Source organism: Colias philodice, chromosome 1 (genome assembly GCF_061535455.1).
Source record: "Colias philodice isolate Cphi_HAF_F1 chromosome 1, ilColPhil1 Martin Lab GWU primary, whole genome shotgun sequence".
Lineage (NCBI taxonomy): Eukaryota > Metazoa > Arthropoda > Insecta > Lepidoptera > Pieridae > Colias > Colias philodice.
The window spans coordinates 1,268,658-1,541,864 of record NC_143086.1 but is presented as its reverse complement, the minus strand read 5'-3'; the positions used below and the strand labels follow the sequence as shown (position 1 = coordinate 1,541,864).

Sequence of the window (273,207 nt, the reverse complement as noted above, 5' to 3'; positions counted from 1 at the left end):
TGGATAACTTGCTCTCTGCACGCGACAATGGCCAGCCATCGATTCTAACCCTGCTCGATTTTTCTAGGGCCTTTGACTGTATAAATATTTCTCTTCTTCTCTCAAAGCTTAATTTCTATGGTTTCAATCCTATTTCTTCATCTTGGTTTGATAGCTATCTTCGCCAACGTCACCAAAGAGTAATGCTGGTTAAAGGTGACGGAAACAGAGACTTTTCTTCGCTGGTGCCTGTCAATAGAGGAGTTCCCCAGGGCTCCATTCTCGGTCCTCTTTTATTTATAATATATACGGCAGATATCACCTCTTGCATACATAACTCCCAATATCATTTATATGCCGATGATTTGCAACTTTACATGCCTGTTGATAGAGATCGAATAGAAGAATGCACCAGGAAAATGAATGAGGATTTGGAACGCATATCTGACTGGTCTCGCAAAAACTCGTTGGTTCTAAATCCATCCAAGTCTAAATATCTTGTTGTTGGCTCTAAGAAGCAAGTCTCTAATTTGGTCACAGCTGATCCTACTGTTTTTGTAAACTCCACTCCTATAGAGCGGGTTACAGTTGCTCGTAACCTGGGCATCGATTTTGACGGCCAGTTAAGGTTCGAAAATTATGTCACTAATTTAGTTAGCAATTGCTTTTATAGACTCAAAGTGCTTTACAATATTCGACCTTTCTTGAGTGTTGACCTACGAATAAGGTTGTGCGAAAGCATCGTACTTTCTAAATTAAATTACGCTCTCCCTGTTTATGGACCTTGTCTAACGGCAAAAGTGCAGCGTCTTATTCAGAGAGTGCAAAACTCCTGTGCCAGATTTTGCGTGACAATCCCACCCAGGTCTCATGTCACCCCTTTTCTTAATAGCATAAAGTTTTTAAAAATGAAAGGTCGGCAAGATTTATTATTGGCTTGCCTTTTATTTGATACGATCCATACAAAGCAGCCTGGATATCTGTACACAAAACTATTATGGCGTAAGGATACTAAAAGGGGTGAAATAAGAAGTGGAACTCAAGATTTGTCCATCCCCCAACATAAAACTACCGCCTTTCGTGGGTCATTTAAATATAATGCGACGAAATGTTGGAACAACATACCACCTCCAATAAAAAAACTCAAGTGCAAATCCAACTTTCGTCGCACTTACAAATCACTACTGCTCAAATTACAATCATCATAATTTTATTTCCTTTCACTATACGTATCCAAACTTATAAATTAACACATTATACATACATACATACCTACCTATATACCTACATATAAATACTGATTTTACTTGACCAAATATATCTATTCTACTGCTTATATATTATTATTATTACACATTTATTATTTCTTTACATTCATAATTAATTATTCTATTTTTATTATACTTATATATACCTACTTGATTGGAGGCGCAAACTATTCATCTGGGTATCTGGCAGAATTATCAGCGTTGTGGAGCTTGCTCCCACAACACTATGCTGAGCCAGGGCCTAATTGCAGCCAGCGCGCAACACAGATAATACATTCGTGTACTTTTTTAACTATAAGTGTAACTAATAACTGTAAGTGTTGTAAATTCCTTATAATTTTGTGTTATTTTATGTCTGTTTTCCTTTTTTTGTATTGTGTATTATTATGTATGTTCTGTTGGTTGCAATAAATCTTTTGTATTATTATTATTATTATTATTGAAATGCCTTAGTTCCCATCAAATAAGTTTTCTAGTTACTATTCTAAATCCGTACGGATTGGAACATACACATTACACATGTTGTCATGTTTTTTCTCTTGCTTGTGTCTTGGACTGATATTGCCCTGCTCTGTAAATTTATATTTACATAAAAAATTAATATATTTTTATTGTTCATAAGTGTTTGAAAGTTGATTTTATTCTAATATAATTATTATTTTTTCTTACCTGATAATTGCGATCACTTCAATCAGTTTTTATCGACATAAATTACATAAACTATACCTATATTTTACGACCATTAAAGCGACGAGTTCAAGCCATGAAGAGCCCAGAGTTGGGAGCAATGGAGAGGAGGATCTCTGGGGCCTCTGGTGCCGGCTGGTCACCAACTGGGAGACAGAGTGGAGGAGACGCAACCAGTTCGTGCGTGATCTCGTGAGGCAGGGAGTGCCACATCATTTTAGAGGCATCGTGTGGCAGTTGCTGGCGGGAGTGGACTCCTCGCCAGAGAAGAAGTTATATGCTTCATATATGTATTAAGGTAATTATGTATCTTGATCTGATATTCCGAAGGTCTTGCTTTGATGTTGTGCGTTATAATGATTGAATAGATAAAAGTAAATAGCAAAACACAACCATCTTAAATTTCTATTTTTTACTATTTTTAACACGCTTATATTAGCTGTATGTTTGTTTGTAACCGACTCCTTTAAAAGTTAATAGAATCTACTGATCCACTTTCAACGGACAGATTTAATTCAAACTTTGTACATCTATCGAGAATCGGTGACGATACAATAATTTAATGAGTTTATCTTATTAAAGCATGTTTTTTAAAGTCTATATAATTTAATTAAACAGGCCAAATCAGCGTGCGAGAAGGTGATACGTCGAGACATAGCACGCACGTATCCGGAGCACGATTTTTTCAAAGAGAAAGATGGCTTGGGACAGAAGTCTCTCTTCAACGTAATGAAGGCGTATTCGCTGCACGATAGGGAAGTTGGGTACTGCCAAGGGTCCGGGTACATTGTTGGCCATCAACAGCAGTGGATGCAGGTAAATCATCTTTTAATGTGTTATATAGACAGCAATTAAAACATAAAGGAAATTATTTTTAAAAAGGACATGGGACATTAAGATAAAAGTCGGAATTATGGGTCATATATTATATCTTAAGTAGTTGCTTACTTAAGTTAGGTACTATTGTCAGGTGTCAAATTAATGTATTGTCAGGTGTCAAATTACACATCTCGACAATCTAGCAGCTTTTTTTACCATCAAAACAACCATGAATTTATCCTGAATAATAAACAATGTACTTTTAGTTCATTCTATCACCCTCTTTTTTGTCTCAAATCCAGATGTCCAGATGCTTCAGCCAATTTCACACTTATACAGCTTATCATACAAATCATAATTACGAGATAGTAACCGATAATTGCTTTATCGCATTATCATTATTGTGTTATTTCCACGTTCAAGTGTGCATTGGTGATTCTGTGATTTGATAGTGAAAAAGACATCTAAATAAGTACATATTAGCAATAAGTTTCCCATGTATAGTTTTATTAAAGAGTAAATAATAACTCAAATATTAATATATTTTAGCTTATATATTGATAAAATGAATATATGTATATAAAACTAAATGAATATAAATTTCCAAATGTCGTAAATTCTCCATTTCGAGGTTATACTGTATCCATGCACGAATGCACTGCCCAACCCATACGAAATAAATATGAAAGAAAATGTTAAATTGTAATAAATAAATAATAATAATATGGTTTAAAAACATACCGCAGCCTAGTTTATTATCATTGAATTCAGTATAATATAATATTATGCACGGTTGAGACCTTTTCGTGTTACTCAAATAACTTCGAGCATGTAATAAATGATAGTGTTGCATTTCTCGTCAAAAGATGTAAAAGTACACATTCTCTCAAATAGTCTTTATCACTTTCGACTGTCATTTGAGGGTAGGTACATGCACACAATACTCAATGTAGGTTTGATAGAGGCAATCTCTATATTTCTGTGTGGGGTGCGTGATAATAGATATTAATTACACTAGGTACAGTCCCTTTGGGTGATGCACAAATAACCACACACTCACAGTTTTAACGTTTATTATCTCCGCACAGAAGGAGAGAGGCAATTATCAGATACAAGCAACACTTTGGGCATGAAAATACAAGAACAAAAAGACACTGACTAGATGCGCATTCGGTAACTAAGATCGAACTGTTAATTTTACAATTGTGAAGAAACATGAAGAAATATTCCGATCTACCCGCTGGGACCGTGATAATTTCGTCGCGGCACGCATACTACGCGAATACCGCGACTCCGTCATAAAATAATAAATATTATAATTATTTTGTATGAGTGTAATGCATGTCTGTATATTTTGTGTTTTGTGTAATGAATGTTTAGTGTTATAATTAAATACGAATATAAATATGAAATAAAATATTTAAATACATGTTGTGTGTAATATATACGTATGATAAAATACATACACTAAAATATCGTGTGTTAGCCACATCACTCCCCTCCAGAGACCGGGTTAAGGGCGATAAAAGTCTGGGAAGTGAACTCTCCTCCCAGAGCGAGTGGTATATGCCACAGGAGCACTGGGAAGAGGTAGGGGAGGATCGGGAGGTGGAAGAGCGGGAGAAGGAAGGATTTCGGTGGGAGACGACAGTAAGTAGGCTGGCTTAAGGCGGTCTATGCTGACTGTCGTTGACTTTCCTTTTAATTTAATTTTGAAAAATTTGTGATCTCTTGAAATGACCTCATGTGGCCCTGTGTATGCGGGTTGTAAAGAGCCGCGCAGTGCGTCTTCCCTAAGGAATACGTGACCACATGAGGCTAAATCTTTGTAGATGAATATGTTTTTCTTACCATGATGTTGAGTTGGTACTGGTCGAATATTCCTGGCGAAATTTGTCAACCGAGCTGATAAGTCGGTGATATCGGTAGTATAAGACGAAGTGTCGTGACCGAAAAATTCACCTGGTAGGCGAAGTGGTTCACCGAAAACCAGCTCGGCTGAGGAGGAGTGCAGATCCTCTTTCACAGCACTTCTTATGCCGAGAAGCACGAGAGGTAGTGTTTCTACCCAATTTGCGTCAGCGTGACAGGTAATTGCAGCTTTCAATTGTCTGTGGAAGCGCTCCACCAAGCCGTTGCACTGCGGGTGATATGCGGTTGTCTTACGGTGATCGAAACCAATAGACTTAGCGAGCTGCTGGAATAGGGCCGATTGAAATTGTGCACCGCGGTCGGTAACGACGTCGGTTGGACAACCATAACGGGCTACCCAGCAGGACACAAAAGCTTTCGCGACAGTTTCTGCGGTGATGTCGGTAAGTGGTACAGCTTCCGGCCATCGCGTGAAGCGATCGACGGCTGTTAGGCAATACCGATAATCACCACAAGGTGGTAAAGGGCCGATTAGGTCTATATGAACATGTTTGAATCGCGCTGAAGGTAAAGCGAGCGTACCAATAGGTGACGCGACATGCCTGTTTACCTTCGAGCGCTGACAGGTCAAACATGCCTTAGACCATTCGCGGCAGTCCTTCCGCATTAAAGGCCAGAGAAACCTCTGTGCAACGAGCTTGGCTGATGAATTTGCGCCTGGGTGACTCAATGAGTGCAGACAATTGAAAACCTTCTGACGCAGTTGTGTAGGGACGAAAGGTCTGGGAGTCGGTGTACTGACGTCGCAGTACAGTGGAGTACGACTTCCAGGTAAATTCATCTTTTTAAGGCGAAGAGATGATTCACCTGTGAGATGCGCAGTGAGCTCAGGATCTGTAGCTTGCAACCTTGCCATCTCTTCTAGATCGACCGGCCTCTGCAGTTCACATACGCGCGATAAAGTATCAGCGACGACATTATTTGCACCTGATATGTGCTGTATGTCGGTTGTGAACTGCGAGATAAAGTCGAGGTGTCTATACTGACGCGGCGTGCAGTTACTTTTCCTCTCGTGGAAAGCGTAACATAACGGCTTGTGGTCAGTATAGATCGTAAAATGATTAGCCTCCAGCATGTGTCGGAAATACCGTATGCTCTCGTAGATGGCAAGGAGCTCTCGGTCGTATGGTGAGTATTTTACCTGTGACGGGCTCAACTTGCGCGAGAAGAATGCGAGCGGCTGCCAATCATCATCCTTAAGCTGTTGTAGGACTCCACCTATCGCTGTATCTGAAGCGTCAGTGACGAGTCCTAATTTAGCTTCACTGGCAGGATGAGCGAGTAGGGCTGCTTCGCAAAGGCTTTTCTTACAGTCCTGGAATGACTGCAGCGAATTTCCTTCTATGACCACGGGATGGGAACCTTTGACGGAACCTACGAGCAAAGCGTTTAAAGGTGCTTGAATTTGGGCAGCATTGGCCAAGAAACGTCGATAAAAATTAACCATGCCCAAGAATCTTCGAAGCTCTCGAACAGTTCTTGGGACAGGAAAATCGGCGATGGCTTGCACCTTGCTGTCCAAAGGTTTGGTTCCCTTTTCAGAGATTTCGTAGCCTAGAAATGTTACCTTAGGAGCGCCGAAGACACACTTGGCTGTGTTAATAAGAACACCATAATCTCTCATACGGGTAAAGAGTTGGCGCAGGTGGTCTTCGTGCTCTTGTGCTGATCTGCTGAATATCAGGAAGTCATCAAGATACGGATAACAGAAATCTAGGCCTCGCGTCAATTCATCGACAAATCTCTGAAAAGTTTGACTTGCGTTGCGAAGTCCGAAGGTCATAAAAGGAAATTCGTACAAACCGAAGGGTGTGGTGATCGCTGTCTTCGGGATATCGCCTTCAAAAACAGGAATCTGGTTGTAGGCCTTAACTAAATCGATGACAGAAAATATAGTACAACCAGACAGACAGTGTGAAAAGTCCTGTATGTGCCTGATTGGATACTTATCTGGTATCGTTCTTGCGTTGAGAAGTCTGTAGTCACCGCATGGACGCCATCCATTGTCCTTCTTCGATGCGAGGTGAAGCGGAGACGACCACGGGCTGTCAGATGGACGGGCTGTTCCGTTGGCTATCATAGCCTCGAATTCCTGCTTTGCTATTTTGAGTTTGTCAGGAGCCAAACGCCTAGGAGAACAGGAAACAGGAGGGCCAGGAGTTGTGCGAATGTGGTGTGTAGTGTTGTGTTTAACAATACCTGGAGTACCAGCGGGGCGTGTTAGTTCTGGGTATTGCGCTAAAATTTTATGATAATTACTATCACCACCAGTTACAACCTTAACACTAGAAATATTACAATTAATCATATTACAATTTATTGCTGAGCTGCTGACATTGGTTAAGCCATCGATCAATTGTTTTTTACTTACGTCAACAATAATTTGGTAGTGTGAAAGAAAATCTACACCAATAATAGCTTTAGTGACGTCAGCTACAACAAAACGCCATGGAAATACGCGACGTAAGCCTAAGTTAAGGTTTAATTGAATGTAACCGTAAGTATCGATGACGGAACCATTGGCAGCACACAGTTGGTAATTAGTTTTACATCGTTTTTCAGACACAGCAGTTATAGGGAAAACACAAATATCGCTACCGGTATCTATTAGATATTCAACATTAAGAGTGGGGTCTGTTATGAAAAGACGACCGGGGGAAATGGGGCAGGCGTTAGTCGCCATCACTGAGTGTCGTACGCGTTTCGTGTCGTGCGATGCCTTGAAGTCGCATGGCTTAATGCATCTGTTAGCCTTTGTGCCATGTTTATTATGATACCAGCAGATAGGGTAACGCCGGTAATTAGAGTGGGACCGTCGAGAAGAAGACCGTTGACGACGATGGGGAGAGGGATCTCTGCGCACACGGGGACCGGGTCGGGAACTGCTTACTTGGGTGGATAGCGCGCTCGCCTGGCGCGTCAGCTCCACCACATGGCGTGCCAAGTCGTCCATTGCCGAAGATGACGATGAAGAAGTCGCTGCAACATGAGTAGTGGGAGCCGCGATCTCGTACACGCGGTCAGCCAGCTCAGCCAGGGCGTCCAGGGACAGCGTAGGTTGTGACGCAACGATCGGCTGCAATCCAGCAGGTAATCGGCTGGTCCAGATTGTCTTTACGAAATCTTCTGGAATTTCGGGACCAGCTAAATGCTGCAAATGCCGCAGGAATTGTGACGGCTTGCGTAATCCCAGCTGCTCGTGCATCAACAGCTGTTTCACTTTATTATCTCTAGACACGGATAATCTTTTTATTAATTCCGATTTTAATTTAATATAATCAGCAGGGCCGGTAAGGATGTCTTCGACCTCGACCGCATACTGTCGATCTAATATGGCCAGAATGTGATAAAACTTGGTAGTATTGTCAGTTATGTTCATTATAGCGAATTGCCCTTCAACTTGTGCAAACCATATTGCAGGCTTTTCAGGCCAAAAAGGTGGGATCCGTAAATGTACAGATGGTTGCTGGGCGGGCGACACGTGCAACGGTCGTTCCGCCATTTTGACGCACCTTCGCGCTTGAGTATTAACTCGATCAGCGTTTTCGGAATCACTTGCACTGGACATAGTTTTTATATATATAATAGTGTTCAGAGGGGTCACCAATTTGTGGGGTGCGTGATAATAGATATTAATTACACTAGGTACAGTCCCTTTGGGTGATGCACAAATAACCACACACTCACAGTTTTAACGTTTATTATCTCCGCACAGAAGGAGAGAGGCAATTATCAGATACAAGCAACACTTTGGGCATGAAAATACAAGAACAAAAAGACACTGACTAGATGCGCATTCGGTAACTAAGATCGAACTGTTAATTTTACAATTGTGAAGAAACATGAAGAAATATTCCGATCTACCCGCTGGGACCGTGATAATTTCGTCGCGGCACGCATACTACGCGAATACCGCGACTCCGTCATAAAATAATAAATATTATAATTATTTTGTATGAGTGTAATGCATGTCTGTATATTTTGTGTTTTGTGTAATGAATGTTTAGTGTTATAATTAAATACGAATATAAATATGAAATAAAATATTTAAATACATGTTGTGTGTAATATATACGTATGATAAAATACATACACTAAAATATCGTGTGTTAGCCACATTCTGTATATTTTAATATTGAAATACCCTTTGAAAGCCTTGCAATTGCCTTGTACATAATAATTTGGGTGTCCCAAGAAGTAGTGATAGTGTATACTTTAGAATAGCAGCATGCTTATTTCTTTTTCCTTGCTTATTCGGCGTTTATAGTGTTTTGTAGTGGCTTATTGTTTATGTACATTTGTAACAAATTCGTCCTATATTATGTTTAGATAGAAAATGCACGTGTTTGCTAAAATGACAACCGTATTCATTTTTCATCTTTATGTTGTTGTGAATCAGCATCAGATTTCAAGACCAGTTTCAGATTGCAAATTAAATATACAATGGTTAAGATGAGCGTATCTCTACAACTCTTTAAATTATATTTTATCATCATTAAGCGTTTCTTAAAATCCTTTTATTATCGTAATAATATAGAAGTTATTTATGTCGCAATAACTTTAACATAATTATAATATATAAGAATATCTTAAAACAATATTAAATTATTTAAACCAAATTAACTACTTTATCTTAATATACCTACTTGTAGTAGGGGAGCCCAAGAGGGGATTTTGGGATTTACTCGATCGCGTCAGATTACTATAAGGGAAGGTACCTTACCTATTCATTAGTACCTCTAGTCAATATGAGCACTGAGCAGTTATGGTTGGTGGGTGCGCTCAGGCGCTCAGGATCAAAATTTGAAAAATCCATAATTCCCTAAGGTTGAGCTCGAATCGTCAGATTAGCGAAATGGGGACTTCTTGTATTGTAATTAACCCCCCCATATATTAATCTGACTCGCTCGAATAATATTACTTTAATTTTTTACCCTTTCTTCATAGCGATTAAATCGCCACTTAAATATTCAGATTAAAATATTCAGAGTAAAATATCAATATCTAACGCGCTTGAGTATTTCCAAGCCAATTTTTTTCTTTTTTAAATTAAAAAAAAATAAAATAAAAAACCCTTCCCCACCGCTAAAAGTGAAAACATTATAGGACCTTTTTTTCTCGCTATGGTCTAATCTACCAATTCTAATAGGTTCCCGTGACGCTCGAGTAAATCCACATTTAGCATTATGGGCTCCCCTACTATTGTATCGTATTTTTGTTAGTGTTTGGCATTGCTTATTTGCTTTGTTTGTGATATGTCTAGTAGTTAGTATTAACAATATTTATTATTAAAAATAACTCACAGATGCAGTTTTTCTATATCACTATAAAACAAAGTCGCTTTCTCTGTCCCTATGTCCCTTTGTACGCTTAAATCTTTGAAACTACGCAACGGATTTTGATGCGGTTTTTTTAAATAAATAGAGTGATTCAAGAGGAAGGTTTATATGTATAATAACATCCATTAAATAGTGGAGAAGTACTGTTATTTTTGAGGTTTCTAATGTGATGTCGTAAATAATTACATTTTTTCCGCTTACATTGCAAACGCAGGCTGAACCCTACGAGTTTTATCAAAATAATGTACTAAGTATTGTATATGTTACCGGAAATGTATGAAATCAAGGAATCGTATACAATTCCTAGGAAATATGTACAATTCCGATACCATTTAGGAAATGTATAAAATATTGTTTAAAAAACTATTTAATGCATGCATATCCTAGGAAATGTATAATCTTCCTAGGAATTGTATACAATTCCAATATCGTATTAGGAAATGTGTAAAGTAAATGCTTTCTGTAATAAAACACGTTGTTATTTTTTTTATTATAGCTCTTATTGATACAATCGGGTAACAGTCATACCGTAAAATTGTAATAATATTATGTTCATATTATTATCTTACTAATTAACATTTTAAAAATCAACTATCTAACTTTTAACGTAAATATCACAAAATCAAATTATATTTATTCTTATAAAATCAAATTTTCATTTGGCAAGTAATCAGTCCCCTCGTCCCGCTGTCCCCGCGTATAATTGGCGCAGTCGGATTGTATAATCCGCCGTATTACATTACGGCTAGCTGTTTTAATATGCCGAAAATTCGTCTTTTTCCAAAATTCTACAAAAAGACGGTCGCGAGCCGACGGAGCCCCACTTCGTGGGGCTCATATTTCAACGTAGTTTTAAAAAACATGAACCTAACCTAACCCACCCCCTTATCCAAACCAAAAATTTCTGATTACGAATTATCGGCATAGTTACTACAAAATGCCGACCGTTTGTAAACGGCCAGATTATATACAATTAGCCTGCGACATATCAATATCTTAAATGTTTTACATTTCCGATAGCTATTTAGGAAATGTATAGATTTCCTAGGAAATGTGTATAAAATAATTTATTTAACACATTTCCGTGCGATTTTAGGAATTGTATACATTTCCTAGGAATTGTATACAATGACGGATTACATACATTTCCGGTAACATATACATTGAAAAGGTCTACAGAAAAGTCCGCGATGGTATATGTCTATCTCTTATGGATAACCCGCAATAACTTTTTTTTGTCATTTACTTTTTACGACAAATAATGGTTAATTTTCGAAGCGATTTTAACCAATACAGCATTAATCCTTATCGAATTAAATACCTTGAATACATTGTTCATTTAATATAGATCTATATGGCCTTTTACACCGTATGATTTAAGTGAATATTTTCGAAGATATTAAAGATTTAAAAATTGCGGGACAGCGTTTGCGGCGGTACCGGCCGGCCGCCATTGCACCCGTGCGAAGCCGGGGCGGGTCGCTAGTTATGTATAAAAGTAATAAGAAGTAAAGAAAAATAATTGCGATTGTCTTATATCTGAATAATCCATTTTTAAATCATAAACATTTAAATGTTTTGTGTGTTGCCTAGTTTTTATAATATAAGCTAGTTTGAGCCAAGATGGCGTTATATGTTTTCCAACAACGTAATATGAGCTAGTCTTATGCGCTAATTTCTGTGTGCACCTATAACAACGTATACATAGTTATCACGTAGTAACGTACATACATATACGATTACTTACATACGCAGTACGCACGCATACGTTGTAGCGTACAAAAGAACGTACTAATCGTTACAATGTACACAATTCCAGGTCAAGAGACTAGAAGCGTAGAAGGCGCGCGCACTCGGTCTCACGCTCACGAGGAGCGAGTCACTGGACGAGGACCTGGAGGAGGACGACAAACTGAAGCTCGTGCTGCGGAGGGAATCCTCCGCCTCCCTCCACTCTAACAAGACGTAGCGATATCTCTATACTCTCTGGTTCCTTATATACGGTGGATACGGTTTCAAAATTTATTTGTACCTATGAAATATGTGATTGCTTAACTAGTTCCTACAATAATTAAACACTTTGACTTGTACTTCTGAATATGTATTAAGTTTTAGAATATGAAATTGTTTTAAGCCGATTGAATTTAAGCACCGATAAAATAAGTGTTTGCTTAATCGTGTAGGAGGTAGCAACGTTGACAAGAGAGAATTTTAGTATAGTTGGTTCTTTGATATGCTGTTCCTCTTGCTATTTCGGTTATAGTCCGGGCTGTCTGGCTGGCCGCAGTGGTTGCGTTTATTAGTGCGCATCTTATCTGCACAGGAAAATATCCTTCATTTATAGTCATTTTTTAACGCGTAATTTTTAATCTTTTGCCTTTAGATAGATCCATCAGACATACATTTTTTATTGCAAGACGTTTTTTTCGTTGTTAAATGGGTGCCATACGCAATTTTTATTTCAATATACTTAATTAAAATATCATCGAAATAAGTGAAATTCCATCAACATGAGTCCCCGCGAAGGATAAGTAATCACTATGTTACTTATACTATATATAATATTCATTTTACTATTTACAATTTTTTTGCAACAATCTACCATGGTTAAATGTAAACTTGATAAAAACCAAATACATATCATCAAATTCATATTAATACCCATAAGTGTAATAAATATGAAAGCATCTATTAAAAATATAAGTTTGCTAATTATTTAATATAAGTATTAAAAAAGGATAATATAATATAAGTAATAAAGTTATTAGTTACTTATCTTTTAAGCGGACTCATGTTGATGTAATTTCACTTATTTCAATGACATTTTAATTATTTTAAATAAAAAATTGCGTATGGCACCCATTTAACAACGAATAAAACGTCTTGCAATAAAAAAATTATGTCTGATGGATCTATCTAAAGGCAAAAGATTAAAAATTACGCGTTAAAAATGACTATAGTTAAGTATATCTTCCTATGCAGTTAAGATGCGCACTAATAAGCGCAACCACTACCGCCAGCCAGACAGCCCGGACTCTAACCGAAATAGCAAGAGAAACAGCATATCAAAAACCCAACTATACTAAAATGACTTTTTTTAAAACGTTGGTAGCTCCCGTACCATAAATAGATCTTATAACAATTTCCTATTTTGTTACACAAATAACCTAATACGAACGGATTTGATTTTAGATTATGAATTAGTTGTGACCAGTAATACTATAAGCTTTAAATATGATAATTGATACGCAAATTCCCGGGTTTCGGCACCAGAAATAATGTAGAATCGCACCAAGCCGAAATAGCGGGTGGCTTCTACTACATTAGGGAAAATGACGTTAACACAAAATATCGATGTTCAGTAATAGTGAGCACCACGTACCTTAGAGATGCTGCAGCACTCGATGAATTTACGCCACGTGTTTTCAAGGGCTCATCTGCCGTGCGCAAGCGCCGGCGCACGGCAGATGAGCGAGTAGCGACCCGGTCGAAGGCGGAAGTACAAGTCCCGTCCCCGTGGTGCATGACAGTTACAAAATAGTTTGACAACCCTTGTTTGCATACTCTATGCCAAACATCGATAATAGACAACACGGTAACGAAACATGGCGGGACTTATGTTTGTCTAAGATCTCTGTCTAAAATATTTTAATTTGAAATTTTCGTATAAATGTAAAATATTATAATATTACGCACAAATTGTTATACCAACAGTTCTAAGGACTTCTTTGACAAAATATAGATGTATAATCTGAATTAAGGTGAATGTTCCGCCCGTCCCTCCATACATTTTTGATCACCTCTAAACACTTTTAAAACAGACACTATTTCTTTAAAACTAATCATTTTATCACTTCTCTACAATGAAATGTGTCCGCGTTCGACCTTTTTAATCAATAACTTACAATATTTACTTAGAAAAACAACAGGAAAATACCAATGATATTTTATACTTATATTGTAGATACGTTATATACTCACAATATATAAAAAAAAAAATGCTTCATATGCAGTGTCAGGCACACACAAATACAAGTTTCATTTTACTTAATTTATTACACTGACAGACTGTATAAGAGAGATGGCTCTAATAAAATGATATAAACAAAAAAGACAAAGATAGTTTGTCACTTCCGCGCAGGTGTAAGCAAAAGTTCACTTTAATAATCAAGTATTTACCCAAATCGAAATTAATAAAATAACCGTTCTATTTTCAATAATCGTATCTACATGATAATCTTTGAACACAGTGTACGCTAGCTTTGTCACACTAGTGATTGAAGCAATGTTTTATCCCTTTCATTATTTCAATACAAGTGTCAAGCAAGTGTCATTCATAAAGAATTGTAAATTGTTATTTTTACTCTTAAACTGTAATAATTTAATATATTTTCCTGTGATATGATATTCCTTTATCTTTCTTTATTTTTTTGCACGAATACGTGCACTCTCTGAACACACAGGAAGGCATTTTCGACAACTTTAATGTACCTATCGGCACGTACGCTCGCTGGGACCGGTGACAATCTGACTGATTTTTGACTGATTGCATTGGTCCCAAACAGGACTAATTCACGGAATCAGTTTTGGTGCGTTGATGACGTATCTACCTCTTGTTTCTATATATAATACTAGAGGTCCGCCCCGGCTTCGCCCGTGGTACATATTTCGCAATAAAAGGTAGCCTATGTCCTTTCTCGGGTATCAAAATATCTCCATACCAAATTTCATGCAAATTGGTTCAGTAGTTTAGGCGTGATTGAGTAACAGACAGACAGACAGAGTTACTTTCGCATTTATAATATTAGTATGGATCATTGCTTATAAATACTAATATTTCGGGTGGTTTCAATCTATTAAGCAAGGAGACAATCTTTTTTCTTTTTCAACTCTTTTTGTGTATGTAATCTTCATCTTTTAATCTTATTTTCTGTATATTTGTTTATACCTCGATCTCGTGTTTTCTAGCTTTTTCATTAACTATTCCACGGCTAGTTCCATCCATTTAATGCCAACTGTATTTTATTTCATTTACAATGACATAAGGAATTGGAAATATTCACATATATTATCATACTTCATTCGTGTGGTTTTGACATTCGCAATAAGATACAAGATTCATCATCTATAACTCATTGTTTCGCGTTAATTGCGTCTTTTTAACGACTAGGCTCCGTAAGTTGGTCCCGTTCGCACAGAATTTACTACAACGATATACCGAGTGGATGCCTTTTACATTACATATTATTACGATAATTATTCAATATAAACTAAATTAGACAATTAGTTGTAGATTTTATATGACTCCTCTAGAGGTTTTGTAGCGTATTTTTAACTAGGTACTATATATTGGGATAGTCAATTGTTTGGTACAGAATAGTCGGTCGCGGCAAACAATATTTCAAGCAAAGTCTTGACAATTAATCCATACTATATTATACTATATAATATTATAAATGCGAAAGTAACTCTGTCTGTCTGTCTGTTAGGCGCTGACTCCACGAGCGAGAAAATCGCGACGAGTCCGCCCTTATATCGTCGGATAATCTCCACGAACGAGCGATAATTCCGCCGCGTATCGTCACGAGTCGTAACGGAATCGCAGCGTTTCCGCGGCGACTCGTAACGGTATCGTCACGTTTCCTTGAAGCGAACTACGAGAAGACCAGAGGCAACGCTGAAATGACGCTGCGTTTGACAGCGGGCCCGCCGCGCGCTCGTCGGGAGCGCGTGGCGGGCCCGCTGCTAGACGCGGCGGGCTAGCGACGATGTAATGACGTTTCGCGCGCTCATTGCCACTCGTCGCATCGCGGCGATAATATCGCCGAGTGGAGACGGTTCCATAGAGAGTGTATAGAAATACGTGGCACGACGATAATATCGCTGCGATTCTCTCGCTCGTGGAGTCAGCGCCTTACTCAATCACGCCTTAACTACTGAACCAATTTGCATGAAATTTGGTATAGAGATATTTTGATACCCGAGAAAGGACATAGGATAGGTTTTATCCCGTAAATCGGGAATAAGAATAAGAATAAGAATAAGAATAAGAATAATTTATTTCGCCAAAAGCCAACAACAGATATAATGAAAAGAATAAGGAATACGGAAAACGGGTTTTTCTTTGAAAACGCGGGCGAAGCCGCGGGCGGAAAGCTAGTCTACACTAATATTATAAAGAGGAAAACTTTGTTTGTTTGTTTGTTTGATTGTAATGAATAGGCTCATAAACTACTGGACCGATTTTAAAAATTCTTTCACCATTCGAAAGCTACATTATCCACGAGTAACATAGGCTAGGTTTTATCCCGGAAATCCCACGAGAACGGGAACTATGCGGGTTTTTCTTTGAAAACGCGGGCGAAGCCGCAGGCGGAAAGCTAGTATTTTATAAAAGCAATTTCGTACTTGTATGTTATAACTAACATACAAGTACGAAATTGTTTTTAATAATCTTATTAATTTTTATTTTTAGTATGTTCATTTCTTACTTTCATCGATGTTTTGTTTCTTTAATTTATTGACATGACTAATTTAATTATAATGACAGATTTATACACTTACGAACTAAAAATAATCTTATTATCGCGACTTAGCTGGATTGGGACGCCGCGGCCTCGTAAGGATAAATATCTAAATATGCGCAGTAGGTCGGTAGTTCATTAGGATTTATCTCTGTCAAGAGCGTCTCGATGCCAATCAAATAGGTTCAACGAATTTACGTATTTAGTGTTTTGCGTTTCCTCGCCTTTGTGCGGTTTGCACCGAGCCGGGGGCGCGGTTGCCGGCGGACACTCGCCGATAGTCCCACGCGTTCGATACAAGTTACACGCAACGGATAAAAGATAAGTAAAAAGGTATAGATATGATATTAGCGCGGAAGTGGCACGTAGAATGTAATTAGCCAAATTCTACCTTAGTTGTTTCGCTCACAATAATTGAATCATACCATCTCACTTTGACGTCTCATCGTGTGTGACTGTCGTTTTTGAGGGTCGACTTTGATTGATCTGCAACTTTTTACTTATATCGTAGTATAGAGCTGGTACCGTATGACTCGCGCAGGGGCTACCTCGTCTCGGTGCACGCTAAAGTGCAATTAAGCTTCGAATACGGCTGACGTAACCGATAAGTGAGTAGAATAAACAGGTTTTGAACTTTCACCGTCTACTAATCGTACCCTTTCATCAAACCCTTGTGATCACTATATGCCAAACTAAATAACCTTTGATCTCAAATACATTATATTTTTTCAAATCTTCTGAGAGTATTTTTTAAATTTCACTTAGTTATCATGTAATATAATTAACGTACATTCCATTTTATTCTTAACTAGCTTTCTGCCCGCGGCTTCGCCCGCGTTTTCAAAGAAAAACCCGTTCCCGTAGGATTTCCGGGATAAAACCTATCCTATGTCCTTTCTCGAGTATCAAAATATCTCTATACCAAATTTCATGCAAATTGGTTCAGTAGTTAAGGCGTGATTGAGTTACAGACAGACAGACAGAGTTACTTTCGCATTTATAATATTAGTATGGATTAGGCTTACGCTTGTTATTGGAGCAATCCATACTAATATTAATACTAATATACTAATATACAGGGTGTCCCACTATTGGTATACTAAGCGCGAAGGGACTTGTAGTTTTGCATACACTGATCACGTAAAAAATACTTAAACAACAAAATTACGCCAAAAATTTTTTGCTTAATTTTTCCTTAAAATCCATGTTTTCGTCTCTAGCTTCGCGCAGCCTGCATATACCGCTTCGCTAATGTGAGCATTTTGTCTATGAAAACATAATCTTAAACGATAGCTCACGTGCGGGTGGCAAAGTTGAGCAGGTTGCTTGTTAGGGGTGTACACATAGAGTTTAAATAATTCATCTATTTGTCAAAAAAATTCGTCTGGAATTTTATAAGTATTTTTTACGTACTCAGCGTATGCAAAACTATAACCTCCTTGGGGCTTAGTATACCGTTGCTGGGACACCCTGTATACTAATACTAATACTAATATACTAATATACTAATATACTAATATACTAATATATAATAGGAGCCACAGGGGTAGTAGCTAAAAACATTATAAAATATATAGATAAATTAGATACGTTTATTGACATCAGCATTCTTCAAAAACAAGCAGCCATACATTCATCAATTATATTAAGTAAAGTACTTGGCGATAACGTATTTATAAACACAGCAGTAAATCATAACACACAAAGTATAGGACTATCAACACATACATCTCAACAAATGAACATACATCACACATCACAAACAGACGAACCAGTCAATCGATTACAGCCACATCAAATATCTACAGACGAACAAATAATAAATATAACACCAGATTCAATTTCGACAGTTCATGCACCAAGGAATCAAGAACAGAACAAAAGACGTAGAAGAAGGTTGAACGAATAGTACTATATACCTTTCTTACATTTTATGACACAACTACCTTTACAAAACATGATAATAACGATTTAATTAAGGGAATTCTAAATACTTTTATTCTCGTGGGATACGAGACGGAGTATTTTTAAAGGTACCGACAACATGTCGTGAAAGTGGGCATACTAATACTAATACTAATAATATTATAAATGCGAAAGTAACTCTGTCTGTCTGTCTGTTACTCAATCACGCCTGAACTACTGAACCAATTTGCATGAAATTTGGTATAGATATATTTTGATACCCGAGAAAGGACATAGGATAGGTTTTATCCCGGAAATCCTACGGGAACGGGTTTTTCTCTGAAAACGCGGGCGAAGCCGCTGGCGGAAAGCTAGTAATTTATATAAGGAGCTTAAAATCACTTCTAAAGACATCACTTCTTTGGCACTAAATGTATATACAAGCATGTGATGCGCAAACAAATGAACGAGTCATAAGTGGCGCGAGTGCGAGCGAGAAACTATAGTCGGAAATTATGATACCTTCATTTATTGGCACGAATTTATAAGTGAGATAAAGAAACGTCAATTCGGAGTACCGGCACACAATCTCAATAAGGCTTAATAATATTTATTCAATGTATTTCACGAAATTAGTTGATTAGACTTTAGATTAGATTAAGAATGTGCGCGTTGAGCTCTCGGAGAATTTATTGTATGTTATGTGTGTTTGTGTTGTTTTATTATGCTTACCGACTCAAATGTTATTCGCATTGGAGAACAGTATTTATTCCAGCTACTACAGTATTTGTTAATGAACTTAATATTATTACCCGACTACGGCAAAGCAAAAGGAGGGTTATGATTTTGACAGGCTATGTATGTATGTATGTATGTATGTATGTATGTATGTATGTATGTATGTATGTATGTTCATCTGTTCCCTCGTAACTTCTAAACTACTTATCAGAATTCGACAAATGACATATCATTAGAAGCGTCTTAATTGTCCGCTGGTTATGGGCTATATGGGGTTTCACAAAAACTAATGTGGCGCCCTCTAGCGGACAAAACATACAGAGTAAAAAATAAAGTTAAGATAAATATGCCGTGTTTGGTATCATTTCAGCTTTTTACTTGCACATTTTGAATATATGTATATATATATTACTAGCATTTGCTTGTGACTTTACCTGTATTCATGGGCTGATTGCATATAATTCACATCTTTTCGTTCATAGCTTCTTTATTAGTTCATCAATTTAACTTTTGTTTTATACTTTTTCAGCGTCGTTTTTTGTCGTAGTTGGGTTTTAGTTGTTTTACTTTTTATCTTGTGTGATCATTGAGTTGGCGAGCTGCAGTGCAATGGTTTATATTTACATAAGTTTTTTTCCCCTTTATTTAACTGGTTTTATCGCGAGACCTAACAGTCAATTAATTATTATCAAACAAGTAAATTAGAATAAGAAACAAAATATATTATATTAAATTTCATAACTGTATCGATGCATTATTTTTAGGCGCCAGTTAAAATGTTTTAAATCCTACTTATTTGCTTTCCTGTATATTTATTATACTGTATAGTGTATATGTTACTGTGGTTGTTCAAAATGTAGTGCATGTTAAGATACTCTGATATTAACATTCACCAACATAAAAAATAAAGTTAACTAGTTATATTTATTAATTTTCAATAAACATCTTTGACTTATATTACAATATTTTTTAAATTATATATTACTTGAAAATTGCTAGATTTTGGGTTTTGTTAGAACTATGAACCGCAAAACGCACGAACCGAGCGTGCCGCGTTCGTGGCCAGCGAGTGCCAAAAACAAAATCGCTATAATATTCACTTGGACATTCACAGTAATATAATATAATAATTATGTACCCCTCACGCACAGCGGCTTAAATGTTTTGTATAACTGCAAATAAAGTTTAATATATCGTTAGTTTTGTTTTTATTAAGTTGAATTTTATTTTTGTTAAAGGAATTTGAGCAGCTAAAAAATGTTAATTATTTTGTTCAATGATAAAAAAGCTATTAATATATTAATTGACACATTATTTAAAATTATTTGACCTGTGCAAAAGTTTAATTTGTTATAATATGTATAATGACTTAATAAACTTTTTTTTAATAATATACTTATTGTTTTGCTCAGCACGCCTACAAATTATATTTTCCCCATGGACCTATAAAAAAAAGACGGACGGAATATCGTCTAAACATTGAGTCAAGCCTAGTAATGGCGGCGATGCATCCATGTGTGTGTGCCAGATTGATTGCCAGATGCAGTAAAATATTACCCCACACTAGTATTTTTATTTTTCAATTTTTTTGTACATTTTATATTGAGTACTCTAACTCTAACTATAAGAAGAACCTATGCATAAATACAATTACTATTTAGCTTTGACGAATCAACAACTGGACGCGAAACCAAAGGAAAATGTATGAAAACTTGTTCAACCAATATTGGGGGGAGGAGAGGTAATGTCAGTTTATAACCAAACAAATAGGAAACATGCTTCATTCGATTTCAGTAAACATATATGTACTTTGAAATATAAAAAAAAAACCCCGACTTTTGGGAGAATGAAATTTTTTAATAATGGCAATAGCTGTCCTGACGACAATGGCGGCTGTATTTTTTCTATAAATTTTGCCGTAATCATTTTAACGACGTGTGTGAAAATGCCACCTGCTTTATCAAAACGCCAAAAAATGGGAATTCTTCTGATATTGTCAGCAGCAGAAGAGAATAAAAGAAAAAGGAAGAGGTTTTGAATGAAAAAAATTTATCATAAACGTATATAATAATTTTTTCATCCAAATATGTAATGGGTACTAGATTTTGTAAAGCATTGATTCTTTTTTGTTTTTGCATATAATCGACGCTGGAAACATTCCATAAACATTTGTGCAACTTATATTTTTCAATAAACCTCGTAATCGTTTCACGATCCATTTGTTGACACATGCTATTTGCGTGAAAGATAAGCTCATAATGCTAATCTGCTGTACAGCGAGCCTATTCACGATCGAGCACGCACGATGCAGGACCACTCTGACGTACGTCCGCGCTATTCACTGTCCATCTGCACGACGTTGGCGCCTGGCGGTGGTGGGGGTGCTCGCTGGACGAAAAATTGGTCGTGCACATCCAGCAACATAATAATAATAATTATTGACGTACGTCAATACTATTCACTGTCGTTTTGCGTCGTGCATCGTGTATGACCTTGGCGGAACGTACAGCAAGATGGACCGTGAATAAAGCGTCTTATTCACGGTCAATCCCCGACGTACGTCGGCTCAAGGCCGCGGTGCTGGATGTATCCTACTGACGATCGTGCGCGCATCAAGCATGGCTAGGGTTGCCAACTTTTATTTGAAGAAATAGAGTATATCTGATTTTAAAGGAGGTAAATAAAGAGTAAATAAATATTTTTAAAAATGTATTTTTTTGTACTTTTTGCAGTAACTAAGAATTTTTCATTATTTTTAAATGAATTATATGAATCCAAACATTCCAAATCTAAATTTATATATTTCAAGAGCTCATTTTTAATTAATTTTTAATGAAGCTCGGTTTCTCTCTTCCCGCCACTTCACATTCATGACCGAAAAGACTCTTTCAGTAAATACTAAAGTGGCGGGAACAGAGAGTATATAGCTAATCATTTTTTTTTAAACAAACAAATTCGTCAAGATATTTTTTTTTTTAAATAAATTGCCATTTTTCTGCAGTGGACTTTTGCATAAAATCTGTGTTATTCAACAATTCGCCTTGGAGTTCTTTTAAAATAATAACTTCTGAATATAAACTGTCCATGTGTACAAGGTTGATCCAAAAGTAATGATAATTGGGATTTCCTGTGTACATAAAAATCAAAAATAACCGTTTCTTGCTTGCTCATGTACTCACTAAGTTATCACAAAAAATCATATCAATAGGCCACGTTTCCAAGTATTTACATTAATTTCTGTTGGCAACACTAATCTGCTGTACGTCCGCGCTATTCACTGTCCATCTGCACGACGTTCGCGGTGGTGGGGGTGCTTGCTGGATGAAAAGTTGGTCGTGCACATCCAGCAAGATAATAATAATAATTATTGACGTACGTCAACGCTATTCACTGTCGTTTTGCGTCGTGCATCGTGTATGACCTTGGCGGGACGTACGTCAAGATGGACCGTAAATACGACGCTTAAGGCGCTTCAGTAGGATACATCCAGCACCGCAGCCTTGAGCTGACGTACAGCGGGGATGGACCGTGAATAAGGCGCTTTACTACGTAAGGGCGTATTCAGAAAGAAAGCTTGAAACTTATAAGCGCTTATAAGCGCTTATCGGCGCTTATAAGCGCTGGTAACCCGCGCAGGAAAATATATGAACATGCGCTTATAAGCGCTGATCGGCGCCGACAAGTTTGTTGAAACTTGTTGGAACTTGTCGGCGCCGACAAGTTTGTTGAAACTTGTTGGAACTTGTCGGCGCCTATCAGCGCTTATAAGCGCATGTTCATATATTTTCCTGCGCGGGTTACCAGCGCTTATAAGCGCCGATAAGCGCTTATAAGCGCTTATAAGTTTCAAGCTTTCTTTCTGAATACGCCCTAAGAAGAGACGGGACTTCCATAGATAAAAATAAACTTCAAGAAACGTCAAAACAAGGCTAGATTAGAATAGCCAACATGACAACTTCTAGTGTCTGACAGAGCTACCAACATAAGTGCATAATGCTGTGCAGGCTGTAGGTACCCTCGATATCGATAATTATTTTACTTGTATTTGTATTCTCTTGATTAATGAAGTTGAGAATATCACAACATGGCTACGTACACTCCAACCATAGAGTAGGCATAATAAATAATAGATTTGTAGTTATTGATTAGTATAGTAGTACACAAGACCTCTAATAGCACAGCACTGTTAGTTACATCTACCGACCCCGACGCAAGTTTAAATAACATTAACAGCTTCTTTGCTGGTGTGGGAGAGCATCTTGCTGAAAAAACACTACGCCTGTTAAATAAATCCGAAGTCGAGCTGGCTGGCATGCTTGATCCGCAGAATGACAATAATTTGTCGGGTAAATCCTTTTTTGCAACGGCAACCGATGAGACTGAAGTGAAAAAGCTAATAAGCAATCTTAAGGAATGTTCAGCACCAGGGTGGGACGGAATCACCAACAAAATACTTAAGCTAACTAAAGATCATGTAGCTTCACCCATTGCTTTTTTGTGTAACTTAGCATCTCAACCGGAATAGTCCCACTTTCAATGAAAACGGCCGATGTATGTCCAATTTTCAAGTCAGGCGATAACACGATTCCCTCAAATTACCGTCCAATATCACTTCTCACTTCGGTTTCCAAAATTCTAGAAAAAATTATGAATACCAGGCTTCTAAAATATCTCGAAAAGAATCGATTAATATCAGACAACCAGTATGGTTTCCGTAGCCAAAGATCAACAGAAAATGCAGTAACAAATCTTATCGATTTTGTCACCTCTAAATTGGACGATGGATATAAATGTATTGGAGTGTTCCTAGATTTAGCGAAAGCTTTTGATACAGTGTCTAGACGCATTCTTTTAAAAAAGTTGGAATCCTTCGGCATCAGGGGCACTCCTTTAGCGTGGTTTCAATCCTATCTCACTGAACGTAGGCAAAGAACTTGTATAGGTCAAAAGCACAGTAGCTATGACACAATCAACTTTGGCGTACCACAAGGCAGTGTGCTAGCACCGACCCTCTTCATTCTCTACATAAATAGTCTCTGTTCCTTACAGCTACCCAAATCAAAAATCTTCACTTATGCCGATGACACTGCCATCGTCTTCTACGACAAAACCTGGGAAAAAGCGTACGAGGTTGCAAATACTGGTATAAAGCAAGTCTCTCATTGGCTGAATCTCAATCTCCTAACGCTTAACGCAGAAAAAACAAAGGTCATCAATTTCAGCGTTAACAAAAGAAACTCATGCAAACAGCGTCTCGCCATTAAATTTCACTATGGCAACTGCTCACAAAATAACATAATATGTGACTGTCCCGCATTCGAAGAAGTTCAAAATATTCGTTATCTTGGAGTCTATGTAGATAACCATCTCAACTGGAAAAAACAAATTGATTATGTCTCAGGTCGCCTACGTAAGCTAATATACAATATATTTAAAAGAATGGGCCAAGTCGCTTCGGACAAACTGCTTAAAATGATCTACTGCTCATTATGCGAATCCATAATCAACTACTGCATTGTAGTATGGGGTGCTGCACATAAAACACACTTAATGAGAGTAGAGCGTTCCCAACGAGCCATACTAAAGGTATCATATATGAAACCCCGTCGCTACCCAACTGATATCCTCTACCAGGAGACCGGTGCGGTTGTATGCGAGTGCGACAACTATACATTATGTCGGTCGCTCTTCGGTTTCACAAAACTGCACCATCAAATATGTATGTCACTTCTCGTTTCCAAAGATGTAGAAAATGGAATAGACCTAAAACTAAACTAAATTTTGGCAAAAAATCATATCTATACATGGGTCCTTTTATTTACGAAAAACTAAATTTAGCAACTAACCTCCTACCCCTGACCAAGAGGTAATGCAAAAAACATATAAAAAATTTCCTTTGTGGTTTGGACTACGAACACACGGAAAACTTCCTGAGACTATTAAAATAATTCTACAAACTCACTCAAGACATCCATCCTATCTCATTCACTCTCAGAAATTTATTCAACTAGCATATTGTATGTATTTTCGTAGTTAAGAATTTACCTCTGTATAAACTGTGTAAATAGACGTAAGCTGGAAGAGACTATTCTCCACAACACAGGGAATCCTAGTGTGGAGATTAGTGCATTGTATTAACTACAAAATGTTTAAATGTAACAATAAAGATTTTTGTATTTTTTTTTTTTATAGAAAATTATTTCCAATAAGTAGTAATAATATATAATATTTAACTACTATGTATGTATGAATAATATGTTATAATTCGCAGAAAATACTTTTTTATTTTTAAATTTATAACATTAAAAATGTTTTAATATTTGTTAATACTGCTTCTGTTTTATCTGTAACTAGACGTTTGTCCCGTCTTCGTCCAAGTAGACCCGGGAAAAATAAAAAAAATATGGCATATTTCACCCGACACCCAGGAAGATTTTCTGCAGGTAAAATAATTTTTGGAATCAGTTTAATATTATCGTTAAACAAACAAATATTTCCTCTTCGTAAGCATACAAAAAAGTAAATGTGGGTAGAACACAATTAGAATAAACAAACGTCAATTTGTACGTTCTAGGACTGTGGTCTGTATCACGGCTAATAAAGCCATCTTGTCTCTGCCATAGATATAAACAAACACATTAATTAAATTATTGGATATACATGGTTGAATATTAAATATGTACTTGGGCGGACGACCAGGAAGTGTTGAAAGAATACAAGAAAGAAAATTGAAGATATTGTCGAAGACGACAAGAGAGAAGCTAATACTAAAATGTATCCAAATTTCATCAGATTTTCTATATGAATATGGTTCTAACACAAATATATATATATATATATATATAAACATGAAGATTATCATATTATTACATCGACATTGCACGCTGCACCAGCCTATTAATTACCACATACCAGCTTATATAAATAAAACACAATGAATGTTCATAGCGCACATCAAATGACCAAATTTACCCCAGCAACTGTCGAAAAATAAAAATAAATTCTGACTTTGCGGACCACCATTTTTGTACGGCATCTGTGTCATACTATTTCTATACTGCTTTTAATCCATTATTCCGCAACGCCATACAAAAATCATGGAGACAAGGGGAGAAAATCTCTACCTGAACTTTCGAATACTCATCTGCACTCAGGTGGACAGCTTACAAGTGACGTCATAGTGCTGAATCTTATGAATCTTATTATTTTGTGCTCTTATATCGTTCTAGATAGGTCACCTGGTGGGTCAAATGACCCATAATTTTTTCAACATGGGCCTGTAGTCTACAAGGGGAGTATATTCTACCAAAGGCCAATGACCAATCACACATTACCGAAAGACATGTGAGTATTCATCTTTATTTTAGTATAAAAATACATCAAAGTTATAATACACAATCAAAATATATACTGCTAATTTTCGTAACTCAGAATTATATTTCTTACTAGCTTTCCCCCCGCGACTTCGCACGTGTTGTAAGCAATGTCAAAAAATCTATAGGTACTTAATAATATTAATATGTCCTTTCTCAGGTGTGAAACTACATATATCTGAAATATATATATATATATATATATACAGGGTGTCCCACTATTGGTATACTAAGCGCGGAGGGACTTGTAGTTTTGCATATACTGATCACGTAATAAATACTTAAACAACAAAATTACATCAAAAAATTTTTGCTAATTTTTTCCTGAAAATCCATGTTTTCTTCTCTAACTTCGCGCAGCAGGCTACACTAATGTGAGCATTTTGTCTATGAAATCATAATCTTGAACGATAGATCACGAGCTGGTATCAAAGCTGGGCGGGTTGCTTGTTATGGTTGTACACATAGAGTTTTAAGAATTCATCTATTTGAAAAAAAAATGCGTCTGGAATTTTATAAGTATTTTTTACGTACTTAGCGTATGCAAAACTATAACCTCCTTTGAGCTTAGTATACCAACAGTGGGACACCCTGTATATATATATATAATTTATATAATTTATATAAATTTAAAGTTAATAAATTCATTAATCTTATTAATAACTAAAATTAATATGAGCTACTGATGAATAATCAATCATTGACTTTATATCAACTTGACTGCAGTTAAGTGGCCTAAAACATATTCATTTATCGTCCAACAATTTTCATACAGAGGAAGTAAGAACAAATAAAACCCATCTTCTATAAAAAAAAGTTTATTTCCAATTACTACTCAGTTTTACGTGCTTCTTTCTCCTTGTGCCAATTCCTGAACGTAGTAATCGCAGTTAAAACGTCCTGAGCATATACTTCAGGCAACTCCATGGCTAAGAAGTGACCGCCATCTTCGAGATCTGTAACCTTCAAAAGGTTGGGGTACTTTTTTTTCAAGACAATGTCTGATGTGTGGTAGATTTCATTTTTCGCCCGGGTTACGAAGGTTGGCACTTGAGTTGGTATTCTGGAAATGGTAAAAGGTAATCGATTTTATTAATTGAAATGTTTTTCTGCAAATAGTGTTCCAAATTCTGTATAAGACCACATAATACGCAGAATATGAATATTATAATGAAGACATATCGTAGACAAGTTTACACATTACGTAATTATTTATAAATCATAGAATTTAAATATTTCTACTCTACTTTTATGAAGAGTTTAGTCTCTGGTTTGGTATTACATATCTATTGAACTTTTTATTAAACAATGGATGCAGACATAAAACATACAGACAATTAACCAAACAGTTAAGGCTAAATTATCAATCACTAAATAGGAAGAATCACTTAAAATTAACTCACTGTTCGAGCCTCAATTCAAGGTACCGCTTATGAAACGTCTCATAATACAGTCTCATAGACGTCGTGATACAATTAGACACCCAGTAGACCATCACGTTATCAATCAGCTGCTCCTTGGTGAAGCGCTGCGTGAGCCCGCCGTCGGGCTGCGAGCGGTATTCCAGATTGGTCCACGTTGAGAATTTCTCTAGAATGTACGCTGCTAAGCCTGCTGGAGAGTCCGCGAGAGCCACACCTGATGGAAGATGAAAATTGTATTATTTAATGTTATTATGACATTTAAGTATGTTTTGCAAAAAAGGAACTTTAAATATAATTTTGCAAAGTTCAAAAGAAATAGCAAGGCAGCAAATAAAGCTAAGAAGGTTATATTATAGCCCCTTTAGTATTTGTTTATTATTATAATAAGGGGTTAAAAATATGAAAAAGAAGTTCACTATAAACTAAATAAAAATAATAATGTTTAACCATACTATTTAACTGACTTGATCCAGACAAAATCAGACCTAATTCACAAAATGTAAACGAGAATGACCACGGGTGGTATCGGTAAAATAATTTAAGTTGTGCCACGTATTCGTGCCTATGTGTATAGAGTGATCATATGTATCACTATTTCATATTTAAGTCTTAATTATACCGGATAAATTGATATAAAAGTAAAAGTTTTTGTTTTGAAAAAATGATTTGCGGATTTTTAAATATTTGCTGATTAAAAAAAATGTATGATGTAAATAACTATTTGCATCATACATTTAATAATGTAACTACAGCACAGTATTACAATATTATTTCCTACAGTAAAGAAACGCCTTTGATGTCGCGCGATGCCGCCGCCAGCGTAGGTACTTACGCTGCCACACGAAAATACGCTAGGGTTGCAACAAATGGGAAATAAAACAATTGTGATTATTAATATTATGATGAAATCATTTATTCATATGTACATTCAAAATAATTGCGATTATTAAATCTGATGTAATTATTTGTTCATAAATATATAATTACAGATATTGCACTGCTAAATATTATTTACGTGGACACTTTATTTTTGGATGTTCTTAATTGTATATTATACCATTTAACTAAGTAATGCATTCGCATTGGGATGTACAATCTGATTAGAAAATAATGAGGACAACATATACATAGCTTTGATTTTAATTCAACAGATACAATTAATACAATCTTTCTGAAATATTGTTTCCTTCTGGGATTTCAATGTAGATTTACATCCGTAAACGGAACAGTTTTTGCACGCCATAATAGAATATCTAAGTACCTATGTATAATAAAATTATTACACAAAAAATACGACTGCGTCGTCCTTTCGCGATAGTTAATGCAAACTCAGCGTGATTGCATTAAGCGGCCCGCGTCGCCCGACCCCCCGCCAGTTCCCCTCCGTTTCTCTGCACAAGTACATTCGTCGCCATACTGTAGGAAATATGGTAATACTGTGACTACAGTATGTCAATAGAATAAATACTTGACAAATCTATACTAATATTATAAATGCGAAAGTAACTCTGTCTGTCTGTCTGTTAATCAATCACGTCTAAACTACTGAACCAATTTTCATGAAATTTGGTATGGAGATATTTTGATACCCGAGAAAGGACATAGGCTACTTTTTATCCCGGGATAATGACGCAATCCCGGAAATCCCACTGGAACGGGAACTATGCGGGTTTTTCTTTGACTGCGCGGGCGAAGCCGCGGGCGGAAACCTAGTCGACATATAAATCAATAATACCACATACCAAGGTGGGTTTTTTTAATCATTATCTATAAGTATAGTAACACTGACAATCTGATGCGTCATTTAATGTCATAGTTTGAATGTGTTCAACGCTATGAGCATATACAGACGCTCCGATTTGGTTGGTGCCAACCATATTAGAACCGACATGGCAACCATTCCAACATTGCTACAGATTGTCCGACGGTTGGCCTTCCAGCTGTCAGTTGACCATAGAGTAATATGTCAGTTGACCATAGTACGAAGAGAATGGGCTAAATCTTGGGCTAAATTCTACTATAGAAATAGAGAAAATTACAGTCATATGCGGCTCTTATAACTTATTTTTTAAGGTTTTTAATGTAGCCGCACTGTCAATTTTTTTTAATACTTCTAACATAATAAAATACGCTTGATTTCTGGCATCTCTATTTGCGTAATCTTTGTTACTTAAGTCCCACAAACAGGAAAAGTCTTTATATAGTTCCAGTAATTTTATTAATATGTCACGTTCGGTGACCGTAACTCCCTCGGCGTTCATGTTGACGTCCTACACCGGCGGCGTTGCGAATGTGAATGAGCCAATTACCTATATTACTCTATGGAAATTGGAATGAGCCGATTTGGTCGGAACAAAGCTTCCAAACGTTCCAATTTGGTTGGATCGGATAGGAAGTTGGTTTGGTCGGTATTGCTGGCGCATCCGACCACGTCAAACCAATATTAATAATAATTATGTCGGACCGACCGCTCTCTTCACTTTCCGATTTGGTCGTGGTCGGATGGTTGGCACCAACCGAATCGGAGCGTCTGTATATGCTATATGGTTCAACGTTATTTATTTTGAAATAATGTTTATTACGATTTACTTTTAATATTTTTCTTGTAAATTATAATATTGCCTATGTAATAAATGTAAAATTTAACGTTCATTGTTAGTTTCAACTCGATAAAGTAGATATTTTTTTGAAGTGTTGAATAAAACTACATATTGTTTTATTTTTATTGTCGCGAACTGCGGCTTTTTTACATAAAAACTTTAATCATATCTTAAAGTACTAACATCAAGCTTTAAATTGAGCTATATTTCATCTTGAAACAATAAGTTTGATTGCGATACCCGATAAGTGCCATAGTCACTTGGGCAATCTCCTTTACAAAAATCTTCATATAAATGTAAAATATTATAATATTAAGCACAAATTGTAATACCAACAGTTCTAAGGACTTCTTTGACAAAATATAGATGTATAATCTGAATTTATTAAAATAAATACATTAAATATGTACATGACATAATGTTCTATCTTACCAACAGTATCTGGTTTAGTAGACTGCAGGTGCATATACCCCGACTCTGCATGCAGCGGGAAGCTGGAGCAGTATTTGACCATCGAGGTCCATGGATTCAACAAGAATGGTGAATTCGTGTGGTGTCCTAGCACTTCCTGCAATGGTTAAATTGGATTTAAATTCTAAATAAACATGCCCAACATCTATACTAATATTATAAAGCTGAAGAGATTGTTTGTTTGTTTAAACGCGCTAATCTCAGGAGTGAAAAATTGTTTTGGTGTTAGATAGACCATTCATCGAGGAAGGCTATAGGCTATATATCATCACGCTAAGACAAACGGGAGCGGAGCCACGCGGGAGAAACCGCGGAGCGCAGCTAGTATAGTATAATAATAAGCAGGAATCTTTGAGAAATTAAAGAATAAGTATATAAATTTTGTTTTTCTTACGTTTGGGTAGAATGTAGACATAATACTGGTAATCAATGCTCCCCAATCTCCACCTTGCACGTAGTATTTCTTGTAACCGAGTCTAGACATCAGGTTTCTCATTACAACAGCCATCTTATCCGCTCCAAAACCAGGCCGAACTGCACCCTGCTCAAAATAAATTATTTGTTTGAGATAAATATTATACAATTTGTTAATTATCTGTGCACATTTTTTTTTTAATTTCAAATAATATAAATCAAAAGACACACATTAGTTGAGCTTTACTTGTATTACGGGAAAAATATATAATTTTCACATAAATGGGCAGTGTAAATCAAATTCTAAGCCGTAGTACAGGAAATATAATACTAGGCCGTAGTGACAAAAATAAAATGGAAAAAGAACTCACACTAGAAAAACCATAACCAGGCAGGCTAGGTATGATCAGCTCGACTGCGAAATCCCTGTCCTTATTCGCAGCAGTGAGGAGTGGTATAGCGTCATAGAACATCAGGAGGAGCCTGGCCAGCCGTGCAGTAGCAGCAATGGTACCACCTCTTTACCTGCAGGAACCTGATTGGATATAATATCAAGTGGAATGAAAAACCGAATAAATGAATAAAAACATACGGTAGTTTCATTTCTTATCCTGGTGTACAATATTATGTACAACTTTCGTAACGTTTTGTTTATGACGAGCTTTATCATTATCTTATATATTAAAATGAATCGCAAAATGTGTTGGTAAGCGCATAACTCGAGAAAGGCTGAACCGATTTCGATAATTCTTTTTTTATTATATTCCTTGAAGTACGAGGATGGTTCTTATGTAGAGAAAACGTAAATATGTACCACGGGCGAAGCCGGGGTGGACCGCTAGTTATTCATAAAACCGACATTTGACGTTTCATACCGTTTCGCCACCTTTATGTTTAAATACCAAACGAAATGTTACATAAGGCGCTGTATGTAAAAAAATGATTTTCCCGGTTTTCCTGCTTTTCTGTTGAAATGTTTACTGAATTTTCTTTGCTACAAACCTCACGGAGCCAGAGACCTTTCCAACGAATGCAAATCCGTGGAAATCGGTTCGTGCGTTCTGGAGTTATAGCGTCAGGAAGGAAAACCCTATATTTTTATATACATAGTAGATTTATTTACTTTACCTCTGGCGTTACTCTCACGAAGTGTATGTTGAATCCTTGAATGTTTGTCATGTAGTGTTTATATTGGTTAATGTATCTTTCACGAGCGCTGTAAAACAAATTAGACACATTAATGAGTCAATCAAAATATCATTATACCGACCACGAGCAATTTAAATTCATTGTACAAACCTGAATGGATATTCCTCCGCCCAATACTTCAGCCATGACTCCAACTGTTTGCTGTTGAAGCCATATTCAAAAGCGATACCTCTAATGGCGGAGTCAACGGGTGACGGTCTCGGAGGCGTTCCTGGATGTCCTTCACGACCTTGAAATTTGAAAGTTATTTGTATAAATTTACGAAAAAATGGGAATGTACAATCAACAAAATCGACTATTCAGATTAGAAAATATATCAATAATATCTTACCAAATTACTGAACTCCACTTGGAAAGGTACGATACTGTCATTGTACTTGGATTTTGCGACCTTGGGTCCCCACCACTCTTCCAGGTCGATTTCTGGTAGTGGAGGATGGCGTTTGAAGTAGAAGACGTATATTATTTTTGCACCGATACTCGCCAAGGCGCTGAGTACTATGAAAGGAAACATCTGGACGACACAACGGATGACAAACAGGGTTGAAAAAGATCTGTAATTGAATTACCTATAAAGTAAATAACTGTAGGAGAAAATTATATTAATTGCAACATGAAGGGCTTTGTCTTTGAATATGATACTTTAATAACTTCGTCCTTACATAGTCCAACCAACAAAGTCATTAGTCAACGACGCTTTCTCATAGACTTTAAATAACCAGGTTAAAAACGAAATGAAATATAACCCTTGTTCCTTTCCAATAAGGTACCTATCATTCTATAAGTGAAAAAATTAAAATCGATACAGTAGGTATTTTTGATTTCCTCTTTATGTTATTGTAAAAAAGGTAAATTAAAAAACAATTACAAACCGGTACTAGGTAGTCAAGTTCCAGCGACAAGTTAATAATTAAGGTCTGTTCAATAGGTACGATGGTTAGAGTGTAACTGATTTATTCTATGTTTAAACAGTACCACGATCTGGAGATCGCGTCTTCTTAGAAATGATTAGGGATGTCGTCGCGACGGTTGAGTCGACAATTCTCCGTAATCACTTCCTTACAAATCATAACTATTGCAACAAAGTGGATGTGTCGTGGCCATATCGTAGATTTGCTCATTTCATGAAATGACCAATTTAGTTTGGCCAGATCGTTAAATCGTCAACGTTTCACGATTTGGTCATCCACATTTGGCCAGATCGTCGATCTGGCCAAACGTATCCACGTTTGGCCATTTCACGAAATGCGACCATTTTTGTTTCTTTTTTAATAAGCGATTCGCTTCTGGCCAGGGTTGGAAAAAATCATGATTTTTTGAAAAAATCGAATAAAGCACGATTTATTGGAAAAATCCTAATTAATAATTACTTTTTGATTTTTTCATTTTATTATTTAAGTATGTAACTGTATTGTGCGAAACGGAACGCGCCGCGTGCCTAAAGAGACAGTACGGGGATTTTCCTTTAGTCTAACGTGCTATTGAATGTCAAACAAACTTTTTCAGTGGTGAAGCAATTGTTTGGAGCGATAGCTTCGTCAGCTGCTGTAGAAAGAGTGTTTTCTACATTTGGAATTGTTGACCCTAGTTTTTAATTAAGATATCTTAATCTGTTTTATGTTGATTTCTGTGAAAGGAAGTAAAATTAAACCTTTTTGTTTTAATCATTGATTTTTATTGAAAAAATCGGTTGATTTAAATCATTATTTAAATCGTGATTTAAATCAAAATGATTTAATCGTGCCAACCCTGCTTCTGGCACTCGCCGGCCGCTGCCGCGGCACGCTCGCTTTGCTCGCTCGGCTCGTGCGTTGTTTATTAAAGTCTAACCTAACCTAACCTAACTGTTTTCTATTGAAAAAAACAATTCGCTTCTGGTATTCGCCGGCGCTACCACAGCACTAGGGAATGCAATCTCGTTCTCGCGAGATCTCGTTCTCGCGAGATCTCGGCCCTTTTATGCGAGATTAATCTCGGCCTAAAAATGGGCGAGATCTCGCGAGATTAGCGAGATTGAACTCGAGCATGAAAACGTTCTATTTGACGCGCAGCAGCGCGCGAACTGACACGACCGACACGGACGGAGCGAACTCCGATCTACTTGTGAACTTTTGGGGTCTTAGGAGAACTTTTGCAGTTCGCTGATAACTGCCTCACAACTATAGTACCAACAAGTGTGGAATCTGAAAGGGCATTCTCAGCGGCTGGCTATCTAGCCTGCAAAATAAGGTGTAGGTTAGGTGACGATACCTTAAATACGTTGTGCTTTCTAAGAAGCTACTTCCAAAACAGTTTGTAAATAATTGTATAGCGAGATGTTGCTAATGTTCCTAATTTGATTGTTTTTATTTGGTTTTCACTTTATATTCTATTTCTCTTTTTTAGTTTGGCGAAATGAGCCTTTGATTTGATTGATCTCAAGTCTCAACTCAAATTCTATTATTTTTATTAATTAATCTTTTTGACTTCGTAAAAATAAATGTTGATTTCAAAATACTTATGGTTCTTTTTCTTTCAATGTCCCGGGAGTTCTATATCTATTTTATTAGTGAAATTATTTGCAAAAATTGATACTCTGAACTACCAATCTCGCGAGATCTCGAAATTGCCGAGATCTCGCGAGATTGATTTTCATAATCTCGCGAGATCTCGTCCGATCCTCAATCTCGCGAGATTGCATTCCCTACACAGCACTAACTTAAATGACAATAAACAAGTTCTTAAAATATTCTGAATTTTTTAATGTTTTATGGACTCTCTAAGATATTTTACACGATCTGGCCAAATGTCGACGACCAAATCGTGAAACGTTGACGATTTAACGATCTGATTAAACTATGTTAGCCATTTCATGAAATGAGCAAATCTACGATATGGCTACGACATATATACATTGTTGCAAGTATTAATATTTAGGTGAACTACTAAAATATGGATTCAGCAGATTTTGGATGTATAACTCCTCCCTCCGTAAGTTCGAGATTATCCTCATGGGGTTGGGGATGATTTCGAACATTCCTATTTCTAATTACATTTTTATATGATTTCTTATTAACTAACTATGAATACGTAAATAATTAAAAATAATACAAATAATTAAAATTAAAACTGTTAAAACAATGTTTCCTATACTTATAAACAAACTAATTATTTTATTGATCGACCAGGCATTTTTTTGGTCAATGTTCAGAAATCTGTGGAGCAAAATAGCAAAATAGCGAAAAACCCGCATAGTTCCCGTTCCCGTGGTATTTCCGGTATGTATGTCCTTTCTCGGGTATCAAAATATCACTATACCAAATTTCATGCAAATTGGTTCAGTAGTTAAGGCGTGATTTAGTAACAGACAGACAGACAGAGTTACTTTCGCATTTATAATATTAACTAGCTATCCGCCCGCGGCTTCGCCCGCTCAGTCAAAGAAAAAGCCGCATAGTTCCCGTTCCCGTGGTATTTCCGGGATAAAACCTATCCTATGTCCCGGGGTAAAAAGTAGCCTATGTCCTTTCTCGGGTATCAAAATATATCTATACCAAATTTCATGCAAATTGGTTCAGTAGTTAAGGCGTGATTGAGTAACAGACAGACAGAGTTACTTTCGCATTTATAATATTAGTATGGATAAGAATGGATTATAAATTATTATATTTTTTTAATTTAGATAACAATATCATACATTTAAAATTAAAAAAAAATTAATTTAAAATGATAAATAACTTATTTTCAATTTTTGATCCATCTACACATTTATTAAACTTTTCAATTAATTGAATTAGAACAATGTTAGGTATAATATTTATCCCTTTTTCATTTTGATTATTACCTAATCGTCATTTTTTTGAAAATTTGTTATTATAAATCTTCATAAGTAATGAATTTAAAATTTTACTTTACATAAAAAATAATAAGCAACTTTCATTTTTGTTTCCTTATTTTCATATATTCTTTTCAGTAATTTTTTAGGACTATTTCCTTATATTTTTACCAGAACAAGTCATCTTACTATTTCTTTACTTATATCTTTAATTTTCGTCTCAACCGGGAATCGACCCCAGGACCCGGGTTCTTCCCACTTCCAGGTAATAGTGTGTGTACAAAGGAAAAAATCAGAAAACAGTGCATTTATCTGGATTTAATTTTTTTTTCAATGACATTAATTTTGTGGTAAAAATGGAAAAGTTTATTCATGTTGAAAATATTATATTCACCATAATAGTGTTAAAATATAGATCGAAACTAATCAATGGCAAAAAAAAAAATTTGAAATCCATCAATAAATGACTGAGATATAGATTATTGAAGTTTACATATTATATTTGCACGAAACATCTGTGGATTCGATGCGCCTCGACGTCATCACACTCACTCGCGCTAGTAGCGCTAGGGCAGATTACTTCGATTGTATGATTTCTTTATTCAAAACTGTTATTAAACGTAAAATAAAAGAAAATTGTAATAAAATTAATATTGCTCATACAGTTCAAAATAATATTATATAATTTTACATATTCACATTTATTTATTCTTTATTTATGAGTGTTTAGTTTAGTTTTAATTTCAGTGTAATGGAAGAAGGCTTCGTCGAAGGTAGAAATGATTTAATTTGCGTAATATTAATATTAATATAAGTGAAACATCTTTAGGCGCGTTGAGAGTAAAATTTCAAGATCGCGTCATGGCAATACCGTCACGTTATGGAGCGACGATTCTTCTACAACGATCTTTGCATCTTGTTGATAGTGTGTTTACAAATTCACGCTGGATGTTTAGAAAATCATGTAATTTTTTAAACAGAAAACGAGTTTAAAAAATTGCAGATAATGACAGAGCAATGTGCGCTGACATTCATAACATACAAGAAAATATAGAAATAATACTAAACAAACCATACAGACAGAGAAACCGCAAGAAAAAAAAATCGTATATAAAAAGTATTATATTCATAAAGTAAATCAAATTTGCAGAGTAATTTTCTGTACAAAAAGTAATGATATCCCACCAAAAACATAAATGTAAAAATTGGAGCCGAGTTCGATCGTTGACTTAATTTGCCAAAAAAAGAAATGAGATCTAAATGTGTGCCAAGTTCTGTAGACAGTCCAGAAATTTATTTACAAAGATGTATAAAGTTCTTAGGTGAACTGAAAACTCAATTGTTTTATTTTTCCTTAGAGAACAACGTTTATTCTAAAATATGATTTTTTAAAATTTAAATTACATATATAATTATTTTCACAAAGCAAATAATTAATGACCTATTCTTTATATTATATTCTTTATATCCTTCTCCGTTGAAATTCGGTCCAGAGCACTCCGTTTTGGAACGCCACAGATAATAAAATATAGATAATAAAAGTGGCAACGCCACAGGTATTTTATGGGTATCCAGATTTTAAGGCGGATTTAAGTCTTCGTGCCGGGGGGCTATAATCTGGGGCTGGGACAGGTGGTGGTGGGGGCCAGTCGCGTCTCCAATTATGTTCTGGTGTCGTGGGTTTTGGTGACCGTTTTGGTTCCTCCAAATAGGAGAATGGACGGCTTCCAACGCCTGGTGGGTGGTTCGATTGAGGGCGTAGCCAGGAGTCGGAGCGTTCTGGTCGGCTGTAACAGATTATAGTATGGTATTATATTAGAGTTGCTGGTTGTTTTTGGTAGGGAGTTTTCTGGATTAAGTAGTAGTTGCTGCCAGAATAATTAACATTTGTTTCGATAAGTGATCAAAAGCTTAAAACTTAGGTCCACTAGTTTTTAAATTACATTACGTAGAAGATAAACATATGCCAGTTAATATCTTTTTTTTTGCAAAAAATAAATTCTTAATACCTCGATATCTCAGCTAAAAGATTGTCTCGATGTCTTGGAATCTCATCATCATGGTTGAATGCACGATTCAAATGTGAATTTCTATAAAAAAAAAAACAATGGTTGTTAATTGAGCTGTAAGTGAAAATCTAAAGGTCCTTGTCATCACCGATGCTTTGTACATTTTTGGTTAATATTTTAGCATAGTTTAATGTTCTTGTTTTAACACATTCAATTAAATATATGGCACATAATATTATCAGTTGAAAAGATAATAGACCATCTTTTTATCTGCAAAAAAGGAAAGCAATTGTTCATAGCGTGATGGTATATTGTTCATAGTGGAAGGTTATCTTCCTCTGTAAATGGATTATCGAACACATAGGAACTTTTAATTCTAACCAGTAGCTAGGTACTCGTCCGTCCGCCTCCGTCCAAAGTTCATTTGGCGTCATACGGTTATCGCAGAGGCCAAGTCAATTGGAAATGCTGGAACGAGATAAAACGAGCTGCCCAAAATCGAGATGCATGGCGAAGTATTGTTGACACCCTTTGCCCCAGCTAGGGGCCTTAGGATATTAAGTAAGTACCTAAGTATAGATATACTTACTTACTAAGTATAGATATACTTACTTACTAAGTATAGATATACTACCTGAGTTTAGCTCATTCAAACTTTATAACATTTAGACTTAGTTACAACATTGAATGTAATAAAAAAATAACTACTGCTTGTCACCGACTTCAAACCTATTTAATAAATATCACATCTAAATAATATGTTGTAAGAAACAAGATGCGAAGCTAGTTTAATATTAGTTTGAATGAAATAAGAATGTACTGCTATTCTACACAGCTACATAATTGATTAACAAATTGCAGCAAGTCAACGACTATTAGCAAAGTGAAGGTAGTTGGGTCAAACGTCGTATAAACAACGTCCGAGCCCCTAGGCACGATCCGTACGATTGCGCCACGAGTCAAAGGAAAGCGGCAATTTATAGTATTCGACAGCTAAGCATGTTCTGACAGGTGACAGTGACAGCTATATTGACAACTATTCATCCACAAAAATATTAAATCAAAAGTTACGTCTAACACGGCCATACTGACAAACGTACGTCCTCGTACGCCTTTTCTCGTAATACAATACAACGGTAGTTCATCTCGGGATTTCAAAAACACACTGCCTCGGCCACACTGACCATACTTTTCTACGCACTCGTTAGTAAAACAGCGACTAGACAATATCTCAACGCTCAAATCCGACTAGCGAGTCAACTCACTACGGACATACAGACGGCGACTTGACGGTATATCTACGCTCGTACGACTAGTGAAATACATCACTACGATACGTCAGCGACTAGACAATACCTCAACGCTCAAATCCGACTAGCGAGACAACTCACTACGGACATACAGACGGCGACTTGACGGTATATCTACGCTCGTACGACTAGTGAAATACATCACTACGATACGTCAGCGACTAGACAATACCTCAACGCTCAAATCCGACTAGCGAGACAACTCACTACGGACATACAGACGGCGACTTGACGGTATATCTACGCTCGTACGACTAGTGAAATACATCACTACGATACGTCAGCGACTAGACAATACCTCAACGCCAGGGTTCGACTAGCGATTTGAATCACTACGAGCCAATAACACTCATCGTTAAAAAAATTCGGCACATGCTTCGGGACACCACTCGCCACGCCAGGGCACCATATTATGCTGTGCCGCGGCTTAAATCTTCTTTCCGTAGTCACCACAACGAGTTTCAACTCGTATCGACCAGTAGGCAGGATGTTCACTACTTCGTAGGGCCCTCGCATCCCTGAATCTAATTTACCTGTGAACTGAGAGGTTTTTATTACAAACACTGGACCGCAGCCCAGATAGCACACACAATTTCTTCGATGGACTACATTCCCTTTACAATAATCCACGTAACAAACTTTTACTTTACACAACGCACGAAAAAAACAACACAAATGCCAGTTACAAAACTACGTAAACATAAACACATTTAAAAATAGTGGGCTTGAATTCTATCCCAATTCTGATGTAAGAAACAAGATGCGAAGCTAGTTTAATATTAGTTTGAATGAAATAAGAATGTACTGCTATTCTACACAGCTACATAATTGATTAACAAATTGCAGCAAGTCAACGACTATTAGCAAAGTGAAGGTAGTTGGGTCAAACGTCGTATAAACAACGTCCGAGCCCCTAGGCACGATCCGTACGATTGCGCCACGAGTCAAAGGAAAGCGGCAATTTATAGTATTCGACAGCTAAGCATGTTCTGACAGGTGACAGTGACAGCTATATTGACAACTATTCATCCACAAAAATATTAAATCAAAAGTTACGTCTAAGGCGCGGGACATATACAAGCGGCGCGGCGCGCATCGGGCGCACCGCGGGCGCGCCAGCCGGCGCGCCTCGGGCGCGCTGCCGGCGCGCCTCGGGCGCGCTGCCGGCGCGCATCGGGCGCGCTGTTGGCGTCCGAAAATGATATTTATATAGAGTGGTTAAATGCATTTTCTTCATGCATAATTTAGTAAAATTATGTTTTTTGTGCTAAAAGAGATTTGAAAGTAACGTTAATTTGAAAGTAACGATTTTGTTTTGATAATTCCTTGTAAGTAAATAGCGAGGATAACCCCACGATTGCAAATATATCTTTGTTGGAAATGTTGGAATTTACTTGGAAAATTTTATAGTACTTTTAAAGTAATTTTAAAGTAGTACTGGTGTAATGATGGAAGAAAAGAAGGTTAAAATAACACAAAATTTATATTGTACTAGCGGTCCGCCCCGGCTTCGCCCGTGGTACATATTTCGCAATAAAAGGTAGCCTATGTTCTTTCTCAGGGTCTAAAGATTATCTGTGCCAAATTTCATCAAAATCGGTCCAGTACCTAGTTTATGCGTGAAAACCATACATACATACATACATACATACATACATACAAACCTTTCCTCTTTATAATATTAGTATAGATAAAATATGGTTTTCAAACACAGGTTTACATTTAAACCATATAAATCTTATCATTAAAATCTCAGTTCAAAAGTATTTACAGTACTGATCATTCCACAATATTATTACAATTACAAATAAATAAAAAACACAATCAAAATCAGGATTATCTTTATTTCTGACATTGTAAATACATGGGAACTTTCATTATGCTCTTCTTCATTTTCACTTTCCCTACTGCCATCACCTGTGTAAATCATTTCATCGATTAATTCAATTCACCTTTAAAAACAAAACGAAGAAGGGTATGTAATAGCAGCTCTATATAATTCCACACAGAGAGAACACATTTTTGACTGACAGGCTACCGTCTCCTATAGACCGGGAGATACTGACACAAAATTTCGAGTCATTTGTAACAGGATGGCGGTTCTACAGGGGTCTTAGTACGCAATGACAAAAAGAAAAACGATGGTGTGAACGCTGGTACCGTCGGCTTAGTCGCGTGGGCGTTAGTCGAACTCGTCGGAAAAATAGCGAAGTCAAACGATTTGTAAATTTACCGATAGCCCATAAAAAAGAAGTAGGCGGTAGTGTCATGCCATACTTTTCCGGTGTGACTTACAGCCCGCCATACCGACGCGAATGTGTTGATTTAAAAAAAACAATTCAACCATTTGTACCAGGCTAACTTTTGCACAGGTAACCATCGTCGTGCAGCCATTTACGAAAATCGCCATGCCATACTTTTCGGACGATTCCAAATGGTCGCCATACCGCCGAAAATCTGCAAATTTTTTTTTTGTAAAAATTGTAACAGACAAATGACTCGAAATTTTGTGTCAGTATCTCCCGGTCTACTACCACCCGATTTGTTTTTGATTGTGTATGACCGTGAATTGACCTCTATTTGGATGCGATGGGGGAAGCGCGCCTGCGGTACGCCTGCGGTACGCCCGCGGCGCAACCGTGGCGTGCCGCCTCGTCGCCTTTCCAAAATTCTTTCATACAAAATGTATAAGAAGGACGTGGTGCAAAACAGATTCAAGAGGTGCGCTTATGGCACGCCCGCGCCCGCGCCGCTTGTGTTTGACCCGCGCCTAACAATGTAGTAATTAATAATATCAAATCTTTTTTATTTTTCGCTCTTCCATTTTTGAAATCGGTTTTTTTAACGTAGTTATTTTTATTGAATACTTTTTAGTGTATTAAATCAACACGAATCAAACGAACCCAAACTCGATAAAGTTGAGTCAATTAATTACTGAGTTCCTACGGCCACTTTATTTATTTATTTATAACACTTTATTGCACAAACAAAATTAGGACAAAAATAACATTAAAATACAAAAGGAAGGCATAGTTTGTACAAGAGGCGGCCTTATTGCTAAGCAGCAATCTCTACCAGGCAACCTGATGGGAAAGGAAATGTATGATGTTAATGGGATAGTGCAAAAAGAAGAGAAAAAAAAAGTAATGATAATAATTATACCTAATAAATAAATAAAATTATTTAAGTATCAAATATACCTACTATATACATAAATGCATAAATTATAATACAAATAAATAAAATACACATATATATAATAAACATATACATACATATTATATAAATAGAATACATAAACATACATATACTATAGCACAAAGACAATAAATTTATAAAAAACAATATTTGATGACGTCAGCAAGCAAAACATAAAGTAAGGAAAAAAAAGGATGATAATAAAAAAACTATAGCAAGGAAAAGTAGTGATCTTTTAGCAATACTTTAAAAGAGCTGAGCGTTTGAGCACGTCTAATACTTTCTGGTAAAGTATTCCAAAGTTGAATAGCCCGGACTGTGAAAGAATTGTTAAAAAAATTAGAATGATGGAAAGGGGTGCTGAGCAATAATAAGTTGGAAGAACGAAGAGAGAGAGTATGACTAGAGCTTAAATAATCGAAGTTATCCTTTAAGTAAGAAGGTGTCTTAGGGCTAAACAGAATACAGTATAGAAGATGCAGCAGATGGGTATCCCGGCGATAACGGATAGGAAGCCAATTAAGCCTTTTCCTGTATTCAGAGACATGGTCAAATCTACGGAGTCCGAATATGAATCTGATACAGAAATTTTGGAGCTTCTCAAGGGTGTCAAGTTGATATTGACGAATATCAGGATAGCAGGAGTCAGAAAAGTCAAGGAGAGGAAGGAGAAGGGATTGAGCTAAGGTAATTTTGGATGTGACTGGAAGAAAGTTGCGCAAGCGCCGTAAAGAAAAGGCAGAAGAAAAAACCCTTTTTTGTACCTGCTTTATTTGTTCATCCCAGGAAAAAGTTTGATCCACTTTGCACTTGCCACTTTCCACATTCCATCATCAAATCAGCTCTATGTCACGATAAATTTTCATCGCTATCTAATTTAAATACGTAGGTATACAAAATCAGCTCAATCAGTAACCGGGAAGTGAATCAAAGTTACTTACTAAATTTTCAATTAAGTCATCGAGATCAGACAAAAATGCTCATAAAATAAAAACTACTGGGCTTGCCCAAATGAATTTTTATGGGACCAATTCGAAGCCATTCCGCATCAAACAAAAAAAGAATCACGTGAATCGGTTTAGAAACCTTGGCGTAATCGGTGTACATACAAAAAAAAAATATACCGGCCGAATTGATAACCTCCTCCTTTTTTTGAAGTCGGTTAATGAGGTTATTCTTAAATAATAATAACCATCTGGTTTAGTATCTCACCCTCTTGGTTCCTCCGAGTAAATATCTGAGCGCACTGGCCAGGTACTCTCGAGTGATCTTGGGTAACTGTTGAAATAAGGTTTTTGTTAAAAGGTTCATTTTTACGCATTTTTTTTAAATTAATTTATGCTTAAATTCTGTTTGTAAAAAGCTACTGATAGTGTACTTTTTTATTGGCGTCGAATGTTTAGCGTTAGGGCGCTTGTGCACTACAAGGAATTTTACTGTCCGGCATTCCGATTTTTTACGGTCCGGTTTGGCATGAAAAAACCGATGAATTGGCTTGTGCACCTGTCCGTCTTTACTCGGATCAGTGCGGTAAAGTTCAGGAAGGAAATTTGGCGGTATATTGCTATCATAAATGATTGTTTTTGCATTTTACAAGAAACGAGTAAAAAATATAGAAGATGAAATATTATATTACTTCGTTATAATAAAAAGTAAAGTTCCGTAAGAGATTTAAAATGCATGTTTCACTTATTTATTTTAATCGGTGATGAGGAGCTAAAGCTATTCCCACTTGAACTTTAACTTACCAACACTTACTTAGATAATAATTATAGGTCAATGTATATAAAAATAACAATACCGACTTTTCAAATCACATTGCCAGCTAAAAGGAAGTAAAACAAGAGCTTCCTTTCAATTGGCATATGCTGTAAAAATAGTAAAATCCAAGCAAGTGGGCATTCGAAAACAATTATATCTACAGCGACTCGTAGACACAAAAAACCATCCGGAATAGGGAAAAGTGAAATGTCGGACAGTAAAATTACGTATAGTGGACAAGCTAGCATATAGGTTAATGGCGTGCCATACCGGACCGTAAAAAATCGGAATGCCGGACAGTAAAATTCCTTGTAGTGCACAAGCGCCCTTAGATGAATAAAACATTTCTTTCAAAAGAAAAGTTTTTATAATAAAATTATTTTTTGAAAAAAAATAATAAAAACCGACTTCAAGACTTCAGCCACAATATATACCATTGATTTTTGTTTTTTTCTGTTGTTTTTTTTCAAAAACCACTGAGTCAATTTTGATAAGATTTATATGGGACCACCTCTGAATGATGGCCTACCAAACAAAAAAGGAATCATTAAAATCCATTCATAATTGGCGAAGAAATCGAGTAACATACATACAAAAAAAACATACGGGTCTAATTGAGAACCTCCTCCTTTTTGAAGTCGGTTGAAAATAATATACTTACTCATAAGCATTGAGTACCCCCAATTTGTGGATGGCGTGCTGGAACAATGATAATTCATTTAATATAACTAACAAAAAAAAACATATTCCAATTACCGCCCCTAACGATAACAAAATGTACCATCTATTCTCTAACGTCTAGTTACCACTGCCTGATAAAGTCACTAATATCATATTATCTGATGTATCAGCGAAACAGAGCAAAGCCAACTAAACAAAACTACTACTATTAATTAGGTACTATTTATATTTCCGCTGGCTACCATCGCATTGTGCTCAAACGAAAGTCCCTTAGGAATGAGATCACAGCGTTAAACTCAAACTCAAACTCAAACATTCATTTATTCAATTAGACTACTATTTAGTAGCACTTTCGAATCGTCATTACATAGTATTTTTAACATTTACCACCGATTCGGAAAGCAGTATCTATGGAGAAGAATCGGCAAGAAACTCCATAGTTGCTCTTTTAAAATAATGTCAATAAATTTACATAATATGTAACTTATATCTAACTACATAATATGCCAAACTGATGAACTGTCCTGTGGTTTTTACGCGACAACCCTCCATGGGTCTTTATCGTCCATATATTCCTGAATACTGTAGTAAGTAGTGTAGTAGTTACAATACCTTAATACATAGTATGTATGTTTATTTCTCTTTCACGCAAATACCTACTGAACCGATTACAATGAAATTTAGCACACATATAGAGGGTAACTTGGATTATACATAGGATAGGTTTTATCCCGGAAATCCGAGGGAAACGGCAACTATGCGGGTTTTTCTTGGAATACGCGGGCAGAAAGTTAGTCTATTATATTAATTATAAGGATCCCATACCTCATTCCTGTTCACGCTCTTATGGTGTTCCACCACGTATACTATCAAGCAAACTAGCAAGACCATGTTGATCAAGTGAAACACATAGCCCTTCAGAACTAATGACATTAACAGTAAAGCTGACATCCGAAGTATGTCTGTTTCGTAGTTGAACGGTACGCCTGCTGAATTCTGGTCCTGTTGAGAAAATAGTAATTGGTATTGGTGAAGGAAAAGTATCGTGAGGAAACGGACATGAATCAAAAGTTCGACGACATATTATTGTGATGTCTGCCAGCCCTCTTTTGGTGGATTAAGGCCTGTAGGCTGTAACCTCATAGGAGTCCTGTGTCATGCAGCATCCAGCAGTGGCAGCATATTATATGGGGTGATGATGATAGTAACTACGTATAACTTCAGCTATCAAACTCAAACTCAAACTCAAACATTTATTTATTCAATTAGACTTCTTCGAGAAGCACTTTTGAAACGTCAATACATATTTTTTATTAAAGCAGTATCTATGGAGAAGAACCGGCAAGAAACTCCATTTTTTTTTTATTGGTAATAGGGAAGCGCTTGACCACAATCTCGCCTGATGTTAAGCTGAGATGTGGTCTAAGATGGAACGCGCTTCCCTAGAAGGTACCTGTTCACTCTACGCTTGATTCCATAGTTGCTCTTTTAAATCATATCAGTATTACAATTAAATTTTACAAAATATGTAAGTAACTGTATATTATCATAATTATGCCAGAGAACTGTCCTGTGGTTTTTACGCGATATCAGGGAATTTCCCATCGAAATCGTATCACCCGTTTTCTATAATAGATGTTCATTGTTACGTGAGGTTACCATTAACTTTAACAGCCATTTGAGAAATAACATAACAATAATTATATTATGGAATGACTGAGATGCACACAGTGAGTATTTTTTTTATTGCATTGACAAACTACATCGAAAAATTAGAGCAGTCGCGAATATTTAAGTCATAAAATATAAATAAACTTGCGGTCCGCCCCGGCTTCGCCCATGGTACCTACATGTTTAAACTATCCTATCTCTCAAGTTGGATCGAACTGCACATGGTGTGCGAATTTTATTATAATCGGTTAAGTGGTTTAGGAGTCCATTGAGGACAAACATTGTGACACGAGATTTATATATATTTAGATAAATTTTGTGTAACTTAGACAGTCAATAAGATTCAAGAGTTCTCATTCCTATAAACTTAAAAATGCACAGAATCTTTTTCTAATTAATGGTAATTAACTTACCAGCTGTTTTTTCAAAGTGGTATAATCCATACCAAAGTGAGTAGCAAAAGTGATATCTACCACCAACACCGCTATCGACACTCCCACATAAATATACGCCGATACACTTATATATCTTGCACTGTCTTCGCCTGCCGCCGCTGTAATATAAAACTGCTAATTAGGACTGTATCAGTCAATACAGACATTCCAGTTTTACCCAGTTTGGTAACCCCTGGGTTAGGTGTTAATTCGATAATGGTAGATAATAATTCGCTAAGTGGTCTATATCGACCACTAGGGATCTATGACAACCTGCAAGGGGTCTACGTCAGCGAAAAAAAAATTTGGGGGTCCACGATAGTTGATCTCAACACATAGACTGATAGTACTACCTATTTACTTACATCATACTATCTTATTATAGTTTCACCCGCGTGGCTCCGCTCTTGTTGGTCTTAGCGTGATGATATCGCCTATAGCCTTCCTCGATGAATGGGCTATCTAACACCGAAAGAATTTCTCAAATCGGACCAGTAGTTCCTGAGATAAGCGCGTTCTAACAAACAAACAAACTCAGCTTCAGCTTTATAATATGAAGTATAGGTAACAGATACACAATATTATTTTGAGTAGTTTTAATTTAAATTCAATTAATAATTGTATAAAATAAAAAGTGTTTTTACTAAACTTCACTACAGTTAGAAATTTACAGGTCATCAAAATAAGGTAAGTAGGGGGTCTACCCAACACGGAAAAACATGGCAACGGGTCTACGACACAAAAAAGTTTGGGGAACTGGGGGGTAACCGGCATCTCTTATAGCAAGCTTATTATAACATTACTATGTCTTTTCGTACCGTGACACCCTTAACGCAAGCTTGTTGCAGCGTTAAACTGATTTTGTCTTTCTAGCAATTTTGATGACGTCACTCGTAATAGTTCACTCAATTATTGGGACCGGTGCGAACTGCGATCTATTTGACAATTTGACAGTTATCAGGTAATAATAGAACTTTACATCGGCTTGTTCGAAGAAAAGGCTTCAAACCTTTTGATTTAAGAATAATCGTGTACCTAAATAGTAAACAAGTGCGTAATCATCACGAGTCCCTATGAGATATGGGGGCATCATATGAACAATTTGAAAATACAATATAACCTACAGATTTATCTGTGTAAGTACCATATAATGTAAGTACCATACCCAATGCAAATCTATTTAAAAATACGTCTGTATAAGTACACATTCTCCACTTGTTATTTCTCTGTATAATAAAATGCAACTCTACTTATTCCCTAAACATAAATTTTATCTAATACTTAATGTAAATCTATAAAAGATTGTTTATTATTTCTTCATGATTCAATATATTTTATCATGTTATTATTTACCTATATAGAATATAAGACTATAAAAGTAAATCTACACTCAAAAACACTACCCATATTATACTTATGTAATCTGTTGTTAAGGATCTCATTTAATTTTGAGAAATAAAACCATTATTTATTTCCAGATTCTACAATCAATTCCGAGCACTAGGAATAAGATTACCCAGAGTAACCACATGGAAGCATTGATAGTATTCAAGAAGCCATAGTGCCAGCGCAACATGAATATATTTTTTCAATAGGAAGCAATAATCATACTTACTTTAAATGTTTAAGTGCAATAAAAAACATTTATAAATCCAAAATCTTTATTTAGTCCTTTTTATTTATTTATTGACAAATCTTTTGCTCCTTTACTTCTCTTGATATCATTTATATAAAAAAAAGTGATAAAACATGGAAGTATTCGAAATTAGATTCAATTCTATTTAGCTTAAATATTTATTAAAAACAATTAGGTAGATATATATAACTCAAATCCAAATTTGTAAGTAAATAGCATATTAAAAACACCCTTGATTAAAAAAAATTAAGTTTTATTTATAGTACCAGCCTTTAAAACTTAAAATTCAATAAACAAAAACTTTACATTTACATCACAATGAATAATTCCTACACTAATAGATTAATGGTATTTATATTTTTATTTTAAATTTAAATTTAAATTATTTGCATAATAATATAATGCATAATAATAATTTCAATAAACAAAAACTTTACATTTACATCACAATGAATAATTCCTACACTAATAGATTAATGGTATTTATATTTTTATTTTAAATTTAAATTTAAATTATTTGCATAATAAAGAGTAGATAAATAATTTAAAAACTTGCAGTACTTATGTATACTTTTAATTTCATTTTTATTAAACTTAAAATGAAAACAATGTAGGTACTATATTAAGGTACAATTAAATTTTTACATTTTCAGATGTATGATACAAATATGAATATTTTAAGTGTAGACTGTAGACATGGTGGCGCCTCCCCCAACTTGAAGTTCTTCTACCACATGATCATCTCCCAAGCCGGTACTTCCTTGTTCAATGTTTGGGCAAGCCGGCAATCAACACAACTGTGAAAGATAAATTGGACTTAAACTGATTCTTTGTTGCTTTAAAATTTAATAAGTACATTTAATATGTTTACTTTTATTATTAAAGGGCTTGTCATGGTGTATGTAAACGTCTAAAAAGAAGTTTTTTAAACAATGTCGGTATGGTTTGTTAAATACCTTAATATTGTATTAAAAAAAACTTAAATGTGTAGGTACAATGCCTTAGAAAACTTTTAATATAAGTAGCTTCTAACCAAACATAGATAGGTTTGCTTATAAATTAATATAAATATTTACTTTTGACCAGCTGCTCTAGTTTTTGTGAACTCCCAAATCATTTGCACTTATACTTTCAGAGAATTCTATCAACTTCGTCTCAGCATAACTTTTAACTCGTTGGGAGTTATTTATGTACCTTTTCTTTGTAACTTCAGGGTCAAGGAGCTTCGCGCACTCTGCACAATGTTCTGCTGCAAGTTAAATAAAAATTACTTCAATTAACAATAATCAAAACAGACGAAATCATGCAAAAACCAATACTTTATTCGTAAAAATATATCTGTGTTATCATAAATCGTCCAATGTTTTAGATATATTTATAACTCGTATATATTATCTTACCTTGCTATTTCAATTGCTCTTTCATGCCTCTTTCATGCATTCTTTAATGCATATTACTTATCTTTCGCAATTTTTCAATTTGATTTATCCAAATTTTAGATAATAATACGAGGACAGTGATTATGACATTTGGATTTTTGACGTTTAATTTTCAATCACCGCCATTTTTATAATAACAACCTTGTTTTGTTGAGTTCACAAAATAATCTTACTTTATTTTGGTACCGGGAGCCTTTTCAACATGATTACTATACGATTGCCTACAATGTCCAAAGAGCGAATGAATTCCGAAGTTTTGTCTATTTTTTTAAGATTAATGGCTTGGCTACGAGGCTTTTAGGCCAAGTCGTAATGATTTTTATCGAACATTAAACGTCAAAAATCAAAATGTCATGTCACTGTCCTCTTAATTCATATTATTATCTAAAATTTCAGATAAACTTAAACATAAATATGTGAATCTCATCTCTGGATAAATGAGAAAGTGCGAAAAAGCAATATTGAAATAGCAAGGTAAGATAAAGTACGAGTAAGGACGATTTATGATAACAGACTACAGAGATATAGAATAAAGTTTTGGTTTTTACATGATTTCGTCTGTTTTGATTATTGTTACTTAATTGAAGTAATTTTTATTTAACTTACAGCAGAACATTGTGCAGAGTGCGCGAAGCTCCCTGACCCCGAAATTACACAGACAAAGATAGGTACATGAATAACTCCCAACGAGGTAAAAGTTATGATGAGACGAAGTTGATAGAATTCTCTGCTGAAAGTTTAAGTGCAAATGATTTGGGAGTTCACAAAAACTAGAGCAGCTGGTCAAAAGTAAATATTTATATTAATTTATAAGCAAACCTATCTATGTTTGGTTAGAAGCTACTTATATTAACAGTTTTGTAAGGAATTACACGACTACACATTTAACTTTTTTTTTATACGATATTAAGAATTGCAAGATAAACAACTAAAATGTTAAAATACTTGAAAAATGATTAATAAATAAAGTATTTATTATTTAACAAACTATACCGACATTGTTTAAAAAAACATCTTAAATTACATACACCATGACAAGCCCTTTAATAATAAAAGTAAACATATTAAATGTACTTATTAAATTTTAAAGCAACAAAGAATCAGTTTAAATCCAATTTATCTTTCACAGTTGTGTTGATTGCCGGCTTGCCCGAACATTGAACAAGGACGTACCGGCTTGGGAGATGATCATGTGGTAGTGAGAACTTCAAGTTGGGGGAGGCGCCACCATGTCTACACTTAAAATATTCAAAGAAAATGTAAAAATTTAATTGTACCTTAATATAGTACCTACATTGTTTTCATTTTAAGTTTAATAAAAATGAAATTAAAAGTATACATAAGTACTGCAAGTTTTTGAATTATTTATCTACTCTATATTATGCAAATACAATAATTGATTTAAATTTAAAATAAAAATATAAATACCATTAAACTATTAGTGCAGGAATTATTCATTGTGATGTAAATATAAAGTTTTTGTTTATTGCATTTTAAGTTTTAAAGGCTGGTATTATAAATAAGACTTTATTTTTTTAATCAAGGGTCTTTTTAATATGCTATTTACTTACAAATTTGGATTTGAGTAATATACCTCGTTGTTTTTAATTAATATTTAATCAAAATAGAATTGAATCTATTTTCAAATAATTCCATGTTTTATTACATTTCTATATATATATAAATGTTATCAAGAGAAGTAAAGGAGCAAATGTTTTGTCAATGAATAAATAAAAAGGACTAAATAAAGATTTTGGATTTATAAAATATGTTTTTAATTGCACTAATACATTTATAGTCGAGCCAATTTAATAGGCAACATTTGACGTCTATAAATTTTATCTTCGAAGAGAGGTAACCTGCTTAAAAACATCGATTAAAGTGAATTAATCGATACTGACTTGAAACATTTGTCAATCGAACTTGAAACACATTTATTAATTTATGATGATTTTTATTCACAAGTAATCAATGCATTCGATTCTAGATGTCAGATTTCGATTTTTAGGGTAACGTCTCTGGTATTTAAAAAGAAAAAAAGTTTATTGACACAAAATTGTAGCGACGTCAGTTCTTTAATTCAGAAATTGTTTATTATGTTTAGAATGGTTTATCGGTAATATGAAATCTTAAAATTACTTGTATCGGTCATCATTATTATAAATATGTAATCGTATTTGAAAAAATTTAATCAAATGTGCAGTTCTAACAAAACGAAATATCATGTTATTCTATGTCGTCGTTACTAGGTTACATTGTTGAATTATGTTGAACTGTCAAATGTTGCCTATTAAAATGGCTCTACTATAAAGCATGATATTGCTTCCTATTGAAAAAAATATATTCATGTTGCGCTGGCACTTTATAGTTTCTTGAATACTATCAATGCTTCCATGTGGTTACGCTGGGTAATCTTATCCCTAGTGCTCGGAATTGATTGTAGAACCTGGAAATAAATAATGGTATTACTTCTCAAAATTAAATGAGATCCCTAACATAAGTATAATATGGGTAGTGCATTTGAGTGTAGATTTACTTTTAAGTGTTTTATTATATAAATAATATAACATGATAAAATATATTGAATCAAGAAGAAATAATAAACAATCTTTTATAGATTTACATTAAGTAGGTATTAGATAAAATTTATGTTTAGAGAATAAGTAGGGTTGCATTTTATTATATAGAGAAATAACAAGTGGAGAATGTGTACATAAACAAACGTATTTTTAAATATACTCTTAAGATTTGCATTGGGTATGGTAGGTACTTACATTACTTTTATCTTACACAGATAAATCTGTAGGTTATAATTATTGTATTTTAAGATTGTTCATATGCTGCCCCCATATCTCATAGAGACTCGTGATGATTGCGCACTTCGCAATAATAAATTGTTTACACGATTCTTCTTAAATCAAAAGGTTTGAAGCCTTTTCTTGGAACAACCCGATGTAGTTATGTTAATTTTGCATTTTTAATATAATAAATGTATTATCTTCTTTAAAAGCTTCATTTATTAAATAGATTTCCAACTACATACGTTTCACTTAAATTTGATGTGTATTCTTTTAATAATATTCAAAATAATGTTATAAAAGTTCCATATTTACAACTTCACTAAAATTGCTTAAAACTGTCATTATTGACATTATAACAAGAATGCTTAATGTCAAAGAGAGCGTGCCGGTTCCAATTTTTCGATTGACGTCTCGAAACCGCTCGAAACAGTCTTGTTGCAATTGGTTTTCATATGTTTTAGAAGGTCCCGGTGCCAAAAAAGTAAGATTATTTTGTGAACGCAACAAAACGTACCCATAATAAGACTGTTATTCTAAAGGTGCCGGTTACCCCCCTGGTCTAGCTACTTACCCGACATCAAAGAGGCCGCCGAAATAAGGTTGACGATAGCAAAACTTAAAGTAATTGAAGTGAGTACGAACACTGAATATGATCTTGTGAGATCAGCTGGTGCGGGTGAGTTAGGGCATGCATCATCTGAAATTATAAAAAAGCCTTATTATTTAAGCTCTCTAACACACAGAATTATTATCGTATTTATCACAGAGGTATTTATAATATTATAAGCTGGTTTCCCATTTATTAATGTTATTAATTATAATCATAATTTTAAGAGTAATGCTGCGAAAATTATTATAAACATGTATTGACACCTTTTTTTGCGTACGGTACATATCACGAAAATTGAAATAGCTTTATTATTAATGTTATTTTTGTATCGTCCGCGTCGGTGGCGAGGTTAACCCGCCCAACTGTCTGCCTAGGCATCTCGTTATAATAACATTGTTTTATGAGCTATAAAAATATATTTTTTTTAATTTTAAGTTGAATATCTCGCGAAAAGTTAATATTGTAGTTAACCCTTAATCGGCCATGACTTCAAACAAGTTTATTTTAATACATCAGTACGGGGTTATATCGAGATTAAACAGTAAAATATTAAAAAGTAAAATATTGGGTAGCTTATAGGTTTTTTTGGCGGTGGGATATTATTTCCCTATAACCATTAAAAGTTATGTTTTGTGTGAAATTATTTCCCTATATCCATGAACATACATGTGGGAAATAATCTCCCACTTTTGCCGCTTTTGCCCGCGCCTTTACTCGTCGATTTTAACACAGGGACAAAAAATAAAAATGCATCATTAAATTTATTATTTATTGAATATGTATGAATTTTTAAATTACTTTTTACTTTACTCAACTTTTTACTTTTTATACCTACTTGGTATCCTTACAGGATAAAGGGAACTATATTCCCATTTGAAGATTTCATGCACGACTACAGGGTATTAATTTCCCACCATTTTTTAAATTAGAAAAAATAACCCAAAGTAACAGCTTTCGTACGTTATTTTCTTTATATTTGATAAATAACACGTTCTTCTTTACGAATTAAACAATTAAAAACAATTGCATATTTACAGGAATTTTTCTGGGCGTAGATCCAAAAACTATCTTGAATTTCGGGAAAAAACGGTCGTTTTAATAAACTTTTTACTTCGATTGTCTACTGACATTCACAGTTGAAGTTTAGAAAGAAGTGTTGCTAGAAAAAAAATAAAAGAACTATCTATCTTAAGGTGCGTTCCTTAAATTTTACCGTATCTTTAAAAATACAAAAAATAATAATTAATTTGTGGGCAATGCCGAGGTGGGAAAATATTATCCCCATGGCTTATTAAGGGTTAAAATATGATACATCTTTGTTATTTATTAAGTCAATACCTATCAGCCCTGGCAATTTTTTTAAGTCTATTTTGTCAACAACTAACAAGCCGTATAGTTTTTTAAAGTGAAACTTCTTAAGGCCCGTTGAGACTTGCGAGTAAAATTTCAAAGTCGCGTCATGGCAGTACCGTCACGTCATGGAGTAAGGCGACGATTTTGGCACTTAGCTATCTTTGAATCTTGCCATAAAAGTTTCACTACTGATACGTGTGCTCGGCACACACCCTCTTTTTGTTTGTACCTACATTTTGTGAATCAGTTGCCAATTACAATTATTAGTTATTTACGTTTACCGTGTTGATTTAAATGAGAAATTTCTTTTTTCTTTCAATTACGTGAACAAGATGTTACAATAACTTCATGTAAAACTATATTTAGGTACTAAATAATTTCTTACCTTGTATGTAGACCCTGTATAAGGTCGTTAAGAAGTAATCACTGCCGGACGCTGAAGCTACCGATCCAGCCTCGCAATCATACCGATACAGTAGTGCTATCACACATAATATTATGTTGAATATTGATAACAGCTGGAACAAAATAGATACACTTCTAAAAAACCCATACTAATATAAATATATTTATTAGCTTTCCGCCCGCGGCTTCGAAACCCGCATAGTTCCCGTTCCCGTGGGATTTCCAGGATTGCGTCATTTTCCCGGGATAAAAAGTAGCCTATGTCCTTTTTCGGGTATCAAAATATCTCTATGCCAAATTTCATGAAAATTGGTTCAGTAGTTTAGGCGTGATTGAGTAACAGACAGACAGACAAAGTTACTTTCGCATTTATAATATTAGTATGGATAATAATAGGTATGTAGGATAATTAAGTAGGATGTTAAGCTATTCCAAAACAAGAAAATATAACAAACAGTCTAGTGGCATAATTCAGAAAACTACTTATATTTAAAAAGAGATAGACTCATCGATTTTCTCATCAATACTAGCCGGGTTAACCCACGATAAATCATTATGCGAAATATTTTCATAATCCCTCGTTAATTGATACAAACAAATATAAAAATATTTTCTGCTATGATTAGATTAGGGATAGCCCACGCCAATTTGAACATAAAAAGATGAAACAAAATATAAAATATTTATCAATCAGTATATGTATGTACAGATGATAAGTATCGTCCGCTACGCAATGGCTGACCACGTCACTGCTATCTATCCGTTAATAATTCAAGTCAAGGTTGGTTTCAAGGATAAATCGATGGTCATTATTCATAAACATAACTTTGTATAAAATCAATATTGTGCAATGCATATTGCTCCCAGATTTTGCTGCTTTTGCCGGCTTTATCCGGGTTGTGAATTTACAAAGCCTATTTGAGTCACGAGTCGGACTCTAAATAGTAAATTCTAATAGATGAGCTTTTATTTATGCATATTACTGGACAAAATCTAATCTATCTCAGTAAAAACCGCTGTCCCGGGTTAATCCGGGACAAAAAGTGTCGGTACTTAATGATGAATATCAACTTTCAATAATTTTTAGTTTAAAAATATATAGACCGGGAGATACTGACACAAAATTTCGAGTCATTTGTAACAGGATGGCGGTTCTACAGGGGTCTTAGTACGCAATGACAAAAAGAAAAATGATGGTATGAACGCTGGTACCGGTGGGTTAGTCGCGTGGGCGTTAGTCGAACTCGTCGGAAAAATAGCGAAAGTCAAACGATTTGTAACACAAAAATTTTAGAATTTACCGATAGCCCATAAAAAAGAAGTAGGCGGTAGTGTCATGCCATACTTTTCCGGTATGACTTACAGCCCGCCATACCGACGCGAATGTGTTGATTTAAAAAAAACAATTATTCAACCATTTGTACCAAACTAACTTTTGCACAGGTAACCATCGTCGTGCAGCCATTTACGAAAATCGCCATGCCATACTTTTCGGACGATTCCAAATGGTCGCCATACCGCCGAAAATCTGCAAAATTTTTTTATTTCGCCTATCTTTTTGTACCAGTATTGCATTTGGCTTTTTGGAGAGTATTTGATAAAATGTGACCATTATTATATTTGCCATACTTCTAGTAGGGGGAAAAAGTGCTGTCATACTTGAAAAATAAATTTATTATTAATTTATATAAGTGAAGATTTCCAACACCTAGATCTTTGAAATTTTGTATTTATATTCGTTGATCCTCAAACTTACAGGAAAAATAAGTGCCATACTGTTACAAATCGTTTGACTTTCGCTATTTTCCGACGAGTTCGACTAACGCCCACGCGACTAAGCCGCCGGTACCAGCGTTCACACCATCATTTTTCTTTTTGTCATTGCGTACTAAGAACCCTGTAGAACCGCCATCCTGCTACAAATGACTCGAAATTTTGTGTCAGTATCTCCCGGTCTAATAGGTCTACAATATTTGTTATTTTACAAACAAAAATACAGTTTTTCTTTATGACTCTGCCGTGGCCTGTTCGGGACGTAGCAAGTCCAAGAAAGTAGTGATAGGTTGGAATAGACTTGTGGCTGGTGCATACAGGGAGGCCAGGTATAAATATTCAGTATGGGCGCGGAGGGGTAAACCACACATTGGAATTGAATATAATGAGATGTGTGAATCTAGAAAAATTTTTAAAGCACGTCTTAAATGGTGTCAGAACCATGAAGAACAAATCAAAATGGACAACTTAGCGTCACATCATTCGCGTAAAGATTTTCGTTCTTTTTGGAAACAGACTAACAAACTGAACTGTAAACATGGCCTCCCTGTATCTGTAGGTGGCGCTAATGATCCTGTTAGTATTGCTAACCTCTTCAAAGAGCATTTTAAAGTTACGTCTCCATTAGGTCCGAGTCTGTCTGTGCCTGATACTGTGGATCAGGATGATCGGGAATTTAAAGTCACTGCTTTAGAAATTCAACGAATAATAAGTAAAATGTCTAAAGGAAAGTCTCCCGGTCACGATGGTCTAAGTATTGAGCACCTAAAGTATGCAGGGCCTCACATATCGAGAGTGTTATCAATGTTTTTTAATCTTTGTATTCAGCATAAGTATCTTCCCAGTGATTTAACAAAAACTATCGTAGTGCCAATTGTTAAAAATAAAACAGGTGATTTAGCGGACCAGACCAACTATAGGCCTATCTCTCTTGCAACGGTAATTGCAAAGGTATTTGACAGCCTGCTTAATGAACAACTAAACAGGTACGTAGAAATACACCAAAATCAGTTTGGATTTCGATCGGGACTTTCTACGGAAAGTGCAATATTGTCTTTAAAGTGGGCTGTCAAGTACTATATGGACCGAAATACGCCAATATATGCGTGCTTCCTTGACCTGTCGAAGGCGTTTGATCTGGTTTCTTATGATATCCTTTGGGATAAGTTAAAGAAAGCTAATGTACCGTCCTCTCTTATTAACACACTTAAATGTTGGTACAGAGGCCAGATCAATCAAGTCCGATGGGCGGGGGCTTTATCTCAGCCGTTTGGGCTGCAATGCGGCGTGAGGCAGGGGGGGTTAAGTTCGCCCACGCTTTTCAATGTATATGTCAACGAGCTGATTGAATCACTCAGCAACGAAAGGATTGGTTGTCATATTGATGGAGTTTGCATCAACAATGTAAGTTACGCAGATGATATGGCGTTGCTGAGTGCTTCAATCTGCGGTCTTAGAAGATTAGTGGCCATCTGTGAAGAGTACGCTGCTCTTCATGGATTGGTCTACAATACTAAGAAAAGTGAAGTCATGGTCTTTGAGTCTGGGCGCCGAGTTACGCATTTTTTACCCCCAATACGTTTGAACGGAGTGCCATTGGGGAGGGTCTTTAAATTCAAATATCTCGGACACATATTGACCCCTAGACTCAGAGACGATGATGATATTGAAAGGGAACGACGGGCACTGGCAGTGAGGGCAAATATGATAGCTCGTAGGTTTGCACGTTGTTCTAATGAAGTTAAAAAAACCCTATTTCGTGCGTATTGTACATCTTTTTACACGTGCAGCCTATGGGCTAGTCATACTCAACATTCTTACAGCTCGCTCCGTGTTCAATATAATAATGCGTTCCGGGTGTTAATGGGGCTGCCCCGTTATTGCAGCGCATCAGGGATGTTTGCAGAAGCTCATATAGACTGTTTTTACGCTACAATGCGAAAGAGATGCACATCCCTGGTGCGCCGTGTGCGGGACAGCCCCAATGAAATCATGCGCTGTATAGCGAGTCGGCTCGACTGCTGGTATGTGAACCACTGCTGCAGACTGTCTGCTTCCTTGATAGCTCTGTAGCGGTGGAGTACATTTCTAGCAGTCATAATAAATTTTATTTTTACTAACATAATTTTTAAGATTATAATTGTTACTAACAAAATGAGTCCTGGTTACTTGAATAAATGAATGAATTATTATTATTATTATTTATACTTGTGTCTATTTGGATTATAACTGTTCTGTGATAATATGATACGTTTTTACGATATGTCATATACCTACTTCATTTTAAGTCACTTGTACCTTCGTTTTGTCGCTATAAAGGGGTTTGGGTACTCCGTATTTTTGTATGGGCTAGTGGCTTCGCGTCGTGATGAACTTACGTGGCCAGTGATGAAATTTGGATATTTTAAAAGAACAATTTATTGCATATACAAGCGTTCATATACATCGTTTTGATTAGAACTCTTAAATAAACAAAGGAGAAACCTAAAAACGGTTAAATTCTAGGTACCTAACTAAATGAATAATACAAAACCAAATAATTCTGTCCCTAATACGTTTCTTTTACAATATCCAAGTTTCATCACTGGCTGCGAAAGTTCATCATGACGCTAACCTTACTTACCCCTTTCAAATATTCTATAAAAGTGGAATGTTATATCTGGAAAATAACTGTCAAGAGAAAATGATATACAAACGGACATAGATGCAGGAAAATTCATAAGGAATGCATGTAGCTCATAGCCTCTGAAAATGAAATATTGTCTACTGTCTACCTTTTCATAAATAACTATGTTGGCGTTGCGTACAAGATACAATATTCTCATCTCTAACAATAGATACAAAATTATTCTTTTTGTTACATTTTTGATAGGCGTAAAAGATTCTTTTGAAAAAACAGTATGTAACTAAGTACCTAATGTTGGCAAAAATATTTATAAGTATTAAACTCTTAAAACTATTATTTGAAGACTCAGTATGCAATAATACAGCTCATAATCTTTATCTATACATAATATAATAAAATCGCAGGAAAGTCGAAACTGTACATTGCATATTTTTTTAAAAGAATACTTGGCTTGATTTGACTGACTGGGCGTGATCTACAATCATCTACAATATATACCGAAGCCAAAAATATAGTTTTTAGAATTTTTGTCTGTTTGTCTGTTTGTCTGTATGTATGTCCGGGCTAATCTCAGATAGTACTGCATGGATTTACTTCAAATTTGGTACAGAGATAGGTTAAGACCTGAGGAAGGACATAGGATAGGTTTTATCCCTGGATAGATATGGATATGGTTTTTCTTTGACTACGCGGGCGATGGCGCGGATGGAAAGCTAGCTACTAATGCAATAATTTTAATAGTGTCATTCAAAATATCTTAACCAAAGCATTGTACCTACTAGATAAAGATTATTTACAAATATAAATAAAACATTAATAAATTAAAGTACCTACGTATTTGCTTTATTTTTCTAGGTCTTTATTACGTCTTTGCATTCAGCAAATACCTACTTAAATCTATTAAAATATGTACCTAGGTACACGCTTATAGGTACGTGACAGTTCTAAAATATTCACGGAAGTGATTTAATTTCACAATCAGAATTTCACTTATCTAATCAAAGTGAGTAAACGCTAACAATATCAATTCTCAAAGCTGAAATATTTTTACATGAAACAAAGTTCATTTTATTAACAAAAATTATTTTTATTTATTTGTATTTTTCAATATCTCACTTTGTAATACTGATGACCATTCATATATGTATTTATCATATGTATTTATATTAATTAAGTATCAGTTCGAAAGGGTGAAGGAAACCGGTATGCTGAAGAATGAAAACATCGACGACATGACGACATAAACCGCTTTTGGTCAGCGTGATAGATTAGGTACGGCCTGGAGCCGTATTATGACCGATTTCCAGACAGACTGTCAGGCAAATTCATACTATGATCGCTATTGCGATTATTACCAGCCATGTAGGTATTAATTTTTGTTAAATATGAATTCGCAAGTCAGTACAATTCACGGCGTAAACTGTCAGGAAATAAGAGGTTACTTTACGGCCCCTGATCCCGTATGGGAGGCCCATGTCCCAGCATCGTGATCATCTGGGCGAATGATGATGATGAAGTATCATTTAAAATTAAATATTATGATAATAAATAATAATGATATATTTTGACCAACTATCGCACATAAAATACCAAATGCATCGGATTCTACGCTATTATACCTATAGTAGAATTTATATTTGGTCACATTAATGAGTTAGGTACTCTTCAATTTCAAATACACGCTGGTTGTTATAACTTGCAAGTAGGCATACAGTTTAGTTCAAGTTTAGGTTACAAAATTTCGCAAAAGCAATTTATGAAATGTCGCAACAGCTTTAATACGCAGTAGCAATTCTAATCCAATATAACTAACTTCTATTTCAACACAAATGAAACACTGTTTTATATCCCTACTAGCTTACCGCCCGCGGCTTCGCCCGCTTTGTCTAAAACTTAATAAATTATATACTAAAAGCTTCCTCTTGAATCACTCTATCTATTAAAAAAACCTCATCAAAATCCGTTGCGTAGTTTTAAAGATTTAAGCATACAAAGGGACATAGGGACAGAAAAAGCAACTTTGTTTTATACTAGGTACTAGCGACCCGCCCCGGCTTCGCACGGGTGCAATGCGGATACTAAATACACTACAGAAAAACTGTGAACGTTGTATATAAAAACATAGCGGCCCGCTCCGGCTTCGCACGGGTATAAAATATATAGCCGGGCGGCCGGCCGATGCCGCCGCAAACGCTACGTCCCGCAATTTTTAAATCTGTAATATCTTCGAAAATATTCACTTAAATCATACGGTGTAAAGGGCCATATAGATCTATATTAAATGAACAATGTATTCAAGGTATTTAATTGGTTAAGGATTAATGCTGGATTGGTTAAAATCGCATCGAAAATTAGCCATTATTTGTCGTAAAAAGTAAATTACAAAAAAAAGTTATTGTGGGTTATCCATAAGAGATAGACATATACCATCGCGGACTTTTCTGTAGACCTTTTCAATGTGTATAATACTTAGTACATTATTTTGATAAAACTCGTAGGGTTCAGCCTGCGTTTGCAATGTAAGCGCAAAAAATGTAATTTTTTACGACATCACATTAGAAACCTCAAAAATAACAGTACGTACTTCTCCACTATTTAATGGATGTTATTATACATATAAACCTTCCTCTTGAATCACTCTATCTATTAAAAAAAACCGCATCAAAATCCGTTGCGCAGTTTCAAAGATTTAAGCGTACAAAGGGACATAGGGACAGGGAAAGCGACTTTGTTTTATACTATGTAGTGATGATAGTGATGATGTAGTGATTTAACGAGACTTTTATATCACTGCGTTTGTAAACTGCTGAAAGCTTTTCAGTTGCATAATGATATATTTTTAGTGGCAATCGATAGTGAAGTGATTTACGAAATACGATTTAAGTCACGTTCACTGCGGACAATTTATAATATAATAACATCAGCATTGCTATAACTGTCTAGACCTCATTATACTAATATTCGTGTTTATAAATTATAGTCAAAATCGACACGACAAAGGTGAAATGTGTGAAAATGGGAAAGTGAGTACTTACAACATAACTTATACTTACAATACTAATACTGCCGGAGAGAATAGCTGCGAGACTCAATTCGGGAGCAATTTTCTTTTTATTCATTTTAAATCCGAACAGCACACGTCATACCCACGAAAACGCTGGCTGTGAAGAGGCCTATCAGTACTAATCGGTGCTCGATAATTATTATCGTTATAATAAACAATATTATCAATCGCGATATTTGCGTATCGATTGAAATAGAAAGGACATACGGATTCGTTATTTATGGATTTGTTGTTTAAACAATCTCGCTCTGGCTTCTCTTGTTACGTTTGTGAGGTTAATTATTAAGCTATTATAATTTTAAGTTCTGAGCATTGAGTTACTATGTACTAAGTACTAGAGAGGACATCGCTACTAGACTATTTGTAACACGAGTTAGAGTCAATCGTCTCAAACCAATTTTTTTTTGTTACATGATTGGTTTTAATTGATAAGTTTATTCATTTTTTTTAATGAGATAAACAATATTTATTTGGTACATTGATTGGTTTTAATTTATAAGTAATAAGAGGCAGAATATCCACAAAGTGTATGATTCACTAGCCGCCCCGCGCCGCCGCGGCCGCGCTTGTCGCACAGATTTTGTTCGTGGTGTCCTCTCTATAATAATACCTCAATGGTTTTGAGGTATAAGAATGGTATAAGAATCTTTAGAAGTATAATTACTACATATTAGGAAATCTATAAGTAGACCGTACCTACTTAATTATTTTTTTTTATAATTTTGACCTTTTTGCGTACCTACAACAAATTATACCTCCTTTCTCAAAACTACAATCATTCTGACAACCTTGACTTCCCTTGTCAGTTCATTACCATCATTCCGATAATACAATAGGTACCCAATAATCAAAGCAAAACATCATGTTATGCCCCAAACGGAGACACTCCTCACTGGGCTGCTAGCCTGCGCTTGGTTGTGGCGCATCTGCAGCTCCATCTATGCCGTATACTCTATCTCGAGCGCAGTAAGTCCAGAATGCTTTGGCACGAAGTTCAAAATATACCTGTCCGCTTTTCAATTGCTACTAACGATCGTTATGAGCCTGATTCCAATGTCGAACTTCCCTCGAATTAGTCTGATGTACAGGATTATTAGTATTCCTTCTCAAGCGTACACTTTATACTATGCGAATGTATACATAGCACCTATAATAGATAGCCAAAGAGTTACGGTATTCCTCTACGTTATCACAGTTGTATGTGTTGTGGAAACGGCGTATAAAATAAAGATGGATTGGAGCAGAATTGAATAGCGAAACATTTTGCAAAATTAAGGGAAATTTTATTGATTAAAAAACGCAAAATTGGGTATACAGTGAATAAAACAATACCTAACCTAACCTGTAACAAAAAATGTAATCATAATAATATTATGTAAATAAATGTACAAAGTTTATATTGACATGTTTGAATAAAGTTATTACTAAAAAAATCCATTTAACAAAATATCCTTCATTATGTATGAATTATGTTTTACCCAATGTATAAAAAACTTATAATTCAGTTATTCTTCGAACGTCAAAGTTCATAAAATCCACCTTTGCTACGGAATGTACTACTTGTAGGCCAAGTTGTAGCGAAATCTACAGCTACGATTTATACTACGGCTACGTAGCAAATATAGCCTCCAGATATAATTTGGTTTTGATCGGACAAATTATTCATACAGCATTATTTAAAGTTGTCTCAGAATATTATTATAGGTGAGGTGTTGAAATGCATATTTGCATAGATAATAATTAAATATTTAGATAAATTTATTTATTTGTTATGTACCTATATTATATCAATTTATTTGTGTAGCAATGCATGCATCTTATAAATAATAATGATTGTAGGTTAGGTAGCAGGTAATATTTATCTTATACTAGAGGTCCGCCCCGGCTTCGCGGTACATATTTCGCAATAAATGGTAGCCTATGTCCTTTCTCGGGTATCAAAATATCTCCATACCAAATTTCATGCAAATTGGTTCAGTAGTTTAGGCGTGATTGAGTAACAGACAGACAGACAGAGTTACTTTCGCATTTATAATATTAGTACGGATTGAAATAAAAACAAAGTTTCATATTGTGTCATTTATTACAAAAGTCATAATAATTACATACATTTTTTCACATAAAAACAACCACACAAAAGTTCTTAGTTAACATCTTTTTAATAATAAAGAGAAGCAACATAATATTAAAATACAGATACTAAATACTTAATTTGTTGCCAAATTATGTTTAGATACTGTATTTTTACATCATAATAATAAAACGAGCGCCTGACAAATAAACTTAGCGAGTGATGGCCGACGGGTGAGATACTGTTTTAATAACTTGATAATAATAAAATCCATTTGATTGAAGTAAGTAATATCTTTTTAGAATAACTACGTTGTTGCACATAATTACCTGCTTTTAAAAAATTAAATTTATTGGCTACTAGCTCTTTTTAAAATCGTTATTTTAAAAAAATGTAGTCAGACTGTTCAATAAAGCATTTTTCAAGCTTTATAACTACGTCATTGGCTAAATAACAAAACAAATACAGGACGTAACATTGTCACTGTAAAAATATTAAGTCGCTCATAATATTACGAAGCTACTCATTTCATACAAATTAATATTTTAAGTCGCTGTTCTATTGATTTTTCATCACTCGCAGTCAGTCGCTCACTTAGTTATTCTAAAACACAACTAATTTTACTTAAACTAGCTAGCTACTAGTTATTATTCTGTGCTTAAACTTAAATTTACAGTCAGACAATTAATACAAACAATAAAACAATAATTTAACAATAGAGCAAATGTACTGCACGTGAGTAAACAAATAGTACATAGACAAAGCTTCATACAACCGCGCAAATCGGTTCCATTATAACCAGCACATGACACATGTATTGCATGTAACCAAGAAGCTTATATCTAATACACTGAAAGGGATAAAAAAACATACAGGCGTCATTCAAGGTCATATTTTCTTGTTACAAGTTAATGTTCATACTGAAATCTCCATGAATAACTTATAATTATGTAATAAGACTTAAGAGGCAGAATATCTACAAAGTGTATGCAGTATGACTCACTAGCAACCCCGCGCCGCCGCGCTTGTCGCACAGATTTTGTTCGTGGTGTCCTCTCTATAATAATACCTCAATGTTTGTGTCAGGATCTCCCGGCATATAGCTGTGTGTACTTGATCGCAACTGTTATTAGACCAAGGCCAATCCCTTCCCAAATGATAAAAAAACACAGTAGGATGAAACCCGTTAGAAAAGGAGGGGAATATGATAAAAAAATAAAGGAAAAATAAATTACAGACAATCCGAGTTCGGGAAGTGGGAGGGGCTACTTAGGCTAAAAAATGGTTTCTCTTGATTTCCAACAAAACTACAAGTCCTATGGAAAAAAGTTCAATTGCAAAGTTGTAGGTAATAAAAAGTTCTACAACTTTTGTATTCGCAAATTTTTCACATAACCTCAAAATTTAGGTGAAAAATTCAAAAAACCAAGTTTTTGGTTTTTTATTTATCGTTTTCAAAAAAAATTTTTTTCTACGATATTTGGTAGAAACTTACCTTATTATGTCCCAAATACACTGTAATTTATTTGATTGAAAATATTTATTTTTTCGCCTTATTTCAACAATAATAATATAAATGTGTGTATAAATACTACAAAAAATTTAAAAATATCGTAATTCAAAATCACAAGGATTTTAATAGGCAAGTAATTAATTAATCATAATATTTAATTTGTAACAACCAGGGTTGTTTGTAGGTTTGCAGGGTGTAATATTTTTCACGTAAAAATTTGCACGTTCATACGAAGCTTTGTCTATGTACCATTTATTTACTCATGTGATTCATTATTCATTTTACTTTTAACTTTCAGTCGTTTGCTATTTACGATTAACTTAAATATTATCTTTGGTAAAATAAACATAAATGCGCTGTCGGCTACTGCGCGGCCCTTGTCCCCTGGTAAATATTAGTATATTATTGCTTGCTAGTATAAAACGTCTGTATGTTTCAGATGAGCTGCAAAGTATGAGTAGAATAGTATTTCAAAGGCTATGTCAACATTTAAAGGTTGGAAATTTATCAATAGAATAATGGGGTCAAAATAATTGATACAGAATAGTTATTGGTAAATTATCTAAGAAGCGATCATTAATAAGCACAAAATAGAGACAAAAAAGATCAATGTGTAGAATAAAATTACAATATTTCATAAATCTGTTCAACAGAAAAGTCGTAGGTTCGAACACCACGTATCAAAGTCTACATAGTATAAAACAAAGTCACTTTCTCTGTCCCTATGTCCCTATGTCCCTTTGTATGCTTAAATCTTTAAAACTACGCAACGAATTTTGATGTGGTTTTTTTTAATAGATAGAGTGATTCAAGAGGAAGGTTTTAGTATATAGTTTATTAGGTTTTAGACAAAGCGGGCGAAGCCGCGGGCGGTAAGCTAGTAATCTTTAAAATAATTCATTTATATCTTGGAACTAAAGTGGTACACGCACTTCCGCAATAATTAAGTTTCATTATGGTGCCCTTAATTGCAAGCTTGACATCTCTTAAAAATGTAATAGGTAATTCTTGTATATACAAAAATTTAAGTAAAAAATTACGAATTATTATTTGTTAATTATATTATTTTACGAACTATAAGGGAATGATGATGTATTGGTGATGAATGAAACTTACATTTAAATGTGGGCGTCGTCACAGAGTGGCTCGATAGGCTGCTTAAAATGGCTGAAATGAAAATAATACAAACGGTACAATTAATCTATACTAATATCTACTAATATTATAAAGCTGAAGAGTTTGTTTGTTTGTTTGAACGCACTAATCTCGGGAACTACTGGTCCGATTTGAAAAATTCTTGATAGCCCATTTATCGAGGAAGGTTATAGGCTATATTTCATCACGCTACGGGCAACAGGAGTGGAGCCACGGGGGTGAAACCGCGCGGAGCAGCTAATAGAAATATATCTATGAGAAAGGTTATTTAAGAAATCTGCAATTTGAAATAATATAGATCCTACTAATATTATAAATATAAATTTGTGAGGATGTGTATGTGTGTGTTTGGTACTCTTTCACGCAAACCGATTACAATGAAATTTAGCACACATGTAGAAGGTAACTTGGATTAACACAGGATAGAAAATCCCACGGGAACGGGAACTATGCGGGATTTCTTTGACAACGCGGGCGAAGCCAAACAACAACAGTAGGTACAAATATATGATGTACGTAGAGCGCAAGTAATCAAAACTTTATTTATAGCGTGCTATTGATCTTTCGAGTAATACCAGACCCACGACTTTATACTCGCGTACTCTATGTATACCTGTTGAATATCATCTGCCTTTGCAAAAAAAAAAGGATTTTATACCCATTACAGAAAAAGTGCTCAACGCCGCTAAAGAAGTTTTCACTTCAATAATAGGTATATAATATACGTGACAGTTTGTGAGGATGGTACTTATGTATGTTGTTTGTTCCTCTTTCACACTTTAACCATTGAACAAAATATGATGAAACTTGGCAGTGATAAGTAACAACATGTTATAATCAAACTAGCGACCCGCCCCGGCTTCGCACGGGTGCAATGCTGATACTAAATAGACTACAGATTAACTGTGAACGTTGCATATAAATACATAGCGACCCGCCCCGGCTTCGCACGGGTGCAATAGCGGCCGGCCGGTACCGCCGCAAACGCTACGTCCCGCAATTTTTAAATCTGTAATATCTTCGAAAATATTCACTTAAATCATACGGTGTAAAGGGCCATATAGATCTATATTAAATGAACAATGTATTCAAGGTATTTAATTGGTTAAGGATTAATGCTGTATTGGTTAAAATCGCATCGAAAATCAGCCATTATTTGTCGTAAAAAGTAAATGACAAAAAAAGTTATTGTGGGTTATCCATAAGAGATAGACATATACCATCGCGGACTTTTCTGTAGACCTTTTCAATGTGTATAATACTTAGTACATTATTTTGATAAAACTCGTAGGGTTCAGCCTGCGTTTGCAATGTAAGCGGAAAAAATGTAATTTTTTACGACATCACAACCTTCCTCTTGAATCACTCTATCTATTTAAAAAAACCGCGTCAAAATCCGTTGCGTAGTTTCAAAGATTTAAGCGTACAAAGGGACATAGGGACATAGGGACAGGGAAAGCGACTTTGTTTTATACTATGTAGTGAAGTTTATATTAGTAGGATATAGTTGTACCTTCTTTTCTTTTTTTAATCAGCGACCCCTTTAACGGCGGAGGCACTTCATCTGGTACGGGTTGAACGGGTTGCATTGTTAGCGGAATGTAGGTCCACGGCAACTGCGCTGTTAGTTCTGCAGTTGCCGGTTGGCGACTGGAATACTCGTTACTGTAACCGGTAATCGATAATTAACTTAATACTAATAGATTCAATATTAACTTAAACACAATCTTTACATTTATTTATTCAATAACATTTCTTCAAGAAGCTTTGTTGAATCGGCATCACATATTTTTAACATTTACCACCGATTCGCAAACCAGCATACATCTGTTTCACTGATCGATTTTCTTAGGGACAAGTAGGTGATCACTGTCCTGTGTGGAGTCTTGTGTGTCCTGCCAGACCGAGAGATTTCTCTACCGGGAATCGAACCCTTGGCCTCTTGGTTCTACGCTCATGCGTTAACCACTGTATCAAGGAGGCGGTCTATTACCATGACCATTACGTTGTTTATTAGTTACTAGCCAAGCCTCCTGTTGGTCTTAGCGTGATGATATATAGCCTTCCTCGATAAATGAACTTTCTAACACCGAAAAAATTTTTCAAATCGGACCAGTAGTTCCCGAGATTAGAACGTTCAAACAAATAAACAAACATACTCTTCAGCTTTATAATATTAGTATAGATTAGCTATAATATCTTACCTTGTGCTTGGTTGGTTGGTAGATTGTAATTGATCAACAATGGCATGGTTCGTATGGCCCTGATCCGCTTCATCTCGATTGTCTGTCGTCTCGTTTGTCGGCTGGGAGTACACGCCGCTCGTGTTGTATGCACTCAAGTCTGGCACACTAGAATATAATATCATATTTGATTTATGAGTCTTTATATCCAGTTTAATTTTTTTCATATCACTTATTGTATTGCACACGACACGGGCCTTCTATGAGGGTACAGGCTTATAATAGACATAACATACACCACGCTGGACATGTCGTCGAACTGTTTGATTCTTCGACATGACGGCTTCCTCATAATGTTTTCCTACACCGTTTAGAGCAGTGGTGATGTTCGGTATATCATGCGTAGATACATTTTATTGAAAAATCTATTTATTTCCTGCACGCCCGCCTGGTCTCGAATCCCCGACTTATCGATTTGAAGTTAGCTCACCACTGAACCATAACTGCACTACCCTCATAGGAATCCCGTGTCCCAGTATATACTATATGGGCTGATGATGATGATTGCACACGAATTGCGAGACTTTCTTCTTCTTAAGTAGCTTAATAAAAAAAATATGTGTGCGTGTACTATGTCACGCGTAACGGAAAAAATGTTGCACTAAATTTTTCACTTCAAAAACAGGAAGATAAGGACAGTTTTAGAACTTGTTCCCAAAACATAATTTACCTTTTCACAAAGTACTTCTTTTTGCTATAAAATGCCCGGGGTATCTGTTGGTGCCTTGGGAGACTGGGTGTATAAAGATCGATGTCCACCATGCTCTCACTTTGGGGTGTTGTTGGTTGTGTTGTTGTTGAAGGGACCACTGCCTCGGCCTGTAAGAAAATATGATTTATCTTTACTAATATTATAAAGCTGAATAGTTAGTTTGTTTGAACGCGCTAATCGCAGGAACTACTGGTGCAATTTGAAAAATTATTTCGGTTTTAGTGATAGCCCATTTATCGAGGAAGGCGGAGCAATGCGGGTGAAATATGTATGAATGAATTTTGTGTCTAGATTAGGATAGAGGAAATTGTCGGGGGAGAAAAGCTAGTTTGTTAATCGACGCCAGATACTGTATTACTTGGTACTTGATGTTTGATTGGAATAAATATAAATAAATAAATAAATAACTTTATTGGCATTAAAAAATAGGTACAGCTTATATATGAATCCATAGGCTCCTGAATTAGTTAAAAACTGTGTCTCAAGAGCCAGTGGCTTCTCCCATTAATTTCGAAACAGTATACCTACGTTATATAAAAGAAAATTTAAAAAATAACAAATAAAGGTAAGTGGAAAGCGCTTTAATGTATGTGTGAGCGTGTGTGTGTGTGTGTGTGTGTGTGTGTGAATGTGTGTGTGTGTTTGCGTGTAAGTTGTGCTTTTATGTGTGGAATGTCTGTCTAAATGTATTATATCTACTGTTTCATTAAAATGGTACTAGTTCAGACTGGTCTGGAAATTCTAAAACTATTCCTGGAATTAATTCACACTATGATAACTTATAATATGTATTATGAGGTACAAAGTTTCTTATTCTTACCATAGAATTACTCAGCTTCTCAGACTCCTTCATAGTTTTATTTGCTAACCGATTCAACACCACCAGAATAACAAGCATCACATTGATTATGTAAATTATAATAAAACGTGAATATAAGAGCACCATGGACCATGCCGTCAGTCTTGTGTCAACCACTATGTTTCTGACACCGCTTGCCGTGGCCCCTATGAAGGTCATTATGTCGGCTAGCGTCTGAAAGTTTAATTGATAAACATAAGGCAAGAGTAATAGTCTAAGATCCCACTGCAGGATTACTTCGTTGATCGTTCATAGTTTTTTTGATGAAAGAAAAATTGGATGTAAGTAAATTGTATGTATTTATAATAAACTAGAGGTCCGCCCCGGCTTCGCGGTACATATTTCGCAATAAAAGGTAGCTTATGTCCTTTCTCGGGTATCAAAATATCTCCATACCAAATTTCATGTAAATTGGTTCAGTAGTTTAGGCGTGATTGAGTAACAGACAGACAGACAGAGTTACTTTAGCATTTATAATATTAGTATGGATAAGGAAAATATACATATTATATCTGTTATAGTCAAAGTCCGATACACAGTCTCTTCGCGGAAGGACTGGTTTATCCTAGGTTTGGCCAAAGCCATCAGGCAATCCCCGAAATACATTTCAATTTCGCCCTTTGCCTGAAGTATTTTTAGTCAAACCCAGGAGCTCCTAACTTTTCAGTCAAACGTCGAAAGTAAATTATTCTGTTTCGGTTTTGACCTAGTCAATCCTAGAAGCGACTGCAATTCTCGGTCAAACGTTGATCTGAACATGTTTAAACAGGTTCATAATGTCTCTCGCGGACCGCGGTGTTCCGACTAGGAATGGGTCGTCGACGCATTTTTCATCAACGAGACTATGCCTCACCATGCCAGAATAAAGATTAATTTTTCATTTTAATTACCTAAGAAATTATTAAAACAATTAACATTAATGCCTCACCATGTCAGAAAAATGATTAATTTGTCAATTTAATTACTTAAGAAATTATTAAAACAATAAACATCAAAATTTTAAAAATGTTATTTTTTTATACTTAATCTTATACAAACTAAGCTCCGTATATTCCAAAGCATTTATTTATTTATTTTATACTTTATTGCACATCGTACAAAAGGCGGGCCTAATGCCACACGGCATTCTCTCAAAGCATCTCAAATATAAAAGTGAAAATCACGTAAGCTGACCAATCAGGTGTCAGAACTGGCAGAGTTAAGCGGTTCTTAAGACTTGAAAGCTGCTTAAATGATAAAATGCTTCCAAATATACGAAGATAAGACACTTCATACCTATATCGGAGTTTGACTCGTCAAACCCCGATTTAATAAAATTGTGTCTTGACGTTTGCCTGACCAAATTAGTCTCTCCCAGGTTTGACGAAAATTGTTTAGTCAAAGGCCGAAAATTTACATTTGTTTGGGCTTTGACTAAGTCATTCAGTCTGACCTGAGGATTGACTAGTCCAACCTAGGAGCGCCGGAGCTTCGGAGTTTGCCTATAACATATCGACTAGATTTCCAGTCAAAATTTGGCCGCAAGCATTTTCAATTAAATTTTTTCACTTCGATTTTTCATCATCTATTCTATACATATGCATACAATAAACAATCACTTACTTTCGTGTAAAATGTGTCGTTAATGAATATAACAGTTGCGATCAAGTCCAATGTGCACACAGCTACAGTCGTCAACACCCACGGCCACACCATTACTCTTTCTTTGTTTTGACCGCTCCCTGTAAAATAATAGTTCATAATATAATTTTTTGTGTACACGGGAACTACCGTATATAAGCACAGAATACTTAATAGTAGCTAACACTACAGAACGGACACTCTCCGCCTCCCCGCTCCCGCCAAAAGTAAACACTTACGCACGATCATGAGATATAACAGTTGGATTGGTTGGAATACGCTTACCGCAGGGATGACACGCAGCAAAAATTACGCTTGATAACATAATAATGTTTACAAAAGCAATAATTTATGAAATGTACTTAGTAGATGTGTGATGTGATGAATGTGTTAGTGATATGGGTATCTATATCTAAACCTAGTGTTCTAAACGTATTTTCTAAATATGTACTGTACCGCGTGGAAAACTCACGAGTCGCGGACATGTTGTATTTTGCGAAAAATTTCAGCATTTACGGCTGTATCATAGCTGTATCTTTAGATTGCGTTGGCTTATACGTTTGATTTTTTCACAGCATCAAGGGACCCTAGACAGGAGTATTCGATATAAATTTCAGGTTGATACCGCCACGCGTTCCTTAGAATAAGGGTGTTGACAGACAGACAGACAGATAGACAGACGGATAACAAAGTGATCCTATAAGGGTTCCGGTTTTTCCTTTTGAGGATCGGAACCCTAAAAAACGATTAAAATTAGGTAAAAGGGGAACCTATACGGTACATAGCAATTTCTACACAACCCTAATGATAAAATGATTAGTAATACGTACTCATCATAACAATGCTCCCCAGACACCAACCGAGACCCAGGCCCAGGCTACAAGCGTTAACGTAGAGCGTCCTGGTGACAGAAAGCGGCTGTCTAGTCACCAACACCACTGCCTGGTCGCTCAGCTCGTCCAGCGCATGCCCGATGTTTACTAACGTTCCGCACGAGTCGGGATCTGATAAAAAGAAGCATTATAAGGCGAAAATATATAAATAATTATGTTTTAACAAAACACTCAATCACCTTCAAAAGGGACTAACCGGATCGTTTAAAATAAAAAAATAATCATCAAAATCAGTTCACCCAGCCGCTAGATCTCCTCACATCTCTGTTACCTCTAACAAACGCAAAAAAAACACAGTTGAATTGTGAACCTCTTCCTTTTTTTGCTGTCGGTTGAAAAAAAAGTAAAAAGTGCCAATTAACATTTTTATTGCTCAGTGCATTTAAATCAAAACTAAGATAAAAATTAAATGTTCCATTTATTGATTATATAAGGAAAACACCGATAACCGGTGTGGAGAAACATAATATTATATTTTGACGTTATCCATCTGTGATCTGACGCGTTTAGGGTGCACTCACACACATCAGTCACCGTCACGGCACGTCACCGGACAGGATTAAAAAAAAATATGTATCAATAGTTCTAGTATGACTCTGTTCCCACACGACAGTCGCCGGCACGAAATCTATCAGTGACGTCCCCGGTCAGGCACGTCAAATAATCTTTCCATACATGTATCATACTTTTATCCCCACTCACCCGGTGCCGTCACGTCTCAGTTCAGTCAGCGTCGTGCTACCGTCAATTGCTACATGTTCTCTAGCGTGACACACGTCTAATCACTCACTAACCTGATGTATGTGTTCAATGATTCAGTCAAACCGGCGACGTGACTGACGGACAACATGACGGTGACTGGTGTTTGTGGATACGTACAGAAACCGTCACCGATCAGTCATCGGTGACTTGACGGTGACTGATGTGTGTGAGTGCACCCTAATCCGCCAGCGCTGTTTCAATGTCGTAGGAAAGCAATAAAAATATTATCTTTTTTGCCTTTTCTAGATTTAAAAGAAAACTTTATCCACTTTGTGATCCCTTTTGATAGTACAAATAAATAATCATTTTTATTTGCTATGTTAATATTGCGTCTATACTTCAACCACTTACTTATACCTTTTAAAGAATCAACGTAATTTGTACTATTCTATAATAAAATTAACTTGGTGTAGACTCATCATTTTACCTTACAATAATTCTTCTACTCATAAATTTACATCACAACATAATAAAAAATCTTTACTCACTGTGAAAATAAAGAATTTTGATGAAAATTAATAGCGGAAACTCCCGCAGGAAGTCAATGAGGCAGAAGTACTGAGCTATCGCCAGCGAACTCATTACGATCTGCACAGACGCCTGGATCTAGAAAAAGATGTTTTTTTTTTATAGAAAATCAACGACAAATACGTTAAATTAAATATTATGTGCACAAAGTTTTTCGACAGGGTAGGCACTAGGCAGGTATATCTATATCGTAGGTAATGATATTAAGTCATAATAATTATACTAATGTTTATTTCATATTGCTGTACTCTAATCTATAAAATAATTTATAAAGTAGGTAGGTATGATACCTAGTGTTCTATATTATGTAGTTAACATTACCTTTGTGTATTACAAATTCCGTTACAGATCGGCCTTTTTCTATCACTAAGTCTCTGTTTGATAAAAGTTTATTCATAAAACAAAAATAAGATTATAATTATCTTACAAAACACACTCATGATATAGGTCCCTACATAATCTATTTAGTTACTTTACTCCCAAAACACTTCAGTCTTCACTTGCAAATTAGGAGGTGAAGGATATAATCTAAAAAAAGACGTGTGGCACTCGGGGACTGCTGCGGTAAAGCTATTGCATACTGCATAGCGTGCCTTAAAGCCACACCGCGCCCGTCGGAGTGGGGAGCGTGAGGTTTTTCGTTACGGAATTTCTGGATTCGTTCCCCGCGCTCAAGGCCCGCGATAGAAGCTATGCAATAGCTTAATAAATGAGGAATTAGCAGCAAGTTTGCAGCATTGAATGTACAATTTTATAATAGTAGGTAATAATTTTCGCAGTTTTTATAAATTATAGAATATATACCTAATTGAAAAAAAAACCGCATAAGCTCTTGCTTAAAATCGATTACAAATACGAAATTATTATTATAGTGTCACCACCAAACATAGCAAAGTAGGTAGGTATCTAATAATAAAGTGGTGCATTAATTTTGCTTTTTTGCAAAGAAAAATAAGCAATTTGAAATCGTGGAATGATCCTTTCAATATCAATAGTTATCTCCATTTCGTAATAAAGTCGTTGACATGACTGCAGATAGTTCGAGCTACGTCTTCACGATAAGATTGGAGTTTTGAAATTAATAAGAATATCAACTGGAAAAGTAAATTACTTTCTCAGTGAATATTCACCATTTCTTACGGATTCTTTATTTATATAAAAAATATCTGATCGTGAAAACGATGTTCTGCCAAGTCAACTTTATGAAATAGGGCTATAAAAACAGTTTATTACATTATGATGTTTTTGATATTCTCAGAACTAAAGAATAGGTAGATATATATTCTCATATCAAATCTATACATTAAATATTGAAAAATATTTTATAAAATTAAAAAAAAATATTCAAAAACATCGGTAAGCCGTTTTGAAGCAGTTCTACAAAGTTTATCACGCAAAATAGGTAACTATAGGTTATGATCGAAAAGTTTAAATTATACAGCTAGATATAAAATTGGGGTACTATTACAACCATGTTTGCATTTTCAATTCGTATTTCGCAATGCAATTACAGTCATGTACCTAAACTCCATGATTCGAGTCAAACATTAATGATTCTATAATCTTGCATCTATGAAGTATCTAACACTACTCCGGTGTTTGGTATCCAAGTATCCGACTAGTAATGTACCTAGTACAAGCAGTAGGTAGGTATTATCCTACTCATCATCATCACTACATAGTACATAGTAAAAAACAAAGTCACTTTCTCTGTCCCTTTGCCCTTTTTATGCTTAAATCTTTCAAACTACGCAACGGATTTTGATGCTTTTTTTTTAATAGATAGAGTGATTCAAGAAGAAGGTTTTAGAATATAATTTATTAGGTTTAAGTCAAAGCGGGCGAAGCCGCGGTAAGCTAGTAATATGATAAATGCGAAAAGTTGTGAGGACGCATGGATGTTTGTTACTCCTTCACGAAAAACTACTGGGTGGATTTGGACAAAACTTAACTACAGACTACAGTTAAGTAGAATATATACATCAGAATAACACATGATTCATAGAAAAACATGAATTTTCCCGCGGGCAAAACCCCGCGGAACGGCTAGTTGTATTATATTATCTGTAATATTGGTTAGGTACATACTAACAAAGAACCTAATCTCGATTCAGAGAACGAATTGCGATCTTCCTTTATTTTCATTATATGTTCATATTTTCATACTAGCAATTTATTTTTCATATTACATCGAGTAACTATAATACTGCTAATCCTATGCATATCAAATATCGAAGAAAGATGTAATCGATCGAAGAATAACAAACTATTGTTTGATTAAATTAATTCACTTGAAAATTTAAACGTTACTTTTACTATAATTTATCATGTATGTACCTAACTATAGTTTTTTATACGGTACATTGTATATCGATAGGTAAATAATATAGTTTTAAGTATATATTTATACTTAAAACTATATTATATCGGATATTATCACGAACTGATATATTTTTATTTTTGCCAAAGCCAAGTTAAAAACACTTCAATTCAAACAAATATTAACGCGAAGCTAAAAATAGTGTTCAATTTATCGTTAATATAAAACTGCATATAATGTCATTACAATTACATAAAAAAGAGGTCACAGTTGGAGTTTAAGAATGATTTATTTAGTTAAATGGTAGATCTTCGGATCAACGGTGACGCATTTCAACGACCGTTCTCTTATCAATGCCGTTGATAACATGAATTCACTAGTTAACAGAAATACTTGCTCCATTTTGGAATGTTGCAAATTGATCTCAAAAATATTTATAACAATTTTAAGTTGTATGTATGAAATTGAAAAACAAGTTTTTAGTAAATACAGAGGTGGGGAATGTCGGAATTGGTATATAAAGTAGGTACCTATAAGTGTAATTCACTCAGCAGATATAGGTAAACTAAACTAAAATTAAAGATATTGTTATAAAAAATTTGCTTAAAGTCAAAATCATAATCATAAGGACAATTACATTAAAATCAATGCCAATAACATCTACTCTCCAAAAATACACAAAAGCATAAGCAAAAAAAAAACGTTCGCAAGAAAATAAAATTCGCAAGTATTTCGTATTCTTATATCGAAATAAAACATTCATATTATGTGTAAGTTATTTGTAATAACTTATTGATATATCAACAATTAAAAAAAATACATTAAAACTTTAGTACGTACCTATTTAAAACTTTCGTTCTTGTACCATATTAATTTGCCACAATAAATATTTATAATAAAATAAAAATAAAAAAACTTTCGCATGTAACGTATTCGTAATATTAAAGTCTTCGTAAGTGCTTCGTAATAATATTAGAATGGCGTGAAGAGGGTATTTTTTTTAAACGTATAGGCACACGGTCAAGCGTCTAACATCTTGTAAAATACAATAATAAATAAAAAAATACAATTGACGTTTCAGAAAATCAATCCAAAAATATATTTTTAATCCTGTGGTGTATATAAATTATATTTTAATAACATTAATGACTTTTAAATCGCGTGAATAAAAAAGTAATTTTTTTTGCATGTAACTAATTATATGTAGGAACAGTGTTGTTATGATTCAACGTTGTAAAGAAATAATTGCGTTTTAATATATTTTAATTTAAAACAGTTTCTATACAATGCTCTAATGAGCCTTGCTATCATTATCGAAGCTATGCTAAATATAAGATAAAATAATTAGGATTACCATTCTAATACATTATGTGTATTATTAACCGTAAATATGGACATATTTATAAATTGAATCTAGTGAAAGTAAAGTACTTATAGTTATAAAAATCCATAAAGTACAGAGCCAATTTAAAACAAAAGTATTTTTTCATTCCCGCGTGTAACTTGACTTGAAAAACGTGTTTGTGGCAAACACAAAATAGGGAAAATAGAAATAAAATCTGTATTTTTAAGATAAAAAAAATCCTAGGAATATAATTATCAAAACAGTAAATAATTTTAAGATTTAAAAATAAATATCAGTTTCCAGAACTTACCAGGGTGAAGAGGGCCGCGTACACCACCGTCTTATTCATTTCGGGTTAAATGTTACAAAATTAATATTTAACTACAATTTATTTGTCCAAAAAATATAAAATAATAAACTATATAAGGTCGTTCGGTTGAAGCGTCGAGAGAGCAATCCTAGCCGATAAGTCAAAATCTTCGATCTGATAACGGTCTTGCGTAAAAGATATAATGAAATTGAGAATATCACAACATGGCTACGTTCACTCCAAACCATAGTGTAGACCGTATAATAAATAATAGATTTATGAATTTATTGATAAGTATAGAAAATAATTATTTCCAATAATTCTATGTAAGTATAAATAATCCATACTAATATTATAAATGCGAAAGTAACTCTGTCTGTCTGTCTGTTACTCAATCACGCCTAAACTACTGAACCAATATTCATGAAATTTGGTATGGAGAAATTTTGATACCCGAGAAAGGACATAGGCTACTTTTTATACCGGGAAAATGACGCAATCCCGGAAATCCCACGGGAACGGGAACTATGCGGGTTTTTCTTTGACTGCGCGGGCGAAGCCGCGGGCGGAAACCTAGTATATTATAATTCGTAGAAAGTACTTTTTTATTTTTAAATTTAGGTATAACAATAAAAATGTTTTAATATTTGTTAATACTTTAAGCTTCTATTTTATCTGTAACTAAGCGTTTGTCCCGTCTTCGTCCAAGTAGACCCGGGAAAAATTAAAAAAAAATATAGGAAATAATTTTTGGAATCAGTTTAATATTTTTTGTGTTAAATCGTTAAACAAACAAATATTTTCTGTTCATTTATAAGCATATTAATATAGAATCAGTAACCAAAAAAGTAAATGTGGGTAGGACACAATTGGAGTAAACAAACGTCAATTTGAACATGATATACCTCCCGTACGTTCTAGGACTGTGGTCTGTATCACGGCTAAAAAAGCCATCTTGTCTCTGCTATATAGTTATAAACAAACACATTAGTTAAATTATTGGATATACATGGTCGAATATTAAATATTTACTTGGACGGACGACCAGGAAGTGTTGAAAGGATACAAGAAAGAAAATTGAAGATATTGTCGAAGACGACAAGAGAGAAGCTAATACTAAAATGTATCCAAATTCCATCAGATTTTCGATATGAATACTAGTGGTCCGCCCCGGCTTCGCCCGTGGTACCTACTTGTTTAAACTATCCTATCTCTCAAGTTGGATCGAACTACACATGGTGTGCGAATTTTATTATAATCGGTAAAGTGGTTTAGGACAAACATTGTGACACGAGATTTATATATATTAAGATGGTTCTAACACGAAGATATAGATATAAACATGAAGATTAACATACATCGACATTGCACCAGCTTACTAATTACCAGCTCTTATAAATAAAACAGAATGGATGTTCATAGCGCACTTATGTCTGCAAACGAGTGTTTTTAAGTCCAATTGAAGTGCTTTTTAACAAGAAAAATGCTCGGGATCGTGAGTACTCAGTATATTTATTAAATCATTCGTATCATTAGTGGAATATTTATAATTTCCTTCTTACGTCTATAAATAAAAGTAATGAATCGTGATGTACTTATGTAGCGTAAATGGATGTCAATATTTTTAATCGATTTCTGGATTCCTTGATCACATCTGGACGTCTATCAATAATAATGACGAATCACATCGTATAAGTAAATAACAAGCGAGATTTCTTTAACTGAAAGGTCAATAATGTGCAAGTGTTACTAGCGATCCGCCCCGGCTTCACCCGTGGTACATAGACACTACAACACTCCGGAATCACGTACATATTCAACATTAAAAGATTTTTGTAATAGGTTCAGCAGTTCCTGAGATTATCGCTTTAAAATAAAACAAATTTACATCACCTTATTGTTAATATAACAGACGATACGTGTTGCTATTTAAATAATATTATGTTCTTATTATATCTTAAAAGATTGGATATATCTATACTAATATTATAAAGAGGAAAGGTTTGTAATTATGTAGGTATGTATGATTTTCACGCATAAAGTACTGGACCGATTTTGATGAAATTTGGCACACATAATCTTTAGACCCTGAGAAAGAACATTTACACCTTTTATTGCGAAATATGTACCACGGGCGAAGCCGGGGCGGACCGCTAGTCTTAAATAAAATAAATATGAGCAATATTCATAGGCTTCGCATATATTATAAAAAACGTTCTCCATTTTTTTGACAGGTAATTTTCTTGGCTTTGATCTCTGTTTGCTCAGTACAAGGGGAGGATATTCTACCAAACGCCAATCACACATTACCGAAAGACATGTGAGTATTCATCTTTATTTTAGTATAAAAATATATCATAGTTATAATACACAATCAAAATATTATTTAATGCTAATTTTCGTAACTCTGAAACATATTTCTTACTAGCTTTCCACCCGCGACTTCGCACGCGTTGTAAGAATGATAAATGAAAATATGTCGTTAACAACTTGCCGTTCGTCTGTAAGAACTCTTAGTCGGGTCAGTGGTTTGTAGACAGACAGAGTTACTTTCGATTTTATAATATTGCTAGGAATCTTATTTGGCAATATCACATTTTTACATTGGAAGTGGGTACCTAAATACGTAGAACAAAACTAACGTAATTTACTTGTTCATAATATTAATTATATAGGTATCAGCCCGTATCAAAAGTATTATGTTATGTTTTATAATATAGCCTAGGTAATATAATGTTATATGTAGCAGCTGTGTTTGTTAAATAATCGGCGGTAAATTTAAAAAATGTAATGACGATTCAAAAGTGCTTCTAGAAGAAGTCTAATTGAATAAATAAATGTTTGAGTTTGAGAATATGCAGCACACGAACGAATTTTCAATTAGTTTTAGGGGTTTAGTAAAATTGGTTTGAAATTGAAAATGAGCTTAACCAGCCTAACATGGTCTGTGTGTAGTACAAGCTTTACTCTATCGAAAGGTCCTATTTCACTGGTTAGTTCTACAGTTTATTTCCTTGCAGTGAAAATAGCCTTTCCTGAATCTTATTGGTTTTCAGGTATGTAGTTCGAGCAACGGTGTACCAAGTTGGAATACTTGTCAATGGAACATCAAATGAAACTGATAAAAACGCTACGTAAGTAATTAATATTATAGTTAATAATATTTACAATAACAAAATTGTGTTTCTTTCTATACTTCGTTTATGAAATTTTAAAAACCTAACAATTAAAAAATTAAAGTTGAGTCAATTAAAGTCAAGCGTATACCTTCTATTCTATTCTAAGCGTATTCCCTATACCTTCTAGGGAAGCGCGTTCCATCTTAGACCACATAGGTGAGATTGTGGTCAAGCGCTTCCCTATTACCAATAAAAAAAAATTCATAATAACAAAGATTAACTCTTAAAATCATGGTCATAAACCTAAATTTGTATACGTGAAAATAAATAAGTAATAAATTAATCGGTTTCTTCACTTTCTCGAAACTTGTACGTAATTTAAATATAGCATTGAAAATTACCGCGAAATCTTACCGATTACCGCATTTAAAATTTAACTACGATCAAATTTCTGTGGTGGACCGTTCAATAGGTACACTGTTTGAATTAATATACCTACTTTAGCGTAATTAATGAAGCTTGATGGATTATTATTATTTAATAAAACTCACGATATGACGTCAAATAGTTTATTGCTATATTTTAATGCTTGTAAAATAAAGGTACATACATATTTAAACAATGGATAAATAATTGGGCAAATGCGGTTTGGCAGGTGTTACAATAATACCTATGTCGTCGAACTTAATATATATTATGTCGTCTTAATAGAACGACCCTATGTTTATTTGGTTTATACACAGAGGCCGTCAAGAGTCCGTTACATTCTACCACCTCAACGGTTCCAACCTCAATCTCAAGGATCTACCAACACCGCTGGTCACCAACGTGACGGCTGAAAATGTGGTTGGTGTCGCGCCAACCAACACCACCGTCCCTTGGGAGGCTTTGAAGAACTTGGGGATAAAGCTGCCGGCTAAAACTGGTAAGTTGTCACTACTATTATTATGAAAAAAAGAAAGAAAAATATTTTTTTCAACCAAAAAACACACTGTATTAATTTTTACTAATATCTGGAAAAATAAAGTTAAGACAAATAAGAAATCAAGAGCAATCACGAATATTTTCATAGACAAATAAATAGATAGGTAGATCATTTATTTTCACATAATAATTTTCTACTTGCATTTAAAGTTTGCTTAGTTATTTTTTCTAATAATTGTATTTCCTTTAGATAGGTACGTTAGCTATCTATCAGTCTATCAATAAATAATAACAAATATTTTTCTATTTTTTAAAGTTACGTACAAAATATTTGACCATTTTTCCTCTATCAATAGCGAAAATATTTCACCGCCAGCCGTACAAAATAAGCCTGAATAAAATGCAATTCTTTTTCAGATCATTCGACAATCCGATTCAAAAGAAGCCTTGTAAAAATACCAGCTAACATAACTAAGGCATCTCTCGTCATACCCGCGGAAGTCGGCGTGCAGTCTATCTCGCTCCCACTTATGTCCCTGAACAACAATTTGTCGAGGATACCTGTACCTATACCGAATGTATCTGTTGTTAGCTATACCAAAGCTAACACTGTTGTTCACAAACCATAGACAAAATGTAGAAAAAAAAAGTAATAGAGTTTAGTTGGCCATAGCCAAAGTGGAATAATTTCTTAAAAAAATATTGAATTAAAAATTTTAAAGCTAATGTTAATGTTTTATTTACCTTCACTTATTTTCTAATAACCATTTTAACTTTTTAACAATAACATTTTTTTAACAATAAGTAATTAATTATCTATGTTATTATATTAACTAATAAATATTTGGAAATACAACATTTATTTTGAAAATAAGTTATTCTTTCTTATAGTTTATTAGAATACGCCCGTTGCTTTATGTTGCTGTATCCATCGTAATATAACTTTTTTCAGATAAATAAAGGGTTAACGTAGACAGAAGTTTATGGATTACCATACAAAATTACTATAGGTACACTAAACGTACGAAGTTACGTGCTGAAGTTATTGCAAAAATATATGAACAAGTTTATCCCTCATTAAACTTATGAACTACTTAAAAAGTCATTCAAAATATAAAATATCGTATAAGTTTGCAAAAGTATTGCGAGTCACACCTCACACAGGTTCGGCTCGCCGCCCTTACTCTGCGCACTGAAGCCGCATATACCGCGCATGCGCCAACTATAAAGCCCCAAAAATACGTGATTCGCCTTTGTCTAATACCAAAACAAAGAACACAATACCGCCGCGGCCACGTCTTCTGAACTTCAGACATGGTATCCTTTTCAGTGCCTCCAACCGTCCAATACAGACGCATGCGTAGCTTCTAATGATTGGTCAAGCAATCCTGTTTTTTGAAGAGGCGCGTATGCAAATGTGTTTAGGTGTACTATAGGGTTATACAATTCGGGAGGATAACCAGGTGAACGTTCAGTGTCAGATGAGCCGCGGCCGATGGCGGAATGAGCTCGCCCAAGCTGAACGAGCGATGCCCGAGCAGTTTGAGCAACGGTAAAAAACATTTGAGCAGCGAGTCGAAGGAAGATTCGCTCGACAATTCCGTGAGTACAGCCGATTGATTTTTTTGGGATCATTGAACTTTTTACTTAGGCTTCGTCTAGTCAAGATTATCCGAAGTGAGCGTGTGTTGCGAACTTCTGCTGAATTAATTATGTAAGAAGCTAGCACTGAAAAATTGTGAAATACACTGATATTAATTTATTAATGTTCTACACATTTATTTATGAGAAATATTTTATAAAATACACGCGAGTTTCCATTTAGGAATCGTTACGTTCTTTAACGTAAACGTAGGTACTCAACTACCTACGTTAAATTTCTGAAAGAAATGTTTAACAATATTATAATATATTTCAAGACGGTTGATTAATTGAAGTAAAAAATAACCTATTAAATAAACTGAAAATTAATTAAATCCCGATACATTTACGTGTAAATGTAATTTGAAAACGATGCACCAGTCTATTGACAGTGACCTCAGTGAATATGACCTAGAACTATAGGCGAGGTTAATACTTGTTTGTATGAATATTTCATCACTCAGGACATTTAGCGCGGGAGAAATACGATATCTGGCTTGAAAATTAATCCCAGAGTTTCAGTAGAATTCTACAAGCGAGATATCATTGGCAGGGCTTTCAACTAGGAACATGGTTTTTGTGGTCTGAAAATAGTAGACTACTATATTCTTATGTAGTTACCAGTTAATCGTCGTGTGGCATGTTTTTTTTATTTTTAATATTTCATATAGGTACATGACATTAAAAAAAGAACAACTTACTGGGATTAAAATAGAATATAGGTTATGGAAAGTCGCAAGGGAATAGATGTTTTACGGCGCTGAGATTCAAAATGAATATAATATAAAGAATTAATCTCTCTAAGCATCCGCGTAGCGAACGTTCACGGCCACTGTTTCAAAACTTTTACGTACTTTAATATAACATGAGGTTCATCAAAATGTATTTTTTCTAGGTTATCATTAGTTTACAATTCAATAATAGTAAAAATAAAAATATGTGCTTTATGCGTCGGATTCAAGCGATTTGTTAACTGAACTGATTCTTATCATATACTAGAAGTCGGCCCCGGCTTCGCCCGTGGTACATGTTTACGTTTTCTCTCCATGAGAACCATTCTCGTACTTCAAGGAATATTATAAAAAAAGAATTTACGAAATCGGTACAACCGCTCTCGAGTTATGCGCTTACTAATACATTTTGCGATTATTTTTTTATATTAATATAGATTTTCCAATAATCTAATACTTTGGGTATGAATCAGAATGTTATTTACAAACATAACTTAAAATAAATCTAGTTTCGTTGTATTTGCTATATATATCTATCGCTTTATCTGAAAGTTTTTATGTAGATTTAGTAGATGGGTATGAGAAAATGTAGTTCGTAAAGTTAGTGCGGCTGGACAATTAGAAAATAGTCTATATTCATGGGCGTAGCTAGCCATGGGCACAGGGTGGGGCAAAAAAAACCGGCCAAGTGCGAGTCGGAGTCGCGCACCGAGGGCTGCGAACAAACTTACTTTTTATTATGTTGTTACTCTAAAATGTATGTTTTAGCAATTTTTCCTTTATCTGTGCTATAAGAAATTGCTTTAAACCAAATTTCAAGACTTTGTGTTCACGGGAAGTACAACGTAGGTTTTGATTCCCTCGCGAATGTCGAAATTAGCGATAATTTGCAACATAAAACGGCTGTATCTTTCGATTTTGATTATTTCACAGCTTTAAGAGACCGTAGGATTGAGTATTCGATATAAATTTCAGTTCGATACCTACCTCTATGCCTTCCTGAGAAACAGGGTGTTGACAGACAAACAGATAGGCAGACTTTTTTGTCCGTCTGAGTAGACTTGAGTATTCGATATAAATTTCAGCTTGATACCTCCATGCCTTCCTGAGAAACAGAGTGTTGACAGACAAACAGACAGGCAGACTTTGTTATCCGCCTGTCTGTCTGTCTAAAAATACCTTTTTAAAGTGAAACTTTTATTACATCGTCGCAAACTTTTTGGTCTGTGTAGCGCATGTCGCGTGTATCGCGGCTGCCGAGTAGGTATACCTACTCGGCAGCCGACCGTCACGCGACATGCGCTACACAAAGCAGTGTTCGGAACCGTTCGAACAGTTTCACTTTTACCGTGGTTTCATAAAACCACACAACATTTTTTTTTTCAAGAACGCGTGGCGATATCAAGCTAAAATAATAATGAATAACTCAACACAAACAAAAGATACAGCCGTTTATGTTGCAAATTTCATCCCTATATTATATAGTTTATTTTTCTAATACAATAATATGATTCCTTTTTATCATAATAGGTAGGTACTAAACATGTCTATGTAAATGGAAAAATAGACATAACTCAGTAAATAAAGCATTTAACCTCGCACTTCCGATTTAATTTCATTTTTTAACCGACTTCAAAAAAAGGAGGAGGTTATCAATTCGGCCGGTATATTTTTTTATGTCTGTACACCGATTACGTCGAGGCTTCTGAACCGATTTACGTGATTATTTTTGTGTTTGATGCGGAATGTCTTCGAGTTGGTCCCATAAAATTTTCATTCGGGTATGCCCAGTAGTTATTATTTTATGAGCATTTTTGTCTGATCTCGATGACTTAATTGAAAATCTAGCAAGTAGCTTTGATTCACTTACCGGTTACCGATTGAACTGAAATTTTGTATACGTATGTAAAATATTGGATAGCGATGAAAAATTATCATGACATAGAGCTGATTTGATGGTGGAATCGGAAGGTGGCCATAGGAACTCAGTAATTAATTGACTGAACTTTATCGAGTTTAGGCTCGTTTGATTCGTGTTGAAAAATACACTAAAAAGTATTAAATAAAAATAACTACGTTAAAAAAACCGACTTCAAAAACGGAAAAGAAAAGAAAAATAAAATAGATTTGATATTATTAATTACTACATATTATAACTATTTCATTGATTAATCCAATATTTAAAGAGTTACTTGCCAAAAACGATTAACCGGCTCATTAAATAGGCCATAAATCGTAAACGGAAAGTTTTACAAAAAAGTTTACAGCGTATAAAAGATGTAAAATTTTACTATCTGAAAAAATCCAAATAGTTTCCGAGATATCGGCCAAAAATTTTTAATTTAAGATTGCGAGCGAAGCTCCACCTGAATCTGTCAGCTTTTTGTGCTTTTATGGTTAGTAAGTGACCCTTAACCTAAAACAAAAGAGAAATTGGATGGGAAATTTAGTGCGAATTTGGTTAAATAAAAACAGCTTTATTTAATGGGTACGGTAAACAGTACTACACTACTTTTTCTGTCACCTAAAGGTGGTTTAAATCATGCAATATAGAAGCGCAAGCTTTTTGTGTCGACTGACAACTTTCGAGTGAGAATTTTTTAACGGATATTAAGTTTTGTAGTCGGTACCTAGATAATTTAGTTTTTTAGATTTGGTTAGGTACCTTCCAGGTCAGAGCCAGGGTGGGGCAAGCGCCCCACCCTGCCCCACCGTGGCTACGCCCATGTCTATATTTATAACAAACTAACAGAAAAAAAGAAGAAATCAAAAGAGAAAAAGAAATAAGAATATTCCTTACTATAACCAGTTATTTAAAATAACCCAACCAAGGTGATTTTCATATTTTGAGCATTCAATATAAGTGGGTGTGCTAAGGTGTGCTTCTGGAAAAGCTCAAATTAAACGAGCAGAACTTATTAACTTATTGATCGATTAGCGAAATTAGGACTTCTGACTTTATTATAATTAACCAAACCATCTTGCGCACTTCACTTTTTTTACAACGCGCTTGCGTATTTTTTTTTTCATAATATACCTTTTTTTTAAGGACAAAGCTAGTCGTCCGCTAAACGGATGAATAAAATAAATTAGTCGTCCGATTACCGGATGAATAAAATAATTTAATCGTCCGATAACATCTATTTATCTATATAGTTAGGTTATCGGGGTTTCTTTAGAGAACTGCCGCACGTATTATAGGTTTTTTGTGGGGGGAGGAGGGGGGAGGAGGGCACACGTTGGTATTTGATTTTTTTTGCGCGTCGACGGAGCCCCGCTTAGCGGGGCTCCTATTTCTGTGTAGTTTTTTTTTTAAGAAACCTAACCTAACCTAACCTAACGGCTAACCTAAACTAAACTTGATTTTTTTTTGCGCGTCGACGGAGCCTCGCTTCGCGGGGCTCCTATTTCTGTGTAGTTCTTTTTTTAAGAAACCTAACCTAACCTAACCTAACGGCTAACCTAACCTAAACTTGTTTTTTTTTTGCGCGTCGACGGAGCCCCGCTTGGCGGGGCTCCTATTTCTGTGTAGTTTTTTTTTTAAGAAACCTAACCAACCTAACCTAACCTAAACTTGATTTTTTTTGCGCGTCGACGGAGCCCCGCTTCGCGGGGCTCCTATTTCTGTTTAGTTTTTTTTTAAGAAACCTAACCTAACCTAACCTAACCTAAACTTGATTATTTTTTGCGCGTCGACGGAGCCCCGCTTCGCGGGTCTCCTATTTCTCTGTAGTTTTTTTTTTAAGAAACCTAACCTAACCTAACCTAACGGCTAACCTAACGGCTAAACTTGATTTTTTTTGCGCGTCGACGGAGCCCCGCTTCGCGGGGCTCCTATTTCTGTGTAGTTTTTTTTTAAGAAACCTAACCTAACCTAACCTAAACTTGATTTTTTTTTGCGCGTCGACGGAGCCCCGCTTCGCGGGGCTCCTATTTCTGTGTAGTTTTTTTTTAAGAAACCTAACCTAACCTAACCTAAAGGCGAACCTAACCTAAACCTAACCTAACGAATTAAGGGCGAATATCTCGGCCATTTTTGATTTTAGAGAAAAGTTGTTCCTATAAAACATGCGTATATTAGCGTAATCTTTACGATAAAATAATAATAAATAGGTGCTATAATGACACCAACTCCATCAAAAATTTTCTAAGTCCTGCGCCCCCTTTGCTTTAGTCCAACCCAACTAGCTTTAGTGTTAAAAGGTTATCTATTAATCCGAATAATCGGACGATTAAATTATTTTATTCATCCGGTAATCGGACGATTAAATTATTTTATTCATCCGGTAATCGGACGACTAATTTATTTTATTCATCCGTTTAGCGGACGACTAGACACTTCCTTTTTTACACGCTTTATATTAGCTTCACCTGTATGTTTGTATGTTTGTAACCGACTTCTTTGGGCGCGATTTTGACCCACTTTAAACGGCCAGATTTCGTTCAAACTTTGTAGATTTATTGAGGACCGATGACAATACACTAATTTGATAAAAATTTTCTATTTTTTAGTTCGGTTTTCTATAAAAAGCGTGTTTTTTAGTTTTTTTAAACTATTAATTATTTAATGCCACATTACATAATAAATCATCACTATATACAATATCATTTTCATCATAATCATCATATTTTTTTCAGTGACATCCTAGCATGGATGGGTAATTATTTCCATGGTACTTTCTTTAGATATTTTTCTTTTCCACATCTCTGAAAGGATTTTTTTGCTACAATCTATAATATATAATTCCGCAATTCATTAACCAATATATAATTTCCGAGATTACAATTTACCAATTCTAATAGGTCCATTCTTGATCCATTTGATCCAAATTTGGCATCATGGCCTCTCCTGCAAATGTACTTAATAGTTTAATAAGTTGCGGTGATCCGAAATATGCGAGTAATGGGACAAAATGACCAGAAATTTATCAATTAAATGTGACTGAAATACGCTGCATTCAGTAGGTTAACAAACTGAGTTCTTTTCATCCATTTTATAGGTAATAAGCTCCGAGTCTTTTAAATAATAAGAATATTAAAACATATTTAAAAGTTAATTGAGGTGTTTTACTACAAGAATGTTTGTACTACGTAATAATTTATAGCTTGTTGTATTAAAAATGTTTACCTTATAAAAGAAGATGATAAACAAAAACATTTTAATAGGCTGTCTGAGTGATTAAACCAACCTTTTATTGTGTAATGACCGGATTATTGAACAGTATAATATGTTTTAGATCCGCGAATCAATAAAGTCGGAACGCACTGGGAAATCCGAAGAAGACTGCCGGAGACGCACAATCATCGTAGAGAAGAAGAATGGGAGCTATGGTTTCACCCTGCAGAGTTATGGCATACATTATAAAAAGGTAATTAATTAATTAATTTAATCGTGATCAATAATTTTACATGATGTTTTACTTTCTACATTGCAAATTTTTATTACACAGTAAAGGTAAATAATTACAGATTCCGTCCATCATGCCACTAAAGATTACTTTCAACTACTATAAAACAATTTTACTGAACTAAATAAAACTTATTAGTTACAAAAATAAATTTTGAAAGAAGAATTTGGTGATATAGGTATCTATATAGTAATACTTAATACAGAGTTCTTTGTCTTTGCTCAGGAACAAGAGATAGAAGTAATCACGTATGTGGACCACGTGGAGGCGGACGGGCCCGCGTGCGTCGCCGGCATGCGTGAGGGTGACGTCATCTTGTCCATCAACGGCACGGATGTAGAGCGCGCCGACCACGCTACCATCGTCAGCGCCATCAACGCCTGCGATTCCAGAATGCGCATCGTCGTCATCTTCGAAGACTGCGTTCGCAAAGTCGAACTTCACCTCAAATACATCAACATACAACGAGCGATACAAAACAAAATGCGCGAATTGGAACAACTCTCCATCCGCGAACGCCAAGTCTTCGATTCCAATTGGAAAACGCACAGCTTGCCTTCACAAAAGAAGAAAGCCTCGCCGTCAGATATTATTTCTGATTCAGAAGAGACTGTCGCTGACAATATGAGTAATTCGTACTGTCGCCCGACACTGTCTAGTGAGAATGTCACTGCCGCGAAACCCCCTCAACCTAACGTGTTCATGTATCAGTATCTCGATCCGCGCTACGGCACCTGTATTATACAACCAAATATACATACAGGAAGCTTTGTTATAACTGTTGGATCGCCGAGAAATAGACGCGACTGCCATCATTACGTCGTGAAAGCGACGGGAGAATGTCATCGGGCATCCGAAGCCTATAAAGTTTCTAATGGGAAACATAGCAAGCCGCATAGAAGTAGCCACAACCATAGCTGTGCTCCATGTGTTCCGGCGTATAATAATCAGGATGCAAATAGCTTGGAAGCCTACGACCTCGCCAGTCCGTGTTGCGATCCACATTGCGTTCCCAACTCTAGAAAAAAAGTGAGAAGAAAGAAGGAATGTTCTAAAGAACATAAACGAAAAGAGAAATACCAACAGGTTGATAAATCAACGCAAAAAACTGAAAACTGTGCACATACACACTCGAAGAAAGTTTGCAATCCTGGTCATTGTTCAGGTCGATACCGATATCTGACGACTGAGTCAACGCAAACCAGTCAATGCAGTTTGCAATCATACGCTACGAGCAATGCAACGGCAGCATGTGATAACTCAGTTTCGAGTTACAGCACATCGCTGAGTAGCGACACCTTGTTTTGGGAGAACGACCGTTCGGAAGCTAAGTCGTCTCCAAAAATTCAATACCAAAGCGCACACCAACACGTGAAGCCGAAGTCTTGGGATAATTTAGCGACAAAAGCCATCGGAGGCTATGGTTTCGGCTATGGTTACTTGGACACGACAACGAAGCACTCAAATAGATCCAAGAGCCACGGGCGGAGCCACAGCGGCCGCAGTACTCAAAGCCACCACGACTATCAGCACCATCAAGACAAACATTCCCACCGCCAGAGCGGAACACCGCACCACTATACCGGCTACGTGAGAACTCACAGCCATTGTCAGCCCACGAAGTCCACTGAAAGTCTAATCGTCGTCCCCAAATATCAATTGGAGAGTAGTGGCTCCGAAAGTCGCCTCGCGTGTGACTGCGGCGACGGCGTGGATTACTACCGGCGAGGCCCATCGAAGAGCCCGGCCGAGACGCACTCCAGCTACTACACCCAACGATTCGTTTACCCCGCCCATTCGTACAAGAAGAAAGACTCCAACGTTAGTTCAGAAATAACTAGGTTATAATTAGTATCGTGAAACCATTGCTCAAAAAGCCTAGACTCTTATTCGAATGACCTCATTAGTGTTTTCGTCTCCTCGCGCCGGTATGCGTTTATTGAGCGACGGGAGCTTTATTTCTCCAAATCAAACTATCTATCGAGTAGAATAATAATTATACGAGCACTTTTGAATCGTAAAGCATTTTTATAAATCTACCATCGTCGCGGAAATTTTGAGGTTTAATAGGTGAGACTTTGAATGTTCAAAAATGCAATAATTTTATCTAGTGAGTACGAAATAAAGTATTTTCAAGATTGACTTTTTCGACAGTATGGTATTTTTATTACCGCCACATCGCTTAATAATCGTAAACCATTTTGACAACCATTTTATCAGCTTTATACTCGTTGATTTATAGTTTTGATTAAAAAAATATTCAAAAACAAGTGTTTTATTTCATACCATTAATTGAGTCGATACATATCAAACTCCGGTAAGTCCATCCAGTCTGTTACGCTTTCCCGCTAAACCTCTTAACCGATTTTGATGAAATTTGGCACAGACAATCTTTAGACCCTAAGAAAGGACATAGGTGAAATATGTACCACGGGCGAAACCGGGGTGGACCGCTAGTACGCTATAAAGATAAATTTATCCATTTTCGCCTCAGTTATTACATTATAATAGTATGCATCAGTGAACCTTGGCAATAGCGAATGTTTAAAATTAACTTTTAAAATAAATTAGTACCCAAATGTACACTAGTATGAACAATCCATATTAATATTATAAATGCGAAAGTAACTCTGTCTGTCTGTTACTCAATCACGCCTTAACTACTGAACCAATTTGCATGAAATTTGGTATAGAGATATTTTGATACCCGAGAAAGGACATAGGATAGGTTTTATCCCGGAAATCCTACGGGAACGGGTTTTTCTTTGAAAACCCGGGCGAAGCCGCGGGCGGAAAGCTAGTATGAAATAAAAACAAAATATACTACAAATTTAAAAGAAACTCAAAAGAAAGCGCGGGCTTTTGGCGAAAGACGCGGATTCGAATCCTGGTGTTAGATAGCCCATTTATCGAGGAAGGTATAGCTATTTAATATATCATTAGGCTAAGAGCAACAGGAGCGAAGCGCAGCTATTATAATAAATAAAGCATTTGAATGTTCTAAAATATCAAATTCAACATTTACTTTAATTTTAAATTTATTACAATTACATATTACAGCAAATATTCTTATCATTGCACAAAGACCTGATATTGTCATTTATAGACAAAGTTTCCATGATCGATATTCTTTCTAGACGCCACATACCTATGGGTATGTTTTAATAAAGTATGACACTTTTTGCCTGGATGAACAATGCGTTAAGTTATGGATATACCTAAGCTGAAGTCTGCGTCGAAGCACTAAAATTACCATAAAGTACTTTCCTATTCCATAGGAATATAAAATTAAAGTATTAATAATTCATATTTATTACGTAGCTGCAGAAAATCTACCTACTACAAATCTACAAAGCTGTCTTATAAGTTAGGTACCGAATAAAAACTCTTATAATCATCTAATATATAAAATTCTCGTGTCACAATGTTAGTTACCATACTCCTCCGAAACGGCTGGACCGATTTTCATGAAATTTTCTGTGCATATCGGGTAGGTCTGAGAATCGGCCAACATCTATTTTTCACACCTCTAAATGATAAGAGTAGATAAGAACGTTTTCCGGGACAGCTAGTATAAATATAATATAACTGTTAATGGAATTTTAGTTGCCAAACAAATGTAAGTAATTAGTTTATTAATCGTTAGATAGTTAGTCCTATTTTTAACTAGCGGTTGCCGGTTCGCCCGTGTTACATGTTTACTTTTTCTCACCTTAGAAACCATCTTCGTACTTCAAGAATATTATAAAATATTCTAGAAGATAATATATAAGAAATTCTGTTAATTAAGTAACTGTCTTTTTCAGTTCGGTACCCACTTACTTAAAACAGATTTTCTTTAATTGTTATTTTTGTTCGAGATTTTCTTATTTTTAATTCTTATCATGGAAAATGTACAATATATTTTTATCTAACAATTAAATTTTCCAATTAAGACGCCACTTTGATTTGTCAGGGAAGGAAACTGACTGGACTGAAACAGGAAAATGTAATGAGAATTTCTCGGAACCATCTAATGAAGGAACTATACATAATATATGTATATAGTATATACCCACCGTCTACCTATTAGAACCTGTATACACCTGTATACTAGAATTTATGAAAATTTTCACAAAAATGTTGTGTCATTGTTTTTTTCTCAAACATGTAATGAAACCCGCAGAACACCCAACGCGTCATAACTTTTATCTCATTCAAAAAACGATGCAAATGACACAATTACCAAGAAATTCGCTAATTTAAACTCAATATTATCTGTCACTTCCTCGTGCCTATCGCCGAAATTAGGGTGACCGGTATCTAGGTTCATGCTGGGGTCAGCTTGTGAGGAGCTGTGAGCCGCTTCTTGAGTCCAGAGCACGTCGGCATGCGAGACGCTCGTAGCAATCCGCCGCTTGCGGCTATCCCGCTGCTTTTAGCACTGGCGGCTGCGACCAGCGCGCAATCAGAGGTATACCAAGTAATCTGTGTATATTTCCTTTCACAACCCGTGCTTTTAAGTGTACTATAACAACAGTAGTGACCATTTTGTACCGTGAATTATTGTAATTAGTGACTATATACTATTGTTGTTTCAGAGATGGCTCTTGTGCAAGCACAAATCGAGCCACGATTGCACTACATGGAAGATTACCGACGACCTTATAGAGAATTCCATGGACCTACCAGGAGGTATAAGGGCGGGTCATGTATGCGGTTTCACGTACACTAATCCGAGGAAGGAACATCGCAAGTTTATTAACGTAATTATAATTAGTTAATCATCTTGTCTGTATTGTAGTTAGATTTGTGTGAACGCGCTGCGAAACATTGAGGCTATGCGATATAAATAAGCGAATAAAATACGTATTGAATTTAATGTTGATAAGTAATGAGGGCTTAATTAGAACTTGGCTTGACGAGTAAAATAATAAATAGAACTAAGCATATGAGTATGCATAACATAAAAAAATGAAAAGCAATTTAATATGTAAAAGCTTTTAACCCTAATTTGACCCGTTGTCTCCATAATAAAGTAAAACTTAATTATTTTAAAGCGAGTTTAAAAACGAAGTTAATTTAGTAGAAAAACAATACAGTATTCGATAATTTCTCAAGCGATACATTGCAAATTGGATTAAATCCGACGTTATAAAAGGCAGGTCATCTCTCCACTAGAATGAAGATGTAATCGAATAAGAGCTGCAGGAAGCTAACTAAATTGAATTTCCTCGTGCCTTTGTTCAGAAAAATTCAATTATATTTAAAATTTAAAACTTAAAGTTATTTTAAACGTAATTTTTAGCTGACTTATGGTTTACCAGCTAGTATTTTGTAGATAATATTCTAATATAGTAATGTTGTGCACCCTAGCTTTGCCTGTGGTACACTGTCGAAGATTGTACGTACCAACTCAAAAAGTTTCGAAGGTTGCACAACACTTTCCTCTAGGCTAGATCATCACATAATGAAGTGCATAGTTAACGCTTCTTTATAGGACATACAGACAAATATTCTTTTTTATATAGATAAATAATCTTGACCGAATTTCGACGGCGCTCCATCCACTCAAATTACCAAGTACGAAAGATACATTATATTGCACGAATGTTCACAACACGAGTGCACTTCCAATTCCATTACTTTCATATATTTTTATTGTGGCTATATGCGGAATCGAAAAGGCTTGCAAATCTATCTATACTTGGATTGATATGTATATATATCTAGATACTGGTTTCCGTCCGTGTGGATATAGAAATACCTGCACACTTTCCGGAACCGCGTGCTTTTCGTGATAACGAATATCCTGTGTCCTTTCTCAAACTATCTTTGTATTAAATTTTATCCAAATCGTAATGGTATAGGCATGAAGAAGAGTCAGACAGACAGCTAATTTCGCATTTATTATTCTCATATTATTGTATGATGATGATGATAAGTAGGAATACCTACATCTCTATAGATAGGTATTGAAATCGGATACGCAAGAAAGACTTGTTACTTTTTTACGAGGTACTTTTGTAAATTAGTAGATTTGTAAACCCCATGATTGCCTCATCTTTTAAAACATGAAATTATAATAGGATTTATAGACCGTAAGATTGCCTGGTCGTGACAGTGTAATGAAAATGAGTTTTCTTTAGATCATTAATTATAAAGACGGAGTGAAGCTATCGAATCCCCTAGTCTAGTGTAATTATAACATTGACGTTGAAAATTATCTGTTTGATTAAAAGTTTGATTACACAGTGGTTCAATATTTCATCTTATAGGTAGATTAAAGATTATATTTTTCTTGATATACCTAACAATAGAATTAGTACCTAAATATTATAGGTTTTATGGACATTTTGTAGTTTGGTAAAAATAAAAATGATGTAAAGAAAATTTTATTTTTCAATATCACGTACACATTAATAATTTTTATTTACTTGGAGTAGGCTATTGTTTGTTTTCTTTTTTGTTTAAAAGAAGTAAAGTTCATACTGAACACAAATTATTTTGAAAGTACAGAAGTTTAGCATTAGTTAAAATCTAGTGGTAAGTAAACAAATCGTTTAAAATGCAAACATCCACTTAATATTACCTATAATAAATTAGGTAAAATTACATAAATTATTGAGTGATATACGGAGCATGATAATAATTTCAATGACTAGCTTTCCGCCTGCGGCTTCGCCCGCGTTTTCAAAAAAAACCCGCATAGTTCCCGTTCCCGTGGGATTTCCGGGATAAAACCTAGCCTATGTCACTCAGAAATGATGTAGCTTTCCAACAGTGAAAGAATTTTTCAAATCTGCCGAGTAGTTTCGGAGCCTATTCAATTCATACAAACAAACAAACAAACAAAAAATCAAACCTTTCCTCTTTATAATATTTGTATAGATGTATAGATAATGAATACCTAACAGGTATATAAGTACCGAGTATTTTATAGATAAGTATATGTATAATATAGTTTCAGTTTCAGTCCGTACGATTAAGTGCATGGTACCACTACAAACTATGTACTTACTATTGTATAGTTTACTTTTCAGGTCATAATCGATCTGCAACCACATTTATGTTACGCTCATTCTATAGTTTTAAAAAATAAACGACTTATCATCTACATAAACATTTAGTTATTAGAATCAGAGTAGATATCTACCTATGTCGTAGTAGTAAAAATATTTAAACAAGTATCTAGTCTGTGGTAGCAGTTAAAATGATTACAATAAGTTTTACCTTTACCGATATTATGCGATCTTAAAATGGACTATGTCTCTTAAAACAGATAATATTTGTTCCCATATTTTAAGTCGGGAAACACGATAAGACGAGCGTTATCTCTCTAACTCTTTAACTGTGTCAGTGGTCGTTCACATCACAGCGGCTGACCTAAAAACGTACTTGCGGATTCTCGAAAATCCAATTAAAATAATAAAAAACATTAATAACAAGTAAACAACGGTTTGGCTGATTTAATGTGACGACTTCTAATTAATCTGAAGATATACCTAAACGACGCATGAAGTTACTCATTTATACTTATAATATTCGTAATTAACAAGTTCGTGATATCTTTAGAATTTGCATTTGTTTATGGTACATTAGCTGTGTATAATATTGCATTGAATCTTGTATTTCGAAGAATTTCACACTTAAACGATGTGCCCTTTGATAAAGTATATAAATAGATTCTATATATAATTAGATATATAAATACACCTACAAAAAATCAATGTTATGTTTATTTTTTAACTTTAGGTATTTTTGTAGTTCATACGGATAACAATATCTTAAAAAAATTACATAAATTATTTTATGTCTTGACATCATAAGAATACTATGCAATGAAAAGTTGTTATAATTTTAATCTATGCAAAGAGGAATTACCTACATAGGTAACAAATAAATTCTATAATGATAAATTTCATTTTGCCAGTAACGTCCTTCTTTGACTCAATTTGGTGGTTAATTTGCTAAAACATTCGTAAATTTCGCCTCTTTAACAACATAATAATATCTAATCGAAACAAAATCCATACAAGATAAAACGCTATCTGAAACCAAAACATTAGCTATAAGTATTTAAAACATGTTAAACTTTAAAATCAGCGCAGAAAAAATCCCTCGAAATATACAGCATTCAAAATATAAAAGTGAAAAGAGTGAGCGTGAAAATGTATTAACCCAAGTGTTTAAAAGTGGGTCGGTCTTTCTGCTATATTCATCTCAAAAGCCCGTCGTTACGAAGAATAAACCTGTGACGCTATGGACACTTGCCTTTTAAACTTTTCATCTGGCTTTAAATTTTTTTCCTCGTTTGACGTAAGCAAGAATTTTAATCTAATAATACTTATTATAAACTGGAAATTGCATGTGACGAAGAAATATTTAGCAAACTAATGGAACATTTAATTTGGCAAAAGTTTTGCCCGCACTTCTTGGTGTGTAGGTCAGCCTGCAGCCATATTTTATTTTATGGGTAATTCTTCCACTTTAACATTGCATTAGACGCTATAATATGTACCTAGTTAGTTTAGCTTTTACAATAAGCAATTGTTAAAAAAATATTATTTGTGTTGTTTAAATTTTCTATAACTACACGTGTAAAAAAACCAATGATAAAGGAACGCATTTTGATAACTGTTAACATTAAGATAAATAAAACAAAACATAAAATGTCATTTCCAATGAGATGATAAATTCAACTGGTAGAAAAAAAATATAGTGTAATATTAACGAAAATCAATAATATTGCTACGAAAATATATAATAATTATAAATTTAGAAATCAAGGATCTACTTAATTTCTTGAATCCATAAATAATATAAAAGACGTCCTATATGAGTCATGGTTAGGTACGTCCCGTAGAAAGCTGGTAACTTGACTACACGATTTTATATTAAGTCTGCATCTCTATACCACATATTATAAATAGCTTCAAACATTACTTCCATTTATGTACATTATTACTATAAATACATACGTAACAAGTATCATAGTTCCGAATCCACAGCTAAATTTTTTATCACAATCATAAACATTACGTGACGTTTATGTTTTGTCAATGCTAGTAGCACTCCCTTGACCTGTTTATTGCACAATTAAAACTAGTGTCTTATGAGCTATTTTTTTTCATGTCAAGGTAAAGACATGGTCTAAGTAGGTTGGTACTTTGGGTGCGGCGGCTTTTTTTTATGTTACTTCCTGCGTATAAATCTACTATAAATGTGAAAACATAGTTTAGGGTGGTTTAGGTACCAGAAAACATGTTAATTTTAATTCGGAGCTTGAATATTTGCATTAGAATTAAAATGGGTAGTCTAAGACGTTTCCGCGTATATTTTTTTCTATAGTATGCCCAATGTTTTTATAATTTTTGAAGCTAATTGATTTAACGCCACAGGTGTAAAATTCATGCTATTAAAATTGTCTAAATATTATCTCAACAGATTGAGTTAATTGACTACAGCGCTTTCAAATCCTTTTATTGCAAGCGGATACACGAAGTCTACAACTCCTACGATTTGTCCCAGGCCCAAGAACGTATTATTAGATCTTCGAGATTTCGAAGACAAGCGTTTGTTCCCCGGGGGAGGTACCGGGGACAAACCCAGTCTCAATATTTGTCAATTGACAAAGGAAATGGGAAGGATGAGGGCAAGGCTGAAGCACATTCCGCTGCTGATTCATCCAGAGCTAGCGTCAGTAAGTATAAACAATCTAAATACTTAAATAGATGAGTAAGGAACCTGCCAAACGAGTCGATGTCATAGTAGTAATAGTCGTATTTTAACTAGGACTTCACAACTTTTATATTTTAACTGAAGAACAAATGTTAAGTACTTTTAATTCAGGTGTTTTCTTGTGTTTATTGTGTTTCTTTCTGACGCTATTGTTATGGCATTTCCTTTCATAGTTTATGTGAATAAAAGCATTTTTAACAAAAGACAAAAGATTTTTTAGCTCGACAATATTGTGAGAAATTGAAAAGGTATCTTTTTTCCAGCTATATTAAAGATGCTTTTATCAATTCTTTAATTAATGGTCAAGGTTAATGTTCAGGGAAAGTGAGAAATTTTTTAATAAAGTAGGTTTCAATTATTTTAATTATTTCCATTCCATTATTTAATTATTATTACCATCTACGATCCGCCACAAATGGTAAATTAACCACATTCAGGGCGCTTAACGTGACCTCTTAAAGCGGCAGTTACCTATCTAATTAAACTTACATTTTCAGGTGGTAACAGCGGAATGGGACAGGCCCAAAGTCAATCTATCTTTGATCCTAGCTGTGACGGTTGTTATGGAAAAACAGACGTTGCGGAAAGTTTAAGAAAACCTCAGGGTCCTGATGGTTCAAACGGATATGGACCTGGCTGGAGGGGGACCGGTGGATATGGAGGGTATCCTGGAACAGCATACGGACCTGGACAAGTCGGACCAGGTTCTCCTTATGGCCCTGGACAAACCGGTTCAACACCAGGTGGCACAGGAAGAGAACCTTACGGTACATATGGCCCGGACGGCAGATTCATTCCTGGGGGCGGACCTAGTGGAACTAATGGTCAGCGTGGGCCTGGTGGTAATGGATACGGCACAGCTCCTGGTACTACTGGAGGTTATAATCCAAGAGGAATTGCAGGTGGAATAGTGCCTAACGTGCCAGGTTTTGATGGCAGAAACGGACAACCAGGGAGCACAGGACCACAGGGCAATGGTTATGGAAAAGGACCGTTACCCGGTTATCCAATAGGAGTCGGAACAAATGGGATTTCTAGACCAGGTAGTCCATATGATGGTAGTTCCGTTCCTGATCGCGGAAATAATGGTTATGGTCCTGGACAGCAGGGATATAGACCTGGTCAAGGTGCACCAAACAGTGGCGATGGACAAAGACCTGGATATTCTGTTAATGGTGGATATGGGCCAACAGATGGGCAAACTGGAGGCTATGTTCCGGGAAAAGAATCAGGCACATATCCCGGTAATGATGGACGTTATGGTCAAGCTCCAGGTACTCATGGTGGCTATGGTCCGATACAAAATGGTGGGTATGGTCCAGGACATGATGGTAACCGTAATTATATTCCTGGACAAACTGGTGGATCAGTTAAGGGCGGTAATATTCCAACGACATCTGGTGTTGGCACACATGGAGGTTACCAACCGAGTCAAACTGGTACTTTGTATCCGGGCGATGTTGGACCAAACGGAAGATATAGTCCAAACCAAGCATCTGGAAATGGACCCGGACAAGGCGGGGCAATTCCTCCTGGGCAATTAACTGCTCCAGGCACTGGAACATATGATAATACACCTGGCGGAGTAGGTCGAAGTCCTGATCAAAGTGTAACGGGCATTTTACCAGGTACGTCGAAATACGGTCAAGTTGGAATTCCAGGTGGTCCCACGTATAATGTTAGACATAACTTAGGAGTTGTGCCCAATCTAGGCCATTCAAATGGGCCTGTAGCGTCAGGTACATATACTGCACCCGACGGTACTAACTATATATGTTGTGTGGTTCCAGGTCAAACTGCACCAGGAGGCCATTCTGTAGTGAGCCCCAACGGACAATACAGTCCAGGAACGCAATATGGTACAGGACAATATGGGCCTAGTGATCGCACTAGCGCAGAGCCTAGTAATCTTTACGGACCTGTCAGTCAGACTGGTGCTGGAACTGGCAAATATTATGGGCCCAACGTACAAGCTACTACGAGACCTGGAGGGCAAATCGATTCAGGACCCGGTAGTCAATATGGATCTGGTAGACAATACGGACCTGGTGGACAATACGGTCCCGGTGGAAAATATGGTCCTGATGAACAAGTCGGTGTGGGTTCTGGAGGACAAGCAATTACTGGACCTGGTGGACAAACTGGAATAGGACCTGGTGGACAACTTGGACTTGGCGGGCAATATATACCTGATGGAAGTGCTGGTACTGGACCTGGAGGACAAGTAATTGCTGGACCTGGCGGACAAACTGGAATAGGACCTGGTGAGCAATACGGTCCTGGTGGAGGAGCTGGTACTGGACCTGGTGGAGGAGCTGGTACTGGACCTGGCGGACAAACTGTAATAGGACCTGGTGGACAACTTGGACCTGGTGGGCAATACGGTCCTGGTGGAAAATACGGTCCCGGTGGACATGCTGGTGCGGGACCTGGAGGACAAGCAGTTGCCGGACCGGGCGGAGAAACTGTTATAGGACCTGGTGGACAACTTGGACCTGGTGGGCAATACGGTCCTGGTGGAAAATATGGTCCTGGCGGTCAAGCTGGTGCTGGACCTGGAGGACAAGCAATTGCGGGACCTGGCGGACAACCTGGTATAGGACCTGGTGGACAACTTGGACCTGGTGAGCAATATGGTCCTGGTGGAAAATATGGTCCTGGTGGACAAGCTGGTGCGGAACCTGGAGGACATTATGGACCCGGTGGACAATATGGACCAGATGGACAATATAGGCCTGGTACACAAACGGGTATCGGACCTGGTAGTCAATCTGGTACTGGACCTGGTGGACAATATGAACCAAGTGGAAAATATGGACCTAGTGGACATTTTGGACCAGATGGTAAATATGGACCTAGTGGACATTATGGAATTAATGGACAATATGGCCCTGCTGGAAAAACTGGTGTAGGACCTGGTGTTCAAACTGGTACAGGACCCAGTGGGCAAATCGGTGTAAAACCTGGTGAACAATATGGACCTAGTGGGCAGTATAGTCCTGGTGGACAAACCGGCACAGGAACCGGTGCACAATACGGTCCTGGCGGACAAGCAAGTATTGCACCTGGAGCTCAATACGGACCTAGTGGGCAATATGGCCCTGTTGGACATGCGGGAACCGGACCTGGGGGACAAGCAGGTAGAGGTCCTGCTGGACAAGGTGGATCCGGTTCTGGAGGGCAATATGGTACTGGACCTGGTGGACAATACGGACCAGATGGACAATATAGACCTAGTACACAAGCGGGCGCAGGACCTAGTGGACAAGTGGGCACTGTACCTGGTGGACAAGCAGGTGTAGGTCCTACTGGACCTGGAGGTCAATATGGACCTGGCGGACAATATGGTCCTGGAGGACAAGCAAGTGTTGGTCCTGTTGGACAAGGGGAAACCGGACCTGCAAGTCAATATGGACCTGGTGGACAAATGGGCCTAGTTCCTGGTGGACAAGCAGGTGTAGGTCCTACAGGACAAGGGGGAGCCGGGCCTGGGCGTCAATATGGAAATGGTGCGCAATATGGACCAGGTGGACAATATGGTCCGGGTGGACAGGCAGGTTCCGGACCTGGTGCACAAGAAGGTTCTCGTCCTAGCGGTCAATTTGGACCTGGCGGGCAGTACGGACCTAGTGGACAATATGGACCTGTAAGAGAGTACGGTCTTGGTGGGCAAACAGGCATACGACCTGGTAATCAATATGGGCCTGGGGGACAAACTGGTATAGGACCTGGTGGGCAAATTGAAGCTGGACCTGGAGGGCATGGCAGTGTTGGACCTGGAGGACACACTGGTGTAGCGCCTGGTGGTCGATACGGACCTACAGGAACCGGGAATCAATATGGTCAAGTAACCGGTGCAGGTGGACCAGGGACACAATATGCCCCGGGTGAACCATACGGTGGTGGAGATGGAGGCAGGGGGCAATATGGGGTATGTCATTTTCTTTTTTATGATACATTAAGATATATTATGAAATAAAATTAATATAAAATTTAATTTTTCACAGGTAAGTGAACCCGGTAACGGCTTTAATGGTATGTTTCTCCATTTGGTGGATATTATTTATAAGATTTAAAATATTTTCAAAAATTAATATATTTAAAAAATAATATTTATTTTAGGAGTACCACAAAATTACATCGATCCCAATTCCATTGCTGATGGTGATGATTCAGAAGCTCAAGCGATAGTCAATCAAGCTGTTAATGGCACAACAGCTAGTGCGTCATCCAAAGGCGGCAATGACAAAGGCAGAGCTCAAACACACGTTCAGGGAACATACACTGGAAGTGGCTCGTTCCAAGCACAAGCTCAAATAACCGGCGAAAATAAAGAAGCTGAGAGCGAAGTAAGTGGTGGAAAGAAAGGTGCATCCAGTTCCGCTACGGGAAGTGGTCGAAACAATAAGTCACAAGCGAGTGTGCAATTAGGCTCTGAAACAGGATCTGTACAAACACATTCACAAAGCAGTGGAGCCATGCATTCATCGAATTCTCAAGTTCAAGGAAGCGTTAAGGGAGGCATGGCTGATGCTCAAGCTCGCGGGCCGGGAAGTACGTCTTCTCAAGCTCAAATTGGTTTCACACCCTATAAAGACGGAGATAAAGCTAAACACGATCTCCAACAAGCTCCATTCGTTGGCGGCGGCATGTCATCCGCCCAGTCGAGCGGTCGCACCGGCCAGTCCCAATCGCAACTTCATGGAACGTTCAGATATGGAATTACTTATAATGGCGCAGCGCAAGCCGGTGCCAGCCTGGATAAAGACGCCGTTTTTCCCAATAGATTATCTTACGATAAAATAGATGTTTTTGATGAAAAAGATAAAAACATCAATCTAGATTTGACCGAAACGCCCTTAGAAGCAGAAACTGAGAAATTTCCAGATACAACTCCGCTACCCGAGTTACCGGTTGAAATTCAAGAGCAGGACCAACAGACGACAACTGAGGTACCACCTGATGAAACAATGAGAAATTCGGAAAGTAGGTATGATGCTCATCCACATGCCGAACATCATAAATACGAAACAACCCAACTACCACCAGAACCAACGTTAACAGATAATAGGCGTTCATTCCAAAATGGTTACAATGGTAATAATGATTACGAATTTACAACAGACAAAGATGAAAATGTAGAATATGACACGGATAACGAATTCGTACCGGAAGGGGCAGAAGTAGATCAAGGAGAATATACAAACTACGACGAATACCCAAGAAATACACCAACTCACCAATCTCTACAAAATCCCAGTAGAAACGGTCTGGAGGTAAGCCAAACTACGGGTGGTAATACGCAACACATTGTTCTGGGCTCGTTAAAGAAACACGACGCAGTTATAACACAGAAGAATTCAGAACGACCGGACGAAACGCGGGTTTATCAGCCCGGAGAAAGGGTTCCCGGCACAGGGGGCTATACGATCCCGATAGGATTCACGGGAAGCGTAAAATCGGTTGCGTCGAAAGACAAAACCTACGTAGTTGGATCAAGGGATAACCCGTCACAAGCGCAAACAGTGACACTCATGCCCGGCACGGGAAAAGTAAAATATACACACTCGCCAAATTACAATAAGTACGTTCATCCGAACAATTTGAAATCGTTGCAGAACAGGAAAAGAGACGACGATAGATACGTCTCTGTATCTAAATCGGTGACGCGGGCGTTAGACAATGACAACAATATACGTAAACAGTACTCTCATACGTACTATACGAAATCGTCATCCTGCGGCTATTTCACTTTTACTTGCACAATGGTGAGTAGCGCGGAAGGCAAAAAGAAAGTGTGCAAACCAAAAGTACCAACTAACCCTGATGGAACACCTATCAGATGTTAATATATTATACTTTGGCAAATTAGTATTTAAATAGCTATCTTAATCAAACTATTGTGTAATTTAAATGATGATGATAAAGAATATACTTAGATAAACTAATGTAAATATTATATTTTGTAAGTTATGTGTAATAAAATTGAAATTATCTTATAAATGGTCATTTTTATTTCGCACCCTGTAAACTTTTTCTTTCTTTCGCATAAATCATTAAATCAATATGAAGAAAAAGATAAAGATTGGACAGTAGGTGAGGTACTTAGTAGGTATTTAGGTAAAAAAACAAACAAATTACTTCATACAATTTATTGAATCCCATAGATACAATACTTTTGAAATGTGTAACCGCACTGACAGGATAATTTACACAATCATTATATGAAATACATCTTCAACACCGATATAAGTATATATGTACTGGGAGTATTATATAATGCAAGATTCAATAAGAGATATTCTTCTTCTAAGAATACTTGTTGATCTTTTCGTGTGCAGTTACAAAGATGGATGAATATCAAATAACTAACTGGTTTTCATACTTGATGTTGCAATTTATTAAATTTTAAAATATCCATCGAACACTTCATCCACCTTAGTAAACCACTACACTGTACAAACATTCAATAAAGTATAAAACACGTAAAATGAGTGTGTAAATAAGTTTGAATACAGTCAATAAAACTATTTAAGTATATAGAACATTTAGTAAATTCTATAATCCACATCTACATTATGTAAACATGGTGTAGGAGCTTGCTCAATAACGACGAGACGAGATAAAAATCTGTATAATGTGAACATTTACTTCGATAAAATCCCCAGACTTAAGGAACACGTAAAATTATTTTTTTGATAAATTTTTCTTATACATTTTAATGTTAATATACTTTACGACTAAATACTTATCGACGATGTACATCGCTGTCTATTTAAATATATTTACCCCATGAGTTAAAATTGGTATCGGTACGTGCAAATATTCCTTAAAACTTATAGCCGTAATATATCTCTTCCTTTCATAAAACCACAAAAAAAGGAATGTTTAAAAAATTAAGTACAAACGAATCACACACGAGTGGAGCCTGTTTAGAATTACAGCTATCAATACTGAATTTATGGCAAAAACATTACAAACTAACCCACATAAATATCACAACACTGTGTTGCCATCACTCGTTACAATTGTATCTGATTCCAGAGATCATAGTTTGTTCTATAATTTTAAATGCTATTCTTAGTAATTTCGTAATTACTAAGTACATTTTGAAACGAACCAGCATTATTTAAATTAGCTCACACCGATCTTTAGGAGCAATGCGAAAAGCAATATTATGAAAAATATAAGCCTATCACAAAGTAGTGAAACAATAAATAAGAATAACTGCCTCTTCAATTCAGTCTCATATTGGAATGCAAAGTTAAACTTAAAGTAGTGAACAAATAAAAAATACTATTGAAAATTATCGGTTGCATAAATTAGTAAAATTAGTTGAGCTGCAAATAAATCACTAAAAATCATTCCCGACGGGATCGATACTTAAAAACTAAAAAATAAAATATAAATAATAACTATTCAACCTTAAACATGCATTAGAGAGAACAAAAAAAAAACAACTTATCATAAAATTAACGTAACTAAAAATAAGTGGCAAAACAAGACAATAACTTAAAATCTAACATGTCTTGGATAAAGATATAAAATTGAGAACTTAAAGTAACTTGGTGGGGATGAGAGTGCTTATAGCAATTAAAATACTAAACAAAAACAAATATAAAGTATCCAGTATTCATGCAAAACTGAACGCTTTATTCGAAATCGTGTAAATTTTTTGTTACTGTAACGAATTTTCTATTCCCGTCTAAAATTCAATTCGAATTCGAATTATCGCATATGTGATTATGTGCAAGTGTCGATTTTAAGTGCGATTGTTTGTGAACAATTCGAATTTAAGAAAATTAATCCTTAATACCGTATACAAAAAGCTTAAAATGCTATAAATCATCAAGTGTATCGCAAAATGCAAGGTGGCAGTGTGTATAGATAGCAATAAACTATTTCTCGTTAGGCGGCATTCCTCATCAAACTTAATGAGATTAAATTATAAAATTTGTAAAATATCAAGGAACATTTAATAATCAAATGTATTATGTAATTATATTTAATTTGTATTAATATTCGAATATATTTTGACTCTTGAATATTAAATTTTATTGTAAACATAACCTTTTGTGAGTATAATCGTTAAAAATATTTGCTAAGAGACATTCGAGTACTTAAATTACTTTTATTAAATAATATTCTCTTAAATAACGTGTCATGTTAAAACCTACAAACTATTTATGACTTCACGAGTCTAAATTTAATACTGAGCTGCCAATGGACTTGTAACACAAAACTTCAATATTTCTGTAACTACATCAAGACGTGAGATTCATAATTCTACACACATAAAGCAAGTATATGTATGTACACCAAAGTTGCATACTTTTAAAGTTGTTAATGATTGGATAAACGATTATATCTATGAAGTACACGCAAAGCACACTTAAATCAAAAACACACAAATAGGAGTAGTATAAAATGAGATCGTGTAGTAGTTGCAGCTGATTGGTCTGTAAATTTCTTCGTAACTTGATATAGTATCTTTTTAAGAATATGTAGTACTAAGTGGAATATTGATACGTATGAGAGAAAAATGAAAGACTATCAGCTGCAACGCAATTTAGAGATTCATAAAATGGCAATCTGAATAAATACTGCTATGAGGAACTTGATATTACAATGGCCTCAATTTAGCGGACTCTCCATAAAACCCAGAATCATATTCCTTCTCTATCTACATATCTCTCTCTGCCCTTTGAGCAAAGACATGTGCAAATTCGAAATTTCATGCAATTCATGCCAAAACCTTTCTAACTCCTTGGTCAGGGTTGCTTATATGATATCATCCCTAATATTAGCTCAAATATTCTGCAGAATTCTGAGCTATACAGACATTATTTAATACTAATTAATCTAAAGATGCTACTGTTATAATAATATTTTATGGAAAGTCCATCAATCCCGTCCAGACGCACCGTTATCTATACAATATTCTTCACTGGGTTAATAAATATGCCTACTTATTTCTCCCCGCTTCGCCTGGACTCACACGATACTTATATATACGTATATCTAATTCAAATTCCATTCAACGCGAACGTATTACGTCCATTTCCCTTATACTTAATTTACAACTTGACTGCGAAATCAACATATAGTCTAAGAGCCAGATGTAACTTATAACTATCGCAACTACAATACACATGAAATACATCAACTCTGAGACTAATTATTTTATATTATGTTCAAATAATATGTATAATCTACATGTCAACACTAAGGTATATGAATCTGTGTAAATGTGATATTATATTTTTAAACTATTAATGTGTTTTTGGGAAACATAGTAATATCTATAAATAGACAATTTTGAAACTACACCTCTGAAAAACTACAATACAGAGGAATAGCTAAGAGATATATCTTATAACTACATACTATTTTTACGATATTAGAATTTTAATTTGATAAACTTTAACATTTCGCAGTCTAAGTTTTGAGAACATGTTTCACAATTTTAAAGATCCAACCGATTTTTGCTCTTAAATAAAAAGGAAATACTTCCAGAAGATTCTTTTAAATCTCTATGTGTAATATGATGTGTGAAACCAAGAATGTATTGTAAAACATGTTCTCATTAATCTAGAAAAATATAAGATCACCATTTATTAAAATTACACTAAAAGATTAAATACATTCATATTTTGTAGACCTTGTCATTATAAGATATTGTGAAATTTAAAGACAATGCAATAAATTCATTTTGTGTCACAAGACAAATAAAGTGTGTAGTTTTGAGTACATAATGTACTCCAATATGAAATTTTTGCAATAATCAACCGAAAAAAATTATAAATTTTATTGAAAATTAAACAAAATTAAGGTCCAGCCTTAAAGTAAAAATTAAAAGTGAAATATGAATGCATCTTTAAGTAAATATCAGCGTTAATAATACTGACAGGTTTATAGTCTTTGAGGTAAAGAATTTTAAATATAATAACTTGAAATATACATAAATACGCGATATTTACTCGACAAGAATGTAAATACTTTATTTATGTCTATGTTAAATATGATTTTGGTAATAAATACCAATTTAAATACTAAAAGATTTCGTTTTGTATAACGAGATATCTATATTAGGGGAAAATTCATGAGCACATGCAGTTTTCGCTATGAGAAACAAGTGGATAATCGATTGTATGTAGTCAGTGTAATCATAAAAGAACCGTTCACAACACTATGAATATTTGTACTTTTACATTCGTTTGCAAATTTCCGTCACAATTCGACCGTTTCAAATATTCTGACACTACATAGGGCCGTTTTGGTATTACAGAACACATTCTATAATTAAACTGACTCTTCGAATTGTCTATGAAACTGACCAGCACTGTAGTCTATGGTCCATCGTGGCAACACTCACTTGCACTATTGTTCACTGGTCTATGGCACGTCTATGGGAGGTGGTTCAGTAGCATTTGGTTGAACGCCTCCGAGACGCAGAATATCGGCTAATTTTATGTCCCTCCGCGCAAACGTTTCAGTCGCTCCTTCTCGATCTGGTCGGTGGGAGGCTCCCGGTCGAACGAGGTCAGCTCCAATCCTGTAAGGAAATATTGATAAGTTACAGCGCTAACAAATTGCGCAATACGAAAAGGTAAGGCACACGGTGACAGCCTGATATTTGAAAGAAAGAAAGAAAGAAAATAAATTTATTGCAAAAAACACAGCCAACAACATTACAAAATTTATCTTAAGATTAGCAAACGGATACAGCCTCAGCAAAATGGAATGGTGTGGCATAAAGAGGGATTATCGATGAATATGGCGTAAAAATTGCAAGTGTTATATTATCTGTGTACATATAAACAGGGTGCATGACTCACCGAGCTCAGTGAGCGTGGGGCGCTCGGTGAGGAAGCGCCTCGCGGGCGGGTGCGGGGGCGGCGGCGCGGGCTGGGGGGGCGCCGGGCCGTCCCCGCACAGTCGGCGGGAGGCCAGCGCGCCGCTCACGTGCCGCGCTAGGGCTGTGCACTTGCTGAAGTTCACGCGGTTGCCGGACAGCCTGCAATAAATAAGTATTACAGGACATTATTACACAAACTAGATTTCCGCCCGCGGCTTCGCCCGCGTTTTCAAAGGAAAACCCGCATAGTTCCCGTTCCCGTGGGATTTCCGGGATAAAACCTATCCTATGTGTTAATCCAAGTTACCCTCTATATGTGTGCTAAATTTCATTGTAATCGATTCAGTAGTTTTTACGTGAAAGAGTAACAAACATCCATACATCCATACATCCATACATCCTTACAAACTTTCGCCTTTATAATAGTATTAAGATCGACCTAGTCCCACTGTAAGGCTTATATATATGTAGGATCGGGGCCAAATGAAAAACACTTTGAACTTCTTGAGATTTATTTTCAGACCACAATCTTAATTTTTAGAAAACATCTTACAGAGAAACAGCCGTCTTCACCCACGATCCCATTGAAAGAGAAAGATCATTCCTCATTCGCTCTCTACTTCACATTCACATTCACTCATTGATTCGCTCATAGTCTATCGTTCTTCCATTCTAATCATCGTTCAGAAAGTAATCTTACACACGTTCAGAAACATCAATTAATCATACATCTCACCTTATCATCCCACATATATATAGGCAACGGAGGGATATATACGTTATTATTGCTGGATACGGACTTACTACCCTGCAAGAGACCACCTATAGACATGGCACCTTTTTTAAGCTATTGCATAGCTTCTATCGCGGGCCTTGAGCGCGGGGATCGAATCCAGATATTGCGTAACGAAAAACCTCACGCTCCCCACTCCGACGGGCGCGGAGGTGTGGCTTGAAGGCATAGCATGCAATAGCTTTACCGCGGCAGTCCCCGAGTGCCACACGTCTTTTATTTTTTTTAAGTGGGGAAATCTTGCATAGATACCCACGGCCTCCGGGGAAGGGGCCGTGGGTTATGTCGGATTCCTTGCGACCAAAACCCCACTGTGTTCCGTCAAGCCGCATCATCGACGAGGCCACGGGTATGATAGAATTCGTCCGTGACCCCAATAGACATTGCACCTACGATCAATTGGTCCCCTCCAGTGTCCTGTAGTTGCAGCACAATCTCTAATACGTTATTACACAGATATAGAAAAAAAAAATCATTGTGTTAGGTGTTTCTAATTATACGTTTACCACTATATGTATGACGTTTAAAATAAAAGTACGAATAAAGGCTATAGCAAGTAAAAAAATCAAGTCAAATAGACCACTACTCACTTGGTCGGCGTGCTCTGGTTGACAAAGTGCAAGTCACGGCAAGTGACCGACAGCAGTGGTACCGCTGTCTCAGTCGGGGCCGCTGCTAGGGCTGCTCTGTATCTGAAATTATATATAATTATATATATATATATTTATATATAATATTATAAATGCGAAAGTAACTCTGTCTGTCTGTCTGTTACTCAATCACGCCTAAACTACTGAACCAATTTGCATGAAATTTGGTATGGAGATATTTTGATACCCGAGAAAGTACATAGGCTACTTTTTATCCCGGTAAAATGACGCAATCCCGGAAATCCCACGGGAACGGGAACAATGCAGGTTTTTCTTAGACTGAGCGGGCGAAGCCGCGGGCGGAAACCTAGTTATATATATATATATATATATATATATGTTTATTTAACACTTTATTACATATTATTTTAATAAAATTTAAAAGTAAATCTTATCACTTCAGAGTGATCTCTACCAGGCGACCCCTTAGGCAAAGAACAAGTGTTTGCTGTATAAAGGGAGGCATCAAAATCTTATTTGTATAATAAAATAAAATCAATAAAAACTAAACAATATTTTATAAACATACTTATTACTAAATGATAAACATACACATATAAAATAACAGTTATTAATTGCTTAAATAATATTTATGTACTTAATAGTCGTTTATAAGAAGTTAAAGATATTATTAGTAGATAGTATATAATATATTATATTATTACTAGTAAATTAATTTAAATATTTTACGAAATATATATTTTGGTAACTTGATAAGTTCAAATAGTCTATGTTCGTATAAATGTATCTATATGATTATATGAAATGAGTTTATTTGAATACCCATAAAATAGTAGTTTTCTATATTTGAATATATTAACAAATAGAATAACAATACTCATGTACTTAGATTGTTAAGAAAAAAAATTGCTGATTTTCGGCGGTATGGCGACCATTTAGAACCATCCGAAAAGTATGGCATGGCGATTTTCGTAAATGGCTGCCCGACGATGATTAACTGTGCAAAAATTATCTTGGTACAAATGGTTGAATATCCTTTTTTTTTTCAATTAACGCATTCGCGTCGGTATGGCGGGCTGTAAGTCACACCGGAGAAGTATGGCATGACACTACTGCCTACATCTTTTTTATGGGCTATCGGTAAATTCTAAAACGTTTGTGTTACAAATCGTTTGACACTCATAATTTATCCGACGAGTTCGACTAACGCACACGCGACCGGGCCCCCGGTACCAGAGTTTTGACATCATTTTTCTTTTTGTCATTGCGTACTAAGACCCCTTTTTTATTATTTATTTATTTTTTTTTATAGTGGGGAAATCTTCCAAAGATACCCACGGCCCCCGGGGAAGGAGCCGTGGGTTATGTCGGATTCTTACCGACTAAAACCCCACTGTGTTCCGTCGAGCCGCTTTAATGATGGGGCCGCGGGTATTTGTTAGAATTCTTCCACGACGCGTACTAAGACCCCTGTAGAACCGCCATACTGTTACAAATGATCCAAAATTTTGTGTCAGGGTCTCCCGGCCTATTAAATAATTAGCTTACCTAGCATGGTTTCCGCTCGGTTCGACACACAGCTCGAGCTGACGCAGTTGCTGGCCGCAAACCGCTGACGTGCGGCTCCACTGTGATATAAAAAGAAAAAGTGAGCATATTTCCAATTAGATTAAAAAAAAAACTAAAAATATATTCCAATTCCAATCTTGAGAAAATATTTTAATCTTATTAAACTTATTTCATATGGTAACATAACGCTTAAATAGAAAAAAATTTCGCAAAATTTATTTCTAATAATTTTGAACCATAAAAATCAATCACTCATCACCAATCATACATATTACACAAAAATCTCTTTGTCTATTTTTGTATTTTTTTTTTAACTTTACGTTTTTGTGTGCACCATTAAGTTTTCATTCATTCTTCACCAGATATTTTAACGTACCGTTTTCTTCATTCTAGTGACTGGCAACATATTGAGCGCGCTTATGATCGCCATGAGCGAGTTAAAATTGCCGAGGTTGAAACACTCGCGGGCCGTCATCACCCACTGCTCGATCACGCGGGCACGATACTTGCTCTTTACCGGCTGAAAGTGTTTATTAATTTATTTTTTAAGTGTTAGAAAATATTAATTTTTGCATGCATTTTAGTCAAAAACCTTATAACACAGTCAAGCTAAAAGGTATCAAATTTATAATTCACACGTCAAACAGACAGGACAGTTGTTTGACAACCAAAGAATTAAATTTTGTGTAACTAGCTGTGCTCCGCTGATTTACCCGCAGTGCTCTGCTCCTGATGGTCTCAGCGAGATGATATTATATAGCCTTCCTCGATAAATGGGCTATCGAACACTGAAAGAATTTTTCAAATCGTATCAGTAGTTCCCGAGATTAGCGCGTTCAAACAAAGAAACAAACTCTTCAGATTTATAATATTAGTATTGATTGTAAGCTTAAAATTTAACTGTCAAATTTCTTGTCCATACTTCCCAAAGAAACGACTATCCTTTTATCTTCCTCATGAATCTGCATAAATCTGCACTTTACACGAATAAAAATTTTTAGTATTTTTTTTTTTCAAACTTACCTTCAATATATCAGTAGCGACCAAATAGCTCAATCGGTTGAACCACTCAGCGTAAGCCTCCAGATTCTTGGTTCTCTTCGTTTCCACATCATGCAGGTTTATACCCTTGGATGATGTACCGGCCCGTACCGGTGCGAAGGTCTGGACGAACTCCTCTGGACCCAGGAACGAGAGACGGTGCAATTCCACTATGGTCAGCTGGTTGGCCAGTTCCACGGGTGTGAGGCCCAGGGTCAGGATATCGCCCTGTGGAAGGTCCACAATGTTAATCTATTTTAACGACATCCTATGTCACCGTATGTAAGGCGACTACTTGGTGACAACACGTTAGGTTAGGCAAATTAATTTATTTAGAGCTCAACCTATGATGGTTTGAATCAGTATCAATATAGACGCATCCCTTTCATTCAAGTGAGACGAATTATTCTCTTTTGTCATGTGCAAATTAAGAACACTGTTATTAATGTGAAAAATAGCCGATGCATGCTCCTGAGTACCAACATTCTTTTACTGTTATCGGTAAGTTCTAATAGAGCTCTTATTTTTGACAGATTAAAAGAAAATCAACTTTTGCGTTCAATTCGTAGACGAATGTGAATGAATTCTGAAACTCTTTATTATAATGAATAAGTGACAGTACATTTTTATAAAGGTTATCCAAGTACCCACATTATAATAATTAATTAATATTACTTACATACAACATCTTCCCCTTTCAATAAGATATAACACAAGGATAATAAAATAATTTGCTGACGAACGATACTAATTTTACAATGAACCTTATAAGAGTACACTTAAGCAATAGAGTACATTCATTACAGTAAGTTTAGCTAAACAATCAATTAGTTTGCAATAATCTATATCTATCCATTAGTGCAAAACATAACATCATGTATGATATTCTATAGACATTAGGTAATTATAAATCATCTCAGCTAGTAACATTAAACAAAATTCAAATGATAATCATTCAATCATAAGTTTAACACATTACTCGCACTTAACCTATAAATACTCTAGATTTAACACAAAAGCCAAACAATAGTAGAACATTCGTTATACACATATTCCTATACTACATCATCCCATACTATTTTTTTTTTTTTTTTTTTAATATTCTTACTTTAAATCTTTTATACTAAAACATTATTTATATAGTTAATAAAGAAATCTGTCTGGAGGACGTACTACTCTTCCAGAACGAGTACAATAATATTTTGTATTTTGCGACACCTCAGTAGGAGAAGAATTTATCTTGTTATTTTGGACATAACTTTCATCAAAATCATCATAATCGCCGATAGGACGCCTATAATCAGGTTTCGTACTTTTATTTAAAACGGGCTCGTTCTGATCGACGCCAGTCTTAATAATTTGCTGCCTATTCCTCCTATACCGTGCGCCGTCCGGCGTGCGCACCCAGTACGATCGCGGCTCCGCGGCCGGGCCCTCCACGCGCGCCGGCACCCAGCGGCTGTGACTCATTCCTTGCCCATCACGAATACGTACAAAATCATTGTTATTTAACGGCTTTAATTTTCGCGTATGCTGATTGTAGAACGAGCTCGATTTTTTCGTTTTTTCTGCACGTTTTATTGCTACTTTCTCTCTGGAAGGAAGCTTCGGTCTTAAAAGATTCGAACAAACGGGTAGCCTAGTATTTAAACGCCTACCCATCAAAAGCTGAGCCGATGAATAAATCTCTCCTGATATAGGCGTATTTCTAAAATTTAATAAAGCTAGATACGGATCTGTGCCGTCTTGTTCGGCTTTAATTAATAATTTTTTAACAGTTTGTACGTTACGTTCGGCTAAACCATTAGATCGGGGATAATAAGGCGAACTCGTTACATGTCGAAATCCCCAAGCCTCACTGAAATTCTTAAACTCCCCAGATGTAAACTGCAGGCCGTTGTCCGAAATTAACCGCTTCGGGATACCGTGACGAGAAAACATATCCTTTAACTGTTTAATTACCGAACCGGAGGTAATATCTCTCAATGAAGCGACCTCCACGTATTTCGAATAGTAGTCTACGACCAAAATGAAATATTTATTTTTAATCTGAAAAATGTCAGCGGCTAGCACTTCCCACGGAGTGTCCGGTTGCGGGTGCGGCAGCAGCGGCTCGCGCGGCTGCTCGGCGCGGTGCTGCGCGCACACGCCGCAGCGCCGCACGGCCCGCTCGATGTCCGCCGACATGCCCGGCCACCACATCACGTCGCGAGCTCGGTTTTTACACTTATCGATACCTAGATGGCCCTCGTGAATTCTATTTATCATTTCTTTTCTAAGACTCGTTGGTATAATTACTCTATGATTTTTGAACGCTATATTTTTAATAACGTGAAATTCATCTCTTATATCCCAATACACCTTCGCGCTTCCATCTAACAAGGCTTTCGTGTGAGGCCAACCAGTTTTATAATAATCCATCGCTTTGCAGAGCCCTACATCATTCCTAGTCTCATTCTCCACTAACTTCAGTTTTTCATCACTGAAACCGGTATTTTGAATAATAAGATTCACATGTTCTTCCACATCTTTTTGAATTTTATCTTCAGTACTATGTAAATTATCTAATTTAGTTCTCGACAATGTGTCCGCTATAAACATGAGTTTGCCTGGAACATAACATACATTTAACGAATATCGTTGTAATTTTAATAACAGTCTTTGCAACCTAATAGGTATATCATTCAGTGGTTTTTTGAAAATAGATTCTAACGGTTTGTGATCGCTTTCCACTATAACGTTAGTATGTCCATAAACAAATTGATGGAATTTCGAACACCCATATACTATCGCCAGCATCTCCTTCTCTATTTGCGCCCAGCGACTCTCGGCAGGTGTTAAAGCGCGCGCCGCGAACGCCACGGGCCGCCCCTCTTGCAACAAACACGCTCCGAGACCGAACGCACTCGCATCGACAGAGACGGTAACTTGTTTAATTGGATCATAAAATCTCAAAGAAGGCGCATTCATTAAGGACGATTTAATTTTATTATAAGCTTTAGTATGTATTTCGTGCCAATCGAATTGTACATCATTTTTTAGTAATGATCTCAACGGTTCCACTAATTTAGCATAATTAGGAATAAATCGAGATACATAATTGGACATCCCTAAAAACCTCTCTAACTCTTTTCTATTTACAGGTATACTCATGTCTCTTATTACACGAATTCTATCTGGATCCGGCTTAATCCCATTTGAATTAAAAATATGCCCTAGGAATTTAACTTCTCTTACCCCAAATTTACATTTATCCCGGTTGAACTTTACCCCATTTGCCACAGCACACTGCAGCACCTTATGTAAACGCTCGTCATGCTCCTCTTTTGTCTTACCGTACACCAACACATCGTCGACGTACGTTTCAACGCCTTCACACGCAAACAATCTATGCATTACACTATGAAAAACCTCACACGCACTACTAATTCCGAAAGGCAATCGTAAAAATCTATATCTCCCGAAAGGTGTTGCAAAAGTACATAGCTTAGAACTATCATAATCCAATTTTAACATATAAAATCCCTTACTAGCGTCCAAAACGGAAAAATAATTAGCTCCAGACAAATTTGCAATTATTTCATCAAGCGTAGGCAATTGAAAATGACATCTTTTAATTGCCTCATTTAAAAACTTAGGGTCTAAACATATGCGTAATTTACCATCCGGTTTTTCCACTAATACTATATTTGACACCCAATCGGTGGGCTCACTAACAGGCATTATAATGTTAAGCTGTTGTAAGCGATCGAGCTCCTCCTTTAACTTAGGTCTTAATTTAATCGGTATTTTTCTTGCACTCCTTACTACGGGAGGGACCCTCTCGTCTACAATAATTCTATGAAAACCTGGTAATTCTCCTATTCCTTCAAACACAGATTTATATTGCATGAAAAAGTCTATATTACAATTTTTTATCTCATTAATTCTCATAATCATATTTAATTTGACACAAGCATCTCTCGATAACAAGTTACTGCAATTTAGATTCAAAACAAATATTTTTTCATATATTTTTAAAGACTTATATGTAATCGAGGCCATAAAGTAACCAATAACATTTAATTTATTTTTACTCACTTCTTTAAGAATTACATTAGTTTTCAATAAATCTCTTTTACTAAATCCTGAGGCTAAATAGCTAGACAATGACATTACACAAACATCGGCTCCACTATCTAATTTAAACATCATCGCTTTGCCATTTACATAAACATAATCGAACCAAGCGTGTCCGTCTATCGTGTTTATTTCAATACCGTTTATTATATATTCCTCACCTGAACCCTCTGACGGCGGGGTCGAACGATTCACTTCGCGTAACGATACCGCACTATACCTACAACACTTTGCAAAATGTCCACGTTTATCACATCTATAACAACTTACGTTAAAAGCGGGACACTTATTATATTGATGCATACGATCACAATAGGCGCACTTCGGACGCGTACGTCGCACCTGACCTTGATGCTGCGGCGCGGCGAGCGCGCGCTGCGGCCGCGCCGGCCAGGCGGGCCCGTGCCAGCCGCCGCTCGCCCTCGCTCGCGCGCCGCGCGAACTCACCGCTTCCACCTCGACGTCACGACCGACCATTGAACGCGCACTCCTCACTTCATTCATATAACTTGATGAACTTCCCGGAATTTGTGTATCAATTGCAATTTTATTAGCAGGCGGCGCGGGCGCGTCGACTCGGCCCGCTTGATGACACGCAGCCTCCGCCGCTCGACACCACGATTCTGCGTCACTCAATTCCAAATCCTTTTTTCTTAAAAGACGCTCCCTTAACTGTGCATCTCGTATTCCTCGTATTAACTGCGTTAGAATGAGGCTATCTCTTAGTTCCCCAAATGAACACACTTTACTTTGTATTTTTAAGCGTGCAAAATAACACTCGAAAGTTTCATCTGCGTTTTGATAACACTCGAAAAACAAATGACGCTCGTAATTAATATTCTTCTTCGGGTCTAAACGTTCTTGAAACTTCAAACATAATACGTCATATTTGTTAATCTCACTACTTTGAAAATCGAGTTCTTCATATATTTCACGTCCACATTTACCAATTGAATGTAAAAATAAAGCACACTTCTCACGTCCAGGGGCATTTTCTCTTCCAGATGCAATTAAATACCAATCAAAACATTTCTTCCAATCTCGCCAATTCTCCGCCATATTGCCATGACTTGACATTGCCGCTGGCTGTTGTATCGCATTATTGATGCAACTTAAATCTTTATCACTCTTTGCCATGTTCACAAATACTTATAAACTTTTTTAATGAACAATATCTCATTTGTATATACTAATTATTCACTTAATTTGCAATTATTTTCACACCTGACACCATGTTGTGTTTAACTCTTTATTATAATGAATAAGTGACAGTACATTTTTATAAAGGTTATCCAAGTACCCACATTATAATAATTAATTAATATTACTTACATACAACAAATTCAATGCATCGGTCAAAAAAATGCATTGGACCAAATTATATCTGATCTCTTCCTACTACGAATGTCCTTGTTAAAAAAAAGAAAAATAACGAAGGTGTTGACGCCTTGTGTGCAAAATTATTAATTACACACACACGCAGGCTCGCGAGTGCTCATCGGTCGATGGCCCCCCGGCCCCGCGCGCCTGATCCCGCACTCTCAGCTCCGCGGCTCGTGCGAACAGTCGAACACACGCATTAATAATTACAATTTGTTTGTACTTGTCTGTACTATGTAAATTGCCGAGCACAAATATAAACCTTGAACTACCATTACGACTTATTATTTCATTATTTCACCGGCGACGAAGCCCTAAAGCAGCAACCAGCCTCTTCAGAAGGTAACTCCTATTATAATTCCCCGACAAAAAACAGCTACTCGTACGTAGAAAAGTTAAAGAACTAACGGAAAAAATATTGCAAGTAGAGCGATAAAAAATCCACCACCAATAAGTCTTACGTCTTTGAAAGCAACAAAGAAAGATTGAGAAAAAAACGAACATCATTAGTTCTGGAAATGTGTATTTGTGAAATAAAATTGGAGTGACTAATAAAGATCTGGTTCAGATAAAACCAAGTTAATCAAATAGAAAGATCGCTTACAAGCGGTAAGACTGCCTATTTAACCCGGTATATGTTTTTTAAAGTGAAACTTTTATTACATCGTCTCAAACTTTTTGGTCTGTGTAGCGCATATCGCGTGTATCGCGGCAGCCGACCGTCACGCGACATGCGCTACACAAAGCAGTGTTCGGAACCGTTCGAACAGTTTCACTTTTACCGTGGTTTCATAAAACCACACAACATTTTGTATGATACACGTACGTACAAACAAGTAAAAATGGAATTGTAATATTTTGTGATTAAAAATCTTATATCTTCTTTCAGGGCAATTATCACTGGAAGCTGAAAAAACCCGGTTGCAGTGTGAATGCGACCGATGGGGGAACAAGTATAATTTGGAAGGTTAAATGTTCTTAATTACAAAATAATATGACAAAATGAGTATGATGCATGGAATAATTAATTTTCCAAAATCATGTTATAATTTGTGTTAGAATTAATTATCGAATACTAAATATTATTTACATAAAATAGCGTAGCGGCCCTGGGTCTTGGGATCATTCCAGAACATAGCCTGTTGGACTCGTGCACAAGACTGTCGATTTACTTGGAAGAGAGCGTTTTTAAGGTAAGAAAATGATGGAAAAATACGCTACGAATGAGATATTAAGTATTTGGTTAAGATGGTTAAAAATGAGTTAGTTATGTAGTGTGTAAAAAACCTGCTTTGAATATAGACTTTAAAACTTATGAGTGAGAGGACCCTCTCCCCTCTCTTTTAAACTTGTTAAGGGTACCTTGTTTCTAAAATACCCGGGTTTTAGTCAAAATTCCTTCAATACACACTTTTTGAAACGCTTTGTTTTAAATATGTAGTATGTTTTATATTAATATACAGTACTCCAAAATTAATAATGCGCATGCAAATCTTCGCTAATTGTCGTATTTCCGAAAACACTCGAATCATTGAATCGTAAGAGCCCTAAACAATGCACTTGCATTTTACACCTTGTTCAAAAGAAATAGAAGTCAATTCACGGTCATTCACAATCAAAAACAAATCGGGCGGTAGGTGACGGTAGCCTGCCAGTCAAAAAACTCAAAAATCCGTCAGTCGTCTTTAAATATTGGTGGTGACTGCACGTGTTCTCTCTGTGTGGAATTATATAGAGCTGCTATTACATAACCTTCTTGGTTTTGTTTTTAAAGGTGAATTAAATTAATCGATGAAATTATTTACACAGGTGATGGCAGTAGGGAAAGTGAAAATAAAGAAGAGCATAATGAAAGTTCCGATGTATCTAAAATGTCAGAAATAAAGATAATCCCTGATTTTGATTGTTTTTATTTTTATTTTATTTTTTGTAATTGTCATAATAATGAAGAATGATCAGTACTGTAAATACTTTTGAACTAAGATTTTAATGATTAGATTTATATGGTTTAAATGTAAACCTGTGTTTGAAAACCATATTTTATACAATATAAATTTTGTGTTATTTTAACCTTTTTTTCTTCCATCATTACACCAGCTTCAATGAGACATTATAAAAGTACTATAAAATTATCCAAGTAAATCAATCCAACAAAGATATATTCGCAATCGTGGAGTTATCCTCGCTATTTACTTACAAGGAATTATCGAAACAAAATCGTTACTTACAAATAATTAATATTAATCTCTTTTAGCACAAAACACATAATTTGACTAAATTATGCATGAAGAAAATGCATTTAATCACTCTATATACATATCATCTTCGGACGCTCCGGGAATATGACAGTTGCCGAACAGTGACGAAGATTTCTATGCGCATTATTACTTTTGGAGCACTGTAATTATGCTATCATTTTGATATTCATATCATGTTAAATGCATGATAAATATTTTAATGCATTGTATTAAAATTTGCTTAATCACGGTCTGCAAATTGCACAATGCTCTTTTCAATGTTATTTTTATGAATGATAAGAAAAATATTATCAGATAAAGAAGGGTTGTTATATTAATGAATGTTTTAATAATATGCAAGTTAGCCATTTAACATGCGGCCGCACCATTATGAATATTACTGTAATTTATTATACAAAAAAATACTATATAGTAAAATATTTATTATTTATGATAAAATGAATCTAAAATTTTTAAAAATATATCCCATTTCCAGTTCTATTTTATTATTATTTTTAATGATCATTACAGATTAGCAATAATAGTGTTACGTATAAAATAAGAATTACATTACTTAATAAGCACATTTTTCTAAAAATGATTACCTTAAAAAAATACCGGGTACCTTAAAAAAAGTTGAAAACTTTCCAAGTTTCAGTAAAATCGTTATCTCTTACCTATCCTTCTAAATAGAGATAGCATCAATACTATATTAACTAATGAGCAATTTTTAAAGTGAAACTTTTATTACATCGTCTCAAACTTTTTGGTCTGTGTAGCGCATGTCGCGTGACGGTCGGCTGCCGAGTAGGTATAAAACAGTGTTCGGAGTCATTATCGTACAAATACGATAATTTTGTGCCTAAGTTTCACTTTTACCGTGGTTTCATAAAACCACACAACATTTTTTTTTTGTATTTTGTTTTCTTTTTTTTGTATTTATGTGTGTGTTAAATCAAGTGTATTATATTGCTGGATGCAGGCCGCCGGTGAACGGTCGTACTGGAAATCCTTGAGGGAGGCCTTTGTCCAACAGTGGACGTCCCACGGCTGAAACAACGACGACGACGACGACAATACAATACTCTTGATATAAATTTTTTATTGGCTGTGTTGTAAGAAAAAACCATTCAGCGAAACTTTTAATTTGGTGTCAATCTGTGACCAAGGATTTACCGAAGGAGCATGCACTACTCTCGAACATCTTTTTTTCATTTTATTTAGAAACCTTATAAAGAAAAAACTTGTTTCCCTTCAACAAAAATTTTTAACAATTGATGTCAATCTTTGAACGGTAAACCAGGATTTACAAAAGAAGCATACATCACTCTCAAACATAAAGTCCATCAGTATAAAGAGGGAAAACAGCGGAAAATTTTAAACAAAGTTCCGACTTTGTATTCCAACAATACAAAGTACTTTAGGATACACATATCTCAAAATCCATAGTATGTAGAGAGAAATTCAAACAGATTGTTATTATGAATGTCAAGGTTTAGTTTTTTTGGTAGTGCATGTAAACAAAAGAATCAAAGTACTGATAGGCTACTTTTTGATAAAGGTACTAATGGGAATCAGAATACCAATTTAGTGTCACAAGCACTTCATATCAAGAAAGCCAAGTGAAAAATAAACCTTTTACTTGAGCCAAAAACCTTAAAACAAACTTTAAACATCCGAATAGAAATGATTATATCTATATTTCGTTAGATCCCCTATATATGTTGAAATTTTTAAGAAAGCATAACGAAGAAAACGCAGAAAGATTCGACGTTTGAAGCTTGAAGTGAAATTTTGTTGTGAGTTAGTTAATTAAATAACTTATAAAGAAGTAATCGTTGTTAGAACTGCGTAATTATTGCAAAATTAAGTAGATATACATTGTTTCCCCAATATAAACTGTTATCCTCAGTTCCTTTTCTGCTTTTTGCTAAGATTGTATTGAATTTGTTCGTTTTTTTGTATCTCTATGACGTTTTATAGGAAAAAAAGTTATTATTATTATTTCTATATAAATTTTATAGTAAGATGTTAATATGAAAATTGCTTTTAACACTAGAGTACACAGAGAACGGGATGCAAAGCCTACGACGCTCACTGAAATGAGAGCATTTGTGGGGTTACTCATAATCATTGGTGCTAATAGATCAGGATGACAAAATCTCAAAGAATTTTGGGACAACTCTGTGGGAACAGGCTTGGAGCTGGTTTATCTCACAATGTCCATAAATCGATTTCGATTCCTAATACGTTCTATACGGTTTGATGATATCCGCGATCGCCCCCAGAGACAAGAAACTGATAAGCTTGCTGCCATACGAGTCTTTATTGAGGCAATGAGAGATCCGCCCAAATTTCAAGACAAGTGGAGACCGACAAATTAATAGCTCTTTGTTTGGGTTTCAGAAAGACTGTACACTAGTTAGTTATGTGCCAAAAAGGAACAAAACAGTCCTATTATTGTCAACACTGCACCACGATGCAGCAATCGATGCTACAACCGGCGATGCCCAAAAGCCTGAAATAGTAACATTTTATAATCAAACAAAATGTGGGGTGGATATTGTTGACAGATTGTGTCGTCAATATGATGTGTCTAGAAATAGTAGGCGCTGGCCACTTACATTATTTTTCAATTTTTTGAATATTGCCTGTATAAATAGTCTAGTTGTTCACCAATTGAATAACTCAAATTAAAAAATAATAAGACGCATTTTTTTTCAGTCTGGGGTTTGAACTTGTAAAACCATTAATTTTAGAACGTATAAGCCACGATAACAAACGAAAGCAAAATTATTATTGAAAGTGTCCGAAGCTCCTCAACAAGAAAATATACAAATTCGTGATGGAGTACAAGGAAAACTTGTTCAAAATGCTATAGGCGTATTTGTAATGATCATCAAATTTTAATTTGTCCATTGTGTGATGAATATTAAAAAATATAAGTAGAGTTAAATGAAAGAATTAGACTTAAAGTTGATTGATCTCAAAGAAGTGAAAATTATGTGATTTTTTTAGAAGTCTGAAGTTTTGTTAATATTTTTGTAAGTTTAATAAAGAAAATATTTCTTTTTGTTTCAGTTTACTTGATAAATGTAATTTATCATAAACAATGTGTTTTATTAAAAATTAAACGATTATCTTTCAATGTACGCACAATTCAAATCGAGACTACAAAATTTTCGCTGAACAGCTGGAGAAGTTGCATCTGGAGTTCGAAAGAAGGTTTGCAGATTTTGCCGCTCTCGAAGAAGTGCTGAGTTTCATGGTATCAATGAAAACATTAACATTGACAACTTGACCGTTAAAATCGGCAACTTAACCGATACTGAATCTCTAGTGGTCGAAGAAGAAATAATAAAAATGAGAAGCGATATTTTTCAGAAAGCTAGAGCATCTGGTAGTACAGAATTTTGGAAAGTGATTTGCAAAGAAAAGTTTCCATGCCTCAGAAAGGTGGCTTTATATTTGACTCCATTTTTTGGGTCTACCTATCTTTGTGAATCCACGTTTTCAACTATGAATGAAATAAAAAAGACGTGTGGCATTCGGGGACTGCCGCGGTAAAGCTATTGCATAGCATGCCCTCAAACCACACCTCCGTGCCCGTCGGAGTGGGGAGCGTGAGGATTTTTCGTTACGGAATTTCTGGATTCGGTCCCCGCGTCCAAGGCCCGCGATAGAAGCTATGCAATAGCTTAAAACCCTAGGAGCCCTTCTGGCTAACATTGAGAAACACCAACCAAAAAAATATGTGCCATTAAATAAACGTTTTCTTTCTTTTTTTCACAGGTCAAAAGTTTGGCCACCCCTGCTATAAAACGTTCCATAGAAAACTACAACATTTTATCGACGAGTTGCAAAATTTAAAAAAAATTGAAAAGAATTTTAGTACCATTTTCACCTTGATAATAAGTTGCGAAAAACCCATAATCAATTTAAACTAATATTAAGGAAAAATTTGTTACACCAGTCTTATAGTTCTGAATAGAACTGAAATTTATTAAGGAAAAATTTGCCGCTCAGCCTTGCTCGCAGCTTGCACCAGTTCTCCATAGAACTGAAATTATCGTCTTTCCAAGAAACAACAGATTTATGTAACAGCAGAAATGTTGCTCCTAATAAATGATGTTTGATATCCTGGACTCACAAGTTCACGGCAACGGCTATAAACGGGCTCTTAATAACAATAACGCAGCCATGGTATTCGAAAAATAAAACCAATGCAGAGAATTTATTCTGTCTCTACAAAAAGAAACCCACACAAACCACGTAAAATTCACCTCAGAATAGTTCCTTGGATTTTTTATTGTAATAGAAAATTTAACGATACACCACGTATCGATTCGGAATGAGAGTACAAATATTAAATTTGTAATTTTTCATTTTCCAAAATTACACGAAACTGTTTTTGCGAGCATAAAAGCACAAGGAAAAAAACAAATACTCTTACATTAATTATATAATTGTGATTATGTATTAACTTTAAGTTTTAATGTGTGAAATTAAGTTGTGTGAGTTGGAATTATATATGTATTTCAGTAGGTAACAAATAGATCTATACCACAGTATTACAATAATAATAATAATCGCTCTAAAAAACGTCATTGTATATTACCCTATCCTTTCTAACACATTACAAATGCTTAATGAAGAAACAGGCTAGCTAGTGACGCCAAAACTTGCGCAGCTTTAGTGAAAAAAAATTAAACACCAGTCATTCAAAACTCCGTACCGTCCGTTAAATTTATAAAGAATAGAAAAAATTCGATCACGAGGCGGGACTCGAACCCGCATCCTTTCGCGCCATTCCGGGGGATGCCTGACCAACTCAGCCACTCGTGACCCGCCAGAGCAATCGAATTTATTCTATTCTTTCAGTTTTATGTGTCTGGAGGGACACACCGCGCGCCATCTTTTTTCGAATTTTTTCTATTCTTTATAAATTTATATTTATAAAGCATTTGAATGCCATAAAACTAAAAATATAAATACGTATGACAGCTAATTTTTTTGTATTTTTGGGATGCTACTACTGCTTAGTATGGATATGCCTCAGGAATATATTTGATGGCGTGATACCAATCCAGATGAGCTGTACGTGTATTTCGCAATAGTCCTAGCGACTGGGATTATTGTGAGATCACGTATAGACTCATACTGGAGTACAGGCCAGGACTTATTATCTTCTCCTGGGTTTGCGGCAATGATGAGTTCTGACCGTTACTTCTTGCTATCTAAATGTCTCCACTTCTCCAATAATGATGACTGCATTCCAGACACAATGACGCGATCGGAGGCAAAGCTTTTTAAGGTGCGTCCTATTACAGACCATCTTAACCAGCGGTTCCAACAATTATATATTTTATCACAAAATATTGCGTTATACGAAAGTCTGACACAGTGGAAAGGTTGGTTAGATATTAACCAATTTATCCGAAATAGAGCAGCCACAGTCGGAATCAAAACCTACGAGGTTTGTGAGTCCCAGACTGGCTTGTGGCGGTTTGAAGTGCACGTAGGGCATGACGAATCTCCACGAGATAGTCGTTTGTCTGGGGTTGTGCCGGCACTTGTGCTTAAACTTCTCAATGGTCTTGAGCACAAGGGCCACACGGTTTGGATGGATAATTTTTATAACTCTCCTGCGCTTGCGCGAGAGTTAAAGATACGGGGATTTGACTGTGCCGGTACTGTCCGCTTGAATCGTCAGTTTGTTCCCACTGAACTCACTAATCTGACCAAAGGTGGTTTGGCTGTAGGTCAAGTTCCTGGCTGCACTTCAGGCGATGTGGATCTTGTAGTATGGCGAGATAACAACCTCTTTTCTCTTATCTCGACGTACCATGGGCTAGCAACGGTAAAGTGTGGCGACGTACTTAAGCCCTCAATAGTACTCGATTACAATGTGTGCATGGGTGGTTTTGATCGCAAAGATCAAATGCTTGCCATGTACCCGCTAGAAAGGCGGCGTAATCGGGTGTGGTACAAAAAAGTTTTTAGACGCCTGTTAAATGTTAGTATCCTGAATGCTTTCATACTACTCCGCACACAGCGACCTCTTACCCACCGAAGGTTCCGTGAAACTTTGGTAGGGGAATTGGTCGCAAAACACAAGCCACCTTCACCCTCAGCAGGTACAACTAGACCAGTGGGACATTTTCCGGCTCAGTATGACTTTCTGGCCGGAAAACTGCACGAACGCCAGCGCAGATTTTCCGTTGTATGTAAAAAACGTACAACTGCATATTGCAGGCAGTGCAACGTTCCACTGTGCGTGTTTACCTGCTTTGAGCCACATCACTCTTAACAGTTACACATCACACAAACACTAACACTTGTGACACTTGCCTGTGCCGCTAACGCTACGGGCAATTTTATTCCACCCATGTTCATTTTTCCCAGGCTTAAATACTCTGAACTCTGACCTCCAGATTGCATTGGAGCTGGTAATTCTTCAGGATGGATGACAGAAAAGGAATTTTTGGTTTTTATGAATCATTTTATCAAATACGCGAAACCCACCAAGGAAGAGCCAGCTCTATAACTACTCGATAATCATAGCTCACATGTGAATATTTCAGTTGTCAAAAAAGCCAAAAAAAACAATGTTATCATCTTATCGTTTCGCCCCCATTGCTCTCATAAATTGCAACCTATGGACGTAGGAGTCTATGGCCCGTTTAAAAACTACGGGACAGAGCACAGACTACATGAATGCATAATAATCCGGGGAAAATGATGACAATTTATGACATCCCAAGTGTAGTAAAGGAGTCATTACCACTCGCCTTGAACCCTGCAAATACTATCAGTGGATTTAAAGCTTCTGGTGTTTGGCCTTTGAATGTGGATATTTTCCAAGACAGTGACTTTGCACTAATCGTCCAGATCCTACAGAACATTCAGAAAACGTTCTAAATGAAAGTGAAAATTTATCGTTGAATCTTGAAAATCCAGAACTATTAGAATTTGCTCCTGAAGTGGATATCAGCACCACAGAAATTATACGCCAAATAGAAACTGCAAACGAACCAACTCTAAGATGCTCAGGCAAAAATCAATTTTCCTCACCGAAGATTAAGCCCTTACCGAAGGCACCACCGCGAAAAAGGAATAGAAATTGCAGACGTAAAAGGAAGTCTGCTGTTTTGACTGACACGCCAGAAATAATCTTTGAGAATGGAATATGAAGAATAGATAAAGAAAAATGGGAAATGAAATGCTAAAAAAACTGTGAACAGATTCAGAATTTGAAGATTATCATTGTCTTGTTTGCGATGAGGCGTATAGTCATTCAAAAGGTGATTGGGTTGAATGTTTTGTTTGTAAGATGTGGGCACATGTAGGATGTGTGACAGGAGATACTATTTCTTTTATTTGTATCAACTGTAATTCTGATGCAGACTGAATTATTTCGTAAGGAAACTCATAGCAAGGCTGATTATTGTAAGTTGTTATGTAGAACTAAGAGATAATTACGAGACTTGATTTGTAGGTTTATAGTTAAGTTTACTGTAATTTTAGAGTGCCATTTTGATATATAAGTACCTACCTCTTATGATACATAAGTACAAAATAAGATGAATAGTTACAAACTTAAATCGTTAATTTATTGATTATAAAAAAGTATGTTTCAGTTAATTATTTAATGAGAAAATACATATTTTAGAAGTACTTAGTTAGTTATTGTTTTAACAAAGTAAAATAATTAGATATGTGAAAAAAATAAATGATTGAAGGTGTCACATTTTTGTTTTTAATTGATGTTACTACTTGCCCTAAGCACGGGGTACGTTGTAACACTTCCCTTTATTAAAAAACAGTAATTGCGGAAGAGTTACCTAGATTTTTGATATTTTTTCGATTTAACATAATAGAAGAATAGTTAGTTTCAATCAAAGTTTAGTTAGTGATAAGCTAGCCAAGATATCGCCGGAACACAGTGGGGTTTTAGTCGGTAAGAATCCGACATAACCCTTGGCTCCATCCCCGGCGGCCGTGGGTATCTTTGGAAGATTTCCCCACTATAAAAAAAAAGCCAAGATATCGCGAGAGATAAAAGTATTTTTGAAAATTGTTACAACTCTCGCTTCCCTATACATAAAAATTGTCTATTTTTACGCACTAAAATAGATTAACAGCAGGTAATAAATCCGTACCGGTTGCAAGCAATCAGTGCTTGTGACTTGCGGCACGTCGGCCAGCGACTCCTCGTAGTGCTCGAGCGCAGTCAGCTTGTCGAGCAAACGCTCGAGCATGCTCGACACGTCCTCGCGCACCGACGACATGTGTTCCGCGGCGCACCTGAAACGTTTTCAGTGCACGTTGAGTATTTTTTAAAGGTGTTTAATCGAATTTGATTAAATTCCTCTACCTGAAAAATGAAATTTAATCGTTTTTGATTAAAGAGCTCTAAAAATGAAAATTCGCCCTCGCTTTACGCTTGCGTATGCAGCTTATAGCACTTAGAGATCGCGTACATACAAAGGTGACAGAATTATTGAAACAGGTTCAATAGTTTCTGAGATTCTCATTAAAACAAATAAAGAAAAAAACTCTCTAACTATTGGAATAGAAAAGACATAAAAATCACTGCAAGTATCAGAAACTAAATTTTTTACATCCGTATTCAAATTATAATCATTAGTGATGCAAGTAAAATATACATCTATAGCTGTATACAATTTCCTCACTAGATAGAAACTTACAGTCGCAAAGCATTAATAACATTTAAATAGTTCGTATGCTGACGGAGCACAGACAGGATTTAAATAATAAGGAGCCAAACACGTCGCTAATTATTTCGCAAAATTATATAGAAGCGCTAATGAGTATAATACGACTAATTACTATCGACTATACATTTGACATGGCAGTTACGCTGCCAGGAGCTAAGTGGTACAACAAAACCAGGGTTTCTTGGTTCTACTCCCTTTAGAGACTTTATATAAATATTTATCTTGCGTTTAAGTCAGGAGAAATATCGATCAGTGACATAAATAATGATTTTTACTCAACATTTTGTACGATAAACCGTTAATAATAGAATAGTAATAAAATAACACAAACATACGCAATGCTATACAGTATACACAATTATATTGTTTATTCACTTGGCTCTGATGAAGAAAACTTATTTTGATGTACAAAATATAATGCAATTCCAACTTGGGGAACACGTGTTATTTGAATATTCTCCATCATGCAATCTCTTCCAATTTAATCAAAATAATAAAAGTCATTCTGGTCAAAACTTGAAGATAATAGATTAAAACAAACATAAAATAAAATCTCCATATTGAAAGTTGGTCCTTCGCAAAGCATTTCAAATTCAGTGAACGTTAGAACATATTTACATATGCACACAAGCTTCTTGCATTCGCAATAGCGCTCAATCTCTATACATGATTTTGCTCTATTAAGATGAATAGGCAATTAAAATCCTGCTCAGTAATTTGTCGCCTTGTGACCCAAGTGTAAGTTGCGAACTAGGCCAGCGCATTTGTTACTCAGTTTCCTGGTTAATCCGGGAAAGATCCAGAACATTATAACTCGCTTTCATTAATATACTTTGGCTCGACTAACCGTAATGGGAATTTGCAAGCTTCGTCAGATATAATTATGGAACTATCAAGTCTGTAAACCAAGATTAGCTTGAGACAATTCTGGAAAAAAGCTAATTAACAGGGAACCATCCAGAGTAAGGAACTTAAAAATATACATCTGATTTATCATTTATAGTTACAATAGTTCAAAGAGCAGCATTCACCTCCCAAAATTGGCATCCCATAAAAGCTTGGTTCACTTCAAGTACACATACTACTATGTGACTCACTTGCAGTTACAATTATTAAAGTTAAAAACACTCCACTAATAAATTAGCATTCTGAATCGCAATTTTCAAAATACCTTTGTACCCAAAAAACTTGGTACTCGCATTCCAAAATACCAAGATTATTTTTGACAAGGAAGACTGTATTTATAAACTTTTTAATACAAATCCTTTTCTCACCTTATAACAAAAGTTGATTATATTTTTTTCTTAATATTTCGATTTCAATCTTATTATAAAACTAGCTTACCGTCCACGGCTTCGCCCGCTTTGTCTACAACCTAATAAATTATATATTAAAACCTTCCTCTTGAATCGATCTATCTATTAAAAAAACCGCATCAAAATCCGTTGCGTAGTTTTAAAGATTTAAGCGTACAAAGGGACATAGGGACAGAAAAGGCGAATTTGTTTTATACTATGTAATGATGATACCCTAAAACTCGCTACTATCCGAGTATACATACCTCTGGGTGATGCTCTTGAGCAGAGCCATGACGCGATCATCTCGGAAGTCGTACGGGAACATTGTGGTCCACTGGTCCACGACACGCACCAGAGAAACCATGTCCTGGACTTCTTTTTCTGTTGACTCCTTCATTTCTGATTTGCCCTGAAATGTTTGGTAGATTCGGATTATGAACAAAATCTAATGTATAATAAAAACTCAAAATCTTTTGCTTAAGTAGAATATGGTCTTAAATGTGGTTGCAATCCGGGGGGTAGTATAAAAACTAAAAATTTAACTGTTTAAGCTTATCAAAAAACCTGCAAATCATTCGTGATACTTAAGAACTGAAAAATTACATTCAAGATATAGGCAATCAAATCCTGAAATTCATCTCCCCATTGAGTTTTAACTTAAAATCAAAAACAACGTCACCAACTTTATGTAAAGGGAAATAAAGACAATTATTTGTTATTATTAAACTTTTTACAAATTTCAAAGAAAATTCCTTACCACTTTGTCGTAGCTCTTAAAGTAGCGCTTACACAGCTTGCCGAGCAGCTCATGCGGCTTGACGAAAAGTCTCGAGCAGAGCAAGAATGTGAACACGAAGGATTTGCTCGCTCCAGGCCGCAGCAGATCCACCAGGGCGTCAATACTGGCGCTTACAATCTGTCCATCTTTGTATTCCACATCAAGTTTATCCACGTTCACGTATGGTAGAGACATACTCTTCGTTGGGAGGGAGGGTACCTGGAAGAGTATATTTAACTATTATTATGAATCAAACTTTAGATGGAGTAAACCTTTCTCTCATATGAGTTCAGGAATGTACCGCTATATAGATCGGGTTTGAGATATATACTATTGCGGCGAAACCAAAACTCGTGTTGGCAAAATAGCGGATGGAAATTTGTTTCGGAAACGGCTGTGGCGCGATAGCATTCACACGTTAGTGAATTCGCAGAAGGTAAGCTTCAAAGTATACATCTACACTAATAAAAACATCGCAATATGTCGATATTGCAGGTGTCATACACAGGCACTACAATACATCCCTTGGGGAGGGAACTATATTTACGGGAATAATTGATTAAACAAAATATTATATATAAGGATACAATTTTGACGACGCGGTTGTAAATGTGGTAAAGTAACTGCCTACTGAGCCGACGGTCCCGGGTTCGATCCCCGGTCAGGGCAAATATTTGTGTGATGAACTCAATTACATATTTGTTCTTGGATCTGGGTGTTATCTATATATGTATTTATTAAATATTATATTTATCGTCGCCTAGTACCCACAACACAAGCCTTAATTGAGCTTACTGTGGGACTAGGTCGATTTGTGTAATAATGTCCTATAATATTTATTATTTATTAAATTAACGATGTACGTCACCACCATTGTACAGCCAGGCACACTACGTCGCCATTAAATACTTGTTTCATATAACGAACCATTTTCGCGTTGAAATTGATATTTTTGGTTTTATCGCCTATTCATTCTATTCTTTATAAATTTACTAGCTTACCGCCCGCGGCTTCGCCCGCTTTGTCTAAAACCTAATAAATTACATACTAAAACCTTCCTCTTGATTCACTCTATCTATTAAAAAAACCGCATCAAAATCCGTTGCGTAGTTTTAAAGATTTAAGCATACAAAGGGACATAAGGAAATAGGAACAGAGAAAGCGACTTTGTTTTATACTATGTAGTGATAATTCTCGCGTTATGTACAAACCGCGGCGTTATTATGATTATCAAAATTAAATATAAAACAATTAGAAGCAACCAAAACTTCCTGAGAAGTGCTTTTGATAATCCGTATCAAATTAAATAACCTACCAGTGCAAAATCTCGAGTCCAACAAAAAAAAATTCTCATCGCGAATGCAAAAACCGAGTCGCGATGACGAAAGCCGCTCCCGTTGGCCGATTGAATATATCGCGTCACACGCTACCCTCAGCATTAATTATTTTATTCCTACCTATTCCGAACACTATGTGTGTCACCCTGCACTTGCCTGATTTTATACCATATATTTCAGGTAGAACATGAGTGCTATAAATAAGCACTTACTTTTAAAATAAAATCGTATGAAAATATATTTATTTGTACGTCAACATCGTCTGCACTTGTAACAGTCACAGCGTAATACCTCAAAGGGTCCATTAAGATTATTGATTCACAATCGCTGTTAATACCTGCCTACACTAAGAGCTTTATGCAATTTCATATTTTGCTCAAAAAATATTTCTAGTGACATATTAATCTCCTTTAATATATGTTGTCCAGGGGTTTTCATTAATGGAAATTTGCGCTTTTAAAGATGCTAATCCATCAAAAGCGGATAAGGAAGTTAAAAGCCTTACAACATAATTAGATAGTAAAAAATAATTTCTTAAATAAATGTTTTACAAATTAATCTTTTACTAAACTCCTCTTGTATTTATAACTTGCCATTCTATATTTAACAAATGAGTCCTAAACAAAGATTGTCCGTTATTGAAGGCTGCAACCTTATAGTCTAAGATCCCACCGCAAGATGAGTGCGTTCACAGTTTTTTTTGCTAAAACCAAACTTTTATGTATATTTCTAATTAGGAGAACATATATCGACTAGGTTGCCAGTCTAAATTTGGCCGCAAAACTGGTATGAGACTCTCAGGATAAGGCTTTTTAAAAAAACGAAATATTATGTTTTATAGGCAGCCAGAATAAGGCTTATTTCCATTATGCGGAGTAGGTAAAGCTAAACAATAAAATAATCTGTAATCTTGTATGGCGACTAAAGGAATACGTAATACAAAAATGATTTTGTTGTTGGAACTATAACAAACAACCTAAGAAATGTTTAATAATAACAAATGTACTTAATTGTATACTTAAAGGTAACTTACGATCTACAGGTATGTGTCTACGTATATAGTTATCGAAAAGCTCTTGGTAAAGTTGCGTAGTAGTTAATATAGCCGGATGTAAGATGTTTTGTTTACTAAATAGAATGGAATTTGTTATGTTTTCTGATCGGAATGATATCGTCAGCATTGACGCTTCGAGACGAGCCACTATCAAAATATTTCCTACAGTACGGCGACGAATGTACTTGCACAGAGAAACGAAGGGGAACTGGCGGGGGGTCGGGCGACGCGCGCTGCGTACTGCAAACACGCTTAGTTTGCAGTACTAAGCGTGAAAGAACTATTGTAATACATATGTATAGGAGGAATATTGTAATACTGTGCCACTATACTATCAATTTTTGATTTAATATTTAAGTTAATTGAAAGATTTGATACATTGTGAAATTGAGAAGAGAGTTTGTCGATAGCTTCTGCGAGACTAGCCTCATTACTTTTTATGTCATATAATGTGGAATTAAATTTTGAAAATGTAGAAGATGCAGTTTTTTCTCATTATTCTGTACAGCTTGTATAGCGACAGCCTATCAGCAGTCGGGATTTGAATTTGGAGAGAGACTGAACATGGATACTATCTAAGGAAAAGGCCAGGAATGCTGAGAAATGCTGAACAAGCGAAAAGGATGTAGAGTGAGCATGTTAGCGTACAGACTACAGAGTACGGACATAACAGAACGAAGTCAGGCTAAATAGTTTTAAAAATGTCGGTTCCTCCGGGAGTCTGCTTTGTGTGTCGGCTGGCACTCAAGGAAGGTGACAGTACAGTGGTAATTGTAAAAAAAAACGTGGCATCCAAACTCTAATTAACTCGAGTGTGGAGCGTGGCCGCAAAGAGGATGAACTTTTTTTAAAAAAGCTAGACGGAGGAGTCAGTGTTCACGATGCTTGCAGAAAGAGATTCACCGCTCGGCATAATATTGACGCATGTGCTCGTCGTCGCGTCGATCAAATTCCATAACCCAACCTCTAGAACATCGGGCCCTATGAATCTTCGGAGTATTTGTTTATTTAGCCTACGTCACTACTACCACTACCATAATAATTCAGATGATTGCAATGACACCTCACAACTCAAAATCGGTCCAACGGTTTATACTGCAGGGCGTGTCAAAGAAATATTCACTCGAAAAACATAAACTGCTTTCTTCCGTATTCGGGGAAAAATTTGTGAAATTTTTCAATATCTGGTGACATAACACGCACACAGAAACACTGTGTACGTACAGTGCAGCGGCGAAATGATAGCATACATAGCTTTATGGAAATGACGATAAATCATTCGGTTTAAGTTCGGCAACGCTCCATCTGCTTTTTATTTTATAATTAATCTGAGGCTGCAACTATCATCCGTATTTAAAAATGGAAATTTAAAAAAAAGCGCACCTTTTGAAATTAATCACTTCAACTCAACTTATGTATATTTATTAAAGTGATTGAATTTGTGAGTTTCAAATAATGTCTCGTAATTATTACCTTAACAGAAAAAGGATTTTTGTTGCGAAAATAATCTTTAAAGAAGTAAGGTGATATAAATTGGTACCGGGAACGTTCGAAGATAACGCGAAATGCATAGGTACAAGAATGCCTCGTCTGCGAAGTTAAGAGGCAATTTCATTTGGCCTCATATTTTTGCACGTGTTACTTTTAACCTATAAACATATAATAACGATATTTTCCTAGTAATGTATATACCTAATAACTAATGAACCTCTGTAATTGAAAGCTGGCCAGGAGCGTGTACAGCAATTTTACTGTTTCATTTGTTAATAATCTTAATTCATTCTACCACAATCTGTTCTACGAACAATCCCTTGCGCTTTTTTCAAATATCCCTGATTGGATGCAATATGTAATGGGTTAGATGAAAGAAATGTGAACATCAAAACAAAGACAGCTTATACCCCCTAGCCCCCTAATCCTATACCTAATTAATTAGCTGATTGTGCAATAGACGTGCATCGAAAAGCTGTTACTAAAGGTCACAGTTATTATATAACTACGAACACCAATTTCTAGTTTAATAGCGTAGTGTTCACGGAAATTGAAATTCTATATGCATATATATATAAAACGTCATATCGTTTGAGAGCTGAATTGATTTCTAGACCAGTCGGTCAGAAGCATGAGCGCTAACAGCATAATAATATTATACAAACATATATTATATATAATACAAAGCAGAATAATTACGCTTTTAAATCCAAAGTATATCTAGGCTTTGTCTACCGTCTGGCTCTTGCTTCTAATCCCGGTATAAGTGAGGTACCGAGACTCCTTGAAAAGTACGAGGGAAATCCATTTCTAATACTAATTTCACTGATTTGCTTTCTTTTAGGGAAGCTCCTTTGGTACTATCATCAGTTCCCTGAACTTTGCAAGAACGACGCTTTTGGATTCTTGACCTGTTTTTTCAGTTGGTCCTAAACTTGAGCGTCTTAAATCCCTGCGTCCTTAGTTTTAACGTTAGCAAGAAAGCAATCGTACTTTTTTTACCTATTTAGTTATAATATAAATACTACTGCATTTATTGTGTAAAGTAAAATTGCTGCCTCGTTTCGTATCTGTTCTGTAATTTATAAAAATTACCTTCGTTACGCTCCTCTTGTTCAATACAACAGTTTATAGTTGCAAATTACTTAACAACATACCGTGCCTGCGATATTGTCTTAGAGATTATTTCTTAGAACTCGTCTCTCATTCAATTACTATTGATTTACTTGCTTATAAAAGTTTTATCATGATCAGTTGAAATGGAATAACCGGACAAATATATAGACAAAAATGTTGGTTTTCTTTATATTTAGTATATCTACTTATAAACGAAGTTATATTGGTCTAAGATCCGAACATAAGGCGAAATTCAACGGCGTGATAATAGAATGAGACCAATTTTATAATTAATTTAGTCTATTAAAAAATGTATTAAAAATGGGTTGACTGGGAAAATCCTGGACAGGACATTTTTAATGAATTTAAAAAAAAAAACATTTTTTTTAAATAATTGCAGTATCAAGATAATAAAAAAAAATATAATAGACTTAAAGTATGAAACCTACAGAATGTGCAATAGTCGTTTTCTAATATTTACCGGGACAAACGGCTAGGTTGGCAGGTATAAACAGGTATGTCGGTACCAGTTACTTTCACTTGATAGGATGATGAAAAAAAAAATTATGTCAGCACTGTTTTATTACAAAATTGTTTTATTATCTCGAAACTGCAATTAATAAAAAATAAAAAAAATTTAATTCATTAAAAATGTCCTGTCCAGGATTTTCCCAGTCAACCCATTTTTAATACATTTTTTAATAGACTAAATTAATTATAAAATTGGTCTCATTCTATTATCACGCCGTTGAATTTCGCCTTATGTTCGGATCTTAGACCATATTACCAAAGAAACAATTATACCAAATATGTAGCCAGTCTTTCGTTTGCCATAGTTAAGAACTAACAACAAAAAACTGTAGTCTACAAAAAGTTTTCGCTTCTCCTTTTATACTACTTTCCAGGAATTACAGTCGTTACAAGGGATTTAAAACATTCGTAACGTATTCGTACGTTGCAAATAATCCTTTCAATTATTGTTAAGCTTTAGAGTGCATGTAAAATATTGCAAGTTATTATTGGAAAAACAAATAATTGGATTGCATGAAAAATTGAATATTAATTTACATATTGATCACTTAAAAATATTTTTATTTCGATATGTTTGATGAAAACAAAACATTGACGATATGAATTAATTGGAACAAAAGTCTGCTATTTAATTTATACATTTACACTAGTTGCTCGCCCCGGCACTGCCTATTACAATAACTAAAATACAAATCTATCGCCTTTTTAATATGACTGTGAATTTATAACCTATTTGTAACTCTTTGCTTATTCATTTCCATATTCTCACGTTCACATTTGTATCCTTTTTGAAACACAATATCACTAGATGAAAGTTTCATGTTTGAATTTTGGCGAAGCAAACCTGAACACTAGTTCTGAGGCGTACAAGCGCAAGAGGTACAAGTGTGTACACAAACGGAAGTGCAATACCTATTCTATCTCATAGTTAGATTGAATGGTTGGAGTATAGTGAACACATCAAACATATCAGGTACAAACGTCCTTTGAAATTTATAATTTGGAAACTTGGTTCTTTAAAAGGACACAATATATTCATCCTAAACTAATACCTAATACAAATGTTAATAGGCAATCATATACGTTCTATAGTTTTCAAAAGACGAGGGCGATGCTTATTTAGTGCAGGTTTGATGTAATACGTGTAGATAAATATAGTAACCGGTAGATTAACGAGATGGTCTACCATTAGAAAGAATTAACTTAAAAGCATACTCCTTCCAATAAGGACTATAGGATTAATAAATATCTATTTATTAATCCTATAGTCCTTGTAATCCTTCTTATGTCCAAATGATAGGTATGTAATCCATACTAATATTATAAATGCGAAAGTAACTGTCTGTCTGTCTGTTACTCAATCACGCCTAAACTACTGAACCAATATTCATGAAATTTGGTATGGAGATATTTATATATATTGATACCCGAGAAAGGACATAGGCTACTTTTTATCCCCGGAAAATGACGCAATCCCGGAAATCCCACGGGAACGGGAACTGCGCGGGCGAAGCCGCGGGCGGAAACCTAGTTAAATATAAAATTATTCTTATTTGGTTAATTTTAATTAAAAGATCGTGAAAATATCAAAGATTAGGTACGCGACGTGAGGAGTTATTAAAACCGAAACACAGTATTATATTACCGACATATATTCATCATTTATCACGGTACTGTGTCATACATTTTATAACGCTGAATTTACAAGTTTCACAAGGATAAAATAATTACCCCCATATGCAGCTTCCGCTTCGAAGCGTATAACAAGGCTCTTCTTACACTAGTATAGATGTCGTTAAAACGAGTCAAAGCGAGCGTCGCAAGTTACGTGTGAACAACGCTGCAAATCCTTTGTGGTGTTACATTGCAAAGGACCAACAATTATGTCCTTTTTTCACTTGACCCACTAAAAACGTGAAACAAGCACCGCACGTATTGATCTATTAAATTCGCTACATCACCTTTCGTAGAAATATTTTATTTGGCTTTCCACTGAAACAGGATCTCGTTTCAATGTGTTTCAATTCTGATAATACCATTGTATTCGACACATATAAAAACAAATGCAACATGGAATATGTATTGACGAAGCAGCGTCGGAAACACAAACGGAAATCTTTGTTCATTGTTTATATAATATTCGGTGGATTTATTAGCGCACGTCTATGGAAGCCTATAAGATTTTGTGCATGGTGAAAATAAAATTAATTCGACAACGCCTAATCAGATTGTTAGTTTAGATCTATTCATCATCTATCTACCTTATAGCAATAGCTGTAATCGTGCTGCCATTACATTGTACTCTAATAGAAGTTAAGAAATGTGTGTGTTGTACACCTATTCCTACCATCAATGAAAGCATTGATATAATTAAATAACTTTTAAAAATATCATATTACTATAAATAAATAAAAATCGAATGCTTTTAACTGGAAAATATTTCCATGTCTTATTTTAAATCGTTTTTAATCGTCCATGAATAATAAAATTCGTTAGCAGATTGAAAATAACCTGTAAATATTATTTTCGGAATTTTAATTAAATATGTTTCACTATCCAATAGACTGATTCAGTGACGAGTATTGAAACTAACAATTCGCTTCAAACCTATTGAGTGATTTTGCATTGAAACGCTGTGAATAGTCAACAAAAGTTTACGTTACAACTTTAGTGAATCTATAACTACTGTTACCTAACAATCTCTGAAACTCGCCGTAGTTATGCTGCTTTATATCACCTATATAAGACTGGAAGAATTTAATCCGATTAAACTTGGATTAAACAAACAAAGAAATACAGGAACACAAAAGCAAAACCGCCTTATATGCTAGTGCGTAGATTTTATTCAATTAAAAGGAGATAAACTACAAAATATTCAAGTGTAAACACCGCTCGTCTGCGATTCTTACACTTTGCCAATTCCAAATGGGCATTTTAGCATAAGCCTTTAGCTTGTGTACTCTCTAGAATCTTACGGAGTAATCTACAGCTTTGGATTTCGCTGAAAGGCTTTTATAGTGCACTTGTGTGCTATTATAACACAATTCTATGTATCTGTTATTAGCAAAAGACCTAATTTCGAACGAATGTTGTTTTTTGACGGTAATACCTACAGCATGACATGCGTTACGTGGTGTCATGCCGGAATTATCGTTTTGATACTTTATATGTAAACTAGGTACTTGCTGGAAGCTGATTGATGATACTTTCTATTTTTATACTACAACTAGCTGCTCCCCGCGGTTTCACCCACGTGGCTCCGCTCCTGTTGGTCGTAGCGTGATGAGCCTATAACCTTCCTCGATAAATGGTCTTTCTAACAGCGAAAGAATTTTTTAAATCGGACCAGTAGTTCCCGAAATTAGCGCGTTCAAACAAACAAACAAACAAACAAACAAACAATCAAACAAACTCTTCAGCTTTATAATATTAGTATAGATATCTGCATATATGACTGACATACACGCATGATTCCATGCACTAAATAAGGCTGGACGCGAACTACAGTAAAATGTATGATTAACTTTTTTCCTCACTTTCACGTAAACGCATGTCATTCTTGTATTATTCAGTCTAGGGAGAACTTAAGTTTGAGATCCGTATCATTGCCAATGGTTCAGCAAAAATAATTAATGTAATGGGTCTTCTTCAAATGTTTTGCAAGAAATGGCGTTTGGAGCGAGAGATATGTCTCAAAATGAAGAGAACTATTATCAAGGCACTTGGGGTAAATTATGTCAAACGGGATCATTCGATATTCCAAACGTCTGAACCGAATTCTATCAAAATCTATTGAATACTATATTAGAGAAGCCATTTCAGTTATGATAGCAGACTGGGGAGCAGGCGCCTTCCTGTTGTCGAGACTGTAATGGCGGAAATAGCAAAGGGTAGCTAACGGAAGCTTACGGAAATGGATTGGAATCCGACCGAACTAACGAGGTGTATTTATATAAAAGGAAACCTCACAGACCTTCAGTGACCGGCACCCGCTATTTCGTGAATTTCACGCAACTTCCAATTTCCATTAGCACAGTTTCATATTGACAAGCTGGAGCCTGGAGGCGAATCAACGATCTTAATCTTATCTTAATACTATTATAAAGGCGAAAGTTTGTATGGATGTATGGATGTTTGTTACTCTTTCACGTAAAAACTTCTGAATCGATTACAATGAAATTTAGCACACATATAGAGGGTAACTTGGATTAACACATAGGATAGGTTTTATCCCGGAAATCCCACGGGAACAGGAACTATGCGGGTTTTCCTTTGAAAACGCGGGCGAAGCCGCGGGCGGAAATCTAGTAATATAATATTTGTGTATCTAGTAATATAATAATTGTTGTGTATAATATTTGTACGCTGTAACCACGTGCGTCGACGGACGTTAACCACCGCTAAAACAATTCACTAACGAAATTTAATTATGTGAGCTTGATGGGTTTTTAAGATACACCATCGAAACGACAATGTAAAATATCAAGGAGACATATTTAAACCAATTTGCGGGGCAAAACGAGAACGTGCGGTGGAAAATGTTCAGAGGCTACATAAATGCAATATCGTTTTTAAAAATGTATGACGTCGGTCAGGAATTTTCCAGTAACTTGATAGATATCGCCGAGCGTCCCGAGAAGACTTTGAAAAGAAATTATAGAGGAAATTTTTAATGTGAAGCTGCGACGTAAGTGGCCAAATTGGTTTATGCTGCGCTGTAGTTAAGGGAAAGACACTAGTTTATAGTTAAGACCTTTTTTCATGATTATGAAAATATTTTGTAGCATTACGAATCCGTTTAAAAAGGAATCCCTTCCACAATTAATTGAAAGCATATAACTTGTACTTCGAACTGACACAAAGCTTAAAGTTACATGTATACTCAAATATTCACAATATAGTCTGTTTCGTCTCTCTGAAAGGGAATAACACATATACTGTAATAACAGGAAGGGGATAACGGTTGTATTAAACACACCTCGTGCTTTCAGCCTCCGGGTTTAGTGCAGAGTATTTCTCAAATGGAAATCCCCAATAACAATGTGTGATTCGGGAACAAAACTAAATCCCGTGCAATCACGTTACCGGCTGCAACTCAAGCGAGGCAATTACGGATATATTGAGAGCTCAATATTACGAATAGACGCTGAGTTTGAGCCAGAATACTCGCTACAAAATACGAGTATTGCCAAATAAAAGAAAAAAATATTTATTTTTACGCGTACTCCACAATGGAATACAAATAACAAAAACTTCACTGGCTGGTAGTACCCGTCGGTCAAAATTTATTCCGTGACGGGCGCAATATTGATGAAATTTGGTAGGTGGCTGAATTCTATGAAGCGTCATACAATGGTGAAGTTAAATGATGAAAATAATAACATTAAGGGTGGCTCCGTGCATGTAAGTGGGGGTCGAGGCGACATGCAGGAAGGTGATAGGATTTAAATCAACGGCTAGATGCGTTTCGGACCACGTTGACTAAAAGTATGTCAGCGCCTAAGTCTTTATTAATCCGCTGCACCTGGGAAAAATCCTTTTACTTTTGGGAAAAGTACACCAAAACGAAATCAGACACGTGAAATGCACTTTAGCTCGGCTTTTTCATGATTTGTTTTTTATTTAATCCGATGGCCAGACTAAACAAGATGAACGTAAACAATTTTTAGTTCAATTTATAAACCGTGTTGTTTTAATGTTTGTTTTAATCTTTTGTAGTTTAATTTACGTTCGATTCGAGATATTACCGTTGCTATTGACAACACTTCATTAGAGATGCTTTTATATACGTGTAGTGGCAGAGCAAGCGATGGAGCACGAGCCATATGACATTAAGCAGCCACCACTACCAATTAGCACTTACTTTAATATATCTAATTGTAAAATCAGATAAGTGCGGTCTCATATGATTTCGGATGAAATTATTGCATTGCATTCCCTGAAATTATTTTGTCGCATTAATCTTTAAAGGTATTAAATATCGGATCGGTCGTCCCGGCTTCTCTCAAGTTGAATCGGATTAAAAACTGATGTTATGCGTTAAATATGTATTAGATACTAATTGTAAAATATTTTTCAAAATTGAACAATTAGTTTCTTCAGTAGTATAGTAACAAACAAAGAAATCTATCCTTTTTATAATATTTATAAGAAAATCATAGTTTATAATACAAACACCAAGAAAATAGAAGTTCTCGAAGGTTGCTAGTGTTTCTATGATGTCTAAACAAAAGTCGTCACGCCAGCGAACGAAAAGTTGCCATTCACCTAAAACTCGGGATCCGATTTCGAGTTTACAGATTCACTACTCTGTCAGCATTAAAGTTATATCAAATATTAATTGATTTAGCAGGTACAATTTTGTTGGTGTAACTTTCGACAGCATACAGCTTTTTGATAATTAAATTACTTCGTATTAGGTATCGTGGTAAATACTTCTTGCATCTAGTCTCTGATGAACTTCCCCGTTGGTGTCACTTGGTTAATTATTTACATATACCTACTATCTGCTCCCGGGTTACGCCCGGCTAGAAATTGTTCATTTGTAAAATTAAAGTGTTATTTTATTGTTATTAACATCTTACGAAGTCTTGAGTTATATTGGTTAAACTAACATAACTGTTGTATATAAATAAGATCATTAGATAAATGTGAATGCAGTGAATTAAGTGTTCTTTTTTTAATTTTTTAAATGATTTTTAGTTCTAATGATATGGTCGTTTGAATTATTTTAAAATTCCATACATAAAAATATATTACATATTGTAATGTTGTAATAAGTGATATAAATTAATGATATACAACTGAACGCGTCGCCACAGCCATAGTCGAACCCTAAAGCTTTTTGAAACACCTACAAACTAGTAAGATATACACGGTCTACCTTTAACAGTAGTTAAGCACATCAACTGAAAGGCCCCCAGACCATGACCTCGATCCTCGTCACCAATAAAAAAGTTATACTGTGGTATTGGTAGGACTTTTATCCTAATAAAAGTCGATCAGTAAAACAGACGAGACCATCTATTAAAACATGGTTCTTAAAACCTTTCGAGCTTCGGCACCGTTCTGTTAAAAAGTTGATAACACCGCCTAAATACATTATATGAAGTTCTTTCACAGCAACCTGTTACCTATTAAAGTTGCAATATATTTCTAAGTTGGTCAATCCGCCCAAATATTGTATGAAGATCTTCACGACAACCTGTGTAAATCCAAATATGCCACTAACCTGTGGAGGGTCGACCTTCTGTGCCGGCACGAAGTTGAGAGCCCCGTTCATCATGAGATGCTTTACACCAGTCTCCGACATGTACTTGTTCCCCCTCACCATAGAATAGTAGTCGTCATTCTGCAACAAACGCTCTATTGAATCTCCACTCGATATCATAACGCACTAGTACACTTCGAAATCACGCTCCTAATTAATTAGCAACCTAACGAATCAGTAAATACTTATAACAAGCTGGAAGCTATTACCCGGCACTGTAGCGATTTAATTAGCAGGAATTATTGAAGCTTTAATTACGACAGATCTTAATGTAAAATTATCTCGTTTGCTTCGAGGCGCTTGTCGTGGCCTCGCCCGGGATTAGTCGGTATTGATGAAGATGAAAACTATGTTGTTAGTTACATAACTTTCTTATGTTTAAATAATTGTTAAAGTAGGTTAGTTATACAGGTAGTTTTTGATTTTAAATGTAGAAGACAAACTAAAAATCTCATTTCCTCTTTGTAAAATTAGTAGTCTATAGTGTACTTTAAAGTCTCAATTAAATCAAACAAACTTTAAAATTGTGTGAAACTGAATAAATATATAAATAAAAAGATTATGATATCACACATAAGATGTGTGAAACTGAATAAATAAATAAATAAAAAGATTATGATATTACACATAATTCTTATTAAAATAGTAGCGTAAACTATCTATCAGTTATGACTTATGGTATCAAAGCACCCTTCTGCCGAAAACATCCCGCTAACTATCCGTTTTGACTCACTGTTATGATGGTAACCAAACCACCCTTTGTTTCCAATATCTGCGTAATTTAATTTCAGCCCGGCTAGACAGATTTCCTAATACATAACATAAAAAAAAATATTATGTTCCGTTGTAGGGTATGACGCATACGTTTCTATGTCAATGATCAATTTTCTTCACGAAAAAGTAAATATTATTTCCCCACTTTAAAAAAAGTTCAAAAAAGATCAGCCTTCAGTGTGCCAGACAGAATTTTTTTTAAGTCCCTACCAAAACTGGCTATCGAACCCAAGATCCCTCGATTCTACGCTCACGTGAAGTCCACTGTCGAAACTAAAAATTGGAAAAAAATGCAAAAAAAAAAACAAAACGCGTTGGCCACTGTATCACGGAAGCGTAATCTAAAAATTAGAAAAAAAAATTAAAAAAAGTACTTACATCATAAAACGATAGGCCAGATCCAAGTATAGTCGATTCTGCGGACAGCTGCCGGTGCTCCGACGGCGGCGAAGGCGCAGGCTCTGTGGGCGCCGGGGGCACCTGGCCAACGTGAACATTGGTTAACAACTAGTGGGAGGAGGCTGAAGCCACGCCCCACTATGTCACACTTGTATATTGCTGCTACTTATATACCTATCCCTTTTCAATATTTTCTATCTCTTTCAAACTCAAAAATGTATTTATACAATGAGACTTCTTCTAGAAGCACTTTTGAATCGTTATAACATATTTGATATTTTGGTTTTATGGCATACAAATGCTTTATTTAAATATATTTTTTATAGAATAGAAAAAAAAAATAGTCCATAGTTTGACCATATGCTACCATATTATGTACATCGAATCGGAGAGCAGTTTTTCGATATTTTATCTAGTACTTTCCATACTACATCGAGAAGCTTCTAATACCCTATCCAGGGAATATCATAAAAATGCCAATATACACCTACATTAATACGGTTACTTAAGAGATTGTACCATGAACATCCCGGTTGGATTAAGCCGTAATAGGAATAGGCGTCACTTGTTGCTTCTGGGCGGAGTGTGCATAGCATGTGACGCATTTGTTTCTAGAATTTTATTGATATTCTATTGCAAACAGAGGGTAGAAACTAATCGAAACAAAATCAATTTAAACATAAGTTAAACAAATACTCGCGAGCGTCACGATCTTATTTGTTTTTCTTATATTCACTTAACATTTTTATCAGACACCCTATTTTTATGTTGCGAATTGAATAAATAAGATTTAAGAAACTGCTTTCAATATATAGTAAGTAAGTGAGATCTCATAAAATACGATACATAAGTAAAAAGTATATAAATAAATCGCTAAAATATTGTTTAGTTGCAATAATAATTATTAACAACAAGTTAGCTTTGCGTTCTCACCTCAAAATCAATCGGCGACAAGATGGGACTGCGGGATAAACGCGATTGCAAACGCTCTCAGGCTTAAAATCCTATCACTCCCTGCCTTGATGAATCACAGGAACAATTAAAACGAAATGAATCAGCGACAATACTGTCGAGTGCAAAGTTAACCCCGTTTAAATTATGCAAAATCAAAGTCCGCGATATAATATATCGTAAATTAAATTTAAAAAAATGTATAAAACCCAAAGAAAAAATCCCCAAAAATCATAGTAGGCCGTAGCAGATATTAGCAATCGAAAAGTTTATTCGTAGGAGCGATTTCGAAACGCGTCTAACAACTTTGACCGTGCAATATACACTCGCGCTGCGCCGTACGCGTAGCGTCCGATGGTAGCCAGCGGACGTTATGCACTGTGCACCTTATCAAAACCGGGATGACGTCATCGCCTCCGCGAGCTACGAAGTGCTTGCTACGAATATAACGCGAGAACATTTTGCACGTTTTGCTAAAACACGTCGATCTTTGTTAACAATACGGCGCAGATACGTTGACTGCGATCTTTGCGATACTTTCGAGATTTGTATTTTCTAATATTGTTGTGTATTTATGTTCTCCTAATTTAAAGTTGGATCTCCTAATAAAAGTTATAAATGTTTTATAATATTATGATATTTGTGTATAAAACACAATGTCTATTTTTATTAACCTTTTGGGTTCTGGAATAATATATTATGTATTATGATTTTTTCTCTAAATACTAAATTATTAATTCAGACAAATTTTATAGAAAATTAATTTTTATAATGAAACTAGCGGTCCGCCCCGGCTTCGCCCGTGGTACATATTTATGTTTTCTCTACATAAGAACCATCCTCGTACTTCAAGGAATATAATAAAAAAAGAATTATCGAAATCGGTTCAGCCGTTCTCGAGTTATGCGCTTACCAACACATTTTGCGATTCATTTTTATATATAAGAAGATTAACATCCACTATCAGTTGATAGTCATACATAAGTCAACATAGTTATGTTCGAAGTTGTAGTATGTGTACATCTAAACAGTAACAACAAACAAAAAAGATTTATACAAATTCCATTTATTGATCGAAATTGCAATCTAAAATTTATATACTTAGCAAATATTTTCTAGAACAAAATTTATACGACAAAAATACAGTTGAAGCACGAATTTCTGAGAAAAAATACATGAGTATTAAAAATTTATAATAGCCTTCCCTACTGGCCTTACATATCGAAGGAAGGCCAACAACGCCATATTATAATTAACTTAGTATATTAAAGGGATAGTTGGAAGAAGAACATAATGTTTTAAATTAAGTATAATAATAATGAATTTAAACTCAAAAAAATAAATTTACATACGCGCGGTTGCTGAAAATATTTTTAAATACATTTTTATACGGTTATATTGCAGATTCGGAATGCAACAACAAGAAACTATTCCCGTGTCACCACGTATAAACCAAAATCCTTAAGAATTTATTTATGAAAATGCTTGTGCACTTACATTCCTGAATGCCTCATACAAGTTTTTAACTATTTTTTATACCCTTAAGTAATATGACAAAACAATATTCCCCGTGTAAGCTTGTTGTCGTAATGAAATTGACGAAAAGCAGAACTCCAATTAATTATTACTCCACCGACGGAAATCTATTATACTCATTGAAATATAATGAAAGAATATTCCATTAAAAATAGTGTGAAAAAACACAGCGAGATTCGCAAATAATAATCGAACGTAATACCCGCACGTGTTGGTCTGGTTATGCAAAATCAAACATCAAATTCGAATACATGTTTATTTTATGGAATCGGGTAAAGCATTCCAATTTAAAGGTACGTTTCAAAGGCTCGTCGAGTTAATTAGTGATGCACAAACACTATTATTACACTTGCTGATGGACTTAATTAATCAAAGGCAATACATTATGGTCAATTAATAAACAATTATTTCAACAATACATATTATTTGCGAACGATTGATCATTTGAAAATATCATACCGCAACTCGGAAATTGAAAACGCAAAATTTCAAACCAGTTAATTAGCGAACACGGCAGTTTCTAGCACAGCTGTTCGAGCTGATGCAGTCTTCCTTCCTCTTAACCGTTTAAAGTTCTTTGTAAACTATACGCGTGCACTTTCGCTTCGTTTCAAAGTTCAATTCCTTGGTAAACCCAATAATAAGTCCGATAAAGTTGTTCTCATTGGAACAATTTCAGTTTGCACTTCAAGCAAATTATCTCCTGCTTCCGCGATTTTATAATATCCATGAAGATGTAAAGGCGGGCGGAAGCTAGGCACCCGCCGATTGATGTTCAGAGGCGCTTTAATAATCCACGGCTAATAACCGCCTCGATAGATTTTAAAGCATTGAATAAGAGTGAAGCGCTCCACGTAATTTTCCGACGGCGGCTCATTGAAAGCATCTAACTTTAAAATTCCACACTCTTTCTATGCATTGTAATATTACTTAAATCCCCTTTTATGAGCTACCTTTTTTCCCGAGGTTTCACTTTATCTCCGCTATTAACTCTCATCAACCGCAATCGCAAAACATTGTTTTCTTGACAAAAAAGCCCAAGTACCTCCTAAATACTTTGCAAGGTTTAATCTATTCCTGGTCTAAATTTTATCAAACCAGGGGTTTAGCAGAAAATGTGACAGAAAGCATTCGATAGATTTCGCATTTCAATCATAGGAACGTGCCTAATCGGTTCATAAAACGATTACCAGACGATTACAAAGAATAAACGCAACAAAACCCAAGCAGTCCGCGTCAATCTCAGAACTGTCATAACCTATTTAATATTTATGCAGCTTTCACTCCTCATTTAGCTAATCATCGTCACTGTAAATTTCAATTTGTTGATAACAAAGTACAAAATTGTTATCGTACTAGCTTCCCGCCCGTGGCTTCAACCGCGTAAGTAGTTAAAGAAAAACCCGCATAGTTCCCGCACCCGTGAAATTTCCGGGATAAAAACTATCTTATGTCTTTATTGAGGTCTTAAGCTATCTCTGTGTCATATTCCATCCAAATCGGTTCAGTGTTGAGGCGAAGAGACTGACGGACAAACAAAGTTTCTTTCGCATTTATTAATACGAAAGAAACTCTGTCTGCCCCTGTAAAGTACTGTATCGTGATTCAAATAATTCGTTCGCGTGTCGGGATTAATAACCTTTGTTGCTCAGTTATGAAATGTGATCATCGAACGAGTGACAAATAATATCAAATTGCTGACCTATCCAATTTTGAATACATTTACTAGCTCCATTCACGCGATACCCGATAAAGCAAGTGTTAATATAGATCGATCTGTGCCAAATTTCATCCAGATTGTATTTTTGTTTGCACGATTAGGAACATACGAAATATTCGCGTAAATACGGTATATTATATTAGCTCCACTATTTGGACTCTTTAAGCGTTGAAGTTTGATGGATATTCAACTCCTTTAGACCGGGAGATACTGACACAAAATTTCGAGTCATTTGTAACAGGATGGCGGTTCTACAGGGGTCTTAGTACGCAATGACAAAAAGAAAAATGATGGTATGAACACTGGTACCGGTGGGTTAGTCGCGTGGGCGTTAGTCGAACTCGTCAGAAAAATAGCGAAAGTCAAACGATTTGTAACACAAAAATTTTAGAATTTACCGATAGCCCATAAAAAAGAAGTAGGCGGTAGTGTCATGCCATACTTTTCCGGTATGACTTACAGCCCGCCATACCGACGTGAATGTGTTGATTTAAAAAAAACAATTATTCAACCATTTGTACCAAGCTAACTTTTGCACAGGTAACCATCGTCGTGCAGCCATTTACGAAAATCGCCATGCCATACTTTTCGGACGATTCCAAATGGTCGCCATACCGCCGTAAATCTGCAAATTTTTTTTATTTCGCCTATCTTTTTGTACCAGTATTGCATTTGGCTTTTTGGAGAGTATTTGATAAAATGTGACCATTATTATATTTGCCATACTTCTAGTAGGGGGAAAAAGTGCTGTCATACTTGAAAAATAAATTTATTATTAATTTATATAAGTGAAGATTTCCAACACCTAGATCTTTGAAATTTTGTATTTATATTCGTTGATCCTCAAACTTACAGGAAAAATAAGTGCCATACTGTTACAAATCGTTTGACTTTCGCTATTTTCCGACGAGTTCGACTAACTTCCACGCGACTAAGCCGCCGGTACCAGCGTTCACACCATCATTTTTATTTTTGTCATTGCGTACTAAGAACCCTGTAGAACCGCCATCCTGTTACAAATGACTCGAAATTTTGTGTCAGTATCTCCCGGTCTACTTATTCCGAATTTCATTCAAATTTGTTTAGATGTGTAAGCGTACTATATGTAAGAACATTATACATATATGCTCATAATAGGTATATAGTATAAAAATATAATAACAATGAAGTTAATTTAAATAAATATTTTCCTAACTGGAACACAACTAATTTTATTGTTCTTTCCGTTGCTGAAGAATATTAAAGTTTGCTTTCGAGTTCAATAATAGTCGATCTCATAGTCCGATATCATCAAAGTTTAAATAAATAAACATGGTAGTAATATCCTGTTACAGCTGTTTGTTTAAACTTAATATCTTTATAAATACCAATACGATTTTAAAATACGGTTTATTATTTATTACAAAGTATGAATTACCAATTACTATAACTTATAATAATTATTAGATATTTATTCATTCTCTCATTACAAATGGTTTGTTTTTATTCTTTATTTTCAAACACAAGTAATACACTACACTTCAATACACTTATACACATAACACAACATATTAAAATATATGTAAACTTGATCTAAAACACAATTGATTCATTATCACCCCGCACATTTCGCAAAAAAATCACTTAAAATCCAAGGCTAAAATCAAACGCGTGACACTACACGGGCATGCATATTCATGGGGAATCACCGTCAACCCGTCCGCAGCTCGCAGTCTGCCATCCATCGCCGTAATTCCATAAGCGTCGAGCGTATGAACATGAATACAGGCGATAATAACATTTAATCTACATCACTTCACCTCTAGCGCGGTTCAGCAGTTAACACCACGCGGGAAATAATTGATTTCAATTTGGCTGCACATTATCCACACGCATAAACTAATATCGTGAGGAAACTGGCATGTTCAAGAATCAAACGTTCGACCATTTATGATTATGTCCTCTTCACAATGGCAGCGTTGGGCGAATAAGGGCAATCACGATAGTGTAAAGTGTCTATGATCGGCCGTCATTGGCGGCAAACATCGACGATCATTTGTTGGGCCAACGCTCTCGATTGTGAAGAGGGCCCATGACATCTGCCAACTTACACTTGGCCAACGTGGTGTATTCAGGCCTCGGGTACCGTGAGCTCTTAAAGCAGTGCTATGTCCAGTATTCAAAATTGACAGCGCTAGACGGGCCATCTATAGCACTATCACTTTCCCCCACTGGAATAAGAACTGCTATAAGACGTAACGGTAACGCCGTAAACATTGCATAGATACTCTTGCATAGATAGATGTTAATAAAAATGGGGTCGGAATTAGTCCCTGACAAACATCTGCCACCCAGACTTGGCTAGCGTAGATTATGGCCTGAACCTTCATAGGAGGCTCAGCAGTCCCTGCAGTGGACTATGGAAACAAATATTGGCTAGTGATGACTCACCTTTATATTACACCCGCTACATGACGCTTCATTCAACTTGCTCGCGTAGTAATACATAGCCATCCAATGACCGCTGCCGACCTTCTTAGATTTGACTTTACGCTTAACTGACACCGCCCATTGGTTTAGCTGTGAACAAAAATGCAGTATTAATATATTGAACCTTACGGTTAATCTACATTTTGCACTATCTACATTCAGACAGGTATTATAAACTGTTGAAATGGATTTTTAGGTCGATTTAGTAAATTGTGTCACCAGCTTGAACCTTAATTTACTTTTGAGTGAGGCTTTTTCACATCTTATGTATTAATTAATACTCAGAGTAACATAATAATATCTAGCTATAGTAGCATCACGCCAAGAAACTAAATATAGGCACTATAGGTTTCGACAATTGATACACGTACTCTGGTTAATTATGCGAACGTCTGCGATTTCAAATATACAGCTATAATATAGCTTAGTGCTGTAACTGAGAAGCACTGTACATAGGTACATATGAGATGAAACATACGTCCTATTATATCGCAAAACAATTGACACTGCACTACATCCCGGGGCGCATACCGTACGTATACTATTCTACACATTTATTTCTAAATGACTTGCTATCAACGTTTATTTCACAAGCTACTTTCGTCGACTTTGCCCGTGTTGGGACTTGGGAACCCGTGATCCGAAATACAAAATAGCCATTTTTCAAATCTATACTCATATTATAAAGCTGAAGAGTTTGTTTGTTTGAACGCGCTAGTCTCGGGAACTACGATTTGAAAAATTCTTTCGGTGTTAGATAGCCAATTTACTGAGGAAGGATATAGGCTAAATATTATCACGCTAAGAACAATAGGAGCGGCGCAATGTGGGTAAAACCGCGGGGCACATCTAGTTTCATATAACTGAGAGAAATATCGTTTTCTACAGATAAAAATATTCGTTTTTGAGTTAATTCAATATGTTCACGAAAATACAAATCTATCCTGGAATCAAAGGATATGCACCTCAATCCTTTTTCTATTTTTCCGGATATCTTGATAATTGAATTGAATACTTTCTTTTATCGAAATTCACATACTACATAAATATTCTTACTCTATGAATAAAATTATCTTGCTATAGCTTCCAAATTTTTATGTTTGTTTAGGTAGATTTTCAAAATTGCAAATCATAACATAGTAACATATAACTAGAAAATTAACAATTCACAATAGCCATATAAAAAATGCTAAGCTGATTACAATATTATTTTAACTAGAACAACAAATCTACATAAGTACAACAGATGTAAAAGCTTAACACTGTGACGATTATAATAATTCATAAAAAAAATCTTCAATGGAAGTCTAATAAATGAGTAACGTGACCTTATTTTGGGGTTCACAAAGATGCATACAATGTTACGCGCGTGCTAACAATCCCTAAACGGTCTACTGACTACGACGTACACGACGTATAACTAATTATAATTACGCATTGTACTCATAATATATTATACACTACGGACTTCGCCTTAAGGAACCAATCGATTTTTTATACCAACTTAAGATTGCACTAGACTTCGTTATTAGTTTCAAAGTTTTAATCAACTCTGTAAAATTTCAAAGTGCTGCATAGGGAGCAAACCTTCCAATTAAGCCTGTGCCTGTGCTGGGTCAAATAATGCTATGTTTAATAGAAAATAGCGGAGTTTCAATAGAGCTTATTTATTAAGTTCAGGCCGAAGTGGAGATAGTTTCACATCCTGTTAAACTAGATGCTTTGTGGACTGAACATTCAAAGAGCGATCCCACTGATCCACTTATACTGAAGATCAAAGTTCTTGTGTTTGACCATTTGTTTTTTTTTTTTATTTAAACAGGGACAGTATTTAGCAAATCGATTTGCAACTTAGATAGGTACGTGATTTCACAGTGCACATGCGATATAGCAGTTAGCAGCAATCCCAAACTGACTGAAATACTTTAGCGTGAATACTTTTTAACCGGGAGATAGTTTGCGAGGTGAGGAGAAAACTATGCCTTAGCTTGCTTAAAAGGGGTGGGATTGAGTGTAAGGCGATAGTTATGTGGCCATACAACACGCAGTGCATAGTAACGAAGCCGTGGGTGGAAAGTAATTTAATTTGATATTGAATGATATTTAACAGTGTCCATTTTACATCATTATAAAAGCCATCAATTTCGCTGATAATTTATTTCCAACAAAGGTTTATAGTTAATGCCCTGGTCGAAAATTCAAACGTGTATGAAAATCAATTATCCGAGCATAACGCTTAATTTGATTGGAGCCAGTTCCATTATAATTTATAATGCGTTTGGCAAATAAATGTGGATGTATTATTGCTAGAAAATCAAGCACTTGGCAGCCCATCAGGCTCGTCAAAGGATTAAAGTGACACTTAAATTGAGGGTAGTTGACATCTTTCTGACCCAAATATGGTAGAAGAGTTAAATTCAGTCCCATATTTAATGTTTTGAAGTTACAAACTACTCGGAGCGGATATTTCACCTTTATTACGTGTTCACAAAACGACAAGTTAACTACTGACGAACTCATTTACGTGCTTATTGTTATCATTTACATTATGCTGATAAAAAAAGGAAATTTAAAAGCAATTGGGCACATTTATAAGAAATTTGGTATTAAAAATCTAACCTATAACATTTGAACTTCTTTTACTATTCTTCAGTTACCACTAAACACTGACGAATTATACTGAAATCTTTATTTAAATACAATGCTATCGGAAGTCTTAGTTAAGTTTTAACAGCTGTAATAAAGTCCGTGATTATAAAATAACAGATCTTATATTGAGTTTTTACTGAAGACCAATTGGAAACATATTTCCGATTAAAAATGTGAACGTAACATAAAACAGAAAGAAATTACATTTCTCTAAAATTGTATTTTAAGTAAAAAAATGTAAGTTCCAATATTGCTAGAACTGAAACATCGTTCACGTTATGAATACTTGAAGAAGGACACTCGATACAAGTCAGAATAGCAAACTACTGTGGCAAGCGGGTCAACTGTTCAATCACTTTTTAAATAAACCCACGGCAGATATGATTTATATCGTAACAATTCAATTCATACGTTTTAGGATATTAAAAAAGTAAAACATAATAGCTTTTTTTTTTTTTTTTATTGTACAATAGGGGAGCGCTTGGCCACAATCTCGCCTGATGGTAAGCTGAGATGTGGCCTAAGATGGAGCGCGCTTCCCTAAAATGTACCTGTTCACTCTCCTTAGAAAGAATTAGTTTATTTTTTATTATTGATTTAGGGTCATAGGATAAAGTACGACTAACTTAAAGATGAAGTTATTGTCACCGTTTCTGTATGAGTATAAAAAGTTTTATTAAAATCCGTTTTCATCGCTGATTTACAATACCAATAAGTTTGTTAATAAATTCTTAAAAATATGCAAAATATCTTTGTACGAAAAAATTATATTAATAACCAAGCCCGTATGGAATTTTTCCTTACTAAGATAAAGAAAAAGAAAAAAGTTCGTGTTGCATTATAATGATCTATATTCTATACCTACTAATAATATATATCTGAATAGTTTGTTTATTTAAACGCGTTAATCTCATGAACTACTGTATACGATGTAAAAATTCTTTCACCGTTTGATATGAGCAGGCTGCTATAGTGTATAAAAAACTCAATACGTAATTTTGAATTTAAAATTCTTACTCTTATACATTGTATTAGAAAACTTATAAGCTATAATACCCCAGTATCTAACTAGGACTACCTTGATCAAGTATAATACCCTATCAATGAGCATTCAATAAAGCCATACTTTGATACTTTAAAATAATATGTGAAGAAAAGACTAAGTTAAATCAATTTTAATTTTTAACTAGAATATTTCAGATGATATTCCATACCATATCTATACTAATATTATAAAGCTGAAGAGTTTTTTGTTTGTTTGATCGCGCTAATCTCGGGAACTACTGGTCCGATTTGAAAAATTATTTCGGTGTTAGATAGCCCATTTATCGAGGAAGGCTATAATATATCATCTCGGTGAGACCAACAGGAGCGGAGCACTGCGGGTAAAACCGCGGAGCACAGCTCAGCACAGCAAAATAAAAAAATTAACAGCCTAACTACAAATTTCAATAAAAAGAATCAAAAAAATCGAAATCCGTTCACCCAGTCGAAACTTCTGAGGAAGTTCTGAGGTAAACAAATCTCAACAAAGAAAAAAATGCAGTCGAATTGAGACCCTTCTTTTATTGAAGGTTGTTGAAAACAGTTTACTGTCAGTTTTGTGTGGTATACCACACAAATAATGAGTCAAGCCGATACGGAGGCTACCAACTCTGTGACATTAATTTTATATGTATAGGTACGTAACTAAATACATAATACATAGATTTTAATAGATACACATATCTAAACTTGATCTAAACTAAACATTTCATCTCGTATAACGTTCCGCATATAATGTTTTAGGTGTTCACAAAATAAACAAACACGAAAACTACATAGTTACGAAATTGTATTTTTTAAAACCTGCATGTGAAATCTGTTACCATTGAAACCTGACTACATTTTTGTTCTAAACAAATTGGAAAATCATTTTAACTTTTACGTTCAGTTTCACGATACGAACATTTTTGTTTTTACACTAGCTGGTGTCGGCTGTTACACGCGCGCACTGTGTTTCCTTAGATCAAAAAAATTTCCCTGTGCTGTTTATTGTATTTATCGATCAAGGGCAGCGTGGTTTTTTTATGAGTGATAGGCCTTATTACGAGCAATAATTCTATGCTAGTGACAAGTCGCACTTCTGCGTTTTTAGGGAGAAAAAAAATAAAAACGAAAATCTGAAAAACAAATATTTCTCGGTATCCGGAGGTAGTTTTCCAAAAATAAAAACTGGATATTATGCGCCCAAAGATGCTTTATAAGACTATATTTATTTAAAATAAATATCTTAGACAGTTACGATTTCAGAATATATTTCAATATTTTTCATGAAAAATTCACCTAAAGTTTGTCATTTTTTTTAAAATAAAGTGTAAGAAATTGACACGTGGGTGTTCTACTCTTACATTATAAATACATCCCTTGATCGATAAATACAATAAACAGCACAGGGAAATTTTTTTGATCTAATGAAACACAGTGGCGCGTGACAAACCAAGTAAAAGTTGCCGTATGCGAATTAAAAACTACACTCTATTTCTGTAGCAAAATTAATTATTCATAATACCTATTTGCGTGAAAGAGTAACAAACAGCCATTCGACCATCCATCCAAATTTTCGTCTTAATAAATAATAGTAAGATGACGTCATATTTACAAAGTATATAGTATTTCTAGGGTTCCAAAAACCTCAAAAGGAAAAAATGGAACGCTTATAGGATCACTTCGTTGTTCGTCTGTCTGTCTGTCAATACGATTTTTCTCAGGAAAGAGTGGATGTATAAAGCTGAAATTTATATTGAATATTCAAGTCTACGGTCCCTTGAAGCTGTGAAGAAAACAAACTTGCAAGCCGACGAAATCAAAGGTTATAATAATAAATAATAAAAACACTTTGTTGCACATGTTATGTCCCGGTCTTAACAGCAAACTGCTGACTATACGCCGTTCGCATGGGAACGGAATGCGAGCGTAGTTTTGCTGTGTTAGTTTTAAGATTTCTTTAGAATAATTATTAATATTGTATAATGATTCCTTAACTCCGGTCTGCACCGAGCAGACGTGTTTGTAAAGTTTCATTTTAATTATTAAATGTAGTTTCTAAGTAAATCTGAATTTTTTTTGTACCTCCGGCTGTGGGAAATGTAATTCACACTCATGAAACAAAATCAAACATAAATAATACAAACAAGGTAATACGAAGCGGTACAAATAGGCGGCCTTATCGCTAAGAAACGATATCTTCCAGGCAACCTTAGAATATAGGAAAAGTTTGAAGAATGAAAACAATTGGATTGTAGAAGAAGCATAGGTAGCAAAGAATTATAAAAAGTGCAACTAAAAGTAGGAAATAAATACAAATACAAATATAAATACAAAAATTAATATATTATAAAGTGAAAAATGAAGATAAACAGGATACAGGTATGAGGTAAGTAAAGGATGAAATAATAAAACATTAACAGCATTAAATAAAACATTAACAGTACAGCCGTTTCAAATTCGCAAGAGAATTAAAAACCCAACCACTTAATCTTAGTTCAACGTTCCATATTATCATAATACAACAGGTAAACTTTAAATGATGCAAATATCTAAATTTTATTGAAAAATGCCTATCAAATGATCCCCCACTTACAAAAGATATTAAGAAAAAAATGTGTGCGTGTACTAGTGTACACACGTAAGAAGTGAAACTTCTTTATGACCTTATTTTTCAAAAAATAATTTACTATATGTAACTTTACAGAAATACGTTGAATCACGCGTGGTAGGGATAAGAAAAAGATGGCGCGTAACGGAAAAATGTCACGCGTAACGAAAAAATGTTACACTAAATTTTTTTCCAACCCCGATAAAGAAGTTTCACTTCAATAACTTTGTTTGCAATTTGTAACTTTTTAACATCTAGACGGTAATGCAGCATTATATCCGTTACATGGTGCCATGCATAGATCGCTTTCTGATTGAAATGAATATCAGACACACTATGTTCTGATAATCGATTGATGTAGTCCCTAGACGGTAATGAGCAATTCACGTGACTTGCAGTTACGTAAATTGTCATGCTGCATGAGTGATCAAATATATCAAATCATGCAATAGCTCATCAATCGGCTACCAGCACATAGTATGCATGACATCCATTTCGATCTTGAATCTAAACAATCATTTATGCGCAATTGTATGCATGACACGCATGCCATCCTATTTGTCCTGCAGGTTAGAATCATGTAGCATGATTGTTTAGAGCGATCGTTGAAATGAATGACATGCAGCTATGTGCTGTCGTGCAAGATCTTAGAGAATAAAAGATTGCATGACTTATTTTTTTTGGTCACTGTGCAACATGGCAAATCACGTTAACGCATGTCATACTTGCATTATTATTGTCTAGGGACTACTTCAGGAACAGTCAGGTAAAATATAATAAAATAAAGTTTAAAAAATAATGCTTTTATAAGATAAAACTCATAAAATTTTAATGTATGAAGTATGTATTACCGTTGATCCTTGATAAGTGTAGTTATGAATAAAAGTCTTCTTACTTGTCTTTCTTTCTAAGAAGCCATTTAAAGTGTATCAAAGTCAGTTACAAACAAATATACAAGCATACAGGTGAAGCTAATAAGAGCATGTTAATAACCAACTATTGAAATGCAAAAAGGGTTTCAAAAGGGTTAATCAAATAAAAAAAATTCAATTGCTTTCAATAGATTCATAAGATCATTGAAGTTCCTATACATAAACTCAAAACTCAAACTCAAAAATATTTATTCAATTCGACTTCTTCTAGAAGCACTTTCATCAACATCATTACATATTATTAACATTTACCACCGATTCGGAAAGCAGTATCTACGGAGAAGAATCAGCAAGAAACTCCATAGTTGCTCTTTTTAATCATGTCAGTTTTATAATTTAATTTTACAAAATACATACATATGTAACATCATATATTATCATAATATGCCTAAGTACTGTTCTGTAGTTTTTACGCGTAACCTCCATGGGTTATTATGGTCCATATATTCCTTAGTACTATAATAGGCTATCTGAACTAGTACATTTTTTATATAAATTTTAAATTTACAATCATTTGTATTTGACATAATTGAGTAAGTAAATCAAAGTTATGAGAGATAGTTCTATTATAATACATATACATATATGTAAAGAGAAGATAAAAGAGAATATTCTTAAACCGGGCAAAATTTAATTCAATAATAATTAATATATCTAAAGTTAAACACCCTACACACTCATTTTACTTATTATGTTTCAAATTGAAACAATTAAGCCTGACGGAAAAATAATCGCCGTAAATATTAGATAATTTCTTTTCATAATCTATTTCCAAAATCATTGTATTTGGAGCATACATTATATGTACTTCAATAAGTTGGTATTTCTTTAGAAATTTGCGGCACGAATTAAGGGGGGGGAGGGGAGGGAAAGGGAGGGGGGAGGTGAGGGGAGACCCCCTATAAAGTGGGGGGGTGAGGAAACCCCCCCTTCTATTTTTTTTTTAATTTTTTTTGAGATTATATTTATACTAGCTTACCGCCCGCGGCTTCGCCCGCTTTGACTTAAACCTAATAAATTATATACTAAAACCTTCCTCTTGAATCACTCTATCTATTAAAAAAAACCGCATCAAAATCCGTTGCGTAGTTTGAAAGATTTAAGCATACAAAGGGACATAGGGATAGAGAAAGTGACTTTGTTTTATACTATGAAGTGATGTAGTTAGAAATATAACGAAGATTATGGGCTTTCTTGACTGCTCCGGCGCTGCAGAACGTGGCGCTTGCCCCCGTGTACCTCGTTGCAGGCAGGAGTCTTCACTCGCCTTCGTAGCTTCGGCTTTTTGGTCGCCTTTGGCGACCAGCCTCAGCCACTCCGGCTCGCTTGACTCTGCCTGCTCCTCAGCACACGCGAGCGCCACGCTCCTCCGCGCCTCCGACTTTTTTAATACACTCTAGTGTATGACAGACAAGTACCACGTGGAATCGGGGTGGACAGATTTGGTTCTGTGATTAACAATTTGTGTGCAATATACATACAATAAAAACATTTTTTTTAAATAATTATTTTTCAAATCTTGTATACATGTTTGATACAATTTACAATGGCAATGAATGGATCCATTTTATTTTTTTCCACCCATCGTCTCCACATATTCTATAATATTATCACCGAAGTTTGCTGGGCGGTTATAGTTATCTTTTTTAAAAAATCTTTTTACAACATGCCACTGAGACTCAAATGGGTCAGAGGCAACAAATGGGTTGTCTGGGTCTGAGTGATTAACTTTTTTATGAACATACCCATATTGCCCCAAACAATCATATGCTCGCCAATAACCCGTATGAATTGTTGTCCCCTCAGCACTAAGCCTCAGCAACATGCTTTTGAATGAACTATGGTTTTTAATATGTACATTAAGACATTTGTTATCTCTTTCAAACACAATTCTTGTAGTTTTGTCAATGTAACTCAAACAATTTTGAACATAATCTCAAAAATTAAAAAAAAGATTTCTCTGTAATTACACGTTTCCGCACGAAAAGCCGCTAATGTATGTTTCGGGGCATCATTATCGATCGATAAAAATTAAAATCGCGCCGAAATTCGTGCCGCACGTTTCTAAAGTCAACCCAATAAGTTTACTGAACTATTTGTTATACTTATGTTAAAATAATTTGATAGTTTATACATGCGTACTTACCAGTATGTAGTGCAATTGTTTATAGATTTTTTTTAGACATAAAATTAATTTATCTTTCTCAATTTCGATGTCAATTAAACCAAAAAGTTAATTTTTGTAGGAGTGGTTCACTGTATGAATAGGTACCGCCGATTGTGCGCCGCACGAAAACAATTAATTGTCACTACACGTATTATGATATTAAATTTATTCTATTCAATTCTATATCAATAAAACACCGCCTTGTTTTAATAGAAATTAAACATAAAGTTAGAATCGAAATGATATGTTACGGTGAAAGTTGTTTAAAATATGATTTAAAATCACTAACATATTTTGTAGGCTACATAACTTTTTCACCACTGTTCGCGATCGACCGTCTTTTAATTCATAAAATTAAAATTACATTAAGTAATAACTCACATAAATAAAAGCTTCATCAAATAGCGCCAACGAAAATCCAATAAAAATAACAATGCTAGACCGAAATTCGGAAGCTGTTACCCCGATTACTTTTTTACTAGTGTTGTACCTCGTCTTGTTTCTATTGTTTCAAATACGATTCGGAATACACATCGTTGTCAGTTAATCGATATTCCGGTTGGGAAATAATTTTTTAATAATAATAAAAAATGTAATTTGACAAACAAGGTTTTAATTCGATTACTCTATATTAAGAAAATAAAATATATCTTACAATTAAAGTAAAGCTATGTTAAAATTATGTGTTCGGAACAGTGAACTAGATTCGATTTTTACCTACATGAAGTTTATTTATTTTTACATCACTAATTGTCAAAACTGTGGTCACAGACTATGTAATTTATTATATACAGTTCTAATTTTATTATCATTTTTTAGACCATAATAAAGGATTGATTCTTAAAATAATTAGATACATGAGATTTTCACGTGAAATGTTAATTACCTTTTATCTTTTGATCGCTTATGTTTTGTTAGGAATCAAGTATAATTAAAAGATCCATTTGTAAAGTATGTAGTATCATTTAAAATGATTATTCATGCCTATATAATACACAAACAGCATTTCTTTATGTAAAATATTACAAAATTTATGAGCTATAAGCAGAACAGACTTCACCAATGTCACTTGACGGAGGCCACAGTTGTCAAATTACTATTGACGTTAGCTGAGCGAGCCGTACTCTTGACAAGAAAGCACAAAACCACCACAGAACAAATCGTAACGCTGAGACGACCACAAGTCTTCAACGACAACATTAATAAAACACTTGAGTTTTTCACCGGCTTCAAACTGGCTACTTCAAATAATTTCAACATGAGCGACACGGAGACGAGCTTCGATACTTCTGATGAAGATATATTGCTTCTTCAAAAAGTAGTTGCTGAGCAAACTGCAAGAGAGTTGGGACAAGAGCCGAGCGAGTCCCGCGATCGTTCCACCTCCACTACTTCGCAAAGTTCTACAACGAGCTCGAGCACCGAGACTTCTTCTTCGTACGATGAGGTATCCGACTTGGAACTGGCTCTGGCTTTGAAGAAACTGCACGACAAGGAGCTGAAGCGTCTGCGGCAGATGATAGTTAGCCTCCGCGCGTGCCGCAAAAAGCTGATTGAGGTGCTGGTGGAGAAGAGGAAAATGGATATCTTGTCTGACAGGGCTAAGGCCGCAGCAACTGAATAAATTCTCCCAGGAGAAACCCCTAATTATCTTTTCGGTGTTTACATGTATCTCAATGAATACAAATCTTCTATGTGTAGCGAGATCTTAATATAATTGTCAATCTAACCACTGTATTAAGTAGGCTTTAAAATAATTTTAATAATTTACAATTTATTATGTTTGTAAAGTGTTTTGTTTTTGCATATTGCGAATTATTTTTTAATGTTGATATTGTGTATCTTATTTATGGTTAATGTTAAGTGCGTTTAGTTTAAGCCTCAATTGTGTTATTTAAATTTTTATTACTTGTGTGTTTGTAAAATTATTGCAGAATTAAAAATTAAGAATTTAATTATCTGGTACTATAAATTTGGCCCAATTATTTAACCTAAACCTCCTCCTCAATTGGGTTAGAGACATTTCTAACATATTTGATATGGTAAAGTTATTGGGGGCTAGCGATAAAATCTTTGAGTATAAATTTGATAGAAATTGATAGTAAAGTATCTTTGTTTGGAGGGTATCATCTAGAATTTGTTATTATATGAGCAAAGCGGGGAGGATAGGTTTCAATAATATTAAAATGTAATTGTAAAGCCAGGCTAAAAGTATATATTATATTTTTCACATCAAGATTTTTGTTTGCCAAATGCCAAGCCAAGACGCTGTGCAAATGGTGATTTATTTGTTTGAATAATTTTAATATTTACTTGTTGTATTTCTATAGAATATAAGACGAATGTTTCATAGTAGTTATTAAAGTCATGTATGTTTAAGTACTTCTCACTTATCTATGTTAATTTTCTCATTTTGGTTCTTCGTGATTTTTGTTTATTTCTTACCTATTTTTTAAATATCAGGCCTGCCATTGGATATTGTTACTGACATTACAATGCTATGAAGATGATTTAGAAATGTTTATTAAAATATGTTTCTAAATTTTTTTATACTTTGTAATTTTAAAAAATTCTTGCCAAAAAAATTTTTGTGTATTTTCTTATAGTAAGTATATATATTTCTATGATTATTATATAAATGTATGCGTACTGAAATATATAAATGAATAAAACATTGGTAGTTTTATTTTCCCTTATTGTAAAACATTCATTTTCTTATTTCAAACCAAAATAAAATATTAATGTGACATTATTGCCACAAGCTACTGCCAGGAGACAATGAATAACAAACAAACAAAAAAAATACTAGATAAAACCGTTTAGACAATTTTATAATATCATACACAGATCTAGTAATATCATATGACTTGACTGACCAGTTGGCTTGGTTGGTAGTGGCCCTGCCTTCCAATCCAGAGATTGTGTGTTCGATTCCCACCCGAGGCAAATATTTGTGTGATGAACATAGATGTTTGCTCTGTCTGGGTGTTAATTATCTATATAGTTATTTAAAACCTAAGTATTTATTTAAAATTATGTATGTATGTTTATCAGCAAGCTGGTTTCCATAACACAAGCGAAAGCTTAATAAGGGATCAGATCGTGCTGTGTGGGAAAATTGTCCTGAAAAAAAAAATCATAGGATGAAAATTTATTGGAAATAATAACTTTAAGCTACAGTAAATATGGATTTATCATTTACATATTCTAATTAGGGGTAACCTGGAGTAACAGTGTTTGTCTTGATTGTATTATCAAATAAAATATAGAAACAATTTTTTACTAATCTGCTATGAGATCAGAGAACAGATAAAATTTTTTTTTTAAAGTTTCAAACCATGGTTTCAAACAGTAGAGATCACATTACTGTTCTGTGGTAGAGATAGAGATCACTGTGATTGGCGGCAATGAAAGCTATCTGACAAAGCGCTCGAAAATTCAAAATTGTTTATTTTTGTTACACGTTGCTATAGTAAATAATAAACAAATACACAGTCTTGTGAACTTATTTTGTGGATATTGAATAATTTATTTGAAATAGATTCTTTAAGTTGTTGTAGTAATAAATAAAAATCATGACTTATTAAATTAAATAATGCATCGTAAGCCATGTACACTGCCAGCGATAGAAACACTTCAAAGGAATGTTAGGAAGGTTCCTACTTGTTACACGAGGCAAGTTGCTCTTATTTATTCATATTTTTATGAAGAACTGAAAGAAAAGAGACGCTTCAAAAGCAATTAAATGTAAAATATAATAGCTCGTAATTACTTTTTCCTTAACTGTTTCGTCTTCACAAAGGAATAAACCAGTTCTTTATTAAGTGACAAAAGTGCATCTACTTATTTTAATATATCTACGTGAAAGAGATTGTAGTAGGTAGTACTTAAGAATAACATTATGTTAATTTTACTTTAGGTCAGGATTAGAGAATATTATGATTTTTGAGTTTTCAGTCATAGTTACTTAAGTAGGTAGTAATGTAAATACAGAGCTAATTATTCCTGGGGCACCCATCGATTGTCGTTAAGTCACCACACATATTTGCCTCCGTGCCCTTTAAACAATTAGGTACTTACCACACAAGATTAGACCTAGTTCTTGTATAATGTATAATCTAAAGTAGGTACCTAGTTAGTTACTTTAACTTCGACGCGACTTAAAAAAAGGAGGAGTTTCTCCATTCGATTATATTTTAATTTTCGGGTTTGCTTTCGCAGAACTTTCGACTGCATGAACGAATTAATTTTAATAATTGTTTTTTTTAAGCTAGCGCCTCCTGGTTCCATTTAAATTTGTTTTAGTTTATGTGCATTTGCATTACAGAAAATCAAAAGATATTGGTTTTCATTTACCTCACAGGAAGCTGTTGGATAAGATTGAACATGTAGAAAAAGAACCAGAGCCTTTGGTAAGAATCTTTTTTAAATCTTCAAAATGGGCTTATATAATTTACCTACCTACTAAGTACTACTGATTATTTAATATAGATGAGTGATGTTGAAGTTGAATTATATAATACCTATATTATAATTACCTTTTTTTTTTTTTTTTTTTATCGTTGGGAAATGCATTTACGCATCCCCCTCTACAGTTTTACTGCTCGAGGGGGTATGTGGGACTCGCATGAAGCCCTACCCACTAAAACCCAACGGTGGCCACCGTTCATCTTCGGCGACAGGGGTTAACAGCCAGGCCTTGTACCCCCGCCGCCTACGTGGTGAGTGTCGCAACTGGGCGACTCGTCCAAGCCCTTAATTTGTCAATAGGCGACGGTATCGCATAATGATAACGCCGCCCTATTGCCGGGCTATCCACCCTCTGTCGCAGGGGGGGGTCGGCTTACTTGCCGCGAGCATATCTGTAGTATGCTCGTCTCTACGTAAACCTCCCCCTGTGCTTAGTTGTTGGCTCTTGTTTCACGGCAGACGTTGGACATACTGACGCCGGCGTCTGCCAGGTCTCCGTCGACGCAGAGGATCCGCCGCTGGGTCATTTTCCCGGGCCCTCTCTGCGTCTTCTTTCGCCTTCATCATGGTTTCGCAAAAGGCTGCGACCATACCCCATTTCGCGTCATCAGCGACCATCATCTTCACGAGTTCTTGCAGGGTTAGCTCGTTGTTCGCTCCCAGCAAGCCCTCGAGAGGCCTTCTTACGGATGTCCAAGCTGGACACTCGACCAGCGTATGTAGGGCCGTGTCTAGTTGGATATTATAATTACCTACGCCAAAACAAATGAACAAACGAATCTCGAATCTATCTACGAATATATAATATTTTATATTATTGTGTTTGAACCTCACTACATAAGCGAAAAGAATGTAGGTATCTATCCATCTAGAATGTATAAATAAATATGTTTTTATTAAAATTTTCATAACAGACCGGTTTTGGTGTGGCTCAAGAGGAAAGATTCAAAAGGGAGAGGAAAACTCATAAGTTACATCTTGATCCTATTAAACTAGATGAAGGTAAGATTAATTCGTTTAATTTCAATAAGGAATTTCAAAATAACGATAATTTCTAAAAGAAGAAATTAAATTAGAAGTTTAGTTACGGTTGTTCTGCATAGTTAACATCAATTCAGCAAAAGCTTACCAGCTAAGCTAGCCTAATGAGCATTTTCAACAGCAAAAGCAACATCAAGGAGTAATTAATAACTATCTTTTCTAACCCCAAAACGAAGAAAACAATACGTTCTTTTGCTACAGGTAAAAAGAAAAAAGCAATTAAAATACATGAGTCCCGTAGTGACTCTGACGTGGTGGAGCGGGCGCAAGTTACCACAGACCCTCTAAAGGTGAAGCCCGTGGTGGCGTCGCAGAAGGAGGTCATAGACCATGTCCGAAACAACCCGGAGTGTGGCTTCCTGTATATGATCTACGCTGTGCACCCGCAGAATGTGTATTTCACACCCTATTATCTGAAGTATGAGTGAAATTTTGCAAACTTCTTTTGTAGAATGCAATTTGATTAGATTTTAAGCTCTTTTCTACAACAATTATAAATATTATCTATCTATATTTGCTAATGATTTCTACATGGTTATAATTAAATACAAATAGAATCTAGGATCTCATAACATTAAATCAACGAACTAGTTTTACTCAAACATCTATAAGTTTATTGAGATAAATTCAGTTTATTTTCTGTCATAAAGGGTGGGAGAAGTGCATCCTATTACACCCTCCTTTCGGTGTCTGTTTTGCTCGACTTTTAATAAACTTTATCTGGCTATTATTAATTTGTATACTTGTTGTTCCTTTGTGTCTACATTTCGTAAAGGTAGATTGGAAATTGCATCAGAATGTATTACAATGAGTACCTATTCTTAATGTATGGTAAACTAGCTTTCCGCCCGCGGCTTCACCCGCGTTTTCAAAGAAAAACCCGTTCCCGTAGGATTTCCGGGATAAAACCTATCCTATGTCCTTTCTCGGGTATCAAAATATCTCTATACCAAATTTCATGCAAATTGGTTCAGTAGTTAAGGCGTGATTGAGTAACAGACAGTAAGACAGACAGACAGAGTTACTTTCGCATTTATAATATTAGTATGGATTTCAAAACATGCGTTGAAATAAAGTCCACATGATCCAATTTCTTGCCAGTTGAATATATGAGAATGTAAATTTATTATTTTAAGTAGTATTTCTAGGAATATCGTGCTTTGGAAAATACTTCGTGGTAAAAGAAACAGATATTTAAAGATTTGACATTTTAGGACAAATGGCCATAATGGTTACATAAAAATTAATGATAATGCCTTAAACACATAATAATATGATTAAAAACGAGATAAATTCATTTTGCAAAATATTTCATCTCTATGCTACAATGCTACGAAGGCTACGCGCTCTCGAGACTTACGTTAATTTACTTAAAGAAGTACGTAATAAAAAATAAAACACTTATACAGGGTGGTACCATATGAGCAAATTGATAGAAAGAACTACTTGACGATAAGTCCCTGTGGTGTGACGCACTACACCAGTGAAATGGTGTTCACCAAGCTACCAGATTGGGAACAAGAATATACTATATTTGTACAGCTTACCGATGTAAGAAATATTTTTAACAATTATCTTGTTTTTCTCGAATACGCCTCTGTATTATATTATGTTTAGATCTCACTGAGACGTGTTGTGGGCGTCAATTTGTCTGATAATGAACGAAGAAAATATCAGTAATCTTCAATATAATTTAGAGGTATTACAGAAGTGTATTGTATGATTGGAGACGTATTTTATGCCTCATTATATTTCCATATTTCCAATTTTTCTTTTCACGATGTAACGCGTTTGATGTTTCAAAAGGCAATGTGGGTATATTTGTCAATGTGCTTTCCTTTTTCAATCAAAGTATAATCTCTTCTGCCAAACAAATACTTATAATAAGTACCTACTAGCACAGTTTAAACAACAACAAGTTAAAAATTATGCAATTTATGTTTTATTATCAAATGTATATTAATATAATAATATCTTTGAACAGATAAAATTTTTCCGAAACTATCGCTACTGGAAAGCGTTTTACGTGTGGCGAAAGTCGATATTATTCAGGAAGTACAGTAGGATACGCAAGAAGATCGCTAAAAAACTGTTCATTCTGACCCCAGTTTTGGGCAAAGCGCTCCTGAGCATGCAAGCAATGTGCTGCGATATGTACATGAAGAGCTTTGCTGATATTTCAAAGGACATGGATATTGCATTCTTTTACTTTATTGAAGTTCAGGTATGCAGAACTTTTAATTCGCTGAGCTATTTTTTTTTTTGTTCTTTGCTTTACGTAACTGCAAGAGAGTATGAGAATTTGAAATGAAATTAGTACTTCCGTTATCCTGTCTAAATGAAATACAAAAAATATTTAACAAGCACATAATTCCTTGGTTTTATAAATTATTACAACTCATATTTTAGATGAAACAAGTGGAATACATGCGTACGAAACTTTACGAATTTCGTGCAATAGTACTGGACGTTATAACTACAGCATGCCATGCTGCTCTGTACCAACAGGGCTTTATATACGACGATAGGAACATAGCGCCCTTTCAGATTATACGAGGGAAGCCCCAGGGAGGCATGTCGTATACCGAGAAGGCGAATAAGAGGAACTATTGCGAAAGACTTGCTTGGTATGTGCGATTTACGCAATGGTCCTTTTTATTTGTTAAAACGTGTGTTACCGCTCAACGAAGTTGCACAAAAAGCTAAGGCTCTAAATGCTCAACGCATTGTCACTTAAAACAATGGTTTCACAAGAAAACATTCATGAAGCTTTTTGAAACAGTGACACCCAATAGTGAAATTAGTTGACTACCACATTGCAATATATAGCAAAGAAATAAAGCTAGCTTAAAGAATCTTACGTGCATACCTACTCAGTGACTCGTTTTCTGACTTTATTCATATCATTCTTAGGTACTAAATATTATTGAAATGAATGTAGGGTTTAATTGTTTCTCTTTCACGTCGCAACAGAGCGACTTTTATTATGATCTTTGTGGCTAGAGATAGTTGTGAGCTTTTTTACCGCCGGTAAACATCTTATCATACTCATAAATTTCGGTACTTCCCTGTAGTTTTCCAGAAAAATAGTATATGTAAAGTTTCATAAATATAATCTTTATATTTTGTAAAGTTTCATAAAACTAATGGACTACATGACGAACTACATGCTGTACCGACTGACGAAGCTGTCGAACTCAATGATGGCGAACATGCTGAGGACGCACGTGCAGTTCTTGCCGGCGAAAGAGTTGCTCGAAGGTTCCGACTTGGATGAGGTGCTAGAAGTATTGCCTAGGGACACTGAGACGTGCAAGGTGTGGGTTGTGCTAATTTAAAGCTTCTGCTATTAACAGGATATTATTCTTCTAACATTTCACTATTATAATTTGTTGTTATTTTCGTACTTTTTGCTATGCTCGCCATTTGCATGGATACATTTTTTTAAACATGTTTTAGTGGGCTCTCTTTCAAGTTGACGCTTATGTCGTACCTTCGGGAGAAGTAGAACTGAATCCAAGCGAAAAAGTAATATCAAAATATATGCAAAGAATAACTGACTATTGGGAAGAATACGTTCGAACCTTCCACAACTTTCTCAATGAAGATTCATTGCAAATATTCGTTCAGCCAACTATAATGGGGAAGCAAGTCGAGTGGTCCGCTGGCCAGTCACCGAATTTATATTTCTTAATGCACCAAGACAAGCAGATGTTAGAAGATATCAATTTTATACCTCTATGTGTAAGAAATGCCTTCGAAAACTTGTGGACTTTCCTCAAGCGAATGAATAAGTTTATGGATAACTTTAGAGAGGCTCATGAAATGGACACTAACATAATAAGGGAAGAGAGGGACGTGAATGTGTTTAGGAAGTTGTGTGAGAAGTTTGTTAAACAAATAGAGGAAATTGAAGATGTCGTCAGTTACCAGCCACTGGGATTACTGTTTCTCTGCCTGTCTCCATTCCAAGAACTATTCAGACCTCAACCGAGAAGACTATTTGACGTTGTTCATACCACTACACCTGAGTAAGTTTCCATTTTGGACATTCATCAATAATGCAAAAGTATTTGTCTGTTAGCTTTTAGCGCTAAAAGCTTATAAATTTAACGCGCAGACTGATATTATTGATTTCTCTAAATTTAAGCCTAACCACACTAACTGAATGTAGTGTAGGAGTCCGATTTTGCGAATTTCAATAAATTATTATTATCTACGCTGTTGAATTGTGGCGTAGACAATCATATTTTATCAACATAAATTTTAAAACGAAGGTTAACTCCTTTGAGATAATCAATCTAGAAAAAAAAAGATACGTTTTTTTTTCAGTATCGGAAGAACGTGTATAGACGAAATTCTAGAAGGAATAGAAGGCATCAACGATGATATAACTAAAGAGCCAGAAAGCGCGGGTGAACTCGTGGCTTATAACTTCTTACTTGATGGATTAGAACCTCGAGTTGCTAAATTGGAAGAAAGGTTGGAGTATCTAAGGGAATTGTATGATTTGATGGGTGAATTTAATATCGCCATACCACCTGATGACATGACTGAATATTTGGGTAAGTTATTCGTAAAAATTTTAGAGAAGCAGTTCTCCAACTGAATCTAAATAAAGTTAGAATGTAAATTAAGGCAGTGCATATAAAAGTTGCTACATGTCCGACCTGTAGGTATTTCAAATAATAGGTCAGTGTTACGAAAATAGGAGGATTGGTTGATTTAACACTTTAAACCATACTATTGAAGGCTGGCCTTCGTTCAGTTTCGATATACTTTTAGCTTTTTAGCAATATTCTTATGATCAGATATTATTATATTAGCATTTACATCATTAAATTTTGAACAATCATTATAAACGTAGTAAACAACAAACGTGTAGACGACTCGTTTATTAAAGAACTGAAGCATGATTGAATATTCGAAGCAGAATTTAAATTAATTGATTTATCTAGCTTTGGTAGAACCAATAAATTAAAATCAACTGTTTTAAGTGTCATGTTCAAAATAATATTTATTCTATTTTCTCTTTATCTGCCTACTCTTTTATCAACCGAAAAAAATTATATGTGCAGGTCTCAGCGTTGCCCTTGGCAACCTACGCACTAATGTAGACGCTAGACTGGAGACCCGGGGCAAATTAGCGGGAATGTTCGCCAGTCAAATAGGGAAGGATATCATGGAGTTGATGTTGGACGTTAATAAACTGCGAGATGAAGTTGCAGTATGTACCTGAAATTATTACTTTGACTTTGTCAATAGAGTTAATGAATATCTCATATCCAAGTTAGCTTTCTAGTCTCTCTAGGCTTTTGGAACGTTAGAAATTAATAATAATGTCTTGATCTGCTAGGCGACAGGTATAAACTCTTCTATAAAAAAATAACATAACATTTTACACCTATATCGGAATAACGTATTCTTGAAATATTAAAAAAACACTTATTGTGATTTCATCGCACGTTTCGTATGCTTTTTACTCAAATCATCGAATGTATTTTAAATGTAAATTATAAACTAGAAAAACTAGATTTATGCACAAGATTTCTGAATAAATGTCTATTACAGCAACCTTGGCTATACGATGAAAAATCAGAATACGAGAAGGTGTTGGAAGTTCTCGATGATTTAGCTGAGAAACTTCAAGTTTGTACCGCAAGGGACAAGCAGATACGCGAATGGCAGAAAATATTTAAGGTATAAAAAAGATGCTAGATAAAATAACATATTGAAGTAAAATTATTGAATAAAAATGCTTATACTTGTAGAAGATTTATCTTTAATTCATTTTCTTCTTAATTAACGTATAGATAGTCATTTGTCAGTGTTGGCTGACGGTTTATAAATTTTTTAACTATAATAATAAAGGGTCCTTTAAACTACTAGCAGAAAAAGATATTATTAATTACGCAATACATTTAGATACCACCAGCGAGACTGGAGTCGCTGGATGAAGCCATAACAGATGTGCGGCTGCGTCAGATGCTGTGGAAGAATTCTAAGGAGTGGAACGATCTATTTGCAACATGGTACATACCTATTGTTTTCTTTTAAACGTAATAAATTTAAATACCATATAAAGCTTTCTGGAATCATTCAACTTCAACCTATTATTATTTTGACGTGAAAACGTCTTATAATTCGATATAGCCGGCTGCACGCACGAAAAAACATGACTCATGCTGCGTTACCTCGCTCTGAGGCGTTCCATGTAAGGCTTGAAGTGCGAGCGAGAGCGCGGAACGAGCGACAAAGAAGCACAATCGGACGTTGTCACGTTCAACTATCGTCAGTAAACCGACTTTACAGACAACAATTTTTTTTTCTAAAGGTACGAAGCGCCGTTCAATACGTTGGATATAGATGAGATTCAAACAACAACCATCAATTTCGGTAAAGCTTTCAACCAGCTCGACAAAGGTCTGCCACCTAACAAGATAGTTCCTGGTTGTAAGGAGACTATTGATATTATTAAGGATAAGGTATTTCACAAAATGATACGATAAAATTTAAACTTTAACGTATATCATCATAATTCATTCATTCAAACACTGTCAGTCTATCATAGTCACTTTCTACTGTATCGTACTTACAACACCTCATATTTTCAACACTTGTGTGTGTATATACTATGCACAAACTCTTATCTAGAAGCAGGTTCTAAATTATACTGTCCTACAATTTCAGATACTTGTCGCTTGTCAGGGACGTAGCATAATATAGTATGCAAAACTTCGTTGCAATTATTTTGAAGAAAAATATCATATAGTCATGACAATTTCAGTGAAAATTTCAGTATTAATTCAAAGTTTTTATTCTAGTTACCAGTCATGTCATACCTTCGGAACCCAGCGCTTAAACCTCGCCATTGGGTCCGTATAGAGGAGATTCTTCACACACGCTTCACACCAGACATGGTGGTGACCCTGAAGATGCTGGAAGACTTGCAGGCTTTCCAACATGCGGAGGAGCTGATGGAAGTCGCTGGTCAAGCGAGCTCGGAAGCTGGTTTGGAAGCTCTGCTCAAGAAGGCGAGTAAATAATAATTAATATATGTCCTCTTGATTGGTTGCTGCTAAAAGAGAATCGAGATTTTAAAATTAGGTTTTGCTAAATTATTTGCATTTCATATTCCGGTGTAGGGTTTGATGATTCGTTAGATGCAGTCTTCTTAGGGCCGATTTTTCAATGCCCAGATAAACAGCTAGATAGACTTTATTCTTCAGTTAACAAAATATTCAATTTTTCAATAGACGAATAGGCCTTATCTATCGAATAACTACGTTATTTGAGGAATAAATCTATTTGCCGCTCCAACGGCCAGATAGCGCGTTATTCGACGGTTAGGCGTTTGAGTTGACAACTGACGCGTCAAATTTGGGATATTTTCGTATGTCATAACATAGAGCGTAGAATTATTAACAATTAAACCTCTTTCTATATAATTATTATCAATTAAAATCATATTGAAATTGATGTTTTTGATAGTACTGATGACCATGCCATTGAAAATTTGCCGAACGCTGCCTTTAAGTATGTCGTTTCTATCGTAAAATATATAAATTGAAACACAAATTTAACCAAACTCTTTACTCGAATCAAAACAACAATCAACAATCATAGAAGACAAGTGCACTCCTGACGTGAGTCATAATGACGGTTGTTGACAAATTGCAAGAGTTGACTCTATCCCACTCTAACCTGACTAATTTAATATTTTTGTTTCGCCACTCCGAGAGCAGAGCTGCCAATATGGAAATATTTGGTCAGATAGTTATTCATCAAATAAATCACGATTGAAAAATAGGCAAGCCGTTATGAGTTAGATAAATAATTGAATAAATCTATTCGAGGGGTAGTTATTAGACTGTTTATCTCGCGATTGAAAAATCGGCCCTTAAATAAATATAAAGGAAAACACCAGATAATTTTATTTACAACTTTTAAATTTGAATCTATACTAATATTATGAAGCTGAAGAGTTTGTTTGTTTGAACGCGCTAATATCAGGAACTACTAGATCAGGGTCTGATTTGAAGAATTCTTTCGGTGTTAGATAGCCATTCATTGAGGAAGACTATAGGATGATATATATATAGATAATATATATATCATCACGCTAAAACCAACAGGAGCGGAGCCACGCGGGTGAAACCGCGGAGCGCAGCTATTATAAAATATGAACAGAATCGATTATTTAAAAATGACGAATGAGCGAGACATTTAGCGAGACATTTGCGTCACACAAATTATATTGTATTGTAGGTGGAAGAAATCTGGGCAGCGTTAGAATTCCCCGTCATACTTCACAAAGACGCCCGAGATGTCTACGTCCTAGGTGGACTCGATGAAATCCAGGCTGCTGTTGATGAGAGCAATATCCACATCAGCACAATTCTTAGCTCGAGGAACTGTGGTCCTATTAGGAGCAGAGTTGAAGAGTGGGCCAAAAACTTGGAGCTGTTTGCAAGAACTTTGGTAAATCGAATATCTTATTTATTACATAATTAGGTTTTTTGTAATTTACTGTTTTGGTTTTATGCGATTAAATTTCATATCCAGAGACAATATTGGTATTCAATTTTACGGATTATGGATTCAATTTTACGTGTTTTATTTAATTTCGCTTTTATCAACAATGTGTGTTTTTATTTTATTTTTTAAGTATTTTTTCGTGTATTTTAATTTTAATCCTTATGTTGTGTATGTGTAATCTTTGCTGATTTCCTAAATCTTGTTTTAACAGGAAGAGTGGTACGCGTGCCAACAGACCTGGATATATCTAGAAGTGATATTCTCTGCACCGGACATCCAACGCCAGCTGCCGAACGAGACGCGGCTCTTCACTATTGTTGATAAATCGTGGAAGGATATCATGAGGAAATTGGCTAAGGTTAGGCCATTCTCCCATTGCGATACACTCAGGCGATTCAAGTATCCTGCAAGTTTCGGAGACTAGTCACCGCGGAATATCTCACATACATTGTACCGGTAGCGTAGTGTGCGAGCCTACATACAAATGTATGTGAGATACTCCGCGGCGACTAGTCTCCGAGACTTGCAGGATACTTGAATCTCCTGTGCGTATCGTAATGGGAGAATGGCCTTAGACCATATTAAATTAATGTATTTGATTTCTTTAAGATTTGGTGGTTTAATTTAATTATAATATGCGCCTGGCGATACTAAACTTTGAAATAACTCTCGAAAACGTAGGTGCCTCTAGCAATGCCAGCAGCGACTCAGCCGAAGCTATACGACGAGTTCGTCCGCAACAACGAGATGCTGGACCAGATCATGAAGTGCTTGGAGGCGTATCTCGAGACCAAGAGAGTGGCCTTCCCGAGGTTCTTCTTCCTGTCGAACGACGAGCTTCTGGAGATCTTGGCACAGGTATTGGTCCTTTAATAATTTTTAAAAATAGAGGTTGTTGTTTTGGATAGGCTTTAGTTTTAATGCTTTTTGAAGTGAAAACTTCTTTAGCGGCGTTGAGCACTTTTTCTGTAATGGATATAAAATCTTAAACTCGCGTCAGAACACGTGACCTGATCGAAAAAGCGTAAGACGGATACCATTCCAAAATATCAAACATGCTCAACGTTAATAATCAAGTTTTCACTTCTGCCGGCACTCCCCCAGTGCAACCCGTCTTTTTTTTTATTTTTGGTGGATAATTCTATTGGAAGATTCTGTAGGTAATTAAGTAAAAGTGCCTGTATACATTTTTATTTTTATTTTAGTATGAATTTAATATTACTTCGTCATGTTCAAACGCATAAAAGTATGTTCTTTTATAGGTGATGAAATTATTAATTTTATTAGATCTCCATACAATAGAGAAATTAATTACCAATTTGCAGTATCATGGTTTCAAAATACTCAAAATGTGTTAAATGATAATAATGATCAATTCTCTTGGCAGACACGTAATCCACACGCAGTACAGCCACATTTACGTAAATGCTTCGACGCGATCGCGAAACTAGAATTCGGAGTTAAATTACCAGAAAGTGAAATGGAGATAACGGAAGATGGGACTCTGGTTGAGAGAGAGATGTCGTTCGCCACGAGGGACGCTTTGCAGGCGAAGCTGGCTAAAACGGCCAAAGCTGAAGATCTGACTACGGATATTATTGCCATGCTCTCACCGGAGGGAGAAAGAATCAATTTGGGCAAGGTATGTTTATATCTACAGGTGTCTTTTTATATGTTTGTTTTAAGGCACTGAAAAAAAAATTGGTTGTCTGTAAAGTCGGTTTACTGACGATAGTTGAACGTGACAACGTCCGATTGTGCTTCTTTGTCGCTCGTTCCGCGCTCTCGCTTGCACTTCAAGCCTTACATGGAACGCCTCAGAGCGAGGTAACGCCGCATGAGTCATGTTTTTTCGTGCGTGCAGCCGGCTATATCGAATTATAAGACGTTTTACGTCAAAAATAAGGGCATAGGAGTGGTGCAGAATATGAATATAAGATATACTATTATAATGCAAAGGGTAGTCTATGATATATTTTACACCACAAAATAATAATTAATTTTATACACAAAAATTTTATGTAGGTACCTGTTTACAGCATTTTAATAAAGCCTGTTCATTCACAATAAACGTGTTTCCAAACATTTTGCAAGCCGCTCCCTTTGTTATAGCTCGTTTAGAAATGTCAACACATGTAGCGTGACTTTCTGCTTTTTGTTTTATTTTTGTGTTTTAAGTATGATCTCAATTTTTTTTTTGCCATTATTATGTAATTTATTTTTCAATGTAAATTGATAAAAACCTGATCGGTAACCTTATTCTTTCATTATTCAATAAAAAAAACTGGGAAGTTCTCAATTCGACTGTATTTTTTGTATTTCAGAACTTTCGGATGGATGAATCAATTTTGATGATTTTTTTTTATTTGAAAGCTAGTGCCTTTCGGTTGGTCCCATTTAAATTTTGTTCAGTTCGTTTAGAAGGCGTTCTAGTTTTTTGTTAAAAATATATTCATTAAATTCCTCAATCAGAAAAGTTTTTTTCGTCTATACGACGAGAGTTGTCCAGAAGTTATATCTTTATGAACATGGACGTATAAAAAAAGACGGACGGTATATCGCCTAAACATTGAGTGAAGCCTAGTAATGGCAGCGAAACATCCATGTGTGTGTGCCATGTTGCCATGGCAACAGCTGTCCTGATGACAATGGCGGCTGTATTTTTTTCTATAAATTTTGCCGTAATAATTTTGTCATTAAAACATAAAAAAAATAACTTGCTTCCCTGTGGAATGTAATCCCTTGTGTTTTGTTATTTAAAATTGTACTGTTGCGACACCATTTAACCACGCAAGACGGCATTTTAAATATTTTTTTGTGAAACAGTGACGCAGTTAATCAGTCGGTAGTTCACGGCGTAATGGCGGCCGACTAGCTTACTATGGTGAGAGTGTGTGCGTGTTTATTGTCTTTACACGATCGCTAGCTTACTATGGTGGCTTCATGTTGTTTGTTCGTAATACGGCGTCCGTCTTTTTTTATACGTCCATGTTTATGAAGTAAAATTTTTTAATCAGTTTCAACCCGGGCAAAGTGGGGACGAGAGTCTAGTATCTAATCTATATACTCATTTTATAACTGAGTGAAAATGACGATTGAAATATAAATTATACTGTGCTCTATTGGGTACCAACATCAATAAAACTCTCTAAATATTGTTTAATTAAGGGTCTCAAAGCGCGCGGTAACGTAGAGGATTGGCTGGGCAAAGTGGAGGAGGCAATGTTCGCTTCAGTGAAGCGCTGCATGAAGTTCGCGTTGAAGGATTACCAAGTTCGCCCGAGAGTCGAATGGGTGGCCTTACATCCTAATCAGGTAATGTGTTTTGCAGCTTTTGAAAAAAATGTTTTTGTCAGGTTTTGTAAGGCATATTTTACATGGATGCAAGTTTGATTGTCTTTCGTTGGTTAAAGTAAATAAAAAAGAGCGTGTGTGCCGAGCATAATACCTGCGTGGTGGTAGTGAAACTTCTTTGGCAAGGTTTAAAGATACCAAAATCACCGCCTTACTCCATGACGTGACGGTATTGTCATGTCGCGATCTGGAATTTTTACTCTCAACGCGCCTAAAGAAGTGTCACTTCAAAAATAATGATTGGTTTAACTCTCTGTATCAACAAAAATCAGTAGAATGTTAAAATGACTAAAAAGCATTGAACCACCTGTTGCTTTTGTTTTGTATTCCGGGCAACACAGGTACAGTCACGGCGAGTAGCTGGTATTTGATTAATAAATTAGCATTTCAAATATGTATTACTATTACACTGAACCGTTTTATCGTCATTTTACTGGACAATATCGTGACAATATAGCGTAACTTCTCCATAATTCAAAGCGCAGTGTTCCGTCAATACACACTTGTTGAATTTGTTTTTACAAGATATTCAGTTCTGAAAAGCTATTACCGAGAATTTTTATTTCTGTGATTCTATATTTCTGCCCTCTCAATATTGATGCAATATAAATCGTAGTAAAGCAATATTCGAAGAATTGGATTAAAATTGCACTTCACATCATTTTCTTGTTTAGATAGCGCGCGCAATAAACGTTATTACAAGTTTTTCTTGGAAGTAAAAAATAGAAAAATGTAAACTTCCGTGCTTCATCTCCAGGCCTGAAGGGCTTGATGAGTCTATGAATAAAATTAATAAACAACTTGTAACAATATTAGCATTTTATGTTCCTGGTTGTGACCTAATTAAAATTTCTGCATATTCGAATTTTCAGGAATAATTGATATCTGGACGAGTACAAACCTTTCTCATTTTTATTTCGGGACATACCTACCTATTTACTTATCTCCTCTTACCCAGAATATTTAAATTAGAGCTAGTAATTTTTGTGTGATTAAAGTTTATACCAAAATTTTAATTACCCAAAACTAACCTCTAAAGCTCTAATTTCCAAACCGCTTCAGTATGTTATGACAAACATACAAACAAAAAGAATGTTCCAGGTGGTTCTGACTGTATCACAAACGATGTGGGCTCGGGGCGTTCACGAGATCTTTGATCTGGAAGTGCCGCTGCGTATTGATACAGCACTGCTTGATTATGAGAGGTATTTGAAATTGAATGCATTACTTTTTAACCGACTGCAAAAAAGGAGGCGGTTCTCCATTCAGCAGGTAAATTTTTTTATAGGAAGTAAAATGTGACGGTAATTTGTGATAGGGAATTCGGTTTAATTATTAAATAATAATTAAAGAATAGTTAAAAGAAATACTAGTGAATAGTGTGCTTTATTTCAAAAGTCGATTGTCAAGTAAAGCACACGATTCAGTGGTTCCATTTTTATTTGCTTTTAAATTAAATTGTATTGTAAAAAACTACGATCCGTTTCGCAACGTCATCGTCAGGTGTGATGGAAGACCTTATAGAAAATTGGTACGGTACGAATATATAGTAACACAATATTAGTTACTATTAAGTACATTTTTTATAAATCTATACTTAATTATAATTATAATTATATATATTATAAAGCTGAAGGGTTTCTTTGTTTGTTTGTTTTAACGCGCTTATCTCAGGAACTACTGGACCGACCGAACTACCGACCCTTTCATCGAGGAAGGCTAGTGGATATAGGATGTACAAAATTCAAATACATTGAGATAAAGTTAATTTCTTAGTACTCCTGTTAATTCCTTATATTGTTAAATTTCTTTCTCCGCTAATTAGGACAAGATAGAATTATTTATTCTGTAATATTCATTGTTCATAACAAGTTGTTTACTTTACCTTGACCTAGCCGAAGCGTATCTGTTACAGCTGTTAGCGCTTCCACGGAATAACACGGGAAAGTGTATTACGTAGTATTTAATATCCAATACTATAAATGCTACAATACTTTACGGTTTAAGTACTATGTGGAAGTGTTTATAAGAAATTATGAAATATAGTTTACTATTACATAGGGTAATATTTAGTTGTTATATAAACATTTTTATAGAGACACTTCTCTGATAAGTGCAAGGGTTTTCATTCATTTACGAAACTAGTATACAATCTTTGTTATAAACAATATTTCCAATAATCTATGCTTTCTTTTTCTATTGTCTTATAAAACTGTTCTATTCAAGGAAATGCATAGCGGACCTCAACGATCTAGCGGCGCTAACTCGACAAGATCTCACCTCGCTGTTTCGCAAAGTCCTCTGTGCTCTAATAACTGTCGACGTGCATGCGAGGGACACCATTACGCACATGGTGGAGAAGCATGTGCAGAGATCGTAAGTAATGATACGATCCTAATAAGAATGTGTTCCAATTGAGAATAGGAACGTCAATGACCTTTGTGTCAAATGTCTTTTGGAAAATAAAAGAAATCAATGTTGCTTATTGGGTACTAATATATTTTATTGTTAATTGTGTCTAACTCTTACATTGGATGTTATTGATTAACTTAAATTACTAATAAGAATTCACAGTTAAGACATTCTAAAATCTGAAATAATATTGCTCTAAGAGCACCTCGAGTGGACTTTCAGCGAAGACCTAAAAGTGATCTAGTTCGAAAATGTGCTTTATAAAGCTTAAGTTGTAGACTGCCACATTTCTGGGAATTTATTAAAATAACATTTTTCATAAAAGTAAAAACTAAATATACTGTAAATTAAATTAACTTTTCCTCCATCAAACCTAGTTTAAAATAATAACGGTATTGTTGGAAATGTCCTTTCATGCAGCCCCTTAACAGTACTAATAAGCTTCAAAGGAATTTTATAGAAAATAAGCTTTTTCATAGTAAAAATCTAGCTTCTTTGCCTCATGAAAAGGTACAAGTTATTATTTTATCGATCGGCTTTGCTTGGCTTGTATCAATGAAGAGTCAAAGACCGTCGTACGGGGTCACGTTTCTTTATTATAAAGTGCCAAATTCTTTGTGAGCTTTCAACGTGGGTTGGTTATTTTTTACTGTAACGCTTTTTGCTCCTGCCGTGGAAAATTTTATCATAATTGTCTATTTTAGTTGTAGAAGAATATTGAGGAAAATAAACTAAAAACTTTAAAAGCATTTTTATTTCCCATGCGGCCCGCTTTGAATGACGATCTTATTCCCTATTCAAAGCGCTATCATAATAGTAAAAATAGCTATTCATTATTATTTAATATGAAATCGATTGTACAAGCCTACTTTTTATAATTACGATTTAACATTATGTATAATTTCACAACTATAACTTATATAAGTTTACATTGCAAATACGCAATTAAACAGACATAACAGTTACTAAACACGTCATAAACAATAATCGTCTCACTATTGAAAATGAAAGGCGAACAATACGACTATCGATACACAATATCTATTATTCCAATTACGCAGGAACGACTTTGAATGGCTGAAAATGATCCGCTATTACTGGGAGGACGACATTGACAACTGCGTGGCGAGAATGTCCAGCGCTATGTATATCTATGGACACGAATATTTGGGTGCTGGAGGTAAACTCAAACACAAACATTCATTCATTCAATTAGGCTTCTTCTAGAAGCAATTTTAAATTGTCATAACATAGGCCTACGTCTTTATCTTCTTTACTATTTCTAGAGCCCAACATTACTCCATTGCTACACAAAGATCCACAAACAGACACATTTTCACATTTATAATATTATAGTAAGGACAAGTTTCTCGTAATGAAGTTGAAACTTTGTAGAGGAAAGATAGTAATCAAAAAAGTTGCGATATGTTTGAAATACTCATACATCAGGGCGCAGTAAATGAAAGTAATTTTATTTTTAATTGTATTGATCTGAGATCTAAAATGAATATATTATTGAAGTCTTTCGCCGAAAACGTCACAACGAACGTTTCAACGTTTCTTTCACAACGTCTGACCTCTCGGCCACCTGTTTGATTCCACCTCTAGTTATCGAATCTAATCTTTCGGTATTCATACCGAAAGATATATTATACATATTAGCATATTCTGGGTCTTCAGCGAACCTACATACCAAATTTATTGTAATCGGTGCAGTAGTATTTGCGTGAAAGAGCAACAAACATCCATCCATCCTCACAAACTTTCGCATTTATAATATTACTAGATTTCCGCCCGCGGCTTCGCCCGCTTTTTCAAAGGAAAAACCGTTAGTTCCCGTTCCCGTGGGATTTCCGGGATAAAACCTATCCTATGTGTTAATCCAAGTTACCCTCTATATGCGTGCAATGTAATTTCATTGTAATCGGTTCAGTAGTTTTTACGTGAAAGAGTAACAAACATCCATACAAACTTTCGCCTTTATAATAGTATTAAGATAGTAGGATGATAAACCAGGTGTGCTGGTGATCACGCCGCTCACGGACAGATGCTACCTGTGCCTCATGGGCGCGCTGCAGCTGGACCTGGGCGGCGCTCCGGCCGGACCGGCTGGCACCGGCAAGACGGAGACCACGAAGGACCTGGCCAAGGCGCTCGCGATACAGTGCGTGGTGTTCAATTGCTCTGAAGGTAGGGTGGAGCTACGTGTAATTTATGTATTTATTTATTATACTTTATTGCATTGAATATACATAAATACATAGACAATACTACAGAAACAGCAAAGGGCGGCCTTATCGCTGTAATTGTAGTGTGAGGTGTCGCAGAAAATTTAATATACATTTTTAGAGTGGTTAAATATGTACTTATCTAATAAAATAATGCTTTGATATCAAAGATAATTTTTAATATCGTAGAATTATTATATTTCCGTAACAACCAGATAAAAAATTCTTTCTGATCCCTAATCATTATGTAATTTAATAGCTATATTAAAAATGTTCCTATCGAAACCCTTCGGTTAGTTTTTACCAATAAAGCTCTTCATTAATTCAAGGAAAAGTTATTAAAAAAAAACATAATATTTCCAAGGTCTGGACTACAAAATGATGGGCAGATTCTTCTCGGGTCTGGCCACGTCGGGGGCTTGGTGCTGCTTCGATGAGTTCAACAGAATCGATATCGAAGTACTCTCTGTAATCGCTCAACAGTTGATCACCATACGGAATGCTAAAGTGGCGAAGCAGACTAGGTTTGTTAATAAATAATAATAAAAATAAAATTTTAATAAAATTCAAATCAATTTTTTTATTTTAAAAATAAAAAAATTGGGGCCTCCCTCGCAACCGGAACATCGCGACTGCGCACGAACTGTTCTTAAAATGTATAAAGTCAAGTCTATTAAACAATTATTGTAAAAACTTACTGGAAACTATTTTATATTTTGAATAGAATTCCTTCCTACAACAACATAACCTGTTAAAAAAAAGAAGAACAAGTAATTAAAAAACTACTTTTTTTTCCTTATTTTAAGGAAAATAACTATTTGGGTCCCGGTTTTCAGTTCTTCTTTATAGTATTGATATATTTTTCAGTTTTTACAATAAAGTATTATTTAAATAAATATTTAATAGATTCATGTTCGAGGGTCGCGAAATAAAACTCGTGCGAACTTGCGCTGCTTTCATCACCATGAACCCAGGGTACGCTGGAAGAACTGAACTGCCCGATAACTTGAAAGCCCTGTTTAGACCTATTTCTATGATGGTGCCTGATTATGGTAAGTATACTATTTGAGTAATAATTTTACGTACGGATACATTATTAAGCTAAACAGACCATAATATTATATAATATCTACTTACATAGAAAAATAATTAATTTTAAAACAATTACTTAGTACATGACACTATAATCGAATAAGAATAATTGTAGATAATATTTATTTTACGTTACAAGTTTTTAATCAACGACGCGACGTTATAAATTTTAATAGATGTTCCGTTAGTAAAAAAGCTTGCAATCAGAGGAAACGCTTTCAAGCACAGTGTAGTTTAGAAATTGTAAAGATTATAGTGAACGTTACAGGCGCGGATTGAATTGAAATAACGTTTTATAAAATAATTCACTCTATAAATATTATAAGTGAAAGTTATTGTTTCTAGTGTTGTTAAATAGCATTGTGTTGTATTTAAGGAAATTGTTAAAAACGTCTCAATAATTAATATTAAAATGCCGAAGATGATTTTTGTTACTTGAATTGTTAAGTAATACATTTACAAAGTTGTTATCAGAGACCGGATAAAAATTCACTGTTCACACCATTACTAGTCCATTGAATAAAAAGTTCTAGAGTGCGTGAGTTAGTAACGTAAGATGTTTCTTCGGAAACATGTCAAGAGTCCCTAGGTAATAAACATACTAAAACCCCGGGCCACTAGGAGGAGCCCCGGACTGGGGGGAGGGGGGAAATGGGTCCATTTTTTCATTTTTCGCTTAAATCTCAAAAACGGTACATGTTAGAGAAAAACTTTCAAGAAAAAGTTGAAAGGCCATAAAATTATCTACAAGTTGTACCTGAATCATTTTTTCCTATATCCTACCGTTTCTGAGTTATACGCAGTAAAACATGATTTTGGCTCAAACAATTTCCACATCAATCGATCAAAAAATATTTCTTTCTTCCAAAAAACTCAAATGTGCAACTTGTGACCGGTACTGATAGATTGCTCTTAATTAGGTCTATAATTGGTAAAAGAAACACATTCCTCCATGGAAGCCTTTAGGAGGAATCGATTGTCAAAATATTATATTATGGTAGTTTGAGTTACTGAACTTGATCTTTTTATTTTTTTCTTCCAAAAAACTCAAAAGTGCAACTTGTGACCGGTACAGATAAATTGCTCATAATTGGATCTATCATTGATAAAAATACCAGATTCCACCACGGAGGCGTTTACGGGGAATTGAATTTTATTAGGGTAGTTACGATACTTGAACTTTTTATTTTTTTTCTCCAAAAAAACTCAAAAGTGCAACTTGTGACCGATACTGATAGATTGCTCTTAATTAGGTCTATAATTGGTAAAATAAACACATTCCTCCATGGAAGCCTTTAGGAGGAATCGATTGTCAAAATACTATATTAGGGTAGTTTGAGTTACTGAACTTGATCTTTTTATTTTTTTCTTCCAAAAAACTCAAAAGTGCAACTTGTGACCGGTACTGTTAGATTGCTCTTAATTAGGTCTATAATTGGTAAAATAAACACATTCCTCCATGGAAGCCTTTAGGAGGAATCGATTGTCAAAATACTATATTAGGGTAGTTTGAGTTACTGAACTTGATCTTTTTATTTTTTTCTTCCAAAAAACTCAAAAGTGCAACTTGTGACCGGTACAGATAGATTGCTCATAATAAGGTCTATCATTGATAAAAATACTAGATTCCACCACGGAGGCGTTTACGGGGAATTGAATTTTATTAGGGTAGATACGATACTTGAACTTTTTATTTTTTTTCTTCCAAAAAAACTCAAAAGTGCAACTTGTGACCGGTACCGATAGATTGCTCATAATAAGGTCTATCATTGATAAAAAAACCAGATTCCACCATGGAGGCGTTTAGGAGGTATTGAATTTTATTAGGGTAGTTACGATACATGAACTTTTTAACTAACTACCCTAATAAAATTCAATTCCCCGTAAACGCCTCCATGGTGGAATCTGGTATTTTTATCAATGATAGACCTAATTATGAGCAATCTATCTGTACCGGTCACAAGTTGCACTTTTGAGCTTTTTGGAAGAAAAAAAATAAAAAGTTCATGTATCGTAACTACCCTGATAAAATTCAATTCCCCGTAAACGCCTCCGTGGTGGAATCTGGTATTTTTAGCAATGATAGACCTAATTATGAGCAATCTATCTGTACCGGTCACAAGTTGCACTTTTGAGTTTTTTGGAAGAAAAAAATAAAAAGATCAAGTTCAGTAACTCAAACTGCCCTAATATAATATTTTGACAATCGATTCCTCCTAAAGGCTTCCATGGAGGAATGTGTTTATTTTACCAATTATAGACCTAATTAAGAGCAATCTATCAGTACTGGTCACAAGTTGCACATTTGAGTTTTTTGGAAGAAAGAAATATTTTTTGATCGATTGATGTGGAAATTGTTTGAGCCAAAATCATGTTTTACTGCGTATAACTCAGAAACGGTAGGATATAGGAAAAAATGATTCAGGTACAACTTGTAGATAATTTTATGGCCTTTCAACTTTTCCTTGAAAGTTTTTCTCTAACATGTACCGTTTTTGAGATTTAAGCGAAAAATGAAAAAATGGACCCATTTCCCCCCTCCCCCCACTCCGGGGCTCCTCCTAGTGGCCCGGGGTTTTAGTATGTTTATTACCTAGGGACTCTTGACATGTTTCCGAAGAAACATCTTACGTTACTAACTCACGCACTCTAGACCCCCCTTGGAGGGACTCATTCAATGGACTATACGCACCAATTATATTAGTTGTACATAATTTAAAAATTATAATCCTTAAAAACAACAAAGCCGTTAATTTTTTGTAAAACATTTATTAAAACTCAATTATCATCAATGTGTACGTATTAATTATGCAACATTTTATATGCGTACTACAAAGCATTAATCGAATCCGATATTAAATACATTTGTTGCACTCAAAGGTCCGGTATGGGTTCATTAAATTCGGAATGCAGAATTCGGGAAAGCAAACCGCAAATATCACCGTCAAAGGGTACCTTATACTGTCATGTGATTTGCTATGAAAATACATACTTGTAGATATCCATGTTTGCTGTATGATGCTGGATTGAGCTACAAAGGTTTCCTGGTATCGAAATCGGATGTCATGATGTTTGATCGTTAAACTTTAGCAGAATAAACTCGTTTGCTTTGATATAACTGATCTGTATGCAACATTTGATAAGCCTAGAAATAGCATTCCATATTTGTGAAATGCAACCTGCTCGTATATACTCGTATGTTATGGATGTGAAGATTGCTATGAGCAAAAATATTTTTTTTAAAGTTTGTATGTTTCATTTCTGATGGATGATATTATGATGTAGTTTTTTTCATACGAGTGTAAAATATTAAATATTAATTAAAAATATTGCATCTACTACTCTTTCCATCCAGGTTTTCAGGACGTTCAATAACAAAATGAAAATAGATTTCCTTTGTCAAAAGAAAATAATTAATAAACTTTTGAGTTTAAATTATTTTCTATTTCATCCATATTCAAGTACCTACTTACGCAATATGCGTATTTTTCAGTTAAATAAAATCAATTGTATTGAGGACAAAAACATTATATATTGTTCCAGCACTGATAGCAGAAGTTATTCTTTATTCAGAAGGCTTTGAGTCATCAAAAGGTTTGGCCAAGAAGATGGTCCAAATGTACAAACTGTCAAGTGAACAGTTGTCCAAGCAGGACCACTACGACTTTGGCATGAGAGCCGTCAAAAGTGTACTTGTAAGTTCAAATTTAATTAAATTATTTAAACACGACAACAATATTTTTTTAGAAATTTTGAGAATATTGTATTTTTCAATACAAACGAGAACGTAAATCCCCAAAAACTCTTTCGACTTAAGTACGAACTTTTGAAAGTTCACAAAGCTTAGGCTTTTTTTTACTTACAAATTGCTTTCAGAAAGTCCGAGAGAAAATTCCAGGAAGCTCTAAGGCCTCTTTTTGAACAGTATGCTATCTATTATTTGAATTGTTTTAAAGAACATTGTGAGCTTTCACTTTTTATTTGTGAATAAGTTTCCAGACCGTTAATTATTTTATATTTTATTAATTCATAGCAATCCTTTATTAGCGTTTTTCTACATCGGATAAAAACAGATAATCTTATAAGCCTTTTCACAAATTAGCAACAGTTACCTTGTTTATCTATTTTTCTGTTCTGTCTTGCTTAATTATTTTTACAATTAGTAGACTTAAAGATACCGGCAATAAATAAGGGTAATTTACTTATAAGAATATTTTAACGTGTTCTATACTGTTTAATATTTAAGGTAGTAAGTAGATCAAAATTGTACGTATTTTAAGTAAAGACAAGTACGGACTTGCGCCAGTTTAAAATGCTATATGATCGAGTCTCTTGAAGAGTGCGCTTCATCTTAGATCACATGTTAGTTTACCAGCAAGTGTGATCGTGATCGAGTTTGTCCGATAAAACAAGCTCACCGTTTGTAGGTAATGGCGGGAGCATTGAAACGCGCCAGTCCGGATCAGCACGAAGAGATGACGCTCCTCTGCGCGCTGAATGACAGCAACTTGCCCAAGTTCCTTGCAGCAGACGCAGTGCTGTTCGCTGGCATACTCTCAGATTTGTTCCCCGGAGTGTCCCTGCCAGTGAGAGATTATGGCGTCATGGTTGATGTTATAGGTAAGTTGAATGTTCTATGGAAATAGAAAAACTACGACTACTAGGAAGTTGTATTGAAGAAATCCTGGGGTATTTAGCTGGTTATTCAATGCAATTCGTAAATACGCAGACTACCAAAGATACTGTGAAAATTAAAAGAAACTATCATAGAAAAGTCTCTATATTGCGGCATAATAATACTTATTTGAATAGATAGTAAATGTAATAACTATAATATGTCCCGTACACCACAAGGTATGTCAGAATTAATTTCGATCCGCAAACATTATTTTTGTAGAGTACGAAACTATTTAAAATAAGCACCAAAACCAATTTTAATTTGTGGTTGTTTCCGAAAATTTTGAATAATTAATTACTGCACATAATTTAATGCTTTACCGATATTTGTTTGATATAAAATAAATTGAATTAACGTCAATTAATAATTTCCGCTTCGATGAAATACGTCAGCAAAAGCATATGTACAATATATGTACATGTAAAAGAGAAAATTGGTTTTCCTTTGAAACAGCCGGTTACTGGTTTTCGTGGTATTGATAGTTATGTCAAAGCAGTGATTATAAAATTTAAAGTAAATTTATTATTTTAAATTGTTACCATATTCCTGGAAAATTCGTTTGCGGCAGCAAAACATACAATGTGTACCGACATGTAAAAGAGAAAATTGTTTTTCCTATGGAACAGCCGGTTTGCAATTTTCGTTGTATTGATAGTTAAATCAAGATAGTAATTGAAATTTAAAGTAAGTTTACATATTTTAAATTGTAACAACTTTCATGGAAAATTCATTGCAGCGAAACCTAAAGGTTCAAACAAACTTTACGCCTAAGCAGAAATATAAACACAGTCTTATAAAAAGTAATTGAGAAGTTTGAAAAACATTATAAAGAAACAAATTATATCTGTTCTCATCTTTTGAAGAACAAAGGCACATTGGTGTCCGGTATATGATAATATCGCAATGTTCAAAAAAAATATTTCCAAAAATTTAATAAATTTTTGAAGTGAAACTTCTATAACGGGGTGGAAAAAAATTTAGTGTAACATTTTTTCGTTACGCGTGACATTTTTCCGTTACGCGCCATCTTTTTCTTATCCCTACCACGCGTGATTCGACGTATTTCTGTAAAGTTGCATATAGTAAATTATTTTTTGAAAAATAAGGTCATAATGAAGTTTCACTTCTTACGTGTGTACACTAGTACACACACACATTTTTTTTTTTCAAAACAGCGACAATACTCATCGAGCGCAAGTTACAAGTGGAAGAGTGTCAAATAAAGAAGGTGATACAGTTGCACGAAACGATGATCGTCAGGTGGGGGGTCATGTTGGTCGGGCCGACTGGCGGCGGGAAGACTACTGTGCTACATGTAAGATGTATTATTATTATCATTATCGTCATAATCATCACCATCGTCATCATCAAAATAGATACCACAAACATCATCATCATCATTTAGATTATGTTCATCTAAATCATTGTACACACCGTTAAATGTTACGAAAGTTGGGAAGCATTATATTATAATAAGTTACCATAAATATAAACTTTATCGATACTTTCAGCCTATATTATTTAGAGGTCAATAATGGAAACACTGTTATTTAAAAATACGTTTTATATGCATATTTTTAATTATACAGTTCACTGCCTGAATAAAATATCTAGTTCCACTCAGATGCTTTATTGAAAATAAACTTTTATGACGATTCAGATTATCTCATAAAGCTTAAAAGCAAATGCATTTGTTTATAATAGGATTGTAATAGTTTACATAGATCTCTATTTGTTCCGGGAAATGTAAAAAAAAGCGCCTGCGAAGCTTTATCAATAGGCCTTATATCATACTAGCTGTGCTCTGCGGTTTAACCCGCAGTGCTCCACTCCTGTTAGTCTTAGCATGATGATATATAGGCCTATAGCCTCCCTTAATAAATGGGCTATCTAACGCCGAAATAATTTTTCAAATCGAACCAGTAGATTGAAATCAGACCACAGAATTCTTAATAGTAGCTAACGCTGTAAAAGACAAGACTCAGACTATAAAATTAATGTTTAATCTAATGTTACGGGCATATTTTTCTTATAATAGATCCAATAGATATTAACGGTTACGGTTTATTTATGTCACATTAATACCACAAATCTAATTTCTCAGTCCACATCTTACTGTTTGCAATAAGCTAGTTTTGACAATTGCAATAGTAATAATGCACTCAAGGCAATGTAGCGAAGCCGCAAGTACCTACTCATCCCGGATATAATACAATTTGGTTCAAATGTCTATTCGATGCATAGCAAATTATTGTATAATCGTCTTTGATACGTATTGCAATTTATAGCAATTCCGCGTGCAGAAAGCTAGCTTTCTGCACGCGGAATCGACCACTTTGTAGAAAACTTATCAAATTGTATACTAAACAAAAAACTTCCTCAAAAAAAGCTCTATCTATTAAAAAACATGCGTACTTTTAAAGATATGGATAGAGGTTAGCTAGTAGGACGGACATGTAGTGATAAAGCTTTATACATATAGTTCAGTTTAATATTATAATATACGTATATAGGTATGGAAAATTAAACCCTATTTTCTTCATGACATCTTGAAAAGCCTCATCAATCAATATCCTTCATCTTTTAGTTTTTAAATAGTAAAAACTTCTACAAATAAAAAAATTAAAAATATTGTGCAGAAAATTGCAACTCCTAGCTTTTGACAGTTCGCGCAAAGATAGTACGACGTCTGTCGGATCAGCTAACCAACTTTAAATTGGATTTAATGAAATAATAAAAATGGCAAAACAATTACAATATTTGTTACTACACTTGCATCATTTCCAAGTAACCTTTGCAATTAAAACATTATAAACATTATAAAGAAAATATAATACAGGTACTATTTTTAGTCAGTAAAGTAATTAAGACGTAGAAACTTCAAAGCGTATTGTGTCGCTTGGATGAAACTGCATCACAAAGTAAAATATATTATAAACGTCTTCCTCAGCAGAAGTTCTCATTTCCTCAACTTTCTCGCAAGTTCTTAAGTCTGTCCTCACCTAGTCCTTGTTTAGTTCATAATAGTTCACATAATGACAGCGGCAAGCCGTTTATTTTCAACCGACATTAAAAAAGGTTTCTCAGTTCAATTTTTTTTTGTTACCACAGAACTTAGTTTTGACTGGATGAGCTGATTTTGACGATTCTTTGTTTATTTGAAAGTTGTTGCCTCCCGATCGGTCCAAATTCGATTTATTTCCGGCAATTGAAAGGTGGTTTAGTTTTTGAAGTGAAACTTATATTGGCGCGTTGAGAGTACATAATATGTTTTCTTAAGGAAATATTATGTAGTAAAATGAAAATAGCTTCATAATTACTTACTGATGTTGTTATGTACCTAACTCTTTTTCTATTATGCCTCGCTATCAAAATGTCTACACATGCGTTTTTCATTGGTCAGTAATGAAATTATGTGTATGGTTATGTATTGCGTAGGTGCACTCTGTAACATCCTGCGATTTTAATGAAGTTATTCCAATATTCAGAATATTGAATATTTTCAGCACATGTATTTTTAGCTTTCTAGGTAACGCTGTTATTTTAATGAAGCGTAGGCTGTTATGGAATATACCTGAAATATTCTAAGTTAGTTTTATAGGTTATGACTTATGTTTAATTTGAACTATAATAATAAAAAAAAAACATTGACTAGAAAATCTGTTAAAAGAAGAACCTGTAATACTGTAAATACTAAGAAAAAACAGTCTGTCTCTTATGCGTAGCTCCGGGCGTGCCTTCCTATTTCATCAAATTTAGTATTTGGTAGTAAAATTCATTTCGTATAGATAATACATTTTCAAACCGTATTATGCCAATTAGCAAATGACGTAATATTAATGAACAGCAGATTATATTTTACCTATTGCACTAATGAATTTGGAACTTTACTAGGAATTATATTCAACTGAAATATTTTGCATGGAAGTGGAGATCAAAGCAGAAGTGAAGAATTAAGTCCTTATTTAGAAGCCTTTCTTAAGACCTCTTATAAAACTCCTTAGACATCCTAGACTTTTAAACCGAAAGTCTCAAATATTTTCAACAGACCAACTGACTTCAAAAAAAAGGAGGAGGTTCTCAATTCGATTGTATCCAATTATGAGCTTTTTACTTCAGAACTTTCGATGAAGTGAGCAGATTTGGATATTTATTTTTTTAAGCTGATGTCTCACATGTGCTCCATTTAAATTTAGTTTAGTTCTGAAAATTTCAAGGCGGTATAGGTTATTGTTAAAAAATATATGCACTAACACATTTGTATATTTTATATGTTTTCATTGTACCTAATACAGGTGTTAGGTGATACCTACACTCGTTTATGTGAAAATGGCGTAGAAGGTCCAACATACCAGATAGTCCACAAGTATATAATGAACCCCAAGAGCCTCAGTATTGGTGAACTGTACGGGGAAGTGAATCTGCAGACCCTGGAATGGCATGACGGCATCCTACCACTGTCCCTACGTACAGCTGTACAGGTAATATTTAAAAGTAATTTTTTTTCCACGTAAGTATATGAAAACTGTAGGTAAATTAATGGAAATATTTTGATAGAGTATTTCAGTTTATTTCAATTAAAATTTTAATTTAAATTCCAATAAATGATTTATGTATTTATAGTTAAAACCATGAACGCTTTGGTTGTATTAATGTATACGGAATTTAAATATTGCTACGTTTAAAATAAACTAAGCTGGAGCTTTCGATATTTATTTATTTTAAAACACGATCAAGTAACATTTTTTGCATGTATAAAATACTAGCTTTCCACCCGCGGCTTCGCCCGCGCAGTCAAAGAAACACCCGCATAGTTCCAGTTCCCGTGGGATTTCCGGGATAAAACCTATCCTATGTCCCGGGGTAAAAAGTAGCCTATGTCCTTTCTCGGGTATCAAAATATCTCTATACCAAATTTCATGCAAATTGGTTCAGTAGTTAAGGCGTGATTGAGTAACAGACAGACAGAGTTACTTTCGCATTTATAATATTAGTACGGATTAATTTATAAGTTTATTATATCTATGTACATCTGCATTTCATAAAGTTTGAGACATTAGTTATTTGTTCAGGATAAACATACGACATTTTCCTACTTAACTGCTATAAACGCAGTAGGCAATATCCTAATATTATTTATGGAACATGATAAAAGATTAGACGATTGAAAAGTCGAATGACGGTATCTGTAAGTTTCTCCTTACCTTCATTATAAATAAGTACCAAACCTTCTTTTAACATACTTACACAAATCCACTTTTTTTTTTCATAATTATATAAAAAGCATATATATAATAATTGCATAAAGCCTGACGTAATACGTGGCAGCCATGTGTTGAAATTCATGGAAACCGCGCTACCACCTACGTTCTCAGAATAGCGGGAAATTCTGCCGCCATTTTGTGAATTCTATGTGAGATGTTTCATGTGAAATAAAATTTTATATTTAATTTATTATGCATAATTTTAAATAATGTAAAAATATTATTTATTAGTTACTTACTTACATAATTTATAAAGAAATATCTATCATTAATTCATTATTTATACACACATTTAATTTTAATAATTTATCTAATATTATATTCAGTTGTGAATAAAAAAGTTACCATAGAGTAGGTAGAGACAAATACAAAAAGTTGCCTTAACGGCTTATCAGCGATCGACCAAAAAGAACTTAGAAATAACATAATAAACATAAACTAAACTTTATCTTTGCAAACGGATCGTATGTACTAAATCTAAAACAACATCAAAAGTACATTTCTCAACAACCTGAAAAGGTGTCTTGGAACAATTTATCAGTTTCTGTTACGTACTCTATAGCATTTAATGGATTTCCTCCCAGATCACCCTCGCGATCCCTCCCTCTGAATGCACTTGAAAATTGTATTTGCCTCAATAAGTCGTCCTGCAAATTTCAAAATGATCGAATCATACACTCGACTGAATAACGCACAAACAAACAAACTTAGAATGCTAGGACTTATGGATAATCGAGAACTGTTTCAATTTGTAAAGTTTGCGATGGATTATTTGAGTGTATCTTGCAGTACAAGGGGATTTTTGATTTGATGTTTTTTTTCTATATCAATGCTAAAAAGCTTGAATATACCTACGTAAACATTTTAAACTACTTTTTAGCCAACAACAAAAAGGTTCTGCTTTTTTACATATGAAAGTAATATAAATAGAACCTATTTTCTGTAAAAACAAACATTCATTTAATTACGGTAGTCTATAGACAATACGCATTACAATGTATGACGATAGAAAAACCAACAAAGGCGTCTAGATAATTAGTCTATTATTCCTTATCCGTGCACTAAGTATAGCACTGAATAATATTGAACCACCTGTTATTATAAAATTATAGAACCATTGTAACACGACTAGAGTCATTAAAATAACTGTACTGCATCGCAATATTAATTACATATGATATCTATTCCCCGTACCTACGCTTCAAAATTACGCTACAAATCGAACTTCTATCATTGAGACTTCTATGCTTTTGAGATTTCTAGAAAATTCTACGTTAAAACTACAATGTACGCTACATTTGAAAAGCAATTGCTTTGTTGTTTTTACCTATTTTGAAATTTATTTATTTATTTATTTATATTGTTAAGATTACATTTTTTTAAGCAAATTTGGAAAAAATCTTTATCACCTTAAGTGACTTTTTTATATTTTATGACGAATACGTTTCACAGAATAAAACTTTATTGACCTATTTTAAAACGTGTTTCAATTCTCTACTGTAGGTTGACTTGTAAAACACCAGCAACCTCGCAGGACAGGATAGCTAAGCTGTTTCGTATAATAATTATCAGGGGCGTTTGAAAAACAGCGCGGTTTCAAACCTAAACTCTATTTATTTATTAAATTAGACTTCTTCTAGAAACACGTTTTGGACAGCAAATGCTGAGACCCAGCCTTTTCCTTCTTTGTAAGATCTATAACCAACTGTGTAAACTGATGTTATATAATATGAGAAGCATAATGCATTTATTAATGCATCAAGCCACTGAATCTTTTCAAAATCTATGAACATTATTGTTCACACAGTGTGAAGAGCCAGACCACCAGTGGCTGATTTGCGACGGGCCTGTGGACGCGGTATGGATCGAGAATATGAACACAGTGCTCGACGACAACAAGATGCTCTGCCTGTCCAACTCAGAGCGGATTAAACTGACGCCCTATGTGCATATGGTATTTGAGGTGAGATTGCACGTTTGAATCGGATACACTTGTTAATGATGCTTTGTAGTTTGTGGAATAAACTTGAATTTATTTGATGATTTAATAATTATAGAACATTGAATTGAGTGAATTGTAAACTTCTTAGAAAATTCTCTAAACCTATTAATATACAGTACACTCTAGTTCTAATAATGGTCCGGGATTAGGAAAATATACCTTCATCTGTTAGATGAAACAATTTTTATATGCTGATTTTAATATTATGAATTTATAAAAAGAACCTCTGCCACCATAAATCATGTTCATAAAATTTTTTAAACTTTTCAAATATTCAGTGGTAACATTCTATAACTATAATAATTTATGTGATAATAGTCCATTAGAGCTTATTATCATTCGAAAATTTTCCAAACGCAAAATGGTGCCTATTATAGTCATTAGTCATAGACACGCTTCTCTAGGCTGCGGTTACTATGTGCGGGGGTGGAATGGGTGCTTAATTTTTGTTTTTGGTCTCGTCTTTTAGATACTTAATTATTAACAAGAAATAACTTGATAGTAACTATATTAGAATCATATATCTTTTAATGAATTTTTCTTCTCCTAAAAGATAAGATATAAAGATATATTTATAATAAGCACTCTATTTTCGACTCTACCATGTTCACTTTTAAAGCTTAAAATTTTATTCGAAGTTGAAGTGATAATTACAATGTTCTCAACTTCCACGCAAAGTTTCACATAGGAATTTTTCGTCAAAGGAATATTGTAGCAAGAAAATGTTGTAGCTTGGACATCCTCTTGCAGCGCAAAATGTTTTACTTTGCTATCAAAGTGTACATACTAATGGACTAATAGAATATTTACGGACAATTTTACAACATAGTTCCTAATTCCTTTTGACTTCCTCTAATATTATATGTACTAAAATTATTAACTCGAACAATTACAATCTCAAAAACAACTCGTAAGTAAAAATTACAATGTCGTATGCAATATGGGGGTCTTCAAGTATACAGTTAACGGGTACCCTCTAGGGAAGCGCGTACCATCTTACACCACATTTTAGCTTAACATCAGGCGAGATTGTGGTCTAGCGCTTCCTTATTGACAATAAAAATAGCGTATGCGTAGCGTAAGTTTCAGAAGTGAAACTTCTTTGGCAAGATTCAAAAATACCGATCGTCGCCTTAACTCCATGACTTGACGGTAGGTTGGCATGACGCGACATTCAAATTAAAAATAAATAAAAAGTACTCGAACGAAAGTCGATTGTAAATGCATTTCGTACGTAAACAAGCCTCTTTCATTAAAACGTCCCCCGTGTCCTTTGTTCTGAGACCTTCGAGACGTGTTTTGACGCTAATGTTTTGCTATTATCGCATTACAAGAATGGCGAGCATTTTTAATTAATAATTAGGGAATTAATTGGAATAAATGTTTATTATGATTGTTTTTAGTTCTGAACAGTAAATAAACGTCCAATTTATTTTAAATATTGAGGAAATTTCCCAATAACGAAGTCGGTAGGTAGTAAGGAAAAGAACGAAATAAATAGTATCAGATTTATTATAATTAACTCATAACATGTGTATATTGCTGTACCACTCTTCAATCGATTTTTCTATACACTTTATACACAAGCCTTTCTATACACAAGCCTGGCCATAATTGTATATTTTTCGTCCAAACTTAATTTTCAATACATTCAAAATCAATTCCAAAAAGCAGTCTCTACAAACCTCACTATATAGTCAATATGTGAACTCGATAATCGGTTCGTCAAACTATCGACAAATAACCTAGACTGAATGGTTTCAAATGCTACCAAATATGGAAATGTAATTCCATATTTGGTTGTATTACAAACGACTAATCACGTCAACATGATCCCCTGTGTTCGGTCGACGCAACCGCCGCGGGCCAACATCAGTCTCGTCTAAAACGTAGTCAAAACAACGTAATCCCTCAAACACGACGATTGTATTTCCAGCCCCTGTTTTGAACCCTAACTCTGTTTTATTTTTTGATATGCATCTTAATTAATAATACTAATTAATGAATATTAAAAACAAAAAACTTTTTAATTTTTTAATGTTTATTCGATATTAAAAACAAATATACAAGGACAATTAATAGATATTATGTTTCAATATAGGTATAGTATACACTCAAAGATTTTTTCATTACAATCTTACGAAATATATTATCACTAAATGAAAGTATATAGAAAATTGAGCAAAACTACAAACAAAAGATATCGAGTGCACAAAGTCTTAAATTAAAATCCTGCATGCATTCCACACAGCGCGGCGTGCCACAAGTTATTCAAGAGAGCTAGCTGGACATTTATATTTGTTTGATTGATCGATTTTGTGGAAAATACCCACTCGCTCCCATAGGACAGAGGAATATTTTCTGAGACATACGTCTTTATACTTAAAAAGTATCCCACAATTTTTGTAATAGTGAAATGGATTCTTCATTAACATTCGTTACAGTTGCTCACTGTTACATTAAAATCCTTTTACTATTGGCAGCCTGAATGATGGAGTATGAAATCTAACGAACTTATATACGTTGTCTATAAGATACCGACGCCATACTGCATGATTCTTTACAGTTTTATAATTAGTTTGTCAACAAATTTTGGTGGTGGCTTCTTTGCAAGATTTTATCCTAAAACTTTCATCACTCAAATATTCGTTCGCTTTTTACTCCTTGAAATTTCCTACGTCCATTTCCAAGGTATGGAATCTATATAATCTATCTATCAAAAATCGACAGTTCAGCGGTCTAGGAAATCATAACAAAGATCGTTGATGTAAATTGAATGAAGAAAACGTATGCTTTAAACTTATACCATAAAACACCAGGTAGCAGATTTGGCTCAAGCATCACCAGCAACAGTATCACGATGTGGTATGGTCTACATTGACCCTGGGGAGCTGGGCTATCTACCGTTTGTCAGATCTTGGCTAGCTGAAGGGATAGACAAGAATCTCTTCACGCAGGAGAACTCCGACTTTCTATATGAGCTCTTCAAAATGTTGGAGGTTGGATTGACTCACGTGAACACTAAGTGCAGTGTTGGGATCAAACAGGTATGCGAGTATCCTTGTTCATATTTCTTGTAATTAGCATTTTGAAATCCATATCATCAGTTGAAACAATCTACTTGGATTCACAATGATCACAAAATTTTGAGCTTAAAACAATTGAGTTATATAGAATTAAAAATTCGCTATTTGAATGTATGATCGTATTTGTTTTCATGTAGTTATGTTAGTATGTTAAAAATCTATTGAATAATTTAAATATTAACAGGTGGACATAAGCAAAGTATCAGCCCAGTGCTGTCTCATGACTGCATTGCTCTCTGAACCTGGCGAGAGATTTCCGGACAAAGCAGCGATCAAAACTTATATCGCGTACTGTTTCATCTTCTGCTATATTTGGTGCATCGGTGGGAACATTCTTGAAACCAACCGTAAAGCCTTCGAGGAAGTTGTTAAGAGGCAATTTGAGGCTTTCGAAGAGGCTGAGTAGTGAGTTTTATTCTTTAATCTCGTCTAAATTGCATTAATATCTCTGACTAGCGGTCCGCCCCGTCTTCGCCCGTGGTACATATTTCGCAATAAAAGGTAGCCTATGTTCTTTCTCAGGGTCTAAAGATTATCTGTGCGAAATTTCATCAAAATCGGCCCAGTAGTTTATGCGTGAAAACCATACATACATACATACATACACACATACAAACCTTTCCTCTTTATAATATTAGTATAGATATAATTTGATGGAAATTAAGGACTAGTCGATATTGACACTGTTGATTTAAGTAAGATCTTCATCATTCTGCAACCACTTACTATGAAGCTGCTTTACAATATTCTACAAACATTTATAATCACATTCAATCAAACGAGAACATATTATTGCGCTTATAATCCTTCTTTCCATTGGCACAGTTTCCCCCAAGGTTTCAACTTCTTCGATATGTTCATGGACACAAAGCACCGAAAACTCAAAGTATGGGCTGAAATCATCCCGGAGTTCTTGTACGATTGCAACAAGCCGTTCTTTGAAACCCTCGTGCCTACCATAGACACTGTGCGATACGGATACTTGTTCCAGAAGCTTCTGGGCGTTTGTAAACCCGTTATGTTCACAGGGAATACGGGTGGGTAATGTTTTGTTTTATTTTTCTTTAGTAGTAATAATGGAGGCTATTATGGTTCCCTAAACGTGATAAGTTCTTTTTTTCGCGGTTCATAGTTCGTTACTCAGCATAATGTGAACATTTTAAGTATAATTTTCTTCTTCTTCTATCTTATTTTTTTTCCATTTTTCATGACACAGGGGTTGGCAAGACAGTGATAGCTGCAGAGGTTCTGAATAAAATGGCTAGCGGTGGTATATACATACCAGTTATATTAAACTTTTCCGCGCAAACTAGCAGTCCTAGGACTCAGGTATTTTGTTATGTTTCATGTTAAGCATTAAATATTTAGGAAATTAAACTCGACTCCCACTAAAGCTAAGCTTCTTCTACTTCTATATTTTTTACAATTAGGAGGTAATAGAACTCCGCTTAGAGAAGCGACCTCGCAAAGCAATAGGGGCTCCTCTCGGCAAGAAGGTGGTGATATTCATCGATGACGTCAACATGCCCCGCCTGGACGTGTATGGTGCTCAACCAACGATCGAGTTGCTGAGGTAAGTTCGAGAATCTACAATTACAGGCTTTAGGGTAACTGCATCTGTAAAGATGTTATATATAGTTACTGTGCGACCACTGTCAGATCAATTTTAGAAAGTATAAACTAAACGGTTATAAATAAAAATGATATTTCTATAGAAGAAATATCCGTGGATTATAGTTAACTTTCACGCACAAGCCAGAACACCATAGACATATAAATACCTTCAACAGGCAATTCCTAGATTTCGGCGGTGTATACGACCGCGACAAGCTCTACTGGAAAGAGATCCTGGATGTCGTGCTATCGTGCGCCTGCGCACCGCCCGGCGGCGGGCGCAACCCGCTCACCGGCCGCTTCGTACGGCACTTCGCGATGTTCTACATATCGGCACCCAATTCTGAAGCTATGAAGACTATTTTTAAAGTCAGTGTTTGAGTTCAGAGTAATTTATTGTGTGCACTTTTAGGCCCACTATGATTTTCCCCAATACTAAGAAATTCAGAACTAGGTCAATCAATTTCCAGTTAATTTAAATAGAAGTCTCCAGTTGTGTTTCCTGACATTGCATTTTTTTTATAATAGTATTTTCTTTAACTTCATGTTAAAGAAAACACAATAATGGAATGTGATGAAAATTATAAAATCGAAAGGGATAGCATCATAAATGCCATAGTTAGGTACTCTTTTAATCTCAGTACTCTGCAACCAATAAAACATTTCTACCACAAGGCAATCCTCAAAGGTCACATGGAGGACTTTGTGTCCGAGGTATCAGTGCTAGGTGACCCCATTGTCAACGCGGCCGTGGACGTCTACCTCAAGATCTGCGCGGAATTGCTCCCCACTCCAGCCAAGTCCCACTATGTGTTCAATTTGAGAGACTTGTCGAAGTGCATGCAAGGGGTGCTGCAAGCCAATGCTGCATACATGAGATTGCCGCAAGCTATGTTGAGGTAGGTTCCAAACATTTCCAAAAATTATGAAGAAGAAACTTCTGACTTTTGTCTAAAATTTGACATTTACAGCCGCTCTCGAAACGTATTTTTCCTTCTTTTTAATGAAAATCTCTTATCTAATTAGGGTATCAAACAATTCAATTGATCATTCAATACAATATCACACAATATTAAGTGCCAATGAAATATACTCAATCGATACCGTAAACAAGTTGCATTCAGTTTTCATTTATTATTAAGAGAACGGCAAGAATGGAGACTATATTTACGTTTCAATCGATACGACAAATACGTTTTGAATTAAGTAGTTTAAGTCGGTTGTAGAACATGCGATGGAATATTAAATAAGAAAATAGAACGAATAAAAGAAATAAAAAAAATCATACTTTTCCAGCATTTTATCCAAAAACAAGAAGAACACATTTTAGCCCGTATTTAGGCGTGATATGAATCCCAAATTCTAGATTGTTCTATCACGAATGCCTGCGCGTCTTCCACGACCGTCTCATCAACATAGAAGACAAGAGCTACTTCTACCACCTGATGTGCACAGTCTGCCAGAAGAACTTCCAACAACCGATCCTGGAGATACCAGAGGAAACTATCATAGAACAACCACCGGTCCTCCTTTTTGGTGACTTCCTGAACTCAGCTGTTCCCAAGGAGAATAGAACCTACCAGGAGATTCCAGATATACAAAAGCTGATGGTTGTTTTGAAGGTAGTTTCATTTTAATATATTTTAACAAATAGTACGATTTAAAAATTTGTTTATGGTTATCACAAATATGGTTCGTATGGGTATATATTATATGGTATGATAGTATGTTTGATAAGCAAATAGTATTAACTATTTTCATTCCGTTTTTAGTAGAGGAAAGAGAAATTCAAACAACGAATACGTTACCAGATACTCAATCAAATATCTATTCTCTCTTAAATCTCCCTTTCAATAGTTTTCAAATTACACATTCAATTGACATTGAACTTTAACGTTTATTTCACACGATTGGATATCAAGTGCACATCCCGGGCCTCATTCCGCTCTGCATACAGTAAATTCCACATGTACATTTGATTCTTGTGACCTTTGAGACATATTGATTCCATTTGACCTTTAGTATAGGATCTAGCTTAAGGCTAGTTTGAAACTTTAAGAAAAGTCGATAGGATGAGTGTGAGCGATCAAATCACTAATGGGGGTATCTTCTATCGCATTATGAGATGTGTATTTCTTTGAAGTGAATTCTATCGAGAATGGATTTTTATACACTGAATTAATATTGCTTTTTAATGTTATTTTTAGAGGCTTAATATGTAATTTAAATTTAAGATAATAAATGATTGATTTGTTTCGATTAAAATTTGTTTAAAGTATTCACTGCCAGATTTAAACTTAATTTTATAACTAAAAAAAAATAACAATAATACATAAGTAGCATTTGCAATTGCATGATCTTGGATGCAACGATATAAATTATGTTATCAACATTAAATATTATGTTTACAATATTCTGCCATTTTTTTTTACAATACTTTGAGAAAAAATCGGGAAATAGATAAAATATCAAATGCTGTTATCCCAATGCTCTGGGCAGGAGTACCTCGAAGAGTACAACTCGACGGCTCGAGCGGAAATGAACCTGGTACTGTTCCGTGATGCGGTGGAGCATGTGGCCCGCGTGGCGCGCGTGCTGCGCGCGGAGCGGGGCCACAGTCTCATGGTGGGGCCCGGGGGCTCCGGGAGACGCTCCGTCGCGACGCTTGCGGCGCATGTTAATGAGTGCAAGTTAGTAATGTAGAGGTACTAAGATATAAGGAGAGAGGAGTGGGGCTACAACCGTATGGTGGGGCCCCGAATTCCGGGGGCCCCGGGTGACGGTCTACTATATTAACTATATACTAGCGACGTACGTCAATTATTGCAAAAAAAATGAATTGGTGCTTTATAATCAACTAGCGGTCCGCCCCGGCTTCGCCCGTGGTACATATTTCGCATAAAAGGTAGCCTATGTGCTTTCTCAGGGTCTAAAGATTATCTGTGCCAAATTTCATCAAAATCGGTCCAGTAGTTTATGCGTGAAAACCATACATACATACATACAAACCTTTCCTCTTTATAATATTAAGTAGTATAGATGATCTTAAACATTATTTTAGGGAAAATTTCTTAATTAATAAAATAATTTAGTCTGTAAATGGTATTCGCTAAAAGACCCTTTTATAAGTTTCTTATTCTTAAGTCTGATTTCAATTTTTAAAGATCGTTTTGATAATTTAGAATTTACGTCCCTATCGTAATCCAATCTTACTTTGTTATCGGACATATCGTATTAATTCTGTCATACCCTGATCGATAGTTCAGTCACCTGAATTGTACATATAGATAGCCTCCGGCGTCCAAACATCAACAATCGGTTATTCGAGATGAACATATAGGGCTAACATCAAACAAGCATATTACCTTCGTACATAAACCGTTGTTCATAATATTGTTCAAAAGATTTTCATGAATTTAACTATCTCATGTCTGACATCTCTAACTTCTCTATACGGTTTTTTAAGCTGCTAGCTGTCTTTGTCATATTATGACTTGCTAATGTTTATTATTATTATTGACTCATGTAGCGAATTTAAAACGATTGCACAAAAGTAATTTAGACGGAGTGCGATTGTATCTCAGGGTTTTTCAGAAAATATAAATTTAAAATTTTTCTATTTGCCAAAGACTTTTCTCTTATGTAGGTGTATGGGTATGGAGTTGAAGCGAAACTACGACACTCCGGAGTTTCACGACGATTTGCGTAAGATGTACATGAGAGCGGGCGTCAGCTGTGAGGACACTGTTTTCCTCTTCACCGACACTCAGATCACCAAGGAAGAATTTCTAGAGGACATCAATAACATGCTCAACTCTGGTATGTTTTCCTTCAACTAACGTGTCCATTAATATTTATTTGCTGTACCATTTTGGTGAGTAGACGTTCAGTGTTGGAACTGAGAGTTTCAGTTAGATTTTTGGACTTGTAAATTATACAATTATGTTTTTTAATACCCGGCTTGAAATTTCTTAAGACTATTTTTTATCTTAGCTTTACGTGTTTGTATATAATCTTGAGTTGAAGGTGTTGTTCCTCCATCAACAAAGACATGGCTTGATAAGCCTAGGTGCTTAACTAACCATAAAACTGCCTTGTAATGTTTTGGGTATACATACATACCTGTAAAGTTGTGTAGGAAAATAAATAATAAACAACCAGTAGTTGATTTGCTCCAATAAATGTTTCTGGGAAGTCTATACATGTATGAATTAGGACAGTTGTAGTTTCGTTATCTCGCAGGCGAGGTGCCCAACCTCTTCGAGGGTGACACCTACGAGCAAGTGCAGAGCGGGTGCCGCAACGACGCCGCGAAGACCGGCATTAATCCAGCCGACCGGGACTCGGTGTACTACTTCTTTATCAACCGAGTTAGGGCTAAGCTGCACCTCTGTGTGTGCATGAGCCCCGTTGGTGAGGCGTTCCGGTGAGTTTTGACAAAATTGGAAAAAAAATTGCTTTTTTTGCACTGTTGCGCATTGTAATGTTTTGTTTATATGCTGTGTCGATTTTAAGAGTTGATAGATGTGGTAGTTGATAGGATGCTATTCTTGCAAGTTTTTTATTGTTTTTTTTTTTTATGTAAAATATGTTGATATTATGGTAAAAGTGTGAATGTATATTGTAATTTGAACAAATAAATATAATATGTAGATCTTTGTCTATTCGTTAACCTTTTCTTATTATGTAAAATAAAATATATATTATAATAAAAAATAAATAATTGTTACCTATAATAATCATAATTATTATAGATATAGGTAACAATTATTTATTTTTTAATATAATGTGAATATTATCATAATGATCGTCGTCTTATTTTACGTCAACCTCCCAAACACCAGTAGAAGCAGTGAAAGTTTATGGAATATACGTATAATATTGCATTTTTTAACATAAAACTAGCCTTCGAATGCTCATAACGGGACATATTTTAAAATATGGGATCAACCGAAGGTATAGTAATTGGCGGCCTTCTAGGCAAGTACACTCATGAAGACAAAACTTAAGACAAAATAATATTTTAATTTTGGTTAAATAATTTGTGTAATGTTGTAAACGCTGGTTATGCAAAACCAAAAAGTATTTTCTTCATGAGTGTACGTGCGCAGACGGCCGCCATTTGTGGCCATCTTTCGTGAATCGTACTGTACTATTCTTGAAAAAAAAAGAATCGTCAAAATCGGTTCACCCAATCGAGTCGAAAGTTCTGATGTAACAAACCAAAAATAAATAACACCCCCTTTTTTAAGTCGGTTGAAAATACGAACGATGAAATCAATAATAAAGCAGAGGCGTAACTCTATTGGTGGTACACTTATTCGTATAACATTTTACTTGGAAATTTATTATAAATCAGGCTACCAATATTCTGGTAAATCTATAAATAGTTCGTATCTATTTATTATACATCTAAATTATAAAGAAGTATTCGCAGAACATCGTTTTCTTGGCTAGTATAGTATAAAAAATATCTTCCTACAAAGTAGTAAAAGGAATACCGACGTACTTTAAAGAACACATTTTAAAAACGTTTCAAAGAAATGGCATTTCCTTTGAAAAGTAGTCTAAAATATCGCTTTAATTTTATATGCAGTTACATCGTGTGTTTCACAAAGAAAAAATTGTCTAAAGGTGAAAGTTCATATTCGCCTTACGGCCTTAGAGAATTTCAAAATGCTTTTTAGTTCTGCGTCAAAGGGGAAGACGAATTTACGACTTGTAAAACAGATTTTTAAGCTGTAATGAGTGTTCGATGGAAAATTAGATAAAATAGATAACAGAAAATAATGACAATGTATATTATTACATAAAAATGTGAAATTCAAAGAAAATTACATTTAAAATTTGATATTTAATAAAGAATTTAATAAAATAAAGTGGGATCACGGGCGGGAGAGGTTAGGCGTTGCACCGGAATGGCAAAAAGGAGCGGGTTCGAATCCCGCCTCGTGAACGAATTTTATCTATTCTTTGTAAAATTCTCAAATGACATGTTATTTATGCAAAAACATTTTTGTAAATGGGATACTTGTCTATATTTTCATATAATACCAGCTTTATAATGTAGTTTCTTATCAAGTAGGCCTAGTTTTCGCAAATTCATAAAATGATATTAAAGAGTGCATATTTGTAAGAGATTTCTTTATATCTATTTATATATTATTTCATTTATTTTTTTTATTGAATGGGTGTTTATTATAATTGATAATTATTATTTTATATATATTTAAATATAATGCATAATGGATAGATAATATGGCTTGACCACAAACTAGGTACAGGGACTGCGACAACAAAGTATATAATAAGATTTTCAACTAAATTAATTATTTTTATATTATATTAGCTTATTGCCCACGGCTTCGCCCCCACACTCAAAAGAAATCCCATTGAGTCGTGAAGAAGAGATAGACAGACAAATATACTTTCGCATTACGACTTCGCAATGCACAAGTATTACATTTCTTTGCAAGCAAGACTTAAAAATTACAATTGAACAATTAAGGACGGGACTTAGGTAAATGAAACAACATTTATTTCCATTTATTTATTTCTCATCTACATCTACATTTGAGAAGTTTAAATACTTTTGAACGAGAATACAGAGAATTTAATTTTTAACGGGAGCGGGAGCGCCATCCTTAGTGGGAGCGTCGGCCGTAGTGGGAGCGTCGGCCGTAGTGGGAGCGTCGGCCGTAGTGGGAGCGTCGGCCGTAGTGGGGGCGCCAGCCGGAGCGGGAGTCGGAGCCGGAGCCGGAGCTGGAGCGGGACCCTTAGCCTCACCATTGGCCTCAAAAATGACATCGTCATACTTAGGGGGCAGAGGACACTTGTGCGACTTCGGCTTTCCACACCTATCACAGCGGTCCATCGCAGTCAGCACCGCCATGATATCCTCTACGTCTTGTTGGAGCTCCTCGAGGCCAGATCTTACGCGGTACAGAATAGCTTGGCGGCTATAGATCAGCTCCAATTTCTTCGTCACCGGCGAGAGGCTCGTCTCCTTTATCGACTCTGAGATGGCGCGGTAGATCGCAACCTCCAGCTCAAGCTGCGATCGCGAGCGCAGGCCGATCTCGTGGAATTGCTCAGCAGCTGCGTCGTCATTAAGGAATCGATTCAAGTCCATCTCGGCCGATAGGTGTATACTATGTATACAATATGTGTATACTATGTTGAATAGTGCGCGCTTGCTGGGTAGCGGAGAATGTATAGGAGTTGCGTCAGCAACAGGTGCAACCTTCCGACTTAACGGTCTAGGAGCGGATAGATACCAGGGTTGCCGCTCGCGGCCTTTTATTTTGCCCGGGCCTCGCTCACACGTCACACAGCGTCTGCGCGGCGGCCGCCATCGATTTTCTGCTTAATATCTATTCCTGGAATAATACGAGACTGCATATAGTGCATTTAATATTGATTGGGATTTAAATTAAATAATTATTTTAAATATTTAATTTACGTAGAGCAATATGAGAATCTCTTTTATTTATTAATTATCTTTGTGTTATCTGAACTTATTTACAGTTTGCGATGAAAAGTTTAAAATACAAAATTATAGAAAATTAATTTATTTACGATCTTGTTGAATGACATCTTCACATGTATACCATAATCAAGAGGCATTAATCATATTAGGGTCGTTGTGGGTAGTAAATAAATAATACAAGAGTTTTAATACGTTTATTTTAAAAACACACAATAATTACCTTATTAATTTATACATGATTTTTATGAGCTTTATACATTTCTATTATTTTTTTATATAGTATTATTCAAAATAAAACACTTAATAATACTAGTGTCAACTTTAACTACGTCCAGTTTATCTTAAAATCTAATAATACCTACTGAATACCGATTTATGAGTATATTTCGGCACAAAAAGACCAAGAAGTTGCCAAATTTGGGGAACTTTCTTAGAAAAGCTTTTGGGGTGACCGAACTAGAAATTCCTTTCGAATATGCACAGGGTATCTGTTTAGACCAGTTCGACACGATTTTGAGTCAATTATAAAACATAATATTCACAAAAATATATAGTAATTTTCAGGTATTTTTTAAGACTCCATAATACCGTTCCTAATCATTAGTCGCTCGTACCAGATCCGTCCGAAAATAGCCTCTATCTCATTGAATTCTGCTGATAAAATAATTATCCAAACCGGTTCAATTGTTTTGTCAAAGAAACAAAAATTCTAATTAATTAATTCAATTAGAATCTATCTACAAGCGGAAAAAAATATATGTAAATCGAAAGAGGAAACGGTTTTCAATTTTGACACAATATCTTCCTGGCTATAATATCTCCAGTAAAGTTTTTCAAACGCTAAAACTAATTGAAAGTGCTCGTAAATTTGCGCTCATATGATGAGAGCTATAGAAATCGATGTAATAAAAATTGAACTGTAGATTATGTATGATTGAGAAATTTTAAATCTATATTCACAAGGTTTAAATCTTAATTCATTGTAATATTTAGAATGATTACTTTCGGCTACGTTTATACTGGTTTATACTTACGCAGGACTCTAAAGTTGCCAAGAGTAAAGAATGATTAACAATATCCATCGATATTTCAACGACGTGCCCCATCCGGACCCCATGCGAGCTACCGTCATGCGTGAATCACTTCATACAAAAAGTAAACAATAATGTTTGATAGTGGGTCACTATGGCTGGGGCACGGCCTGGTAACGTGAATCATCCTTAAATCGATATATTTCGCAATCTACTATTTATCTAACTACTCGAGTTAAAATTAGTATTGAAGTTTTGTTCCTCCCCTTTTATTTAAATCACTCCCTTTTCTTTAAATAATATTCTCCTTGTTAACCCACATTACATTCCAGTCGTCGCTGCCGCATGTTCCCGTCCCTGGTGAACTGTTGCACGATAGATTGGTTCACAAAATGGCCACCAGAGGCGCTGCTCTCTGTCGCGCAGCAGTGCCTCCAGCCGCTCGGCGACCAAGACATAATCGACAAGATATCCATGCTATGTGTAACTATGCATCAGGTAAATAGGGGAAATGAAATGTGGAAAACTAAAAAGGGAATTTATTAAGCTTTGTTTTCAATAGGTAATTAATAAATTTTACCTTATAAAACGATGTCTAGCCGCAACTAGAATGACCGTTAAAACAAATGATTTTATCCCTATTGACCTACACCACATCTTAAGAAAATCAGTCAATCATTGAAATCTTGATCGTAGAAAAATGATAAACATTTAACACATAGGTAAGATCACACATAGGTATCTTAACTAGCGCAAAAATCTTAATAACGAACCATATTTGTTTGTACATAAATGTAGAGGAATCTGAGAAACTTATGATAATACTATTTTCATATTAAAAAAGAAAGAAGTAAAAACATATTCATTTAAAATGAAAACCTACTCATGAAACAACAATAAACACGGGCTCAACATGTGGTTGAACAATTAACCAGAAGCCTATGTTTCTAAGTGCTATTATTATCATAATTTGTTTGTATTAATGAACATGAAAATCATGGAATTTCTAACATCATTACGAGAGCGGTCATTCGCAGCGTATCATGCAGCGCGGTAAATGCTTTTCGAGTCACCGCAAAACCACACAAACAGAACACCGAATGCGTAACAATATTTAATTGTTATATCATTATTTTATAATCCTACTTATAAGAGCGAGCGCGCACGAGCAACTTTGTCTCCGCAACTATTTTGTCTCCGCAACTATTTTGTCTCTCCCACCTATGGGCTAGTATGAAAGTGCGCGCACGTAGCGACGCAACTCCCCATACAAATTGATGGGAGAGACAAAATAGTTGCGGAGACAAAGTTGCTCGTGTGCGCTAGCTCTAAATGTTAGATGGATAATTAATTTTCGTTCAACATAAAATTTGGAAAAGCGATAAATCGTATGAGGTAAACGTAAAAACCAGTGAAGCTAGTAGTACTCAGCTATCATAATATAAACTATATAATTTGAAAAAACAACTTACTGTTCGACTAGAGCATGACGGCTTAATTAGTTTTAAATCAACACTATTCAATCAATTTGAAAATAAAATAATTAGAATTACAAAAGTGTCTGATATCGAACCACCTAAATAATAGAGGATTTAAGTAAATCTTCAAATAACACGCTACAACAGAAGAACATTTTACACCACACAGTAATAATTTTTGAAGTGAAACTTCTTTAGGAGCGTTGAGAGTAAAATTTACACCAATGCAATACCGTCACGTCATGGAGTAAAGCGACGATTACCAAAATAGTCGCCTTACTCCATCGGTCTTTAAACTTTGGCAAAGAAGTTTCACTTCTGACACGTGTACTCGGCACACGTTCATTTTGATATCAACCATCACACAAACACAGGACGTGGACATAATGACCGACCGGCTGTACGAGGAGATGCGTCGCCACTTCTACACCACGCCGAGCAGTTACCTGGACCTGTTGAAGCTATATCTGGGCCTCTTGGACCGCAAGCAGCAGGACATTATACGCGGAAGGGACAGGATATCCTGCGGGTTGCATGTATGTATACTTGTAGTTTGTGGATGGTGTGATGTTACTCAATCATTTTATAAGGTAATAGTTTGAGTGTGGATGTTTGGATGGTTGGATGTATGTATGAATGTTACTCAGCAACCCAATTGCTTTATAAGTTATTCGTTTGCATGTGGATGTTTGGATGTTTGGATAGATGTTTTTTGCTCTCTCTTCCAATATCAATTCTAGATAATAGTGTCAATATATTACCTACTTTTATCTGTGTACCAGGGGAAGTTGCGAGCCTAAGCTAAGTTTTTATTAAAATTTTGTAAATACCCTTAAAATAACAAAATTTATACATATTTATAGAATATGAGTAGGCGTCCCTCCCTTCTTTGACCATCTACTATACTGGGAACTATTAATGCAATATTTCGATATAAAATAAAATTGAAATTTTAATTAATTTTTATTTATTTATTTATTTATAGATGCACCAACAGTAACTCAATTTGTAACATTATATAAGTAATCGTACATAAAGTCTTAATCTGAATTGGCTACTAATTACAGGTACATACAGCATTACTTGAGAATTGGATTGAATTAAGTATTTAATTTAAATAATTATACACAGAAAAAAAAAAAAACATGTCAGATATAGAGCAATGTGAAAACAATATTGTCAAAAATAATTATAGGAATTCAATTACATTATTACAGGAATTAAACAACAGTGTCCATAGAGATAATTTTGATAATTTTATTCTTGAAGGACCAAAATGAGTCGTGAAAGATGTCAACATCATTATTTATATTAATCTTATTGAAAGCACGCATTAGTCTGTTCATGGGGCTATACTTCTTTAAGTTTGTACGAGACGAAGAGGCAGAAAAGGTATTAACTATCGCATAACGTGGGAATACGAAATAACTTTTAAGTTTTCATTTTAAGAGAAATTCAAGAATTATTGGAAGTTAAAAAAATGTTAATTAAAGTATGTCTGTAATAAATGTTTTGCATATTATAGCATATAAGCAAATAGAAAATACATAATCCTATTGTAATCCTTACTAATATAGTCGGTACATAGTCAATGAAAAGCTCTAACTTTATGATGGAATGATGAAATTTGAAATGAAAATAGTTGAAAACTGAGCGTCAAACGTAGCGTTTTGTGCGCGGTTGAAACTACGAGAGAACAGAAAGGAATATTATGTTCCCCGACGAGTACAATATGGGGGTCTTCAAGCTTAGAGTGAACGGGTACCTACTAGGGAAGCGCGTACCATCTTAGACCGCATCTTAGCTTTCCATCAGGCGAGATTGTGGTCAAGCGCTTCCCTATCTAGAATAAAAAAAAAGAATTATGTTGTAGCAGTGGCGTAGCTGGAGCCGGGGAATCCGGGCGGTATATGAAAGGGGGCGACAAAAGGGCTGAAAATGGAAAAAAAATGTTTTTTTAGAATAATAAGTATATCAAAATCTAAGTGGTTATTATATTTTAAATTATAAATACTTGTAATATGAAAGTAGATGTTAGAATATTTATAATTTATTTTCCTGGGCATTTCTGATGTATGACGTGAATTTTGTATATTATATCATTATATCTATACTAATATTATAAAGCTGAAGAGTTTGTTTGTTTGTTTGTGTGTTTGTTTGTTTGTTTGTTTGTTTGAACGCGCTAATCTCGGGAACTACTGGTCCGATTTGAAAAATTCTTTCGGTGTTAGATAGCCCATTTATCGAGGAAGGTTATAGGCTATATATGATAACGCTACGACCAACAGGGGTGGAGCCACGGGGGTGAAACCGCGCGGAGCAGCAAGTAAAGTATATAAATGATATGTAGTTTATAAAAAGCAAGGGTCGGCGTGTTTCCATTAGGCCCCAGGCGACGAAAGCCCGCGCTACACTACTGTGTTGTTGACTTTTCGATATTAAACTTTTAAATAAGAACATTTAAACGGGCATAGTATGAAAATATAGTTTTATATAACTAGAAGTACATATATTTTATTTTTGTGCATTCAAATATATGTATGAAATTTTATGTATCGCATATTAAAATATAGTAATCTCATAAATAACTTAAGCATTGTCCATTTTATTTGTATAACCTAACATTTTTCAACCAAAATACCAAAATACGCATTTCAAAATTAATAGCACATTGTTGGATCGAGTTTAATCGCACTTATTCCGTCAATATTGCAGTTACATACAATAACAATTCCATTTTAAATATTGTTTAAAAAAAAAATTTCATTTGCTCGTAAAAGGTTAACGAACGAACGGTGAAACCATCTGTATAATATACTAGCGGTCCGCCCCGGCTTCGCCCGTGGTACATATTTACGTTTTCTCTACATAAAAACCATCCTCGTACTTCAAGAAATATAATAAAAAAATAATTATCGAAATCGGTTCAGCCATTCTCGAGTTATGCGCTTACCAACACATTTTGCGATTCATTTTTATATACATATAAAGATTATTGATAGTTAAATCTATCTCTTGTGAGATTTGAATCAGTTTTATCCAATCTAGTCTTTGAATAATTAGCCGCAAGGAAATTTCACTATTGCAATCTGGAACATATGAATGTGCCAGTCAAAGTCAAGCTCAACATGTGGTTTCGCTTTTCATTGTTAAGTCTATGAAACAAGTATTAATTGTTCACTTCCGCAAACTACAAGCGGAAGATTACAAATGATTTTATAAATATCAAACAAATAATTTTATAAAAATTACCTATGTAAAACAAAGATATTATGACCTCTTTTCCTTCAACATTCAATTTTTTCATAAATGTTATAAAATAGCCAATTTTTTGCTCTGATTTTCTGAATGAGAAAAAACAAACAACAACAAAAAAGGACTAGGACTGAGTAACGTTGGTCTTGCCATTCTCAAATTATAGACATAATGGCGCAAATTTTTCCTGTATCCTTTCGTTAACATTTTTATCACCATTCATAGCATATTTATCACCAACATACGTAATCAAATACCCTAAACAAAGCTTTTGTAATATCATGTTATTTTTATAAAATGAACATGTCAATAACATGCTGTAAGTCCACACTGACCTACATAACGGTAACAATAGACTGTATGTGACAGCATCTTCACATAATAACAACTCCTGTCCCCGTACCATGATGTCTTGTAGCAGTATTATTTCCAGTTTGGAAAACTGACAACGCTATATTGGTCGTCTAGCGCCGTCATTTTCTCACACTGGAAGTAATACTGCTACGAGACATCATGGTATCCACCCTTTTTTTTATAGTAGGGAAATCTTCCAGAGATACCCACTGCCCCCGGGGAAGGAGCCGTGGGTTATGTCGGATTCTTACCGACTAAAACCCCACTGTGTTCCGTCGAGCCGCTTTAATGATGGGGCCGCGGGTATTGGTTGTAATTCTTCCGCGACCCACCCTGTATCATTTTTAAATCCACTGTAATTTTTTCGTCAAAATAAACGTTTGTTTTCAAAACAGAATTTCGAGAATAATTATTTAATGTTTACTTCACAGTATTAGACCGGGAGATACTGACAGAAAATTTCGAGTCATTTGTAACAGGATGGCGGTTCTACAGGGGTCTTAGTACGCAATGACAAAAAGAAAAACGATGGTGTGAACGCTGGTACCGGCGGCTTAGTCGCGTGGGCGTTAGTCGAACTCGTCGGAAAAATAGCGAAGTCAAACGATTTGTAACACAAAAATTTTAGAATTTACCGATAGCCCATAAAAAAGAAGTAGGCGGTAGTGTCATGCCATACTTTTCCGGTGTGACTTACAGCCCGCCATACCGACGCGAATGTGTTGATTTAAAAAAAACAATTCAACCATTTGTACCAGGCTAACTTTTGCACAGGTAACCATCGTCGTGCAGCCATTTACGAAAATCGCCATGCCATACTTTTCGGACGATTCCAAATGGTCGCCATACCGCCGAAAATCTGCAAATTTTTTTTTTCGCCGAACCATTTGTAACACCCTAAATTTTTTTTTCAACAACTCCTGAATGATTATAAATAGAAGTGTGATAATGCCATACCTGTGGGAGGTGGCGAATGTGTGTAAGATTTTTTTTTATTGTATGATTTTATTCGTATTTTGAACGATTTGTAACAGTATGGCATTAATCTTTCCTATAAGTTTGAGGTTCAACAAATATAAATACAAAATTTCAAAGATCTAGGTGGTAGAAATCTTCACTTCTATAAATTAATAATAAATTTATTTATGAAGTATGGCAGCACTTTTTCCCCCTACAAGAAGTATGGCAAATATAATAATGGTCACATTTTATCAAATACTCTCCAAAAATCTAAATGCAATACTGGTACAAAAAGTTTGGCGAAAAAAAAAATTTTTGCAGATTTTCGGCGGTATGGCGACCATTTGGAATCGTCCGAAAAGTATGGTATGGTGATTTTCGTAAATGGCTAGACGACGATGGTTACCTGTGCAAATGTTAGCCTGGTACAAATGGTTGAATTGTTTTTTTTTAAATCAACACATTTGCGTCGGTATGGCGGGCTGTAAGTCACACCGGAAAAGTATGGCATGACACTACCGCCTACTTCTTTTTTATGGGCTATCGGTAAATTCTAAAATTTTTGTGTTACAAATCGTTTGACTTTCGCTATTTTTCCGACGAGTTCGACAAACGCCCACGCGACTAAGCCACCGGTACCAGCGTTCACACCATCATTTTTCTTTTTGTCATTGCGTACTAAGACCCCTGTAGAACCGCCATCCTTGTTACAAATGACTCGAAATTTTGTGTCAGTATCTCCCGGTCTATATTGTAAGTGAAGTTGAGCAAAGAATGTGTGGAACGCAGGTTGATTTTAATTAATGTATGAAATTAAGTTGCTTAAAATGCGGTTTTATCCAGTACCTATTATCGAAAAATTCAAAGAACTTAATTTATTTATTTATAGTTTATTTATTTATTAATTAAAAAAAGGTTCACAAAATCTCTAAAAAACAGCGATCTTCCTGTGTTTTAATAATTAAAGTTAACATTACTAAGCATTAACTTTCATATAAAACATTTTTCCAAGAATCTTATGCAAATGAAATTCCTTTCTCATTTACAGCAACGCGCAAGCCAGACTAATTGTAAAGGATATTAAATTACCAAGTTATAGAATATTTCATTATTGACTAAACTTTATTGTGTGAAGAATTTAATTAATAAAACTAACATTGTTTAATCTTTATTAATTTGAAATAATTTGGAGATTTATTAAAATTTTCATATGCAAAAACATTCAAAAGAAAAAATACATTTGACTTGAATGCATACAAACATTGATCCTTTTAGAAGAACATGGGCTTTTCTAATTAAAAATTTTGTTTCATTCTATAAATTGAACTAAATGGTAATGCTATGAAGGCTGTCGCTTGAAGGACGCGCGAACAAAGCCGCGGGAAGCTATTAGTATAATTACCTTGTCACAATCAGACTGTATCTATTGCAGTCTGTTAGCTAATGGACGTATGCATATTTCTGGATGCTATTCCAACTTCCATCCATGTTAAATTTATTTATTTATTTTGTACCTTGTATCTACAATTAACAATAATGATATATTTAATAAAAATCGTGTTAGTTACTCCACTAACTATTAATAATTTTGGTTTGTTGGATTAGGATAATAATTTAAAAAATGGGAACGAAAAAAAGTCCTTGGGAAAATGAAAGGAAATTAGCGAAAATATTTTAGCAATTATATAATAATCAATGACAATAAACAGGCTTGTCTTTGTTCTGATAGCCAAATTGGAACAACGCTTGTAATTTTTTTATTATGTAGAAGTTTTCCAAATTCAAATTCATTTGTTTTTTTTTTTCTTTCGCGTTCCTTTTTATTTTCAACCAGCATATTCCCGCTACTATAAAATACACATTTTTTTGTTTTGTTTTTCAGCCATTAATAAACTACATATTTTTATATATTTTTTTAATCTGTTCTTTTGTGTTAATGCATTTTGTAAACTCCACAGAAATTATACGAGACGTACGAAGTGGTGGGCGTGATGGAGCAACAGGTGCGAGACATGGAGCCGATTCTCGCCAAGAAAGCTGAAGAGGTTCGTTCAAGTTGCGGTATTAGATATATAGACAAACGTTTAGCTAAAGGCGAGAACGTACATCAGCACAACACAACAATTTTTAGACTAAGAACATAACACAGAAGAATAAAAAAATTGTTATGAATTAATACGAATATTTTTTTTTCTTTTTTCCACAGTATCGTCTTTATGTTTAACTAAAAAGTATGTAAGGTTTCTCACAAGTATCTTCAAATTCTATATTGATTTTAAGTTAGGAAAAAACACCGTCCTATTGATTAATTACAATGTTTTTTTTCGATTAAACAACACATCATATAAGCCTTTATAATTTAGGTGCATAATGTTTTACATTACATAACACGCAAACAAACAAAGTGAAGTTATTATATTAATTGGCCAGAAGAGCCGGGATTATATACCCGACCTTACAAACTGCGTATGATGTATATGAGGTCACGAACTGCCCTACAAGTTGGGCCACTAAACTAGGTTACAAATTACGTAATAATTAAAATATTTAAAAAAATATGCCTTATATTGCTGACTCTACCGGTCAAGGGATAATGGGTAGCAAAAGCAAGAAATATAATCATTGCGACCATCGAATGGATTTTTAAAACACATTTTTAGCAATTATTATTGTAGTGTATATGTTGGTGATGAAACGAAAATGTATGTAGTAGAAGTTGTATTCCACGTACACGTTGTTTCACGGACCAAATGACCTTCTAAATGAAGGAAGACTATTTATCGCGTGTAAAATTAGTCCATAATTTTATTCTTGACTTGAAAAATAACTAACGGGATATACATATATTTTGATATTACTAAAAGAATGTTCAAGATTTCTTATTTAATTTTTATGCTCAAACTCAAGTACAAAACTTTTTTATTTATGAAAACAATTATAATTTTATTAGTGAAACTCATTTTTTAATGGAGGATAATTATAGATAGGATGAATTTACTAATAGTCACAACGAAAGCGCTGGATACAAAAGAAACTGTTAACATGCTACGCAGCTACACGGCTACGAAGCTTCAAGCTACGCGTGTAAAATAAAATTAACCTTTCTGCTACGCGGCTACACGTGTACATTGCTACGCAACCGCTACGTAGCTCGTGTACTTTTCCAACTAAGTTTTATGTTTCTTAATTCTTGAAAATTCATATTTTTCTTATTTTTCTTCATATTTACAAACCGCTTGGCTCAATTACCATAATCTTTTATTAAGCAATAAATAATATGCAAGTTTTCCTGACACAAAAATAATAAACATCCAATTTTATGCCGTTGTTCGGAAGTTATACGGACATTCAGACTTCTCTTCGTTTCGTTCGTTGGTTCGTTCGGCACTAACTGTATCTCAAAATGCTATTCTCATTCGTAATTGATATTTTTTTTTCCAATGTTGTGAGAATTACATAAATATTTTATTATTATTTACATACATCGTCTCAGCAATTTCTTATAACTTATACATGTACAGTCAGAAATAAAAGCAGTTATTATTGTTTACATTCGTAGCATAGGTCGGCTTCTTATTGTTGCGGTTCTTATATGACCACATTTCATGTATTCTTTCATGAATAAGAATTCAACGCACGTGTATTATTCTCTCGCATTGTCTTTATAAATCTAATTATTTATTTATAGTTAAAAAAACAGTTAGAACAAATTAATAGAAAGACGCCTAGCAATTTGTTTATTTGTAATCACGTGATATAACACAAACACTCGGCTTTGTTTACGTAAATTACACTTTAACCCTATATACATAAGTTGCAATACTCTATCATTTGACACCCGGCTTCCTGGAGCGTATTACAAAGCATCCCACGATAATCGACGCGCATATTGGACCGTCTCCTTGGTACAGTGGTTAACAGGCAGGCACAGTAGGCTGATCACCTACTTAATGTCCCTAAGAAAATCGATGTGTGAAATAGATGTATGAATAAAGCATCTGCCCGATACATAGGGGACACGGGACTTCACCTATATTGGACCGGATATGAATGTGCAATAGAATTGTATACAATATGGCCGGCGGATGCAGCCACCCGACCTGTTTCGGGGCCCGCTTATTGAAAACGATGCACACTAGAACACAATTGAATATGAGTATCTGAGTTGTGCGTGTGTGAGTAGATATTCGATTTTGAGAAGATATCTAGGTATATTGAGCGTGTATGAGTCGATTTTGTGTATGCAAGATAACATATTGTATGAATTCATTTGCAAAGTTTAGTTGTACAGTTTCTGCCTTAACGTGTATATATGGTATGAGTATATGTATAAAGGATAATAGGTTATATATGATAACGAAATTTGAATCAATTCTACATAAGTATTCGACTTTTTTGTGATCTTTAAAGAATATAATTTGTATGCATGAATGATAACACTTTATTTGCACCAATACAAACAACACAAACACTTCATACATTTACGCACAAAAAGGCGTAATAAAATATGAAATTGAACACAAATACTTGAAATTTCAAATTTAAAAATTATTTAAAGCCAATAATATATTTCGTTCATTTAATAAATGTTTGATACCCTTGTTTTTGACAATGTATAGAATACTAATATTGCGTAGAAGTGAAAGTTTATTGAGTTACACTATTTTCAGCTTGTATGCTATTCTTGATAATATTGTTATCTCGGTTTCAATCATGTTAAGCCCACACTCTGTTGAAACTTACCGTAAAAAACATACTACCATTTCATATCAACATGGATGCCAATAATTTCGAAATTAAATCATAACCTTGCATTTTTATAGCTTCAGGGGCAATTCACGGACAGTTAATAATATTTAATTTTATTACTTGAAGGGAAAAAGCTTCAAAGCGATTTTATATCATTTCCAAACTCAATCAAAACCCAATTGGCTATCTTATGTGAAAATATGATACATTTTTGTAGCTTTAGTGAAAGGACAGGACTATATTGAATTTTATAAATTGACGGAAAGCTACAAGCCAACCTTCTTCCTTATTATCATTTAAACATTCAATCAAAGTCCAATTCATTTGAAAATATAGTATATTTTTGTAGCTTCATTAGCAATATAATAATATTTCTTGTCAGGAAAGAAGCAACAATTCAAATGTTTGAAAATTCAAAATTCAGAGTGGCTAGTTCACACGAAAATAAGATTCTGTAGCTACATTTTCATAAGCACAAGGATAAATATAGAAACATATTGAATGAAATATAATTTCTTTTCAAATCTTTGTTGTGTCGCTACGGACGCTACGGACGCTACGCTCCACCTCCCGTAGCCACTGGCTACGTTTGTCGTAGAAAATTGGACACGAATATCTAGTTACATTTTTATTCACGAGAATAGTGAATTGAATTTTATTCAGCGAAATGTGTAATCAAATTTGATATGAATATAACAAAATGTTACTTTATGTTCGCACTGATTAGTTTCTGTTTAATTCTATTTTCTAGTCTAGAGTATTGAAATACAATAAATGAGCATATACAAGAAATATTATTTGTTTAATATGAAAAATGAAATATTAAATGTTTTCGAACGTGCTTGCGTTACAAATAGAGGCTTATTTGTTCACGCAGATTCCACACACGAAGATTAAATGATGCGTATTGTTTTCGTGAATCCTACGCAATCATTGCACTAGAACGTCAGTCCCCATACCATCAGTCTTAAAGCAGTACTATTTCCAGTGTGGAAAAAAGACAGCGCTATACAGGATGTATAGCGCCATCACTTTCCTACACTGGATATAATACTGCTATAAGACAAAATAGTAAACCAGAACTATGAATGTTGTTTAATGAGACTATTCGATTACAGACCTTTGCCGCTGACTGCTAAGTAGATAGCAATAGTTCGGAAGCCGAACTAATGAATGTGAAAGGCTTAATAATTGCACTGTTTGATATGGATGAATATTTATGCGTTGCGATATTTAAATTGCATTGTTTGGCTCTGATTGTTTCATCTCTACGCTTTGAAAACTATCTCCTATAAATTCATATCTATCTCCTATTTTTTATTAGACATACGTACTGTTAATTTACAGAATATTTGTAGGTTTTTAAATCTATGAGTTATTTTTTTGATTTGAACAGTTTATTAACTCATTCAAGTGTAAAGAAATAATGGTTAATAACTCTATTTATATACGCAATATAAAATTTACTTACGCACCGCAAAGCGCACATAAGCTCTAGGAAGCTTTATAGTTTATACCATAATCAGCATTGTCGGCCTAGTGCGGGTTAGTAGATATTATAAACATAAGTTTATATTATAATGCAGTTTCATAGCGGTTTTATAACATTGTTTTAGTATACCTCTTGCAGCAGTAATAATATTATGAATAATGAAAATTATATTGATTTATTTTCGATAAATAAACAGTTGCTACTATAATATGCCAAATATAATAAATGAATAAATAAATGTTTGATTGATATATACCTATCATTATATAGTTACCACCTAATGTATTTAGGCTATAGGCTATATATCATCACGCTACGACCAACACGCGTGGAGCCACGGGGGTGAAACCGCGCGGAGCAGCTAGTAATATAATAATATACTAAGTATGTGTACACTGTACATTGTACAACCCTCATTTCCCAATTGATGAAAACAACAATAAATTTCACACCGCCCTTGAACAACGTTACGAAGTTTACGAAAATGTTTCCCTTAACGTGCGGCAAATTTACACGTGCTCTCTGCTTACAAAATATTGCTCAACAAGTGTCAACTTTCTGTTTCGTCGTACGAAACTGAAAATTGTATTCGATACTTACAATAAGTAGCGCCATCTATTGAAAAATATAGGAAACAAAACCTAAAATGTGCATTCTCTCACAAAAAGTACAATAGGATTCATTATACTCGTATGGATTATATCGTATATCGTATATTAGTACAGCGAACAAAGAAATGCCATAAAAAATTAAATATGATAGATAATCTCGTAATGTATTGAGTTTCAAATTAAAAGCTTTTGTAGTCTTATTTTACAATGAGCTTAATGCATTTCTCCGTTCTCGTATCTGCCCGGATTATTGCGGTTTTCCTTTTGCTTTTGCGGTTTCAATTAATTGAGATCGATACGGTGTTGTTTTGAAATTATAAAGGCTTGTGAATTTGATGTTAGGTAGTAATCTATTGAGATTGTATCTCAAACATTTATTTTACAGGATTCTATTATAAAATTACAAACATAGGTATAATATTTAAGTTGATATCCTGTTTTGTTGAACCGTTTCCCACATTTAATTTGACCCTTATAAAAGTGATGACGGAAATCGAATTCTTAAAGCTTAGAATTTAGGCTTTCGAAATACTTATCTCGTCTTTAAATGATAAATAATTTCATTTAAAAGCAAATATAAACAAAAACCAAACACAATAGAGTAAATTTGTCTAAATTTGATGCCAGGGCATGGCGCTAGTGGCTCGCCTGAAAGTGGAACAAAAAGCAGCCGACGAGGTGAAGCAGGCTGTCATGAAGGATGAAGCTGAGGCTAAAGTTTGTATTTTCTTAGTATTCAAATAAATGCTTTAGTTCAGTGTACTTTTATATTACTTAATTTGCAACAAAATTTCTTCTGATGAGTTGTGAAAACGGAACATTGGATAACAAAACTATAATTATAAATTTTTCAAACTCAGTTATATCAAACGCAACACAGTCATTGTCCTTTACATTTTATAAATGCTTAAAATCATAACATGGACTACTAACATCTATATATCTATAAATATAGGTAAAGGCTGAAGAAGTGAAGCAGATAGCTGACGAAGCCAAGGCGGACCTTGCGCTAGCCATGCCGGCTATGGAAGCTGCTCAGAACGCGCTCAAGGCTCTCAATAAGGCAGATATAAATGAGCTGAAGGCATTCCAGAAGCCACCAGCTTTGGTTCGGTTCGTCATGGAGCCTGTGTGCATCTTGCTGGGCGCCAAGTTAGTAAACAAAAAAAAACTTGAGTGTAGTCTAATGATATTGTAAGTAAATAGGTTACCACCACAACGATCTTCAAAATCGGCACACTAACGCACACACTATTATACGTCAAAGTGAGATAGCACGATTCAACTATTGTGAGCGAAAAAGAGGCACTGAAGAAAAATGTGTCAATTAGCCACATTTCGAACGTGATTTTTTACTTCTAAAATCATTAGTGTAATAAGTTTATTTTTTAAGTGTCAATTAAATAAAGGTATTAAATCAAAGCAATTTTCTTTCAAACTCATTATTGTTATGCTGAAAACTTTTAATCATCGTTTTGTAACAAAGAGCTTTCCTCAAAAGTGAAATGAATTTACTCTATCGAATATTAATTTTCAATCAATTATATTAAAACGAAACTGCAGAAGATTACAGATATTTCTCTGAACCGATATTATTGCTAGTTGAAACTGATTGTAAAAGCATATTACATTTTGATTCACGGAATCTGATTTTAATATGCATCGTCCATGTTTGTTTTATTATCCTATTGGAGCATAGTGAAAACGTTACTGAGAAAGATTGTACGCAACGTTATTTTCATTAAAATGTTTCTGGTGAATAATGTTGTTTTAGATGACCTTATATTACTCAAATAATGGATAATTATAAGGGACAGTAATCATCTTAATATATATAAATCTCGTGTCACAATGTTTGTCCTCAATGGACTCCTAAACCACTTATAATAAAATTCGCACACCAGGTGCAGTTCGATCCAACTTGAGAGATAGGATAGTTTAAACATGTAGGTACCACGGGCGAAACCGGGGCGGACCGCTAGTACTATTATTATAAATGCGAAAGTATGTGAGGATGGATTAATGTTTGTTACTTTCACGCAAACTACTGAACCCGATCACAATGTAATTTTGTATGTAGCTAGCTGAAGACCCCGAATAAGATATAGCCTACTTTTTATCCCGAAAATTCTACAGAAACTGGAACTATGCGGGTTTTTCTTTGAAAACGCAGGCGAAGCCGCGGGCGGAAATCTAGTTATCATACTTTTAAACATAAACTACGCAAACTTTTATGCAAGTTTAACCTTTAACCTTTAATTGAACAAAGGCACAAAGTCTACTGTTAATTTAATTTTAACTCAAACGAAACCGTAACAATAGCCTAGTTTGCAATAAATACAATACACAGCACAATAGTTGTAACAACATCTATTCGTTTCATTGAAGAAGCTTATAAAGTCATTCGATTGTTATTTAAAAAGCAAATAATAACGACCCACTTGTTACTTCAGCGAATACTTATTGAAACAAAGTTATAATTGAAACTATTTTCCGTTTACATCTCGATGTGCATTTAAGTGTACTCAGCGAACTTTGTGCGCGGCGTGGAATAAATAATTTTCTGTTGCTAGGCGAACTTTATAGAGAGAACTTTGTAGAATATATTTCTGTTGCCATAGCAACGATCGTAACGTATCAAACTTGTTATTTTGTTGTTATTATTTTCTATCTTTCAACAAGTTTTCCATCGACTTCAAAAGAAAGCGACAGTTTTCAATTCGAATTTTTTTTTGGGTTTGTTATCTCAGAACTTTTGATGAACCGAATTAGATGATTCGTTTTTATTTGAAAGTTAGTGATTTCCGGTTGGTCCATTTAAATTTTGTCTTGTTCTGACAACTAACTTAAATTTTTGTTAAAAAATAATTTTTGTTTCACATTTTAATCAAATGCTGCAATATAGCTTTTGCTATTGGCAGCGAAGGAGATAGTAGTTTAAAGTCACTTAATATCGAGGTACAGGACGGCAGGAAATTAATAAAATCGCTTACACAAAGCAAGCGTCGCCCTTTGTTGCAGATACTATTTCTTAATAGTTTGAAGTGCAAATGCAATTTTTCCCAGCTTGATCCTGTCGCGCGGAATCTCGTATTTACTAAAAGCTCCCTTGATCTCTATTTACAGACCTTAATAAACTATAGCACGCAATATTCCGCTCGAAGAAATGTTATTTTGTACTGTTTTATGAAATGCACTCATTTCAGAAAATGTTAACTAGATATTTGCACGTTATGCGGCTTTCGCATCAACAATTTTCGCAGTAATATTGCGCTATATTTACCCACGGTTTTCTAACGGCTAGTGTAACGTTGTACAAAAAAGGGAACAGTATGCAATGTTGAAACACGACCCTATGGAATCTACAGGATTTCATATTTATCACGTACAAAGCTTAGTACGAATTCTAGATTACATACAGTTTTCAGAATAGTTATAGCCTGTACACTTGCATCAGACGGTGCGATTTCGTTCTCCATCCCTGGAAATATATTGGGTGACGAAATGAAATGAAATGATTTATTTTGCAAGAAATGTGGAAGATTTAAAGATGTTACATAATTCATTGTTCAGCACAAATCGCCAATTGATTGGCATGCAAAAATTAACAACAGAATGTCAGTGTACTACATAAATATCATTTTTTACAATTATATAATACTAGCGGTCCGCCCCGGCTTCGCCCGTGGTACATATTTACGTTTTCTCTACATAAGAACCATTCTCGTACTTCAAGGAATATAATAAAAAAAAGAATTATCGAAATCGGTTCAGCCGTTCTCAAGTTATGCGCTTACCAACACATTTTGGGATTCATTTTTATATTATAGATAATATGTCAACGATTAGATACCCTTTTTCACTTACAATTATACCAATTACCAATTACTACAAACATCATTTTCGACCATGAACCTACAGCTCTCCTATATGTATTACTATCTTTCAGCCCGCGGCTTCACCCGCTTTGTCTAAAACCTAATAGATTATATACTTAAACCTTCCTTTTGAATCACTCTTGTCTATTAAAAAAACTGCATAAAAATTTGTTGCGTAGTTTTAAAGATTTAAGCATACATAGGGACAGAAAAAGCGACTTTGTTTTATACCATGTATACATATACCAAAAAAATATCTATTTATCAGTCTTATTCTAATCCGTTAATACCAGTTTTGTACAGTTTGGAACTAGATGGCGATGTTTGAAATGTGCTGGAATAATTATTTCTATGTTTTTGTCCTAAAGGATGTAATTCTAGATCCTTGCTGAGATCCTTCAAAGGAGAAACTTTTGTATGGGTGTGCGGTAAAAGTTTCTTCTTATTACTGTAAACTTGAGCTACGGTACAAGAAGGTTCTTAATATATTTAGGGCTGATTTTTCAATCCTTGGATAAAAGTTATTCGTCGAATAATGTATAAAACTACCATTTTAAAAACGTATTCTAATTGTCCGTATTTGACAGTTTACGTGACATTTTAATATTATCGTGTAATACTTTATTGGACGGATAAGTTTTAACCAAGCATTGAAAAATCGGCCCTTATATTTCCACTTTCATAAAATAAATGCCATATTTTTCCTTTTAATATTCCTCTAAGGAACCAACACATAGACGTGATTGAATTTATCTTGAATAGACTGCAAGCGTTGCCTAGGTTACAGTCGAGCCCGGAAAAGTGCAGAAATCTTTTTGAAAAATTTAAAATTTCTTCGAATAGTGAAAACTTAATATTATTATAAAATTTGTTCGAACCGCACGCTCTATAGCTCTCTATAGCTATTATGAACAATAAAAGAAGTAGAAGTAAATTAAATTAAGCTCCGACAGTTGATTGAAATAATAATTGTTGCAGAACTTAATATTTTTACTGAGATAGATTTTTAGTAACAAAAGTTGGACATTTCTAATGCGATGGAATCCTGTGGTCTCGAGTCCGTTTATGTTGTATTTATTTAGAAATAAATATATTGGTAATATTATGAATAAGTAAACATTTCACAAAATTACCGATCCAAAGACACAACGTTCTACAGACAGACGTCTTATATTTACCTAAAAAGTGCCTTTTCACATTTGTGAAATAATAAATATACTTTTAAATAATACTAAAACTTGTACCAAGAACAAAAATAACAAAAACATTACTATAGGCCAGACTGGGACTCCACAAAGAAGCTTCTGGCAGATGTCAACTTCATCAGAAACCTGGAGGAGTATGACAAGGACCACATTCCCGACTCGCTGCTGAAGAAGATCAAGGTCTACCTCACGCACAAGGATTTCAACCCGGACACTGTGGTAAAGGTGTCAAAGGTACTGATATTATGATTTCTATGACCATACCTAGTGTATATAGCAATTGCTATGTCTCGAATGTGTGAGTGAATGTGTGGTTATAGGTCAAAGGTCGGTGTGTGAAAGTAATAAGTATTTTTTAAAGGTATGTAAAAAAGAGGTTTCTCTTGAAATAGTGTATGATTATTATTTATGTAGAAAGTATATATTATGTATAAAAAGAGCAAGCGTTACTTTCCTTTATTAAAAAAAATACAAAAAGTAATTACGATCTCGATCTTTAAATCTTATACAGATTGATATATTAAATACAGATGTAAAGAAAAAGATTTTATTTCACCCCCACGATCAGTTTTCTAATGGTAACTTATTTTATTTTCTTCCTATAAAAAATATTTATCAGTACCACAATGAAGTATATCGGAACTATAATATTTATTAAGGACAAATTAAACCAATTAGGACTATTTCTATTATAAAAACCTACTATTTTTCTTCTAACATAAATCCGAAGGTGATCATTATCATGTTATTTTCCCTCAGAATATTACTTTAACAACTGAGAAAACTTTATTGGAAAAATATTTTCATCATGTTATTTTTCCAATTGAATTAATGCTAACTGGAGGAACTAGACATGAAATTTTCCATCGTTAACATTATCATAACAAACTGCCGTCAAGTTATTTGTATTCAATACCTCATTATATCGGAATAAATAAGAAATCAAATAATAAATGCAATATTATGGAATTGTAAAGGCGATCACTCGATTCAATTTAATTGAAAACTTACAAATGATAATTATTATGTTCGCTGTTGCTTCTTTAAATAGCACAATTATGAAGATAAGAAAAATATTATCAATTCACTGAATACTGACAGCATAACAATGTAACTAAAAACTTTATTCAGTGCTTTAGCGAACTTAGTTTTCATTGTTCTTTCCTTTAAAGTTTTTAGAATAGAAACTATTTCGTAAAATTTTACTAGCAATTATTATTTGCACAATCTTTTCACGATTATTTTTCAATGAAGTTGAACATTAATCTCACCTTTTCTCCAGAGTGTTCATTATTAATAATTTAATGTGTGTTTTTATCTAAAATAATACATATTGGGTAATAAAAACATCAAACTAGTTCCATATTGTTTCATTTTAACACAAAAATATACTAACGAACGCGGCAAACTATGTTCTGCGAGAACACCCTTATTACCTTAGGTATAACAAATAGTTTACGACATACCTATTCACAGACCTACCGAATATTATAAACAAAATATATATATACATACAATTCGGTCGTACGGTGTATGATTTAAATATATTTTTATTTATAAAAATACACAAACTCTTGTAATCAGAATCGAAAGTTGGTAAAAATATAAGAACCAATGGCAAGTTATTCAACGATTTTATTGATCAAGAAAAAAGCATTAAAAATGTACGGTAAAAATTTTCCATCATGACGTAGTCTGTTAAGTGTGGGCGTGTAAACTTGAAAGCAAAACGAATACTAAAAAACTTGAAGTTACACTTTATTGAAAAGATAATCGTGCTATTTATACGTAAAATTTTTCTATTTAAGTTATGATCAAATATACAACGTGGCTTTCCTGGAATTATTCCCCTTCGACTATTTAAGTCTCTCTGACCTCTATTGAAGATACGCTAAATCTATATTGAAGTGTCTATTTCGAATAAATTGAACTGAAAAGCGGATTCAATTTGCGGTTCACTGGCTAATTAGAGAATAATATTCTCCTCAAAGTTAGCGAACATATTAGTTTCTGTAAAGGGAATTTGATAGAATCAACCTGATTAATAAGTTAAATAATTAAAAAAGGTAAAATTTAATTATTAATTTAATTAATGGTTATGTACTCTTAACACAATTGAACTAATATTTACTGAAATACTTCGTTATTTATTTTAAAGTAATGAAAAACTATAAATACCAAGTATCGATCGTATATACAACCACTTTGCCACTTTTATCTTTGTTTACATGCATATATTTTTCCTGCTTATCTTTTACGTTGTTTTATCTAAATAAATATTACATTTCATGTCTATAACAATAAATCTGAAAGCTATATACAAATCTTATGAATGATTTCTATAATGTGGAGATTTTCAAAACAAATTTTGCGACCAGGTATGTCGATCCATGGTGCTATGGGTACAAGCGATAGACATGTACGCAAAAGTGTTCAGAGTCGTCGAGCCGAAGATTTTGAAGTAAGTACTTAATACGTATGTTTGTTCCAATTCTTTACTCACAATCGTACCGTGATAACTAACAAATCCTCACAAATATTGAAATTCGTGTTGTTTGTCTACGTTTCACTTCGCAAGGGATCAATTTTGTTATATGATGTATTTTTAAACATCTCGTTTCGATGGAAATTTCCTTCAGCTATAAAAGCGAAGCCCCGGGCGAAAAGCTAGTGTTAAATATTTCTAGACACCAAGTTTTCTAAAGTTATTTTTTTTAATGTAGCACTTATCATAAATAAACCTAATATTAAATACTAGATAATACTAATAGTAGATCGATAATCAGACTGAACTATTACAAGTTTCAAACTACAATCAGCACGGTATTAATATTGGAGCTTATATTCGTTGGCAATGGAATCACAACACTCGATTCAATAGAATGTTGCGATTCCAATAGAGTCTATTGAAAGGGAATTACTGCATAATATTACCTATTGAATAGATTTTAATTAGCTGGCCCTGCAGTGTGTCCTGTAAGACTACTTTTCGTGGGAAACGCTTTTTTTATGTGGGTATAACTGTATTTTTTAAATTTTATTTTATTCGAATATTCTGTTCTATTCACTATCTACTAACGCCAGCCTAGTGCATGCAGAGCGTTGGACAATGACGTAATTCCGGCCGGTCATAATCAACGAAAGATCCCAGGATTCAAATCTAATCCACTGGGTCTTTGTGACACTAGTACAAGCAAAGTCCTTTAGGCTACGGACCGATGGTTGAAATTTGACTAGGTATTCTAAAGTCTTCTATGTTCACTGTATATCACAATGAAACACACAAGTCACAAATCTTTGTATAACAGATATGTAATGAGTATGAAATACATCTTCTTTATAATACGCGAAGAAATAATGCTAAAAATTAAAATACGTACAATTAATCGATCCGCATGTAATACATACCTAGATACATATTTTCAGTCCTTGATTATAACAATTCCTCGATTTAGTCTAATTTTCCTGCGATTTTTGCTGTATCCTCAGTTTGTAAACATCTACATACTTAATTCATGACCTACATAGTTCGAAATAAAATCCAAAAATAGGGCAGCAAAAAATATCTAATTCAAACAGCACATATAAAATTCCCAACGTTTAAATAGCTCAATAATCAATATTCAAAGCGTAGGTAACTAGGTAGGCGTACCTATACAAAATACAAGGACAGATTCGTTTATTGAGTCGTATACACCATGAAGGTAATAAGGAAGGAATCTGTACGTAAATATAGACACGAGATGGTGCGAGAAATCATAGATATATATCTAGTCAATACGACTATACTAATTGTTACTGGATAATTTTCATACATTAGGGTAAAATTGGTGTTTTATTCCATATAACAAATAAACTAGGTATAGTCTAATCAATAAAAATTTACTTCCAAATTCCAATTATTTATTATTATATACTATAAAGCTACACTACCACTCACTGACATCGGGTTTCTCGGAAACTACGCGGAAAGTTGGGGGGATTTTGACGTGATCGTGTAGAGGTGCGCCGAGTGACCACCGGAAAAATATAGCGATCTGGATCATCTTCGAAAACCAAGTGGACCCCTGGAGGTGCGCAAAAACGGTGGTACCTGGAGGGGGGGTGTCTGAACAAAAAATGCTCGGAACTGATGGCGATTACCAGGGGTGGTGGAAAAATGGGGATTTTCGCGAAAACAAGATGGCCGCCGTACTTTGCCAAAATCGCCGTTTATGAATCCTTACGTCTCAAATTTGGCACACGTGCTCTGTGCGAGCCGGCGAATCGATCGGTGCCCCGTTCGAGTGGCTCCGGGCCCCAGTTTCCGACTTCCATACAACGTAAAATCCAACGGCCCGCGGAAACGGTGCGAGTTGGGTGGGGGGTGTCGGAACTAAAAATGATCACCACCCTGGGACGCTACCAGGGAGCCATAGTGGGTCGCTCGATTTTGGAATTTTTCCATTTTTGGCGCAAACATAAAAACGTAAATTTAGACGAGGTGGCGCAACGGAGAAATACACCAATGATGCATTCGCACTCCCCCAGCTCCCAGGATATCCAGAAAAATACGAAATCTTAAACTTTCCCTCATCTCGCGAAGACGGTCAACGGCCCGCGCAAACGGTAGCAGCTACATCTGGGGTGCTCAAACTAAAGTTGGAGTAGACCTCGAGCAATTACCACAGATAGTGAAAAAAATTCAAAATGGCGGAAAAAATGGCCGCCGCCATACAAATGCTAAAATGGCCATCGCTGGTCCGATCGCGCTGAAACTTGGCACAGGGGCTTTAATCGAGCCGCACATTAAGTTGGCATACTCATAATCGAGTTTCCATCGCTGGTCTCCGAGTTTCATACAACGCGAAATTCGACGGCTCTCCGAAACGGCGCCAGATAGGTGGGGGGTGTAGAACTAAAAAATGATCAGAAACATGGGGCGCTACCAGGGCAATCGAGAAATTTCAAATTGGACGCAATTTTTTTTTCAAAAATGGCCAATTTTTCAAAGCAAGATGGTGGCGCCGGTTACTTTACGATCGGTCTGAAAATTGATTTCTGTGCTCTAATCGGCCAGATTTACAAAACTGCATACTCAGAATTTCTCTCCGACCCTCGGTTTCCATTTTCCATACATCACGAAATTCAACGGCTCTCTGAACCGGTGGCAGGTAGGTCGGGGTCGCCAAAGTAAAAAATGCTTCAAAACCTGGTCCGCTTCCAGGCATATAAAAATTTTTGGTAAAAAGCGAAATTTTTTTTTTCGAAAATTTTGTATGGAAATTTCCATAGTAGGAAGGGTAATTGAATAGCAACGGCAAAAGACGGCGCCGCGGGCTGCTTGCTGCCCGCGCACCGCGCAACCTCGAAGGTCGACAGCCTCACGGAGTAGAAAACGTGTTAGGTTAACTTTTGAACTACCCCACGAGCCAAGCGAGCGAAGCGAGCGATTCGTGGCAGCGGCCGGCGTAAATATTCAAATAGTAGCGAGGAGCGAAGCGACGAGCGTTTTAGGTTAACTTTTGAACTACCTACCGCACGAGCCAAGCGAGCGAAGCGAGCGAGTCACGGCAGCGGCCAGCGTAAATATTCAAATAGGTAGCGAGGAGCGAAGCGACGAGCGTCTTAGGTTAACTTTGAACTACCTACCGCACGAGCCAAGCGAGCGAAGCGAGCGAGTCGCGGCAGCGGCGGGCCTAAATATTCAAATAGGTAGCGAGGAGCAAAGCGACGAGCGTGTTAGGTTAACTTTTGAACTACCTACCGCACGAGCCATGCGAGCGAAGCGAGCGAGTCGCGTCAGCGGCCGGCCTAAATATTCAAATAGGTAGCGAGGAGCGAAGCGACGAGCATGTTAGGTTAACTTTTGAACTACCCCACGAGCCAAGCGAGCGAAGCGAGCGATTCGTGGCAGCGGCCGGCGTAAATATTCAAATAGTAGCGAGGAGCGAAGCGACGAGCGTTTTAGGTTAACTTTTGAACTACCTACCGCACGAGCCAAGCGAGCGAAGCGAGCGAGTCACGGCAGCGGCCAGCGTAAATATTCAAATAGGTAGCGAGGAGTGAAGCGACGAGCGTCTTAGGTTAACTTTTGAACTACCTACCGCACGAGCCAAGCGAGCGAAGCGAGCGAGTCGCGGCAGCGGCCGGCCTAAATATTCAAATAGGTAGCGAGGAGCAAAGCGACGAGCGTGTTAGGTTAACTTTTGAACTACCTACCGCACGAGCCAAGCGAGCGAAGCGAGCGAGTCGCGTCAGCGGCCGGCCTAAATATTCAAATAGGTAGCGAGGAGCGAAGCGACGAGCGTGTTAGGTTAACTTTTGAACTACCTACCTACCTACTTTTGAACTGGCCGGCGTAAATATTCAAATAGGTAGCGAGGAGCGAAGCGACGAGCGTTTTAGGTTAACTCTTGAACAGTTTATTATGAAAAGTCACTGCCCGCTATCGATTAGACACTTCAAAATAATGAAATTCGGGGATCACGTTTCAAAAATTTTACCAATATTTGAATAAGTAATTTATAAACAGTTTCGACTGACTGTAGAATCACTGTTAGCAGATGTAACAAATGGACAGGAAATTCGAATGCATTTTCAAATGACTGAAGATTTCTGCCCTGGGATGAGCCGCGAGCTGCTTGCAGCTCGCGCGCCACGCACCCTCGAAGGTGGACAGCCCCCCCGAATAGAAAATATTTGAATGGGAAATTTATAAGCACTTCCGATTGACTATGGAATCGCTGTTAGCAGATAATAACAAATTGACGGGGAATTTTAATGCATTTTCAAATGACTGAAGATTTCTGCCCTGGGATGCTTCGCGGGCTGCTTGCAGCCCGCGCACCACGCACCCTCGAAGGTGGACAGCCTCCCGAAGTGGAAAATACTTAAATGGGGAATTTATAGGCATTACCGACTGACTGTAGAATCGCTGTTAGGAGATGTAACAAATGGACAGGAAATTCGAATGCATTTTCAAATGACTGCCCTATTGCTTCAACCCAGGGGCAAAAGGGGCTCGCGGGCTGCTTGCAGCCCGCGCACCACGCACTCTCGAAGGTGGACAGCCTCCCGGAGTGGAAAATACTTGAATGGGGAATTTATAAGCATTACCGACTGACTGTAGAATCGCTGTTAGCAGATGTAACAAATGGACAGGAAATTCGAATGCATTTGCAAATGACTGCCCTATTGCTTCAACCCAGGGGCAAAAGGGGCTCGCGGGCTGCTTGCAGCCCGCGCACAACGCACCAGCTAGTTTTATGTTATAAATCTAGATAGTAAGAAATACGGCTTAACTTATAAAACTCAAATCGTTACTTATTTAGCTACAAGATATTATTAGTCTGCAGAATTTCAAGCAACACTAGCTATACATGACGACTTAATTAATTACGATACTAAAAATGCATCTATAGACACAAAGAAGCGGCGGCCATTTTGAAAAGTGTAATGGCGGTGCTTCGCGCCAAGCAGAAGGAAGTTGAAGCCATAGAAGCACAGCTTGCAAAAATGTTGGACGAACTAAAGGTAATGTAGCTAGTACATTTACAATTTGTACCTACAGCAAGATGAGAGAAATGATATTTTTTAATATAAAATAAACTTTCTATTAGTACTACCTATATCTTTCGCATTACGTTATATTGCAACAGCCTTCTGACTATTTTTTGGTAAATATATGAGTATTAATATCGATCATAATTACTCAATTACATCTGTATCATATAAAATTATCAAAATGCAACATAAGCAAGTAATCGTATGTAAACCTACAAACATAAACAAATCCTTCGGGCATGTTGATATGAAACGTAAATGTAAATCATGGTAATTCGAATAAATTCAATACTGTATGTTTGTTCAAGTTTCACATACCATAGGGCTTATAATTATTAAAATTATTAACACAATATCATCGCATAATAGTACAATTACTTCAAACATATTCATAACGTTTTAAATTATATTGACGTACTGAAAAGCGTTACGATAAAAGCGCGCAATAGGGCAAAACTTCGTTTCACGTTACTGGCAAATATTTCACTTCAATGTATTATATTATTCTTATAATCAACTTCAGGGCTTATACTATGTCCTTGTTAACTACAAGCTGTTAACAGCTTAATAAATTCTTACCTTCAACTAGATACTATTCGCTATACCATATACTTAGTAATGAAAGCTCCATCCAAGTTTTTAAATACCCTGGGTTCAAATTTGATCCAAATCCATTAAACTATAAGTGCACAAAGCAATAAATATTCATAATATGAACTGCATAAAAAAGATTACCAAAAAGAGCGTTTCGCGCACAATGTATTTTTGCATAAAAATAAATATATTTTCACGGCGTATAAATAATAGATTATAATATTATGTCCAGGGCAGTTACCACGATGTCTTTTAATAGTATTATTTCCAGTGTGGGACAGTGATGGCGCTAGACGACCTACATAGCTCTCTCATCTTTCAGACTGGAATTAATAATGTTTTAAGACTTCACGGTAGCTCTCCAGATGTTGATAAAATGCTATATATAAAACGTTAGGTGGTAGAAGAGGAGCGATTAAAACTGCAAGCTGACGTGGACTTGGCTGCAGCAAGGTTGTCTAGAGCTGGGAAACTAACCCAGGCTCTGGCGGATGAAAAGACGAGATGGGAAGACAGCGTGGAAGTAAGTATTATTAACATTAGACTAGTTAGGTAGGTATTTCTGTAAAGGATTACAGAAATTTTCAGGTTTGCAGTGGCCAAGATACTTCTTATGTTAGATCTGATTTAACTTTCGGTGGTAAAAATTCGGTAGAAGGTTTCAACCAAAAAAGTATTACTAGGATCAGACGTAAAGACTTATTTAACATATGTTTATAGAATTACCTACTTTTGAACAAGATCATACATATTTATTGCAATTAAGCATTATAAATATAGGTACTAGTTACTACCTCTGTATATTAGAAAAATATTGCCTACTGAACTAAAAAGAAAATAGGTTTGCACGCTTTTTTATTTTGGTGGACAATGTTTAGTTTCCGCTGATAGTTTCCCACCATTTATTTGCATAACAAATTGCGCAAATTTGCATATGTTTGCTCTCTCCATTAACATCCAACATTTTTCAGGGCGACGAGTGCAATTTGAAATTAAATTGTGGAGTAAATTAATTGTTTAAATAATAACAGAAGCTTGTTCCGATTTTTTGTTTCATTAATATTATGTGTATTAGGTATCAAGATAATAAGTACTTATACATGGTAATGTAGATCTCTAATATTTAGTTTTATAGCATTCTGTTCGAATCCCGCCGGCCGCCTGGTAATCGATTGTTTTCTATTCTTAAAAAAACTCCCCATGAAGGTCTCTCTTTAAGGCTCTTAACTTTTTAATGTTAGAGCGGGCAACCGTATTAATTATTCACAAAAGGCATCACCACCGTCCATGGACATTTGCAAAGGTAGAGCCTGCAAATGAGATCCGCTTTTAAAGGAACAGGAAGCAAGCCTCCAGCTTATTTTAATGTTGTTTCAATGACGTTGCTTTTGCTTTAACGTCAATATTTTAATAGTGACATCAAAGGTGATCAAAGGATATTGTATTAATTGCTCGTACAACAAATAGGATATTTCAATTCTCATGCAGAATGTACACGTCGAAAACAGGTTATTGGAAAATACAATAACATATTTTGTTTGACCAAGAAATAAACTCCACGTTGGATTTTTATATGAATCAACAAATAAATAATTTAATAAAGTTCAATTGTCCATTTTTTTTATTGGTAATATCGGCCATTTGTATGAACCACAGTTTAAAGTCCAATACACTAATCAATTTTTCACAGCACACGTCATTGTTACAACAGACAAGGCCATAGTAAATGCATGGGAACTGAACCCTTGAACTTTAGATATTATATAGTGCACGAAGATATCGAAAAGTTGAATTAGCTGTTTTTCCATATAACAAAGAAATAAAGAAATTAATACCATAGACCAATATAACACCATATAACACTTGCATATAACACCAATTTAAAAAGTAACCAAGTTTAAACTAACTCACGAAAAATTATAGCGGTTTATATAGGTACATATACTCTCATATTGTACCAAATTAACCACCAACTCCCAACCCCAGGCAGCGACATACAAGCTGAAATGCACAACGGGTGACATCATCATAGCGTCCGGCTGCATCGCGTACTTTGGAGCGTTCCCGTCGCACTACCGTCGCGAACTGGAGACCAAATGGGTGGAGCACTGCCATGAGCTGGAGATACCCTCGTCTGATACCTTTGAGTATGAGTTTATATCGCTATAGACCATCTGTATATAACTAGTTCTATGTAAAGACTCTTTTAGACTCGATTTTGCCCTACTCTTTATGTATTTGATATCAACACGCCTTTATTAGCTCCACCTGTATGTTTGTATGTAATAGACACGTTTAGACTCGATTTAGAACCACTTCAAACCAAAATTGAATTTAAAATTTGTAAGTACATGAACGAACGAATAAGAATTTATCGCAGTAAAGAGTTTTTTTTTTTGTATTTTAACGTAAAAATGAAACCCAAAAACTCACATTTAGCCAAGTAGACTTCGTTTAGAAGCTCTTTTTAAAAATATCACAATCAAAAAATACAGCTGAATAATAATTAAGCACCCGTTCGGAAAGCAGGATCCTCAGAGACGGCATACGTATTTTTTCATCTACACTAATATTATAAAGAGGAAAACTTTGTTTGTTTGTTTGTTTGATTGTAATGAATAGGCTCATAAACTACTATACCGATTTTAAAAATTCTTTCACCATTCGAAAGCTACATTATCCACGAGTAACATAGGCTAGGTTTTATCCCGGAAATCCCACGGGAACGGGAACTATGCGGGTTTTTCTTTCAAACGCGGGCGAAGCCGCAGGCGGAAAGCTAGTAGGTAATAAGTTAGATCGAACTACCTGTGAAGTAAAAAGGTCGATCCGATGAACTCGAGACTGCCGTGTGTACACGAGCGAAAAAGATACATATTATATTCAATTGGTTGCAATTGCGAATAAAGTTTTCACTTCTCGCACACTCAATTTTATTTTAATTGCCACTTAGACATCTGGTTATTATGAGCTATCTAATATGGGCTCTAATTTAATTCGAATTTGACAATATACAAGCAGATATTATGCACATGATATTAAAACTAGCCATTTAATAATTATGTTTCTTATTTAATTTAAAACACATAATCAATTTAATTGGTTAACCTATTATTTCAAAATTGCTGAATTCATTACTTCGATTACGAACTTATGACAAATATGTACCTACCTATCTAAAGATGTTCATCAGAGCTAGACTAATAATCATCAAAATTATTAATTTCCACTCAATTCTTTCGAAAGAGTTTCAAGGCAACCCCTTTCACAGTCTTATATCAGTAATGGCTGACTCGTACACTGTGAGGACGTGGAACGCCCAGGGTCTTCCACGAGACGCTGTGTCCACTGAGAACGGCATACTGGTGACCAGAGCGGGAAGGTGGCCCCTAACTGTAGATCCACAGGAGCAGGTGATAATAGTGAACAAAATTTAAAAGTAACATTGCCTGAAGTCTGCACATTAGTAATAAATACCACAGACTGTATAAGTTTAAAGCGCAAAAGAAAACTCCCATCTGAAAGCAAAACATGTAATGAAGACTCAAAAATATTTTTCAGGGACTTTGTAATAGTAGCACGCTCTTTTTAATTAAAAATACATGATTTCGATATTATTTTACATCAATGGGTGGTAAGAGCCCTGGTGGTCAACAAGTATAAATTATTATTTTGGCCTTTAAAAATATTATTTGAACATTCAGTTAACGAAGATGTTATCCAAACGCTGCAAGTTAACAGTACCGATTCATAAATCTTTTCATTTTAAATTCATTCTGTTTTGTTTTAATTCTATAAATGTTACTTTTCTTTATTTAATTATTTATCTCAAATTTAATGATGTTTTGTCTAAGGTTGTTTGTAAACAAGATGTCGCACTTAACTGAAAATTCGATGTAATTAGAAGTTTCTTCAGTATTATTTACTTTTGTAAAAATTATTTTGTTTTTCTCACAATTTTTCCAATACTGTGTTGGCGTTCATTTGTATTTTATGTTCATAGTGTAATTCACAATAGCCGTAAGGTGCTTTTAGGAGTAAGAATAGAAAAAACATCACTGTCGTTAAGACAACGAGTCGACAAGATAATTCTTGAAACTTTGAAAGACATTTAATTATGTCTATTAATGGATTTATATGATTTTGAAATCACATAGACAATGAAATCCTCTCGCAGGCAAATAGGTGGATAAAAAGCATGGAGCGAGACAATGGTCTTCAAATCACGAAACTATCTGACCCTGGCTACCTTCGTATCCTGGAGAACTGCATCAGACTCGGTTGGCCTATGCTCATTGAGGACCTAGGAGAGGCCCTAGAAGCCACTCTGTCACCGGTGCTCTTAAAGCAGACTTTCCTACAGGTAATCTTGTGATAAAAGTGTGTTTCCAACCCATAGATCTTGCTGATTGCTTCTTGAACATTTGCATTGCAAATAATCCGGTTTACAGCCCAGCGTAGTCTAAGGAAATTTCCGTGTGAACTTTATTTCAAAAAAGTGTATAGTTTCTCTCCACAGTCTTACCTCTCGAGACACAACGATCATGTCACAAAATCGCTCCTTTACATAAAAGGAAGGCAAGCAAACACTCGCACTGCATATCAGATTTTTTCTCTTTATTATGGGTCAATAAAACGTGAAAAATACGAAATTCTATTTAAATTCGAGCCGTATTCCCTTTAGGCCGGTCGCCTGCTCATCCACCTCGGCGACAGCGACATAGAGTACGACACGAACTTCCGCTTGTACCTCACGACTAAGCTCGCCAACCCGCACTACTTGCCCGAGATCTGCATACAAGTGACGCTCGTCAACTTTACTGTCACACTGTCTGGCCTGGAGGAACAGTTGCTGGCGTGAGTCTTGTAGCGTGATAGCTATGTGAAATGTTTTACAGGATTGTGGTATTTTTAAAGTCACAATCAAACATTTATTTAGTCAACTAGACTTATTTTACAAGCTCTATTAAGCCACTGGTTTGGAAAGTAGTAGACAACCCACAATAAACTTATTGTTAGCAATGTAAAGCATGTGTATACTATATTTATGTGAAAAATGTTCTGTATATTGTGAGAAATCTAATGTAATAAAATGATATTTCTAAATCCTTGAGTTCAGTCCCAATTATATTACGTCGGGTATTACGTCGAGTGTTGATAAAATATCAAATCAAACGAAAAAAATCAGCACACATTTGAATAAATGAAGACTCATAAGATCTTACGGATTTTTTTCCTTAATTTTGACTGATCTTTAATCATCGTATTCCTGACCTCATTCTTACACAAATTTCGAATTTACCAAAAAAATAATGAATTCCTTCTCGATAAATAAAATAATTATCCCATTATTAATATCATACAGTGATGTGGTTCGTCTAGAACGACCGGACTTAGAAGTACTTCGAACAGAACTCATAGTACGAATTAATGCTGACAAAGCAACACTACTGGAAATCGAGGACAAGATCCTACGCCTGCTGTATGCTTCCTCTGGGAACATTCTGGATGATGAGGAACTTATAGAAACTTTGAATGAGAGCAAGGTAAGGAACGGAATAAATTAGTTGTAGGTAATCGTTAGGTAGATACAATATACAAAATCACCATGTGAATGTAGTGTAAAATTTGTCATAAGTAACTTGAATTTTAACCGTATTTTTTAATGATAATTAAAAAAATAAATACAATGTATGCTTTCACACAAGTTCATTTCGATTCATCAGCACATAAATGTTTTGTGTGGCGTGAATTAGGATATATTATTTAGGAAAAATAAAACAAAGTCATAATATAGTCATATGTGTTGTGTAATTATTTTTCTCACTTTTCGGGGACATAAGCCATCCACGAGAATTTACATCTCAATCCGCCACACTGGTCAAGTGCGGATTGGCAGATGTCACTCGTCATCGAACTTTTTGGTTCTTGGACATGTCGTTCCATCACTGTCCCGCAATGCTTGACCCATCAGATCAGTAGAGATGGCTACAATTTGCAGATAGATTGAAAAATCTATTCAATTTTTCCGCAGTTTCATAGCTTTTGAGGTCACAGGCCTTGACCTGCTACTTACTATTCGATAAAGTTGATTTCAGGTGTCGTCTGGCAATATTTTCACACATGAAAATATTTTCAATACGTAGCATAAATGCAACTTTCTGACATCATCATTTAACTCCTCAACAGTCGGCCAGCCGCTTAGACTGGTAGAGAAGGTGGCCCTATCTTCCTCCATAAGTTTTTTTCTATCAACCAATGCCCAAATGCCGTATTTTATTTAGGAAACGTCAGAGATAATTAACGCTCGTCTAGCGGAGACTGAAGCGACAGAAGTGAACATATCCGCGGCCAGAGAGAAATACCGGACGGTGGCCACTCGTGGTGCTGTGTTGTACTTCGCAGTGGCCCAGCTGGCAGACATCGATCCTATGTACCAGTTCTCTTTGAAATACTTTACACAGGTGATCAATGGACCATTTGCAATATTTAAATGTTCTCTTGACATACACTTACACAGATTACTAAGAGTACTACCGTACGTACAAGCTTGTTGACTGTCTAGCATAATCTATACTTATAATAAATCTGTAGAGAGGCCAATTCTGTACATGAAATATATTTAAAAAAAAACTATGAAGGGGTGATAAGGGATCGCTACTGATGCCAAAAATGCAATCAGTAAAATTTTTGTCTGTCTGTCTGTCTGTCTGTCTGTCTGTATATTCGCTATAGAAACAGAAACTACACGACGGATTTTAACCAAATTTGGCACAATTATTCTTCATACTCCTGGGCAGGTTATAGTAAAAGAATCATGTAAATCGGTGTAGAAACAACAAGTTATACATGAAATACGCTATAAGTCATCGCACGTGAATACAGAATCATGCCACAAGGATTATTTTTGTGTATCAGTTGCCGCGTTCGACGCGCTTCGCGGCGGGAGCTATAAAAAGGCTGCGGGTCTGCACCCGTTTCGCGTTGTCACGGCATCACGTGTGAACGGCTGAACCGATTTCGATAATTATTTTCTATTATATTCCTTGAAGTACGAGGATGGTTCTTATGTAGAGAAAACGTAAATATGTTCCACGGGCGAAGCCGGGGCGGACCGCTAGTAGTATAATAATTAGGTAAGTTATTGCTAATTGATATTGGCAATAACTGTATATTGGTACTGTATGGTACTATATAGGTTTAAAATGATAATTAAAGTGAAAGCTTTTTGTTCTATAAGAGAACCATAGTCCGTAGCTGGGTTATTTTAAAACACATCAATCGGGTTCATTTTATTTATTATGCGACAAGCAGAAGCAAGAAAAAGGGAAACAAAGTACTTCGATGTATTTCCAAGAATTTCAGCTGCTCCAGGCAAAGCTTTTAGTCCAACAAACAATGATCTTAGCGACGAAGTTTATTATTCTTTTCTTCATTTTAACAAGTAAAATAACTTTAATAATAAACAATCCCGTTAGAAAAAGCCAATTAACGGCGTCATTAATTGTGTTTCCCAGGTATTCAATTTAGTTATCGAGAAAAGTGAAAAATCGGATATATTAGAGAAAAGATTGGAAATACTCCACGACGAGATAACCCTGTCGGTGTACAGGAACGTGTCTCGAGGGCTGTTCGAACGGCACAAGTTGGTGTTCAGCTTTCTGCTGAACATGGCCATTTATCTGCACGCGGGCAAAGTGCACCAGGATCAGTGGAACTTTGTTTTGAGGGGACCCGCTGGTACTAAAGTGGTAAGACTTGACATAGTATAAGATACATAGTAAATTTAGAAATGCAAATTTTGCAAATGTAACTATCAGAAATTGCACAGAAAAGCGTGTTTATACCTACATACAATTTTCTTGAATGCATTTAAGAATAAAAGTCGCAACATTAAAGAAAAGAATACTGAAATACTTGTACTCTTTTGTGGTAACGGTGGTATAAAGCTTCCTCTTCACAGAGCAATTACGAACGATTATGAAATAAAATTATGTATATATCATTGCGGTGAATTTCAGAGAAATACCTACGATTTAACATTAATAGATTGACACGAGTGTTCTGTGTTGTACGTGGAATTGATATTGCACGTGGAATAATTATAATATGTACTCAATAAGCTTATTTCATTTGATTGAGGTCGATTTCAGCAATATAATTAATTTCAGGTAGATATTTATAAAAGATGAAAGGTACAACTTACCTAATTTGACTCGATTTTATTCTCTTGCTATATAATTACAATCGATCAAGTTGTTTACGCTATATAGTGTGGCAAATAAATATATGTAATACCTTATCTAACTATAGATACATATAGAATAGAAGCTTTCCATCGAAGCCGTATTGTCGTAGGTACCAGGAAAGAAGCCACCTGTAGAGGCTATGTCGGATCAGATGTGGCTCGCCGTTAACCACCTGAACGAGTCCGACCCGAGCTTCGCTGGTCTGCTTGACGATTGCTTTAGGAAAATAGACATCACTTTGGGAACATTTACTGTGGTGCGTGTCATACCTACTGGCTACTTTTATGTTTGGGTTTAGCCAATTTTATAGATGTAGTCGTATACTGTTCTTACTTTTTACTTACCTAGTTACGTGTTTCGTTACTTACTAATCGTTAGTAAAAACTAAAAAAATACTAAATTGTCAACATGATTTAAATGTTTATTTTAAGTATGTATAAATGAACAAATATATCAATGATAGTCCGTCAGTTAACTACCACTTTAAAACAGCATTGTTCCTTCGTAAGTTTTTATAGGTTCTATTCCCCAAGTATTTTACAGGAGATTCACGTGAACAAAAACGATAAGACTCCAGCGAAGAACAATTGGAACGAAACGCTATCACCATTCGAGAAGCTGATGATAATCAGGAGCTTGAAGGAGGAAAAGCTAGTGTTTGCGATAGCTCAGTACGTGAGCACCAGCCTCGGAACCGTGTTTATAGAGAGTCCGACCGTACAATTGAGTACTTTGTGAGTATCACTAGACAATTATTACCAACACGATTTTATTTCTCTGGTTTTATTGGGCTTAGGACATATCCAACGCTGTGATTGACAGATGTTATCACGCATGTTTGGACAACAGTAGGTACGCACGCCTCGTCCCTGAAAGCGGCTCGACGGAACCATGATAATGTTATAATATACGCAAACTATCAACGTATGCACTATGCACCATTGAAGCAATAGGGTTTTTATTTTTTTACAAATATTCTTTTTTGTTAACAATTTGAGTTCTATAGTGATCTATTAAACGAAAATATAGTTTATGAAAAATCTGAAATATATTAAAATAAATCTGTTTTAACTTTTATTGCGATACATGTACCTATACCTACCTAATGTATAAACATGATAAAATGCTCACTCCAAAAATTAGTAAAAAAATAATACAGGTCATACAAATAGACAATAACATTGGAAACAAAATCTTTTGGTGCTGGTTTTCTTTTTTTACCTGGTAAATATTTTTTCGTCATAGATAGCATAGAAATAGAGGTTTGCATACGGTAAATCGACGGAAATCGATACCTTTTATGAACAGAAAATGTCAATCGGTAGAAAATTGAATCGAGTCTTCGAAGTGCGTGGGAGGCTGCCACTGCACAATCCACCCACGATGTTAAGGCTTATACATGCGCTAATAACCTTGACCATACTTGACGGATCTCAAACCTCTCCCGCTGCACCTTCTTTTTTCCTCGCATTTTGTATTTAAAAAGATACTAATCAGTGAAACAAAAAATCCTCGTCAGGGACTGTTGTGTAACTGATAATTTATTAAACATAAAATTTTCAGAGCTCTAAGTCAGCAGGTTACGAAGTTTATAGAGTATTTGCGGAAAAATCGATGACCACGGCACATTTTTTTTTTCTAGAAATCTATTAACTTTGGAAAAAAGTCCTCGCGAGCAATTAAAGATCAAAGACCATCCTATTTTATATATTTTTTTCGGTATTGTGCTTTATGTTGTACCAGACTTTATAGAGGTTGAACATAGTCGAAATTGCCGGGTAACGCCTTAACAACTATACCTACTAGCTGCGCCGCGCGGTTTCACCCACGACTAACCCGCGCGCAAAATCATGTATTTCTTTTTTCTATAGCTCATTTATATATAACCTAACTATATTCCTATTAAATTTTATACAAATCCATCCAGTAGACCGTCTATCCATCCATCCACACTTTTAAACTTTCGCGTTTATAGGTATGTAATAATTTTATAATTTTATAGTTTGAATACCATGATACCAAAGAAATATTTTTGTAAAAGATGACTGATAGGTACCATGCAAATAAGTCTACAGCGGCTGTAGTATTCACAACCCAAAATCTTGGAAAAACCCTTCATTCTCAATGAATCAGTCGGTAATACCTATTATGTATAGGTAGGTATCTAAAACACTATAAGGAAAAAGCCACTATGAACCATATAACTATATTTCGTTAAAGGAAACCATTTATTGAATATTATTACGATAACAGTATTTATTAAAGTACGAGACAAAGTTTAAAACACAATGGGAAAGAATACCTAAGTACTTAGTTAGGTACTTACAGAATTAAGGACAACAGTACAATAACAACCACATCTAACATCGTATGCAAACTAACATAAGTAGATTCATGAAAATAAACCTGAACAAGAAAAATATATTTCTAAGGTCTGAATAACAAAGGGAATCAACGGAGTGAAATAAGAGGATATTTGTAGCTACTTAGATTATACTTTGTTTACTTGAAACTGTTCGCGGGTAACATTTTATTTCCTTACAAAGAAGTTTTTTAAACTTCAATGATCTCAATATTATTATTGTATTGTAACAGATTGTTTGCCCACTAATTATAAGTTATAATATTCATGTGTTGTGGTGTCAAGTTGTTTGAATCAAAGTTATAAGTAATCTATTTAGAAGTTTCTTTTTTCATTTTACATTGACTGTTCCAAACCTTTCCAGAACTTAGGGTAGGTACTCTTTACTGACTTTACTACGTACATTGGCCATTTTTATAAATTTTAGGTTTTCACCCAAGGCTTCTCCCGCGTTTTCATAAGAAATTCCTATGAGAGTAAGCTTAGGAAACATACGTAGCATAATCACAGAATACTTAATAGTAGCTAACGCTACAGAACGGACCCTCTCCGCCTCCCGCCAAAAGTAAACACTTACGTCAGCCCGCACGATCATGAGTAATATGGCTGGGGCTTACCTCAAGGATGATACACAGCGAAAATTACGCTTGACAACATAATGATTACAAAAGCAATAATTTATGAAATGTACTAAGTAGATGTGTGATGTGATGAATGTGTTAGTGATATTGGTAGGTATCTAAACCTGGTGTTTTAAGAGTAGTGTCTAAATATTATGTACTAATACCGCGTGGAAAACTCGCGAGTCGCGGACATGTTGTGTTTTTGTTTGAACTGAATGTACCTACTCGTACCTAATGTTGGAAATTTGGTGCAGGGCAATAAATATTTTGGGTCGACCGTTGTGACATACCTACACGCAAGTCACAAATGTGCCAACCCAGCGTTAACACACACATTTGCAGTCTAATGCTAGTGTGACTGTCGAAACCTCAGGTCGAAACGATAATTTTGTATGGAATATGGAGTGTCCGGGGTGTGGCATAATTATATCATTAAGTAGGTAGTTGAAATTAAAATCGAAATCGAACCTAAACCAAACTTTAATTGCAATTTTTCATCTCCACTTTATCTTATCAAAAAATAATAATAATTTTTTAAACCTTATTTTACAAATTATGTATAACAAAAGGATTACATTTAAATCGAAATAGTATAATAATATATTATAAAATATAATATAATAATACATTTAAACCTACATTAGACAAGTGAAGGGCCAAGTCTTTTTGGGTTTCAGCCAGACTGAAGGAATGACTCGTATAACCTAGGAGCAAGGAAGCTTGCTACAGACTACGATTTACGTGATTTCAATATACCTACCTATAGTTATCATATTTTATGTTGTGCTTATGATAAATCCATGAAAATAATGTAATTATTGAATACATTTTTTTGTAAGAATACTTTATTGCTGAATAAATACTCGTCAAGAAAAAAGAATGTTTCGTTTTTGTTTAATTTTTTTCTACATTATTACCTAACTACTTGTAAAATCGAAATTCCTCTATTGTGTATTCATAATCGAATCGTAAGTTAAGTACAGACCCAGTAATTTATCCTCATTATTTTTTAATAAGCTGCTTCCCTTCAAAAATGATAAAGTTGTAGGTAATAAAAAGATCTAAAACTTTTGTATTCATAATTTTTTCACATAACCTCAAAATTTAGGTGAACAATTCAAATACTAAGTAGACAATAAGTATATAATTACTATAATATGGTATTTTATTTTTTATCTCTTTCAAAATATTTTGATGACGATTGATGGTGTAAAAAAATATATATTACATACCATAGTAAATGTTCTCAGAAAATTCATACAAACAGTGTGATAATGAGCTTTTATAAATCAGGCACTCCTTTTCTAACGTACTGTGACTTTAATTTGTTTTAAAAATATCGGCACTAGTTAATTAATAACTACTAGAGATGCGCCGAATAGTGGTTTCACCGAATAACCGAATACTATTCGGTTAAAACCTTACCGAACCGAATATTCGGCCGAATTATTCGGTTCAATGTTTTGACGTGTTTTGATGCGTAAACCGGCTCTAACGGGTCGCAAGTAGCTGTTGGCTCGGTGGCGAGCGAGCCTTACCTCACCCACCTCACCGCCCGCCACCCGCGTATATCGCGTATATCGTTTTTTGATATCTGTAATAGTTATGGAATAATCGCCTGTGCACACTTAACGATTACACCCTGTATACCTTAGGTTCAACACTTCATAGGATTTCTTTGACTTGTGTATAGTATGACATAAATCAATAATAATATGAAGTTATTTATTTAGTTCTATAGCCAAGAAAGTAGAAATACTTATACCGAATATATTCGGCACCTAAACCGAATAATTCGGCCGAATACGAATAGTGAAAAAGATGCCGAATATGTATTCGGTATTCGGCGCATCCCTAATAACTACACTCATGACTGTGTGTTATGTGACCAAGAAAAGGTAAAAATAAAACAAGTCACAGTTGATGGTATATTTATTTCCAACATTTATTTGCACATAGGCCAAATCGTATCATATGCCATTTAATACATAAGGTACTTACATGTTTTTAATTTTTTTTTAACTAAATTTTAGATATAATAATAATAGACATGTTTCAAACATGTTTAACGTTTACACTACTTTATACAGTAAAGTTAAGAATAGGGGTAATATCTCGGGCGAAATTTTAACTTTTAGAAAGAAACACCTTTTCTATAACAACAAATAGCATTTGAACGTAAAAAACATCTTTTTAAGAATTATAATATCTATTAATATCACAGTTGGTAATAAAGTTCGCGTTAAACTGAACTCTAACTTAGCGGAAATAAATTCAACTACAACTAAACTTGAATTCAAAAATTATATAAAAAACACAACGAACAATTAAAATTTTTCTAACGCAAATCAATAAAACAAATAAATAACACTAGAAAAAATAAATAATTAAATCTAAATAAATAACGAGTACGAAAGAGAGTTGATTTCATTAAAATTTTGCTAGGGATCCCCAAATCGAAATCGATAATACATTGAAAACATTTAACGGACGTGAGTCGGGTCCCAGGCGTATCGGCTGGTGACCGGAGCTAGGTTGGTGAGAGCCTTCATCTCGTCCTCATTGAGCCTGAAATTGAGGTTTATGTTCTCCTCGATGTGCTGAGGGCTGGTGGCCTTCGGGATCACCGGCACTTCCTGCTGCAGAGCCCAGACCAGCAGGACCTGGGCTGGAGTAGCCTCGTAGCTCTTGGCCAGCTTCTTGACCACGGGGTGATCGATCAGGTCGTTGGAACCAACGGACAGACCCCCGAACGAACAGTAGGCCTGGACGCAGATGTACTGCGACTTGCAGTAGCGCAGCAGGTCAGCTTGGTTGCAGAACGGGTGGAACTCCACCTGCGTTTGTCCAATGTTACATTTTGTACTATAATGCCTGAGAATTATTCAAAAGATAGTTTGACCGATTTTCATGAAACAAAGCAATAAAAATATGTATTAAGACTAGTTAATTAATTTTAAATAATTATGTGAAACTAAGCTTTTCGCCCGCGCCTTCGAATGTGATAAAATCTCGCTGTCAATCAAAAAAACAAACCAGAAAACCAAAAATCGAACATAAAATTAAAAAGTAAAAAAAAATCAAACAATGACACAAACAAACAAATAATCAAACCCAAAAACAAAAAATATATTTACAAAAGAAATGAATGAATCCAGAAGCACCAGCGCGCGCGCATCATCTAAATGAAAAAAAATCACAATATACCATACCTGATTAACAACAGGCAAATCGAGATGGTTATTCTCAAAGTCGGTGAGATGCGCAATGGTGTAGTTGCTCACACCGATAGCGTTCACTTTGCCATCATCATACAGCTCAATCATGGCCTTCCAGGACTCAGTCCGCAGCTGGGCGTTCTGCGGAGACTGGTTATGCACCTTCGCCGCTCCCGGGAAGTGGATCAAGTACATGTCGATATATTCCAGTCCCAGGTTATTCAGGGACTTCTCAAATGCTTTGGGAACCGCCACACTACCGTGGTCGGCCGGTGCTGAAGCATTTATCGCTATGAGTAAAAAGCTAATGTAAATATGCAAAGCAACTCAAGCAGTGATGATGCAAGCCTAAGCACAGGTCTAGTTAGTCACCCAGTGCGGTATGGGGTCTTATGATTGTTACTTGGTTCACCTTGATGAGTTATGACGTTATTTAATAAAATCCCTTCAGTACATATTCCTTGTAATGGGTAAGAGGTATACTATGGTAGGGGCCATTATTGCCCCTACCATAGTATACATATAGTATAGATTTTGATTTCTACATCTATCCTGCCTCATCAAACTTCTTTAAGTATGGTATAATAATTTTTTCCTCACAAATACTCTAATCTTGTAACTTATGATTGCAGATTCCTATTTCTATAGGTTTATTTAGCATTGATACATGTCTACTTCAATGTTCCCATTTCAATATGCATATGAAGTTTCAGGAATTATAAATCTTATATATAAAAATGAATCGCAAAATGTGTTGGTAAGCGCATAACTCGAGAACGGCTGAACCGATTTCGATAATTCTTTTTTTATTATATTCCTTGAAGTACGAGGATGGTTTTTATGTAGAGAAAACGTAAATATGTACCACGGGCGAAGCCGGGGCGGACCGCTAGTACCTAATATCAATCTAATTGAAAACAAACTTTCATAACTCTTAATACTTCTATACTGTTATTTACAAGTGCAATGTGATCATTGGTTATTTCTGTGTTAAACACTTAGCATTGGACCCAAACCCGTGCAGTTCACAATAAAGTATTACTTACCAAGCTTAGACGTGATGAATATATCTTCTCGCTCAAGGTTATATTTGGGCAGCAAGGTGCGCAGGGCCTGGCCCAGGAAAGCTTCATTTCCGTAGACTGCAGCAGTATCTAGAGACAAATGAAAGTAATAAATTCACTGGTAACTCCATAATTCATTGAAAGTCGGTTGAAATATAGAAGATTATGAATAAGCAAGGAAATAACAATTCAAAGTTTTAAATGTAAAATATGTTTTATCCTGTATCTCTACTAATATGTTCCTAAATTAAAACTTGCAATAGATTATAGTACCTTTATTGTTTAAATTGAAATAGAAAAATAAACAAGATTATTCTTAAACAAAAGAAATTGTTCTAGAAATTTCAGACTGTAAAATGTAGGTAGTTCAAAAATTTTTCAACTAAAGATTTAAAGATTTGAGATTCAAAGAAGTAAAAAAAAAGTGTATGATAATTAACAAACTTATATATTATAAAAAATTAAACTAACCGAATAGCCTGTAGCCAGCCTTCAAACCATTGTCGACCAGAGTGAAAATTTCTTGTTCAGTTCTCACTCTATATGTTCCCACTGAAACAAATATTATATCTTGTGTTATATTTCCAGAATAAATCTAAAATGCTAAGTTATTTCATGTTCTACACTAAACATTTCAAAATAACCAAAAGTTACAAAGTTTAAAACTTTTAAATGCAACAGGTTGCTGAGACATGTGGAAGTAACTTTGTTGAAAGTCACGAAAAATATTAGGGGGTTGGATATTTAACAAGAAAAATCTTAAAACTTCCAATAACATGGATATATTTTATTTAAAAAAGTTGTAAAAGTACTTACTTCCCAATGCAGGCATCTCGAGCCCATTGCTGAGGACAATTTTGGCCGTTCTATAATCAGAATCTTGTGGCAGTGAGATAGCCATCTTCGCAAGTCTTTTCAACTTAGGGCTGATCCTTAATTTCTTATTTCGGAGACTCGCGCACGACTGTTCCGACTGATGGTCTTGTAATAAATGCAGTGTTCGACTGCTTTCGCGGCCTTTATATCGATTTCAGCTGGCCGTCTAAAATGTAATAATAGCCAGCCGCCAAGGTCCCAGGACAAAATTACGTGGATACGTACAATATGTTCCGTATAAAAGTGAATTTTTTTGGAATATTTGGTTAAATGCACTTTTTTTATTATATCTTCCTTGTAGACGTTAGCACAAACAAAGGAAAGTTAAATTTAAACTATTTCCGTTAATTAAACTAAAATCTAAGAAGGTAGTGGTAATAATAAGTTTAATAAAATTGGAAGCCAACCAGTGGGTCGACACTTAGAACATCGTTTTGGTTAGGATTCCATTATCAAACAATTTTAAACTTCATTCAATTGACATAGAGTTCAAATTATTTTGTACTTTTCCAAGACCTGAGGGCGAGTCTGGCATGCCAACATTTAGAAAAAGTAAAAATATTTCTAATGTTGGCCTCTCCGATGTGATCATATATTATAAGATCTAATATTTTAGTTTTAATTATTTATTATTATTTCTTCTTTTTTTTTAAACCTTATTTTTGTACATTTTAATTTTAAGCTAGTACATTTATAAATTATTTCTTTCTTTCTTCGATTTCTTGTCAATGGTTAAGACTTAAGCATAGACAACGTCTTGATGTTGATTCGTTGTTTGTTAATTTGTATTCAAAATGGCGTTTTATTTTGTTTTGGTGGAAGTTAAACAAAATTTGTTCTTCATAAATCGTACATTTTGTTATTTACTCAGTTAATCAAAGTGTACATTGAATTTGTTAATTTGTAGTATTTCTGCCAAAAGTGAAAAAAGAAGAAAAAGTGTTATGTGTAAACAATGTTAAAATCTTTGTGTGTACTTATTAATTATTTGATTTACGACCCAATGACTGTTCTATAAGGAAGATAAAACATAATAATTACATAACAATTTATGAGAAAACTTCTCTATTACGTCATGTTCTGGCTGTAGAATCAATTGGAGAGATATTATTATGTCCAAAGAAAACAACGGGCAACGGCTTCTTCATATACAATTCCAATATGGCGATCCGAACGGCAACGATATATTATTGGTATCGAAATTTAGAACGAGATTTTAAAATAGAAATCCCTCAAAATGTTTCAAGGAAAAGTATAAAATGTGAATCAACTGTATTCACATAATATTTAATCCGTTAACCGAATTAAGTCCTACATGCCTAAATAAAGATATTCAGCAAAATTCAAATGGAATTAACCATTTTTGCCTATTATAGTGAGTTTTAATATCATATAAAAATGTTATTATATAATTATAAATATTATATTATAATAAACTTATTGATCTACATTGTTGGTGTTTTATTTTTAATTTCCTATAAATTTGAATAAGGATGAGAACTAGTAGTGATGTTACCCAGCATCGAAAATTTTATCGATATCGATATGAAGTTTTATCGATAATATGCACTCAAAAATACATCACTAGCACGTCAACTTTTAAATGTTGGCAGCAATGTGTGTCATTTTTGACGTAAGTGAGCTTATGTTGGTATATAAGATTCGCCCTTAGCTAATACATGCATATGTGTGCGTGAGCTCGAAATCAAAGTACTGAGTGCCGTCTCTTACTATATTACTTGCTCTGTGAAGCCAACCAAACTGTACAACAAAAATTAACTCAGAACTTTATGACAAAATAAGGGAACTTGGTATTGCCACTTCATTTTACAAATCTTCCCCATATTTTCTAACACCAATGCAATACAGCGAACATAATAAATAAAACTAACTACAAAATAATAAATTAAAAACAAATGTTTAGTTTTTAGATCGATCAGAAAAGTTATAATATTTGCTTATTTTATTTATATTTGTAACATATTATCGGGCGTAAAATTATGGATCAATACAAAACTTCTTCATTCATAATTTGAAACCATTATCTTACCTGACAAAATAAATCTCACTGAAGATGATTTTAATTACGAATAAAATCATATTTCTTGCTACTTCTATTATCATAATTATATTATTTATTGAGTTTTTCTAGTAATGTATGTGTAATGCGTATAAATTTTCATTTAATATTATTAAAGGTTGTCTTTATCTTGCAGTCTAAATTAATTTTTATCTTTTTCAGTTAATGGTTATTATGTGTATTACATATTTTCTATTGCCTTATATCTCAGTGATGATTGTTAACACGGTGGCACTGTGCTCGCCTAAATTCATGGACATAATCTTTATATGGCAACATTTATACCGCCATTTTGTTAATTACTACGAGTGTCAATGTATGCATTCCCGCGCAAACGAAAGTTTTAAAAATTCTTCAATTTAAAGGCGGGAAAAATATACATATCTATTAAAAAAGAAAAAAGAAAACAATAGCTTATAAAATAACAGAATATTTATTATCATTATATTGTCTGTAGTTTGTTTTTACGTTGAATATTATACGTTTTAATATCAAACATTTTTAACATGTATTTTAAACGTAATTTAATTATCATTATAAATTATAATATCATTTATTACGACGTAACAAACAATTAAGTGAGCGATTGCCCCCGTAGTCACCGTGGTACCTAAATGTCCACCTATAAATTAAAAATTAAACAATATTATATTAGCTATAAAAATACTTGTATGACACAAACGTTGCGTTGTTTGCGAATTTGTCCGCGAGCGAAACCGCTGGCCACAGGCCTGCACCCAGGGATTACGTACTGTAAATCCAACGGTGAAAGATTTACCGAGTCCCTGAAAGAAGTACGTTCAAATAAACAAGCTATAAAATTCTGTAAGTTAATAAATAGTATAGACTATATAGAGCCTAGATATAGATTACTATGAATTACATAGAGATCAGGTTAAATTACCTATACTGGGATGCAAGTGCAACGTCTGTCACTTTCTACCTACTTCGGAAAAGCGAACAAATGACTTTGACTTACCTAGGCCTGCCCTGACTGAAACTTCAGTGTCTTTAAATAAATCCTAACTTGCGTACATAATTCATTGGGGATGCCGATTGCTTACTTCATAGGAAATCAATGAAAGCTGCTTGAAATATATCGCCGCCGGCGTTCGACTTCGTACTGTATGGTTTAACTTGTTTCAAGTTTATGAATTTCTGCGATAATCGATGAATATACATAATACGAAATGTGAGCTTATTCTTTATTGAAGCAGCATACTATAAAAACTTTTTTAACAACATTCAATGCTTCATGTTAAACATTAAGAAACTAGTTACCTACCTAATTTATTTCGGCCTTGGACTCTTATTAATGTTTTTTAATAAAACTGCAGTTTTTTCTTACTATTTTTAATGTAAATAGTTACGGGTTCTCTTAAATAGCATGATTGTAAAAACTAGACCAAATTAAAATACGGGAAGTAGCAGCTTTCAAAAATGGAATCAACAAAACCTAGTTAGTCCAAAGTTGGGCCGTAATAACCATAAAAATTGAACTTTGAAAAATGTTGAAATAATTTTCAAATATTAGAAAAAAACCACTAAAATCTAAATAGAATGATATTGTTCTCAGATACGCAGACACAGCAGCGCCAATACCGCTGGTGTTCGTTTTGAGCACGGGGTCTGATCCTTTTGGAGCTTTCCAGAAGTTCGCCACAGAAATGGGGATGCGGGAGCGGTTGCACTCCATCTCGTTGGGCCAGGGACAAGGGCCCGTCGCCGAGAGGATGATAAACGCAGCGAAACCGAAGGGCGATTGGGTGTTCCTGCAGGTGCTTACATATTATTAAGTATTTTTTAGAGGGGGAGTGTTTTGTTGTAAAATTGACAGGAGTATATAAGCAACATAATTATACAATGTGCATAGCTGTGATTAGGTACCGCATACACCACAGATTTTTAAAACTTATTAAACTGATTGCTCAAAACACGGGATTTTTTTTTCTTACGAACCTCTCTCTACATTAAATAATACGTAGTAACAACATACAGCTACAATAGAAGAGCTTATTCCACAGAACTGTCACTTGGCGGCATCATGGATGTTGAGTCTCGAAGTGATAGTCGCCCAGATGGGCGGTGAGAACAGTGGCCTGCATCCAGACTTCAGGCTGTACCTTAGTTCGATGCCCACTCCCAAGTTCCCGGTGTCTGTTCTGCAGAACTCCGTGAAGGTCACCAATGAACCACCGAAGGGTTTGAAGGCGAACGTCAAGCGGGCTATGATTGAAATGGACGAGGACTTCTTTGAAAATCATGGTAGATACCGTGCCAATTTTTTACTTATAAAGATGACTATAAAATATTTTTGAAGGCACATAATATATATAGTCCATTTAATAAAAAGTTCTAGAGTGCGTGAGTTAGTAACGTAAGATGTTTCTTCGGAAACATGTCAAGAGTCCCTAGGTTATAAACATACTAAAACCCCGGGCCACTAGGAGGAGCCCCGGAGTGGGGGGAGGGGGGAAATGAGTCCATTTTTTCATTTTTCGCTTAAATCTAAAAAACGGTACATGTTAGAGAAAAACTTTCAAGGAAAAGTTGAAAGGCCATAAAATTATCTACAAGTTGTACCTGAATCATTTTTTCCTATATCCTACCGTTTCTGAGTTATACGCAGTAAAACATGATTTTGGCTCAAACAATTTCCACATCAATCGATCAAAAAATATTTCTTTCTTCCAAAAAACTAAAATGTGCAACTTGTGACCGGTACTGATAGATTGCTCTTAATTAGGTCTATAATTGGTAAAATAAACACATTCCTCCATGGAAGCCTTTAGGAGGAATCGATTGTCAAAATATTATATTATGGTAGTTTGAGTTACTGAACTTGATCTTTTTATTTTTTTCTTCCAAAAAACTCAAAAGTGCAACTTGTGACCGGTACAGATAGATTGCTCATAATTGGGTCTATCATTGATAAAAATACCAGATTCCACCACGGAGGCGTTTACGGGGAATTGAATTTTATTAGGGTAGTTACGATACTTGAACTTTTTATTTTTTTTCTCCAAAAAAACTCAAAAGTGCAACTTGTGACCGATACTGATAGATTGCTCTTAATTAGGTCTATAATTGGTAAAATAAACACATTCCTCCATGGAAGCTTTTAGGAGGAATCGATTGTCAAAATACTATATTAGGGTAGTTTGAGTTACTGAACTTTATCTTTTTATTTTTTTCTTCCAAAAAACTCAAAAGTGCAACTTGTGACCGGTACTGATAGATTGCTCTTAATTAGTTCTATAATTGGTAAAATAAACACATTCCTCCATGGAAGCCTTTAGGCGGAATCGATTGTCAAAATATTATATTAGGGCAGTTTGAGTTACTGAACTTGATCTTTTTATTTTTTTCATCCAAGAAACTCAAAAGTGCAACTTGTGACCGATACAGATAGATTGCTCATAATTAGGTCTATCATTGCTAAAAATACCAGATTCCACCACGGAGGCGTTTACGGGGAATTGAATTTTATTAGGGTAGTTACGATACATGAACTTTTTAACTAACTACCCTTATAAAATTCAATTCCCCGTAAACGCCTCCATGGTGGAATCTGGTAATTTTATCAATGATAGAACTAATTATGAGCAATCTATCTGTACCGGTCACAAGTTGCACTTTTGAGCTTTTTGGAAGAAAAAAAATAAAAAGTTCATGTATCGTAACTACCCTGATAAAATTCAATTCCCCGTAAACGCCTCCGTGGTGGAATCTGGTATTTTTAGCAATGATAGACCTAATTATGAGCAATCTATCTGTATCGGTCACAAGTTGCACTTTTGAGTTTCTTGGATGAAAAAAATAAAAAGATCAAGTTCAGTAACTCAAACTGCCCTAATATAATATTTTGACAATCGATTCCGCCTAAAGGCTTCCATGGAGGTATTAGTCAGTTCAATAAAGAAACGAATCTTCAATGGCGGCCAAAGCTGACTTTGACAGATGGTAGGATCAGCAAAAAAGAAAATAAAAATAACGTAAATTGATAATTATTTTATTAATTATTTCAAATTGTTTGTTGGCAAACTTTTTTGTTATTGTATTTGTGTATTTATATGAATTATCATATTTACGTATACAGAATGTAATAAAATCCCCATAATACTTGTAATATGCCCATAAAACTGAACAACTTTTCCCAAAGAACATATTTTGTCAAATTCCAATAAAACATTATTTACTTTCGCAAATGCATAATTGTCATTGTAAATTTATGATAAAAACTATTATAGGGAAAATCAAATACATTTTAGTAATTTTATTTTTCCATTTTTTTTTGCATACCATACGGCCGTGTGTGAGCGAGAGGGAATGATAAGCGCCGCCATTGAAGATTCGTTTCTTTAAAGAACTGATTAATATGTGTTTATTTTACCAATTATAGAACTAATTAAGAGCAATCTATCAGTACTGGTCACAAGTTGCACATTTGAGTTTTTTGGAAGAAAGAAATATTTTTTGATCGATTGATGTGGAAATTGTTTGAGCCAAAATCATGTTTTACTGCGTATAACTCAGAAACGGTAGGATAGGAAAAAATGATTTAGGTACAACTTGTAGATAATTTTATGGCCTTTCAACTTTTCCTTGAAAGTTTTTCTCTAACATGTACCGTTTTTGAGATTTAAGCGAAAAATGAAAAAATGGACCCATTTCCCCCCTCCCCCCACTCCGGGGCTCCTCCTAGTGGCCCGGGGTTTTAGTATGTTTATTACCTAGGGACTCTTGACATGTTTCCGAAGAAACACCTTACGTTACTAACTCACGCACTCTAGACCCCCCTTGGAGGGACTCATTCAATGGACTAATAGGAAATTATACTAAAATGTACCACTTCTGTCCAGTGCTCGGTCAGGACTGGCGCACCATGCTCTTCGGTATCTGCATGTTCCACGCCATCATCCAAGAGCGCAAGAAGTTCGGTCCCCTCGGGTGGAACATCACATATGAGTTCAATAACAGCGACCGCGAATGCGCCATGCTAAACCTACAAATGTTCTGCGAAGATGGACACATACCCTGGGATGCTCTGGAGTATATTACCAGTAAGTGGAAAATTTCAACAGGAAAATATTTGCGTTTTTTCGAACCATTTTTCGCTTTAAAATATAAGTAGGTAAATTAATATATATCTACGAATTTAGTCCTATTTTGTTTTTAGGAACTTAGGAATTGGTCACAGGGGAAGGTTTATTATTTCTGACTTGCTAAACAAGCTTCTCGTTTAATTTACAACGTAGCATAGCTACAGGTTTTATGTATGTTTCCTAAACTTTTACACAGCACAAAATTTTTAATTGGTACCAGCTTCACCTTCTGATGGGCGCGTGTAAAGAAGTTTTCAAATTCAAATTTCTGTAGCATAATATGTAGCATATTATTTCTAACTTACCTACTTCAACAGCACAAATGTATGTCAATGTTACAAAATATTTATTGATTTAAAATACGACCAATCATAAGCGCTTGACCGACGGCCGACGCTTTGAATACTTCATGACCACATGCATTTTCGTCTCGAATATTCGAACTTCTGAGTGCTCATGCATTATAGTGAATGAATAAATGAAACACAAGAATATCTATGTCGAACATAAAGTGTATTCAGATATGAACCTCTTTACCAATATTTCGTAGAATCTGCTCATACAAATGATCTGACTCGACTTAACATTGTATTCCAAACAGCTGCTTGAGGTGAATTTCAGAAGTCGCGTAATGAATAGAACTTCAGTTTGAACAGATTCGAGAATCGAGATTACAAGATCCCATTAGTTTCCAGAAATTTAATGACAAACTTAGTTATAGTTGCTAAGTATTGTTTAAATAATAATTAGAGTTACCATGTATTTTTGTTAAAAAATTGAATTAAAATAGTATGCCAACAATTAAGCATACCTACCTATTGAATGCATAAAATAGCAAAATCATTTATCCCTAGGTCAAATAACATATGGAGGTCGGGTCACCGACATGTGGGACCAGCGTTGCCTCACCACCATACTGACTCTCTTCTTTTCCGCACCAACCCTCGAACCAGACTATAAATATTCCTCCTCTGGGACCTACTATTGTCCCCGGGCAGACAAATTGGAAGAGGTCCGTGAGTACATCGAAACTCTGCCCGGGATAGAGGACCCGGAAATATTCGGGATGCATGACAATGCTAATATTGCATTTGAGGTACATAATCAATCGTTAATACCTGTGTGATTGGTCTGTTAATCGGAATGCTATATACCTACGTGCGTGTGTAGGGCGGATTGGATAATAGAGATTGCCAATTATAACATGATTGCGAATGTCCATTTAATTAAACCACTTGTTAGCTTTATGATACTTCATTTACTTCCTATAGGTAATGAACCCTCTCAATTTTTTCTCGTGAACAGTGCGATAGTTTATTAAAACATGTCGGGTAATTTTACAATACGCCGAAATACAGGGTGTTCTGCAATGCGTGATTGTGGGGTTTGTTCCAAGAGCAATTATTGTTTCTGATTATTTAGGCTCCAGTGAAAATTATCTCCTATTATTTCGTTCGAGAGCACGATATTACGCGTGGCCGCATTGAGTACCTTATTCATACACATTTATGGCGACATTACGTGCCTGGGGTTATTCCTAGTGATCTGATTGGCTTACAAATTAGTTCTGCTTCATAATATGTAGGCAGCTTTCATAGGACTGCGGTTCAAATATTTTATTGAAATCGTTCATATGTTTTTTTTTTTTTTTAAGTTAAAGTAGTTGAATGGCTTCCACATTCGCAGAAGTTATACAATATTGACGATAATATATATGTATTTCCAATGCTAAGACTCGAAACCCACATGATATCGGCAATGCATTTGACACTATTTTTTGTATACAATTTGAAAATTTGTAACTATCTTTATCATTAACTTACGCAGCACTATAAGAACGGATACTATTCCCAGCCAGTGTATGTATAAGTAAGACCTAAAAGAAAAACATCTTTACAAGACAAATTCGAAGTCAACCCCCTTTGCAGAATAAAGAAACCAGCACACTAGTCCAGACAATAGTGGACGTACAGCCGCGTACAGGCGGCGGTGGTGGGGGAGAAACGCCAGAACAAATAGTCTGGCGGATTTGTGAATCTACTCGCGCTAATGTGGCCACTAAGATAGACAGGACGCAAATACACCCAGACCTCATGGTACCAGACGATATGGGTCAACTCCACTCGCTAACGACTGTGCTCTTGCATGAAACGGACAGGTTTAACAAACTGCTGGCGCTGATACACGCCTCGTTAAATGAACTGCAGAAGGCTATAAAGGTAAGTGGAACCTTGGATATTCTTATTACAATTGAGTTTTTAACATGACCACAGGTTTAGAAAGTTTGGTGGAATAGCAAATAGAAACAAAACATATATAGGTAATGTGGGAGCATCTGTAGTTCGAGTTAAGCAACTCTTCGACTCGAATTCTTAACTTCTATTGTTCTAAATTTTATTTTAAATGTCCACATAACCTTTTTCAGAAAGTTTAAAGAGTTATAAGAGACATACTTCCGCCTCGTAACAGCCCCTTCCTAAATAAAACTTTGGTACAGACGAAGTTCGAGTTTCATTGTCTACAAATTACAATAATCCACGCAATCTATTAACGTATATATCAATTATTTTCCAACATAAGATATCTGACTCTTCTTTTTATCTAGGAACTATTTTATTAATTTATTATAACATATTATCTAATCCTTCCCGGATTTTAAATCTCAATCTTAATAGAAATATTCCAAGACAAAATTACATTTTTTCATAAGTACATTCAATATTATTATAACAGCTTTTAGGGATCCGTATCTTTTTGCCCTAACTCCGTAAACAGCTGTAGCGCCATAATAGAACGCGTTGCCATGGCAACGGTGCGAGCGAGAGCTCCGTATGGAGGCGTTCCGCTGGAGAGGAGCGGGGGGAGGAGGGGTGGGGAGGTAAACGGATTTATTCCATCGCTAATATTAGCGATGGAATAAACCCATATGGGAAACCATGATATTGATATTTATTCAGCGAATAAACAAGATGGTTTGCGATGCTACTCATCACGGTGTATTGATGTTCCGAGACATTGTGCATATGTTATTAGATACGAACTGTAGACCTCCTTTGGATTTAAAAATTAGTTTCTTAGAAATCTCATCATCAGTTCATTTTCAAGCTTGATATTAATATTATATTAAATAAGAAAGGAGTACTATTCAATACAATCTGTATTGAATAGTTCTGACAATCTTACAAATATTACATAGTTACTTTAAAATACATATAGGTACTTACCTACCTAAAAAAACTTTCAAAAATTGCACTAATAATAATTGGTATTTAGATATAAGTATGTATGTATTCTTATTTCTAATCTTATCTTAGTCTTGTCTCCGCTCCGCTACCTTAATGAAACCAAAGCCAAAACTTCACGCTGAGAATCTATCTATTAACTAAGTTTAACTAACTTTCAAAATTTAAAGTTTAAATTGTTTAAAAGTATACCGGTTTCCCGGTATTTACCCTTTGGAAATTCTATCAATCTCTTTGATAAAATAATTAACACTAGTTACTGGCATTGTGGTAGGTATATTAACTTAGGTACCAGACATAATCAAAAAGTCCTCAGTTCGATTCCCTACGTTATTTTCCATACCTTTTGTATGGAAAAGTCTTTTTAAGCAAGATAATTAGCTACGATACTGAAATAGAAATAAGTGCATCCCACTCGGGGAAAAGATTTCCATTACACCTACTCATTAAAAGTTAATGATGTAGGACTATATCTTTTCTTCTCTTTATGAGGGGGCAGATCAATACCGGGTAGCTACATAGAATTATCGAATATTTGAAAACAATTTTTTTTATAAGTATACACGTGTCAACAAATAAATCTCCTTCAACCCTAACCTAATTCAAAATAATTTTATATACAGAGAATTAGATGTTAGAGAACTGCGAGCATAGTGCCATCTGTGTTCCGATCACGATTACAAGTGTCAACTCTTAATTCTAAACAAAAAAAAATTGAACTGAATAGCTACATGAATGAATATGTATCAACGTTAAGTCTTAAGTATTTCAATATTAGTTAAAAATGAATAATTATAAATAATAATTTTTTGTTCCTAAAAATTATTTTGTCAAGCTAATCTTAAAAAAATTCTCCATCAAAACATCCCAGTTTTCCATACAATAAAGTCCATCGCATTCTAGCTGCCCTCTAAAAAAAATCAAACGAATCAATTTGATTACTCGAAATATGCATTTTATGAAGTGCGCCGAGCCTAGACTCAGGCCGGCGGGAGCACTAATCGATGCTGTGGTGCTCACCGCGCATGTCATCTAGCACACGTGTATTCCCCCCTCCCCCCTCCAATTCCTAGAACTTTCAAATGCCCGGGAGACCTAGATACGCTGGGCGCTGGTCTTTTGTGTTTGCTTTGCGAATGGCTAACGGATTAAGTTATGCATTTGTATTTATATAGGCACACCGCACAATGCAACCGGTATAATCTTCTTCTTCTTCTTCTTCTTATATATAAAAATGAATCGCATAATGTGTTGGTAAGCGCATAACTCGAGAACGGATGAACCGATTTCGCTAATTCTTTTTTTATAATATTCCTTGAAGTATGAGGATGGTTCTTATGGAGAGAAAATGTTAACACGTACCACGGGCGAAGCCGGGGCGGACCGCTAGTAGTTCATATTATTGTTCTGGATTATAGATCGGTTAATTTGGCCGTATGAAACAGTCGATGATATTGGAAAATAAATTCAGGAAACTTTTCTAATTAAAGTCCTTCTACATAAATATAAGTTAATGAACTTCTTTAAGACATAGATAAGTTACTTTTTGATGTGTATAATGTTATGATATATACTTTTATAATAGTTTGGTACGTGTTTGAATGCAACAGGTATATTTTATACGTAGAGCCTTTAGAATGAAACTGGAAGCAATGAAAGCTGAAACCTAGATTTATCTCTCTCGCTCGTTACACAATGGTTATGAAATAGAATGAGATAAAACTATATTATATACTAAAACGTAACATTGTCTTTGTCTCACACAGAACTTAAAAATTAATGGGCGTTTACGAACCTATACTAACCGGGAAAAACTTTCTAAAACTAACTTTTTGTTTCAATCTTTCTAATACAGAAATCATTAGATGTTGAATGATTTCTTCAATCTTATATTCACCGTTTTTCACAATATTTGAACTTTATAAGTAATTTAAAGTTACCTATCTCGCCGTAGGGTAGAAACTACTTTAGAGGATTGGGTAACATGATTACCATTTTTCTCTTGCAATTAAATATACCTACCTAATTATATCGATAGTTCAAATATGTGTATTTAAGTTTAAAATAGGTAGACAATTTCGTATACATTTCAAAGGAATGACAAAGAAGCCTATCTTTCCCAACATTCCATACACGTTTGCTCTAAGATACTACACTACTTTCTATCCAGGGTGTAGTGGTAATGTCGGAAGCTTACGAGGAAGTATTCAACTCGTTCCTGAACAACAAAGTCCCAGCCATGTGGCACAGACAGGGCTACAACTCGCTCAAGTCACTTGGTAGCTGGATACATGATCTTACGTTGAGGGTTGACTTTATAGAGGTAAGAATTTTAATTTTTAATATGTGTAGAAGTTTACTTTAATAATATGTTATGTATACTATAATCAAGTTGAAGTTTTTTTTTATCATATGTACAACGGGCGAAGACAGGGTGCACTGCTAGTTATGTATATGATGCATTATGATCCTAATAAAACTATATTTTTCAACGCTGGTCAAGATGACTTCATAACTTGGTATTGTTCTAAATGTTCTACAAAACTTAATACAGTACAGTTTTAACCCCCTTAATTTGCAGCAGCGTAATTTATAATATTTCTATGTAAGATCTGAAGAGTATCTCACACGAATCAACATAAGAATCGTACAAGAACTTTTAACCCATTGAGCCCCGATCGGTCCACGGCACAATAGATTTTCTATTGTGTCTGTGATTCCGGGGCCTGAGTTATTAATTAGATTGTATGCTTCAAATGTTAATCACCGTACACAACTATATATTATAAAACACTTACACACTAGTCATTAATCGAATTCGATTACGATTGATCTCATAACTTATTAATTTATTATTATTTTACTTTGAAGTCTAACTAAAACTAAATAAAAAAGGTCCTGTAAAATATTAATAACGAAAGATCTGTGCAAAGCTTAGACTCCTGTTGAATGAAACTGCATTGTAAGAAAGGAGACACTCCTTCGTAAGAAATAGTTTGTAGAATCATGTTTCGAGTTATCTTTTATGTCACGTAGAATACTGCACGTTCTTCGATTTCATATTGTTACCTTTGTAGATATTGCTCAACTTGCTATAGCATAATATAGAGTACTAGATAATCTTAGTAAACTTCACACTTTTATAATAATTCAATAACAATCGAATTGAAAAATAATGGCTGGTTCACACTTTGATTAGTGCGAGTGCAGGTGATTAGTGCAGGTGTTTAGTAACTACGTGTGGACAGCGACTGTTTAGTGCAAGTGTTTAGTAGGCTGTGTAGTAAAGTGAATAGAAGCGTGTTCTATTTTCTTGCGAGTGGACTGCGAGTAGCCACGTCCCGCGCGCCCTCCCTTCCCCCTCACTCGCAGTGTGCCTGCCTAAACACGTCTGGACACGAGTGTTTAGTGTTTAGCGTAGTGTGTAGCGTCGCGAATTGCACCATTGACCTGCACTCCCACTAATCACCTGCACTCGCAGTTGAATTGGACACTACTCGCACTACACACCTGCACTCGCACTAATCACCTGCACTCACACTAATCAAAGTGTAAACCAGCCATAAGTGTTAGTACGTAGTTACACACTTGTCAAAAATATATTATTACTATATTATATTTATTTTATTTAGAACTATCGTATTTTCTCAAACAGGAATTAATAATTTTAGTGCAACACACATGAGACCCAGTGCCCCGGATCATGTCAGTAGGTTGACGGGTTTATAGGTCAGAGATACACCACACTAGAATTTTATTTCCGAGCAGGATAAGAATTCTATTATATTATTTGTATTGAGCTATTCCCATAATGAACATTCCGTTGTCCTTTATAGAATAAATATACTGAAATGTGAAAATAGAAAAATATGTAAATAGCTAAAAGATAAACTCAGAAATTGTCAGATATCACGATTCGCAATAGCATATTTTTTATGCAAACATTTTATATGAAATTCGCAATTATAAGCGCATATTTCCTGCCTATTTATTCTAGTGTGCCTAATATGTAACTTAGAATACTACCAAAAACTTTTTATCTTTATCTACGTTGATTAATCTATTAAAACTTTTAGACACGTGTATCTAGTCACTATTTTAATGTCGATTCAATATATCGAAACTATCGAGAATAATCGGCTACCAACTCGATAATTACTCCTTCCTAAGTATAAAAATCAATTAGCAAACATTGAAAGGAATCTCCGAAAAAACAATATTTAAATTAAGTGGGTATTCACAGAAATGGCTTAAAGAGGGTGCTCAAGTGAGCAGCTGGGTATCTGGCTTGTTCTTCCCTCAAGGCTTGCTAACTGGCTCGCTGCAAGCTTACGCGCGCCGGTATCGAGTTCCTATCGACGCTTTGATGTTCGACTTTGAGCCTGTACCGTTCTTTTTGTCTCAGGAAGACGTGTATAAGTATAATAAGCGGAAGGTTAAGGTATGTTTGTGTTTAAGTAACTTTAGTAGTGAAAAATGGCACGTATCATTAGGGAATGGTATTGTTGAAGTAAGTTTTGGCACGCTCACAATAATAGTGATTAATTTAGTTTAGTAGTTTTTGTGTAGAAAATAGTACCTTATCATTAAAGTATCGTATTGTATTGGTTGTATTAGGAGTACCTAAGTTTTAGCACGAAGATAATAAGTATCACTTAACACCATTAGGCAATAGTATTGTTTTTAATAATAAGAGTAAGTTTTGGCATGCACGGATAATACAGTGTTGTTTAGTTTATGTTAGTTCGTGGTGAATATATTGTGATTGACACATAACAATACACGCTTTGCATTGTATTTATGTATAGGCCATGTTTCAAGTATTGTTTTGGCACGCACGTATGTAATAATTATATAAAGAAAATCGTGTTACTAGCACCACTTATAACTATGGGAAGGACTTTTTGAATTTTACAACGTACAAAAACAATACTCTGGGTGAACTACTTACTACCTGTACTTGCTATAAGTTTATTATGTCGTAGATTCGTCTGAGGGTGTATTTTTGAATGGAGGGCAGGTTCCCCTCGATCAATAACACTAGACATATGCTTCGACCACAACTTGATTTTGAGCCTTAATTAAATTAACGCAAATAGAAAACTTCGCTTGCTGCATAAAAATCTTAATCTGCAATAAGGCATAAACGTTGTTTACGATTTTAAAGGAGTTAATGACTTGTTTACGTTTTCATTTATGTTCATATCAGTCGCGTGCATGGTAAATGATTTTAATTTTTAACATTCGCACGATGCAGTGTACTCAAATTTGTAATATGACTTTTGTTTTTTCTATAATAGCTGATTTTTGCCTTAATATGCTCATGCAGTTATATCTTAACGGCATATTTTGCTGATCTATCATGTACATTTAATTATATGATTTTTTGTGTTATATAGGATGATGCGCCCACAGTTTTTGGAAATTTGGAACGACCAGAGGATGGGGTGAACATCCATGGACTTTTTATAGACGCGGGTCGGTGGGACACCAAGAAAAATTGTCTCACTGATGCTTTGCCAGGTTTGTCTGAACCATGCAAATTGGTTCAGTAGTTTAGGCGTGATTGAGTAACAGACAGACAGTTACTTTCGCATTTATAATATTAATAATTTATTTAGTATATGTTTGCTTATGGGCGTTTGAAACCAACATACACAAATATATCAAATAAAACTTTATTAAAAACGCACGTGCACAAAAACTTTTCTCAAAATTCGCATCGCAACAAAGAGAAACATTTCGCAAAAGCATTGAACTTCACACACAGAACTAGTTTGAAACACATTTTGACGGGCGATATTCCATTACCTATTGTTCTAGGGAATTTAATATTCCTGTTACAGTATATTCAAAGTGAATATAACGAATATTTTGTGTGCATTTAGAAACCCCAAAATATTATTCTAGGCTTGACTACTTTTTTAGCTTTTTTTTTTTGTAAAACAATACTATTTTGATCCAGAACTTCATTTTTTGACATACTATTTTTGTCAGGTCAAATGAACCCCTCCCTCCCGGTGGTGTGGTTCAAGCCGGTGCTGTCCCTCCCGAAGCCGGACCCGCGGTACGAAGCTCCCCTGTACAAGACCTCGGAAAGGGCCGGGACCCTCTCCACCACCGGCCATAGCACCAACTTTGTGTTACCCGTCCTCCTCCCAGCAGACATGCCCTCCGAGTTCTGGATCATACGAGGCACAGCCCTACTCACCCAGATCACTGACTGAATAATAAATATCGCACTCGCAAAATGTTGTTTCATTTTAAAATAAGCCACGTGTAAAAAATGGTATAAAACAAAAAAATGGTAATCAAATTACAACAAACTTTGCTTTCAGAAGGTATATTTTCTTTGAACAACTTCTAGCTGTCACCTTATATCCGAAAATGCTGCTAAATGTAAATATTAACAACGTCATACGAAGCTCATACGGGCCAGGAAACGTTTACATGTTAGCAACATTCGTCCACTCGTATAATATTGCCAAGCTACTTTGTACTTCGATATTGCTTTTTCTTTTAATAAAACTTATTAATCACTTCCGTAGTACTACTACCGATAATTTCAAGTGAGACACGAACTGCGCTATCTGTATATCGTCGAAGTAAACTGATTAAAATAATGACAAATAATAAACCAACCGTAGCGGTGCACGTTGCATCACATTTACTCGGTTGCAACGCGATGGCGCTCTTGCATACAGTCGCACGGTGCCATCTCTCGGACAATCGTTGCAACGATGCGAGGTTGGTTTATTTTTCAGACATGTTCATAAATGGAATATATAATGAATATAATACCTTTTACAATTACATATAAAAATGATAAGTATTAAAATGTAAAAAGGAAACCTAGACTAATTAGCGTTATAGAAGTCAATCGAATCACCCGACGAACCGAGTCGCTAGGCGCTCAACACCGACACGGTTCGTCGGTTCGCTTTACACACGTCAACTAAAACATGTCCAAAGTTATCCGAAGATATCTGTTCGCTGCTCTAATATTCCAATAATAGGTCTAACACAGTATACAATCCTATTCCACAAGGTCCTCCTCGTAACAGTAAATCTCTATAAAACAATACATCAGAGTAACATTTAAAGTTTATTGGTAAACAATTGATACAAATGATTATTTGAAACTGATTTATTAAATCTTTGTATTTCGAACAATGTCTGAAAACAAATACTTTACGAAAACATGGAGATAAAGAAAAGTGGGCGCGTGGGATGTGGGGCCGTGACCGCGACGAACGGGCTGCAGCCGAGCCACTCGCGATTCCATTAAACGTAGTGAGGTATATTAGCGCGCAGTGAATGGTTATCGAAAATTAGTTACACATAACTTACCTAAACATTCATTAAT

General features: G+C 35.1%; 8 protein-coding genes, 3 long non-coding RNA genes and 1 pseudogene across 18 annotated transcripts; 6 read left to right on the top strand and 6 right to left on the bottom strand.

Moving 5' to 3' along the window:
- The first annotated feature begins 15,701 nt into the window (after nucleotides 1-15,701).
- On the top strand, nucleotides 15,702-16,911 carry LOC149490976 (uncharacterized). The gene is made up of 3 exons (XR_016316033.1): nucleotides 15,702-15,743; nucleotides 15,774-16,035; nucleotides 16,126-16,911. It is a non-coding gene; the product is annotated as an uncharacterized LOC149490976 (long non-coding RNA).
- Nucleotides 16,912-27,386: 10,475 nt separating this feature from the next.
- On the bottom strand, nucleotides 27,387-33,438 carry LOC149490975 (juvenile hormone epoxide hydrolase-like; annotated as a pseudogene). The gene is made up of 8 exons (XR_016315730.1): nucleotides 33,014-33,438; nucleotides 32,773-32,911; nucleotides 32,602-32,689; nucleotides 31,845-32,008; nucleotides 31,454-31,600; nucleotides 31,021-31,156; nucleotides 27,968-28,202; nucleotides 27,387-27,627 (listed from the first exon to the last, which is right to left on the bottom strand). The product of XR_016315730.1 is annotated as a juvenile hormone epoxide hydrolase-like (transcript).
- A 4,167-nt stretch (nucleotides 33,439-37,605) lies between these two features.
- On the bottom strand, nucleotides 37,606-63,374 carry LOC149490972 (uncharacterized). Its single transcript, XM_089696293.1, has 9 exons — nucleotides 63,257-63,374; nucleotides 55,785-55,917; nucleotides 54,008-54,133; nucleotides 47,540-47,679; nucleotides 46,281-46,457; nucleotides 45,436-45,473; nucleotides 44,226-44,291; nucleotides 38,506-38,586; nucleotides 37,606-38,283 (listed from the first exon to the last, which is right to left on the bottom strand). The coding sequence occupies exons 1-9, from the start codon at nucleotides 63,320-63,322 to the stop codon at nucleotides 38,058-38,060; spliced, it is 1,053 nt and encodes a 350-aa protein (XP_089552419.1). The 5' UTR covers nucleotides 63,323-63,374; the 3' UTR covers nucleotides 37,606-38,057.
- Nucleotides 49,750-50,934, bottom strand: LOC149490974 (uncharacterized). Its single transcript, XR_016315756.1, has 3 exons — nucleotides 50,597-50,934; nucleotides 50,273-50,445; nucleotides 49,750-49,993 (listed from the first exon to the last, which is right to left on the bottom strand). It is a non-coding gene; the product is annotated as an uncharacterized LOC149490974 (long non-coding RNA).
- Nucleotides 50,983-51,981, top strand: LOC149490973 (uncharacterized). Its single transcript, XR_016315760.1, has 3 exons — nucleotides 50,983-51,109; nucleotides 51,244-51,424; nucleotides 51,765-51,981. It is a non-coding gene; the product is annotated as an uncharacterized LOC149490973 (long non-coding RNA).
- A 2,939-nt stretch (nucleotides 63,375-66,313) lies between the features above and the next one.
- Nucleotides 66,314-79,752, bottom strand: LOC149490971 (uncharacterized). Of its 3 annotated transcripts, none has more exons than XM_089696217.1 (10): nucleotides 79,599-79,752; nucleotides 75,584-75,701; nucleotides 74,271-74,444; nucleotides 73,423-73,541; nucleotides 71,782-71,994; nucleotides 70,920-71,068; nucleotides 70,211-70,357; nucleotides 69,520-69,671; nucleotides 67,968-68,018; nucleotides 66,314-67,235 (listed from the first exon to the last, which is right to left on the bottom strand). In XM_089696217.1, the coding sequence occupies exons 1-10, from the start codon at nucleotides 79,635-79,637 to the stop codon at nucleotides 67,108-67,110; spliced, it is 1,290 nt and encodes a 429-aa protein (XP_089552343.1). In that variant the 5' UTR covers nucleotides 79,638-79,752; the 3' UTR covers nucleotides 66,314-67,107. The 3 variants fall into 3 exon arrangements, with proteins under 3 accessions (XP_089552343.1, XP_089552351.1, XP_089552358.1); XM_089696225.1 differs by lacking the exon at nucleotides 79,599-79,752 and adding an exon at nucleotides 75,945-76,164; XM_089696232.1 differs by having other exon boundaries at nucleotides 67,101-67,295.
- Nucleotides 79,753-80,915: 1,163 nt separating this feature from the next.
- Nucleotides 80,916-84,343, top strand: LOC149490970 (uncharacterized). Its single transcript, XM_089698751.1, has 5 exons — nucleotides 80,916-81,093; nucleotides 81,833-81,918; nucleotides 82,655-82,732; nucleotides 83,461-83,642; nucleotides 84,059-84,343. Exons 1-5 carry the CDS (start codon nucleotides 81,082-81,084, stop codon nucleotides 84,268-84,270), a joined length of 570 nt encoding a protein of 189 aa, XP_089554877.1. The 5' UTR covers nucleotides 80,916-81,081; the 3' UTR covers nucleotides 84,271-84,343.
- Nucleotides 84,344-84,886: 543 nt separating this feature from the next.
- Nucleotides 84,887-93,664, top strand: ssp6 (PDZ domain-containing short spindle 6). The gene is made up of 3 exons (XM_089695858.1): nucleotides 84,887-85,243; nucleotides 91,251-91,382; nucleotides 91,647-93,664. The coding sequence occupies exons 1-3, from the start codon at nucleotides 85,145-85,147 to the stop codon at nucleotides 93,267-93,269; spliced, it is 1,854 nt and encodes a 617-aa protein (XP_089551984.1). The 5' UTR covers nucleotides 84,887-85,144; the 3' UTR covers nucleotides 93,270-93,664.
- A 2,121-nt stretch (nucleotides 93,665-95,785) lies between these two features.
- Nucleotides 95,786-107,144, top strand: LOC149490968 (uncharacterized). Of its 2 annotated transcripts, XM_089695043.1 has the most exons (7): nucleotides 95,786-95,874; nucleotides 96,002-96,166; nucleotides 100,848-101,103; nucleotides 101,639-102,769; nucleotides 102,932-105,072; nucleotides 105,149-105,176; nucleotides 105,264-107,144. In XM_089695043.1, exons 1-7 carry the CDS (start codon nucleotides 95,791-95,793, stop codon nucleotides 106,988-106,990), a joined length of 5,532 nt encoding a protein of 1,843 aa, XP_089551169.1. In that variant the 5' UTR covers nucleotides 95,786-95,790; the 3' UTR covers nucleotides 106,991-107,144. The 2 variants fall into 2 exon arrangements, with proteins under 2 accessions (XP_089551169.1, XP_089551080.1); XM_089694954.1 differs by having other exon boundaries at nucleotides 101,639-105,072.
- Nucleotides 107,145-107,286: 142 nt separating this feature from the next.
- On the bottom strand, nucleotides 107,287-165,108 carry LOC149490967 (ras-GEF domain-containing family member 1B-like). 3 transcript variants are annotated; one of them, XM_089696015.1, is made up of 13 exons: nucleotides 164,981-165,108; nucleotides 155,176-155,304; nucleotides 148,518-148,619; nucleotides 147,327-147,446; nucleotides 134,546-134,785; nucleotides 134,052-134,197; nucleotides 131,912-132,056; nucleotides 115,996-116,241; nucleotides 115,349-115,492; nucleotides 114,952-115,031; nucleotides 113,383-113,484; nucleotides 111,980-112,158; nucleotides 107,287-111,696 (listed from the first exon to the last, which is right to left on the bottom strand). In XM_089696015.1, exons 2-13 carry the CDS (start codon nucleotides 155,236-155,238, stop codon nucleotides 111,611-111,613), a joined length of 1,653 nt encoding a protein of 550 aa, XP_089552141.1. In that variant the 5' UTR covers nucleotides 155,239-155,304; nucleotides 164,981-165,108; the 3' UTR covers nucleotides 107,287-111,610. The 3 variants fall into 3 exon arrangements, with proteins under 3 accessions (XP_089552141.1, XP_089552150.1, XP_089552157.1); XM_089696024.1 differs by lacking the exon at nucleotides 164,981-165,108 and adding an exon at nucleotides 164,579-164,641; XM_089696031.1 differs by lacking the exons at nucleotides 155,176-155,304; nucleotides 164,981-165,108 and adding an exon at nucleotides 149,472-149,731.
- Nucleotides 165,109-168,194: 3,086 nt separating this feature from the next.
- Nucleotides 168,195-272,076, top strand: Dhc16F (Dynein heavy chain at 16F). The gene is made up of 69 exons (XM_089699995.1): nucleotides 168,195-168,274; nucleotides 168,927-169,011; nucleotides 169,984-170,071; nucleotides 170,312-170,528; nucleotides 171,520-171,661; nucleotides 172,095-172,334; nucleotides 172,520-172,737; nucleotides 173,244-173,427; nucleotides 173,570-174,141; nucleotides 174,443-174,675; nucleotides 175,189-175,337; nucleotides 175,682-175,810; nucleotides 176,036-176,142; nucleotides 176,445-176,595; nucleotides 176,935-177,144; nucleotides 178,379-178,591; nucleotides 178,860-179,006; nucleotides 179,330-179,506; nucleotides 180,036-180,290; nucleotides 181,817-181,963; nucleotides 183,104-183,207; nucleotides 184,229-184,378; nucleotides 185,476-185,594; nucleotides 186,431-186,604; nucleotides 187,007-187,166; nucleotides 187,549-187,694; nucleotides 191,278-191,429; nucleotides 192,162-192,354; nucleotides 193,588-193,727; nucleotides 196,708-196,893; nucleotides 199,484-199,639; nucleotides 202,498-202,725; nucleotides 202,949-203,169; nucleotides 203,590-203,801; nucleotides 203,981-204,093; nucleotides 204,195-204,337; nucleotides 204,555-204,747; nucleotides 205,054-205,277; nucleotides 205,745-206,000; nucleotides 206,878-207,068; nucleotides 208,025-208,197; nucleotides 208,621-208,804; nucleotides 213,231-213,396; nucleotides 214,751-214,912; nucleotides 220,907-220,993; nucleotides 226,428-226,517; nucleotides 226,756-226,952; nucleotides 230,955-231,117; nucleotides 233,262-233,344; nucleotides 238,287-238,398; nucleotides 239,420-239,545; nucleotides 241,009-241,169; nucleotides 242,294-242,435; nucleotides 243,200-243,385; nucleotides 243,707-243,879; nucleotides 244,388-244,568; nucleotides 245,307-245,486; nucleotides 246,540-246,773; nucleotides 247,381-247,527; nucleotides 247,815-248,005; nucleotides 259,071-259,272; nucleotides 259,519-259,759; nucleotides 262,357-262,557; nucleotides 263,454-263,695; nucleotides 264,528-264,818; nucleotides 268,012-268,164; nucleotides 270,085-270,282; nucleotides 271,241-271,364; nucleotides 271,839-272,076. Exons 1-69 carry the CDS (start codon nucleotides 168,195-168,197, stop codon nucleotides 272,066-272,068), a joined length of 12,225 nt encoding a protein of 4,074 aa, XP_089556121.1. The 3' UTR covers nucleotides 272,069-272,076.
- On the bottom strand, nucleotides 252,176-255,834 carry LOC149490966 (uncharacterized). 2 transcript variants are annotated; one of them, XM_089696375.1, is made up of 5 exons: nucleotides 255,355-255,834; nucleotides 255,010-255,090; nucleotides 254,521-254,628; nucleotides 253,469-253,764; nucleotides 252,176-253,093 (listed from the first exon to the last, which is right to left on the bottom strand). In XM_089696375.1, the coding sequence occupies exons 1-5, from the start codon at nucleotides 255,437-255,439 to the stop codon at nucleotides 252,740-252,742; spliced, it is 924 nt and encodes a 307-aa protein (XP_089552501.1). In that variant the 5' UTR covers nucleotides 255,440-255,834; the 3' UTR covers nucleotides 252,176-252,739. The 2 variants fall into 2 exon arrangements, with proteins under 2 accessions (XP_089552501.1, XP_089552509.1); XM_089696383.1 differs by having other exon boundaries at nucleotides 253,469-253,749.
- Nucleotides 272,077-273,207: the final 1,131 nt, after the last annotated feature.

Excerpts from the sequence above, each read along its gene's own strand:
- LOC149490968 (XM_089694954.1), top strand. The coding sequence starts at position 95,791 with ATGCGAGACGCTCGTAGCAATCCGCCGCTTGCGGCTATCCCGCTGCTT. Across the intron at positions 96,167-100,847 it reads AACATCGCAAGTTTATTAAC|ATTGAGTTAATTGACTACAG; the intron begins GTAATTATAATT and ends TTATCTCAACAG. Across the intron at positions 105,177-105,263 it reads ACCCGGTAACGGCTTTAATG|GAGTACCACAAAATTACATC; the intron begins GTATGTTTCTCC and ends TATTTATTTTAG.
- LOC149490970 (XM_089698751.1), top strand. Across the intron at positions 82,733-83,460 it reads GAAACTGATAAAAACGCTAC|AGGCCGTCAAGAGTCCGTTA; the intron begins GTAAGTAATTAA and ends GTTTATACACAG. Across the intron at positions 83,643-84,058 it reads AAAGCTGCCGGCTAAAACTG|ATCATTCGACAATCCGATTC; the intron begins GTAAGTTGTCAC and ends ATTCTTTTTCAG.
- LOC149490966 (XM_089696375.1), bottom strand. The coding sequence starts at position 255,439 with ATGGCTATCTCACTGCCACAAGATTCTGATTATAGAACGGCCAAAATT. Across the intron at positions 255,091-255,354 it reads CGAGATGCCTGCATTGGGAA|TGGGAACATATAGAGTGAGA; the intron begins GTAAGTACTTTT and ends TATTTGTTTCAG. Across the intron at positions 253,094-253,468 it reads ATTTGCCTGTTGTTAATCAG|GTGGAGTTCCACCCGTTCTG; the intron begins GTATGGTATATT and ends GGACAAACGCAG.
- Dhc16F (XM_089699995.1), top strand. The coding sequence starts at position 168,195 with ATGCATCGTAAGCCATGTACACTGCCAGCGATAGAAACACTTCAAAGG. Across the intron at positions 206,001-206,877 it reads AGCTGATGGTTGTTTTGAAG|GAGTACCTCGAAGAGTACAA; the intron begins GTAGTTTCATTT and ends TGCTCTGGGCAG. Across the intron at positions 264,819-268,011 it reads AACTGCAGAAGGCTATAAAG|GGTGTAGTGGTAATGTCGGA; the intron begins GTAAGTGGAACC and ends CTTTCTATCCAG.
- LOC149490971 (XM_089696217.1), bottom strand. The coding sequence starts at position 79,637 with ATGAATAAGACGGTGGTGTACGCGGCCCTCTTCACCCTG. Across the intron at positions 71,069-71,781 it reads AGAAGCTGAGTAATTCTATG|GCCGAGGCAGTGGTCCCTTC; the intron begins GTAAGAATAAGA and ends ATTTTCTTACAG. Across the intron at positions 70,358-70,919 it reads AAGAAGTACTTTGTGAAAAG|TGTGCCAGACTTGAGTGCAT; the intron begins GTAAATTATGTT and ends ATTATATTCTAG.
- LOC149490972 (XM_089696293.1), bottom strand. The coding sequence starts at position 63,322 with ATGAATAAAAAGAAAATTGCTCCCGAATTGAGTCTCGCAGCTATTCTC. Across the intron at positions 55,918-63,256 it reads TCTCCGGCAGTATTAGTATT|CTGTTATCAATATTCAACAT; the intron begins GTAAGTATAAGT and ends ATTTTGTTCCAG. Across the intron at positions 45,474-46,280 it reads AGAGCGTGAACAGGAATGAG|CACGCCATCCACAAATTGGG; the intron begins GTATGGGATCCT and ends TCATTGTTCCAG.
- LOC149490967 (XM_089696015.1), bottom strand. The coding sequence starts at position 155,238 with ATGGCTATGTATTACTACGCGAGCAAGTTGAATGAAGCGTCATGTAGC. Across the intron at positions 134,198-134,545 it reads TTAAGAGCTACGACAAAGTG|GGCAAATCAGAAATGAAGGA; the intron begins GTAAGGAATTTT and ends CAAACATTTCAG. Across the intron at positions 113,485-114,951 it reads CCGAGCGGAAACCATGCTAG|ATACAGAGCAGCCCTAGCAG; the intron begins GTAAGCTAATTA and ends ATATAATTTCAG.
- ssp6 (XM_089695858.1), top strand. The coding sequence starts at position 85,145 with ATGAGCTCGCCCAAGCTGAACGAGCGATGCCCGAGCAGTTTGAGCAAC. Across the intron at positions 85,244-91,250 it reads AAGATTCGCTCGACAATTCC|ATCCGCGAATCAATAAAGTC; the intron begins GTGAGTACAGCC and ends AATATGTTTTAG. Across the intron at positions 91,383-91,646 it reads ATGGCATACATTATAAAAAG|GAACAAGAGATAGAAGTAAT; the intron begins GTAATTAATTAA and ends GTCTTTGCTCAG.